The following is a 243535-nucleotide window of genomic DNA, read 5'->3' on the forward strand; positions in this document are numbered from 1 at the left end:
ATACCGGTGCCAGTACATTCTACTGAGTGACAGGAAACCCAGTCACTCCAAGCCTGTTGAGAACTGGAAGATTCGAACTGGCGTCTTAGAGGTTATAGAAGGTGGTTGAGGTTTTAGGGTCAGCAAGCTGTCCCAAAGTCTGATTCTATTGAGGAAAAAAAGGCGCAACCTACAGGGCATGGTGAGCTATGCTCAACTCAGGCAGGGGTCACTCCTGCAATCACAGCAATTGGGAGGCTGAGACAGGAAGATTTCTATGTGTTCAAAGCCATCCTAGGCCATACAGCAAATTCCAGACCAGCCTGGTTTACAGTGTGAAGCCCTGTCTCAAATTAAAAACAAAAAATAAGAAACCGGGGAAAAAAGGATCAGTTCTTCATGGGGCGTATTAGTAACTTTCCAGGTTGCTGGACAGATACTTGATAAATTGGTTTAAAGACTACAGCTGAGCCGGGCGGTGGTGGCGCACGCCTTTAATCCCAGCACTCGGGAGGCAGAGGCAGGCGTATCTCTGTGAGTTCGAGGCCAGCCTGGTCTAGAAGAGATAGTTCCAGGACAGGAAGCAAAAGCTACGGAGAAACCCTGTCTTGAAAAAAAAAAAAAAAAAGAATCCATGAATGAGATCTGAGGAATGACTGCCTAGTCATTCCTGGTCTAGAAGAGCTACTTCCAGGACAGGAAGCAAAAGCTACGGAGAAACCCTGTCTCGGGAAAAAAAAAAAAAAAAAAAACTACAGCTGAGGGTCCGTCATGGTGGCGGAGGGTGTGGTGTAGGGGACCTGGGGCAACTGGTCACATTGCGTGTCATCTGCCATTAGAAAGGAGAGATGAATGCCCATGCTCGCTAGCTTCAAAACCTTAACATTTGTGTGTGTGTGTGTGTGTGTGTGTGTGTGCTCACATGTCACAGTGTGCATGCAGAGGTCAGAGGACAACTTGTGGGACCCAGTTCTTTCCCAACACAAGGGTCCTGGGGAGAGGATTCAGGCTGTCAGGTTGGCCGCAGGCATTCTTACTGCTGTCTCAGCAATGCCAGCCTTCCCCTTTTAATGCAGTCCAGCTCCCAGCCGGGGGAATTGGCATGACCCGTATTTGGGATGAATCGTCCCACTTCAACTAACCTAATGTAGATAATCTGTCACAGGTGTGCCCCGAGGCTTGTCACCCAGGTGAATCTGGATCCTGTCAGGTTGGCCATATTGGCCGTCACAAGGGGCCAACTGCAGCCACCAGCGTGCTGAGTGTCCTCGTCTATAAGAAGGTAACAAATGACTATGCTATTGATTCGCAGGTAGTTCTGGGAGGCTAACGCCGTGATATTCATCCTGTACTCTGCCCGCCCATCATGCATGCTAAATAAATGCAGGTGTCGTCCTGTGGTGCATGGGTGAGAGGGAGTGGAGGGGTCACCAGCCTGCGTTCCTGCCAGGTGTTATGGCAGGCGGCTGTGGCTCTCCAACCCTCAGTTTCTCCCTCAGAGAAAGGGACTGAGAATGATACAGTAGCCTCCCTAACAGTAGCCTTTGGCTAGTGATCCCCAGTGCACACATAACAAGAACCCACTTAGCTTTCTGTTCTTGTCCCTCTCAGGCAAGAGTTGACCAGACTGTTCACCTGAGGATTGCCAGGCTGGGGCCAGGGGTCTCTATCTGAGGACCCTTGGCTGGTCAACATCTAGCCGCTGGCAGGCACAGACTCCACTCTAGAATGACCATCTGCCCCAGGAAAAGCTAGCCAGGGTCCTGTCAGTATGCACAGGGGGAATGAAAGTCTGCTTTGCCTGTCAGGAGAGAGCCCATCTTAGTGCCTCAGGGCTGGCCCGCACCTCTGGAGACCTGAAGCACCTATGTCTACCAGACCTTCAATGACAGCATTATTAATTCATATTTTTAATTTTGGTCTTTGTTCATTTATATACGTTTGCCAAAATACTCACTTTATTGTTTCTCCTGAATTTTTTGTTCTTTCTCCTATATCTGTTCTATTTTCCAAATCAGTATGGTTTCTTCCAATAGGCATTAGGTTCTTTAATTGCTCTAGGAAGGAGTTTCCTCTATGAAGACAGGAAATGACTGAATCAGATTTGGCATAGGGGCCTGTGAGAGGCCCCTTAAGGAGTTTCTCAGTGACAAAGGGTTACCTTGAATATCTCTTGTTGATCTACATACATTAGTCCAATGCCTGCCTTTGCCACAACTTCTCCATAATCCAGAAGGGAGGGGCAGTCTATTTGGATTATGCTTAAAATAAACATTGTTTCTAGGAATGCCCTGTTCACAATCCCTTTTAAGGCGACCCTGTTTGCCACAATTATAACACTTGACATTTCAACTTTTCCTCAAACCTCTGGAAATCACCTCTCCTATCCAAGTATCATCATGGTTTTAAGATTCAATATTGATTATATCTCAGATCCCTTCCTCCAAAGGAACTGATCTTGCCTTTAAAGGCCTAATTATCCTTTTGTATTGAGAATTAGCATTTTCAAAAGCCAGAGATTCAGTTATTATTTATCTAACTTCTAAAAATAATTCTATCTAATGCTGAAGTCAATCTCTGTAAGAAATCCATGACGGCTTCCCCTGGGCCCAGTATAACTTTAGTAAATGACTGAAATTTCTTTCCACTTCTCCAATTCTGTCCAAGACATTCAGAGCTGGTGCATGGCATAAAGTCAGGGCATGGTCATCATATAAAGATTGCCTTTCTATAGTAGTATAATTTCCTTCTTCAAGAAGTCGATCTTGGGAGATTTCCACACCTCTAGCTTTGCTCTGTTGTTCAATGGTCTTAGCCTGTTCTCTGAACCAAGCACTCCCTTGCAATTGTGGACCAGGCTGTAAAACAGCTTTAACCAAGTCTATCCAGTCTTTAGGGACAACCCGACTATAAGTTTAACATTTGCTTTACAAAAGGTGGATGCATGTCATATGAGACTATTGCTTCCTTGAATCTCCTTAAATCCAACATTTCCACAGGAGTTCATTTAACTCTTGCACAACCTTGGGAATATCTCTCTTACAGTTGTTCCTGTAAGGTTACTGGATATATTAGAGTTGGCTGTTTGAAAACCTTAGGTTGGTGCCGGACGGTGGTGGCACACGCCTTTAATCCCAGCACTCGGGAGGCAGAGGCAGGCGGATCTCTGTGAGTTCGAGACCAGCCTGGTCTACAAGAGCTAGTTCCAGGACAGGCTCCAAAGCTACAGAGAAACCCTGTCTTGAAAAACAAAAACAAAAACAAAAACAAAAAAAAAAAAAAAGAAAAGAAAAGAAAACCTTAGGTTGTTCCTCTCTTATCTTAAAATGCAATGCTGAAATTGGGTCTCCCTTAAATCCCTCTGTCTGGATGTGAATATCTCTATGATCTGTTTTAATAAGTTTTTCTAAGGTCTGTATCTTGGCAGTCAAACCCAACAACTTTTTAAGAGATAAACCAAGAATTATCAAAACAAGAACAAGGATTATCAAAATGATAATTAACAGTATGGCAATCCCAGTTAAGTTGATTATCCCTTCATTTAATTGTTCCATTTTTAAATAATGCAATTATTTAATCATACAGAGACCTAACTTTCTCTATTGTAACTGTGTCTTTCATTTTTTAACATGAAAAAAAAAGACTCTTCTTTTTCACTAATTCCTCCCTTACAAATCACCAATTTGTAAATCTGCACCGATGATGATGAAGATGTGAGGTTTATTGCTGCTGAGTAGAACAACCTGGTTTGGCAGCAGCCTGAGCAGGGGGTTCAGGGAAAGCCCGCCAAGAGAGAAGAAAGGAGAATATAGTCAGTAGGGCGGTGACTCCAACCGTGTGTCGCTCCGGCCTATGCCCATGGCTGTAAAGCCACAAGCAAATGACTTTTTTGTGAATTTGTACCCCAAAAGTTGGGCACCAGATGTAGCATGAATAATAAAAATCCAGAGACAGATATTGGGGTTCAAATGAAGATCAGAAAAGCAAAGCATCCAATCACTAGTTCTTACTTCTACCTCAGACCAAAATGGGTGACCCTAACTCCACGAGCATTCAGACTGTAATGCTCTCCACCAAAACTCAGACTGCGACCCCAAGCTCCTGTCTCCTCCCGTTCCTCTCTGGCACTGGGATTAAAGGTGTGCACCCCCACCACCCAACCTCTGTGGCTACCTAGTGTGGCTGCTGGGATTAAAGTTGTCCATCACTGCCTGGCCTGTATGGCTGACTAGGGTGGCTAGCTTTGCACTCTGATCTTCAGGAAAGCTTTATTAAAACACAAATAAGACATATCACTATTCTCTATCAATGGCCCACACCCCAGTGCTGCTTCCTTCCCTTTACTACTGGAATGGGAACGTAAGATTCTTCATTTTCCAGTTTGGAGCTACGATGACAAAGTGTTCTGAGCACTCTCACACAAGTTTTTTATGACAATAAGCTTTTATTTCCCTCTGGTAAATATTTGGAAATGCAATGATTGAGTCACAATATAGATATATGTTTGATTTTTATAAGTTATTGATATATCTTTCCACAAAGTGGTTGCATGATTTATTACACTGCACTGTATCATTTTATCCCCACTATAAACGAGCATTCCAGTTGCTTCACAGCTTTATCAACATTTACTGTTGTCGGTCTTTGTCAAGCTCCTGACTAATGTGTAATGGCGTCTCATTGTGGTTCTAGTTCACATTTCTGTGGATAGGAGCCTCTTTCTCTGCATGGACGCAGGTCCCTTGTCAGTCCTCTTGGCAAAACAGAGTCATGTTCTCTAGATGCATGGCAGTTCTGCTTATGCTCCCCAACTGTTGGGCACAATGAGCAGGATCCACTCCTCGAAGAACCATCTTTACACTAAAGAAAAGTGCATTTTCCATGCTTGAGCATAGCCTCTGCTGTCAGATCATCTGACTTCAGATCCAAGCTTCAGCCTGGGCCAGCTGACTGACAGCAGATAAACCACGTTTCTAAGTCTTTGAGTTCCCCAAATCTATGCCTAGGTTTGTGATTTGATTGCACATCAGTTGCCTTGTTTATATCTGATTCAAAAAGTTATATACTATTATTTTTTAAATATTTAATTTTTTCATTATTTTAAAATTATGTGTAGGTGTGTCTGTGTCTACATGTAGGTACGTGTGTATGAGCATGAGTGTCCTTGGAAGTCAGAGTCATTGGATCCCCAGGAGCTGGCATTATAGACAGTTGTCAGCCAACTCTAATGCTCTTAACTGCTGAGCCATCCCTCCAGACACATGCATCATTATTACTGATGAAAATTAAAAGTGTGAGGTTGCCATAACCTTCACTTAGAGAACTATTAGTAGTACTTGGTACATACTTTGTATAGATTTTTTAAAATATAGTTGACAATACATTCAATATACAATTGAATATTCTCTTTCCTATATTTAACACTAAACCACTGATATCTTCTCGTCATTGTATATTTTTATGTTTTTAAGGTCTATATGTTTTTAATTAACTAATTAACTGAGTAATTAATTAACTGGTTAATTAATTAACTTCTTTATTTGTTGTAACAGGGTTTCACTGTGTAACCCTGGCTATCCCAGGATATCCTGGCTATCCAGGCTGGCCTGCAGTTCACAGAGATCCACCTGCCTCTGCTTCCTGAGCCCTGGGATTAAAGATGTACACTACTATGCCTGGCAACTTATTTTATTGAACGTTTTGTTGGAGACAGAGTCATATATAGTCCAGCCTTGAGCTCACAATGCAGCAGAGGCAGGCCTTTAACTCCAAGCGCTGGGATTACAGGCCTGCGTTAGCACATGAACTCTCAGTTTTGAGCCAGGCTCTCATATAACCGCTGGCCTCAGACTAGCTCGCTAGCACAGGCTGATCTTGGAGTCACAATTCTCCTGCCACAGCCTCTCAAGGGCTGGAAACATAGGTGTGAACCACAGTGTGACACAGCCTTGTGTCATATGTGCCAGCAGCAGACACCCTACGCTTGCTCACACTCAGGGACGTGACCAAGTAGTTGGGTCTGAGAGCAGTATCTATCTCCAGACACTGTCTCAGACCCAAGCGACTCTGGGTGAGTATCGACCCCTTAGGACGTTTGGAGGGTCTCTGGCAAATATCACAAATCAGAGCACCAAGTTAAAAATAGACCATTTCTGTTCTCCTTGACTCTAAAGGGAATGCATGTGATGACAGGGAACATGGAACAAAGCACTTCCTGGGATTCACAGGAACAGGAAGTGGAAGCCCGACCATCCCCTAGCCCACCAGTGAAGGGCGAGGACGTCCACACACTAACACCATCCCCTAAGCCACCAGTGAAGGGCGAGGACGTCCACACACTAACATGTATGTATTAGCATGAGGCTGGGAGGGCACCCTAAGGCTCCCCCATGCCCAGGTCCAGTCCTAGGCCCACCCTGATAGTCATGTGATCTTGAAGACGGTAATTAGCCTTACTGCTTCAGGTGTTCAAAGACTTCAGTCATTCACTTTTTAGAGGGTTTTTCAAATGAGGACCTGGTCCTGAAGCTGATTGGACACAGCCCATCCTATGAACCCAGAGTACTGTGGCCTTCCTGATGGACAGCAGACTCCACGGTTCTCATCTTGGAGACAGTGGCTCACCTGGGCAGACGGGGAATTGCATGCCTGACCCATGCAGACAGATGGCTCATGCCAAGTTACCTAACACTCACCCAGCTAGGTGTGGCTTCCTAGGGACAGGTGGGTGTCTGGGTGTCACTCACTGACTGGAGGCACCAGCCATAGTCATCATGTCCCTGTTGAGAAGTGGGGCATGGGGATTTGCCACCGCACGACTTCCTAGTGAACCGATATGGGAACTTCTTCAGCATGGGATTGCAAATTGAGGCTGCTCACTTGGGGACAGCAAATAACTGTGGCAGGTGACCTGCGCCTCATGCAAACCTTCCCGGGGAATTCCCCTCCGTCTGCTTGCCAGACTCTGGTCCCCATGGAGATGCTTTACCTGTGTGGGTTGATTTTAGTCAATGCTATACACTAAATCCCGAGGGGCTCTCTTCCTGTGTTTACACTCTGCAGGCTTCTCTCCTCCAGGAGGAGGGGCCCAGACCACATGTTTGGTTTATTTATTTACGTATCTGCACATCTGGCCAGGGTTGCATGGTGATTCATTTTGAGAGAGGTGTATCAGATGGGCCAGCCTCCAAGAGGAGTCAGGGAAAGAAGGTCTGGATCACAGAATTACCTTTGAAGTTCCCTCAGAGGCAGAGTACCCCTTCCCTTTTCTCCCTCCCCTCCCCTCCGTTTCAACTCCCCTCCCCTCCTCTCCCCTCCCCTCCTCTCCCCTCCCCTTCTCTCCTCTCCTCTTCTCTCCCCTCCTTTTCCCCTCCCCTCCCCTTCTCTCCTTTCTACTCTTTTCTCCCTCTTTTTCCCCTCTCCTTTCTCCTCCTCTCCCCCCTTCTCTCCTCTCCTCTCCTTTTCTCTCCTCTCCCCTCCCTTTCCCCTCTCCTCCTCTCCCCTCACCTTCTCTTCTCTCCCCTCCCCTTCTCTCCTCTCCTCTCCTTTTCTCTCCTCTCCTCCCTTTCCCCTCTCCTCCTCTCCCCTTCTCTCCTCTTTTCCTCTCTCCTCCTCTCCCCTCCCCCCTCTCCTTTCCTCTTTTCTCCTCTCTTCCCTTCTCTACCCCTCCCCTGAGCTGCCTCCCTGAAAAACCTCACTCTGACTCTTCTAAATGCTTTTCCACAGGTGATCAAACCTGGTCTTTGGAGAGACTGGGTGACTCAGGGTGAATCCTTGAGAAAACCCCACAGGCTCAGCGTGCTTTGTGGACCATAGCTACTTTGCTAACCTTCTAGAACCCTGGTTTCCTCATCAACAACATGAGCTGTTTCCTCTTGGGTGTTGTTTAAGGGTTTCAATCAAATCACGCGGCACATCAGGCCTATGGGCCTTCGCAATGCCGTTCCCGCTTTCTGAGGCACTATCCCCTTCGCCCACCACAGCCCCAGTTCCTCAGTTTGGTTAACACCCACACCCTTCCTGCGTGGCTTCAGTGCCATTTCTTCAGAGAACACCCCGCTTAGTTCAATGGCCAATTAAAAGCACCCACAGTCCTTTGTACTTTTCCTCCCGGGCCTCCTGCCAGTTGTAATTTGGGGAACCCTTTGTTTTATGTCCTCTGCCTGGGGCCAGACTGGGAGGGCCAGAGCAATGGCCGCAACTCTGTGCCTCACCTTCCACCTCAGCTCCTCACGCAGGCCTGGCACCCTTGGACCCTTGGGGAGCAGTAGAATTCTTTCCATGACTGGGAGATGGTGACCTGTGGTTACAAACCCTCTAGCATACACAAAAGACCCTTGCACTTGGCATTTTGCGTGATAGGGATTTGGCCAAGGCCAAGGCCTGAAGTGGCCGAGGCCTCAGCGTTCAACCAACGGGCTTCTGAGTTCCCCTGGGACAAGTTGGGGTTCAGTCAGTTCCCTGATTCAGTGGTCAGATTAGGGGTGTACAGGCTCAGACAAGCCAGTTCTCAGCTTAGACCCCTGGGGCAGGCCAACCCCGTGCCTCACCCAGGCTGCCAAGGCCGCAGCATTCACAGGTTGCTACACGTCCAGCCAGACGCAGCAGGTTGTGCTCTGGACACTGTAAGCCTACCAGCCTTCCATCTTAACTGAGGAGAACCAGGCTGGGGAGGGTGGGACTCTCCAGGGATCCAGCCCGGTATGCTAGGTAGGACCTCCTTGCCCCAAGTCACACTGAGCATGAAAAGAAAGCCAACAGCAGTGGCCCATGATGGCCACTCTTTACGGAAACTTAGAGCAGGCCACTCACCTGTGCCACAGACATGACAAACAGCCATCAGCTAAGTAGGCCCCACTGTGTCCCAGGCCCATGTCAGACTCTGGATTACTGTCCTGAATGGATGCTCCCCGCTCTGCCCGTGTGTAGCTAGAGACACGGGAAGCCAAAGAACTCAGTCGATGAAGCAGGTCAGAAAGTGACAAATGCCAGGACAGGGGGTGGGGTGGGGAGTGATATGGGACTGGGGGTAGCCCTGTGATTTTAGCCAGTCTGGCTAAAAAAGGGCCCTTTCCCACCATCCCAGAAAGTGGCCCTGTGTCACTGCGGATATCCATTTTGTGTATATGTGTATAAACATGTTCATGTGTGTACCTGTGTTGATGCTAGGGGTCTTCTTTGGCCACTCTCCACTGTTTGTTTTATTTATTTATTTATTTATTTATTTATTTATTTATTCTGAGCCAGGGTCTCTCGCTATACCTGGGACTCACTGGTTGGGCAAGCTGGTTGGCCAATGAGCACCAGGGATTTGCTGGGCTCTACCTCCTCAGCACTGGGGTTATAGGTGCTCACGGGTTCTAGAGATCCAAACTAGGTCCCCCTGCATGAGCAGTTGCTGAACCAATTGAGCTGTCTCTACAGTCCTTCACATTAACCCTCTTAACTCCTAAAGTCGCTACTATGACCACCCCATTGTCGGACGAGAAGACTAAGGCCAGAGGAGGAAGGGGCTTGCTTAGTGTATCTCTGCCTGTGAGGTTTGGACTCAGGCCTTTCTGATTTCAAAGCCTTAACTAGTCAAAAGACCCTGTTCCTGGCACCGAGGCCTGCAGTGGCCCTAGGAGAACAGACCCTACAGGACCTAGAGCTACCGGTGATCAGGGAACTGCCGGAGTCTCCTAGTGCCTTGGGTCTCCTACTGGACATGTGTCTCTGCGTCAGACCTGTTTGGGCTGGACAGCCCAGTCGCTGAGGTTCTTTTGTGCTTCTCAAAGGGCCTCCCAAGAGGGTTAACCACCCTCACATTAGTGCTAATTTGGGGATGACTTTCCCATTCAGCCAGGGACAAAGCCAGGTGTTTGCACAAGGCCAGAGGAACGGGACCACACGCACAGCACCGGCAGCGAGCGGGTTGGATTCCCTGGCTGCCAGCCCTGTTCTCTCAGGCACCTGTTCCTCTCACACGTGGCTGGAAGTGCTCTGGGACTTTGTTCCGCTGACCTTCGGGTCTTGGCATCAGGCTCTTGATAAAAGCCCTTTGAGGAGGAAGAGAAGCCCAAATCCTCTAAGGCCCTTGGACCTTGACTCGGTTATGGTTCCCCGCTATCACGAAGAAGTATTTGTAGGGCCTGGGAACGCAGCTCAACTATGAGCTTGCTGGGCATGCATTTAGCCCCAGCATGGGGTGCAGGGGGGCAGGAAAGGAAATGCCTGTAACTGTGAAGACTGGAAAGCAGGGAAGAGTCCACTGAAGGGGGAAGCAGTTAAAGGCACAATAAATGCACACCTCTCACACACAGACCCTTGGGAAGATGTTTGAGCCTATCTGTGGGCCAAGGACCGCAAAAGCTTCACACAACTTGCTCTTAAGTGAAAACCAAAAACAACACCTGGAAATGACTGGTTGGGCAGGCCGGATGGCCAATGAGAAGGCCTCAGTTCTCCCATCCAGAGGATGGGGTGGGGAGTACCGACTTCCAGAGTTAGCAAAATAATGTAGCCAGTAGAATCCCATTTAGGTTAATCTAAAAACAACCCTGGTGACTGAGGGGATGGTTCATTTGGTAAAGTGCTTACCACACAAGCATGACGGCCCAGATTTGATCCCCAGAACCCTTTAAGCTATAGCAGTGGCATGTCTGTCATCCTAGCACTTGGGAGGCAGAGACAGGAGTGGTGGCACTTGGTGTCCACTGGTTTAACTGAATCTGTGGACTCCAGGTTCAGTGAGAGATGCTGCCTCAAAATAATAAGGTGGGGGCGACTGCTAAGGAAGGCAATCAATAATGACCTCTGAGTACATGTGCACATACACCTGTACACATACATATGCACACACATATACACATTTACACACACATACACACATATATACACACATACACACACGCACACCTACACACATATTCACACACACACACATATACAGGCATATACACATACACACATATACACACATACATATACACACACATGCACACACATGTGCACAGACACATGAAGCCTCCAAAAAGTGCAGGCCTTTGCTATGGGTACAAATGTGTGTGAGTCTGAGCAAGATTACAAAATGACATCACATTGATCAGAAAAGTGAGAAATACTGTACTTTTAAAATCAGCCTGAAGAGGAACCGTCAGAGTATAAAGAGGGGAGTGGTTTTCTGGAAGTGGAATTAGAGAATGAGGGCAAACGTCTGCATTTTCTTGCTTGAAACCTTTTAACATATTAAAATCATACGTGTGTGTCTTTGCATATTGTGTGAGAAGTTGTGGTGGTTTGAAAAAATAAGGCCCCCAAAGGGAGTGTCACTATTAGGAGGTGCAGCCTTGTTGGAGTGGGTATGGCCTTGTCGGAGTGGGTGTGGCCTTGCTGGAGTGGGTGTGGCCTTGTTGGCGGAAGTGTGTCACTGTGGGGGTGGGCTTTGCTCCATGTGACACTCAGTCCACTTCCTGTTGCCTTCTGATCAAGATGTAGCCAGCACCATGTCTGCCAGCACGCCACACTATGATGATAGTGGACTGAACCTCTGAACTATAAGCCACCACCTCAATTAAATGTTTTCCTTTATAAGAGTTGCTGTGGTCATGGTGTCTCTTCACAGCAACAGAAACCCTGACTAAGACAGAAATTAGCCTTAAAATATTTTCTTCTTGCAGTGCTGGGGTTCAAACTCAGTACCCCCAGCATGCTAGGCAAGCACTCTCCCACTGACCTACAGTGCCAGCCCAGAGAGAAGAGTTTCTAAGAATTTCCATTCTGGCCCATTCTGTCCCTCTTGGCAGTAGTTATCCTATGAAGTTGCTGAAATGCAGCAAATGCAGAAGCATGGCTCCTTGGAGCGAAACCGGCACTTTCGCCAAACAAGCAATCTGTTGCTGGTATTTGGCTCTGTTTCAATGCACCTCACTTAATAGAGATCCTGTGCTCTAACTCGTGTGGAAATGAAGTCTGCCTGACACGCATCTTCTTGGACCACAATTTTCCTGTACTTAAGAACACACATTTGAGAGCTGTTTGTGTGTGTGTGTATGCTGCTGTCCTGTGTCCGGTGTCTGAGAGCATGTTTATGTGGAAACCAAAGCGCAACCTAGGACATCTGTCTTCAGGCAACTTCCACAGTGTGTTTTCTGAGACAGGATTTCTCATGCTAACCAGTGCTGGGTTCTGGGGATGGAACAATAACAAAAAAATTTACTGACCGAGCTATCTCCCCAGTGTACTGGAGAGTCATTTAAAGCCACAAAGTCACCCAAAAAAAGGCTCAAAAATGTGGGAAGTGAGGAGTTACATACGTAGATCTTCCAAAGGACTGCTGCTCATGGCGTGGGAGCCAAGAGAAGGAAGGATGGTGCTGTGTTTGCTCTTAGCGGGGCTTGATTCAGGGTAGTAAAGCCTTGGCTACTCTGTGTGCGAACAGTGGTCAGTCTGAGGGCCACAAACAAACACGCTAGCAAGCTGGTGACATATGCGAGGCTGATCAAGATTTCAAAATGCTTGCATTTTGTTTATAAATACAATATTTTATGAAGCAATCTGGAGAGAAGCCACTAAAGCCTCGGGGGAAGCAAGGTGGTCTGTGGGGTAGGAACAGAAGCTATGGATTTAGAACTACCAACCATCAACTGTGTGGACTCCAACCTTCTAGAAACTTCTCGGAAGACTGTTTGGCTGCTGTCGCCCCTTGACCCCTTGGTGTCAATGCCCCGCCAGTGGCAACCTTGAGGATGTCAGCATCTGGTTTCCTCCCTTTGGCATGGCTGTCGGGTTTCTGTAAAATAGCTGGTATAGTGCCTGGCCCAGAGGTGCTCAGAAAACGGCTATTGTTAGACTGGCTATTTCCCCGCGTTCTGTATAGTGCAGGGGTGTTTGGCCAAGGAACATTGGGGAAGGAACATCTCAGCTCATGCCCTCATGGTGCTCATTTGTTCCTCTCTGACTCTTCAGGCAACTAACCTAAAGTCAAAAGCGACACTCAATAAAATGATTTCATCACCTAGAGCCAAATCGGAATACTTTCTTTTTGAAAGGGAGGCCCCATCCTCTGGTCTCTGTCATGTCTGATATGGCCCTGGGTCCCCACTCTCCACCTGGGACTCACAGGGGACTCTTCCACAGGATCTTTCTGGGGTGTGGCTGACAGGTAGGGGTGGGAAGGCTGGGTGGCAGCTCACCCAGGGCAGGGCAGTGCCTTCCTACGAGCTCAGCACACAGCCTGGCACGGATCAGCACCCTGGGACTGGCTAAGCTGAAGAGAAGAGGCCCAGACCAGCAAATGGATGGAAAGAGATTCTTTCCTTACCACAGCTGGAAAGGAAACAACGGCCATATGATGCCAGCCGGCACGGAGTCTGTCCCTGAGAGAATGCTGGCTCTCACAACAGGTCCTAGAAAACAAGTGCTGCTGTCCCCATTTCACAAGGTACAAACCAAGGCTCTCAAAAGCAAAGTCATGTGGCCCAGGTCACATGACTCATTCATCGTTGGGGGCAGCTAGGCTTGAACACATATGGCTGTCTCCAGAGGCTGCCCTCTTAGGTGAAGTTGCTCCCTGACCTGTTTCTTTGAGAGGCGATCAACCAAAGCCATGGCAGCTCAGAGCTTCTGAGCCTGGGCCCAGGCTTCTCAGCTGACCTCCTCCCGGGGCTCTACTGCCCGTTCTCAGCAATTCTTTCCACCCATTCCTTTGTACTTCCTTCCTGCAGCCAATGCCGTGCCCAGCCCAGCCCAGCAACTCCCTCTTCCCCGAAGTGTGTTCCTGTCCTTAAGCCCCTGGGCAATTCCTTCTTCCTACTCAAGTCCATCCTGGAGCTGCCCTGCCCACGCCACCCTCCTGCCCAGGCCTGTGAGGATGCCGCTCACCTTATCCACCTCTGGGCTTCAAAAACCACCTCTCTATCCCCTATTGCCTCCATCCAAACTCCAGAAATTCCTAGCCCAGATCTAAGGCACCAGAGACTATGAAGTTTAGACTCTGGTCCCCACTGCTTAGCACAATCCCTGGCCTTAAGAGTGTGTCGAAGTGACCTGCTCCCTGAGTCCAATCCAGCACCCTGCCGACAGACAGACAGACAACAGCATGCTCCTGCATCTGCATCTTCCATACTAGAAAGCAAGATGCCCTCATTCTGTATCCTCTTCCATCATAGCTCACGCTCTGGGTACCAGTCCCTCCATCTAGATTCTAGAACATTCCTAATGGTTCTAAGCATCTAAGTACTCTCTTCAAACCCAGCTCAGTGTTTCTGTCCCTGGAAGCCTCCTGGCTCCTTTGCTGTACTATATGGGCCTGTATGTCTCTCCTCTGGTGACCCCTGATGGCAGGGACATGTCAGATCATTTCAGCATCCTCAGGATCAATTCTTTTGATTTTAAAGTATTTATAGGATTGGTATCTTCATTCAAAAGAAAATCTGGGACTAGGGAGATTGCTTAGTGATTACGGCATGAGACCGATTTCAGATCCCCAAGAACCCACATAAACAGAGTGGGCCTAATAGCACACATGTAATTCTTAGAAAGTGGAGCCAGGAGGTCTCTAAGCAAACTCACCGATGAGACTAGCCATATCTGTGAGCTCTGGGTTCAACTGAGAGACCCTGCCTCGAAAGTAAGGTGGAAGAGTGACCGGGGATAAGTCCTGACATCAGTTTCGGCTTCCACATACATGCACAAACATATGCACCCACACAAGCATGCATGTGTGTCCACATACATGCAGAAACATGCATATGCACATGAACATATACACGTAGACACAGAAAAAGAAAATAAAAATCTGTTTATCTCCATATAAAAGAGACACAAAGAAAGCAGGCTTGGGATTTTGTTTGTTTGAAACAAGGTGTTATCACATAGACCAGGCTGTCCTAAAACTCACAATTCTCCTGCCTCAGCCACTTAAAGATGGGGATTAGAGCTTGGAACGCAGATCTGCACTGGGTGGGAAGGGCCAATGCCGTCAGTGTGCTCCCTTCAGATCTGCCCGCGACCTACCTCAGTGGACTCAGTGTGGCACCGAGTAGGAGGCTGAGGATCAACAAAGACTTGCGACACGGTCTGGAGCCAATCACCTTGAGAACCCAGAAGAATGAGTGTCCTAGAGTGGAATCCAATGGACTTCTCTGGAAATAGGATGTTTCCAGGCTTCGGATCAGGATCCGGGGGTTCATGCCGCAGCCTGGCCAGTGGGACCTCAGAAAGCAGGACATCATTGTTCTCCTCCTAGCCAGGGCCCTGGGTTATGGTGCGGGGTGGGTGGGGGAGGGGAGCCTGTCTGCACTGCCCCTTTCCTGCAACCACACCATCCATACTCAGTAGCTGCAGACAGATACAGGCCAGCCTGCTGCAGCAGCAGGAAGACAGCTCTGACCCTCTCTGTGCATTGACTCAGACCCTCGGTTCACTCACCTGCCAGATGTAGTTATAACACATTTATGCTATGAGATACTTCACACAAAGAGAAGCCACATAGCAAGGAGTCAAGTATGTCCACACTCCCCCTTGGAGGTCTGCGCCCTTTGCCATCTGGCTCTTGAGCAGTCTACCTGCTGTCTTTGAGCCTCCGTTTCCCCATTTGTGAGAAGAGGGTTAAAAACAGCACTTAGTAGGGCTAATAGAATATATGTGTAGGACCTGAGCCGGCCTGGACACACTGTACGTACCCAAAAGATGGGTGCTATCCTGCTGGGCCACTGGGATGGAGCCATCAGATCATGGCCAGAGCCTGATGGGTAAGAGTAGTGCCGGGTGAAGCTGTTATTTAATATGAATTTGGCTCAGATCCACACATTACATATGTGCTCTTGGGAGGGAACCAATAAATACCTGAACGGAAACCGGAGGGCTTTGTCTCACTCTGCCAATCTCTTGGGAAAGGGATTATAGCCACCTCTTCCTGTGGATGGGGGTTCTGAGGTACACAGTCCTCGACGGGCCGTGCTACCCAACTCAGATCCAAGTATTCTTCCAGCTTACCCCATCTGGCCCACCTCCAAGCCCTGTGATTGCCCATCCATGCAGAGATATGACCTGACCCCCTGAACCGCAAGCTGTCCCAATGCCCTGGGGTCCCCGGTGTGATAGAGGCACCGTAATTACTGCTTTCGTGGAGGAAGTTCCTGCTGCGTCCTTCCCCTTCCCCTCCCACCTAGGTGTGCCCTGGAGCCCATGTCAACCCACGTTGACTGATGGCGCATGCAAGTAGCCCTTTGTGTGAAGTATCTCATCTAATCCTCTTGTCCCCCAGTCTCCAGAGCAGCAAGGCTAGGCTTGCCAGCACGTCTCATGCTGACTTCAATACCGGATCCAAGGTCTTTGGGGCTCTGTGAGCAGAGACCTGAACCTCTGGCCTGGTTTATATCCCCAAAGTACAAAAATCAGGCTGTAACCGCACAGTTAGGAAGCAGATGCAAAGGGCCTGAGCAGGGTCCTGTCTGGCACTGTGCTACCCTGACTGTAGTGCCCCTCTCTGAGCTTGGGTTTCTTCCTGGGCCTATTGTGAGTCTAGATACAGTAGGTGTAAGTGTCTAAAGCTGCCTGAGGCAGAAAGGGTCAGCAAAGGTCAGGTGATAGCCTTCTCTAGAGGTCACTATCTGTATGGATACAACATCAGGGCTTTAGGGAACTTCTACGTGTTGAGCAAGCTGGGTGTGATGTCTGATGGGACATTTTCCAGTTTCACCCAAGTCCCAAATGACAAAAGTGAATTTCCGTTTTGCTGATGTTAAGTCTCCATAGTGCAGAATCTACAGTGAGCCTTAAGATCACTAGTAAATAATAGGGCAGAGCCGCTGATTTGCTGTCTGTGTGAGTGGAGTTGGGAAGCAACCCCCCTCCCCCCCACACACACATGAAGTTCTCTCTAGTCCTTTTTGGGTTTCTTTTCCTTCTCCTAGGCAAGGAGGGGGTACACTTCCCCAGGCAAAGTGTTACCCTGTGACCCACTTCCCTCTGTGTGGGTGACTGTGTGGCGGTCCCCTCCCTCACCTTGCTCATCCATGCCAGCCTGGGTGGTGAACTCCCCTCCCCTCCATGGCCCCACTCCCACCCAGGAGGGCCCAGTGACTATGCAGGTCCTGTGTGCCTCTTAGTAACAGACAGGTCGGAGACATGGGGGTTCCTTGGTAAGAGCCCCCTTCCTCTTGAGTGTCCTCTCTTGGTACTTTTATTGGTAATTTATAGTCTTGCAAAGTGTCAGAGAAGATGGAGCAGCTGTGTTTTCTTCACTGGAACCAGAAAGGGATACGGACCCAGAGATGCACCTGAAGTCAACACGGCCTTGACTGCCCAGGGCCTGAGTGGCCATTTCTTGTCTCTAGAGGACAGGAACTGGCATACTTGTCCACTTTAACATTCAGAGGCCTGGGAGTTGACTCCGTAGATTGCAATGTGGTAGGTTTTTTGTTTGTTTGTTTGTTTTGTTTTTTGAGGGGGGCTCACTCACAGTTGGCCAATACTCTACCAGCCCTCAAAAGAACGCGTGTTCTCCACCTTGGTGGGAGTCCTGGAAGTCACTCTGAGTTGCTTTCCCAGAAGGTATTTTTCCTCTGCCTGGAGTTGAGGAGGGGAAGGAAGAGCCAAAGGGGAAGGGACGTGATTCCAGTCCACAAAGACTCCCCTCTTTTCACTCAGCACGGTGCTGACAGGAGCGCATGCTCAATAAAACAGGTGGCAGGCCTGCAAGGCGCACTACCTGCTGACTCAGCACACCCACTCTTTCATCTCAGGCCCTGACTTACCAGCAGCATTTAACAAGGGAAGATGGAGGAGTTACTCTCGCTGGGCGGCCACCTTGGAAGCCCTGTGTTTCACGGAGTCCAGGAGGCTGGGGGTGGGGCTGTTTGTGGTTGTATCAATAATTTACCAGGTGTGCCTAAGAATTATTGCTTTGGTCATGAAAGTGCACAGCAAAAGAAAATTAAAAACCTTGATGGTTTCTTATTTGGGATCGTGTGTGTGTGTGTGTGTGTGTGTGTGTGTGTTGGGAGATTGGGGAGGGGTTAAGATTTTTAAAGTAGTATCATTGATTGGTGAAAGGATATGGCTTTAAACTTTGGCTTCTATATTGCCTTCAGTCATTTGGGAAAAAATTTGAAATAAAAATAAATGAATCAGTAACGGTGAAGCCTAGGATATCCCTGATAAATCCATGCCCAGGGTTATTCCCGTTCTGTTAGAGTAAGACCCTAAAAGAGTGTGTCGGGGTCACGTCCCCTCAAACACAGGGAGGGAAGCTAAGAAGAAAGAATCCTTCCCGTATGGGACTCCATGTCACTGATTTTCTAGGTCCGGCTCCTGCCATCACGAGAACTGTCACAGAAATACGCAGGGAAGGAGTGGCTGCCTTTCCATGGCCACAAAATATTTGCCCGCCCCTCGCCTCCTCTCTAACCCGAGAGGCCCTGCTACTAGAATCACTGTGCAGTTCCCAGAGAGGGTTTTGTTGACAGCAATGTGCTGCTGAGCCTGTGCCTGCGCAACAGTGCAGAGATCCGACCCCAGGACAGCAAGATGCCATCAGTGTGTTCTCTTCTGATCTTCACCTGTCCTCTGGCAGGAACCAGGAGCCAACAAGACCCTGGATTGAACCTTCCCTATCCCCTGTGCCTCCTTCCCGCCCACACAGCCCAGGTTCCTTTTTTGTCGGCTGCATTTTGGACTGAGAGGCCTCAGGCTGCAGAGGGAGGTGACAGCTAGGACACTTCCACCCCAAGTAAGCCTTGGATGAGGAAGAGGGTTGGGCAACACTGGGGACCCGCCCTCAGCTCACTGCTAACAAGAGCCTTTGGGGAAATTTGCCAGCTCTCTGCTGGCAAAAGCGATTGCACCTGGCTCTCGAAAAGGGCAATCAGGTAAACTGAGGCACAAGCAGCCTGTATAGTGACACCACTGAGCTGGGTGCCCAGCACCTAGTCCCCTAACACCAGAGAAGAAGATAAGTTACCTAGCAAAACAGGGACAGACCAGGAGTTCCAGAAGAGCCACGCTCAGCAATCCGTCAGCGTCTGTGTCAGGCCCAGGCCTGCGGTGGGTTCAAGCAAAAGAAAATGGTCTTTTTTGGCCCATCAGGATCCATGCCCCAGTTTGTCACTGAAATGTATGGACTTGGGCAAAGAAGACCTAGATAGGTGCCCGCTACTTTGGATGGTGAGGAGGATGAATAACCAGATTGTGGGCAAAAAGGTCTTGAAACAATCTCTGCGGACCATGTTTTGCGATTGCTCTGTAGCTCAGTGGTAGATCAAAACTCACCACAAAGAGGAAGCTTTATTCTGTTTAATAAAGATTCATCTCAAAGATTCCCTCCATAGCATGAATTTTTTTACTCGCAAGACAGAATTGTTGATAGAAAGAAATGATAAGATTGGCGTGAAGACACACACCATGAGGGGAGGAAAAGGGCCCTTTGAGAAGCAGCTTCTTTCCTGGTCCTAGGGCCAGCCTGTCTCCTGCCCCTATGGGATTTGCCTAGGGGTGACCACGGATGTTCTCTCAGAACCTCGGAGCTCTGTTGCACCGTACTGAAGCCACTGGCCACGTGTGGCTATCACTTGTGTATACTTATTGTATCCGAGGACTTAAATTTCATATTTTCTTAAAGAATTTACATTTCTTTTTTTTTTTTTTTTTTTTTTTTTTTTTTTTTTTTTTTGATTTTCAAGACAGGGTTTCTCCGTAGCTTTTGGTTCCTGTCCCGGAACTAGCTCTTGTAGACCAGGCTGGCCTTGAACTCACAGAGAGCCGCCTGCCTCTGCCTCCCGAGTGCTGGGATTAAAGGCGTGCGCCACCACCGCCCAGCTACTTTCAATTTGGAAATCAAATAGGCATACCACAACTTTATTGTTCTGACAGTACTGGTGTTGTCTTGTCCCTTGAGACATAATCCATGTCCTAAGCTCACTGCTTTAAAGCAGAGGTAGCCTTGGTATAGCCACCAGGTTGTGAAGCCGCCATCACAGTAACTCCAAACCTCAAGGAAACCCCACTGCTACAGACAGCATTGCACATGCCCTCCCAGCCCAAGCTCCTAGAGCCTCCAGTCTTGCTCCCATCTCTACAGATTTCCCTAGTCTGCACTGTGAGTTCTAAGCCAGCCTGGTCTACAGAACTAGTTCCAGTACAGCCATGGCTACCTGCCTAAAAAAAAAAAAAAAGACAAAAAAGCAAAACAAACAAAACCCCTAAACAAACAAACAAATAAACAAACAAAAAACAGTTCATAGCCTGGCAGTAGTGGCTTTAATCCCTTGGGAGGCAGAGGCAGGTGGATCCCTGAGATTGAGGCCAGCCTGGTCCACAGAATGAATTCTAGGACACCGGGGCTACACAGAGAAATTCTGCTTTAAAAAAAAAAAAGAAGAGGAGGGGGAGGGGCAACATCATCACATCATTCAATCTGTGTTTGGTTTTTTGGGGGTTTTTTTTGGTTTTTTTTTTTTTGTTTGGTTTTTTGGTTTGTTTTGTATTTTGGTTTTTTGAATTTTCCATACAGGGTTTCTCTGTGTAACCATCCTGGCTGTTCTAGAACTCACTGTGGTGTCTGTCTTTTTTCCAGTATCTTTCTTTCTTTATTTCCTTCCCTTTTGACACAGGGTCTCATGATGTAGCCCAGGCTGTCCTCAAACTCTATGTCACTGGGGATGACCTTGAACTTCTGATCTTCTTGTCTCTGCCTCCTGTGCGTTGGGCTTACAAGCAAGCGCTATTACTCCTAGTTTTTATGCCGTGCTGGGGAATCGAACCCAGGGCTTCATGAGTGCTAGGCTAGCAGTCCACCGACTGAGCTACACCACCAGCCTGACTAGTAAGTCTCCAAGGTTCTGTTAAACTTTACTCCTGTCTATGCCTGTCTCTTTTTTTTTTAAGTTTATTTTTATTGTGCATGTTGATTGCCATGGGTGTCGGGTCCTCTGGAACTGGAGTTACAGACATCTTGAGCTTTCATGTGGGTGTTGGCAATAGAACCTGGGTCCTCTGGAGGAGCAGTCAGTGCTCTTAACCACTGAGCCATCTCTCCAGCCCCATATGCCTGTCTTAACATTCCAAAAGAATGGGCATATCAGCTTTGGTTCATTGACTTATTCATCAACAGATGGACATCTGTGTGTGTCCATCCCTGGCTGCTTCCATGTCTTGGTTTCTGTCTCTTGAAACCACAGTATTCCACTGAGGGGTGTTGCAATGCAAACTGCAGATTTGAGATGTATCCAAAAAAGAGTATAAAGCACCCAATTCATTATTTATAGTCATACACTTTGGAATTCTTTTTTATAAATTTGGTTAAATAAAATTTTGCCCTTTAAAAAAAGAGAGAACGCCTAAAAGAAAACAGAAGAAGTGGGGACCCTTCCTCCTAGAGACTTAGTTCAGCTTACCCCACCCAAAAGTGGCCCTGAGGGAGTGGGGACCCTTCCTCCTAGAGACTTAGTTCAGCTTACCCCACCCAAAAGTGGCCCTGAGGGAGTGGGGACCCTTCCTCCTAGAGACTTAGTTCAGCTTACCCCACCCAAAAGTGGCCCTGAGGGAGTGGGGACCCTTCCTCCTAGAGACTTAGTTCAGCTTACCCCACCCAAAAGTGGCCCTGAGGGAGTGGGGACCCTTCCTCCTAGAGACTTAGTTCAGCTTACCCCACCCAAAAGTGGCCCTGAGGGAGTGGGGACCCTTCCTCCTAGAGCCCTACTTAGCTTACCCCACCCAAAAGTGGCCCTGATGTGAGGAGAGGGGCAGGGTCTGGGCGGAGCAGTCATTCTGAGAGTCACTCGGCACCTAGGGAGCCACAGAGAGGACAAGTTCGGGCAAGAGTGGGTAGATGACTTCCCCCTGGGAGGAGACCCATGCCTGGAATTATCAGACAAAGGGAATAATTGGAGCGGCCAGTGACAGTGCCTTCAGCTGGCAGCTGGCCTGGGCCGTGCTGCGTGGCTGGCTCCTTGGGCTGAAGCACCCAGAAGCTCCTGGGCTCCCCTCCCAAGGGCAGCTACACGAGAGGCTTTGTTGCCTCCCGACCCAGGGGCTAGTCCCTGAGCTGCTCTGAGAGGCCAGGGCTCTGCCGTCACCAACCTGCTGTTCACTGTCCCTGGGCCAAGCGAGGAAACTAGATCAGACAGCCTATTCCCAGCTCCAACATCTCAGGCCTTGGAAAATAGTCCTGAGTCAGGAAGTCCTGGGATCGAGCCCAGGTTTTCTTTTTCCTAGTTGTTTAACATCTTTGCTTGCTCCCTACCTCCCAAGGGGTGACAAAAAAATCTTCACAGACGCGCAGGGTCCTTTGCCCAGATGGTGTGGCCAGTAGTTCAGAATCAATGTCCCAGTGACAGAAAGGATTTCGAACTGAGATAGTCCATCTCCTCGGACACCATGTAAACCGGTCCCTAGGATGAGCAGGAATAAGTCATCCAGTAATGCTGGGAGGGGCACAGAAGCAGAACTCGGTGACTGTCACATCCGGTGGACTGGGGGGAAACCATGTCTAAAGACTGAAGCGACAAGTCTGGCACAACAGCCCAAATGGTGACAGTGTAAAACAACCCGCCAAACCCAGCCTGGGGGCTCAGCTACCCCTGCACTTCACCCTCTGCCTGGCAAGGCGGTGCCTCTGCCAAGCCTTGGCTTCCTGGGCACAGACTCTCTGAGTTTCATTCAGGAACAATTCTTGGCTGGGGAGGTTTCGGGTTTACTGAGAATCGACTGAAGAAGTCATGTGTGACTCCCAAGTGGAGCCTGAACACTTCTTGGGGGTCTGCTGAGGACGGAAAGTCTGAGGCACGAGAGATACACTGGAATGAGAGAACCTCCGCCTGCTACCCTCTCCCCGGGGAGCCCACAGCTTCTCCTCAGGAGATTCCATTGCTGAGAAGAATTGCTTTAAAATGAGCAATGATGGCAAAACCCAGTGGCAGTGATGGTGTGGGGTCAGGGCTGCAGGGAGAGGAACTGGGTCTCCTCATTCTGCAGGGCACTTTGATTTCATGTACGGAAAGTATCCATCCTTAGGGAAGGGGAGGAAGACCAGGGAAGGAGAAGATGAGAGACAGAAACAGAGCAGGCGAATATGGCCAAAGCCCTGTGCACAATCACCAAGTACTGGAATGACGATGCCCATGTGAACGGGTAAACTGAGGTATGGGCACCCCATTGTCCAGTGGAGAAACCATAGGTTACGAATGCTGGTCAGAGCACAGCAGCACCGGGGTCATCTGGCCACCAGAACTTGTTGCAGTAATAGCTGGCCTCTACTGTCACCTTCATAGGTTATTTCCAGCCTCGTAACAAAGCCATAGTCTCTCTGCTCACTCCTGCAGGGAAGCTTCTGTGTAGACAGAACGCTTTGGCAGAATTAAGAGACAGGAGAGTGAGTTCTTGCCAGGGAAGTCTAGGTAGTAAGATTTTTACTTTTAAATTCATACTAGGAGAAATGAAGAGATCTTTGAGGTGAAGAGCAATAAACTTCGGCAGATGAATCCAACCATGCAATGACTACCAGAATCGAGGTCTAGACTCTCCCTATACTGCCCAAAGCCCCGCCTCTTTGGGCCCCTTTGAGTTAATTGCTATACCCCAGAAGGAACCACAGTTCTGATCTTTACCTAATGGATTGATTTTGTGTTATCTTTTTAATCTATTTCTTGACAGGGTCCCACTGTGTAGCCCTGGCCGGTCTGGAACTCACAATGTGGACCGGAGTGGCCTCAGATTCACACGGATCACCTGTTTCTACCTCCCAAGTGGAGTTAAAGGCATGCACACCACGCCCAGCCCAAACCTTCAGCTTTATAAATTTACATGTCTTCCTGGCACAGGGGACACACTAATCATCTCTGTATCCTCCCAGTTTTAGTAGATGAGCTGTCAAAGCGAGCACTCTGTTTTTAAGAGTCTTGATGCTCAGGCTGGCCTTGAACTTGCAACCCTCTTGCCTCTTCTTCCTGACTGTTGAGATTATGGGTGTTTGCTACCATACCTAATCAGTTTTGCCTCTCCTTAGCCTTCATATACATGGACTCATTCTGCACGTCCTCTTTTTGTGCCAGGCTCCATCCTTTCACATGGGGGGAGGGGCTGAGCCTGCAAACATGGATGGTTTTAGCAGCATTGGAAGCAGATGGGAAATCGAGGCAAAAGGGGGGTAGATTCAGAAAAGGCAGCAAGAGAGGGAGAACAGAAAGTGTCCCTGTGACCAGAGTGAGGAGCACAGGACTACCCTGGCCGTTCCTCAGAATGTGTTTGTGACTTCCCTGAGATGATCTGAGAGAATTCTGAAGTAGTTCAAGTACAGGAGAAAATGGAAGTATCTCAGAGTGAGGGTGGGGTGGGGGTGGGGCTTCAGCTTCATCAGCAGAGCTTCAGCATTGGTCCAGGCATGGGCTTCCCCGTGGACACGGTGAGGAGCCTTCCCAGAGCTGACCGCAGGAGGTCTGGAGAAGAAACATAGGTAACCACAGAAGATGGCGTAGCGTGGAGTCTGGGAAGGGCTTGGAGGGCTTTCTCATTGTCCAGTTGGCTGATTCGCTCGCCACTAATTCACAGTGTTTGTCCGTCCACAGCTGCTGCTCATCCACTCGCTAATGCTGGGACTTGGCTTAACTCCCCACTACGAATCAGCTCTGGCTAAGGCATGTGCGGGCATTGAGGGTGAGGCCCGGGGGAGGGGCTGTTGGCAAAGCTTGCCTGCTGGTTGTTCCAATTCTATCCCAATTCCAAAATTCTGGAAAATTCTTATTTTCGAGGAGCATTCTTACCATATCTTAAGAAAAGTCCCCCCCTCTACTATGTTCTCCCTAAGGATTTGACTGGTCGGACGTGAGGCTGGTGATTCAACCCTCCGAAGCAGGAAGGACTTCAGTTGATAAATACAAGGTCAGCTCCATGCCTTGGGTCCATCGGTTATCACAGAAACATGTGGGGGATAGAAAACCAAAGTCCTGGGTTAAAGAAATTTCAAAAGCAAAAACAAGCCTGGGATTCACACTTCTAGGCTTTCCAGAGGATTGACCGCCTTGTCTATTCCCAGGAAAGCCATGGCTTCAGAACCCTTCCTGCCTACAACATCCTAGGCACCTTCTTGCTCCTCGGGATGCCTTGTGAGGTTACCTGGCAGGATCTCAGAGAACCCAGAAATAGGTCAAGGCCAGGAGAAGGAAGTCGAACTTTACAGGAGGTCTGAGTTGGAGAAAGGAACCTAAGAGTGGCAGGGACAGACCATGCTTCAGGCAGTCACAGAGACAGAAAGGGTGGCGTGAAGGGTTCTGCAGCAAAGGGCGAGAAAGGCCAGTGGCCACCGGATGGGACAGCAACTGCCAGGCAAGCACACCCCACTCTCTGTGCCTGCAGCTGGCACTTTCGCCCGGACAGAAGCACGAAGTAGGAATACTCCAAAGTGGCCACTTAGGTCTTCTGGGAAACGACCTGGCTCTACAGAAGGTGGGAAGGCCCCTCAGTCTGGGTCCCTTCCCGAGGGAACTCAGGTCAGGTTTGTGTGTGGGATCACGGCTGGCTGCAGTCAAGGGTCTGCAGAGCCTGGGGGCCTCGCCCAAATCCTAGCTCTACCTTCACCTGAAGCTAAGTCTTTTTGTAGCCCTGGGCCTCAGCTGCCCCACCTGACGGAGGAATAAGGGCATGGTGGAAGCTGTTTGCTACAGTGTTGGGCACAGGGAAGGGGGAATTTCTAAAGCTCGCAGGGTTCTTTAGTGAGAGCAACTCCCCTAAAGCCCATTGTCTCTGTGAGGGGAACCTGGAGCATTAAAACAGTTAAATGACTTTTCTTTCCTTCTTCTTCTTTTCATTAACAGAAAGGAGTAAAAACTGGTAGAACAAGTTAAAATGGCCTGTATTTCATTTTCTGTAAATCCCACCCATGTCATCCCCTCAGAGTTCAAGCAGGGCATCAGAATAACCTGGTGGGGACCTCCCCGTCTTCATCTTCGGGGCTAACTTGCCCTCCACCCCCATCATTTGTCCCATCTGGGTGTGACTGGCTGGGGCTTGAGGAGGGTGTCAGAGGTCATCAGGACTCCCAAAAGACAGTGTCTCTTTCCCAGGTGAGGCCTCTTTTATGGTGACACGCTGCATCCGCCAGGCTCCGGGGCCACCCTCCTCGTCATAAACTAAGGCTGGCACTGGCTGCTCCCTTTGTGCCTTTTGTGTCACACCCTTTGTGTCCCAGCTTCTACCTCCCCTGGGGCCTCCTTGTGGCTCCAGGAAGCAACAGGGGGTCTTACAAAGAGTTCTCTGGGCAGACAGATTTCTTCCTTTAAAGCGGTTGGATGTGGTGGCCTTTGGGGGTGATTTTGAACTCACAGCCGCAGCTGACGACAGGCTGAGCCAGGTTTCAAGCCTCAGTGTGTCTGAGTTAAGAGCTTGTCAGCATTACTCCTGACGGGAGGCATAAGATTTTCACTTACAGCCTTCATTTTCAATACCTCCAACCCACCTTGCAAGCTTCAGGCAACCCCCAACCCCCGCCCCAAGAATGGAGAGCAGAAGAGGGTGAAACTGGTCCCATCCAATTCGGACTGTGTCTGTGTTGTCACTGGGCCATAGTAAAGGTCAAGTGAGAGACGGTGACCCTGGAATAGGTCACCAGTCATTCAGAGGCTGCAGAAATATGGCCAAACCACCAAAGCCACCGACTAGAGAGTAGGGTCACTGTCACCTCCCTATCAGGACTCTTATTTTCTCAGAGGCATCTCCAGAGCTCTTTAGTGGTGACCCTGGTAAATGCAAATGATGGAGCCCACGGTGCACAGGGAGGGGACCAGGGCCGAAGACTCAACTCCACACCATTTGATTGTTTGCTGCTGAGGCTCCATCTTGACTTCTCAGGAACCTGGGCAAGAGAGCAACAGTCATGCTCACACCTTCGGAGGCAGGGGAATGTGGTGACTAAGCCTCAGCCTCATCATCAGGCACCTCTGCCCAGGGGTGAGGGCATTAGGTGGCAAAGAGATAAACACTCCCTGCGCTGTGGGGTGGCAAGGCATACCCACCCCGGTGATAAGAACGATTGCCAACACTCCCCAGGATGGAGCTAAGGGCTTTGCTTGTGTTACGTCACCTGCCAAAGCCTGACAGGGTAGGAGTCATGCCCTGCTCCACAGACTGAAACTGAGCGTCAGGGTGGCCGAAGGACTTGCCCAAAGTCACATAGTGTGTATGTGGTAGCTCCAGGATTTGAACTCAGAATCCAAGTTCTCAAGTATGTGTGTTGGAGCCAGTGGCCCAGAGTTGAGACTCTGGACCCCCTAGGGTGAGGACCAGGACCACTTATGGGCTCACAACATACACAGGATGCTGTGAATTTGATAACAAAATTGATTTTTGCAGAAGTTCATGGGAGAAAAGAAAGGCTTCCCTGAGGGTCTTTATGGGATTTCCGATCAGCTTCCAGGTGGGCAGGAATACACCTGACTCATTTCCCTCCCCAGTGTGCGGCAAACGGGACAGCCTGGGCCCTGGGAGCCCAGGTTGGAACCAGACTTCAGCCACTTCCCTTCTGTGGTTCTCACAGAAAGCCCCCAGCTTGACTCCAATAGAGAGGGGTGGGCGTGCCTCAGCTCTGTTTGCCTTAGTAATGGCAGGATTAGCCGGTTTTTCAGAGTTCACTTTTATGTGGAAGTGGGCAGTGTCTTGTTCTAATCGTCATTTCTAGACCAGCGAGGGACCCAAGGTACGCGTTCCTGGGGAGAATGGGCCTCTGGGCTCCCTTGGGACCTATGCGGCTGAGATGACCTTCCTAACAAGCCTGCTCCTTCCAGGACCTGGGCCCCAGTGGGCCTCTCCCTCTGGCTGCCTCCAGTTCCAGCCGTTCCTGGCCACAAGACGAGGACCCCTACACAATACTTTAGCACCCTACTGTTCCCTGCTCAGCTCAGCACAAGCATTTCTGATTGGCTCCTGTTTAATAACTACAAAATTCCCATTTTCTGCTTACAAAAGGAGTCATGTTGACATCTGAACTAAAACTAAGAAAGTGTAAATTGCACCTGCTCCTTTTACGTGTGGTCCCCATGCCTTCCTCGCTTCTTCTGAATGGGCTCTACCAATAGGGGCAGACTTAAGAAGGCAGCGTGAGAGAAAGGCTGGAGGCCTGGGGATCAGATCACAAGGGCTCCGCTTGGGTCACCTCACAGCTGGGAGGGCAAGTCTAGTGACAAGCATTCAAGGCACCAAGGGCGCGTCCACAGCCCCTCCTGGGTCACAGCCTGGTGCCTGGCTGTTTTCATTGTCTTGTTTTCCTCCTCACAGCCGCGGCGAAGGGCACACGTATCAACTGATCACTCAGGATCAGAACCAGAGCTTGGGTAGACTTCTGCACCAGGGATGGTTCGCCTAGACCTTGTCTGTGAGTGGGATTGCTGGACCGAGGGACGGACTGACGAGGTCCCCGTGGGCCTGGTCTTACCCTTGTTGATCCTGGTAGTGTGTTTCCTTCATCCTTGTCAAGAATGATCGGGAAAATGACTGCTTATTTGTGAGGTGCTGAGAGACCGTCTCTCAATTTTAAGGCAAGACTTCAGGGTGACTTTGGACCCTGCACGGTCCAGGAACCACCAGGCAGGAACGGAGGTGGTGTCAGGTAGAACTCATAAGGGTCTGAAGTAATTCGTGTAAAAGGAGCTGAAGCTGGCCCACTCCTGCCCATGTCCTGACCCTCCAGGAACACAGCTTCCAGGCCAAACAAAGCCTTCAAAGGGGGCTCCTGTGGACAGTGGTGGTGCACGCCTTTAATCCTAGCACTTGGGAGGCAGAGGCAGGTGGATCTCTGAGGACAGCCTGGTCTACATAGTGAGTTCAGGGACAGCCAGAGCTACACAGAAAAACTCTGTCTCAAAAAAAAAAAAATGAGGTGGGAGCATGATCTCTATGCCTCCATTTAGGTTCCATGATGATAGAGAAAATCACGGCAAACCATAGAGCTCACGACAGACCTCTAAGATCCCTTGTGTCCACGCTGGTATCTCTGGTGATGCTCCAGCTGAGAGCCCAGGTTCTTTGCCTCACCGCGACCCCTGGGAAAGAGCTGGATGTGTAGAATGGGCTGATGTAAGGGAGGCTGGGTATGGATGCTATGAACACGGCTGTGCACTGACGCGGGAAACCAGAAGTTGGTTGGGTGGACCCCTTTCTAAGCGGAGCCCAACTACACAGCATTCCTTTATTAGGCACCAATTGTTTTGCCACTGACCTTCCATCAAGGGCTCATCTAACCATCCGCGGAGATGACGGATGATGGGGAAAGTTACGGATGTAAAATCACAGGCGCAGGATGAAGACCTTGAGATACACTAAAGAGGGGAACACGGGCTTTAACTTCAGGGGTCTTCCCTTGTGGGTGAGGGAGGGAAGGCAGCAGACAGCTTGTCCATGGTGTTAAATAAACCCTTTTGTAAGTTATACCCATATTTCTAATTGTACAACATTTATTTGTTGACCGTCTGTTGTGCTGAGGTTCGGGGCACACGCTGGGTAAGACTTTTCTTCCTATCGGTCATTCACTCACAGTTCCTGCAATTCCTTTACACAAAATGTCGACTGATTCGCCAACTTCCATTCTGCTCGCCCCCTCCCTTTACCTGTCAAGGCCCGGACCAACTCAGAGGTCTCTGGCACAACGCTCCAGAACTCAGCCTTCAGTAAGACAGAAATGGTCTTACAGGAACCAGGCCCCTCTGAGCAGGGAACCCTGCACCCCAGTCTTACAGGGACAGGTTCTAAGCAAGTACCACAGAGTTACGGCTTAATAAATGACAATAGCCGCCATTGCTAAGTTAAGGTCAGGTCTAATATCTGTGTTCACTGCCTAGATCTGGCATGTCAGCTGACTCCAAGTCGTCTCTGTGTGGGCATACATGTGCATGTTTGTGTGGTCCCAGGTATGTTCTCAAGTGCTGTTTCTCAGGCTTGGTCCATCTTGGATTCTTTGAGGCAGGGTCTCTCATAGGCCTGGGACCAAGTAGGTTAGGCTGGGAAGCCAGTGAGCCCTAAAGATCTACCAGAAATCTGTCTGTCTCTAACCCCCTAACTCTGGAATTATAAGTATTTATTATAAGCCACACCTGGTTTTGTTTTTTTTTTTTTAATGTGGGTTCTGGGGATAAACTCAGGCTATGTTTGCATGGCAAGTGCTTTATTGACTGAATCACCTCCTGAGCCCTCAGTCTTGTCTCTTTATCTCCACCTCTGCCCTAGGAAGGACAGGAATACAATGGCTATATATAGTCTGCGGGCACTTTCTGTGGTGGTGAGGGGTGCCAGGGATCAACCCCAGGTCCTACAGAATCTGTGCCGCCCAGCTACACTCTTAGCCTTGTTTAATGACGGCAGAGCTGCAGAACTGTATAGAATCTCTAAGTATTAAAGCGGCACAGACCGCCTGGCAGGAGTGGGGCAAGGGATGAATACAATCTTGTCGTTTCGGTTCCCACAGGACATCAGCAGGTCAATATTTTCTTACGGGCTCTGGATAGTCACGAAGGTCTGGGGTCTGAGATGAAAGCACTGTCAGCGAGGCCAGCACAGCGAAGGTTGCCGTGCGGTTGCAGCCTTCGCAGCCCTACAGAGCAACGATGGGGCTAACTTAGCACCGTGGTCCTCGGTGGGGCATCCCCCTCTTCTGCAGCAAGTGGATCATGAGCAGTCATGGAAAGGATGTGGTGGGATGAAGGCCGGCACCACCCCCAAGGACAAAGTGACTGTTCTGGGTGATAGTGATATGTGATGCCATCCACATAGTGATTCCCTCTGTAGAACTTTAAGACAATTCTGAAGCCATTTCTGAGCCCTCTCAGCCTTGGTGCTTCCCTCCCTCCCTGGGAATCTAACAACTATACATGCACGTACTGGAATATTGGGGACTTTCCATCTCCCTATGTCCTTGTGGATGTTCTCCAAATAGAGCTCCATTTCTAGAATTGGGACAAGATAACCCACAGATGTCCACAGATGTTTTGACTCTGTCCCCGGAAAGGGGTCAGAATGACCTCCAGATGTTCCCTGTTACCTCACCTGATCTGGCAACCGCTCTCCAGCCCTGGCTCAGACCACTTGTTATTAGAAGCCCCCTGAATAATCCAATCCTAATAGTTGGAAAACAACCCCCGAGTCCCCCCCCTTGTTTCTATGGCTTTTTGCTTTAAAAATGGCCTGTGACAGGCATTCGGGGTCCTTGGCATTGAATGCTGAGTGACCCTGCCGTGGCAGAATTAAAATCCTCTTGCTTTTACATCAACTGCAGTGTGAGAGTATATTCTTGGGGTAACTCCTCCTCGGTAACTGGACTCTAGGGTCCAACACCTCATTTGGTCTCTTGGGGGTGGGGACTCTGACTCAGCCGTAAGCCTTAGCAAGTGGCTATAGGATAGACAGAACTTGAACCCAGAGTAGTCACGGACTTAATGCAGTTCTGAAAGCATGGAACCAGAAAGACCGGGGTTCCAATCTCAGCTTTCATTTAGTAGCTTCTTCCTTCCAGTCAGTCACCAAGCCTTAGCCTAAGCTCTTCACTTATAAAATGGGGCTACCATTTTCTTCTGGAGATTTAGATGTAGTTTCAATGGTGAAGTCTGATGAGAAAATGGGCGTCTCTAACCACCAAGTACTAGGGGGTGGGTACTGAGCAAAGCACTTCACTGCAACATCTGATTTAACCTTGTGTGGGGGGCCATGATTTTGTACCCAAATATATGTGAAGAAACTGAGATTAGATCTTGTCAGTTGCCCAACCTCATGGTGCTGGTAAGTTCCTGGGCTGGGACTTGAACTCAGTTCTGTGTCTTCTAGCAATACTATCCCCTAACAGAGGTAACTCTGAGAGGGAATAGCAGCCATTACTAGTTAGTGTTATTACATTACATCTGATTGGCTGGTCTCTGCTTATAATTTCTTAGAGAGAGCAACCAAGAACTGAGATGTCCATGCAAGGACAGCTGTGCTAGCCCCTGACCCTGGGCTATGCCATATTCCCAGGAGTAGGAAGGGCAGGCAGCTAGGCTTGAGTAGCATAGCTTCAAAACCTTGGCCTCTTTGAGCGGTCAAAGTCCACGTTGGCCTTACTACATGACTGTGAGGACTCTTGTGACCCTGCACACCATTTCTGGCATCCTTGGTACCTATCCCGGACCACTAGTCCTTCCGTCTTATCCAGGACACCTTCTGGAGGCGTCCCGTGTAAGAAGGCACGGAGACCCTACCCTCTGCTGATCTCTGATGGTGGCTGAAACTATAAAGCCAGGACCCAAAGAGGGAGAGGACCCATTTATAAAGGCCAGCGAGCACAGACATGCCACCCGAGATCCCAGCACAACCCCCTCCCAAGCTCAGCCAGCATGAGTCACACCACAACCATTGCAACACAGCTGACAGAAACTCTCCGCCGTGCACGAGGTAAGACTGCTACGCAGAGAAGTGTGCCATCCTTCGGACCGCAGCGGGCCTGCAGCTCCTGTCACCGCTGTGAGTGACCGCCCGCAGATCCAGTCCACCGCTAACTCTGCCGCTGCCTTCAAAGACAGTGAGCTATTTGCATCCCTGTTCCCTCAAATCATGGGAGGATAATGAAGTGCCTGGCTCCCTTTTGGTAATGACGTGATGCACACGAAGGCTTGGCGTGCAGAGCACCCACTGGGAGCCAGACACTGAAGCCGGGTCTGGAACGCAACCAAAACACTGCTCCTAGGGAGCTCACATCCCAGAGGAAGAGAGGATAGATGATTTGATGAGGAGACTATGAGGCAGTCTGAAGGGCTTTGCGGAATAAAGCGGTGGACATCCAGGGACCGGATGTCTACTTTCACAAGCCCAACTGGGGAGGGCTACTCCACAGAACTGGCTGCATTAGCAGTCTCTATGGTTTTTTGCTATTACCAGGGCCCCTGGGTTGGCCTCTAAACAGACTCCAGCGAGAAAGCTCTCTGGTTACTCTTCAAATCCAGCACCCTATCCTAAGATCTACCTTGAATGCTACTTTACCCTGAAAAGCTCCATCCAACTGTCGGGACCTTGCTTGCCTTCCTCAGGAGGGAAGGGGTATGCCCAAGGTGAGGTTGGCAGAGAAGTGCTTTGCCAAGGAGGGGGCGGGGGTAGGGGTGAGAAAGGCTGAAAGCATGGTTCCAAGATGTGTGTCTTAGATTCCCTTCCCCCCTAACCCTGATGGAAGCTCTTCGCCTCTGCTGGTACTTGCGGCTAATCTGGGTTTACCACCCCAGGTAGCACGCACCTTTCCCCCACCATCATGTCACTTAGAAGGTATCTGATTTCTCCTGAGTGCCCAGCGCAGAGCCAAGCACTTCCAACGACCAGGCAGCTAAGACTTCTGAAGGCAGCCACCTTCAACTTTTCCATCCTCTCTGGACTGGCCAGAGGCATGTGGTCTGCCCACATCCCGTTGAGATTGGCATCACACAAGATGAAAGGCTGCCCTGCCTTATGTCCCCACCCCATCACACACACGCACGCACGCACACACACACACACACTCATGCGTGTGAAGAGGGGGAGGGTAGTAAACTCCTCCTGAGCAGAAACCAGGATATTTTTTTTTTCCTCTGTTGCCCCAGAATCCAGAGTGAGGAGACCTTGAATACACAGGTGCTTAGTAAATGTCCCCTGCGGACTGAGGCCACCAACTTCAACTCAAGGAATTGCTAGTCTCATAGATCATTGAAAGGGGCTCTGGACACTAGCGCTAACTCTCACTCTTAGGCCAGTACACTAACCTCCAGCCTCCATTTCCTCCCTCTCGCGTAAAGGGCATGGCTGTGGGGAGGGGAGAAAGAATTGACAGCAATATCACCCTAGTCGGGTACGGAGAGAACCAGAAGAAATCACTTGGCTAACAAAACTAGAACTCAATGTTACCTTAAGGGGAAAGTTCTGGAGAAAAGAGAAGGGTACAGAGAGCCTTTCTCAGGCAGAGACAGTGAACATAAAGAGATGTGATGTCTGTAGGGAGACGTTTCTGGGATCCAGGATACTAGCTGGAGGCGGGTCGAGACTTCCTTTGAGCCAAGTACCTGTCTGTCTCTGTATTTTTCCTCTAGTTCCGACGTTCCTTCCCGGCATTTGTCTCCTCCCTCGTCTCCACCCCCTCACCCCCTCAGCGAGGAAGGAATTGGCCACCTCCACCCGGTCAGCCCCCCAGAGCTCCGCCCCTGCCGGTGGGCCAAGCGTTAACAGCTGCACCTGCTGCAATGTACCTGCAGTCGGCACCTGTGCTAGCAGCCAATCAGCGCCAACGCCGCGGGGAGCCGCTGTCAGCAAAATCTCAACATCCAAAGCGCAACATAAATCAAACACTTTCCTGGGTAGGGAGGGAATGTCCGTGTCAGACGAGAGTTAGAGACGAGCAGCGGGCAGCAGCGCCTGGGTGCCAAGAGAAAGATCCCTGGAACCCGACCTCGGAGAAGGAAGATGTCTAATGAACTCGAGTGAGTAGAGCGGCGGATGTCTGGCCTCCCGGCCTCGCCAGCACGGCCGAGGCTGCCTGGGGTTCCCTGCAGGGGAAGAGCAGGGAGGCCGGCGCCAGGATTCACACGGCAATTTGTAAGGGTGAATGAATGGGCTGACGATCCTGCCCTGGCGTGTTGAGGCACGCTCAGCTCTCTATCTAGGGCTGGCTGTTTCCCTGGGAAAATAGTTTTTCTTTCTCTGCGTGTTGAGCAGTTTCGAGGAAGGGAAACACAGGGCTGGCTGAAACTGTGACTCTTGGCATAGCGTTTTGATACTCTGAAGGGGCGTTGGAAAACAGAGACACTTCAGCCCTGTGGATGCTTTCTCTCCTCTTGCCAAAAGGAACTTCTTCGAGGTGGTTCTCAGAGTTGTCTTAGGCAAAGAGTTGAGTTTCTCTAAAGATTCTTGTTTGTTGAGTTGGAACAATCCCAAGAGAGGGTACTACAGTGTAGGGGCTGAATACATACTTACTGTGCTGGTTCGAACCCAGGGTCTGTCCCTCCCAAGTTGTTTGTTCTTGAACAAATATTCGACTTATTCATTTTCCTCATCTGAAAAATGGGAACAAGAATGCTTTTGTAGGCTTCTTACGTGTGCTGAGAGCTATAAAATACTTACCAAAGAGCCAGGTCTGAAGCTGAGTTCAGTAAAATGTGGTCAGTTTTACCCAGAGGCAGAGGTAGTTCTATAGCTGGGGAAGCCGAGGAGTGATTGTCGGTGAGGTCATCTGTGTTGCCTGGCAGGTGCATTCCTGCCCACATCTGGGATTCAGAATCACCGACTGGCTGCTGCTGACCTCACTCTGGGCCTCTGCTTCAGGTCCAGACTTAGAGAGGATGGGATAAGGTTAGGGTGTGGACAGGGAGTAGTAGGAAAGGCTGGAGCTCTGGAACACCAGCTTCCCTTTCCTCCCATCGTCGTAGGTGGGTGAGCAGATGCGAGAGCTGAGTAGTGTTGTTCCCTCCCCTTCTCTCTCTCTCTCTCCTCGGAGCTTTTCCTCGGCAGGTTAGGAATTGAAACACTTACAGGCAGAAGAGTTGGCGGATCCTGACTGCTGACAGGATTCCTCCCACCAGCTGGCTCTTAGGAGTGCCTGGCTCGGCTAGCTACACTCACTATGTTGGCCAGTCACTACATTACGAGCATCAGATTTATTTTTGAATGGATTCTTGGTACAAGTGTTGGCCCCAACTAAAGTAAAAGTAGAAGCACTGTGCTGGCATCTGGGTTCAAGTCCCGACTCCTCCTCTTATTACCTGAGTGACTTTGGGCAAGTCACTTTGCGCAAGCCCTAGACTTCTTACCCGGAGACTGTGACCAGTAGCAGTGCTTATGGAGTTGTTATGGAGTTTTAGATTGCTTTAAAGCCATGTAGGAAGCATGCTAATAACATCTTTCTCACTTCGTGGAGAAATGGGCATTTCTGAACTTCCTTGTTTTTATTTTCCCAAACTTTGAACACACACACCTGAGATACGTCCCCAGCACAACTTAGACGTGCCAATTAAAGCCACCAAGACTGCAGACAATCTATTCAGGCTGCTCCTTAGGGGGTATGTGTCCTGCAGCTGGCTTATTTGAACAGAAGTTTTTCTACTTGTCCTTAATGGTTTGGGTTTGAAGTCAGATGAGCGGACAGCAGAGGCTTCTCCATTCCTGGAAGCCTGTACCTGCGCATAATTGCAGGTCAACTCTGAAGGTACTATTTGTGATTACAATGGCCGACCCTGGGGGTTCAGCTGCTCCTATAGCTGGTGTGTGTGTGTGTGTGTGTGTTTGTGCCACATACTTGGCTTGCAAGTTCTGAGCTGCTGCTGCTACTGCTGTTGTGCCTTTGGTCTTGATGTAACCTTGCCTGGAAAAATCATGCTAGGCCAAGCAGCCATCTCGAGCCCTCAGAGGATGAACGCCTTGTCGGCCCTGGGACAGTGGTGAAAAGTCAGGTTTGAATTTGCTTCAAGTCAAGTTGAATGGGTTTGCTCTCCCTGACTCTAGTTTTCTCACTAGTAAAGTGTGGACAGCACACCTACCTGGCAGGGAAGCCCTGGGGTCTGGTGACCCACCATCTGGCCCACTAGCCCCAGTCCTAGGCCTCCAGTGGGAGGTGGGCCTGGAAAGGCTGGGCCCTGTAGTCAGAAACCAGCTCCAGGCAGCTGGTGGGTGGTGAGCACCCGGCCTTTCATGTGGTCAGGCCCAGCGCCTGGCGCCTCTGCCAGCCACCCTGGTGCTTCCAGCCCACAGCCTAGCAATACCCCGCGGCGAGAGCAGGCTGCGAGGGTTCCTGGAGCTGTGACCTTCTGGCTCCTCAGGGAAAACAGCCTGGACTTGCACACTGCCCACTGTGGGCCTGGCTAAGTGGGCTGTCAGGTACAGACCCTGGCCAAGTCTGGAGACTATGGCTCTCTTGAGAGCCAGATCCCTGGTGACCATTGGCCTCTTTGGACTCTCCTGAGTGTCCTACAGTGTGCAAGGCTGTGCAAGATACCTGCTGAGGGATTAGGGGGCGGGATGTCACCACCTTACGTACACAGTTGGTCCATCCTGGGGGCACTATGCCTCAACACCCTGGCCTCTGCATCTAGCGGCCCGGGGGGGTGGGGGTGGGGCTTCTGCTATGGGGAACAGAGAGTGAAGAATGACCACAGAGGAAGGCCCAAGGCTAGAGGGCTCACAGCGCTCCCCGTCCCCGCCACCCCAGTCCACAGTGCTGAAAGAGTTAACCCGGAGCGCCGCCCCGCTGCGGTTTTGTGGTCGAAACCATGATTGCCAGGAGCAAATTTTTGTCGTGCACGAGGTGTGTTATTAAAAGTCAGAGTTACGGGGCTGGTGAATGAAAAGTTAAAAGCCCTCATTAAACTCCGGCTGTAAAACGGGGCGGAGAGGGGGCGGGGGCAAGGGTGGTGGTAGTGGTAGTAACGGCAGTCGTTGCGCGCATGCGCCCGGCTGGGAGGCACGGCGACCTGATGTGGTCCAGACCAGCTTCCCAAGCCCTGGGCTGCTAGATTCAGACAAAAAGAGGGATAGTGGCTGAGCCCGGAGACCTCCAACTGCACATTAGACACTTTAACAAGCGCTTGATCAGAGCATCTCGTTCGTCCTTCTCTGTAACTGCAAGAGGAATGGGCGTGTCAAGTGACATTGATTAGCCAAGATCTTCTAGAAGTGCTGGGGTCCCATGGGGATCCCAACCAGAGCCAAAGCTTCTGTGCGTAGACATTAGGTATAAGGACGTAGATCGATTCCCTGCTTTTTGTTTTTCTGTAGGTTTCTCGTTATGTATGTATGTGTGTGTGTGTGTATGTATGTATGTATGTGTGTGTATGTATGCGTGTATGTGTGTATGTGTGTGTGTATAAGAGAGTGCCTCTGTGTACCCTGTCTGGAACTAAGTAGCTCAGGCTGGCTGCTTTCAACTCGTGATCCTCCTGCCTCAACTTTGCCAAGGTTGGGATTACAGGTGTGCACCACCACACCCGACTCACAATTTTATATACTTGTGTTTTACAAGCCTGCGTTATTTTTGAAATGAGGTAAGGGAAGAGAGAGTTATTATCTGTAAGAAATAATTATTATTGGCTCATCCGGAACACCGTTCTCAGAACGTCGCTCAGAGCATTTGCCTGGCAAGTCCAAGGCGCTGGGCTCAAACCTCAGCCCCACCACTAACAGTAAATAAGTAAAAATGAGGTCCCTGGCTCATCCTCACGTGGGAACTTGGATATGCAAATTCTTAGCCCTGCCCTAGATGTTCTGAATCAGAAACTCTGGGGGTGGGGCTGGCCATCATTTGTTTTAACAGGCCTTCCAGGTGATTCTGATGTGTGTTCAGGTTTTAAAAACCACTGGCCTAGAAGACCGGGTAGAGGACGTGTGGGGAAATGAGGCCACAGACCTGCTGTGTCACTGCTGAGTCAGCAGACCCAGAGGGCCATCCCCCCCACACCCTGTGCTCCTACACACACACACACACACACACACACACACACGCCATGCTGCAGGGTCACACCTGTGTTTAAAGCCCAGCTCTGTTTGTGGATTGGTGACAAGCTTTTCACATCAGTTCCTGCATTTGTGAAACAGTGATTTAAAAACAAAAAAAAAAAACCCAAAAAACAAAAAAACCCACCTCTGAGAATGTGGATGAGAAGAGCAGGGACTGGTTGTGTCAATCAGTCAACTCTCTTCCCTTCACCTGACTTCGCTCCCCCTCTCTAGTACATCTGCCTCCTACAAAGGCTCAGGGAGTTAAGGCACTGGTCACCAAGTCTAACGGCCTGAGTTCAATTTCTGGAGCCGGATGGTGAGAGGAGAGGACCGCCTCCTGCAAGCTGTCCTCTGACCACACGTGACGTTGCGCAGCATGTGCTTGCGTGTGTGTGTGTGCACACAGACATACACACATGCATACATATATACGCATATACATTCATGTAAAGAGTTATTCTCTTGGGTCATCTCAATGAGCCATTGAGAACTACGGACGCGGGGGACGTTGGAGACTAGACACTGTGTCCCCAGCACTAAGCACATGCCATCCACCACAGAATAGCCCTCAGGGACTGTTTGTTGAATGAATCAGTGAGTGACTGAAGGAAGAGGTGCTGATCTCTGATTGACAGGCAGATTTCAATTTTGTTCCACACTTCTATTTAGCAGTAGAAAAAAAAAAAGAAAAAAAATCAGACAAGAAACCAAGAGAATAGAGCATAAAAGAAAAATTCCCATACCGGGGAGAGTTTCTCAAAGGGCAGAAAGCGAGTTTCTGGTATAATTATGAAATGGCATGTAATTAATTCGAACGCAGCCAGCAGTGTTATCTGGAGCCTGGCCTCCATCAGCTTGCCCACTGCATCCAGATGGGGAACTGGCCCTTGCCACTTAGCCTGGAATCTCCAAGAAGGCCGTCGGCTGCCAGGAGGAGATGACCCATCTGACAAAGAGAGGAGAGAGTGGGGTTGGGATGGCTGCTGAACGCAAGCATTTGGGGTGGCGACGCTAATGGGATAGTTCGCATCATGGCGTGCTCGCGTCTGCCCTGCTCTGTCTCCCCGCATCTTTCACTAGTGTTACTTCCTGGACTCTCTGTGAAAATGAGAGACCTCGAGTAGAAAGTCCTTAGCTGGCGCTTGGTACTTCGTGGTTCCCGGATGAATGGTTCCTATCATCACATTTTGGTGAGGCTCTCACTCCCATCTTCCCACAAAGGTACAGAGATGTCAGGTTGCTCGCTGAAAGACACACAGCAAGGGCAAGGCTGGAACCTAGGTCCAAATAGCACTGGGGCACACCCCTCCACCCATGCTGCCTCATTCAAACCGGGGCCACCACACATTCTTGTCCTGTACCCCACCATTTCCCCTAGGGAGACCCCTGTTTCATGTGGATAAGGCACATTTCACAACACGAAAACCAGAAAACCAGATGGACCTCTGGGAAGCACCAGAACCCTGAGGCTCCCCCATCATGCTCAAGAACACCTTGCGTGGGGCTGGCTGAAAAATGATTCTGCTGTGAGCCGTCATGGCAGGGCGTCCCTGTGGGTGACTGGGAGTGTGATTGATTACTGCTGATGAAGCTGGGTGGCTCACAGCTGGGCTTGGCAAGTCACTAACTGGGTGTATCTGGGTGTCAACACCCAGCTCAGGTGGCCCCTGGGACTCTTCCTCCTTAGGCTTAGGGAACTGGAACCCAGCTTGCCCAATCTAGGTACTTCCAGAGGTGAGGCTTGAGGCTGCCCCCTTTGGCGGTGGCCTTCTTCCCATTCTGCTAAATGCACACCCCTACATTACTGAGATGCCTGCAACATGTAGGGTTATTGACCTCAGAGCTGGATGGGTTGCTTCAAGACTCCTGAGGCGTGTTGTGTGTTTTTAGGTCTTACCTCTTCTTTGGGACTTCATGTCTAAGGTCTTCCAATCCCTGGAATTGCCAGGGTTCTAACAGAAGGAAATGGGCGGTGTCTACTTAGTCTCCCTGGGGATCTGAAGTGGTTCTGTCCCAACGCAGCAGCCACTGTGAGTCAGGGCGCAGCTGGGATAAAGCCTTACTTCTCCACTCTTGGTTTCCTCCATGGTGGAGCACGCTCAAGTCAAGGCATGAGGCTGACTGGACATGAGACAGCTGATAGGGCACCCTTCCCATGCCAGGGAAAGGTGTATCTACCTGCCTTGCGCCCCCCCCACGCCTGAAGGAGCCAGGCCTGGGGAGCTCCTCCCTCTTGCCCAGCTTTCCAGCTCTCTCTCCGGTGGAGAAGAAGGGATGGGAGGCTGTGGGATGGTAGCTTTGTGAAGGCTCTTGATGTGGCAAGCTGGCGACCCCAGTTCCAGGCCTGATGTGTCAGTACTAACACGGATCAGTAGCCTTGTCCATGGGTGTGTTCCGTGCTATCAAATTGGGCCAGTCATAGCATCCCTCCCTACCTTACAGGCACATTGCAGGACCTCAGATATGACAGGTGGATGACGGGTATGTGCTGAAAAAAAAAAAAACAACACACTATGCAAATGAGAGGGATTATCAAATCCTGGACGCCAGGTTCCTCCCCCATCAGTTGGCCTTCCTTGAGTCAAGATAATACATGCAAAGCACCAGCCTCACACCCAGCACACAGTAGGGCCAGCCAGGCTGAGACCTTGGCCCTTGGTTCTCAGTTGGAAGGTCTCAGGTCCTCCCCACCCATCTTCTCCCTGTACCCTGCGCCTCTTTCGATAAACATCCATCATTACCTCCCCAGGGTTCAGGCAGCTCCCAGGGCCCCTGGCTTCTTCACCACTTTCTTTACCTATTTGATATTGGTTGGCTGTCTTGTCTTCATCCTCCATGATGTCCTGCTGTCCCTAGGACAGAGGCTAGACCACGGCAGTCACTTGACAAATAACGTGCTAAAGAGACATGGGACACCACGCAAAAACCCAAACCATAGGTTTTGCTTCCCTCCTCCATCCCTGGGTGTAAAAGGGGCTTATCGTGGAGTTCCCAGGACAGGTTCCCAGGTCACCTCCTGTCTCCCTTGTCTATTTCGGTGTCTTTAAAGTAGGACTGATAACCACCATGTGTGTTGGGAGACTCTGCCAGATAAGGACTTCGAAAAGCAAGGCAAGGGGTTATTACACTGTCTCCCTTGTCTTTTGACTGGAACCGGTTCACAGCCCAGGGCTTGTGATCATCCAGGGACCTCAGGCAGTCTCCCCTTCGCCCTCATTCTGGAGTACCGGGTGACGATGATGATGAGGGCCCATTTACAGTGCCATTATTGTTGGCAGGCTCATAAGCACATTTCTTATGTTAATGCATGTAATTCTCCTAACAACCCAGGAGAGATTAACTCTGCTGTAGAGTAGCCACCGGGGTGACTCTCGGTGATAGCGCTGTATTCTCATTAATATTCTTCCCAGCAGTTATCTCGAACTAAAATTAACTCACCTGCCTGTTTATAGTCTGTCAGCTCCAATTAGACAAAAAGTTCCATGGGAGCCGAGCCTTATCTGCCTTGGACTTGGCTGATTTCCCAGGGCCTGGAAAAGCCCTTGACTGGCACATGGGAAACGTTCAATAGACCCATCTAACAGATGGGGAAATTGGCCGAGAAGGCTAGACACCTTCCTTCCTCAAGAACACACAGCTCCCCAACTCATGAGCTTGTGTTACTTCTTCTCAGGGTGCACCCTTATCAGGATGCTGCGCCCTGATAAGGTCTGAGGTCATCACAAATGTGGCCCAAGGACAAGTTCTTTCCTGACTAGCTCTCCCCTTCTCTGTCTTGGACAGAGACATCAACTGAGAATCTGGGCAGAACCTAAGGAAGGTGACCTCATAGGATGGGTATCACTCAGCTTCCCCTTTGTTCTGAGCCGCCACTCAGAAGGGCAAATTCCTTCTTGGAAGCTCTTTCCCATTGCACCCGTAGCAGCTCCTTCAATGTTTGGCTCTGCCTCACCCACTGGGCCGTGGTCTTTCAAAGAGCACAAAGCCCAGGTCCTGGCTTCAGGATTTGGCACCGAACTCTGCTGGCCTTATGCACAGTCAAGACTTCCAGGGAGCAAATTGCTTAGCCTTAAAGTGTGAGGTCAGCTGGTGGCAAAAGTGGGCATGGGCAGCAGGACTCCAGGGCTCTCAGCTCCTGCCCAGGAGCCCTTCTGTTATTGTCACCTATTCATGCCTCCTGCTTGTGTGGGTGAGAAATTCCTCTGCACCTTGTGGAGAACTGGTTCAGTGTATTCCAGAGGAGGGAAATTTCCAGACTAGGAAAGGCTTCTAGAGAGGAGGTGAGTGGGGGCTGAGAACTGATGCTTGGAGTCCAGGCAAGAGGTCCGAGTTCAAGTTGAGCCCCAGCACTTCCTGGCTGAGAGGCTCTTAGCAGTTGGTGATTGAGTCTCTGTTTCTCCTTCTGTCAAGGGGATAGTGGTGTTTGTGTCTCGGGACTGTGGTGTGTGACAGATGAGGTGCCATCAGAAACAGTTGGCATGGTGTCTGCCTATGGTAGATGCTTAAGATACTTGAGGGGCTTGTTTATCAAGGAATAAGATTTGGGGATCCAGAGGGAAGCATTGGAGACCCTTGTAGCCCAGGAAGACCCCCATATGAAAATGCTGTCCTTTTGTTTTGAGTTACGACCCTATTGTTTTTTTTTTTTATTTATTTATTTTTTTTTATTTTACAAAAAGGGTCAGAAAAGGGATAGTCCTACAAAACCAAGACTGGCCATTTCTTAGTCAGTAGACCAGGAGTGGTACCCCAGACCCGTGTGTGACCAAGTCGGTAACACAGCAGCCTCTCTGCATCTAGCTCCAAGCCAGCTTTGAACATTGGTGTGGTATGCATACATTAGGCGCTCCTTATGTGCCAACAGGGCGTGTGTGCATTGAGCATTTATGTGCCAGGCAGGGCTCTCAGCATCTTCTCAAGTGTGAATCAATGTACCAAGTCTGCATAATCCTACATTTAGGACCCTTATCCATAAATGAGAAACACTGTGAGCCCTGGCAGGCCTTGCTGACCAGCAGGGGAACAGGGAAGGTAGGGTCCCTCAGATATCCCCTGCTTGTCCCATGCCAGCTTAGGGAGTTCCTGATAGCCTGGGGCCTGGCAGGAGCAGGGGCTCATTCAGTAAGTTCCTCTAACCCCAGGCTTGGGGGGCAGTGAGGAGGGGCCACTTCACACCCCTCTGTCTCAAGGCCTCTTATACTCGGGTGCGCCTCACTTGTCATGCTCCTGCAGCCGGAAGCTTTCTATGTTTTTCCTTGATTCAATAATCGGCAGCCCTCTGTGCCTTTCGTGGTCTCAGGACAACCTCGGGAGTCATGCTGCACTGTCTGGAAGTTTCATTTTCTGGAAGAGTGTTGCCATGACTCTATGTGAACAGTACGCGCCATGGGAACACTCTGCGGAACTTCTCAGAGGCCAGCACTGTGGTCCTTGTGTTGGAGATAAGGGCATCAGACCCCAGGTCTGCAGCTTCTGCATTCAGATCAATTTGGCATTTGTCTATAACTGAGGTTCACGGCCCCATTGGTCTGTATCTGAGGCTCACCACCCCATTGGTCTGTGTCTGAGGCTCACTGCCCCATTGGTCTGTATCTGAGGCTTATTGCCTAAGGTAGCAGAGGAGGAAGTCTTGAGTTCCTAGGGCTGGCACCTCCTGGCAGTGGCAGGAGCTGTGTCTTGGGGACCTCCCTCTGAACCTAGAAGAGATAATCCTATTTGTGTGCCTGTGTTTGCAAATGCATGTATATGTGTACACATTTGTACACATGCTTGTGCATGTGCTGGTGTACATGATACGCGCATGTGTATGTACACGCATGTGCAGGTCAGATGACAACTCTATTGGTCGTTCCTCACACACTCTCCATCCTGCGTATTTTTGAGGCTGGTACTGACCTGGAATTCACCATCTAGGCTAGACTACCTGGCTAGTGAGTCCCAGAGACCTTCCTGTCCCTGCTTCCGCAATGCTGGGATTACAAGAGCACATGACTGTGTCTGGCTTTTTTTTTTTTTTTTTTTTAACCTGAGGACCAAACTCAGCTCTCCAGGCTCGTGTGACAAGCACTTTACCAACTCTCAATCCTCAAGTGACCGCCCTCCCCATCTGCCTGCAGTTTCAGGTCCGTGCGACTGCTGAAGAATGACCCTGTGAGCTTCCAGAAGTTTCCCTACACTAATGAGGACGAGGCCTGGAAGACGTACCTGGAGAACCCTTTGACGGCCGCCACGAAAGCCATGATGAGAGTTAACGGGGACGACGAGAGCGTTGCAGCCCTGAGCTTCCTCTATGACTACTACATGGTACGCTTGCCACCTCGGGCCCCGCGCCCGCTTGTGTCTCTGCTGTCGAGCATCAGGGTTAGCAGCTCCTCCACCCTGGATCTCTGCAAATGGCATCTCCCTCTTCCTGATTAAACCCCACTCTCCACCTGGGCCTCAGCCCAAATGCCACCCCGTTTTCTCATGGTGTAGGGAGTGGGAGGTTCTCCTGGATCTCCAGTCTGTATCACTAGCTCCTTCCCTATCACCTCCCCTTTCCTTCTGAACACTGTGTGCCCATACATTTCCATCTCCCTACAAGACAGCTCCTCGAGAGTGGGCACACAGCATGACCATTGCTGAAGCCCCAGGAGCCCACATAACCCGCCACCCGGTGGACGGCACATACCGGTTAAAGATTCCTGGCTTGACCAAGCACACTTCATCCCAACCTTCCCCACTGGCCATCCTTTCTGTTCTGTCCCTTGGGTCACCCTAGCCTGTACCATCCTCGCCCACTGTTCTAATCCCATCACCTGCAGCAGGTCTCTCTGTCTTTCTGTCCTTCCTGCCTCTGCAACCATGCTGTCTTTTCTTGTCCCTGGTGGCCTTGGTTTTAACTCTGGCGACTGTTGGTTCTCAGGCATGGGCATTGTGCCCTTTCACCTCTGAACCTGTTGTCAGCCACAAAGATGAACTCACAGCACACCGCCCCATCACCACCTCGGGTGCCTGTGCCAGGCCATGCTCACAGAGTACAACCTGCATCCTCACAGAGCATCTATGAGGTCTCAGTGCTTTGCTAACCCAGAGCTCCAGGCAGCTCTGCCTGTCTGAGTCTCTGAACTGACACAGAGAGCGATGCTGCCTTGCACTGGGAGATGGCTCCAATGAGTCTCCCCGGATTTGTTGAGGCGACCGGTCCTGGATATGAGCATTAAAGCGACCTTGTGCAGGGGTGGGAGGTGAGGGTGTTCATCCACCCTAATGTGGGGAGGAAGGTGAATTCTCCTCATGACTTCAGAGGCCCAGGGAGGCCAAAGTATGTGGTTCCTGACAGGAAAGGCCCCAGGCTGTTTCTGGTCCTCATTCTAAGAGAGCATGGCTCCCCTGGCTGCCATCTCCCCACAGACTGGCAGTCTCTGGATCCTGTCTAGCTCAGGCCAACAGGAGGGAATTTGAATGGTTACTCCAACTCAAGGCTGTGATGGAAGCCAGAATTTTCCATCCATCTTCAGATACCAGCCTGGGGTTCACAGGGTGAGGCTGGGTTGTAAAATAAAAAACCCAGTACAAGAGGCTGCTTCCAGGGCTGTGCCTTCACCCCTCGACCCTGCCCTGAGGCCTACAGTTCTCTTCAGGGCTGATTGTGTTTTTACACATGAGGATGAGAGGTCCAGAGGGGTTAAGTACCTTGCCCAAGGACACACAGCCGACATGTGGTATATCTATGAAAGGAATCCCTGCACTGCTTGCAGAAGAGTCTCTGGCCCTCGGTCTCCCCACCTAGGGCATAGCAATGGTGTTGACAGGAGCTCAGAGTGGTGAGAGAAGTTAAATCAGAAAGCATTTTGTACAGGGTCTCACTTATACAAAGTGTTCTTTTTAAAAGGGCCACTGTCATTTTCTATTAATCCATAGCTTTAGAATCTCTTGAAGCAGGCATTATAACCCCCTGTTTAACATTTGAAGAAATCAAGTCTCAGAGAGGTATAGTCATTTATCCAAAGTCACAGTGCCTTTAAGCAGTGCGGCCAGTCAGCCAGGCTGGTCCGCCTCCCACTCCCATGCTCTCAGCTCAAAAACTCAGAGAAGCGCTTTCCACCCTGCAGCTTGGGGCTGGGCATCAGTGGTGGCTGAAGCACCAGCCAGCCTGAACAACTACTTGATTTTCTCCCAAGCACGCCAGGACCTGGCCTCAGCTCCTGGAGGGTGGGAAGCTCCCAATAGCCAGGTCCCAGCCAAGAGTGACCCATCATTTTTTCTTTCTTCTCCTCCCAGGGTCCCAAGGACAAGCGGATACTGTCCTCCAGCACCGGTGGCCGGAATGATCAAGGGAAGAAGTAAGGCTTCTCGAGGCCCCCTCTGCCTCTTTAGACTGTTAACTGCTCTGCTCTGTTGGGGACCCTTGAAGGCAGGCTGGTCTGCCTGTTGATCATAGGGGTGCAGTGCTGGGACCCACAGAACCTCTTGGGACTCCTGTATTTTAACTTCCTTTAAGACCAGAAGAAAGGTTGGGTGGTGGTGTATACCTTTAATCCCAGCACTTGGGAGGAAGAGGCAGGCAGATTTCTGTGAGTTCAAGGCCAGCCTGATTTACAAGAGCCAGTTCCAGGACAGCTAGGAAACCCTGTCTCAAAAAAAAAAAAAAAAAAAAAATTTAAAAAAAGACCAGAAGAAAACAGTGTACAATCCAGATGAAGCCTACCAGTCTTTATGTTGGTGCAATAGGGAGGTTTCAGAACAACTACTACCTAGCTGGTAGTGCATCTCAGTGGGTAGAGTGCTTGCGTACCATGCATGGGGCCCTGGGTTCAATGCCCAGCACCATATAAAACCAGATACATTAGTGTATGACTTCATGCCTGCCATCTCTGCATTTGAGAGGTGGAGGTTGGAGAATCAGGAATTCAAGGTAATCGTCAGCTACTAAGTGAATTTAAGGTTAGCCTAGGCTATGTAAGACCCCATCTCAAAAAAAAAAAAAAAGAATCTGATGATATCAGCAGAAGAGTTTTGCTAAGTTATAATAAAACTATGCTTTAACACATATAAACATATACACGCACACACACACAACAGATCCCAGATACCCATACCATGTGGGCTGGCGTTTACTGAAAACACACTTCAAAGCCACAGCTGGGACAGCCTCAGAGGCAGCTTTCCTGCCCAGGCTCCAAACCCTCCTCCAAGAGGTCAGCTGACTCTGGGAGTCTGTCCCCAGCCTCTGGCCTTTGCCTGGCATCCATGCCTACTAGGTGTTCTTCTTGAGGTGGTCTGTGACTTCAGAGTCCTGCTTAGAATCTAGCTTCTCACATGCTGGGAGAGCCTAAACCTTCCCCAGGGTCACCTCATCCGTCCAGCCTGTGGAGAAGGCGTGTGCTCACTTCTGCCATCTTTTCCCCCAGGTTCTACCACAGCATGGACTATGAGCCAGATCTTGCCCCCCTCGAGAGCTCCACGCACCTCATGAAATTTTTGACAGAGAACGTGTCCGGAAGTCCAGACTACACAGACCACCTCAAGAAGAACAACCTAATAGGCTTGGAGGGGGCTGTACAGACCCCCAGCAAGACTGCTACCCTCCCCCCAGGTCCAAGCAAACTGGAAGCCAGCTCCATGGACAGCTACCTCTTGCCCACCAGTGAGATGTACGACAACGGCTCCCTCAACTCACTATTCGAGAGCATTCATGGGGTTCCACCCACACAGCGCTGGCAGCCAGACAGCACCTTCAAAGATGACCCACAGGAGGTGAGGGTCTGCCCTGAGCCCCTCACAGCTCCCTGATATATGTGTGCACATAAGGAGAGAAGACAGTACGAAGGTCGGAGCTGTGTGATTGATGGGAGAAAGTTCTAGGCCTAAGGCTGGGCTGCCACATACTGCTGTCCAAGTTGTACACAGCACAGCCTGCATGGCCGTGCATGTGCGGCCCTGGGCTGAGCCTCCTGCAGCCTGAATGTGCTCATTTATTCTCTTGTGGTTGTGTTTCTCTGTAGTCGCTGCTCTTCCCCGATATCCTGAAAACATCCCCGGAACCCCCATGTCCAGAGGATTATCCTAGCCTCAAGAGGTAACTTGATTTCCTGGGACCTTTCGTCATTTGGGCAGAATGCTGAAGACAACTCCAAAGTATCCGTAGAACATACTGGGCATTCATAGCCTGTTTCTGGGCAGGGGGCTCTAAGCTCAGCACCCCGTTAGAAAGAAACATACCTGTAACCTCATCCCTTGAGAGGCAGAAACAAGAGGATTGCTGTGAGTATGAAGTCAATGTGGGCTTCATAGTGAGTTTGAGACCAGCCTGGACTGTATATTTAGTTCTTGGCAAGTTTGAGCTACATAATAAGACCATGTCTCAATCCTCCCAGTACAAAGAAAACCGAGGCTTGGTTGTCCTTAGTCCTCCATGGCTTTGTCCCTACTCTGGCTCTCTCTAGTTATCTTTGGACCTCCTTTATTCAACTAGAATGTGACCCAACAGAGCTATTAAATAGACCCTCCCAGGACAGGAAAATGACAGGTCATACAGCAAGCCCGTCACAGACCCAGGTCCCTGCCCTGTGCTCCCAGAACGCCCCTGCCTGGAGCCTGTCTCATCACCCTCCTGCTCTCCACAGTGACTTTGAGTACACCCTGGGTTCCCCCAAAGCCATTCACATCAAAGCGGGCGAGTCTCCCATGGCCTACCTCAACAAGGGTCAGTTCTACCCTGTCACCCTGCGCACCCCAGCGGGAGGTAAAGGCCTCGCTCTGTCCTCCAGCAAAGTCAAGGTGTGTGTGGCAGCTTGGGGAGGGGGCGCTGGTGAGCCTCTGCTGGGGGAACCCTTGTCATGCTCTGGGAGAGAGCCTGGAGCCTGGGCTTCAGACCAGGGTGACAGGGCCACTGCACTTGCAGAGCGTGGTGATGGTCGTGTTCGATAACGACAAGGTCCCGGTAGAGCAGTTGCGCTTCTGGAGGCACTGGCATTCCCGGCAGCCCACCGCCAAGCAGCGAGTCATCGACGTGGGTGAGCATGAACCCCGTGCCCTTCCCCCTACGCCCCTTCCCTCTCCTGAGGACACAGTGCAGGAGACAGCATCCTCTGATGGGCGCAGCAGCCCCTCTTTCCTGCTTTGCTCTGGGATAGACAGGACCTGGGACCCCATGGTGCCGGTGTATAGGCCCTGTGATGTTGGCCACTGTGGGGAATAGCGGTGGGCCTGACCTGGTAGCTCAGCTTACCTAGCATGTAGGAAGCCCTGGATTGTACCCACAGCATGGCATAAAACCGGCATGGTGGTGCAGACTTGTTATCCTTGCACTTGAGAAGTAGAAGTTTAAGGTTGTCTTGACTACAGAGTTCAAAGCCAGCCTGGGGCTACACAAGACTCTGTCAAAAGAGGGGTGGCTGTATACTGGGACCCTTGTCCCTGGAACACTCCCACATGGCTCCATTCTTTTCTTCCTGCCCTTATGATATGTCCCCTCCCTTCCTATGCTTCATTTTATCTAATTGTCAATGGTGGCCAGCTGCCTGGCTGTGTAGAGATGGGAGGCGCTTCAAGGACTTGGCTGAGAGGCTCCTTGCTCGAGCTTTCCTTAGCTGTGTGACCTTGAGCAAGAAACCCAGCCTCTCTGAGAGTCCTACTTTCCTCCTGTGTAAACTGACTCTTCAGAGAGTGAGGAGGATTTACACGAGACGTTATTAGTGTCGTGTATCAGGGTCGCATAAATTACAGATGCCAGGATCCCGACTCCGACCCCTGCTGCCCTTGCTGTGCTGTCCCTGATGCACTACCTAAGAGATCTTCGGTTTCGCACCCCTCAGCTGGGGGGTCAGGCACATGGCCTTGTGTGGACTAAGGTGCGGTTCACAGCGTCCCCTCCCCACAGCACCCTCGTCTCTTTCCCGCTGACCTGGTCTCTTGAACTTGCAGCCGACTGTAAAGAAAACTTCAACACAGTCCAGCACATCGAGGAGGTGGCCTACAACGCGCTGTCCTTCGTGTGGAATGTCAATGAGGAGGCCAAGGTCAGTGTGGGCTTGGGTGGAGTGACCAGTGATCACGCCTGGGAGGGGCTTAAGGGGCCTCAGGGTGGTGCTGTCCACTGTGATGAACCTCTAAGGGGTGGTGGCAGCTGGGCTGCACCCAGCCCTTTCCCTCTAAAACCATGTCACTTTGTTAAGCTCATAGCCCCAACTAACTGGTTGTAGTGGGGATCATGTGACCTTGACAGATGTCAGGTCATCAACTCAGCCTGCCTATTCATCAGATGAGATAACTGAGCCTCACAGGAAGGGGCTCCAAGGCCTTGGGAGCATGCTGGCTCCAAAGTGGCAGGGGATGGCTTGATCCCAGACGTCAGCTTCTTAGAGACTGTGGGCAGCGGTGAGCTCCCATTCCCACATCTAAGAGGCTAGAACAAGACACAGTCACAGGGTCCATCAAGTGAGAAGCCAGGGAGAGGGAGCATTACTGGCTTCCTTCATGGGAGCTTGAACCCCAAGCCTCACCCAGATGCCTGAGCCCATTACCAGCTAGGCACTTAGAGCTTTTCTGTGCAGAGAGCTGTGCTGTGGAAAGGGCACCAGCCTGGCGCTTGGGGATGGGGTTCGGGCAATCTCTCTCCAGTCTGTCCTTCCACACCCAGAGCAGGCTCACCACACCCACTGGGCCTGGGACCTCTCATCCCAAAAGCATCTGTGGACCCCTTTTTCCCCTGGGGGGGACATAGAGAAGATATGGAGACAGGCAGGACCCAGCTGGGGTTGTTATTCAAACAGAGCTAGGGGCTAGAGGAGGAGCCTGCCAGTCATGGAAGGTGGGAGAGTTTCATGGGAAGGGGGGGTGGGTTTCAGTGGGGATTTTTCTCACAGCCTTTATTCCCCCAGGCCTGGGTCTGGGATGGGAGCTGGTGGAAGCTGTAGCACAGCTGGGTTGGGTGAGGGGAACTCACCCGAACACTGCAACTGAAGGGGTCTGTGGAGATGCCTCCTCCCATCCCCACCATTCAGGTCAGGGCTTTTTTTGAGGGAAATGTCCCAGAGACAAAGGCCAGACTGGAGCAGCAGGGTCTGGCCCCCAGCCTGCCAAGGTTGAGACAGGCCCCAGGCTGTCCTTGAGAAAACACAGGCTGTAGGTAGACTTTGAACCATCCCCTCACCAGAATGGCCAGTGTCCTTGCTTGACAGGAGAAAGTGCGAGCTCTCCCAGCCTCACAGGATGTATTACCCATCCTCATCTGTAGATAAGACAGAGTCTTCCCAAGCCACAAACTGGCACACTTCCCACTGCTGATCAGTGGGTCCAGCTCCAGGTTCATGTACCCCGACTCCCTAGGGAATGGGCAGCAGCAATTCTTTCTCTAATCAATCTCCAGAGCTGTAGACTAGATATAATCTGGGTGGCCACTGGTGCATGGCTTAGCAGTAAAGCTGTGTCCCTAACTCGCTCCAAGCTGCGGAGAAGTAAACCTTCAGATCTAGTCCTCCAAGGACCCTCAGTGCCCTCCCAGGGTGGGGTGCCCTCAGGGAGCTAGAAAGAGCACACCAGCATAATTCACCAGCACCCCCTTCCCATCTGTGAAAGGGAAGGGGGGTAGTAATGCTTGCCTGCAGAGCCCAAGATGGCCGAAGGGTATTCATTGAACACACAAATCTGAGTAGACCACTTATCTGGCTCCTCACTCTGTCCCTAGGTGTTCATCGGGGTCAACTGTCTGAGCACAGACTTCTCCTCACAGAAGGGGGTGAAGGGTGTCCCCCTGAACTTGCAAATTGATACCTATGACTGTGGAACAGGCACTGAGCGTCTGGTACACCGAGCCGTCTGCCAGATCAAGATCTTCTGTGATAAGGTATGTGTTGGGGTTGGGGGGGATGACACCAATGACACCACCTGTTCCTCTGAGAAGCCTATCCCTCTCGGTTCCTTCCTCTCCATGTGCTTGTCCCAAGTCTTCCTCTCTGCATCTGTGTCCACATTTCTGTCCCCTCTCTTCAGGAGCCTGTAAGTCTGGCTCAGTGGCTCCTTTTTCTCCACCAGTGCTCCTCATTCCTGCTCATCTCTCCCTCTTGCCCCCACCCCCAAGCCCTTCATTGTCTCTTTAAGCTCCCTTCTCCATCTCTCTCATGGCCTGAGCTGACTTTGAGGAGGCTGAGCCACATGCTGGTACCTGCCCATTTCCCACTTTCCCTGTGACCTGACCCATATTTATGAGGCAAACCAGCAGCGGTGGGCACGGCCAGCCCCTCCCTTGGTCCCCGGTGAGCACCACCTCACTTTACAGGGGGCGGAGAGGAAAATGCGGGATGATGAAAGGAAGCAGTTCCGAAGGAAGGTCAAGTGCCCGGACTCCAGTAACAACGGTCAGTGGACGGGGCCACCTGGGGTGGGCCAAAGGGACGGAGGCCAGAAAGGCTGGTCAGGGGTTGTGTGGAAGGGACCTCGGGACTCAATGGCTTCTTTCTCCCAGCAGGCATCAAGGGTTGCCTGCTGTCAGGCTTCAGGGGCAATGAGACCACATACCTGCGGCCCGAAGCTGACCTAGAGACCCAGCCTGTGCTGTTTATTCCTAACCTGCACTTCTCCAGCCTACAGCGCCCAGGAGGGGTGAGGGCAGGGCAGGTGGAAGGGGGACTAGGAGGGAGCCCTGGATCTGGGAGGGCCTGCCTAAGCACCCTACTGGGGGCTTTACCTGCCACCACCCTGATTGCCCGCTAGTGTGTCTCCAGATCCTGCTATTTATAAGCTAAAAGAAAGCTATCTCTGTTGAACTGTGAGGGGTTCAGAAATGACCAGTGACCATGTGGGTGTGCAGGAGAACCTATCTATCAAACCAGCTGAGCTCGAGCTCACATGGAGGAAAGGAACAGAGTGACGTGTGGCCCTGAGCCATCTCCTGCCCTCTCTGGGCCTATTATGGTGCCCACCGAACAGCGAAGCAGCAGTAATGTCAAAAATGCAGTGGACTCAGGGGCATTGCTTCATCTCCATCTTCCTGTTATCACTAGTCCCCAGCTGCAGGCCCCGCCGCTGCAGCCCCTGGCCTCTGGGTTTGCTGGCATCAGGCTGGCTCAGTCTGCCAGTAGTACTGGAGCAGTCCCACTGTGTCCCTGAGTCCCTGACTCAGCAGCCTTAGCTGGACAGTTCTTCCTGACTTGAGACCCCCAACTCAATTAGGGATTCCTCAGGGCAGAACACGCAAGGAAGGCCCTAGCATGGTACCCACCCCCCTTCCCTCCCCAGATGCTCTACTCTTTCTCCTTGCACCTGACCAGAAATGTCTTTTCTTTTTGTTGCAGGTTGTCCCCTCAGCAGGACACAGCAGCTCTGACAGGTACAAGAAAAGCAGCCAGGGTTCTGTCCTTCTCTGAGCCCATCGCCTCTTGCCCTTCCCCTGCCGCCGGGAGCTAGGCCTAGATCTTCCCCTTCCCACTGAAACCGCCTGGGTTTTTATGGGCTTGCCTTACACGGAAAGTTGGCGGATCTCTGGCGAGACACCTGCTTGTAAAAAAATAAAAGGCAAAGAAAGGCCTCTGAGATGGGACTACATAGTCGGGGAAACAGAGCAGAGCTGTGCTGGACGCCCCCTCCCCAACACATCACCTCCAGAGGCCACAGTCACCCATGCCCTTCCCTGTCGCTCACAGCCTCTGCTCCAGCAGCCTTTGGGGACCCCGAATATTTGGAGGGCGAGGCAGGAGGGCAGGGTGGCGTGAGTGTGGGCCACAGCTGACTTTGCTCTCAGGCCATCTGCTAGAATCCATTTCTCCCTGTAAAGAGCACAAATGTTCCATATGGGGCTTTCGCTCCAAACTCTCTCTCTCTCTCGTCACCTTAGACCAGCCCTGGCAGGTGGGAAAGGTGGAGCCATGGCTCTCCTGTAATGAGGAAACTAGGGTCCAGAGAAGTAACGCAGCTCACTCACAGCCACCCAGCTGATAAGTAGCAGAGGCAGGACTTGCACCAAAGCTGGTCTCCCTCCAGGCCCCACTGTACCCACTCCTTTCTTGGCTCTACCCGTCAATGGTTTGCTCCTTCTAGAAGATAAAATGTGGGTGGTGCTAAGGCCATGCAAGTCGGACCACCTCCTATAGCATGTCATCTCTCTCCATGGTCAAATGTACCACCTGAGGTTAAAGACAGGACCTGGTCCGGCATGCTGCCAACAAGTGGCAGGGCTGGGGTCTGACCCAGCTTGACCTGCTCCCAGGCTTAGGACTTCACCTCTATCCTGATTCTTTGTTATCCCTTCCTGGGGCCTTCCCTGTCCCAGGGATCCCTGGAGGGACAGCTGTCCTCACTAACCCCTCTCTGCTGTCCCCACAGGCTGCCTCTGAAGCGTACCTGCTCACCCTTCGCCGAGGAGTTTGAGCCTCTTCCCTCCAAACAGGCCAAGGAAGATGACCTTCAGAGAGGTAGTCTGAGCCCTCGGGGTCTCTCAGAGCCCTTCCAAATGCCCCCCAGAGCCTTCCCGGAAGCCCCCACGCACCCCATGAGGTTTTCCCTGAAGTCTCCCACCCAAGACCTTATTCACACCTTGGAGTGCATTTAAGCCAAGATTTGGGGGTGGCTGAGAGCACTCCAGAGCTTGAATAGATGATAGCCACAGAGATGGAGGACATCTGTGGCTTTTACCCTGATTGGACATGGCTATCCCAGAGCAGCTAGAGCAGGCAACAAGCCTGCTGGGCTGGGCGAGGCCCACGGTTCTCTAAGTGGATTAGAGTAGGGTGGGCTCCCATGTCTGGTTGTCCGGTTTTGATATCCTTAAGTCTGTGATTGGGGGCTAGGGCATAGAAGTCCCTGAAGGCTTTGATGACCAGGGGAGAGCCACCAGCACCCAGGAACCAAGCTTAGCCATGGACTTGGAGGGTTTCTGAACATTGTCACTGATTCCAGAAGCAGCTCTGAAGTAGGGAGCAAGAACACCTATTTACATACAAAATAAGGTTCAGCGGTGTTGAAAACCCCTAGTCAAGGTAACTAGCTGCCAAGTAGTAGAACCAGACCCAAGATTCAAACACCCCCGGCAAAGTATGGGCAGTCTAGAAAGGGCTAGAAAAAAGCTTGCCCCTTACATTAAGATCATGTCTTTTAAGACCCGTCTCCATCCCCTGAGATCCTCCCGGCTCAGTGTCCTCTCTGTCGCCCTTGGTTTTCAGTTCTGTTGTATGTGCGGAGGGAGACAGAGGAGGTGTTTGATGCGCTAATGTTGAAGACCCCGGACCTGAAGGGGCTAAGGAATGCGGTAAGGTGCCTCATTTCCCACAGGGGGGCTCTGGTGGGCTACTTTTTCAAGCCCTCAGCAGGGGGCCAGGGCCCTGCTAGGGGGTGTGCCTCCAGGTCTTATCACCCCCATAAGAACCCTGCTCCACCCTGAGAGTCACACACGCCATAAATCCTCCTTAATCTGATGGCTGCTGTCTGACAGGCCAGGGCCTTTGTTGGCTTTGCAAACCTGTTTCTGTTTTAATGGGAATGAAACCCACACACACAAAAAGGCTGGGCCCAGAGACATTCATTTTTCCCTCCCGGGGGGCCTCATTCCTCCTGCTTACAGGACTTGGGGGTGACTGAGGGTGGGACTGTATCTGGGCAAGGAGACCTTCCCCAACCCCCAGTCACCTGTGAGCTGGCAGAACAGCCCAGCTTGGACAAATGGATGGCATCTGTGGCCTCCAGGGTCACCAGGGCCTTGGACTACAGGGTGGAACCTCTTAGCTCAGCACCTGTAGCTGGCAGACCTTTAGCTACCTTCATGGGCTGCTTGGTGGAGGCTCACACGCCAGACATTCTGTTATGTCTGCCACAAGTGCCTGCTTCCCCTCTTTCTCTACTGGGTACTGTTTAGCATCCCCTCACTCCAAGAGGTCAGAGACTTGGCAAAGTGCCAGACCAGCCCAAGCTCTCTGCCCTCTGGGCTGTCCTGTTCTTATAACATATTTTCAGCCTGCTTGGCATCAGCCCCAGGAAATTGGGCTCACAGAAAAGTCAACAACGTCACTTGAATAGAGACAGAATCTTTGGGCTAAGCTGCAATTTACAGGATTAGCCTCATCTCTACCCACTCTTGACTTCTCTGTTTCCAGAGGCGGAGAACTTGCCACTTTTCTGATAGCCCCCACTACCTCTATCTAATCTGTTCCCAAAGTCTTCCATAGACAGACTTGACCTCTGTTCCCTGGCAGCTTCCAATGACACCGCCATTCAAATAAAATCTAGGGACATTTCTAGTTTGGAGGGATCTCTGTCAGTCTACCCAGGACCCTGAGCCCAACCCTCTGTCAGTCATGCCCAGAGGACCACCTGCCACTGGTGTCCCAGGCCTGGGCATGGCTGCAGCTTCAAGTTCCACGAGGCACCAGTATTTGACTCTGACAGTGGGCCAGACCAGTCCTTTCAGAGTCATTTTGTGTGCATCCAACCTATTGCCACACCCATTTCACAAAAGTGAAACTGTAAAAGACGTGGGAATGCTGTTCAAAGTTCTACAACTCTCAGGGTGTGGTGGAGCACACCTTTAACCCCAACATTCCAGAAGCAGAAGCAGGTGGATCTCTGTAAGTTCAAGGCCAGCCTGATCTACACAGTGAGTTCCAGGATGGCCAGGACAGTGTAGAGAGACCCTGTCTCAAGCAACAATGGTAAAACTCTGCAACTTCGGTGAAGGGCAGGGACCACTTGCCTGGGCTCAGTCAACCTCAGAGACAAAGTGGCCTCGTCTGTAGAGGAAGCTCCCACATGGACAGAATGGGCTTTTAGGCTCTGAGCCAGGCTCGGGCGCTTGGAGCTTGGCGTGCCTCCACCATGGGCTACAATTACTCACTCCTGCCCAGAAGGGGAACATGGGGTTACCCCACCTCATAGCAGAGCCAGCAGCATGCCCATTGCTCCCAAGACAGTGACAGAGCCCACTCCTGGGGGCTTTGGCACATGGCAGCATCTGTCCTGGATGTTTACATCCAGTCCTCTGGGGTGGACATTCTTGCTGTTGAGATTGCACAGGGTCCCCAGCCGGTGACAAACAGATCCTTAAACACAGATTCAAATGTCAGGCGCTAGGTGAGAACCAGGGGAAACAGCAGACATTCAGCAGACATATTATAGACACTAAAATGCAGTTTGCTAAGTATTTATTATGCTACAACTTATCATAAGACAATGCAAAATGATATCACCCCCCCATGTGTGGTATAAACTTAGGCATATGCCCAGTCCACCAAGGGGAAGGTATACACTCAGAAGCCAATAGTGCTCGCCTAGGGAAATAGGATCACTGTGGTTCTCTTCATTTTCCCACAATGCTGATATATATGACTTTGGTAGCCGCCAAGTAAAGAACAGTGTTAAAAAGTTTGTATAAATCCGGTTATGGCCGCAGGCGGTGAAATCCTACTGTTTCCTTCCAGATTTCCGAGAAGTATGGTCTCCCGGAAGAGAATATTTGCAAAGTCTACAAAAAATGCAAGCGAGGGTGAGTGCCCCTTCAGCCCTCCTGTCTGTGGCTCCTCAGAACTGCCAAGGCTGAGCGTGCCCAGATGGGATGCAGAGTTTGCTCAGTGGGTGTGGAGTGTCCCCCAGTCAGGCCAAAGCCATGGTCGCCTCTCCACCTGCAGAAACCAGACACTGTTCCTAGGCAACAAGGATGAGAGTAGGGTGTGGTTCAAGGATCTTCTCACAAGTGACCTACTGGCATAGAAAGTACAAGGTCACTCACTGGAGGACCCAAGTTCAAGTCCCCAAACCACTGGAGAATAAAGTTGTTCTTTTTTTTAATTATTTTATTTTTCTTTTTTTGGTTTTTCGAGACAGGGGTCTCTCTGTAGCTTTGGTGCCTGTCCAGGAACTAGCTCTTGTAGACCAGGCTGCCTCTGCCTCCCGAGTGCTGGGATTAAAGGCATGCGCCACCACCGCCCGGCTTTTATTATTATTATTATATTGTTCACTGTAGCAACAACCATTCACCCAACTCTCATATATCAGACCTCAGACCGAGCCTATCATCTAACCCTCCCAGTCACACTGGCAGGTAGATAACATGACCCACATCTTACAGGGAAACTGAGGCTCAGAGATGATAAGCAGGGATGGCAGCTGTGAGCTAAGGCACGGCGAGGTGAGAAGGCCCAGAAAAGCCACCCCAGGCAGAGAGCGACTGGAAGGGGCAGCTGCCATGAGCCCAAGGGGGAATGTAATTGGGGGTTGAGTTGAAGATCCCAGTCAAAGGAGCTCCAAGGGCCTCTTCCACCTACAGGCTGGAGGAGGCAGGAGAGAAGCCGCCATACAGTCTCGGACTTGCCCGTCCTCCAGCTGCACTGCTTAAAGCACAGCGGACCCTGCTAGACAATCTAACTCCAGCTGCACCTGCACAGGGCCCACGCTGTGGTCTGTGCATTCTCCCACTGAGAAGGCCTCGAAGGATAAAACCCATCCCAGGCCAGCTCACCTTAACCTACTCTAGCCTCCCGCACAGAAGGCTGGGATGTAGAAAAGGACCCCTTTGGTTTGGGTTGCATGAGAATCTAGAGGGTTTTGTCAGTGTGTGGGGTCTTCCCCCCACTCCACCCCACCCCCATCTTCCACCTCCTACCAAGTTTCGGTTTCATACAGGGACTCACACACTGGGGTAGAATCTACTTACTGTCTGCTTGCCCAGACAAGCCCAGCCCCACTGCTCCTTCAGTGCCACGCCCACATGCCCTACTTCCTGCCTCTCTTTGCAGGGCTCCCCAGCAAATCCCACCCCAGGCAAGGCTAAGCGGCAAGGGATAGCCTTTGTATTTGACAGGAAGCCAAGGAGCCCTGAGGTGAGGGTCTACCTCTCTGGCTCCTGGCTCTTTTGCCGGAGCCTGTCCCGTCAATCCCGCAGCTGCGCAAACTAATTGTAAATGACTTCCTTTGTGCAAGTTCTTCCCTCGGGCCAATTGCTGTACTCAGTGACGCCTGGCTTCTTACTGGCCTTTAGCTTGGTGGGATCTTCCCGTTCCTACAGACGGAGAAGCTGGGGTTCAAAGCAGTGGTCCTGAGTTGGGAACTAGCAAAAGGGATTATCAGCATCTTAAAGTGCACTCCCCTCAGAGTTCGACCTCACCCCTTCTCCTGGCTCCTCTGACTACTAAGAAATAGGCTAACAAAATCTGTGGCCAGCCTGGCTACTCTCTTTGCCCAGCTCTACAGACCAGGGCGTCACTCCATGGTCCCCGTGGCCACGAAAACCTCAGCCCAAAGATGTTTACCAAGGTCTGAAAGAACATATTTCCAAATTCGAATTCATTCCAAGAAATGTCCACATCAGAGGAAGGTGGACAGTCTCACCCCAAGCCTAGTTTATTCTCGCGAACCGCCCCCCAAAGTCCTCCTGACCAAGGCAGATAAAATCAGTTTTACAGGCATCACAGAGTGCTTGAAAGATTAACCAAGACACTGTTTTTGTTGGCAGCGGGCCAGGGGTTTAACTTGATGATGGCAGAAGAAGCTGGAAGCTGGGAAGTAGCAATAGCTCTTGGCAAGCCCCTGCCACTTGGGACCCAGTTGTCACTAACGGGAGGGGTCCACCTTCCCTGGGTCCACCGCCCTGGAGGCACTCATACCTGAGAGCTGACTGGTGCCACTGTGAGAAACAGACAACCCAACCCTGGAGCTGCCAGAGCTCACCCTCTCTTCCCCATCCAACCCGGCTCTCCTGGCAGTCTCTAGCTTCCAGCCCCCAGGCTAAGATCACCTTGGACAGAAAAAAAATATCACCTTGCAGTGCAGGGTTCTTCCTGCTGTTATGCCCGAGTTTCTGGTCCCCAAATGAGTTCATGGAGCTGGGTTTCTGATGCAAATTACATGAGGGTTTTTAATTCAAACTCAAATTTGGAACAGCACCTTTCCAGCACCCTAGCATGGCGGGTGCAGAAAGTGTGGCAGGGAGCCCTGGGAGGGTAGAACTTTTAAAGGGGAAACGCCGTAATCAGGGGAGTTCATGCCCTGTCATTTGGGGATTGGGTAAGGAATACATAGGATGAGGTAGTTTGTGAACCCATTGGTCAGCTTTGGGGCATGAGAACCTAACAAAGGGCCATTAATAGCTGACAAGGTATCTTCAAGGACAGGCTGCCTCCTAACATCCGGACCTCGTTAAGTCTTATGGCCCTGCTCCTTAGTTCCTTAATTGGCTATTTTTAGGGAATCTGTTCAGATTTCTGCCATCACTGCACATTTATGGAGCTGAGATAGCCCACCCCCACCCCCCTGCTCATTATATGACTTAAGATGAAGCCCCTTCTTGAAAATGGAATTTGCAAAGTCAGGTCCTCACACTGCCAACCCCAGCCTCTGGGAGCCCCAGCTCCAACCTTTTCCCCCAAAGAAGTTGCTGCCAGGCTGGTGCTGGCAGAGATAGCAGGGTGTAGACCACGGGCTTCTTCAGTTCACCCTCCCCTGAGTCCTCACAAAAGGAAGCATTTACCTGAGCTCTTCCCAAACATGGATTTTGGCTTCCTTCCGTCTCCCATTTCCTAACTTGTATTTATAGGATTTTTTGGTTCTTTTCCCTTCTCCTGAAAAATGATATCATAGAGAGACAAAAGGTCTAGATTAAAACCTGAGCTCTGCCCTCTGCTAACTGCAGCCACAGTAGCGAAGCCCAGCTTCTCCGTTCTATGAAGTGGAGTGTGACATGATTGTGAGAACCCAGTCTCCCTTTCTGTGGGAAATTCTGGTGGACAGAATTCAGGACCAGTTAATCCCCACACAACTGTTGGTTTTGGAGCAATGTCCCAGATGCACATGAAAGGGGCCAGTAGCAAAGCAGTGGTGGCTCACGCCTTTAATTCCAGTACTCAGGAGGCAGAGGCAGGCAGACCTCTGTGTGTTCGAGGCCAGCCTAGTCTATAGAGTGAGTTCCAGGACAGTCAGGGCTACACAAGAGAAACTCTGTCTTGTAAAACAAATCAAAAAAAGAAAAGGAAAGAAAGAAGGAAGGAAAGAAGGAAGGAAGGAAGGAAGGAAGGAAGGAAGGAAGGAAGGAAGGACCTAGCAAAGACTGAGAGATGAAGGATGAAAGGGTACATGGAGAACAGACTGGTGGATAGAGGAAAGAGGTGGGGTGGGATGGATAGATAGGTGACTATGGATAGGTAGGTGAATGTTTAGGTGGATGGATGGGTTGATAGATTAGTGGATAAGCGAACAGATGGATGTATGGACAGATGGGTGAATGAACAAGTAGACAGATGAATAGTTGAGGGATGGATATGATGGGTGTATAGATAGAAGGATGGACAGATGGATGGACAGACAGATGTATGGATGGTTGAGTGTATATGCCCAATTCCATTACCTGTTCAGAATATTAGCTGGGAAGGGACTAAGTGAGACTCAGATCACCTCCCAGTGATTTTCATCAGGGAGGGAGCTCTTACAGGGTACCCTTGGCATAAACTGTGGTTTTGGCCCTTTTAGAGTCTATAGCCATGGGGAGTCTACTTCTTGGGCTGGCCAGGTCCCTGCCTTGAGGGTGGGGCTGCATCATTCCGGTCTAGTATACAATCCCTTTGAGATTTCACCTTAACAGGAATCAACTGGGAGAGGCGTTGTATGGTCCCTGCCTCTGGCTCAGGCAAGCACCCCTGAGTGGCTCCTTGTGCCCTTTTGTTAAACCCAGATTGCCATGCCTCCTGAACTTGAACTTAGAGTCCAAGTCCCCAGTCTAATGACTAAAGAACAGGCATTTCCCCCAGAGTTGCACCTCAGCCACTCACAAGCACCCACACTCCGCTCCTCAGAAGGGAGGCGGTCTGCCAGCAGGCACCAGCGTGGTACGACTGGCAGACTAGGGCTCCAGCGGATCCTCGGCCACGGGGAGTGCCCACTTTACAGTCTGATTCTGAGGGTCAGAGGAAGCTACTGTGGTACCTACAGTACGGCTATCACCCTTGCTACTCAGGGGGCCAGGATACAGGGGCTTGCCACACACTGCAACCACGGATCCCTCTTCTCTCTTTCAGAATCCTGGTCAACATGGACAACAACATCATCCAGCATTACAGCAACCACGTGGCCTTCCTGCTGGACATGGGAGAGCTGGACGGCAAGATTCAGATCATCCTGAAGGAGCTGTGAGGGCCCAGCCTCAAGCGTCTCAGCCCCAGGGCCTGGCTCAGGCCACGCACAACCTCCCTTCGTGTGTCAGCTGTTACTTGAACCGCCTTTCTTGGGTCGAGATCTCTCAAGCCACACACTCAGTGATGTCAGGGCCAGGGAGGAACCACGGAGGTCCCAGGATCTAAATGTCCCATCCAGGCTCGCACTCACTCCAGAGCTTCCTGCGAGTACCCATCTACCAGGAGTCTGGGTTAACAAAGACCCAACTGCCTGCCTTCTCCAAGTTCCCTCACAGAGGCCCTGGTGGGGGTCACAGCGTCCTCTCTGCAGGGCTGCACCAGCTGCCTTGATTGCTTCTGACCTTCCCTCTGTATCCTTCCACCAACTTCAGACCAAAGAATTCTCACGCTTTGACCACTGCACTTGAAAACTCTTGACTTTCAGAACAGATGCCTTTTAAGGACACTGGAGAGGAAACTAACTTGCTCACTGATTTCCTCAGCACAAGACGTCAGTCAGCATCATGGAACTGACAGGCGCGAGTCCCCTTGCCATCTACTGTTGTACACATTTCTTATTTACAGTTTTCATTATGTGATATATATATATGAATATATTGTATATATAGGTAACATTTTGTATGTTCATGTTACATTTTTATCATTTCAAAAGTATGTATTTCATATTTCTTGGACTATTTTTTTAGCTGTTATTCAATTATGCATTTTATATAACATAGGATTTAGTAATAAAAGCCTACCTGTGCACATTTTCCCGGCCTCATGTGCGCCTTCCTTCTGGGAGTCTCCAGCCAGAAGAGAGGCTCTGGGGGAGGAGGCCTTCCTTTCTTTCTTTCTTCGCTGTGGCCCCGTCCCAAGGGCGTCGTGTCCTGCACTTGAAGGCTGGGAATGAGCGCAGCACGATGAACAGAGGTACTCACCCTGACGGACCATAGAATCCGATGTGGTCTCACAAGACTGGTGGTCATGAGAAGGGACCCCTGATGCCCAGAGCAAGGCCTGGAAAGGGTCACAATGATAATGATGGAGAGGCCAGTGGGCAGAGCCTCAGACTGGACCCATGCAGCCAAGACCTGGACCAACTCTGCCCCTACTCTCCAGACTGTCGTTTTCTCTAGATCTAATTCATACTGGCCCCAAAGGAAACGACACATCACTTCCCAACCGTACAGCAGTGACATCATATTGGTACCCTGCATACTGTCATGTGGGTATGTCTACGCCTCTGGGACAAGAGGGAACTGCAAACCGAGCCTTGTTATTCTCCAGGGAACAATCAAAAGGAATGCCTTCCTGTCTTTCTCCTTCCCTTTCTTCTTTTCTTCCTTTCCACAGTCAAATCTACCCCCCTTTTCCCTAGTCATAAAATTCACAGTGTGGTCCTCACTGGTCTCAGCTGTCACCTCAGAACCTCAGGCTCTCCAGTGAGTCTCAAAGGCCCAGGATGTGGAGAAGGTTCAGCATCCCTTTCTTCAATCCCAGAAGCTCTGCTTCCTGTGAATTAGAATTTCTTATGTCTGAACAAGACTTAAAAAAAATTGTGTATGGGTGTTTTGCTTGAATGTATGTCTGTACAATGTGTGTGTGTGTTTAAAGTTTAAGGATCAAGATTCCTTGAGAACTCCCAATTCCAACAGAATCCGTGGTAAAAATATCACAAGCTCTACCTACAGTCAGCACCGGGATGCAGGCTACGCAGTGAGGAGCTGGCCTCAGATGCGGCATTGACAGGATGCTGAAGGACCCAGCGGTGCAGCTGGATTGCAGTTTAGTGCACTGGGGGATGGCTGTTGTTTTGTTTGCTGTTATTAGACAGGATCTCACTGTGTAGGTCAGGCGAATCTTCCACTCACCATCCAGAACGCTAGGGTTCCAGGTAGACCCAACAAGGCCCAATCTAAAATCATTGTGCGGCCCTGCTCAAGGGACACTGTGGAGCGTTCAGGGTTACATCCGCCCAGTGAGTCAGGCTTCCCTGCTTCTGGGACAGTGCAATTGGAGCAAAGCCATGTGTGATGGTGATCTGACAGTCAGGCAAAGGGACTGGTGCCACCACACACACCCCAGGACTCTGTGTGTGTGAGTTCCTTCTTAGCTTCCTATACAGCTTCTGCCCAGAGCAAGGAGGCAGGGCAGGGGCAGGGAGGAGAGGATGGAGAGATAGGGGTAGGAATGGTGGGTAGGGATAGGGGGGGTAATGGTAACCTCACTGGTGTCATCTGGGCAGCCTTTCCTTTGCCCTCTTCTCTAAGCCATCATTCTCGATAAAAGTTCAGGCAATGGCACTTTTTGAAGTTCCCTAGGTGATGATGGTGTGCAATCGAGGCAAGGATCACTGTTCCAAAGTGGCACGGATGCCTTTGGTTCTCTCTCTGTGTGGCTGGTCTGTGCGCACAGAGGAATCAGCGGCCTCAGAACACACCTGCCGCAGAAGACAGGCCAGGGGCTGGCATCCTCCGCACCCCGTGCACCTACAGCCTCCAGCAAGTCACCAGCGCATAGGGAGATGAGAGTTCTCGAGCAAATAAGGCCACCTGGCTCCCAAAAACAGTGTTCTACAAGCCTTGAAAAAGGTCATTCCTGCCCTTAGAGTCAGGAGCCAGGGGTGCCATGGTGAGATTGACATTCCCCAAAGCAAAAGGTTAGGAGGAATGGAGCCACGGCAGGGTCTTTCCAACAACTTTCTCTTAGGAGCGTAGCTGTCGGTGCGTGGGGAGAGCACTACCTGCCGGCAGGTAACTGCTGCCCGGTGGATTTACAGCAAGACCATGAAGTTAAAGGGGAAGAATGAGGGAGGGAGGTGTCCTAGTCAGGGTTACTATTGCCGTGATGAAACACCACGACCAAAGCAACTTGGAAGGGAAGAGTTTACTCAGCTCACACTTCCACATCAATGTTCATCACTGAAGGAAGTCAGGACAGGAGCTTAAAGATGGCAGGAACCAGGAGGCAGGAGCTGATGCAGAGACCATGGAGGAATGCTGCTTACTGGCTTGCTCTCTGAGCCTTGCTCAGCCTGCTTTCCTACAGGACCCAGGAACACCAGCCCATGGGAGGCCCCTCCCACAATGGAATGAGACCTCCCAGTTCAATCATTAATTGAGAAAATGCCCTACAGGCTTGCCTGCAGCCTGGTTTTAGGAAGGCATTTTCTCAATCAAGGTTACCATCTCTCAGTCGACTCTAATTTGTGTCAAGTTGACATAAAGTCACCCAGCACAAGAGGAGTGAGGAGAGGAAGGAATGAGAGGGAAGGAGGAAAAATTAACAAAAAGATGGAGGAACCAGTGGAAGAAGCAAGATGACAACCCAGTGAGCATGTGTCAGACCTGCCTACTGTAAGCACGGCTCTCAGACACGCAGCATTGACACCGTCCGGAACATGTCTCATTGCTGGCTCTCAGACAGCCAGACCCACTGAGTCTGTATTCTAACAAGATACCCAAGTGACTTGTGTGCATGCTATCATTTGGGAAGCACTTTGGTACAACAGCAGTGCCTCCTCGGTCCTGCTAGCTCCATCCCAGTCACACCCAGGACTTTATAAATCAGCAGGCTACAGCATGGCTGTTATCCCAGCACCCAGGAGAAGACAAGAGGTTCTGGAGTTCAAGGACAATGGACTACAGAGGAAGGCCTTGTATCAAAAAATCAGAAGTAAATTATTAAAAAAGGAACTTTAATAACAATGTCTGGATTTGAGTCTGGGCATGCCTGTGAAGGATTAACAGAAGGGCAGAGACTCGGCCTGAATGTGGGTGGCACCATCCCATAGACCGGGGAACCATCCTGAGAAAGACAGGAGAAAGGAGAAAGCCAGCCGCCAAGTGCCAGCTTTGGCCTCTCTCTCTTTCTGTGGATACAAAATGACCAGACATCTCATGCTCACTCCTGCTACGCCATCCTGAGCTGTCCTGATCACCATCGTGATGGATTACGTGCTCACACCGAGCTGAGATTCACTCTTCCTTCTTTCAGATATACTGGTCAAGAAACGAGAAAGGTAACTGATTCCAGGCACCAACTCAATTAAATCCGAGCTTTTGAGATTCAAGCTGGGACATCTTCAGAGTGTCGGAGGACCAGTACGCAGATCATCAGAGCTCAGGGCCTCAGCCCAGCCCCAGTGCCAACAGTGACTTCTGGAAGGTATGGTGAGCCCCGCCCTTCTCACCCTGCCCTTCTGGCACCGCCCTCCTCACCCACAGCCTCGGAGAGGCCTGCTTCCTGGTGTACTCGGAGAGACAGGCATCACTAGGTGGATACCATAATGACTGAAGAGGCCTGATGTCACTTCCCGGTACATTGCCAGCCTCTCTCAATGACCCGGGACCAGGGGACTCCAGCCCAGCCAGTCCCCAGGATCAGTATGACCAGAAGCCTCCATGCTTTCCGTGTATACCAGGCTACCTCACCGTTCCAAAGCCCTAGCTTGCAGGAATCTGTGGTTCACAAAGAGCTCAGCTTCTGTTAAAAGCAAGAATTCCATTTAATTGAAAATGTTTCTTCATCCCGCCCCTCCCTCAGGAGAAAACCCAATCAGGAAGCCAGTCCATATGGGAGACCCAGGGTGTACAGTTTCCAGAGAACTTCAAGGAAGGGGCCTTGGGAAGCGAGAAGTCCAGGCATCATGGAAAGGGATCGGGGCTGGAGGAGGGAAGGGAGCCCAAGAGGACACCATCTAGAAAAGTGGCAGACATTAGCGACACCCGGGAAAGGAGAGGAAGCGCAACCAGTTTTGTTTCATCTTGGTTCTTGGTCAGCTCTTCCTCTAGCCATGGCAGGCAAGCCACGATCTGCGAGAGACACCGTCCAACTCAGAAATTGATGCTTTCTCAGAAAACTTTCTCAAAAGTGGGAAGTCGTGAAGGCGACAGAGACCAGGTCAGGCAGAGGCAAGGTTGGGGAAGTGAGATCATGAAGACAACGGACACAGAGGTCCTCCTTGCCCTGGGGACCGTGGTTCCAGGCCTCTAGCTCTAGCTGGGTCCTGCCTTGCCTGCTGATGAATACAGAGTCTACGAGTTTATGGGTAATGACTCATGACTGGACTCCATGTTCACAGGTGATGACTCATGACTGGACTCCATGTTCACAGGTGATGACTCATGACTGGACTCCATGTTCACAGGTGATGACTCATGACTGACTGGACTCCATGTTCACAGGTGATGACTCATGACTGGACTCCATGTTCACAGGTGATGACTCATGACTGACTGGACTCCATGTGTTTATAGGTGATGACTCATGACTGGACTCCATGTTCTTGATGTGCAATAACAAGGCACAGCAGAGGGCAGGGGTTCCCAGGGAATGGCCTGTGCTCCCATTGCAGGCCCCTCTGAGCCTCCTGCCTCCCAGAAGTCAAGGACAACTGGAGGTCAGGGCTCACGGACCAGGCCTCAGAGCACTGGTTGATTGGTTTCTAAGCAAGGACTTCACTACAGGGAAGTAGGCCGAGGTTCCATATCAGCGTCTGTGCTTCAAGATCCCTTAACTCTGGGGAGGGGAGTCCCCAAAACCAGCTTGGAGGCTGACGTGGAGGTAGTCAGAGAGCTCTGCCTCTCTTCCTTTCTGCTCAGGAAAGCATGGGAGGGGCAGGGGTGGCCAGTCTCCAGAAGGCAGCTCCAGACAGTATGTGACCCTGGGCTGGGTGACGGAGGAAAGGTGGGTTCTGGTGATGGGTGTCCTGGGGAGCAGGCTCGAGGGCCCAGCTGCACGAGCATCTCCCGGAGCTGCTGTGGCATCCTATATTGCTGGGATCCATTTGTTGTCCTCATTGTAGAGGAAGGATTGCTTCCCTGGGATCTCTGGCTTGTATGTGGCTGAGGAGAAATAAAGAAAAGGCATCAAAATAGAGAGACGTGGCTGCAGGGCCCGGGCCTAGTCTCAGAGCTGGGAAGAGTGAGGGAGCCCTGCTCCTGCCCCTCAGAATACACGCCCCTCTTCGTACAGGGAGAGGAAGCATCTGCAACTGGCCTCATGGTATTTTTTTTTTTTTAAAGGGTAGAGGTCACCTTCAGGTATCTGCCTCTATCCCAGTCCAGTCCACTTTTTTTTTTCATAGTTTTTCTTTCTTTTTTTTTTTTTTTGGTTTTTTGAGACAGGGTTTCTCTGTGGCTTTGGTTCCTGTCCTGGAACTAGCTCTTATAGACCAGGCTGGTCTCGAACTCACAGAGATCCGCCTACCTCTGCCTCCCAAGTGCTGGGATTAAAGGCGTGCGCCACCACCGCGAGACAGGGTTTCCCTGTAGCTTTGGTGCCTATCCTGGAACTAGCTCTTACAGACCAGGCTGGGCTTGAACTCATAGAGATCCACCTGCCTTTCCCTCCCAAATGCTGGGTTTAAAGGTATGCACCACTACCACCTGGCTCCACTTTTATTTCGAGTTAAGGTCTCCCACCGAACCTTCAGCTCCCCCGTCTCCATCCTGGGTCACAGATTCACGCTATCAGTTCTAGCTTTTGCACGGGCGCTGGGGATCCAAGCCTGGTCCTCATGCTTGCCCAGCCAGCACCTGACCTACGGGGCCGCCTTCCCAGCCCTGTTCCATGGCTCTACTGGCCGAGGCTGCCCTCTGACCGTCTTTGACTATATATAGCTTCTATAACAGAACCAACTTTACAACACCACCTCCTAGAAACTGAAATGACCATTTCAAGTAAAACAGTATTCTTAAAGAAGAGATGAAAAATTGCCAGAAAACTGAAAGCCATGGCCATCCAAGACATATTTCTCTAGCAAACAAGACTTGGGAGCCACAGCCCCTCAGGAAACTAAGGAGAGGAGCCCCTGGGTCCAGGCAGACTTCTGCCTGCTGGAGGTACCAAGACGGATGTGTGCATGTGTATCCTCCCAGCATATCGGCAGGATCATCGTGATGGAGGGGACCACAGTGACAAGAACAGCCCTACTGGAGCACTGGCCTCCCTCCCCAGCGTCCCCTACCACTTCTTTGCCTATGGGTAAAAGAACAAAGGGGGTTCTCTCCTGCCAGACTGATGCCTCTGGAGGCCCTCAGTCACCTCAGGGCTACCCAGAATGGGAGTGTCAACAGTGCTTGCCTAATGACTGAGCATGAAAGGCAAGGTGGCTTCCTGTCAGTTCTGCTTTCTAGTCCCTGTGCGTATGGCATTGTCAGAGATAGGCCAGGGAGCCTTAGAGAGCACAGGCCACCAGCTCCTGCCATTGTCAGAGATAGGCCAGGGAGCCTTAGACAGCTGCAGAGACCACCCATCACTGTGGAGCACCCTGGGAATGGAAAACTGCCCATCCTGGTGGAGGGGGCTCCTCGGGATGCTAACTTGTGGGGAGATCTAGATGCAAGGGCAAGTTCCTTCGGTCTGGGTTGGGAGGGAGGAGCTAAGTGGCTACAGAGAACCCCTCCCTCTGGTATCCATCACAAACAAGGCACAACACCTGGAGACTGGACCCTACCACAAATGCCCCTAGCAGTAAGCAGCTTGCCCTTTAGACCTTAGCCAATCTAGACTAGAGGCTTAAATATCTTTAAGAATAAGAATTTTTATGAGACTCCCACAAATGCTATGGCCCTTTCCTTCTAGAACAGTCTCTGGGGCTGGAACAATGGCACAGCACAGTGCCAACCGCACAAGCATGAGGACCTGTCTTTAGCTCCCCGGAGACCAAGGAAAAAGCCAGGGTGAGGGCATGCACCTGTAACCCTAACACCGGTGGCCCGATGACAGGCAGATCCCGAGGTTCACTGGCCAGCTACCTTGCAGAATCAATGAGCTTTAGGTTCAGGGAGAGACCTCATCTACAAAAATCAGAGGTGCTGAGATGACTCAGTGGCTTAAAGCACTCGCTGCCAGGCCTGCCAGCCTGAGTTCAGTCCCCAGGATCCACCAGTTATCATCTTACAGCCACATACAGCATGGAATGAGTGTGGGCACGCACACAGACACATACATATACATACACATCACATATACATATACACACGCATACACCCACATATACATACATATATACACATGCACACACACATACACACACGAGGTTAGAGGAGGGAGGAGAAGAGAGAACAGTGGAGGGGAAGGGAAGGGCAGGGGAGGGGAGGAGTGGAGATGAGGTCTGTGAGGCACACACTCCAGCCAGTGCAGTCACTACTACGCAGAGCCTCTGGCCTCTTGGACCTCCCAGCCTTGGTTTCAAATCCAAAGCAAGCCCTCTTTACGTTCAGAACAAATATTTTAGTCCCTGAAGTTGTGAGCCGATAACCTGCTAAGCCCACCTCACCCTTGTAACCTGCTTAGCAAACAGCCCATAAACTGGTGGTATTTGATGGCCTCGGAATGACAAGCTGTTGCGGAAGATTTGGGGTCACAGTTCTCTGACCTGGGCCAGGTAGGCTTGGTCTGGATGACAACACTGGCCACCGGCTGGTATTGGACACAAATGATGCACTGGAGATGAAATGCTTAGGGGGTCCCTCGTAGTCCACAATATCGTACTGACCAGGCCCGGGCAGAGGTGGCTTTGGGGGCAGAGGCAGAGGGTGGGCAGAGAAGTTCAGGAGCGTACCTTTCCTTTGGGAAAAAAAAAAAATGCAAAGATGTCACCACAGCAGCCTCGTGGGGGAACCGGCAGAGTCTAAAGCACAGGCCATATCTGGGGCCCCAAGGCTCACCCTGACCAGTATCTAGCCTAATTCAGTTGCTTGTGAGCCCAGGGCCTCTAGGCCTCAGTTGTACAATGGCAACCAAACCTCACAGGCTTGTCAGGATTGAGAGGTGCTGGTACCTAACACAAAGTCCTTGGGGCAGTGAGAGCCAGACACTTTTCTGTTAGAGGTGTCTGTTGCTGAGCTCATGGGGAAAACAGGTCCCATTGATCGTATGTGCTGACTGTGATCGATTGGTAGAGTCTGGCTGGAGCTCTAAGAACTGAAGCCTGGATGAAAGAGGCCTGGATGAGCCACTTGTGATGTCTGCATGGCCAGGGAAAGGAAGCCTCAGTCTGCTTTCCATAGATTTGTTTTTCCACAACTGACAGATTTCTGTTGATATCCCAGAACCCTGCTAGTTTGCCCTTAAGGCTGGAGGCAGGGATGGAAAAGCACTGGGCTGGAATCTAGAGCTCCTAAGGACACTCACTGCTTATATTACAACTGTTTCAGACAGACATCTTTCCCTCCAGAAAGGGGTCTATTTTTTTTGTTGTTGTTGTTGTTGTTTTTTGTTTTTTGTTTTTTTTCGAGACAGGGTTTCTCTGTGGTTTTGGAGCCTGTCCTGGAACTAGCTCTTGTAGACCAGGCTGGTCTCGAACTCACAGAGATCCGCCTGCCTCTGCCTCCCAAGTGCTGGGATTAAAGGTGTGCGCCACCACCGCCTGGCTGAAAGGGGTCTATTTTATATCACATCTTTGCCATTAAGTCACTAAATAAACACTCACATAGGGCCAAGCCTACATAACAATTCTGGAACACAGTTTACCCATGCGTGAGTCGGGGAGTTAGATAAGAGAACTTTTTTTTAAAAAAAATATTTATTTATTTGTTATGTATACAATATTCTGTCTGTGTGTATGCCTGCAGGCCAGAAGAGGGCACCAGACCCCATTATAGATGGCTGTGAGCCACCATGTGGTTGCTGGGAATTGAACTCAGAACCTTTGGAAGAGCAGGCAATGCTCTTAACCTCTGAGCCATCTCTCCAGCCCCCAGATAAGAGGCCTTTTGAGGACTGTCCCCTCCCCTCAGCCCACAGGTAGGATAGTTACTGAGTGTTCCGGCCATCTGGGGAATCAAGCCACTGTTCAGGGAAAAGGCCACCTCCCACCTGAAGTTTCTTCTGGGGCCTCTCATGGGAAGGGGAGTGAGGTTCTCGGAGCCCAGAACATACCGGAAGAGACACTATGCCCAAAAGCAGTGGGGGAGTCCTGGCTCCCATAACCCTGCTGGCCTTGGGCCTTTACCTTCTTAACTCCATACAGCACCACCACAACAGGTGGGTGTGCAAGGGTAGAGCTAAGTGTACAGGGAAGGAGGAACAGCATGGGCAAAGGCACCGGGTCAAGAGCAGGGCTGTTCTGGATCTTTCTGGGAGGGAAAATGTTTCTGAAAGGCTACAGTCAGAGCTCCCTCTTCACATTTACAGGGTCTGTGGGGAAATGGGGGAGAGGATGGTGAGATACGACAGAACCACAAGAAATATCGGAGGGGCGGTGGCGGGGGGGAGCTGAAGGTGGCCGCTATCATCTCTCTTCCTGTGTCCCAAAATCTGTGTGTTCGGTGGGGGATAGCGTGCAAGGAAGGTGATGGAGTCAAGACACCAAACTCCCCCTTACCCAGGGCTGGTTCCTGGTGGTGTGGGGAAACTGGGAAATCACAGACATCCAGTGGTCACACTCAGGATGTGTGTGACCGGCAATGCAGTGTGACCAGCCTGGGTTTGGTGGCTTAGTGAGGAATGACAACATGATCCAGCTCCCGCCCCCCAGCACCCACAGTAGGGGGTAAGCACACCTCAGCTTCCGAAGAAACCCTTTGTCAGCGGCTCAGAGATAATGGATGTCCTCGAGGTCTCTGCAGGTCATTTGTGGGAGGCATCAGGACCCCTGGGACACTCGCAGGCACAGGTTCTCTGCCTGGGGGATTCCCAGGTTTGGGAGTGATAAAAGGGGACAATTTCTCACAATTCCTCTCCACATTAAAGGGCAACCGACTGCCTCTGGGGTGGAATGCAGTATCTGTCTGTTCTTCAGGGCAGGGGCAGTGACAGATGAGCCGCCTGGGAAGATGCATCTCACAGCGAGTTGACAATCCCCGGGAACTTTAGGTGGGCCCAGCATAATTGCCCAGTGTAATTACTGAATTGGAGCTGGGCCAAGGGGCTTGATTCTCGGGCTACCTTTGACAGGACGGCATGCTATGCAAAGCCAATGACTTAGGGACTCCAGGAAGTGGTCAGAATGGAGTCTCTGGGTGTTCCTCCGCCTGGCAACAGGTGGCATCGGGAGGACCCCATTCTGCCCTGCCTCGCTGAGTCACCCCCAGGACAGGTACTGAGAAACTTGAGAACTGAAACCTTGGCGAACGCTCGCTTCACATCTTAAGACAACCTGCAAGCCAACAAATCCTCATAACTTTGAGTCAGCTGGGCAGCCGAAGGCCGAGAACACCCACAACGCGCTCCTCAGCCACGTCTCCTGAGGCACAAGCTCCATCCAGCCTCTGGTGTAGAATGGCCCTACAAGTGACTCTCCAGAAAGCTCCTGGGTTGGCCCATCTCGTTGAGGCTGCCAGATCTGGGCTGTGGGTTTGAGCCACCATGCGAAATCGCAGCTGTATTCTATTTCGGGAGGATACAGAGTAATCTTGACTGTAATGAGTAAGAGCCAGACAGATGTCTGAGACAGACGCTTCTCCCGGTTTGAACATTAAGTAATGCATCAAAACATCACATGGTCTCCATAAATATGCACGGCTTTTATGCGTCAGCTGGGAAAAAGTAAGAACTGTTTCTAAGTTCTGCTTCATTCAGCCTCGCAGGAGCCACAGCGGGGGAAGATCCTCAATGCCACTCAGCAAAGAGGCAGGCAGGGGAGGCTCCATGGAAGATAATCCCCTGCCCCTTCCTGCAGCATTTCGCAAGCAAACTAAGGAAAAGATCGTGCACCGAGGGGACTCAAGTCAGCCCAAAGGAAGGAGTCAATCCCCTGCCCCAGAGCCTGGAAAGAATCCTGCAGAATCCCACAATGGGATCACAGAAGGAACTTACCTGGTAGCCTCCATCTAAGCCCAAGTCCCTTTTCTACCTCCTATTTGACTTGACAGATTCCTGAATCCCTGCCCCATGTCCCAGACTGATGGCCAGATGGTGACCAATGTTTCCAGCCTCCTGCCAGATGCCTGGCTGACAAGCTGTGGCCCTGACCCCTGCCGTGTCACTGTGGAGGGGCTCAGGTGCCCACACACTCAGCCCAACCCTAGTGGTCACCCTTCTTGGACCTATAAGGGGGGCTGCCACAGGAGTGAAGACTCAGAAGGTGACAAGGTCAACCTCATGGACAATTAGTTCTTGAAGTTCCACAGCCACTTAAGGAATTCTTAAGCCCTGAATAGTTTGAGTCTCTTAGATGAAAATAACATTAGGAATGGTGAATAAAGAGGCTGGAGGGGGGTTCAGGGGCAAGGAGCACTTGTTCTTGCAGGGGGCTGGGGTTAGGTTCCCAGCACCCACAAGGCGGATCACAAACATTTATAGCTGCAGTTCCAGAGGACCTATCGCCCTCTTCTGGCTGCCATGGGCACTGCAGACACACGGTGCACAAACACGTATAGGCATAGCACCCACACACATAAAATACATTTGAAGAGGTGACACTGTTGTCTCCCTCCACCTCCCAACCCCACTTTGATGAAGCAGGATCTGGCTACATTGCCCAGACTGGCCTTGAATTCTCAATCCTCCTGCCTCAGCCTCCAAAGTACTAGGATTACAAGTGTGAACCAACCAACCCAGCTCTGTTTCTTTTTAAATTTGTGTTACTATGAAGTCACCATTTGCACCTACTGTACGCCTGACAAATTTTTAAGTCTGAAAGCAACCCTACGAGGCAAAAATTAAACCCGCTTAGCTTTATAGATAAAGGCATGAGCGCTCACAGAGTGTAGCACATGCTGCCCACGGCCACGCAGTAGAGCTGATGTGCAGATCCTGCTCCATCGGTGTACCACGATGCATGTGCCCCAGCTGCTGCATCTCCCCAAGCGTGGGGGAGACCCCACATTATAAAAACAGAGCAATCATAGCCCCAGGAGAAGCCAGCTCCGCGGGGAGCACAGAAAGACCCTGCTAGCCCCGAGTCCTGCTGGCAAGATGTGAGCACACAGACTCAGGCAAAGCCCCGAGCCTTCCTGAAGCCCAGCTCCTTCCTCCAGGAAGCAAGGCTGGTGGTTCTACTATTGTGGGGGACATGTTCCTAACAGATGCTGCCCCAGTGACTTGTCGAGCACTGTGACATGGGAACGGGACCCCAGACTGAGTCCTGCCTAACTGGTGTGCATTCTCATTTTTGCCTCTTTGAACATCCCCTGGAGCTACTTCAGAAGAAAATGCAGGACTCACGGGACATGAGGCTTTTTCAGAATCTTGGTTTGATCGTTGGGGTTGTAGTAGCCAGGCCCTGGGCCTGTTGATGTCAGTTTTAATCCACGGCCAGTTTTGGATTTGAAGCAGGACACTAAGATCTTCGGTGAACGCTTCACCAGTGATTCATTGACATTGTAATGCCCTGAACAGAGAGAAAAATTGACATAGGATGAGACGCTCTCCCCAGATCAGTGAAAAGCAGCGCCTGCCACCGGCTCTCACGGGTACTCCACAGCCGGCACAGTAACGTCACTTCAGTGGGTTTCAGTGGGCCCTATGGGAAGGTTGCCTGTGTAGACCAAAAGTCAGGCCTCCACTTGGATAACACACTTCAATCCATGGGCCACATAGCAGCCTGGCCAGTGGGTCTCACCCCTTCAACCTACACCCGGGCCCTGCAGCCCAGAGATAGGAACTAACTAGCCAGAGGGCATCCATCGAATCAGGCACCAGGCACCTAAGGAATGCCCCCAAACACGGGGTAGCCTGTACTGACACAGCTCCCCCATTCTATAGAGTAAGAACACCTAGTTCCTGGGCACAGGTGGTTCCAATAGCTGAATACCATCTGGTTTGTAAATGTCAAATAAGTTAAGGGTGTGTGTGTGTGTATTATACAAACATTTATATGCAGGCAAAGACCAGGGCTGCCCTGCCCTGTTCTGTCATTTTTTGCCTCATTTCAGAGATCTTTCACTGACCAGGCTGGTGGCCAGCAAACCCCAGGGATTCTTCTGTGCCCTCCACAACACTGAAGTTATGGGCGCATGTGTGACCACACCCAGCTTTTTCATAGGTAATGGGGATTCGAACTCAGATTCTTATGCCTGTATAGCAAGTACCCTTACCTGATGTAACCACCTCCTCAGGCCCTAAGCAATAGGTTCTTTTTTTTTTTTTTTTTAATTTTATTATTTTTAGGTGGTTTTGTTTGCTCATGAGCACGTGAGTGTAAGTGTCCCTTGGTGGGGTCAGATCCCCTGGAGTTGGAATTCCAGGCAGTTGGAGGCCACCTGTTGTGGAGGCTAGGAACTGAATTTGGGTTCTCTGGAAGAGCAGCAAGTGCTCTTAACCACTGAGCCATCTCTCCAGCCCTGCATAACAGGTTCTTACTGAGAACCTGCTGTGTGGATTGCCCGTGCCCCGTGTTCTGTCTTAAGAAACCATAGTCAAATTCACTTCACCTGTGCGCAAAGCCTCAGGGAGGAGAGAACGGCCTGGCTGGAGGGAGAGCAGTGAGCAGTCTCACCCCCCCCCCCCCCACATTCTCACATCTCAGGGAGGGGATACAGGTGTTTGGAGGAGAGACAGCAGTACTGGGCCAAAGCCCTCACAGACACGTCGGTCCTCACAGCTCACATTGATCCAGGCTTCCCATCACTCAAATGAGGGGCATTTGTCAATGAAGATAAAAACTGCAGGCAGGAAGCTGGACACACAACAGGCCCCTCAGTGTGAACACAGGGTGTAGCCTCAGCATCTAGGAGAGCATTGCGGAAAGCAAGTTGGACAGTGACACTCTCGAACACCAGAAGGCCACTTGGGTGTAGCTTGGGTTTTTGTTGTTGTTGTTGTTTTGTTTGTACCTTCAGTTATCTGCATGTGTGTTAGCAGCTCCGTTAATATGTGCGTACTTGTATGTGCTGGTGCATGTGGTGACCAGAATTCAATTCCAAGTGTCTTCTTCCATTAATCTCTGCCTTCTACAATTCTTCTGATGTATTTATTTATTGCACTACGTGTGCATTTACACATGTGCCACAGTACACACGTGGAGGTCAGAGGACAACTCAAGGGAGCTGGTTCTTCACTGTTTGGTCCCGAGAACTGAACCCGTTACCGGGCTTGACAGCAATTATGTTTGCCTGCTAGGCCATCTTGGCAGTCCTCCTTAAATTTTTGAGGCAGGGTCTCACTGAACCTGGAGTCTAGCCTAGGGTTCAGCTAGACTGGCTGGCTAGCAAACCCCGGGACCCTCCTGTCTCTGCCTCCCCAGCTCTGGAATGGCAGGAACCACTCCTGGAGCTACCGTGTAACCACCGCTGCTACCCCTCCTGGCTTTTCACGTGGTGGTAGAAGCCAACGTGTTCTCAGCAAACACTTTGCCGATGGAGTCATCTCCCGACCACAGCCCCGCTAAAGAACAGAACCCATATTATAACAGTTCTCCTGCCTTAGCCTCCCAAATATTAGGATTACAGGTGCCACATTCTAATAGATTTTTAAAGACATACATGAATGGAAGAGAAATACAAAACTTGAAAGTCTACACATACTATCAAGACAGCCATGCACAAGTGACCATGACTGAACCAGGGCTGGGGTCAGGGGGTCAAGAGGAGTCACGCCAGGAAAAGAAATCCGGTAGAATTGGTGGATCCAGATAAGTGGGGAGAAGCTTAGCTGACACTGCAGGGAAGGGGGTCCAGATGTTCAAAGCACTATGAATTTGACTCTGTTTTGTCTGAGTTCTTTTTTTTTTGTTTTGTTTTGTTTTTTCGAGACAGGGTTTCTCTGTGGTTTTGGAGCCTGTCCTGGAACTAGCTCTTGTAGACCAGGCTGGTCTCGAACTCACAGAGATCCGCCTGCCTCTGCCTCCCAAGTGCTGGGATTAAAGGCGTGCGCCACCACCGCCCGGCTTTTGGTTTTTTTTTTTTTGGTTTTTTTTTTTTGGTTTTTTTCTGAGTTCTTGTTATTAGAGTCAGAGCCTCGCTCTTTAGCCCTGGCTGGCCCCAAACTCAAGGCAACCTTCCTGCTTCCGTCTTCTGAGAGGGTAACTTTGTTTTAAACAGGATTTCCTTTTCTATTGGAAAAGTAATGAAGAGAACACAGGGTGAGGCTATGGGACCCAGAGGGACACTCACCCTGTGCTATAGGAGCAGTTTGGTCCCCCTTCTGTTCTTTGATACAAGGGACCCTGGGGAGCCTCTGTGTTGACTGTGATGCCCTATCCCAGAGCTCTGTGGTGGGGCCTCTGGCTAAACCCCAAAGGTGCCAGCTTTGTTCTGCTGTATAAACAAACAAGGCGGGGCTTTGTGGGGATGGTGCGGGGGAGGGGGAGGGGGTGCCTGTGGCTGAGCCTCCTGATTAGTGATGGTTTTGTTCCTCGGCTTGGCCTGATCTTCTGGCTTTAATCTGGATTTGCTGAAAGCTGACATGCCCTGCAATTTTCTCCACACCCTTTGCCTCCCTGCCCCTCCTCTGGGTTCTGGGACCAAAGCTCCAGGCTTGGCTGGGAAAGGCTGGGGGTCAGGCTATGTGCGCTCTTCTGGATTCCTCTGAACTGATCGACCCACTAGGATGTCCTCCAGGGATAGAAGTGTGGGATCACAGGGGTGTTGCCACTTTTTGGAATACAGTAGTTGGATTCAGGCAAACTCTGATGTGATCCTGGTCCAGAAGGCACCAGGAACCAGAAGGGAAACAGGGGTCTAGCCAGGCATCTTTGAGCTTAGATACGCTATTTAGTGGCCAGCGGCACTGGACAAGTTTTATAACTCCTTGAGCATCTTTCTTCCATGATGAAATCCAGGTCTCTGGGTCCAGGCAGGCAGAATGCTCCCTGTGGAATAAACGCTGGGAAATGCAGCCAGGACCTGCCTGGTGATTTAGGAAGACATTGAAGTGTCACCCTCTCTCTCCCTGTCAGTAGGAAGAGGCCACTTCCTCACCTGGCTGCCCAGGGCTGGTGTGTCTGACCCCAAAAGGCCACATCAAGAAGGCTGCTTAGGTGGCGCACGCCTTTAATCCCAGCACTCGGGAGGCAGAGGCAGGCGGATCTCTGTGAGTTCAAGACCAGCCTGGTCTACAAGAGCTAGTTCCAGGACAGGCTCCAAAACCACAGAGAAACCTTGTCTCGAAAAACCAAAAAAAAAAAAAAAAAGAAGGCTGCTTAGGCGACGTGTGCAGAGCCACTGTGTCCCTTATCCTCTCCTCTCTGTTCAGCGCTTTCTCTGCATACACGCGCGCACACACACACACACACCCCATATACCTCCCCACATCCCACCCACCCACATACATCCCACACACACGCACCCCCCACATACACGCCACACACACACACACACACACCGGCAAACCAAGCTCTTTCCCAACAGGCTCCTTTAGAGAGATGGTGCTCAGAGAACCAGAGCCAAGTCACTGCTTACCTGGAGCTGGCCCTCCGGATCTGGTCAAAGGGAAGACTCCTCTTTCTGTTTTTGACAGAAACCCAACTTGAGGAGAGACATTGTTTCTTTGTTTGCAGCCAGGGACGGAGGCCTGTGAGGAAGAAAACACACCCCGTGTGTTCAGTGCCTGCCCCCTCTCTGTCTCTGTCGCCCTGCCTGGACAGGTGGCAAATATGAACCAAATTGAAACCTGTCCTTCTTGAGAGGAGAACTGACATGAGTTGAAAAGGTGACGACTCTGCACGTGACTTTACTACCTACTTAGTTCAAGTGGTCTGTGACAATCATGCACGTACACACACACGCTCGAATACACACATGCACACATGCACGCACACCAAGGTGAAACCAGAGGAGAATGGCTAGGAGGGAAACCTGAAGACCCTGGTCTCTGGGCCCTCTTCGGCCTGGCTGAGGCTGTGTGGCCCTGCTCAGGTGGCTTAATCTCTTTGAGCTTGAGTTCTCGTTCTGTAAAAGGCATCAGGTGACCCCCACTCTGCTTGTTTCAGAGCATTGTGTGCATCACAAACCTTCTAGAGAAAGTTGGGTTTTGTTTGTTTCTTCTCAGTGTTGGGGTCCTGTGCACCACAGCTCAGCTGCACCCACGGCTCGGGGGGGGGGGGGGGGGAGGGGTGGTTACTGAGCGTTTGGTGCGGAGCAGTCACAATTCATTTACATTTCTTTTGCTGTCATTTTTAGCCTTTCCAGGACAAGTCCTCATGCCTCTCAACCTGGTCCCCGGCTGCATTCTTCTCTGTGCAAACAGTGCTTGCTGCACACGGCATCTGGGGAGCGCCGAGTCCTATCGCTCAAGATTATGATCAAGTCTGCAATCGCTCCTCTCTCTCTGCTTTTCTGGACGGACCAGAAGTTAAGAATTTTGGCTGATCCACGCAATATACAAATGAGAGTGTCCCATGCTCTCAAAACTCTAAAAATGGTGTGGGGGTGGAGACGGGGGTGTCGGGTCTCGTGGGACCTGAGACCATTCTTATGTTATGCATGAATCACAAATATTTGAAGTGCCAATTTGTAGCCAGTCTCCGTATTTGTTAGATAACAGAAGCAATAAAATTGTGCCCCAGAGCGCTGGGAATTTTGCTGAATGGGTGAAACTATGGTGCGGGGGGGGGGGGGGGGGGGGGCTGGGGCAACTCGATTCTCCCTGATACTCCTTTGTTTGAGAAAAAAGTGTGTGTGTGTGGGGGGGGGAAGGTTTCTTGAGACACACAGGTGGCATTTGATTTTGTGCTCACAGAGGTGGAGGAATGCGGCTCTCCCCAGGGTCCTGGAGGCGAGTTGCGTACAGAGAACTCCCAAACAAAGACCAGATGGGCAGGCTAATTACTGGACAGGGGAGCACCAGGCCCGGGGGAGATAATAACAGCCCCACAGCACAGGACTCCAAAAGAGAAGCTGGACAGAGGCTGGGCAAGTCGCTCAGGGCACAGCATGGCTAACGGGATTATGGCCTTTGGGCTCCTCGCCTCATGCCGCCACCATTGTTCTCCAGGTTGAGGAAAAGCCTCCTGCAGACAAAACAGTTCCCTGGCTTTGTTCTTTACCCAGACAGAAAACCTGTGGAAAACGGGGCGTTTCTGTATACCTGTGAATCCACAGGAAGGTTTCGTTGGTAGACTAAGAAAATACGCGGCAGGTCAAAAGCAGAACAAAGCTGAGTTACTGGGGCACCTGGAGAAGAATTGGGGGGGCTAAGCGGAAATTCACCCAGACCCTGTGCAGTGATTCCAAAACTGATGGAGGGCATGTGTATGTGTGTACGTGTGTACGTGTGTGTGTGCGCACGCGCGCGTGCGCGCACGTATCAATGTGAAGACCCTGAAGGAACTGTACCCGGCTCTCGGTGGCATTTGCCTTGGGAACCCTCATTAAAAGAGAACTGGCACCAGGTTAGAGAGATGCTTCAGCGGTTAAGAGCACATACTGCTCTTGTAGATCAGAGTTTGGTACCCGGCACCCACAATAAGTGACTTCTTTCTTACTGCCTATAACTCCAGCTCCAAAGGATCGATGCCTCTGACTTCCAAAGGCCCCTGCAGTAAGGTATATAGACACTGCTCCCCCACCACACACACACACATATCATTTTAAAAAATAAACTTTTTTTAACAAAGAGCAGGATAATTACAAGGAAATTCTACTCTGCATGTTGGATTTGTACAGGGCTTAATTGCATATTCAAGATGTACATGTGTTACATTCAGTCGCCTTGAAGCAGTTTTGTGAACAAAACCCATGCACTCTGTGGGGTTGGGGGGATGGCTGAGCCAATACAAGGACCCAAGTTCACACCCCCAGCACTCAGCATAAAAAGTCAGGCACTGTGACACAAATCTGGGGGAGGCAGGGACAGGAGGTCCCTGAGGCTCATTGGCCAGCCAGTCAGTGAGGATGTATTCTCAAAAATAAATAAATTAATAATAAAAACAGTAGACAGCGATGGAGGTAGAAACCTGATGCTTACACATGAATACACAGGCGCACATGCACACGCGCACACACACACACACATACACACACGTGTGCACCATGCATATATTGTCAAAAAGAAAACAATTTTGGCCTGGACCTTGGTCATTTGCAGAGTCCCACAGCTCTGCGAGCCCAGAGATTGTTCATTTGATGATGGACATTGATCCCACATTGCTGTGTCCAGGGTCCTGTGAACCAGGACAAGGGTGCAGCCAGCTGCCTCAGATGACACAGAGCACTGGAATCATCCAGGCAAAGCTCAAGCCCTATCACCCCCTGCTACAACTAAGGAGGCCATGGAGGGGTGCTCACGAGGCCAGAGCAGAGCCTGCCTCCCAGGTGGCCAGTGCCTCTCTCTGAATGCCATTTCCCCCGGGCAGATCATGCTTGGACCATACCCCTCCTTTCTCCCACAGCCTAACAGCTTCCTCTCTGGAGTTTCCACACGGCAGTCTGAGAGAGGTGCTCTAGGAACCTCCTCGGGTTATGTTCCACCCTCCCCAGCCCCCCTTGGGGGCTTCCCAGGGCACAGAGAACAAAGTTCAGACACTCCCCTGGGGTCTGCAGTGAAATGCTGAGCCAGCCACAATCAGTCCTGGGAACATCACTGGTCCAAAATTAAGACAGGTTGTAAATATCAAATACACATCAAATTCTAAAAACTTCAATGAGACAAGGGACCTCCTGAGACAGCTTGTTAATAATCTTTTTTTTTTTTTTTTTTTTTTTTTTTTGGTTTTTTGAGACAGGGTTTCTCTGTGGTTTTGGAGCCTGTCCTGGAACTAGCTCTTGTAGACCAGGCTGGTCTCGAACTCACAGAGATCCGCCTGTCTCTGCCTCCCGAGTGCTGGGATTAAAGGCGTGCGCCACCACCGCCCGGCCTTGTTAATAATCTTATATCAGTATGTGACTGACGTCGAAACAGTGACATTTTGGATCTACTGGGACATATTGCAAAATATATGACAAGCTATGTTATAAAAGTTCATTTCACCTATTCCTTTTTAGTTCTGCATGCCACTGCTAAAGATCTCTAAAGGACACAGCTGTCCCCATACAGCCACTACTGCCCAGAGCCGACCTAGCAGGTGCCACCCCTGCTCCAAGCACATCACAGTCAACTGACCCGGTCATATATGGTGGGCAGGAGCTCTGCAGACGAATAAGCATGACTTACAAGTCGGGTTTCCAAAGAGGAACTTGAGACTGAGGTTTCTGAGACCAAAGTCCTTTGGGGCGCACACCTTCTGTGTGGGATTGTGGGTCATAGCCCCCTAAAGCAGCTGTCATTGATTCCACTATAGTGTTGGCTCCACAAACCCCATGACTAACTAAGGATGGTCCACCCCCTTCCCTGCTTACTGCAGACCTGTGCATCAGGTGCTGTCCTCATTCCTCATCCTAGAATCTCCCCATGAGTATCTTCACCAAGTCTGGAAGGTGAACACGTATTCACACACACACACACACACACACGCACGCACGCACGCACGCACACAATACAGGACCAACAACCCAAGTCCTGAAAGGCTAGTGGAGCATGGGCAAGACGCGGGGCATGGGAGAGTGGCGATCTCAGCCAGAGCTTCTGCAGCGGGATCATGGTGGTTTTACACACTGTGAAGATGCGTCACTGTTTTACCTCACCTGCCTAGGCACCTTCTGACTGGTTTAGCAAAGAGCTGAATGGCCAATGGGCAGGTAGGAGAGGATGGGTGGGACTTCCAGAGAGAGAGAGAGAGAGAGAGAGAGAGAGGGGGGCATTCTGGGAAGAAGAGAGGTAGGATTTAGCAGCCAGAAGTGGGAAATACAAGCCCCATGGCATAATGTAGATGAACACAAATGGGTAATTTAAGTTGTAAGGGCAAACTGGAAACAAGCCAAGGCCAAGCTTTCTATTTAATAAGAAATCTCCCTGTCATTATTTGGGAGCTGGTGGTCCAGAGAAAGTTCAACTACAGCTTCCTGCAGACACCCTTTCCCACCATTCCATTCTGCTCAGAGCACTACTGGGCGCGCGCGCGCGCACACACACACACACACACACACACACACAATTCCTGACACCTTTATTCCCAGCACTGAGCTGGCAGAGACAGGTGGGTCTCTGAGTTCAAGGCCAGCCTTGATTACGTAGCAAGTTCCTACAGCTTCCTGCTGCCCTCTACCGTTGCCGGACCTTCAGATTCTTGTCTTAACCTCGGTCACCTCTCTTCACCCCCAGCTTGTTCACAATGTTCACTGGCTGATCCTCTGTGTTAAAATCCTTCTCCTCAAACCTCACACTCTCCCCTGAGCACTGGCAACACAGGCACTGCACAAAGGTGGGTGATGTTCCTTACATAGTAATGGTTTGGGGCAGGGTTTCCCGATTTGACCACTTTCATGAAGCTTGGCAGCTGGAACATGCTGGAACATGAGTTGCTGAAGTCCTTCTTGGAAGACAACTCTGAGCGGATGGTGTATGCATTGGCAGCGGGATATTTAGAAATGTTGTCGTCCAGCCGGGCACACTGAGGAAGAAGGAATAGAATCAGCATTGCCAAGTGCCCCCGGGGCTGTGAAGACAGGTCAAAGGGAAAGGACCCTGTCCCCAGTCCGTTGCTGTTTGATTTATTGCTTGCTTATTTGCCCAATTGTTTATTTGTTGAAACAGGGTCTCACTCTGTAGCCCAGGCTGGCATGAAGCTCACTAAGTGGCTCAGGCTGGCCTCCGATTTGCAATGTTCCTCCTGTTTCAGCCTCCCCAGTGCTGGCATGCTGGGCATGAGCCACCATGCCCAGCTTACAAGCATTTTTTTTTTCCCTAAGAGGAAATGCTGTAGCAAGTAAAAGTAGTAATTGGACCTCGGGCTTTGTGGACTCGCTCTTGGGAAATGCAAGTTCAGACCCATTCCAACTTCTGTAAACTAATTTAAACTCTTCGTCATCTGCTTGGGACCTGGACAGGGCGATTTTCCCAGCAACGCATTTTTGCTGCACCCTGTTCCAGGCTACTTCCTCCGGCCTCGTCAGCTGTGGGGTGACTCCTGCGATAGGAAGGGTCACATTGGTCCCAGTGGCGTCTACAGGGTGTCTTCAGCTAGCTTGGAGGGGCGGGGCTAGTCAGGGATGGATGTTCATGCAAGCCTCCCAACCCTACCAGCTTGTGTTCATGCCAGGTGCAGTGGCACACACCTGTGGTCCGGAATTTGAGAGGCAGAGACAGGAAGACAGTGAGTCTGAAGCCAGCCTGGGCTACACAGTGAGACAGACACTGTCTCAAAAAAAAAAAAAATCAAAAAGTCACCAAGAGCAACAACAAATCACACAGTCGTAAAAACCCTAAAATACTTACTGTTTCAACAGAATCAACTCCAGCCCTTTCTAGAAACCAAACTAAAGTATTTTCAGTTAAAAAACAAACACAATCAGTGTTTGCCACCTGAATGGGGGCAAAAGCCATAGAAACTCGATGATAACATCTCCTTACCTATGACAGCATAGCTAGTATTAGAATCTGATAAGACAAAAAAAGTTCCCATAATTTCACGGTGAAAAGCTTGGGAACACTGCTCTGGGTTTTCTCCACTCAACAGAGGTCAATGCCACCCAGGTACAGGAAGTGGGGGGAGCTGGGAGCCATCCTTTTCCTCCCTCTACTCCCTCCTCGAGGGCTGGGTGGAGATGGTTCTCAACGCTGACACGGGGTGGGGGGGGGGGGGCGTGGGTTTCACCAGAAGCAGGGCTGCCCTTATCTGGCTTGTAACCCGGGTTCAAATCCAAGTTCTCAACAGCAAAGTCTCCGCCAACGGCAGCAGCCTGCACTTTCTGGCCACTTGTTTACCACGGATTTTTTTGCCACCTTTGGTTTTCACAACTTTGAACGGCAGACATTATGACCATTTCACAGAAGAAGAAAGTCAGCTCTGCGAATAAAAGGGTGAGGAGCCAGCATCTTCAGCAAGGCAGTCTGTCTCCACCTGGTGACGTGGATCAGACATGACATTCGAAAGAGAAATGGGTCGGGAGGCATGGCCCCAAAGAGGCCAACACCCTGGTGGTGTCTTTTTGGCCTTCAGAAACTTCCTGCTTTTATGTTTGGGGGGCGGGGCAGGGTGGGGTGCGGAGGAGAATGTTCTAAAAAAAAGCCCCAGTGATGCCAAGTTCCCGAGGCATCTTCATAGAATATTAGTGTCTGTGGCACTAGCTCTCCAGTCTGCACCCTGCATTTACCTGCCAGGCCTGTGGTGTCCAATCAGGCCCCACACTGGCCCTTGACAACTTCTCCCAGACTCATACTGACTCCTCCAGAACCACCCCGCCCGCCACTGTGTGACCCAGAAAGACCACCGAACTTCCCACCCACCTGCCTCATTTAGCTTCCCAGTCAGAGTTGTAGAAGATTCTAGAACAAAACCTTGGAGTGCCTTAATGAGGTGCTTTATGTCATTTAAACTCCGAGAGACGACAGACCTTCTCAAAGAGTTGGGTTTCACCCTGACAGCCATCAGGAAATGTGCAGAATTTATAGGCCCATGGGCATTTCCAGGCAGCCTCGCCCCGATTACACTCAAATGGACCCTTGTAATCCCCTCCTGAGGTGGGAGGCTTGAATTCCTCAAGTCTCAGAACCCGGAAGTGGGGCAAACACTTTCTGACCCTCATCTAATTTGGGCAGAAACTGGAGACCACGTGGGGCCCACAGTCAGGTATCACAAACCGCTTAAGGTCTGCTTCCCAAGAACGAAGGAACACAAGTACTTAAAAATATAAAGCTGGGGCTGGAGAGATGGCTTGGAAGTGCTGGCTTTCACCAGAGGACCTGGATGCATTTCCTAGCACCCACAGCAACTTATACCTGCCTGTAACTCCAGTTCTTGGGGGCCTGGCGCCCTCTGCTGGCCTCTGCAGGTACCTGCGCTCATAGATCATGCCCCCGCCCCCACCCCACCCCACCCCAGACTCATAATTAAAAACATTTTCTTTAAAACAAGAAATATAAAGTTGAAGCCTTGCTCCAAAAGGAGGGCAACCCCAACCCCACATCTCCTTTATGGTTTTTTTTTTTTTTTTTTTTTTTTTAAGAAGTAAAAGGCCTGGTCAGATTCTACACTTCAAACCTTCCCATGCCTTCCCTTCTGGATAGCCGAACCATTTGAAAGTCACGCCGGTGAAGCCTGGCAGGGCCTTAACCGTGCCTCCAATCCAGCCCCTCCTCAGCACCAAGAAGGAACGGTAGTGCGCTGTCTGGCAAAGGCGCTCTCAGTGAGCACCCAGGTGCTCTGGGCAGTCTGATGGGTGACTCAGGGAGGCAGCACTAGCTCCTGTTTACGCTGGTCTGCAATTTCAAAGTCTTTCTCACTGCACTTTGCCCGGGGCCTCCAGGGAGTCTCTGAGGCAACTGGAACACGGAAAGGTGACGTGCTTGAGGTCACATTCAGGTGGTACAGCTGAGTCAGGATGAGGTCTCTGGTCTCTGTGGCCCAGGCTGCGGCAGGCGATACAGCACTTTTTTGACATGTAGCTTCAGGGTCTTTCTCCTGACTGGGAGCTAAAGGCCTGGCTATCCTGTGACTTTGCTGAGGGCTCAGAGACTGTGAGCCTTCGCTCCTAAATCAGTTTACTCCTGAATATTCCACACTCCCAGCCCGACTCCCAACAAGAAGTGGCTGCATTCGGTGATCTTTTTTTTTTCTCTGTGGTTTTGGAGCCTGTCCTGGAACTAGCTCTTGTAGACCAGGCTGGTCTCGAACTCACAGAGATCCGCCTGCCTCTGCCTCCCGAGTGCTGGGATTAAAGGCTGCATTCGGTGATCTTTAAATGGTCCCTTTGTGTGAGAGTGATAAGAACTGGCCCCAGTGTCAGGCATCATAGACGTTCGTGTAAGACACTGTCACAACCTTTAAAGGGACAAGTAGGCACGTGCGTCCCATTGATGGCAGATTCTGGCTCCGCTTTCTCCTTTGCTGTTCTACCTTAGGCGACCTGGTGCTGGTTTGGCTCTCTCCCTTAAGGCTGAGGCCATAGCTTGCTTACTGGTAGCAGCCTCGGGTGCCATCCTCAGAACACCCATACCAAAACCAACACAGAAGGCCGGGCAGTGGTGGCACACGCCTTTAATCCCAGCACTTGGGAGGCAGAGGCAGGCGGATCTCTGTGAGTTCGAGACCAGCCTGGTCTACAAGAGCTAGTTACTACAGGACAGGCTCCAAAACCACAGAAAAACCCTGTCTCGAAAAAAACCAAAAAAAAAAAAAAAACCAACACAGAGGAACACTGACTTCACCCGAGTCTGCTCAGGCTCCCTGGGGCTTCATATACGCATCTTACTGTGAGAATCCTCAACAAAAATAAAGTCTCACGTGGTACCATGAAGATCCCTGTATTTCAGGCCCAGTGCAGTCTCTCTCTCTCTCTCTCTCTCTCTCTCTCTCTCTCTCTCTCTCTCTCTCTCTCTCTCTCGGGGGCGATGGTCATGCCATGATGCGAGTGTGGAGGTCATGGGTCCCAGAAATCCACCTCAGGCCCTCAGCTTTGGCAGGAGCACCTCCTATCCTCCATGCCCTCAAACTGTCCCCTCGTTTCTTTTTTGGTCCATCCAGTTTTCCAACAGTTTGAACAACCCAGTTAGATGGACTAAGTGTTAGAAGTCTTCTCGGGACAGGACAGAGCTGTTTCCTGGCAGACCTAACAGCCTTGGGAAGAAAAGCCTCGCACTCGGTAACCAAGTTCTAGCTGCCCTCCCTACCTCGTCCACGTGCATCCGTGGAGACAGATGGCTGAAAGACATGGGCTCAGATCCATCTTTGTGCATTCACAGGACGTGGTTGCTGTCTTAATCAGAACAGGGACTTTGGAGAAAGGTCCAGCTGCCCACCGCGTCATTACACAATGAACAGAGGGAATCACTGTGCGTTTAACACCCAGGGGCTCTCACCGTGGAGGGGAACATGCAGGTTCCTCTGTTGGAAAGAGAGACGCTGTTGAACACTGGAGACTGGTGGATGACGTTGTAGAACCCAGGGCCCGGGATGTCATCCTGAAAAGGACAGAATGCAGTGTCATTGGGCACGGCAGCTTCAACACGCTTTCCGCCAGCTTTCCATCCATTAACGCTAAGCCTTGCTCTAATCCTCCAGGGCAGGCACCATCGTTTGCAGGGGTGACAGCCTTGCTCCACCATTCCTCTGGCTTACCCAATCTCTAGCTCAGTGACCAGTGGGAGGGGCAGGAATCCTAATCCAGGCCAGCTCTCCCAAAGCCCTTGCTCTTCCCCCTAAGTCTCCAGCCTGAGTTCTAAAGGAACCGTGTTTTGTTTTTTGTGTCATTAGGGAAATGTGCTGGTGTGCATGTCAGCCTGCGTGGACCGGGCCAGCCAAGCCTGAGGTAAAGAAGGGAGGGTGACCGATTATATGGCAACCACACCCACCTGACTCAGCTTCCTCCTGAGGCCTCTCTGAGAAGGGAAATTGGGGAGTGTTTCTGTTTATAAAGCAAAATGAAACAAAAACAACCTTCATTTCAAATGAGGCCATCTTGAAGTCGAAGACAAAATAAGGTGAGCCCATGGGGCCCAAGGGCAACCTGAGACTGGAGTGTCAGAGAGCAGCCAGCAGATGCCGTGTTCAGAGCAAGTTCTGATGCTGCTGCTGCTTCCTGAGCCTCCGAATCTTCCAGCTCACGTCTGGTGCTAGTTACTAAGGGGACACCAGTATTGATCAAAGCTGGGGAAGATGCTTCATGGTTGGGGCAGCTTCCTGGGTCCTGCCCGGTGCTGGGAGCTTTACAAAGCTAATCTCATTTTCCCATCACCCGATGAGGAAGAGATTATTGTCTCCATTTCACAAATGGACACATGCAGATGGATTTGCCCAAAGTCCAAATGCTGAGCACACAGTGTGTGGTGGTCATGTCACCAAAGTCACCTAAGGAAACAGAAGCTGCGCATGTGAGGCCATAGCCAGTAAGCAGTGAACCCCAGATTTGAGCCCATGGACCCAGATTCCAGAGTTTGCTAGCGTCACTCAGTCATAGATACATCCTAACTCTACTGTGCCTGCTGCCTTATCTAGGCAGAAAGCTTGAGGCACCGCTGGTGCCTTCTAGAACTTTCCTATCTGGAGAGCAGGGACAGAGTGATTGAAGTTTATTATAAAGAATAGAGGCATGGGTACTGCTAACAGGATCTTGGGGCTGAATTTTAGCGTGTGTGTGTGCATGTGTGTTGTGTGCAGGTGTGCACACGCACGTGCACATGTGTGTGAGGCAGGCAGAGGAAAAACAAACAGAGGACACAGATTTTCTGGCCAAGAGTTCAAAGCACGGACACTGAAGACACAGAAGGGAAGGACCACAGAGAGAGGAGTCATGGTCCCCAGGTGCTGTCGGCCCACTGTGTCCGGCAGCACACTGAGACTTCACAATGGCAGCTCACTGAGTCTTCACTGGAAAACAGAGAAGATGAGGTCAAAGAGAGATGACCTAATGCTGCCCAACCAGCAAAGGTTGGAGTCGGAATTTGAACCTGAACAGTCCGGTGAGAGTCTCCTGACCACGGACACCAACTGCATCTTGGATGAGACTGTAGGGACTAAGAGAAAAGCCCTGCCCCAGGGTTGTAGATTGGGAAGTCTGTCCTCTGGGCTGCTCAGCTTCATGATTTTCAGTAACTTTAACCTCACCAGGCCTCAAGGTGCTGGGATCCCAGTGTTGCTAGGGAAGCTGCAGCAGGAACAACGGTGCGACGAGACTAATTGTGATCACGCCGTGTATGAGTATCTTCCTGCATGGACATATGTGCCTGCTGCCCATGGAGGCCAGAAAAGGGTCCCCTAGAACTGGAGTTACAGACAGTTGAGCTGCTGTGTGGGTGCTGGGAACCAAACCTGGGTCTTTGGAAGAGCAGCCAGTGCTCTAACTGCTAAGCCGGCTCTCCAGCCTCTGCTATGTGCCTCTTACAGGTATGAACAGTGCGGGGAAGACATACCTCTAGCTCCTAGTCCATCTGCACACGCCCACTGCTCTGACTCAACCTACCCAGTTAAATTAGAATCACCAACAGCAAATAGCTGTTTTTGTTTAAGTATAGCCCATGAAGTATTTGGGACATACTTATGCTAAAATAATTAGCTATCTGCAATTCTAGTTTATCCAAGCATCTGTGTTTTTCTTTGCTAAATCTGACAATTCTACTGAACATCCATTGCCTGGGTCAGACTGCAAAATGGCTAAAGTTCAAGGCAAACGAGAACAGAACTGTCTCTGTTTAGCCTGTGGGGATGAAATTTACTCTTGATGGAAGGTCCAAAGAGAATCTCTTGGGCTGAAGCATGCTGGAGCTGGCCTGTGTAGGGAGCCATTAAAATCCTGACAGTGGTCATTGAAATTGGTCACTCTAGGAGTATTTTACACTGGAGAAATTTCCTGAAGCTACAATGGATGGAAAAGCTGGATTATGTAACAGCCAGAGGACCTCCTCAGGTGCAGAGAGCCTATGTGGGGCTGCTAGATGTGGGACAGGGCTCTCAGGTGGGCAGGATAAAACCAGATGTAGACTCAGCCACCCCCTTGGTCTCTTAGATGAGACACTTCCAAATGATCAGAATAGAAGTAGTTGCCTACCACGGCCACCTCAGAGCCAGGACCACCTCGTGGGCATGGGACTGAGCAAGCGATGTTTGGCAGATGTGGTCCCCTCCTCTCACCTGACACACAGCTCGGGGGACACTTGGCTGAAAAGCACTTGGAGAGCTCGTTGGACTGGCAGCCTCTGCGATGCAAGGGTGGGAGATGGTCCCTATCCATGTGACCTTGGGAGGGTCACGAAGGAGTGGGCATTCAGCTCCTGAGCCAGGGACTCTCCCCAGGCTTGTAGGGGAGGGGGTCCTACTGCAGAGCCCAGAGTCAGGCATGGCACCCTACACTGCGGTTTCCACAAAATTTCCATAAGTTCTGTCAAGTTCATCCATAAACATAACCTTGCATGATTTTATCACAATTTCTCTGGTCCCTGACTGTTATGGATGATAGATCTCATGTCAGGCCCTGTACAGAACTCCCCGAGTTAGTTAGCTAGCTAACTAGTTTGTTTCGGAGGTGGTTTTCTCTATGCCAGGCTAGACTTCAACTCACTATACAGTCAAGGATGATCTTGAACCGCTGATTCTCCTGCCTTAGCCTCCCAAGTGCTGGAATTGCAGGCATGGGCCAGCACGGCCAATTTCCTTGTGCATTTTATGAGCCACCATCTGGGTCCCGGGAATCGAATCCAGGACTTCTACAAGGGCAACAAATACTCTAAGCCACTGAGCCGTCTCTCCGGCCCCTGATTATGCACCTTAAATGGTGCCCACTTAGAAGACACAGTGTCCCTGTCCTCCCACGTGTGTTCATTCCCGTGGAAGGCAGCAGGTTTGGTAACATGCAATCGCCACTCCCAGGAAAAGCTAATCTGGTGTAGCCTTCTAATTTTTTAAGAGGAGGAAACAGATGCAGAGGCAACATATGGGGCCCTTACAGCTCCATGGCGTGGGAGGGAAGAAAATACCGCCCAGGCTGAGGGACAGGGCTCTGCCACCTAGCGGCAGGTCTCCTCAGGAATGGAAAGTTAGCCACACATTTGTTAAACAATCATGAAGTTTATTCCTAGCAAACCAAATTGCCAGTTTAGCCACAAGTCTCTGCAGGACTCTCACACCACCAATGTTGAGATTCCTTTACTTAAAAAAAAAAAAAGTGCGCGTGCAAGGGCACACATGTGTGCCACCGCATGAGAGCAGAGTCCAGAGGACAACTGAGGGGAGTCAGTTCTGTCCTCCTGCATGGATTCCAGAGTGTCAACTCAGATCTGTAGGTTTGCCCGGAGATACCTTGACCTCCGCCCCCCCTCCCCCCACCTTCTCGCTGGCACCCCGGCGGAGGGATTCCTACGAGGAAGGTAAACTGGCCCTGAGGCTCAGCGGCAGCAAAAGTGAGCGCCTGCCTCTGAGGACACCAGGGAAAAGCTGGGCTAAGTGGGTCACAGCTCCCAGGTGAGCAGATGACCGGGTGTGGGCTCAGCACAGGGCGTGTGTGCCTCCTGTCTTAAGAAGGGCGGTGAAGCAGGGGAGGTTTCAAATCTCTTGTTAACGTGCATTGTCTCACTAAATTACTGGGTGATGCCGCGCAAGCGCATTACTTCTCCACGCTCGTTTCCCCGGGAGAAATGAGGATGACGGATGACGGGCAGAGGGCACGGAAGGAGTGGAGTCTCTGTGCTTAGGACATAGGGAATTATATAACTCCCCAGGAATTACACAACGCCAACTTTTATGATGCAGATGAGGAAAGCGAAGCCCAAAAAGAACAAGTGGCTGAACTCAAGGCTCCCAGCTACGGACAGAGAACACAAGGGGCTGGGTCCATAGAGACACCATGTTTTTGCAAAGAAAAAAAAAAGCTTTCAAAGGTTCAGACGAAAGTTTTCTCATTAAATGGATGCAACCACCCTGGAAAATTTGAAACCAAACTTTTTAGTGGTTTCCGCCTGTATCTCTGCGGCCCGGCCGTTCAGGCTGCTGGCCACGCCAGCTCCCTGGGCAGGAGATGTGACAGGATTTCACAGGGCACCTTGAGCTCTGGGATCAGAGCCTTCAGAGCCTGCCATGTGGGACGGAGCCCCAACAAGAAGCATTTATTCGCGTCCCTGGAGATCCTTCGGTTTTGCCAAGGCCGGTCCCGAAGCATGCTGACTTTAATCAAACAAATTTACAGCCTCGAAGGCCACAAAGGCGGGCGTGGCCCGGTGTGGAAAGAGTGAGAGGCTTTGGCGTGAGCTGCGCCTGGGTTGAGGTCTAATTCTTTCAACACTGATTCAGCAAATATTTACTTAGACTCTCTTATGTGGCAAACCCTGGGTTGTGTGACCGAGGGTGGGTCACTTAACCTCCCTAAGCCTCGGTTTCCTCTTATGTTCAATGAAGACACCAAACCCTTCCTTTTAGCATTGTCCTGAGGAGCAGTGACACGACCTAAAAATGCTTTAACACATATTGGGGATTGGTCAGTGACAGCTACTGTTCTTTTTAGTGAGAACTGAGCTGTGGACATCCTGGACATGGACAACTAGCACACTCTCATTAAAGGTGATCAATGGGATCCCACACAGCAGTGGGGAAGAGGCTGACAGCTAAACTACAGAGAAACTAGGAAAGAAAGAAAGAAAGAAAGAAAGAAAGAAAGAAAGAAAGAAAGAAAGAAAGAAAGAGGGAGGGAGGGAGGGAGGGAGGGAGGGAGGAAGGAAGGAAGGAAGGAAGGAAGGAAGGAAGGAAGGAAGGAAAGATGGATGGATGCCTGAGCAAGTATTTATCATCCTGAGGAAAGTTATCAGCAGCTCTAAAAGTGTTTGCTCTATTATTTATTGCGGGCTTCATAGATCCTGAGGTAATGGGAGGTTAAAGGAACTTAATCCACTCTCTAGTTCCGCATACCAACCAGCTCACAAAGGAAGAGCTGGGCTTGGGGTGAGGGCCCAGCAAAGCGGGAGGGGGGGTGCTCGATGGCATACCTCCCCTGTGTCCAGAACCGGGGTCCTCCCACCCCTTCTCTGCCATCTAGGCAAAGTGGAAGGATGAGAGCCCAGCCGCCTGCAGAAGGCAGCAGGAGGTAAATGGGGTGGCCACTCCTGCAAAGGGTCCTACTAAAAGACAGGGATGTGAAGTGGTGGAGACTCTCCCCATGCCTGGGAGTTGCTACAGCCTCCTGCTGGTGAGAGAGGAGAAGGTCAAGTCCCAGGAACAAGTTAAATAAAGGCTGGCCAGGAAGCAACCGGAACTTCCAAGATGTGGAGATCTAGAGAAGAGGGGACGGATAGAGAGGGCATTGTTTTTACATTGCATTTATTTACCTACTTGTGTGTGCGCACATACCATGGCGTACACGTGGAGATCAGAGGACAGCTTTTAAAAGAACTGGCTACTCTCCACCATGGGGGTTCCAGGACTCAAGGCTTGGTGGCAGGCATTTTTACCTGCCAAGCCACCTTACCAGCCCCCATAGTAATAATAAGACATTGTTTAAGGAATTTTATTTTATTTTATTTTTGTTGTTGTTTAAGGAAATTTTTAATGGGGGAGCTCACCACAAACACAACAATAAATGTATCAGAAACTTGTTTGCCCATGTGTTATCTGGGGGATGATGCAATTCCCTCTGATAGATCAGAGTAGGCTGGTTTTTATCTTCTACTACATATACATAAGATTTGGAAGATCTTGTGTTTTTATTCCTTTCAAATTAAAGATAATTTTGGCTACAGGGTATGAGTGCACAGTCCTTCAATTCAAACACGCAAGTGGCCAAGGAAGGAGGACCTTGAATTCAAAGTCAGCCTGGGCTACATAGCAAGACCCCTGGTTAAGTTTTCCAAACATATAGTATATGCAAAGTCCTGGGGTGGATCCCCAACACAGCAAATAAGTAGATCGATCGATCAACCAATCAATTTCAGATGGCTTCTTACCATACTAACACATCCTTGGAGGATGGCGCAGGTCCTTGGGTGATACTGCCCCCTGCTGTTCATAGAGGAAACACAACAGCTAAAATTCAAAGGATTTTGAAGGCAATGTTATTTACCTTTTTGTTGTAGAATCTCCTGGCTTGGCTGTTAAATCCCTTTCTTTCTGATTCTAGGATTATTGCTGTTCTGTATTTATAAGGAATGGAAGATTGAGTTGGGTACGCAGCAGTAAAACCTAAACAACAACAACAACAAAAAGACAGCCATCAGTGCACGCTGCCAGTGTTTGCTCAGTGCAACCGCTAGGAAAACGCTCTAAGGATTCATCCTAGGCTGGGGATGTAGCTCAGCGAGCAGAGTATTTCCCTAACATGCACAAAAGCCCTGGGTTCCATCGTCAGCACCACACAGGACCAGGTGTAGTGGCACACACCTGTACTTGCAACACCCAGGAACTGGTGTTAGAATTAGAAATCCAAGGTCACCCCTTGACTACATATTGTGTTCAAGGCCAGCCTGGAATATATGAGACACTGCCTCAAAAAAATAAGTAAACAACCAAACAAATAGTTATCCTAGTGAGCTAACGAAAGAGAACTCGCTATAGGCCGTCTTCACTAGGGGCTATGAGGTTCAGGGTCCGCCCACCTCTGTGACTCAGAAGGATATAACTTTTCCTTTCTCTCTCTGTCTCTCAGATTCTGACCAGAACAAATGTATACTTATATTGGTAGTCTATTAGACTTCCTTACTCTTTCTCTACAACACACATGCACACACACATGCACACATGAATGCACAGGCATACACACGCACACACACACACAGAAATGTGCGTGCACACACACACACACGCACACATGAATGCACAGGCATACACACGCACACACATGCACACACACAGAGAAATGTGTGTGCACGCACGCACACACACACACACACACACGTGCGCGTGCCTTGCGGATGCCTGATGACATATGGCTCAACTCCATGGCATTTTCTACGTCTCTTCTCTGTTCTCCTCCTCCTGGCAGCTGCTGAGAATCACAGTTTATCTGCTCGGGGGTCTTTCTTTTCTCCAGTAACATTGTCCTCTTTGAATTAAAAACAAGAGTTCAATACAGGGTCAGAGAACGGCTCAGTGGGCAAGGGCTCTTGTTGCCAAGCCTGACCACCTGCATTCAGTCCTCAAGAACCACGCGGGGGAGGGAGAGCACCAACGCCTAAAAGTTGTTCTGTCCCCTCCACATGTGCTCCCTGGCATGCACATACAAAATAAGTAAATATACTTTTTAAAAATTAAAATAGAGACTGAAGAGATGGCTCTGGGGTTGGGAGCGTAGACTTCTCTTCCAGAGGACCCAGGTTCAATTCCCAGCACCGTATGCTCACAACCATCTGTAACTAAAGTTCCAGGGGATCCAACGCCCTCTTCTGGCCTCTTCAAAGACTACACGCACATGGTATGCAGACCCAAACACAAAAAATAAAATAAATGTTTTAAAATTAGAATAGTACAAAAGAGTGAACAAAGAAAGAACGAGCAGCTGGGACAGAAAGCAAATCACAAACCAGCGGACTCACCCATTTATAACCACATTAAACATTAAGTGGTCTAGACATTCCAGTTCAAAAACAGGAATTGTCAGACTGGACAAGAAAGAAAGACCGAGCTACATGCTACCTACAAGAAACATAGTTCAGCTATAAACCCAGAAAAAGAAGGAAAAAAATGAGGACTTGCAGTAAGAATTCAGTTGTCAGAAATAAAGCAAGCAAGACCTGCTACCCATCAACAACCAAAGAACAGGACTCTGACTGAACACATGGAAATAGCATGCATCTTGTTGTTACTGAAGGAACAGCCACCTTCCCATTTACCCTTCCGGACACTTTCTCCCCACCTACACTCTAGGGTCAGCAGGGTCTAAGGCAATCTGTCTGATACACTCTCAAAGGATGGCCTTGTGGATAACACCCAGAGTTTACTAATCCGCCCAATGTGCTCTTCCGTACTAGAGTAGGCGTGCTGAGATTTAAATTCACTAGACCTTTCTGTAGTTTGTAGTTGTGCTTGTTAGGTTTGCCAGAGTCTTCACATTTCAGGGCAATGTTGTCCGCTTTGAAGCTCTGGGGCATGTTCCGTCTGTTTGAGGGGAACCTCAGGCTTGCATTCTCCTACACACCTGAAATAAAAACCAGCACGTTCAGGGGCCATCTCACACCGTGCCAGCTCGGTGCTAACGGTGGCTTAGGTTGAGAGATCTTGCGGGACAGAAGCTGACATCCACCAACTGCTCTGTCGCCCCAGGTTCCAAGCACACTGTACTGACAGGATTAGGAGGCCACACAGGTTACCCTCGCTGCTGCATACAGCCACGGAGGCTTTCCATATTATTTTCATTATTAACCTAGCTTGGTTGAGATATATTTACATGCAATAAAGTTCTTCAGTGGTAAAGGTAAGCGTCTAAGCTCTGACAGTGTACGCAGCTGTGCTGCAGACCGCCACAATTAAGACATTAAGGTTATCCATAACCTGAAAAGTTCCCATGTGCTTCTGAAGTCATTTCCATCTAGAGCTGGCATCTGCCAGGTTCCTGTCACAATAGCTGCCTTTCTACAGTGCCACACAAATGCTACCATCAGCAGATCAATTGCTACCATCACAGTCTCCCTGGGGCTGGCGAGGCAACTCAATGGTTAGAACCTTTGCAAGGCAGCCCAACAACCCACACACAGAGAAAGTCAAACAGCCTGGAACTCCAGCTTCAGGGAATCAGACGCCCTTCTCTGACCTCCACAGGCACCTGCACTTTACATGTGCGAACACACACACACAACTAAAAGGGTTACTCATTTTAAGAAGTTCTTCCTGGATCTTGATTGGCATTGCATCAAAAATTCAGTGAGAATATCTTAGCTTCCTTGGGTACTATGATCCCCTAATATGGTGAAGCTCCCATTTACTTTGATATATTTACATTTCTTTTTTTAAATATTTATTTATTATGATACAATATTCTGTCTGTGTGTATGTATGCCTGCAGGTCAGAAGAGGGCACCAGACCCCATTATAGATGGTTGTGAGCCACCATGTGGTTGCTGGGAATTGAACTCAGGACCTTTGAAAGAGCAGGCAATGCTCTTAACCTCTGAGCCATCTCTCCAGCCCTGATATATTTACATCTCTAAGCAGTATTTTGTACTCGTAAGGGAACAGCTATTGCGTATTTTTGTGAACCTCTGTCATAGTTTTCTTTCCTTCCTTCCTTCCTTCCTTCCTTCCTTCCTTCCTTCCTTCCTTCCTTCCTTCCTTCCTCCCTCCCTCCCTCCCTCCCTCCCTCCCTTTTTCTTTCTTTCTTTCTTTCTTTCTTTCTTTCTTTCTTTCTTTCTTTCTTTCTTTCTTTCTTTCTTTTGTTTTGCTTCATTGTTGGTTATTTATTTTTTTGAGACAGGATCTCTGTACAGTCCTGGCTGTTCTGTTAACTTGCTTTGTAGACTAGGCCAGACTTGAAATCAGAGTTCTGCCTACCGCTCATATTTCTATGCCACGAAAATGAAATTTTGCAAAAGCCTTGCTCAAGACCCTGTCTCAAAAAAACAAAACAAAACAAAAAAAACAGCTGGGTAGTGGTAGTGCCATGGTGCACGCCTTTAATCCCAGCACTCTAGAGTGTAGAGGCAGGTGGATTTCTGTGAGTTCAAGGCCAACCTGGTCTACAAAGCTAGTTCCAGGGTTGCTAGAAATCCTGTCTCAAAGAAATCAACCAACCAACAAACAAAAAGAAACAAAAACAAAATCACCTTTTGTTTCTTGGTGCTGGGGATTGAGGCCAGAGCCCTGCATGATGCCACTAAGCTGCATCCCCAAGCCCCCAAAAAGTCCATTTCTGGGGAATTTTATAGATTGATCTTGTGTCCTCCAACTTAGCCTTATTTTTCAGTTATAAAGTTTCTCTGCAGATTGGAAATTTTAATACATACAGCCATCTCTACGTAAAGAAAGGGTTTTGTTTTCTCCCTTTCTGTCTGTATGGTTGTTACCTTTTTCCCTTATAACATTGCAATGTGTAGGGCACCCGAGGCCACCCTGAATGGAACTGATAACAGGATTTACCTTAATACCAGCTTGAGTATGTATGCACACAGTCTTTCTACATTAATTAGGATGTTAGGTAGACATTTTTTGTTTGTTTTTGTTTTTTCACTTGTTTGGTTGATCTTTGAGACAAGGTCTCCCTGTATTAATAGTCCATGCTGGTGTGGAACTTGTGGTTCTCCTGCCTCCGAATCCTGAGTGCTGGGAATGAAGATGTGTACCAACACATTTAGCTCTAGGGAGTTTTTGCTATTTGGTTGGTTTTTCGAGACAGGGCTCTGTGTAGCTCTGGCTGTCCTGGAACTTGCTCTGTAGACCAGGCTGGCCTTGAACTCAGAGATCCACCTGCCTCTGCCTCCCGAGTGCTGGGATCAGAGGTGTGCATCACCAGGCCATGTTAGAATTTCTACCATTTGTCCTCCTAGGTTGTGATGTAGACTTCCTCACTTATGTGCATGACTGTTAGATGTGGTTTTCTTCTGTTTTTTAAATGTCTTTAACTTTTGCTTCACAAAATGAATTTGAAAGTGTTTATTTCTTTTTTTTTTTAAGATTTTTTTTTTTTTTTTTTTTTGGTTTTTCGAGACAGGGTTTCTCTGTGGTTTTGGAGCCTGTCCTGGAACTAGCTCTTGTAGACCAGGCTGGTCTCGAACTCACAGAGATCCGCCTGCCTCTGCCTCCCAAGTGCTGGGATTAAAGGCGTGAGCCACCACCGCCCGGCAAGATTTATTAATTATGTATACAGTGTTTTGCCTACATGTATGCTGCAGGCCAGAAGAGGGCACCAGATCTCATTACAGACATTTGTAAGCCACCATGTAGTTTCTGGGAATTGAACTCAGGACCTCTGGAAGAGCAGGCAGTGCTCTTAACCTCTGAACCATCTCTCCAGCCCCTCTTCTTGTTTTTGAACATGACATTTATTGTGTGTCCGTGTGAGCACATGTGGAGGTCAAAGGACAATTGGAGGGAGCCCGTTCTCTCCTTTCCCCAGACGGTTCTCTGGGGTTGAACTCAGGTCATCCTCAGGCTCGGCAGCAGGCACCTTCACCTGCCAAACTGCCCATCCTATTTCTCCTTTTCCCTCCTGCTGCTGGCATTATTTCTTCTCAAATGTTTTCTTGGGTTGATATTATTTCTTCTTTCCATTCACAAAAGGCGTCAAGGCCCGTTGTTTCCTTGAGGGTGGGTTTCAACGACAAGTCCACAGCTCTACACACTCTCTGGTTCTTGTTTTGTTTTTGTTTGGTTGGTTGGTTTGGGGTTTTTTTGAGACAAGGTTTCTCTGTGTAGTCAGCTCTGTAGACTAAGCTGGTCTTGAACTCAGAGAGCCATCTGTCTCTGCCTCCCGAGTGCTGGGACAAAGGCATGTGCCATCACCGCCTGGCTAGTCTGTTTCTTCTTGAGGGAGCTTTGGCAATAAGCACATTTAAAAGAAATTCTCCCATTTCCTCTTCAGGAGGTTCATTACCATAAAGTTGTTGGTAATGGTCTTTGATAGTCCTTGTTGGTTGAGACAGGGTCACACTCTGTCCCTTTGCTATGTAAACTAGCCTGCCAGTGCCCAAGTGCTGGGTTTAGAGGTGTGGACTCCCATACCTGGCTGAATTGTCCTTTTAGTATCCATGGAAATGTCCCTCCTTTATTGCTCAGATTGATAATGATATGTGATAAACAAACATTGTAGTCATGTAGTTAAGTTTTCTAGATGTACAGAAATAGATTTCAGATGGATAGGTATTCTTCAAACCCTTCAAAGACTTACAGAATATGGCATTTAAAATGTTTTAAGAACTTAGACTTTTCTTGACAGTCTGCTTCTGGCAGCACCAATTACTTCAGAGAGGTTGATAGGCATTGAAGAAACTTGTTACGGAATTTGCCTTCGATGAGACAAGGCTAGCCATTTGGGCAAGAACTGGACTGTTTGATGGTATGCTGTACAAACTGAACATGCAGGACCCACAGAGAAATGACTGCTGAACTTGCCTAAAGAAGGTGAGACAGTCCTTCAGGGTTCCTACTTCATGAAAAAGTCTGCCACACATTCTGCAGGAATCAGAAGAAAGTGACTGACAAACTGCCAATATAGGTGAAACAACCTTTCAAATTTCCTACTTCATGAAAAGGTCTGCCAGATCCTATGGTCCTGTAGGCTGAAGATGGATGCCCCAACATTACAGAAGAACTTTGGGAGACTGTCCTGGCATCAGGATGTCTCTGTCAATTCTAAAGTTTTGGAAATTGCTTACAATGCACTTCCTGTTTACTTAGGTAACATTATATCCTTCTGGAGTCTTTGATGGAGTTGAAGACAGTTTCCCTTAGTTATAGTAAAATATAAATAGATATGATACTTTCCAGATACAAATAGACTAAATAATGTGGTTTTTTTTCTTTTGTTTTTCAAGACAAAGTTTCTCTGTAGCTTTGGAGCCTACCCTGGAACTAGATCTGCCTGCCTCTGCCTCTCGAGTGCTGGGATTAAAGGCATGCGCCACCACTGCCTGGCTTTAGACTAAATATTATAAGTGTATTCTTGCTTGATAACTATTTTAATATATAATTTTACTATGTTTAAGTTAAAACCTTCCTTTTTAATTAGACAGAAGTGGGGAGATGATGTGGGGTGCCCTTCTGTATATATGCTGCTTTTATTGGTTGATGAATAAAGCTGTTTGGTTGATGAATAAAGCTCTTTGGGACAATGGCACAGAGTAAAGCCAGGCGAGAAATACAAACAGAGATATATATATAGAGAGAGTAGGCATAGTGAAGGAGACGTCACATAACTGCCTAAGGAGGTAGATGTCATGTAGCTGCCCAAGAAGCAAGAGGTAACAAACCACATGTCTCGTGGTAAAATATAAATAATAGAAATGGGTTAATTTAAGATGTAAGAGTTAGTTAATAAGAAATATGAGCTATTGGCCAAACAGTGTTGTAATTAATATAGTTTCTGTGTGATTATTTGGGTCTGGGTGGCCAGAAACAAAGGAGCAATCTCCCTTTACAGGGTTCTGTCGGGATTCATCCTCAGCTGCAGTTACTAAGAGCACTTGCGGTGCACATTCACTATGTTCCTTTTAAAAGGGCTCTACCACCTCCCACCTTTCTCTCTTCTCTCTGTCTGTCTGTTCCTTTCTCTTTCTCCTGCTCTACTTCTCTGCCTGTCTGTCTCCCCACACACACCACCTCTCTCCTCTGCTGTCCTGTCCCCAGAGGCCAGTCTCCCCCTTTCCTTCCCCCTTTTTATGTTCCCTTTCCCCTAATAAAAAACCTTCACATGAGTTCTGTCGCATGGTGTCTTTCTTTCTCATGCTGCTTTTTAAATTACAACAGCCTTGACATGATTTTCTTCAGGGTTTTTAATGTTTGGGATTCACTTCATTTCCTGAATCAGGTTTATAGTTTCCAACAGATTCTGAAAACACTTTGCATTCATTCTTCAAATAGTTCCTTCTGCTCTCTCCTTTTCCAAGGTGACAGTTATAGGTGCGTTAAACTACTTTGGTGTTTCCCTACGGTGGTTGAGAGTGTGTTTGTCTTTGAAGTTCAGCCTTGTTTAATCTCTGTACTCTGTTCGGACAACCTGAATTGCTCTGCCTTCAGACTCTCTGATCTAGTCTTATCTGTGACTCTTACCAACTGTTTTCATTCTAACTGTATTTTTTTTTCATTCCTAGACACTACCTTACAGTGTGTGCTCATGTGTAGGCATGAACGAATGTGAAGATCCACATCAAACGTCTTCCTCAGTCGCTCACTTTATCTTTTGAGACAAAGTTTTGTGCTGAATCTGGAGCTGGCTGATTTGCCTTGTTGGCCTAGGATCCTGTGGGAGCTGTATAGGAGGAATCTACCTCCTGGTGGACACAGGTCTCCTCCCTTGAGGATTAATCAGCCGGGACAGGTCTGGGGACTGTCTGGGGGACACCCAAGGGAAGGGAGGTTTACCTTAAGGTAGTTTACTCCCCCACCCCAGTACAGTCCTAACCAGCTGCCGTGGCTTTCTGCTGGCTCTGTCCGCCCAGGTATAATGATTTCTTCTGTTCCTTTCAGATGCTGGCCAGAGCTCAAGTATGCTTTTAAGCTCCCTAATGCTTTGAGCTTCCTTAATCATTTTCTAAAGATCCTGTCCCTGCCACGTCCTTGACCTCCATTCCAGATTCTCTTCTTCATCCTGCTCCTCCCTTCCAGGCAACTGTGAGGCTTAGCTCACCGCCGTTCTCCTTTCAACCTCTAATACACTGTTCTGAGTTCAGTTTGAGTCAGTTCTTTGCCCTCGTGCTTCTGTTTGTGTTCATTCTTTTTTTTTTTTAATTTTTTTTAAAGATTTATTTACTAAGTATACAGTGGTTTGCCTGCCTGAGGGCCAGTTAAGAGAGAACCAGATCTCATTACAGATGGTTGTGAGCCACCATGTGGGTTGCTGGGAATTGAACTCAGGACCTTTGAAAGAGCAAGCAGTGCTCTTAACCTCTGAGCCATCTCTCCAGCCCGTGTTCATTCTTAAATTCTTTTATTAATGAAACTGAGACCCCGAAGAAAGGATGCCGACTTCTCCAGTGTCATATGAGGCTCTGCTGGGACTCCCCAAGATTCTGGGTAACATCTCTCTACTGCCATTTAATTCTTTTTTTTTTTTAAATATTTATTTATTTATTATTTATACAGTATTCTGTCTGATTGTATGCCTGAAGGCCAGAAGAGGGCACCAGACCTCATTACAGATGGTTGTGAGCCACCATGTGGTTGCTGGGAATTGAACTCAGGACCTTTGGAAGAGCAGGCAGTGCTCTTAACCGCTGAGCCATCTCTCCAGCCCCCTGCCATTTAATTCTTAATCAGCGGAGAAAACTAACCTGCTCCTGCCCCCCTGGACAGCATCTTTTGCTTTCTTTCTGTTTTTTTCTTAATCAGCGGAGAAAACTAACCTGCTCCTGCCCCCCTGGACAGCATCTTTTGCTTTCTTTCTGTTTTTAGAAAGACCTCCCTGTCCAGCCTCCTTCAGCTCCTACAGGATTCTGCCGGTTTGTGACGGCTGCCCTGAGGACCTTTTCTGCTGCTTCTGTCATTGCTGGCACTGGGGTCACATTTTCCTTGATCTTTGTACTGGGTTCCGATCGTACGAAAGCTCCATTCTTGCACATTTACATATTTTCCTGGCTCATTTTTAAATTTTTATTTATATGTATGAGTGGTCTGCATGTACACCTGCATACCAGAAGAGGGCATCAGATCCTATTATAGATGGTTGTGAGCCACCCAACTGGTTTCTGGGGATATTTTTAAATTTTTATTTATATGTATGAGTGGTCTGCATGTACACCTGCATACCAGAAGAGGGCATCAGATCCTATTATAGATGGTTGTGAGCCACCCAAGTGGTTTCTGGGGATTGAATTCAGGGCCTCTGGAAGAGCAGTCAGTGCTCTTAATTGCTGAGCCATCTCTCCAGCCCTCTAACTCATTTTCAGTAATTTTCAGATTCATTGGACACCTCCAAGCTTTTAAATTTTGAAAGGTTCAGAACAGCTTTCTTTCTGGAAGAAGTTTATCTTCACTAGTAAGACATGATACTTTTTTTTTTTTTCTTTCAACAGGGTCTCTTGTAGCTCGGGCTGGCAACCTCACTCTGTAGCTAAGGTTGACCCTGAACTTCTGATTCTCCTGCCGCTCCCTCCTGACTGATGGGCTGCAGGCACCATCCATGGCCCCTGTATGTGGTGCTGGGACTCAACTTCATGCGTGTATGCTAGGCAAGTACTCCACCAACTGAGCCACACCCCCAGTCACTAGGCACGGCACTTCTGTAGAGTCTACCCATCCCTTATCTAGCAATGTCATTCTGGCTTATGGAACACGAAATATAACCAGTTATGTGACCCCAGGAGATGTCCTGCCTCCTGCTTCCTTGGTGGATTCTTCTCAAGCTTGGGCAGGTCATTCTTCAACCAAGACTCAAAGAGATCTCTTCAGGTTATCAACATTTTTCTATACAACTCTCTCCTCTGGTATTTTCAATCATATTCTGGGTTCTTTGGCTGTCCTAAATTCTGACATCCATGTCCTTACGCTTGGTGGCCTTCGATCACTGGAACAAAATACCAAAGGCTTGTGTTGGCTCACAGCTTCAAGGGTTTCAGTCTCTAGTCACTGTCCTGCTGCTCAGGGCCTATGGCAGCTCTGTACATGACATCAGGAGCACAGTATAGTGGAAGGGGTCTTTTCCTGCACAGCATCCAGGAAGCAAAGAGAAACAGGGAAGGGCCAGATCCCAGCATCTTCAAGATCACACACCCAGTGACACAATTTCCCCCTTCTAAACGTTCCACAAGCCCCCAATACCACCAAATAAAGGTTCACACACACACACCGTACCACCAAAGACCAGGGACCAAGCTCTCAACACACAGGCTTTGGGGGCCATCCAAGATGTGAACTATCATGAATGTGCCTCAACTCGGAAAGCCACAGTCTGTTTCCATTCCCCTCCTGCCCGTGGTGCAGTCTGGAAAGGACTCCCTCACTGAGCGAAGGGGACATCCCTCAGGGGCTGCATTATTGTGCTACCTGCTGCCTGAGAGCCAGAGAGTTTTCTAGTCTATGCAGCTGGGGCTGTTTTGTTCTTTTTGTTTTTAGTTGTCAATTGCACGAGTACAGTTTCATCGCCAAAGCTGTTCATTTTTCATGAGCAGACTCGGGATTCATTTCCCTTTCCCCCGAAAGAGCTCACACCATCTCTAAACACTAACGAAGGGAACATTGAGCAAGCAAAGGTGCGTGCAGGCCTTTCTTCCCCCGTGGGCTCCTTGCTGAATGCATCTTCACAGTTGCAATTTGTAGCCTTTTTGAATAACCTACGATTTTAACATTTAATAAGAGCACGAGAAACAACCACTTTAAAACATTAAGGTATTTCAAAACAATGATCAATACTGACCACAGAACAATGCCTTTGAGAGTCTCTGAAAGCCGTATTCGCTGGCCACACTGCAGTGTGACCTTGCTGTTTTAGGAAGAACCGGTTGTGGCCCTACCTTTAATGAAGTCGCAGTTTGAGAAAGCTGGGAATGTGGCTCCTTTGGTAGAGCATTGCCTAAGAAGCACAAAGCCCCGGGTTAATGAGCAGTAGTATGTATTGTAATCCAAGCACTCAAGAAGTAGAGACAAGAGGATTAGAAGTTCAAGCTAGCCTAGTCTACACTAAATTCTAGGCCAGCTTGGGCTATCAAGACCCTATCTCAAAAATCAAAATGGCAATGTTGGAGAGATGGCCCAGGGGTTAAAGGGCACTGCTGGTTTTGTTGTTATTGTTGTTTTCCCCCAGAGGACCTGGGCTCAGTTCTAAGCAATCATATGGAGAGCTCACAACCATATATAACTCCAGTCCTAGGAGATCAGATGCCCCTTCTGGCACCAGGCACGTCCTTTGTGCACAGACGTATGGGCAGACAAAAGATCCATAGACATAAGATAAATAAAAATGAGTTTAAAAACTGACAACAAAAAGAACTGTGGAAGCCTAGTGTTGTGGTTTAGTCATTTACTGCCAGCACTCAGGAGGCAGAGGTGGCTGGAACTCTCCGAGTCCGAGTCCAGCCCTCCATAGTGCCTTCCAGGCTAATCAGTGCGACATAGTTGGACCTGTCTTTAAAAAGGAAAAATTTGCAAGATATTTTTTAAAAATTATGTTTCTCGTGCAAATTATCAAATTTTGTAAATTTTAAGAAATTATAAAAATGGCAAACAAATACATTATCCTGCCACCAAAAGGTAACATTGTCAATCTTGTTTTCCAGTTTTCCATGGAATGCCGGGGCAGTTCGTAGAGAACAGGTAGAGCCTAACCAGGAACAGGATGCTGCCCAGGTGAGCATCCGGCACTTCATGGGTGGTCCTGGCCGAGAATCTACACTGATCTCCAATTAAAACATTCTTCCCGTAGGAAGTGGGGGGCACAAGAGACCCAAGAGACTTTCTGAAGCCTGGGGAAGATGACCCATTAGGTATTTCACTTGGTGAGTTGGGGGGGCGCCTAGATGAAACTGTAGCAGCTGGTTAGTGGCCCCAAGATTCCGGTCTCACCCTGGATAAGGGAGACTTGCTGAGGAAGACCCAGTGTTCCGGAGGGGCTCTGTTGGAGCTGGGCTCTTGGTGGTTCGCTAGTGCAGGGCCCAGCACCAGTGTCCCTCAAAGACGGAAGTAGGGAATCAGATGTCCACACCACTCACAGGGTCCGAGGGGAAGGCGAACCATAGTTAACAGCACTTTCCAGATGGGGCATACACTGACCCCACCCCCACCCCAAGTGGCACCTTCTGGCCCCGGAGGCAGCACCCAATTTGGGCACAGAGATTCCGCACACACCCGGAGTCCGGAGTTCTCAGTGGGTGTCCCATGGAGTGCGCAGAGTCCTCCCCACTACCTCAAGGACCGGTCCCTCAACAAGAGCTGGCTCCCACCTAGTCAAGGGGTTGCCGCCCAGTCGCTATGGCAACCACTGGCCTAACATTCCAGAGGCCGGTGGCAGGCGACCGGCTAACTCTAACCAATGGTGTCCTCTGTTTCTCTAACGTGAAAAGCTGTTGGCCAATCGTGAGAGCCGTTTCAAAATCAGCAGAGAAGCTACCAGAATTTTAGGGTTTAGGTTGATTACGCCAGGATCCTTGGCAGAGAACTATTAGGGACTTCGTTTCTGAGTCTGGGGTTTTTGTTGCTGTTTTGGCAACTTCTTGAAATTCTTAGAACCTAAGGCCTACGAATTTTGCTCACTCAGAAAATCCTACCCAAGGCATAAACCTGAATGTTTGTCTCCATCCACGCCCTGAACGCGCGAGAAAAGGTTGATCATACAACGCCGCAAGGGCAAGCGTGCAGTTTTCCAAGAGCCCCGTACCCGTTTCACCGCAGTCACAGTGCCCCTTCGCAGCCCGCCTTGAACCCGCCAGTGGCTCCTTTAAATTTGTGGGATACGCCTTTTATTATAAACTGTCTTCGGCGTTCTCCTCTGCTAACAGCTCCTGCTACCCACGCCTCAAGAAAAAAATCTCGCACCAGCCCAGCTGGTCCTTAAGCCTCTCCCATAATACAATATGGTAGCTTCATCCTCTCTTAAGTGCTCCCTCCCTGCTCTACTGGCCCCTCACCTGAGCCCCCTGCCGTCGCCGAGGTCGCCCCAATGTCATTTCCTCGTAAAACCTGCGTGATCTCAACATCTCCCCCCAGAGGTTGCTGTGAGGCTCTGAACCGAATGGAGTGTGCAGGAAAATGTGCGCGCTAGAAGCTCCACGCGTAGGTTCATGGTCACAGCTGAACACCCGGGAAACAGCAGCGGGGGACTAGGATGATTGACAGCCCTCCGGAACTGCTGAGCTGCAGGCGTGTTGGGAGATAGAGGATGCCACAGCTAACAGGTGGGACGCAGGCGCAGGGAAGAAGGGGTACGCATGGTCCCCGAGACACGTCACGGCTCTGCTGGGTGCCGCTGCTGAGGGCCTCACTACCTGGTGGGAGCAGCACGGGCACCTCCCAGGATTGTGGTTGTTAGCGCAGGTTGCAGGGGACACCAGGCGAGCTGCACAAGCCCAGCCCACCTGTCGGGCAGGTGGAGGTGAGCTGCCTACCCAGGGAACCAAAGCAGCCCCAACTTCTTCCTTTGGCCGCTAAAGGGGACTCCTCCAGGTGAGAGTCAGGTCTGGCCCCTACGCTTCAAGCGAGCTTGGAAGCGCAGCCAATTATCTAAGGATATCCCGCCCATCGCCTCGTGACAGCCACTCGCCTGTGCAGAAGCTCCGCCAGCCTGGGACTGGCAGACAGAGTGACAAATCAAGTCTCGACCTTTGAAAGCAAAACACTGACTGCAGCCCCCTGGCAACTCGGAGCTGGGAAGGGATCCAGGAGGCTGTACCTTGGGGTGGCACGGAGTGTCCCGGTTGCTTCTCCGGAATCTGGGATAGGTGGATCAAGAAGCAACGCCGCGGGTGAGTCCTGTCAAGACTGAGAGAAGGGGGACTTGAATTCAGGCTTGCTGTTTTGGGAAAAGCAACGCATTTTTTTTAGCTATCTAACCTGTCCTTAGTATAAATACGGTCTCCCTTGCTGTGGCCAGCCTTGTCTGTTTGGGTCCTTTTGCCTCCGATTTTTTTTTCTTCCATATTTGCAAGGAGGGTGGGTACGGGTTTGCCTTAATGAAGGTGATTCTGGGCGTTACCAGATGAGGAAGTGGAAGGTATTGCCAGCTCCAGCATCTTGGAAATAGCCGGCGGAGTTCGCAGATGGCTAGACGGAGCCCTGTGCTTGGTACTGGAACAGAGGTGTGTCTCCCGTGCGCTGGAATGTCCAGGTCAAAGGGAAAGGACCCGAGAATGCCACCCTTCGGAGCTCACAAGCCCCGGGAAGGGAAAGCTTGGCATGAAACCGATCGTCTCTAGTCAAACTAAATCGTCAGGTGGTGGCAAGACCTCCACAACACACACACACGCTTGTTTTCGGTTACAGCTGATTTCTAAGTTATCTATTTTTCATGGCCGTGAGGCTGGTTTTCTCTCTGGAAAACTTGCTCAGTGGGATTAATGGAGTACTTGGTTTAGATGAGGCTGGGGGATGGGAGTGGAAGCAGGCACTTGGTGAATTCTCTTTCCCTTCTTGGGTCAGTGACCATGCGCTGTGACTGTGACTGTCAACACCAAGTTGGCTGTGTGCCACTTGGACATATGTCGGTCCTGGAAAAGTGCATTGAAACCAACACTAAACCGTCACCAGGCCAAAGCGTGAGCTTTAGAAGGGAGTGCAACCTGCAGAGTCCACGGAAAAGCGTGAGCCTTAGAAGGGAGTGCAACCTGCAGAGTCCACGGAGGCTTCTGAGTGACTGTGTGCTAGCCCAGAGAGGGCATCCCTCTGCTCTGTCTTCCTGATGAGAGAGAGAGAGAGAGAGAGAGAGAGAGAGAGAGAGAGAGAGGAGAGAAGAGAGAGCTGGCCTGGAGAAGGTTAGAAGGCCTGAATTCCTGCTGTCCTTTCTAGCTGGTCCCCAAGGCCTCTGTGCTTTCTCTGACATCCTGTGGGTGGGGCTGGGTATATCTGTTTGTGGTTATACATCCTGAATAAGGCTTTTTCTTTCTTTCTTTCTTTCTTTCTTTCTTTCTTTCTTTCTTTCTTTCTTTCTTTCTTTCTTTCTTTCTGCCACAGTATACCAGGGGCTCTACATCTAGTCAGGAGTGGGTGTATATGCCAGTCACCTTGCCAGGCTCTGAGCTAGGTCTCCAGAGGAAGCAGGGGCCCCTTCAGCCCCAGACTGGATGCAGCTCTAGGTCTCTCCCAGGTAGAAGGAACCCTCGCCTACCCTCATTCACGATGCCAAGACAGAGATGCAGACGTTTAACCCAGCATTGCTTTCACACGCGTGCAGTCTAATGCAGAGTAATTACTCCTGCCCAGCCATTGGGCAGTCCTATATTCTTCGGGTCTTACGGTAAGAAACATGGGTCAGCGAGTTACCCGATGAGGGTATCTTAGGCAGGAACTCTGTCTCAGTGGGAAAACAGCAGCCGTGAGTTAACTTAGGCCCTTTGACAAGGTGCAGCAGGTCTTCATGGCTGCCCTGTCCTAAGCCTGCATTTGCATCTCCTAGGTGGGCATGAGGTTCATCCTGCGACATCAGTGCATGTCATTGACATTCATAGGCATGGGACAGAAGGAAGCCGAAACTGAGGGATACACAGTGTTTTGAGGCCTGGACCTTGGCAGAGACTGTTTAGCACACGCTGAGCCCTTACCTCTTTCTTGAGTGCACACTTGGGTGATGGGAGCATGCGTATATATGGATGAATTACAGGATTAAATTGGAGAATGGGCCTAACATGGCTTAGTGGCGCAGGGCACCTGCTCCTAACCTTGATGAGCTGAGTTCAGTCCCCACGACTAACGTGTGGGATGGAAGAACTGACTCCGCAAAGTTGTCTTGTGACTTCCAGATGTGTGCTGTGTCACGCATGCGGGTGTGCATGCACGTACACACAATAAAGAATGTTGGAAAATCAGAACTAAATAAAGTAATACTGGTGGCGTTTGGCACGTGGCAGCCATCTACCGTGTTCACCTTCACGTGCCGTGTTCTGTCAAATTCTTACTGCAGCCAGTGGGACGGAAACATGATGAGCCATGTTTTACGGCAAAGGAAACTGACTCACAAGCTGAGTGACCGGGTAGAGGTGCACAAGGGCGCACAGGGCAGATCAAGAGCAATTCAGAATGTCTGAAGAGGCCGGTAAGATGGCCCAGGAGCTGAAAGCGCTTGCCCAGCAAGCCTGACAGCCAGAGTTTGATCCTTGGAACCCGCTGTGGGAGGCCAGCACCAAGTCCCACAGCCTCCATCGGCGCACGGTAGCGCTCATACTTACACATCATGACAGTAGTAAATTAAATGATTATAACATAAAATACAATAAACGGATTGTACAATGGAATCTTTTTTTTTTTTTTTTTTTTACATGTCTTGTAGTTCCTTTCACAGACCTAACCATGAGCAGCCCTGTGAGTCAAGCAACCACAAGTTACTATATGAGGCGTTTCCAATGATGTGTGGCTACTAGGGAAGCCCCATCAGGATAGACCTCAAATGTACAATGGAATCTAAATTTGTATGGTTTTTGTAGGTGCTTTGGGCTGGATTATTTTGCTTTGTATGTTTGATTTTTTTTTTTCTTTTCTAAGCGTAAGAAGATCTTACAGAACCTTTTGCTATGGTGGTACGGTTTTGACCATGAGCTTCTGGCACGAGTTTTCTCTTCTGTGTTTGGGAAAAGTTTGAGAAACACTGAAAACACCAGTTCAATGACATTAACAGGGTGATTGTCATCCCTGCTCCTACTGGAAGCCATATGACAGTCCACACTTTACAGATAAGACGCTGAGTCACCCAGAGCCAAATTGACATGGGCATCTGGTCCCACCTCCCAGAAGAGCGCCCCCCCCATGCCAGGATTTACTTCACATTCTTTCCTTCCTAAATTGAAAACCCCATGATTTGGTGGTTGTGTTGGGTTTTTAGTGTTGTTACTGCTGGATTGGTTTACTCTAAGACAAGATCTCCTTATATCGCCCAGGCTATCCTGTGGTCCTGCCTAGCCTCGGCCTCCCCTGAGATTGCGAGCATGTGCCCCACACCTGAGGATGGTTCCTATTTGATGCTCATGGGATCTATCTGTTGATTTTGGAGACCTGGAGAAGTGGATGTGGACAGTCTTTTGTCCTCAAGCTTATAAAGGAAAGGAAGGTTTAAATTAGGATTGATAGGAAGGAGGAAAGGAAATGGGATGTCTGAGGGCCAGGAATGAAGCTTTTAAAGGACAGTCTCTTTATTTGGGGGTCAGAGGCCCAACAATCAGGCCTTCGTGATCCCCTTTTACATGTCCAGATGTGCTTTGCCTGAAGCGCTTTCTCAAGCAATGAAGCTGGGTGCTATGTCTCATGTGCATGAGTTTTTCATGTCCTTCTCCACCATACAGAGTTTGGCCAGAGTCAGAAGACACGCCTTCGCCCTTCTGCTTGGGGGAGACCATGAGCTGCCTCAGGGGAGCCTGAGGGGAAGGCTGTAAATCAACCCAGAGAGCCCAGAGAAGAACGCATTTTGCTGAGGAAGAGACCTAGGAGGCTGCTGGAAGGAGGGGAACACCGGGAGAGATGGCTCCCAGTTTGCACCCTGCCTAGCGGAAGCCCCAGCTCCCAGCCGGGCCAGGTGGGATGCACCACTAGACAGCCATGGATGGGGCCCACAGCACAGGCCTGCAGCTGCATCCATTCCCGACTACCAGCAGCTCCGTGAGCCTGAGCAGCAGCGAGGGCTCCTTCTCCTACAAGGCAAGCACTTCACTGTCCTTTGGGAATGTTGTGGGTTTCTAAATGGCCTCACAGGTGTCCCCTGTGTCTGTATGCTGATCACTAGCTGAGACAGGCAGGTGCTCCACCATAGAGCGCAACGTGGAATCGAAAGGTAAGAAATGCTCGCTCAAACACATAAAACTAGGGCTAGGGAGATGGCTCAGGCAGGAGAGTGCTCTACCGGATGAGGGTGGGGCTGGAGTTTGGATCCACAGCACCCATGTAAATGCTAGGCAATTTTGGCAGGCTGTCTATAATCCCAGCCCACAGGAGGCAGAGACAGGAGAGGCACTGGAGCAAGCTGCCTCACTAGACTGGCCAGGTCAGCCAGCTCTGAGTTCAAGCTAAAAAACCTGGCTTCAGTAACTAAGGTGGAGAGCAAACAATGAGATGGAGAACAAATCATGAGAACTCTGGAGGTTGACCTCTGACCTCCAGATGGCCCTGCACCTGCACACACATGCAAATATACCACACACACTGAAATCGCACTGATAAATACAAATGTTGAAAAAATACACTTCCAGTTAGGAGATTTATTTTTTTATTTTTTTTTCAGTTAGGAGATTTATTAATATTTATTTTATTTTATATGTATGTGTGTATGTCTGTGCACCTTGCCCAAGGGGGTCAGAAACGGTGTTTCCTCTGGATTTGGGGTTACAGATGGGTGTGAGTCAGCATGTGGTAGCTGGGTACCGAACCCAGGTCCTCTCTAAGAGTAGTGTGTACTCTTAACTGCCGAGCCATCTCTCCAGTCCAGAAGATTTGGGTTTTAGTTGAGAGTCTCTGTTCACATCTCAGTCTGCCTTGTCTTTTTCTAGTGTTTTAAGATCTGGAGCCACACTGTTCAGAAGGTTTGGGATCCCCTGTTTCAGTTCCCCCTCCTGGTGGAATACTTCCCCACAGCACTGACAGAATACTCCCTCACAGCACTGATGGTAGAATACTTCCCATAGCACCGATGGTGGGATACCCCCCACAGCACTGACTGTAGAATACTCCCCACAGCACTGACGGTGGGATACCCCCCACAGCACTGACGGTGGGATACCCCCACAGCACTGACAGTGGAATGCTTTTCCCACAGCACTGACTGTAGAATACTCCCCACAGCACTGACGTGGAATATGTCCCACACCGCAGGCTTCCAGGATGACTGCCCAGTCGCCTGTTGAGCTGCTCTGTGGGAATCCGCATGAGAGCTTCCCTGTGGTTGGACACTCGGGTTGTTTAGACTCTGGGATGATATGACTGTGACCATGACTGAGGGCCGTCCCTGATGCTCATCTCGGATGATTTCCTTGGGTGTGTTTTAGATTGTTTCCTATGAATAGGTAAAGGTTTTCATGTCAAACTTCGATGTCCCTAACAAAGCATATAAAGACTGGAATCAGGCTTTTTTTGTTTGTTTGTTTGTTTGTTTGTTTTTTGTTTTCCTCTGAATCAGTTGGTTTCTTAGCTTTATTTCCCTTCACTGGGATAGAAACAACTTCAGGAAGAAGCTCATAATTCTGGGTCATAGCAGTGAAGTCATAGTGGCTGGCGCTTGAGGGAGTTGGTCACATGACATCCATAATCGGGCTCAGAAAGCAAAGAATGCACACATGCTTGCTAGTGCTCAGCTTTCTTTCTCCCTTTCCTCCAGGGAATGGTGCCACCCACAGTGGGCGGTTCCTCCCCCATCAGTTAACCTAAGACAGCCCCCACAGACATACCCACAGGCCAACCAGATCTAGGCAATCCTTCGTTGAGACTTTCTGCCCAGGTGACTCTCGGTTGTGATGAGTTGACAATTAAAGGACCCATCCCAGGGGCTAGAGAGATGGCTCAGTGGTTAGGAGCACTGGCTGCTCTTGCGGAGACCTCAGGTTTAGTTCCTCGTACCCACATGGCAGATCCAGGGGATCCCATTCCTCTTCTGACCTTCCTCAGACCCTGCATACATGTGGTGCCTATACATACACTCAGGTGCACACACGTGTGCATAAAATGAAATAAGTTGTCTTACAGTCGAGACTGATAACACCCTGGTGCTGAAGGAGGTTTAGAGATCACCAAGCGCTCTGGTTTGATGGATTGGGGAACTGGAGGCAAACGGTGGGAGGGGCATACTTGAGATCATGTAGCACATTGATAGGAGAAGCTCCGACTTGTTTTCAGCTCTGAGTGACGATAGGAATCTCGACAAGTCACGAGCACTGAGCTTTCATTCTGCCCCAGTGCTGGGCTGCGTTCTTCAAATGTATCTTCCCCAACAGTCTTCTCATCGACACTGAAAGTACATACCTTCTTCCTCACCTTAAAGTGGCAGTAACACCTGCCTCCTGGCTGTTAGAAGGAGCCAGTGAATCCGGCCACATGAAGCTTGGAACAGCGACCCGCATACGATGGCCAGCTTTCAGCAGGTGGCTGCTAGCAGCATTTTCATCCCCACTTTGAGGACAAGGAAACTGAAGCCTGAGGTTTTACGGTAGCATGCCCTTAACCACCTCACTGGCATCATGGCTCCTCAGCCAGTGCCCTCTCTGCCTCAGCAGACTCCTGAGTGCCCCCGTCACCCCGTAGGCCAGGGAGGTGCTAGGGAGAGAGACACAGGAGGAGAATGGAAGAGGTATTTTCATTTTAATTCCATCTGATCAGAGAGGCTGGATACACGCGTATGGGAGTTCCAAGAGTCTGCCTGGAATTGGGCTCGCTGCAGAGAGAGCAAGAGTCACCCCTGACGTTCCATCCTACCTAGGTAGCTCCCATGCAGAGTTGGGTCTATTTCAAAGTCAGGGTGGCATGGTTTTCTTGCTCTCTGCTCTTTCCATGGAAACCTATCATTTCCACCTGCCTTGGGGTCAGTGCCGTGTTCTTGGAGGAGTGAGTGATAGGCAGAACAGCCACAGTGAGCATCGGGAGACCTAGAATCCAGCTCAGCTTTTCGTCATGTTTGACCTCAGTCAGGCCCTCTCTTTCAGCACCTTGGTTTCTGTCTTTGTCAAATGAAGGGGTGGAGTCTGTGATGGTTCCCCAGTCCTGGCTGATTACCAGCCATACTTGGGGAGCTCTGGCTCAGCCTTGAACACATCTCTTTGTCTGCACCCTCTCTCCCTTCTTCTCCCTTTGCAAATCCTGGTCCAAGAAACCTGGGCAGCTGTGTGGATGAGTGAGATCATCTTCCCTGGAGTTCAGGAGAGGAATGGGCAGGATAGGTCTCCACAACAACCTGCCATTAAGAAAAAATGTGGTGTTGGGCATAGTGGTGCATGTTGGGAGGCAGAGGCAGGTGGATTTCTGTGAGTTCCAGACCCGCCTGGGCTACATAGTGAGACTCTGTCCCTGCCCCCCTCCCCCAGAAGGAAAGAGGGAGGGAGGGAAGGAAGGAAGAACTAAAGCAGAGAGGTGGCAGTGTAGAGTGCTGAGACCTCGGACTTTGTACTCAGACAGGCTGACGTCGAGTCCTGGCTTTGCTATGTCTTGAGTTAAAGCCTAGGAAAGTCATAGACCTGCAGGTGAGGCTAGAATCCGCCCTGTAATTCCATTAGGAGGATGGCTGGAATGCCCAGAATGAGGAACCCCAAGTCACGTGAGTCACCCATTTCTGCTTGGGAAACTCTACCAGTCCACCCAATTCCTTTATCACATGTTCCGACACTTCCCAGTAGGAAATATCGGTCCTTTGTCCATAGTTAGTTAACAGACTTTGCCGTAAGCATCCATGTGTGGTGAGCATTGACTGTAGCAGGGACGGTACTGATCCTCCCGCATCTCTTATAACTTCATCTTACACCTAAGGAAACTGGCACAGAGAAGCTCATTAACTTTCCTGCGACCGCACAGTCTATGTAGTCCGTAAAAGCTGGAATTTGAATCATCTACTCAGCGCCAAGGCCCGGGGTCCTGGCCACCATTTTATGCTGTTTATATTGTGCCAGGCACTCAGCCAGACTCCTTCTGTTCCTACCACAAGTGTAGGGATGGCTGGCACAAGGCCGGTAATGCCTCGCCTGCTAAAGACAGCGTCGGGGAGGTGGCCTGAAGCCAAGCTGCAGGTGTGGCAGATCTGGTTCGCTGGAGCACATTCTTTGAAATGCCAGCCACCCAGAGCCAGTCAGGGGGCAACTTACCTGTTTGTAGCTTCAAGCCCAAAGCATTGTGGGAGATCAGCTTAAGCTCCAAGAGATGGCTGTGATGCTGGTGGTGTTTAAGTGGAGGCTGGTGGGAGCAGACCAGAGGGGGACCTGGACACTGGCGTGGGAGCAGACCAGAGGGGGACCTAGACACTGGCGTGGGAGCTGACTCACGTGGATGCCGAGATCCATGCCTCTCGCCTGCAGCTGCCTTTCTGGAAACATTTCATTTCCTTTCAGAGTCATAGGGGGTAAACAAAAAAATCAGTTTGGATTAGAAAACATCAGCTTCAGGACCCTGCATCTGTGGGAGAGCTGGTCCTGCCCCTCAACAACCCACAGCACTGTGGTGCAGGGGGAGGTGTGAAGTGGGCACAGGAGATCCCAGCACTCGGGAGGCAGATGGAGCTCTGTGAGTTCGAGTCCAGCCTGGTCTATAGAGTGAGTTCCATGACAGTAAAGGATACACAGAGAAACTCTGTCTCAAGAAAGCAAAACAATAACAACGACAACAAAAACAACAAACAAACAAAAAGCAATGATAGTGAAGGTGAGCCATGGGAGCCAGGCTTGTTGGCACACTTAGGAGTGCCGGCAGTTCAGTAGGACCAGAAACTCAAGGTCATCCTCAGGTACATAATGAGTTTAAGGCCAGCCTAGGCTACAGGAAATGCTGTCTTTAACAAAATAAAAGAAAATAATATGAAGACAAACTATAGCAGTTGCTAGAATCATTTCAGGATTTACTGCACCATGTGCTGCTTCAGCTCTCTTTTGGGGGATTTATAATCAACTTTCATCATAACATCTGAAGGCCGAGGCCCAGAGACTTGAGGTCATTCCCCAATGTCACACAGCAAGGAAGTAGCAGAGGCAGGATCCCACTCAGATCCGCTGTCCTGAATCCCTAGAGGAGCAGAGAGAGGCACCTCTGGCCTCTCCACTGTCTCCCTGATACCACGGTTACAGGGAGCTTGCAGCCGTGGCAGGAAGTCGTCTGAAATGTCACTGCCTCTGTCCCAGGGTCCCTTTCCAAGTTTCACTTTGAGGACACTGTGGCCCAGAGGTCTCACTGAAGAGATGACTGGGACCCCTGGCTTCTGCCACTGAGTGGGGCGCCCTTTCGTTCTGAGGTGTCTCCCTTTAGGTAATGTATGATTATCCTAAAAATAAGGCCCACTGCTCCTTCTCATCCCAAAATTATATGGGGGCAAAGAGCCCTGGCTTGAGCTGGGCCCTGCTGGCCATGCCTGGGCATGATCTGCTCCGCTGGCCTGGTCTCGCGCCTCCTTGGGTGATGTCTGAGATGCAGTGCCTGACAGCATTTGTCGGCTCATCCTGTCACAACCGCTCTCTACTGGAAAGCTGAAGCCTGGTGAGGACTGGAGGAGGCGGGGCCACCAACTACTCGCCCCTCCCCTCCGAGGTGATAGGTTCTCAGAACACACAGATAGTCCAGGAGAAGCTATAGCCTTAGCCTCCACCAGGCAGTGTGGACCGCAGGCCCCTCAGCTGGGACCTGCTTGTTCCCGTTTGCACCTTAAGGGCCATGTCTGTGTTCTGAGTTCCTAAGTCAGTGTTGGTCATATACTTGGTGCTTCTCGCTGTGAATAATTCCCCCAGGGACCAAGGATAACTCTTTAGCAACTGAGGGAGCTGCTGGGGGTCCAGTGAGAAGCCATTGGCCAAGCCTCCAGAGCTAGAGTCCGGTCTTCAAGCTCTGAGGCTGGAAGAGGAAATTCGGACAGGATCCTTCTTGGCTCTGAATGCCTCGTGCCAAGCCCTGAGGGCAGCTGGTGAATGTGTGTTCAAACTGTGTAACCCCTGGGCGGCGGCAGCTGTCCATGACTTTAAATGTTCATAAAACTCCACCAAGCACCACTTCACAAGGGTTCGGGGGCATAATTAGCACTGATGAGGCCCTTGGAGACACTCAGATCGGAGGGCATGAGCGATGTCTGTTTGTTACTCACTGTGTCGGTCTGTAACCGGCTATTAAGCGTTAAGATTAATGTGCCGCGCAAATGGCTTTGCTGAGCAAACTTGGCTGCCTGCGTCAGCACCAAGTGGAGTACTTACACGGTGCCCCACCCCCAGCCCCAGTTCCTTCTCACCTCTGAGTAAACTCAGAGAACACCCTGGAGACCGCGTGGGGCCAGCATTCTTATCAGGAGGCCAGAAGGCACACTTCCAATCCCAGGCCCTCCTGTCTGCGCCCTGGTTGGGTTGTGGTACCTACCTCTCCAAGGTTTACTTTAGGCGTCCGTGAGCTTCCAGCTCTGGTGCTGAGAAGAGATTAAAGTGGAACATTACCTCTTAGGGCTCTTTGGGGCGTTTGCTGTTTTGGTTTGTTTTAGTTTGGGATTTTGTTTTTGATTTTATTTATTTTGGGGGCTGTGTGTCTGTCTGTCTGTTGGTCTGAGTGTATGTATGTGCTCCATGTGTCCTCAGGAGTCCTCAGGATCAGAAGAGGTGTCAGGAATCCCTGGAAATTGCTACAAGTTTGTGAGCTACTGTGTGGGTGCTGGGAATTAAACCCGGGTCCCCTGCAAGAGCACTAAGAGCTCAGAACCACTGAGCTCTCTCTCCAGCCCCATGGGTTTGGATTTTTACTTATTTATTTATTTGGGGGGGCAACGTCTTGATCCTGTACTCCCTATGTAACCAAGGATGGCCCACTTCCCCAGTGCTGAGATCCTAGGTGTGTCCACCACCACGGGCTCTTTTCACTCTAATTCCATCCGATCAGGGAGCCTGGATACACGTGTATGGGAGTCTTGAAAGTCTACCTGAAATTGGGCTCGCTGTAGAGAGAGCAAGAGCCCTGACGTTCCTCCATGATTCCACCCCACCTCAGTAGCTCCCAGGCAGAGTTGGGTCTATTTCAAAGCCAGTTCTCTTAGGCTTGTATGTATCCCCAAAGGGAAAGTATAGAGATGGCCTCCCTCATCACGTGTGAGCCTTGTGTGAACGCCAGCCTTGACGGGGCCTCTCCATCACGTGTGAGCGCTGTGTGAACGCCAACCTTGACCATGAAACCCTTCACTGTGAGACGCCTGGTACTTAGATTAGTTTGTCTTTGTGGGTTTCCTAGTTTTCACTTCCCCATTCCTTCTCACCAGCTCTCCCTGATGCGGTTTGGTTTGTGTGGGTGGCAGGACGCTTTCCCCTTATTTAGCTCTTCCGCCTTCTTGTCAGCATCATTCTTTTAATCGACGTGCTATCAAAGGATGGCATAGTCTCTATGTGAAAGTCATAGTGGCTCAGTTACAAGTTGAGCCATATGAAACCACTGTTTCCTCTGTCAAAAATAGTCAGATAAGGGGACAGCAGAGATGGCTCAGCAGTTAAGAACATGCACTATTCCTGCAGAGGACCTGGGTTCGGTTCCCAGCACCCACATAACAACTTACAACTGTGTCTAACTCTAGTTCTGGGGGAACTGATGACCCCCCCCCCCCAGCCTGTGCAGGCACTAGGCATGCAGGCAATGCACATACATGCATTCATGCAAAACATTCAAGTACATAAACATAAAAAAAACTTTTAAAATGGTCATCTGGGACAGGAACCTATAGCTTAGGTGATAGGGTACCTGCTGACCTTTTAAAAATGATGAACACAGTATGCCTGACACAGAGGTATGTTCACAGTATGTTGTGTAGATCGGTGCTGTGCCAGGAGTTGGGGGGATTAGGGTGGCAGTGGGGTGAGGGTGGGGTAGGGGTGGGAGGGTTCAGATCCCTGGAGCTAGATCTACAGGCAATTGTGAGCTGCCTCATAAAGACGCTGGAAAGGTAACTCTGAGAACGATATGCACTCTTTAAACCTGGAACCATCTCTCCAGCCCCAAGGTTTTATGGTTTTTGAGATATCATTTCAAGGATTGCCTTGAACTCTTGATCCTCCTGCCCCGACCACAGTAGTGCTAGGATGACAGGTGTGGCCACCACACCCTGCTCTTACTGTCATTTTTGTCACCTGTGCTTCCTAATTATTCTATCCTAAACGTATGTCGAGTGATCTTCTTTATTTAAAAAAAAAAGAGTATCATGCCCAGGAGCCTGATTCTCATCACTAGGGTGATTATAAATGAGGTTTGCATTGATTAATAACTGAAAAGTCCACACTGAAGCTGACCACTTGAGAGATTCTTGCTAAACTGTAAGACTTCCCTGGCAAGATGGTGATGGTAGAAGCCCCAGCCTGCGTTTCTCTTCCTCCACACTGGTTTCTACACGTTACCTTTCTGTTTAAGATGGTGGCGGGTCAGTGCCTCTCAGAGGCCAGTGGGGCAGGTTTGGGCCTGTTCAGGTCACCGAGATGAGGACAACCAAGTATAGTATTTTCTGGACGTTTCCAACTCAGGACAGTGCTCTGTGGATCTCTAAGGAACTGGGTGACACCTGGGTAGTCTGGAGGGAGGGGAGTATAGGCCTTGTTCCAATTTTGTTTGGGGGCAGACGGCTGAATATCACATATGTCCTGGTACCTGTTGACTTAAGTGCCACTCCCTTCTGTTCTGTGACCCTTCAGGAAAACTTGATTGGCGCTCTCTTGGCAATTTTCGGGCACCTCGTGGTCAGCATCGCCCTTAACCTGCAGGTGAGTCTCAGGTGCCAGCGCTGTCCCAGGCAGAGGAGCAATGCGGGTGAGCCAGGTCTGCTGTCTGCTCTCTGGGGGGACCCTGTCTGCTGCCTGAACCTCTCTACAGTCTTTGTCCTCCTTCCTCTCCCCATACCCGCCAGACTCCCATGGGTCACATCCTCCAGTTTTCTCCATGTGTGTGCGTGTGTGGTGTATGTGTGTGTGCTCATGTGTTTGCAGGTAGGCACGCCTGCTTATGGAAGCCAAAGAGCAATGGTGAGTCTCTTCCTCAATTGCTCTCCACCCTGTTTATTTGTTAAGATTTCTTTCACTTTGAATTATGTGTCAGCAGGAGATGTGTGCACAGGAGTGTGGGTGCTTACGGGGTCCAGAGGCATCAGATCCCCCTGGAGCTGGAGTTATGGGCGGTACCCGAAGTGGGTCCTCTGGCAGAGCAACACTGCCCTTAACCGCTGAGTGGGCTCTCCATCTCCAGCCCCACCGTATTTTTTTTTTTTTTTTTTTGAGTCAAGGTCTTTCATTGAACCTGGAGCTCAGTGAAAGCAAGACCAGCTGGCCAGCAAACCACTTCCTGTTTCCTTCTCCCCAGTGCTGAGATTACAGGCAGCCACTGCCATACCTGGCTTTTCATGCAGATGGTGAGAATCCAAACTCACGCTTGTATAGCAGACGTTTCTCTGATAGTGCTGTCTCCCCAGCCGAGCCCCGGACTTCTCTCTAGCAGTGACATCTTAACCACAGGCCCAGGTCTTGTCGCACGCTGCCCTGTGCCTCCAGCTGCTGGGACCATCATGGTGCCATCACCCTCAGCTCTGATTCCAGTACTGTCAGTGCCTCAAGTCTCGGGGACAGGGACGACAGCAGTTACCATAGAACCCCCACAGCGCCTGGCCGGGTGGTGGCCACAGCTCTGCTGTGCAGCGGCTGACATCTAGAGGAGCTTCCCCTGGGGTCCCAGGGCACTGGTACACAGGTATCCCAGGAGACAAGGATGTTCCCATGCCTGGTGGTCACCACAGGAGTCAGTGGGTAAATGTCCTCTCTTAAATTTCTCGGAGGTTCTCCGAGGCCTGCCCTGAGCCCCAGGCACAGTGCACACGCCTGTTACCCCTGCACTCAAGAGGTGGGGGGCAGGAAAATTTTAATTTCTTTTCCCTATTTATTTATTTATTTATTTATTTTTATGCATGTGAGTGTTTGACTGTCTATATGTCTGTGTGCTGTGTGTGTGTCTGGTGTCTGTGGATGTCAGAAGAGGGGATCAGATTAGATCCCCTGGACCTGGAGTTATGCATGGTTGTGAGCCACACGAGGGGTGCTGGAAACTAAACCTGAGTTCTCTGTAAGGGCATATGTGCTCTTAACCCCTGAGCCATCTCTCTAGCCCTGAGGATTGAAATTTCAAGACCAGCCTGGGTGACATGAGACAGTGTTCCAAGATGAAGAGAGGGGCTAGAGCGATAGCTTAATAGGTGAAGTCCTTGTCCTGCAGGCTTGAGGGCCTGAGTTCCATTCCTAGAACCTGTGTCAAAACAGCCAGTTGTGGCGGTGTGCGTGTATAAACCAGTGCCAAGGTGGCAGCGGCAGGTGAGACTGGGGCTCACTGGCAAGCCAGCCTAGCCTACGTGTCAAGCTTGGGTCACTGAGTCACTCTGTCTCAAAAACCATGGCGAAAGACTGTTTCCTCTGGCCTATACGCACACATACGGACACACATACACACATGCGCACACACAAGAGTGCATATCCACACACATGTAAACATGCACTCCCTACGCAACGTGCATGTTATCTACATACATGTGACTATGTACACATAATCACAAAGAAATGTCCATTTCCAGGTCCCACCCATGTCCACCCCCAAACCCAACTCAGGCCCCTATGTGTGGTTTTAAAAGTTTAGTGTTGGCTCGGATTCCTTCATCAAAGTCTTTCATCTGCTCTAAGCACCTGGTTCAACATCTGGTCAAATTGCATTCCTTCTTGGACTTCTAGAAATACTGCCACATCCGCCTGGCAGGCTCCAAGGACCCCCGGGCCTACTTTAAGACCAAGACATGGTGGCTAGGACTGCTCTTGCTGCTCCTGGGAGAACTGGGCGTGTTCGCCTCCTATGCCTTCGCCCCGCTCTCGCTCATCGTACCCCTCAGTGCCGTCTCCGTGATAGGTAAGCCCCAGCCTCTCCACCCAGGACCCATGGTCTGTGTGACCCGAGCGCCATCACGAGGCTCGGAGCACTCATATTAAACACACACACACAACTGGGGGCAGGCATGCTGGTACACACCTTTAATCCCAGAACTTGGGAGGCAGAGGCAGACTGGTGAGTTCTTGGACAGCCAGGGCTATGTAAGGAGACCCTGCCTCAAAAAAACAAAAACAAAAAACAAAAAATAAACCCACTACTCTTGGCAGCTGGAGACATGGCTCAGTAGTTAAGAGCATTGACTGTTCCTGCAGAAGAAATGCTCGGGCTCGATTCCTAGCCTCCACATGGGACTGTAACTCCAGTCTCAGGAGATCCAATGCCCTCTCCTGGCCTCTTCAGACACAACATATATGTGAAACACTGATTTATGTGCTGGTGAAACACCCATACACGCACACACTCAAATAAAGGTTAAAAACAAAATCAAGAACACTCTTGTGGCATCACTCTGAGAGGGAGTGAAGCAAGAGACACGGAAAGGCTTTGTGGGGAGGAAACCAAAGAGGGGATGTGATGGGATTATATTTTAATTTAAAATATATTTTAAAAAATAAATGCTGGTTAAAAAAAAAGAGGCACCTTTGCTTTGGTAAGAACATCTACCATCTATGTCACCCACAGGCCCAGCTCTGAGCACTCTGTGGGGGGAGACTGTAGCACCCATTTTACAGATAGAGAAAATGAGGTGCATGTCATCAGTGGCAGGCACGGGTGCGAGCCAGGGTCTCCGCCTCCAGACCGTGTTTAAGATTCAGAACATTTTCTTTAGAATGGCTTTGATGGCCACTGCAGAAGGGAGTTCAGCCTTCATCGAAGTGTCTTCACACTGGCAAGACCTACGACTTTCATCTCTTCACTGTCTTGCACCTCTGAGAAACGCTGTTGGTGCTCAGGTCTTTCCCTGTCATCCCGGCCAGTCACGTACCATCATTACCTTTCCCACTTGTCATTTTCCTGTGATTTCCATATCAGAGCACCTGAACCAGCCAAAGATGAAAGATCTTTAATGCCCCAAGGTGACAAATAAAATCCAGTTCTAATAGAGACAGCCCGGGAGCTGGAACATCCAATTCTAATAGAGACAGCCCGGGAGCTGGAACAATGGACTCGTCTTGAATGTCCCCTTCCATTTTGCTAGCTCCACTCTCTCCTGTTCTCAGGAAAACAGCAAATCTTGGCGCCTTACCTCTGCTTGAATTCTAAGTCCTCTTCACCGCAGGGAGGGCGTGTGCGTGACACATGTGCAGTAACTGTGCCCCACCCCGGGCTCAGGAAAGTCATCGTTAATCAATCACAACTGCCTAGGTTGAACCTCAGAATTCTCAGCTGCTATCAATTATAAGAAACTAACAAAATGGAAAACTTGATCGGATCTCCGCATTGCTGCTAGAAGAACCCCCTTGGTGAAACAGGGCTGGTCACCTGACCGCAGAAGCTGTGCTGAGGTTTTCCACCCAGTATCTTTTCTGTTCAGTGTTGGAGTGAAACCTGGGCCCTCGTGTGTGCTGGGCAAGTGCTTGCGGCTTAGTTACTAGGTCGGGCCAGTATTTTTTCTTTTCCCAGTGTTTTCTTCTAAGATGGTTTGAATGTCTCTGGTTAAGGCACGTTTTTTGGCCATCTCTGTCTTCCCTGTTGTTTTCTGGATTGCTTCCTGCACTCAGGCTACCACCAAGCCCCCACCGATAGTTAAATTTACGTCCTTTTCTCTGTTTTGTCCACTGCTGGGGTCTCTAATGACCTCTTGGAACCTTCACTCACAGTGAAGAATAAATGACTGAGGGACCAACACTGTAAATATTAGTCTTTGATTTTGAGTAAGTAAACCAGCTTCAAACGTAGAGGCTGAGACCTGGGGGTACAGAATGATGTCTGGTTGGGACCAGGTCCTGGTTTTGACGCCCAGTGCCATAATAAATAAATAAGGAGGATAAACTGTGACAAGGTTTGGGGGTCGAGCCAAAGAGATGGCTCAGAGGTTAAGAGCACTGGCTGCTCGTCCAGAGGTCCCTAGTTCAGTTCCCAGCACCTACTTGGTGGCTCACAACCATCTGTAATGAGATCTGGTGCCCTCTTCCGGTGTGCAGGCGTATATGCAAGCAGGACATTATATACGTAACAAATAAATAAATTGTAAACAAAAGATTTGGGAGTCAGCCGCTGGAGGTTAAGAAGCTCTTAGAACCTCCAAGGTCACCCTATGAGAAATCTACTTAACATACTAACAGCTCATCCCTTGTCTACTTAAGACTTTTCCATCCATTGCTGTTCCAAGTACCTCAATAACAAGAATCGTTTTATGATGAGCACTTACTGTATGCGGAATGATTTGCATATAGAATCTTATTTAATTGCCCTACAACTCAAAGAAGTAATAGTTTTCAGTGGGGTTTTTGGCGTGGGGAGGCAAGGAGATGGGCGTGGTCGCTGAAGCCCCTCACCCAGAGTGCGGAGCTGTACAGTGTCAGTGTATCTGCTCTGCCATGGTGAAATTCAAGCCACCTGTGGCCGCCCATATATATGACAGCAAGCTGGTACAGCCAGACCCAGTACACCGTCTCACAGAGTAGAAGACTGTCACTCAGAAAGTGACCTACCCAGGGCCACACAGCCAGCTGAGGCAGAGCTGGGCTAGTAATGGAGTCAGTCATGGCGGCTGCCAGCCTTGTCCAATAGATCGGTCACAGGAGTTTAAGTAAAGTTGTAACCCTGCAATAGTCAGGGAGGTACCATGGGGGAGGTAGGGTGCAGGAAGAGAAAAGCTCTGGCCCGCACCGTCCTGAGTTCAAATCCTGCCTTTTCCTATCAGCTTCACCTCTTTTAACCTCAGGATCCCCATTTATCAAATAAGACTAACTGTAGCACCCACCTCTAAGGTTGAGCATCCGAAAGTCACCCAAGTAAGTTTCCTCATGCACAGTGGACTGCAGGGCCCAGAGCCCTGGCTTAGGAAAAATCCCACAGAAGGCTCTGGGAGGTCCCCTCTCCCAGATGAAGTGACTGAGGCTGAAACAGACCAAACCCTAAAGACCTCGGGGGGACATGTGTCACCCAGAGGGCATGAGTTGGGGGGCCACCCCTCCACTTGCCTGCAACCTTATTCCTCTTCTCTCTCCTTGGCTTTTTTTCCAGCGAGCGCCATCATTGGAATCATATTCATCAAAGAAAAATGGAAACCTAAGGACTTCGTGAGTAAGTCACTGATGGAGCCAGCCCCATGGACATCCCCTCCGCACCCCACTCCCCCTTGGGGTCCTTGTTCCTGGGAGTGTCAAGGGCCCCAAGCCTTCCTACTCATGCTGCAACCTTTAATACAGTTTTCATGCTGCAGTGACCCCCTCCAACCATAAAATTACTTCCTTGCTAATTCGTAGCTGTAACTTTGTTACTGTTATGAGTCATAATGCAAATGTCTGATATGCAGGATATCTGATATGCAACCCCTTTGACCCCGGGGTCATGACCCACAGGTTGAGAACCACCTGTCTAGGTGGTGGGACTGAGGAGCTCACTACACAAGTCTTGTAGCTTTTCTTTGTGTCTAAAATCTTTTACATAGAACTTTACCGGGAGGAAAGTGCCAAAGTGTTGGGGATACACAGCCAGGCTTAGGGTTGCTCGAGTAAACAGAGTGAGCCTTCCCTCAGCAGCTGCATAGATCAGAGCTCTTAGCACACAGCCGGCCGTGCCTAGGCTGGACCTTCCCCTCTGGAGTATGACAGGACATCAGGGAAGAGGCACAGGGCTCTTGACCTCCACTCTGTCCTGGGTCCCAATGCTGGTCCCTGGCCGGCCTCTGGGCAGAGCAACAACAGCACCTGGTCTGTTCCTTGCAAGTCGGCTAAGTAGCTGCCTGGAAAAGAACAGTCATTCTTAAAAGTTACCCATTGGACTATGGAGTCTTCTTGGGGAGTTTTTTCGTTGGATTTTTCTCTGGGCTGCCAGCTCCCAAATAATGACACAGAGACTTAATTAGAAACACTCAGCCTTAGCGTAGGCTTGACTCACTAGCTCTTATAACTTAAATGAACCCATATTTTTATTTATCTACATTCTACCACTTGGTTTTTACCTCTCTCCCTTTCTGTGTGTTCGACTCATTCGCCTCTCCATGGTGTCTTTCACACCTAGATTTCTTCTCCTCTTCCTCTCTGTTCCGGGAAATCCCACCTATCCCTCGCGCCTAGCTATTGGCCATTTAACTCTTTATTAAACCAATCAGAAGGCACCAAAGGCAGAGTCACATCTTTACACTGTATTCAAAATATTTAAACAAATATTCCACAGTGAGTTTCAGTTCCTCTTCAGCCTGCCCATAAAGGGATTCTAGGCTTGGGACTTCCCTGTAAAGCGCACATCAGAACCACAGCACAGGGGCTGGGGTGTGGTTCATTGGGAAAGCCCACCCAGTGAACAAGGTTCTGGGTTCCACTCCTAGTACTGAAAAAAAAAAACAAAAAGTGAAACATAGCCCACTCCCAGAATAACTACAAAACATTTCGTGTTAGCAAGCATACAAGCAGCCCTTCCACACTACTGATGGGAGTGTAAATTGTTACAGGCATTTTTGGAGAGCCATGTCATGGTAACTATCAAACCAAACATCACCTACCTGGTGGTCCAGGGTTCCACTGCATACTTTATACCCAGTAGAGATTCACACAGACAGGAGTGTCCATAGCAACATACTCTACAATCCCAGGCAGCAAACACATGTGCCCAGCAGCAGACAGTGGATGCTTGGGTCGCCGTCACACAAGTTACTGCTCGACTGTTGGTACAGACAGACCTCACGAACACCATGCTGAGTGACCAAAGGAACTACACAAGTCCACGTCTATAGTGCTCAAAGTCAGTACAAATCAAATAAAAAATTTTAAAGTTTTATGGAACATTAATCAAATCCAGTAAGGAAACAATAAATTAAACACACACACACACATATCAAGGGGACCTAGAGAGATGGCTCGGTGGTTAAGAGCACTTGGTGGTCTTGCAGAGGACCTGGGTTCAATTCCCAAGACCCACGTGGTGAATCACAACTGTCTATAACTCCAGTTCTAGGAGATCTGGTGCCTTCTGACCCCCCAAAAGCACCAGGTACTCATTAGTGCACACACATGCAGGCAAATCACCCATACACATAAAATATACAAATAAACCTTACAAGAAGACATTAAGGAAGGTTGCTCTTTTGAAGTAAAGAACAACCAAAAATACAAGCAGTGCCAGATGCCTGTCACATGCTGTCTGAGTTATGGTTTCTGTTGCTATGGTGAAAGCAAGTTGGGGAGCAAAGGGTTTGTCTTATGCTTCCACACCCACAGTCTTTCACTGAAAGCAGTCAGGACAGAAATTCAGGCAGGGCACGAACCTGGAGGCAGGAGCTGATGGCAGAGACCATGGAGGAGTGCTGCTGACTGACTTACTCCCCATGGCTTGCTCAGCCTGCTTTCTTATAGAAGCCAGGACCACTACCAGCCAAGACTGGCCCCTCCCACGATGGACTGGCCCCTCCCCCATCAGTCACTAATTAAGAAAACACCCTTCAGGTTTTCCTGCAGCCTGATCTTATGGAGGCATTTTCTCATTTGAGGTTCCCCTATTTTCAGATGACTCTGGCTTGTGTCGGGTTGAGATAAAACTAGCCAGGACAAAGGCAAAGGCCGCCCTGACTTGCCAAGGACCCCCTATGCACCTGGCTCATGCCCTGAACCCCTGACCATCCTCCCTTTTTCCCCACAGGGCGCTATGTCTTGTCCTTTGTTGGCTGTGGTTTGGCGATCGTGGGCACCTACCTGCTAGTGACATTTGCACCCAATAGTCACGAGAAAATGACAGGCGAGAACATTGCCAGGCACCTGGTGAGCTGGCCTTTTCTCCTGTACATGGTAAGTGAAGGTCCATCCTTCTGCTTGAATAGACTGAAAGACGGTCATGTCCCAGTCGCCTGGCCCCAAGGCCAGCAGTTGGGATCACTGAGGCACAGTTGAACATGCCGGATACACATGGCTTGTCCTGGGCACCATCCAAATCCATCTGTGGTCACCATCAATCTTGGGTCTTCAGAGGGTTGTGAAGGCGTACGCACAGCCTGTGTCTATGAAGACAGGTAAAACAAATTATGGGTAGTTGTCACTGGGAGATGAAATTATGATGTAGATTTTATTTCCACTTCATCTCTCTGTGTCCAAAATTTTAACATCATGCATCTAATTTTATTTTTATTTTTTGTGGCACTAGAGATGAAGCCTGCGGCTTCACATATGCTAGGCAAGTTTCCCCACAGACCTACACTCCTGGCTCTCTTTTCACTTCCTAAATTTTGAACCAGGAGCTCGCTAAGTTGCCCAGGCTACCCTTGAACTCTCTGTGTAGCCCAGGCTGGCCATAAGGTCCTGATCCTCCTGCTTCATCTTTCCATGTAGCTGAAATGACAGGCCCGTGCCAGTGGGCCTAGCTTTTAAAGATTTTTTTTTTTTTTTTTTTTTTTTGGTTTTTTCGAGACAGGGTTTCTCTGTGGTTTTGGAGCCTGTCCTGGAACTAGCTCTTGTAGACCAGGCTGGTCTCGAACTCACAGAGATCCGCCTGCCTCTGCCTCCCAAGTGCTGGGATTAAAGGCGTGCGCCACCACCGCCCGGCTGCTTTTAAAGATTTTATGACAATGTTGTAAGCATGGGAGACTGTCCCCATTACTCATCTGTCATGTGGTGGCATGGTGGGGAGGCAATGTCCCCGCATTGCCCATCAATGCCCTTCAGTGCCTGAGGCAGATGGAAGAGCTGGCCATGAGGTCATAAGAGCAGGAGAGCTGTCCCTGCCCCTCATCAGCTGCATCACTTGGGAGAGTGGTCCCATGTTACACCGCAGCAACACAGTAGAGCTGGCCTTGAGGGTATTTGTGGGACAGCCGACCCCGAGCGTAGGAAAGAGCCGACTCCACACCTTACTCACCACTGCAAGGGGGGAACTAACCAGGGCACTGCTGGAGAGCTCACCCTGGGGGTGAGGACAAGGGAGAGCCGACCAACCCTGCAACCACCCAGGCCCAGACCCAGGATTATGTGTTAACCCACCCCAGCATCCACCTGATCTGTGATCTGCTAGAGCATGGTGTGGGGGGGGGGGGGCAGGAGGTGGTCCTGCGACCAGGAGTGCAGGATCTCCACAACACAGGGCAACAAGAGGATGTCCTGGAGGAGTCCCAGTGAGGTCCCAGCCTCAATAGTGTAGCAGAGACCAGGGCCTCGATCCAGACCAGTGATTCTGTGCGATGAACACCCATATGTAAAAATATGTGACTCATTGTGGCATGTTGCAGCTTCAATAGCAAAATGTTCCTCTTCTTCTTTTTTTCTTCTCTTAAATTTTAATTCGTTTTTTTTGGGGGGGGGAGGATGGGTGAGATTGGGAGGCATATAGTGAAAGACACAAAGAATAAATAAAACGTTGAAAAAAAGTTTTTATAAGAAAAGAGGGAGTTAAAAATATAGATAGAGCTGGGCGGTGGTGGCGCACACCTTTAATCCCAGCACTTGGGAGGCAGAGACAGGCAGATCTCTGTGAGTTCGAGACCAGCCTGGTCTACAAAGCAAGTTTCAGGACAGCCAGGACTGTTATACTGTTAACCTGTCTTGAAAAATCAAAATAAATAAATAAATATAATATAATACAAATATGTAATAATATGTTTATATGTGTAATATAAATATATTATGATTTAATAATTATATATATGGCTCAGTTGGCAGAGTTCTTCCCTACCATACATGAAGCCCTGGGCTGGATCCCCAGCACCACACAGACCGGGTGTGGTGGCACATACCTGTAATTCCAGCACTTGGGAGATGGCAGTAGGAGGATCAGGAGTTCAAAGCCCTCCTCAGCTGCATAGCCAGTTTAAGGCCAGCTTGGACTTGGAGAGACCCTGTCTCAAAAAAAAAAGAATAGTTAATTAAAATTAAACAGCTTTTTTTTTTTTTTTTTTAGTTCAGAATTAAACAATTTAAGAATGCTGTTTTTCCATGTATCACACAGCTGATGGGAAGCCAGGGGACAGAGCCCCCAGGGGACGGAGCCCAGCGCCCCCCCACCTGTCAGTGCTAGCTCCCCTTCAGATACACAAACACACTAAACGGAGAACAGCCCTGGTGCTCACTCAGCGTTTGCTGTGAGCTGGCCTCCAGCTGACACAGTGCAAAATGGGTTTATATGTCTCGCGTTCTCACAACGCTTTAAGCTGTTTTCCTCCCAGTCTCACGGATGGAGACACTGAGACTCTGAGCGGTCAGAGCACCTTTTTGCCTCAGAGAGCCCAGGAAACAGAGGACGGAATCCCTGGAGTCCAGAACTAGATCAGTCTTAAGTCCAGCAACCCCCAACAGAAACTTGTAGCAGAGCCTGACCCCCAAACGGGCCTCTCACTCTGAGAGAGCTGGCCTCCAATCCTGTGTGTGCTGTGTGGCAAGTCTCATTCCTTCTCTGAAATAGCAAAAGTGACTAGACTTAGGTTTGTCGGGGTGTAGCATGAGGCTGCAAAGCAGTCGCCCAGAATATGGAAGATGCTCTGTAAAGGGCTGGGTGGCTTCACCAGGCTCGACAGTGTGGCAGTGCCACCTGCTGAAGGGATTAAATCAAACTCAAAGAATACGTCTCTAGGGGATTTCCTACATGCTGGGCATTGTAGCAACTCCTGGTCTTTCCTGAGCCGCCCACACATGCACGGCCATCTTAGGGTTTAACACCAGGTGCTGGCCTCACCTTCACTGGTGAGTCACAAAGAGTCAGGCAATAGCTGGAAACTGGGGTGCCCTCCCCACCGCCTCAGGAGTGTTACTGAGTCAGTCTGCACATATGTGATGGGGTACCCACCAGTAACTTCGTGGAGGGTGCATGATTTCTTCCTAAAACACAAGACTCGCTTCCAGACTGGCAACAACTAGGTAAGACACTCACCAGATGGAACGCGGGTCACAAGGACATGGGAGAGCTTGAGTTAATGCCTCCAATTACAAGGACATCTTGAAGTCTCACTTTAAAATGTCTGTTGATGTTCCCACATTAGTTCTGGGTATGAACAGACTTTATTTAGTATGGGTTTGGGGTTGGCAAGGGGAGCTAAGCCATTATCACAGTTTTCTTAGCAATGCCAGGTGCTGGGGCTGGCTTCATTTTACGGGACATAACTGTCACTCATCGAGGCCTTTAAGGGGTAGAAAGGACTGGTGGATGATGGTGACCAGGGAACAGTTTTACAATGCAAGCTTAGAATTAGCTACTAGGGAGTTTCTGTTGCTGAAGTCGCTTTTCCATGTAGGACTCTAGGCCTCCAGCCCCAGTCAGCGTGGTCTATCGGGAAAGGATATGGACCCTTAGGTTGCCCAGGTTCAAATCCTGCCTCTGCCATCAGCTACAAGAGTTGTAATGGTCCCCACTTCACAATACGGTGTTGGTGTAAGGAGCTGAACGCGACGGCCATGCTGGGAGTGGTGCCTGGCCTGTGGGCAGCGTTCAGCCAGCACAGTGCTGACTGTTGCCCTGTGAGTGGCATCATCCCTACTTTGCTGTGAGGGCAGCAGGGATTTGGAGATGTTTAGACTTGCCTAGGGTCATGCAAGCAATTTAGAGACAGACACAACTACAGCCTACGACTCCCAAACTCCACTCAGCTTCCTCTTTTATATTTTGAGACATAGTCTCACCGCACAGCCCAGGTTAACCGATAACTCAAAACCCTCCCACCTCTGCCTCCCAAGTGCCAGGATTTCGGGCCTGGGCCACCACACTCAGCCGCAGCTGCCTTCCTCTTTCTCTGGAAGTTGCGCCCAGCTGAGGCCTAGTGACACAGAGCGTTCTCCTGTTACTTGTCCAAATGGTTCCCCAAGTATGTGCCTCACTTGGGAGTAGCATTTTGCTTTTTTTGTTGTCGTTTTCGTTTGGTTTGGGTTTTTATTACTGGATGTCCCTGGAAAGTGCTCTGACATTTGTCTGCGCCAGCCGCTTTTGTCTTTTCATATTTTGAGATAGCACCTGAGTTCCCCAGGCCGGCCTTGAACTCACTGTGCAGTCTGAGCCGGCCCTGAACTCTCAGCTCCTCCTACAGCCACCTCCCAAGTGTGCCGCTGGGCCCAACAGTTGCCTTCCTATTTCTCTGATCCGCTACACACATACTGGGGCTTGGTCAGGACAGGGACACACATTGGATTCCTGACTACATGCCTGGTGACCACTGATGTCCTCTGCAGCTGGTGGCGATCGTCCTGTTCTGCCTGCTGTTGTACTTCTACAAGGAGAAGAATGCCAACAGCATCATCGTGATTCTCCTCCTGGTGGCCTTGCTTGGTAAGCGGTTTCTGGGTGATGGGGCTTTGTCACCCCACCCCCTACCCCCCCACCCCCCCACCCCCCACCCCCCCACCTCCCACCCCCCACCCCCGCCATAACCCTGCTCAAGGCTGTCGGCTCTGCATACAGAAGCTGACTGAGGCCAGTTCAAGGCAGTCACTCTACAGGTGGCCACAGGGAGCAGGGCCCGGCTGACCGAGGTGGCTTCTAACACTTCTCGCACTCTGGCTCAAGTCTTGAGTCTTCCAAGTACCCAGAACTAAAGGCCCAGTGGAGATTTAGACAGGACCATCTTCAACAAGAGAAAAGTGAGCAAACACATGGACCACAGCCACCTGAGTGTGGGCAGTGACCCGTCAGGAGAAGGAATGGGAGTAGGGTAAGCTAGGTGAGGTCAGAGGTCACCTCAGAGCTGTCCAGCAGTATCCTCAAAGTGCTGTGTGGACAGAGGGCAGGTATGGAGCCAGAAGAGACAGGTTTTCATTCCTTTCAAGGAATGGGTGCTGAGGCCGGAGATGGCCTTCCGGCTGAGGCAAAGATGCTGCTAGTCACTCAGTGTCCAACAGAGCAGGAGAAAGGGCTGGTCGTCTGGTGTCTCCTCTCCACAACACGACAAGGAAAATACCCCGGTGTTGGGAGGACGGTAAACTGATATGGGCAGAGGTACCCACATGTTATTCCCCCCCATCCCACCTCAGTGACGAGCCCCCCAAACCATGCAGATGTCTGTCACTGAACACAGGCTGGCATTATTCTGTTCTACTTTTAAAAACAGCTTTATTGAGAGAGAATTCATATGCCACGCGGTTCTTCTGCTCCAGGGAAGCCTTGAGTGGGGTTCCTATAGTCATAGACTCACACAACCACAATCTAATTGTAGAACACCCCAAAAATAAACCCTGTACTCAGTACTGGTGACTCCCATTCCCCCTCTCCCCAGCCCCAGGCGACCACTAACCTCCCCTTTGTGTATAAATGCATCTCTGTGAACATCTTACGTAACTGGAATTATATCCTAACGTGGCTCTTCGTTTGTTTGTATTGAGACTGGGTCCCCGGTAGCCCAGGCTGACCTTGAAATCTCTGTGTTGCCATCTTGAGCATCTCATCCTCCTGCTGGCACCAGAGCTGGGATTGCATCCTGCCCTGTTTATGCGGTGCTGGGGACGGAGCCCAGGGCTTTGTGCGTGCTAGACAAACCCTCTCTCGACTGAGCAACATCTTCAGCTTAGGAAAAAAAAAATCTTCTTTTGTAGACAGCTAGCCTTGAGCTCTTGATCCTCCTGCCTCAGCCTCCTGAGTGCTAGGATTCCAGGTGCCCTATGAGGCCTTTCTGTAACTGGCTCGTTTGAACATAACGTTCTTAGGTGTACCCAAGTTGCAGCATAAGCTGTCTCCTGTCCCTCTGTGACTTTGTGGTGGTTAGTACCGAAGTCGTCAACATCGCCTTGTTCATGGCCCATCTGCTGTCTGGTATCGTGGACAGTATGGGGACACAAGCATGACTCCACTGGCTTCCCGTGCCTGCCAACCAGTGCAGTGGCCGCGGGGCCCAGAAGGCTCGGTGTGCTGGATTGCTGGCAGGAGAATACTACTGAGGCAGTTGACAGAGGGGAAGCAATGCAGTTCGGTCAGGCTGCGGCTTCCTTTGTCCCTTACCCCAGTCGTTTTTTCTACCTCCAGTTTGGCAAATGCACGTGACTGAGCATTATGAAGCTCCGATTCCTGAGTTCTTTCCTCACCTATTATCCTGAATTACCATGAAGTCAGTGCTCAGGGGAAGTTTGCGTGTCTGTTCAGAGAACCATTTCCCACCCACTGCCATGTCGTCTGGGGCAGAGATCTGAACTTGCTGCCCATTTAGGGTACAGTGACGTGATATTTGGAAAGAGCTGTGGACACCTCACATCCCTCCATTTGATTTGTCAGCCCAGCCAAGGGAGTCCTGGGCAAAGTAGACCTAGCCAATGGTGTCTTCTTACCACGGGAGCTCGGTGAACCTCCCACCTCTGCCCCCAAGTCCTTTCAGGACCTTGCTTGCTCTCCGCAGGTTCCATGACGGTGGTCACGGTCAAGGCTGTGTCAGGGATGCTGGTGCTGTCCATCCAAGGCAACTTGCAGCTGGACTACCCGATCTTCTACGTGATGTTCGTGTGCATGGTGGCCACTGCCATCTATCAGGCCACGTGCGTTGCATTTCCTCCACTCTGGGGCCTGGTTCCATTTGGTTCTGAAGTTGTAGGGCAGCCGGAGCATAAAGGGAGCCAGTTTAGCATCAGGGTGGAGATAAACTCATGGGGAAGGGAGTGGAATCCAAACACACACACACACACACACACACACACACATCCCTCCCTGTCCCGAGTGCTCAAAGTTTAAGAAGCAGCCTGTCATCTGCCCTGTGGGAATTTGAGAAGAAGCCTTGCTGTCACCAAGGAGGCGCTTGCTTGTCTCCTTGGAGAAACAGAGTTGTCATTTCCTGTCCTCGAGAACTCGGCCCCGGGTCCTCACAGAGAAAAGAGTGCACGCTCGTTTCTACCTCTGAGTATGGGTGACGTGAAGCTTTGCAATCCTGAGAGCAGGCTTCAGTCCTGCCCCCTCTGAGTCCTAGAGCCCTTCCCGCCAGAGGACTAGAAGGGAGTGGCACTCTGTGAATATTATAGGTGACAACCCGAATCAGTCAGAAGGATTCAAGATGGCGGGTGAGGCTGAGCCAGCCTGAAGGTCAGGTTCCTAGGTCTAGCCTGGGCTCAGCACCCACCAGCCTCCTGACCTTGAGGACCATTGCAGCAGCTGGTGCTTGTGGGGGCTCCCATCTTCGGATCACCTATGCTCACAGCACCCTGGGGAGTGAGGCTGGAGATGTTATTGTCTGTCCTGTGTTGGGAGGCAGAGGGAGATTAAAGATAGGACATGATAGATTGAGGGCTGAATTTAAGCATCAGGTTCCCAGTCTGAGCCCCTCTGCATCTGCTCCTCCAAGTCCCACGAGGCTGCTCTGGCTTCACCCTCTGCAGCTGAGACCCACAGGTCTGCCCGAAGCGCCCCAGCTTGGCGTCCACACATGTCATGAGTTTTGTCACTGCTACCATTTGACTATCAGGACTTTTAGCCCCTCAACACTATTATAGTCCTCCCAAGGGGAACCTTTGCCAAGTACACAGGTTTGGTGCTGAGAGATCGGGGGTCACACAGGCAACCAGGGACTCCTGCCACCTCTTAGGAACGTATGGTCTCCCAGTCAGGACAGTCCCCCAGCACGCAGAGCCACAGTCCCCCTCATAGCTCTCAGGGATACAGCCTGTGCACAGACGGTTAGCTTAGCAGCTAGTGTTCCTGCGGGCAGCTGTGGAGTGCTGACTGGGATGTCAACAGGGAATCGGACAGAGGCTCAGTTCCCACAGGAAGGTGGTGTCTGCCACAGACAGATTAGGAGCTGACTTTTCCTTTCTTTCCCTTTCTTTCTCCTGTTCATTGCAGTAACCACTAACATGTTTCTAGTATTTAAAAAAATCACAACATTGGGCTGGCTGTGACAAGTCCCATGAGACTGTCCTGGGATGTGTGTGGACCCAGGAGAAGCTCCATTCAGTGAGGTGGGGACCAGGGGTGAGGAAAAGGGTGTGGCCATGGCCACAGTCACACAGTCAGAGGTATCCTGCAGAAGGGCTTCAGTCTGTGGGCCAAGCTCAGACCTCAAATCTTGAGGTACCCAGCGCTCTGTAACAGAGAGAGTCCATTCTTATAGACCTAGAAACCCTCCCCATGTCTTACCTTGTACCCCATGTCTTACCTTGTACCCCAAGTTCCTCTCTTACCCGCTTAGCCCACTGACCCAAGTACCTGTGTGTTGCAGGTTTTTGAGTCAAGCCTCTCAGATCTATGACTCCTCCTTGATCGCCAGCGTAGGCTACATCCTATCCACCACGGCAGCCATCACAGCAGGTGAGAGTTGCCCTTTAGTGGGTTTCTGTGTCCTGCCTGAGCAGAGGGACATTGTTCCTGGGTGGGGGTGGGAGCCTACCTCTCAGCTGATTCTGCTTTCTGGATCTGCCTGTGGTTTTTGTGGAGGGCGTGAGATTTGGAGATGAAGGCTTGCATTCCGACAGTCGTTATGCCAACCATGTGGCTCAGGGAATAACCACCCGCCTTCCAAGCCTTGGTTTTACATGTCTAATAACACTTCCTCTCTAGAACTGCAATATGTATGATCCACACATCCCGTTCCTCCTGTTGTGGGTCCTGGGCAGGGCTTCTCCAACAGTGTAGGTCGTCGGGGCTAGGATGTGGTTCCATTGGTAGAGTGCTGACCTAGTGTGAACAGAACCCTGGTTCCATCCTTCATGCTGCAATAACCGGGTCTGGCTATGCACACCTTACCTGTCACCCAGCACTTGGGAGGTAGAAGAAGGAGAATGAGAAGTTCAAAGTCATCCTTGACTATGTAAGGAGACTCTGTCAAAAAAAAAAAAAAAAAAAAAAAAAAAAAAGGGGTGGGGGCAGGAGGAGATGAAGGAACAAACAAACAAACTGGGCATGGTGGCTAGAGCCTGTAATTCTAGCACTTGGAAAGCTGAGGCAGGAAATTATCAATTATCGTGACCTGTGGCTAATGATAGGGATGAGATTAGAGGAAGTGTATAGGGAACTTTGCTATTTGGGACAGCTGAATATTATCTCAAAAGTTTGTTTGTTTGAATATGGAGATATAAAGAGCCTCCTAAGACAGTCACCTCCAAGCAGGTCTGGAAATGATCGGATCTCTTCTCTCCCTTGCTGCCACAGGTGCAATCTTCTACCTGGACTTCCTCGGGGAGGAAGCGCTGCATGTCTGCATGTTTGCCCTGGGGTAAGTCCCACTCTGTCTAGCCAGGACTTGCCCCTGACCCATTGCTTCAGCCGTGGTCCTGGAGTGGAGAGAGTTGCTAGCCGGAGGGTGCTGGCTCCAAAAGTGAGCAGCTGGCTCCCCCAAAGGCCTGCAGCCTTCTCTCCTCTTGTCATTTCTGGTAAATGTAACTTGTAGGGAGAGAAGTCAGGTGGTAGAGACTCTGGGCATGGTGGGGCATGAAGAGAAAAGGCACCAAGGTCCTTCCGGGAAGCTGGGCTGGGGCTTATTTGGTTCAGTTCCTGTCTAGCATGCTTAAAACCCTAGGTTCCATTCCCAGCAATGAATGAAACCTGTGTGACACTGACTTCTTATCCCAGTGCTCAGAAGATAGAGGCTGGAGGATCAGTTCAGGGTTACCCACAGCTGCTTAGAATCGTCTAGAGCAGTGGTTCTCAACCTGTGGGTCACAACCCCTATGGGGGTTGAATGCCCCTTTCACAGGGTCACAGATCAGATCTCCAGCATACCATATAGTTACATTATTAGTCATGATACTAGCGACATTACAGTATGAAGTAGCAATGAAAATAACTTTATGGTTGGAAGGAGGTCACCACAAAGTTTGAGAACCACTGCTCTAGGGGGATAGAAGTCTTTCTAACTTGACCTGGTAGGTGAACATACACACAGGTGAATAGAGACTGTCCATCTTTCTTCTTGGGATTTCTGCATCACTGCCTGTAAACTGCACCTTGATTTTGAGGAACTGCTTCTTTCCATACACTGAGAGAAAAGAAAAACCGAGTGGGATGGCGCACACCCTTAATCCCAGCTCTGGGGTGGCGGGTGGAGCAGAAACAGGTAAATCGGTGAGTTCAGGTCACCCTGTTCTACATAGCAAGTTCCAGGCCAGCCAGAGCAATGTACTCGTGTGTGTGTGTGTGTGTGTGTGTGTGTGTGTGTACGTGTGTGTGCAAGAAAGAAAGAGAGGAGACATAGGGACTTTCCAGTATATTCATTGTCGTTTTGGAAGACTTTTATACCAACTGTATTCAAATCATAAAGAAATTTTTTAGAGCTGGGTGGTAGTGACACATGCCTTTAATCCTAGTACCCCAGCCCTAGGGAGACAGGCAAGTTTGAGGCCAACCTCATCTACAGAGCAAGTTCCAGGATAGCCAAGGCTGTCTTGAAAAACCATAAAATAAAATAAAATGCAAATTTTTTAGTTTAAAAAAAATACAGTTTTTTAAAGGGCATGCTTTTGAGAACACTGACTATAGGAAAGTGGATGAGCCACACGCTACAAATTTCCCCAGAAGACTCTAGACAACTCTGAATCCTGTAGCGCAAATAATAAAATTCCAGAGACAGATATTAGAGCTCAACCGAAAACCAGAAAAGCAAAGCAGCCAAGCCACTAGAGAGGGTTACCTCTACCAAGGCTGGGCCACTGCAGACTAAGCGGACTAAGCCTCTGTCTCCTCCCATTTTATATTCCCTCTGTTGCTGGGATTCAAGGTGTGAAGCACCACGGCCTGGATTTGTTTCTGCATTGATCTTGTGTAGCCCAGGGTGGCCTTGAACTCACAGAGATCCCTCTGCCTCTGTCTCCCAAATCCTGGGAATAAAGGTGTGTGCCACCACTGCTGATCTCTATCTAGTGGCTTAGCTTTGCCCTTCTGATCTTTAGGCAAACTTTATTTATTAAAGCATAAATAAAATATCACTATAGAATCCAGTTTGTGGACTCTGGATGTGTGGCCCCTGTTCCCTGTACCGCCCCCAAAGTGTTATCATGCACAGTGTCTCTTGCTGGTTGCAGGCCCTGTGGTCTCCGCTCTCTTTAGGTGGCCCTTAGCCACTTGCCCTCAAGTCCCCTCCTCGTGGTTGCTCCTGGTCTCACTTCTCCTCTTCCTCCCCGGTCTTCAGGTGCCTCATTGCCTTCCTGGGTGTGTTCTTAATCACGCGAAACAAGAAGAAGGCCATTCCATTCGAGCCCTATATTTCCATGGACGCCATGCCAGGTAACGAAGCCTCCTCCCCCCTCCTGCCCCCCCCCCCCCCGTGCCCGCTGGCTGCTCTTGTAGGGTGACATAGAGTGACTGCTACTTGGTGTAGGAAGCGCAGTGCAGGACAGGTGTGCTGTGGTGTGAGTTCTAGCCCTGTTTTTTGTTGGTTTGTATCGCTTTCAAGCTCTTCTTTCAAATGAGGAGCTGATGGCTGAGGCGCCTCAGTTGGCCTTGAGAACCCCTTGCCAGTTCCCAGGTCTGTCACAGGGTCTTGGAAAGAAAACCCCGACTTACATCAAGTGTTGCTCCAATCAGCAGCACCAGGCCCTGAGCCTGCAAACAGAGAGAGAGAGAAAGAGAGACAGACAAAGAGAGAGCAAGAGAGGGAGAGAGAGAGAGAGAGAGAGAGGTCAGTGAGAAAGAAAATTAAGATGAACGAATCCATCACTATAACCTCGATCCTGCCCCACCGTACTTTCCAGGGAATTGAGGGCTCACACTGGGAACCCAAGCTCAAATGGTGTTTAGCCATGGCTAGAACCACTTAGCAGTCGGCCACACACAGGTGATAGGGAGGTGTGGGGATTGTGGTGAGCTGGGAAAACTGAGTGGGACAGATAAGACTGGATTAGCCTGGGATAAGTTAGCTGATATAAATTCTCCAGGCTACTAATGATCACTAACATGACCTCTGCTGCCGTTACTGGGCATCCCCTGACAAGACAGCAGTGCCCGTGGGTCCGTAAAGGGCACAGAGCTAAACCACTCTAGAGATGGTTTCAGGGAACAGCATCTGCTTTAGTGTGTGTTTACAACTTATACAGTGGAAGACTGCTATGATTGCTTAACACATAATCTCGGACTGGACAGTGAGCACCCACACCACCAGGGTCTCTACACAGAAAAAGCTCATTAAAGAAGTTGTTCAGACTCATTCCCCGGCCAGCTACCGGCTACTCACGCTACTTCAGAATTCAGTCTTTTGACTTCAGGAGCATGCTATGCCATGCTTCTTACATAGAGGCGCAATATGCCAGGTAGGCTGGGCACCAGGCCATGACTGCATTTTCTTCTACTTTTCCACAACATAGTCACGCATCCTCCAGTCACAGAATCTATAAAGTATGAACACATATGTCAGCCACATCGAGAGCAGTTCTTAAACACTCGTAACGGCATGCACCTATAATCCCAGCATTTGGGAGGCTGAGGCAGGAGGATCATGAGTTCAAGACCAACCTGGGCTACATAGCAGCATGACTCAACTTTTAGGTTTTGAAGCCTTGACCCAAGTGTGTTCTCAGGACTGATTGATGTGCTCCTGTGTCGAGTGGCCCCAGCCGCACCCGCTTACTGGTTTGTTTGTTTGTTTGTTTTATCTTGCTCTGCTAAGCTGCCATCTGCCCTGCTTGCTGTGGCCAGCCTGCCTGAGTAGAAGTAGAGAACCCCATGTCAGCATTTTCATTTGGCCCAGCTCAGCCATGTGTGGATAAACGCAGAGTGGCTGAGTGGGGCCCTGAGGTTTCTCCTGGCAGTTCAGGGCTCGGGCTATCAGTGCGTGGACTGTGTTAACGTCGAACCTGGCTGCTCAGATGCCTCTTCTGCTTACTTCCTTGTCTCTCGGCTGTGTTCCGGATAGATGAGGGCGCTGGATAGCTGAATCCCAGATAGGTGAGGTGTCAACTCTGTGTGCGAGTATGTGTATGTCCCCGTGTGTCTGTGCGTTTATAAACTGTGTGTCTGTCCATACACGTGTCCCTGTGTGCATACGTACACTTCTCTGATGGGAAGTAGGGGGTGACGTCGGCTGGTCCTAGAAGCCAGGATTCTATGACCAGTTTGTGGGTGTGGCTCTTGTACCTCATGACCTCAGTAGGAAATGAGGCACTGAAGATCGAAGACCTTGTCCTATTGCAGTTGAGACAATCCTACTGGACACATAGAGTTCACATGACCGGATTCAGATTCAAACTCTGCCACCTTCCTCCCATAAGACGTGTCGAGGCCTCTCATCCTCACTCTTATCTCTGGGTTACGGGGTGCATGTGTCAAGGCTGTGGGCACAGTGCCGGGGATGTGGTAGATGCCTGACTAGTTTTGCTTTTGCTTCCATTTTTCTTTAAAAACTTTAAAGTTTTGGGGTTGGGTAGATGGCTCGGTGCATAAATGCTTACTCTGCAAGTGTGCGGCCCCATGGATGGATCCCCAGCACCCACATCTGGACCTGGCCCAGCAGCACGTGTCTGGAGTCCTAGTGCCGGCGGGGGTAGTATAACTAATCAGTGCGCTCAAGGGTCAGTGAAAGACCCTGGCTCAAGACAATCTAAAGCAGAGAATGATAAAGGAAGACACTCAGCATCAACCTCCAGCCTCCACATGCACACACACACACATCCAGGATTTTAGCACATGACTCGCGTGGTCATCAACAGAGCCACTTCTCCGGTTACTTGCTTTCTGTGGTCATGGAATCTGGCCTTTGACTGTCTGGTTTGGTGTCTTTAGATTCCAGGCCTTCAGGATACATCACAGTTGGAGGGACTTTCTTAGTTGGATAAAGAGAACAGCAGCCCTGGCTGTCAGGATCAAGGGAGCCTCCACGGGCTCTGTGGTCCTTGGCCCACTAGAAATCACTCCTCAGAGCCTCAGCAGTTGAGCCATGCTCGTCTGGCTGGGTGTCTACATGGACAGGAACACCCTGTTACTGTGTCTGCACATAGACCAAGTATGGCCACTGTCCAAACAACAGAAAGCAGAGGTGCTGTTCCTAGTCTGGCTTGCGCACTAGTTAATGCGGATTTATACCACAGCCTGAGCCTTGTCCAGTCTTCTAAAAGAAAATCAATCAGGTCTCCAAGGACAGAAGTATCCCATTTCCTAACAGTGTCAAAACCTGAGCCCTCCTCAGGTCCCCCAACCCAAACCTAAGACCCCCTAGTAGATACCCCTAAGACTCCATGTTCTACGATGCAAACCCATACCCATCACACTCTTGTGGACTGGTGGCATAGGGCTGGAGGCACTGACAAAATTCAAAGCTATGCAGTGCTCCATAAACTAACTCTCCCCTGAGTAGTAGACACCTTCACCTGCCCTGCTATGCCCATGAGCTCCAAAACACAAGCTTATTTTTTTAAAGACGGGGTCCTGTGTAGCCCAGGTTGGCTGTGGACTCTGTATGACAGAGGATTACTTTGAACTTCTGAACCTCCTGCTTCTGCCTCCTGGATGCTAGGATTACAGGGGTGTGCCATCGTGCCTGATTTTATGTACTGCCTGGGATCCAAACCAAAGCTTTGTGTGTGCTGGGCAAGCAGGCATGCCCTCTGCTGATGGAGCCGCAGTCCAAGCACAGAGCACAGACTCTTAAACTGGTCCTCGAGACAACCATCCATTGTGTTTGCATCACGTGGAGGCTAGAGGTCTTATCTAGCCGATGTTAAAGCTTCAGGCTCCCAGGCTGGGTCCCAGCCAGCACACCTCAGCCACAGGCATTACTGCTGGCGTTGGTCTCCAGCCGTGTAGTGTTAGCCCAGTGCGGAGGGTGTGCCAGGCAGTGAGAGAGCAGCTGTTCCCATCCTTTCGCTGGCCCCCACGTGATCTCCTGGAGGGATTGTAGGAAAAGGTCACAGGAATTGAAGATTACATTCTTTAAGCCAGGCATTGGAGGTACAGGCCTCTAACCGTAGCATCTGGGAGGCAGAGGCAGTTAATTCAATGTGATGTGCTTAGAACATTCCAGGTCAGCCAGGGTTATAAAGAAAGACCCTGTCTCTCAAAACAGTAATGACACGACAACAACAACACTGGGTCTTTGTTTCCCATAAATGTAATAGAAATCATACCTCGCCCTACCCAGAGATATGGAATATCAGGTCAAAGGTCAAACACTCCCTCCAGTCATCACAATGCTACTCTCATTGCTGGGTCTCCAGGGTGCAAAAGTCGCCCTATTTCCTCAATGCTAAGTAAGCTTCCTGGATCCCTGAGTTGATTCAATAGCAAAGTGGCATCTACCACGTCCAGGGCACGGTGTCCTGTCCTGTCCACCTGCCACTTAGGACGCCAACACCTTCCTTCCTGCTGTGTAAACAGGAGCATTTCCTCTTAACTCTAAAGCGTCTGGGAAATCAGGACTGCGCTTGATCAACTCCTGAGCTCTGGGGGGGTTCTGTGGGGGGAGCGTGGAAAGTTCAGCCTCCCTTCCTGCGTGATGACTGGGGCCACGGATGTCATTACAGGTATGCCGGACATGCATGCAAAGGGAACAACGGTCCAGCCCGACCTCAAAGCTTCTTTCTCCTACGGGGCCTTGGAAAACAATGACAGCATTTCTGAGATCTACACCCCGGCCACACTGCCCGTCATGCAGGAGGAGCACAGCTCCAAAAGCACCCCTGGGGTTCCCTACCGTGTCCTGGAGCACACCAACAAGGAGTGATCTGCCTCCCTTGGGGGCATAACTGCCCACAGCCCCGCCCCCCATGGTTCTACCCTTTTGTCCAACCTGCCTTTCAAGTATCCTGGTTTTAAACCGAGAACTCTGTAAGATGATCTTGGGAGGCCCTTGTCTCTGACAGAGAAGCCATTCAATGTCCTTGGCCTTGGAAGACATTTCAAGTAGTTGGGGAGCATGCCAGGTGGGCTGTGTGGCAGGTTAGCCCAGTGGGGGTTGAGTGAGCTTAGGTAGTGGTTGCAGCCTACCACACCTTCCCTAGAGCGAAGGCAAGACAGAGTCAGCCCCCTCTTTATACATCCAGTGAAAGGCTGGAGACCTCCACAGTCAGTCCTTCCTTTACCCAACCCGCATGCCTCAGCTGTACCTGGCGCACTCATGAGTCTGTGACTATATTGGTGTCCCTTTTGCTGAGCCCAGCAGGGCCAGCCCTGAGTGGAACAAGCTGTCGTCTGCACCTTGGTGGTGTGCATGGGCCTTCCTTCTGTGAAGACCTGCTGGTGAATTCCTGCTGGGCCTGCTCTGAAAACCGGCTTGGTTCAAGTCCTGTGAAGATTATTTCATTGTTTCCTCCCTCCAAAGAAGTAGAGAGAACAGAGGGTGAGGGGGACAGGAGTGAGGCAAGGGTGGGGGGGCTTTCAACCCTCTCTGCTTCAAACTGGTGAGAGAGGTTCCTGGTGACTTCTGGCCTGGTGACTTTCCTGCCGGCTTCCCGGGATGTGCCGAGGCCCCAGTAGGACAGACTACTCTTTCTCTGGCACACCTGGTTCCTGGGAAGAGTCCGGAGCCCTCACACAGATCTATTTCCATCTCCTCCCCTCCCCTTCCGTTCCTTTTAGACCACTAACTAGCTAAGCTTCACCTCCTGTTTCCCATCATTGGAGCACCTGGGTCTCCGGCCCTGAGCTGGGTCCAGGCTGAGCAGGCGTTTCTCACACACAGGTCTGCAGCTTTCTTCTTGTCTATATCATGGTTAGCTCCCCACCCCTACCCCCATTCCCGGACCGATGTGCACATTTGAGAGTGCTGGGCAGAGGCTTGCAGGCTTTTAAGGGCATCAGAATCCCATAGGGGTTTGTTTAAAATGCCTGTTTCTCACTCCAGCTCTAGTGACCTGACTCAGGGGGCCTGGAGTGGGACCCAAGAGTCTGCATTATTAGTGGGCATCACAGGAGATCTTGAATCCCAGAACCCAGAAAGCATACTCCCTCAGAAACCTCCTCATGGGCCACTAAATCCAGAGGGTGTCTACACAACCCTGCCAGAAGGTTCACACCTCCCGTTTTCTTACCCTCTCTGGGTTCTGCAGGCAAGCTGGATGGCCCCAGAGGACCTAGGGCAGTCTCTACCCAGTAAACCCTGCTCTAAGGTGACAGTGTTAATAGGTCAGTGTTGATAAGCCATCCTCGCCACAGCTCTTCACACCCAAACAGAATGATGCCATCTGGCACAGAGTCCATAACCACGTCTGTATTTCCTCTTGACCACGTCTGTATTGTGGCTTACATGCCTGAGGTAGAGACGGCAGCAGAGCAAAGGCTCTGTGGCTCAGCCACACTGGAGGGCTTTTTACCATGTGTTAAGCCCACAGAACTACACACACGGAACTCTGCCTTCTGGGGCAGGTTGTCCCGCAGAGAAGGATAGAGTCACAGAGGCCTTCGTGAGGCTGGTCCCAGAACTCAGAGGGTGTTCAGAAGTGGAGGTGATTTTCATGCATTCATGGGTGCTGGCAAGTGTAGCTAAGAGTAGAGAGCTCTCAAGGGAAGGGGCAGCTTTGCAAAGTCAGAGATTGGAGCCAGGGTTGTCAAAGAGCCTCAAAAGACAAGCAGTGAGGCCCGGCGTGGTGCTGCATGCCTTTAATGCCAGCACTCGGGAGGCAGAGGCAGGCAGATCTCTAAGTTTGAGGTCAGCCTGGTCTACAGAGTGAGTTCCAGGACAGCCAGGGCTACAGAGAGAAACCCTGTTTCAAAAAACCCAAAAGAAGAAAGAAGACGAGCAATGGAGGTCGTGGATGGCTTCACGCTGGTGGTCCCGGCACTTGGGAGGCATTTTCTTTCCTCCAGGAGGATTTGCCACACGTTCTAGGCTAACCTGAGCTAGCCTGTGAGACCCTGTCTCAAAACAAGATGAGCGGTGAAGGCAGACTCCTAGAGAGGCTTGGCTAGCTGTCAGAGGCATGTATTCTAGAGAGTGCAGGAGCCACTGAAGACTCTGAGGAAGAGGGTAGCAGGGCCAGCACCTACTGGAAAGGAAACCCTGTTCTGGGGTGGGATTGGGGGGAGGCAGGGGCAGGAGATGGAGTAGTGAGTTACCCTCAGGGTCAGGCCCCAGGTCTCTAGGAACAGAATTAAAATCAGATCTTGTTTCTATTCTGATAGTGCCTGTTCTGGGGTGCGTAGGGGGAAGGAGGTCTGAAGCTGACAGGGATCGGGAAGCAGGTGAGCAGGGAGGTGAGCATGGCAAACCCAGGTGGGCACCCATCATTTGGGCATGGCATGTGTGTCCAGCCTCCCTCTGCCCCTCCCTTCCCTCTTCTGTGGGCTGTTTAGCCCTGGCCAACCTGAAATACAGGTACACTGGAACTGCAGGCAAATGCATAAGAGGTGGGCAGTGCCACCCAGGAACGCGATGGCTTCTAGGCTGGGGACGGTAGCCACCATCTTACAAGTTTAACCATGAGAGCTGAGCAGAAAGGCCTTTGAGCTCCAGAGTGGAGATGGGGCAGGGCCGTGGGAGACCTGTTTCCAGAGTTCCCACCCTGCCCTAGAAGCCTTGCTTTGCCCCCAGGTGTCATCAGATAGTCAGCTGACTACAGGGCTGCCCACTTCCTACCCACAGCCCTGACTGGTTTCACTCTTGGCTCTAACAGCACCTATCCACTCCCATTCTTTCCCACCCTCACCCTGAAGATAGGCATTCAATATGTAGCCCAGGCTGGTCTTAAACTCTCAGTCCTCCTGCCTCAGCCTCGGGAGTGCTGGGATTATGGCTGAGTACTACCTTGTCCAGCTCTACTGGAAACATTAAATGTCACACCGCTGCCTCTTCCCAGCCCTGAGGCACCTCCAACAGTCACCAACTGTGGGCTCAACTTGGTTTGTTCTCTTGTCTTCCTCTCCCACCCCCACTCTGGCTCTCTGTTCTTCAGGCTGGGGTTCTGGGTCCCTGAATAGACATTAGAATAAATGTTCGTGTGGACTGCTACTTGAGAAGAGGGGAGCCCTGGCCCCACACTGCGGCCTGATGACACCCTCACTTTCAGCACGGGGCTTGGGGCATCAATGTGCAACTGAGTGCTGGGTGCAGGGAGAGCCTTTCTGGTGGACCCAGCCAACTTGAGGGTACTGTGCTAATGGCCATCAGAGAAGGACTGGGCCCTGCCCACCCCTGCAGTCTTGCAAATTTCAAATGTGACCCAACCCTAATTGATACTGAAGGCGCCATGTAAATGAAGTTACTCTAGAATATAGTCTGTAGATGCTTATATTTTGTTAACATCAAAACTAATACAGCATGTGTTAGTTCACAAAGAATGTGTGTACTGTGTGCAGATAACATTATAAAGGGTATTTAATTAAAATTCCAAGCAGTACCTTAGAGCTTGAGTCTTGTGTTCAGCTAATACTTCAGCAGCTGCCTAGTAGAATGTTCCATGTCAGTTCTGCCTAGCCATCCACACATGGTTACCGAGCACTCTAAACATGGCTAGTGTGACTGAGGAACTAAGGTTTTATATTGTGTGTATGTGTGAATGTGTGTGTATGTGTGTGTGCCCCACATGTCCAGAGGACATGTATGTGGGTGCCTGGCATCAAGCTTGGGTTGACAGACTTAGCAGCAGGTGCCCTTACCCACCATCTCATTAGCCCCGAATGTTCTACCACAGAGGCACACCCCTTTCTGTTACTGTGCTAAAACACTGTGGCCAAAAACAACGTATGGTTCCAGAGGGTAGGAATCCATCATGGTGGGGAGGCATGGCAGCAGAAACAGGAAGCTGAGTCATCACATCAGGAAGCAGAGAGACAAAACCGGAAGTGGGCAAAGGGATAAAGTCCTTCCTCCAGGAAGCCTCCACCTCCTAAAGGTTCCAGAACCTCTCCAAACAGCACCCAACTGGGGACTAGGTGTTCAAACATCTGGGCCTATGGGGACATTTCTGTCAGATCACCACAATTCCCAAGTCCCATTCTCTTTCATCATCAGCAGCAGCATCACCATCATCATCATCACCATCTTCAGCATCGTCACCATCATCATTCGTTTTGCTATAGAATAAAACTCAGCTTTATTTAGACAAAAATTACATCTGGCACATCAGCCTGAGTTCTGCTGTTGGTTTTGTGGGGTTATTTGTTTGTGTGTTTTGTTGTTGTTTTTGGTTTTTTTGTTTGTTTGATTTGGTTTGGTTTTTTTCTGGGTTTTGGTTTGTGTTTTGGTTTTGTTTTTAGTTTTTCAAGACAGGCTTTCTCTGTGTAGCCTCCCTACCACTTCCTGTCTGCTAGTTGCTGACTCAATCTCCTGACCCCAAGTTAATTTTATTTAAATCAAACAAATATAACACATCTTTGCATCATTAACAGAAGCTCAGAAATGAATGTAACATGCCTTTACACAAAGTAATGCTCCACAACAGAGTGGCCCTGAGAATAGTGCCCTGCCTTCCCCAGGAAGCCCAAGAAAGAAGTCTCAGTGTTGCTTTCTAGAAATGCCCTCCACTCTCAGGTTACTCTCTCGTAAGAAACAAAACCACAGAGTCCTTGTTTAGCTCCCCTAAGCTTGTCTGATCATAATACAAAGGCACGAGAAATCAGCTGGGCTGTTATGCCCTGTGCTAACCTTCCAACCTTCCAGTACCAGCCCTGCCTGCTGCCCAGCTGGGAAGTCTTGTCCGCCAAAAAAGTTATTAAACATATTCTATCAAAATGTTCCCGTTGTGGTGTGGTGGCTGGAGAGAAGGCTGAGCGGTTAAGAACACTTACTGCTCTTGCAGAGAACCTGGGTTGGGTGCCGAGCACCCACACATCAGTTCATAATCATGTGTAACTCTGATTTCAGATGATCCATCACCCTCTTCTGGACCGTGAGGGCATTGCACACATGTGAGTTCAAGGCCAGCCTGGTGTGTAGAGCTAACTCAAAGAAACCCTGTCTTGAAAAACAAAAACAAAATAAAAAAAAAAAAACTTAAAGGTCTTTAGGGCTGGGGTGCAGCTCAGTGACTGAGCATTCACAATGCCCTGGAGTCCATCCCCAGCACCAAAAACAAATAACAAGATAAACAGGTAAATAAATACATAAATATCCCTGCTGGTGCCATTACCTATTGGCTTATCCTGAGCAAATCTCATATTTTCAACACATATGTATGTGGTCTCCTTCACCCCACAGCACATTTGGGGGCCAGACAACCTGCAAGAGTTAGTTCTCTCCTTCTGCCACACGGGCTCCAGAGCTCAAACTCAGATTATCAGGCTCGGCAGCAGGCACTTTTATCTGATGTGCAATCTCACTGGCCCTAAATCTCATATATTTTAAATCCTGATGTCTCCTCATTTTAACAGAGATAATAATGGTACCTTCTGTATCAGATGGTTTTGAGACTCTATTAACTGTTTCTGGAAGTTTCTAGAAAAAAAAAGTCTTAATTAAAAGGTGGGTGGTCAGTAACTATTAAATTTTTATCTTTAAAAAAGAGTCCTGGGCCGGGCGGTGGTGGTACACACTTTTAATCCCAGCACTTGGGAGGTAGAGGCAGGCAGATCTCTGTGAGTTCGAAATCAGCCTGGTCTACAGAGCTAGTTCTAGGACAACTAGGGCTGTTACACAGAGAAACCCTGTATCAGGAAAAAAAAAAAAAGAGTCCTGGACAATTTTGAGGCTTGGGTAGAAATATATCTTTTTCAGGGGTTTGGGATCACAGAGAGCAGGTAAAATTCCATCCTGACATGTGGAGCTACATGACACAGGATCAGGTCCACCCGTCTGAGCCTCCGAGTCAACGCAATCTATTACAACAGTTCACGTGTCTTCTGTTTATTTGCTTTTGGACAATGTCCCATGTATCTGAAGTTGGCTGTGAACACAGTGTGGAGCCAAGGATGACCTTGAACTTCTGATCCTCCTGCCTCCATCTCCTAAGCACTGAGATGCCAGGAGTGTACTGTCATGCCTTGCTGTAAAAACTTTCCTGAAAGTGTCTAGAAATATGAATACCCTGACATTCCCTTCTAGAGAATAAAACTAGACATATCTAAACAGTTTCTATTAACAGATAACGAAATGTAAGCTTCAACCTGGCTAGGTATGGTGAGAAAGGCAGGTGGACCTCTATAAGTTTGAGGCCAGCCAGAACTATATAGCAAGACCCTGTCTGAAAAAAAGAAAGAGAATAAACAACTTGGAAATATATGTATACATACACACTCATGTATAGTTGTGTTTATATGAAGCACCAGGAGAAATAGGTTCTTTCCTAATTTGTGTGTGCATGCACACACATGTGCCTGCCATGGCACACAGTGCACCTGTAGAGGTCAGGAGTCAGCTCTTGACTGCCATCTTGCTGTGACTGGGTCGCCCTTGCTCCAAGTAGGTTCTCCTGTCTCTGCTGCCCATCTCACTGAGAGAGTTCTGGGCAACAGATGGGCACTACAGCATCCAGCTTTTTACATGGATTCTGGGGATCCAACTCACTCAGGCTTGTGTAGCAAGGACCTTGACCTGCTCAACCATCTTGCCAGCACGATTCTTTAAAGTCACTGGAAAAAATAATTTAAAGAGTGAGTTGTGACAATTCACACTTGTAATTCCAGCACTCTGGAGCCAGAGGCAGGAGGATTGCCTTGAGTTTGAGGCCAGTCTAAATGACACAGTGAGTTCCAACGAAACATAAAACAAAAATTCGGGTGTTAACATGCCAATAGGTTGCCTCAGTGGGTAAGGGTGCTTGCCACTAAGCCCGGTGACCTCAGTTCAATTCCTGGTACTCACAGGACAGAAGGAAAAAACTGACTCCTTCAAGTTGTCCTCTGTCCTACACCGATAGAGAGGATGCAAATGCTCACAGAAACAAATAAGTGCAAGAAAAATTCAAAGTCAAATGGAAAAGGGACAAGAGCAGTAGCATAAAAATCACAAATCACCAAACAAGAAAGTAAAGCTGGACGTAATGATGCAGGCTCGTAATCTTGGCGGGAGGACTGCAAGTTCAAGGCCAGCCTGGGCTATATAGTGAGACTGTGAAAAAGAAAAAAGAAAGAAAAAGATAGGGGGAATTTTTTTTTAAATGGAGATTGCCAGACCTGGAGAGATGGCTCAGCAGTTAAGAGCACTTGTTGCTCTTGCAGAGGACCAAAGAGGGATTTCTCGAGCACCCACATGACAGCTCATAACTGTAACTCCAGCTCTAGGGTATTTGATGCCCTCTTCTGGCCTCCACAGTCACCTGCATGCACGTGTTGAACATGTATACTCAGATAAGTGCACATACTTTGTTGTGGGAGGTTTTGGTCAAGCTCTGACACTCCCAAGGCTGCCCAATAAAGTTACACCAACTGGAATTGGCCATAGAGAAGCCAGCAATCTGGATAGAGAAGATGAAGGAAGGAAGGAAGGGGCAGGGACTGGAGTTTGAGCTTCCTCTTAGTTCTGGACAAGAGAAGAGACATGTCCTTTGCAGTATATCCAGCCAAAAAGCAAGGTGAGCTAGTTGCTAGTTAGCCTCTCTGAGCTAGCATGTTTTCACCCCAGACTTTGAGTCTTATTGAGTCTTCTGAGTCTTTCTGATCAACAGAACAATAGAGACTTAATTTAAACCTACATATCATGATCGCAGCAGAGCTGGGGCTGTGGAACCGGAAGTCCCACCAGGCTGAGGTCTGAGTGGCTGGCAGGGAACTGACTGAGGGGCTCTGGGGTGGCAGATGATAAATATCAGTAGATTCATGTGCAGCCAGCAGGCTGACAGAAAAAATGTAACGTACTGTGGTGGTTTGAATAAAAATGCCTCCCAAAGGCTCATAGATTTGAATGCTTGGTCACCAGGGAGTCACACTATTGGAAACTACGGCCTTGTTGGAGTAGGTGTGACTTTGTTGAAGGAAGTGTGTCACTAGGGGTGGGCTTTGAGGTTTCAGAAGTTCACGCCAGACCCAGTGTCTCTCTCTTCCTGTTGCCGGCTGAACACTCAGCTACCCTCTCCAGCACCATGTCTGCCTTTGTATTGCCATGTTTCCTGCCATGAAGATAATGAACTAAACTTCTGAATCTGTAAACCAGCCCCAACTAAACGTTTTCATTTATGAGAGTTGCCATGATCATGATGTCTCTTGCCAGCAAAAAGAACATTGACTAAGATGCATACACATACAATAAAATAAATCTTTTTAAAAATATAAGCATCACAGCCAGGTGATGGTGGGCACATACCTTTAATACCAGCACTCGGGAGGCAGAGGCAGGCAGATCTTTGAGTTCAAGGTCAGCCTGATCTACAAAGTGAGTTCCAGAACAGCCAGGGCTACTCAGAGAAATTCTGTCTCAGGAAGGAAGGAAGGAAGGAAGGAAGGAAGGAAGGAAGGAAGGAAGGAAGGAAGGAAGGAAGGAAGGAAGGAGAAGAAGGGAGGAGAGGGGAGGAGAGAAGGAGAGGAGAGGAGAGGAGAGGAGAGGAGAGGAGAGGAGAGGAGAGGAGAGGAGAGGAGAGGAGAGGAGAGGAGAGGAGAGGAGAGGAGAGAAAAAATGATTTCAACAGGGAAGCCACAGAGGGAAAGTTTCCAGCAAATGCAGTGTATTGTTATAGTCAATCAAGCTATGCTAATAGCTCAGTAAAAGAATATAATGAACTTGGGCAATTTCCCCTGGGAAGCAGATAGAGTCGGGGTCACCCAACCCTGTGATGCAGACACCATGTTGCTGCTGTTGTTTGCTTTCTGCCTGTAGAACACACACAGGAAAGCCTCTTCAATACCTCAGTCGGTGCTATGAGGGATGTGGTGAGGCGCACATGGAGGATGTGGGAGGGGTGGGCCCTGCAAGCCTTCCACAGTGGGGCTGTCATTTCCTAAGTCTGTGCATGTTCATGCTCTCTGGCCCACTGCCTTCTTCTGGAACTTGAAACCAACATGGACGCAATAATGTGCAAAGCATTTGTTGAATGGTTAATTGTACAAGAGAAAGTTTGCAAGAAGCCTTGATTCACCAATTAGCTAAGAAATTGCACGGGGTAAAGTTTTAGATCATTATTTTAAACCATTTTAAAATCATTTTTGAAACGCAAGGAAATACTTACTGGCATTAAGCAGGTAGATGGGAGGGTCCAAATTGAATGACCTCAAGAGCAAACCTAATTATAAAAAGGAAATATACCAAAATATCGAAGAGTTGTAGCTGATTCTAGTTATCTTAGTATCATTTGCTTTCAAATTATCTATAAAGGCCAAGTTCAATTTTTGTTTGTTTTTTCAAGACAGGGTTTCTCTCTGTTGCTCTGGCTGTCCCGGAACTCACTCTGTAGACCAAGCTGACCTCAAACTCTGAATCTGCCTGCCTCTGCCTCTTGAGTGCTGGGATTAAAGGCGTGCACCACCATGCCCATCTGCCAAATCCAATTTTTTTTAAAGATTTATTTATTTATTATGTATACAACATTCTGCCTCCATGTATGCCCACATACCAGAAGAGGGCTCCAGATCTCATTACAGATGGTTGTGAGCCACCATGTGGTTGCTGGGAATTGAACTCACGACCTCTAGAAGAGCAGCCAGTGCTCTTAACCACTGAGCCATCTCTCCAGCCCCGCCAAATCCAATTTTTATAATGAAAACATTTAAAATAATCCCAATTCTACAGGACTCATCTCCCCACCAACATTGAAAGTGATGCCTTTAAGAAACTACTGGATAACAGGGCAGGTGATGTAAATTCAATGTGTTGCCGACAAGCCTGACAGCCTGAGTTCGATTCCCAGGTCCCACAGTATGGAATCAACTTGTTAAAGTTAACCTCTGCTCCTCACACAGCTGCACATATGGGATGTGCACACGTTGATCAAATAAATTGGGTCAATTTGATTTTTAGTACTTTGACTTGTAGGCGAGGAATTTACTATGGCTCATATAACATAATCGAAACATGAAACGTATGGTACACCAAAATAAATAAATGTTAAATCTCTGGGTCACTTTGTGGCTCCTGATGGGGAAATGGTTTATTCAACCAGAAGTCAATACAGAATACGTTACCAGGGAAATGGGTTCATTTCAGGAGCTTCATCTAGAGTGGATGGTAGATCCTGGATAGAATCAGCACACAGGTAGGTAGTTGGAGGTAAGGGGTGGGGGTTGGGAGGGTGGTGTTGACCCATAGAGTTCAGTCCCCAGTTTCTCAGCTTCCTGTCTCAGTGTGACCTCTTGGGAGCCCATCTCTCTCACCAACATCAGCGGATGGTTCCTGCCTCCCCTTCTCTTCCACAGCCCAGGACCCCTTGTTCTCCACCAGCACCAGATGCAGTGATAGGAGCTGGGGTCACATCATTGCATAGACTAGCCCTGCGCCTATAAAACTTGTATTAGACCCCTAATCTTTTTTTTTTTTTTTTTTTTTTTTTTTTTTTGGTTTTTCGAGACAGGGTTTCTCTGTGGTTTTGGAGCCTGTCCTGGAACTAGCTCTTGTAGACCAGGCTGGTCTCGAACTCACAGAGATCCGCCTGCCTCTGCCTCCCAAGTGCTGGGATTAAAGGCGTGCGCCACCACCGCCCGGCTAGACCCCTAATCTTCTAGAGCCAACATGCCACATGCAGTTGCCATCTTCAGAGCTACTTCCTGATCCATAAGGGCTGCCACAACTCCAGCCATTGTGTTCGCATGGCAGGCTAGAGAAAAAAGAAGAATAGCAAAAGGCAAAGAGTATGCCTTGTAATAAAGACAGGTGCTTTTTGTTCATTCCTTACTGGATAAAAAAAACAAAAAACTAACCTGGGGGCTGGGGATGTAGCTCCCTCGGTAGTGTTTGCTTAGCATGTACGAAGCCCTGAGTTCCATCCCCAGAACATCGTAAATCAGCTATGGTAGTACACACATGTAATCCCAGTAGTGGAGAGGTGGAAGCAGGAGGATCAAAAGTTCAAGGCCATCATCGGCTTCATGGAGGGTTCAAAGCCTGCCTGGGCTAGAGACTCTGTCTTTACAAAAAAGAGAAAGTGGGGGGGGGCACAGAAAATAAGAGAAGAAAAGAAAAAAAAGCCTTGGTTCTGTTAGTCAGTTCAAAGAATGTTTAAAATGCTCTTATTAGCCACTCAGCTGATGGGCATGTGAGACACTTCCAATTCGGAGATAATATGAATGAGCAAACATGTCCAGAGAATTCTTGGACAAGTCTCATAAATAAATAAATAAAGTGTGGCCGGGTGGCACTCAGGAGACAGAGGCAGGCCTGGTCTACAGAGTGAGTTCCAGGACAGCCATGGCTGTTACACGGAGAAGCCCTGTCTCAAAAAACACAAAAAATAAAATTAAGTAAAGTTTTTTAGAAAGTGTGTGTGTGCGCATGCTTGCTTGTTTGCTTGTATGTTATCTATGGGTGTACATGCACATTTGTGCACGTTTCTGGGACAGCCCAGGGACGTCAAAGTCTTCCTCAGTCGCTTTCCACTGTATTCATAAGGCAGGGACTCCCAGTTGAACCCAGAGCTTGCCTAATCCTGCCTGCCAGCTTGCTCCAGAGATCTTCTGTCTCAGTCTTCTGCTGGAGTTACAGCAATTGCCACACCCCCTCGAGTGGATCTGAACAGCAATCCTCATACTTGGGCAATAGACATTTTATTCACAGAACCATTTCCTTACCCTCCTTTCTTTCTTTCTTCCTTTCTTTCTTTCTTTCTTTCTTTCTTTCTTTCTTTCTTTCTTCCTTCCTTCCTTCCTTCCTTCCTTCCTTCCTTTCTTTCTTTCTTTTTTTTGGAGGGGGTGAGATGGAGTTGGGCATTCCTCTTCAGTGTATGCCCAGGAGTGGAATCTCTGGATCACAGATTAGGTGTCCATCTAGTTGATAGAGTGGCAGACCATCTCTGGGAACAGCCACAAGCCTTTTCAGTCCTCCAGCAGACCCATCAAGGATGCTTTCAGTGTATCGACTGCTTGCACATTGGATGCGAAAATCGGAAATGAGATCGTGTGTCTGGAAACTTTGCTGCAGGAGCCGAGCCATTTAGGACCCGAGGCATCAGCTAACAGGCTCTCCTGAGTTTTGTGGGACAGAAAACGCTTATCAACCTTAGCCCCGTTTCAAAGGATGGAGCGATCGTTTTCTCTCTGCCTGTAACTCAAACCACGGAGATGAGGCAAGCAAGGTAGGCTGCCTCGGAAATGGGAGTCTGTGCCAAGCTCATTCATAGCAAACATTCCTTACACACAGTGCCTGTCGCCTTGCCACACACAATGGGGAGGAGGGAGGACGTGGAAGATTCTGTTCCTGTTCTCTCAGTCTCTTGCTCTTGGCCTTGTTCACAATACAGCAGCAACTTTTCCTTTGCCGTGAAGGCAGGCACACAGATCTGACTTCTGACTTTTGACCTGTGTGTTTCATTTTGCCTACTCTCTCTGGGCCATCTCAGCTGAGCCCATGGATTCAGCTGACACCACACCACCCTCCAACTCACCTGCAGAGGTCCCAGAAGTGTGTTCCCCATCACTCCAAGTTCCCATGGCTCTCATGAGTGACTATTGCCAGCTTTGCCTTTGGAGCACATCCACATCCTGCCATTTCTCCTCATTGCCACCTGCACGGCTCCTGTCTAAGCCAGATCCTCTGATCTGAATCCCTGTCCTACTGTTAGGAAGCAGTGGTCCACATTGCCAGGTCTGTTCACCCCCTTTCCTTTCAGTAATAGAAACAAGTCCTCCGACCTCCAGGGTTCCCACAGATGGGAGCATTAGGAGTTCATACTCGTGTGTCAGGGTGGGCTCTTAGTGAGTTCCTTGAGCTGTCCCTTCCAGGCTCAACCCCCAGCACAGGGTCTTTTTTGGGGGGAGGGGGGGTTTCCAAGACAGGGTTTCTCCGTAGCTTTTGGTTCCTGTCCTGGAACTAGCTCTTGTAGACCAGGCTGGCCTCGAACTCACAGAGATCCGCCTGCCTCTGCCTCCAGAGTGCTGGAATTAAAGGCGTGCGCCACCACCACCCAGCAGCACAGGGTCTTAATACCCAAGGAAAACAGGCTTTTAGAAGGGCTGACAGCTCTTCCTATATTCCTCCTAGTTCTCATGTATTGCTAAGCAGGACTAGAGAAGGCAGCAGTCCTAGATACATTGACCGAAAACTCCATTGTATATAGTTGTGATATGTACACATCTCTGTGTTTGCACACACATGCACATGTATGTGGAGGCCAGAAATTGATGTTGGGTGTCTTTCTCAGCTGTTCCCCATTTGCTTGTTTATTGTTTAAGACTGAACCCCAGTGCTTTACCGACTGAGCCATCTCAGAAACTGCTGTGTTAAGAGAACTTCAGAAGAAAAATGACTGCGGTTCCTAGTGTGACCCTGATAATGGAAGTCGCTCTCCGTAAGCATTCTTTAGTGAAAAAGTGAAGAATTTAACCTGTCAAGATTGCTCAGCAGCCACAGGGTGAGAAGCTGCAGAAACTAGGCAAGAGGGATACAACCGTGTGACCCCGCAGCAGACACTGTAGGAGCTACAGCGCTTCCTTAGATCTAACTCCGATGAAGATGCTATGAATTTTATTGCACTTTATGCCCATGACACCTGCCAAGTGACAACACTGTGTCCTTGACTTTGACCCCTTTGCTCCACTTGTCCTCCGAAGAGTCTTGAGTGATAAAAGCTGACTTTCTTTTACTTTTTTGGTCCAGTCGGCCACCACCACCCCACCCCTACCCCAGACAGAGTTTCTCTGTGTCAAAATCCTGGCTGTCCTGGGACCCTTTTATTTATTTATTTTTATTTGGAAGGGCAGCCATGTGGAGATCCAGGAATAATTGTGGGAGTTGGTTCTCTCTTTCCACCATGCTGGTCCTGGGGGAGCAAGCACCTTCAGCAGCTGAACCATACTGCGGGCCAGCAGAGCGGATTCCTTCTAGCCGGAGCTGAGACAAGATCTCCAGCTCTGTACCCGTCATCCAGCCTGTGAGCTGAAGGAAAGCACAGCTCCCCGTCAGGCTGGCCTCAGTCAAATTAAACTAATGCACTGATGCCAGCCAGCCTCGGTGCTACCACTGGCAGAGCCCTCGACCTAGACATAATTAATACCCCATTGTCTCCGAGGGAGACAATCAAGACTGGGCACGGAAAGGCAACCGCAAATATCATTAATACTGTACATCTGTGCAGCGTGCAATGGCGGGAGGGGTGGAGCGGGTGCAGTCACACACCTGGTGACACCCACAGCTCGGCGACGTCGCCGTCGCCTCTGCTGGGCGGTGGGGGCTGCAGGGTGCGGTCTGGCACATCCGGCTGGCGGGTTCCCGGGAGGTTCCCCGGCTGGAGCTCACAGGAACCCGCCCCGAGAAGGTTTCTAGTATTCTCGCTAGCTGTTCTTGTCACTGTCCTGTGGTGTCAGCAAGGAGAGGGCGAACTTGTAGGGGTTGTCAAGGGTCCTTTTTTTGGAGGTCACATAAAGCCTTAGCCCAGGGTTCCCGCCCAAAGCCCTTACGGGCTGTGCCAGAAAGCCAGGAAGAGCGGGCGAGTGCGCGCGCGCAGAACATGCCACACCCTATACAGCCCCGCCCACCTCTCCGGACACCCGCCCACCCAGCTGTTGGCCCCACCCACTCGTCCGTGCGCCTGCGCCTCGCGCCCGCTAGGTGCCAGGCCCCAAGGGAGGGCGCGAGGCGCGCGGGTCCGGGAGCGCGCGCGACGCCAGCGACCTCGCTCGGGCCCAAGTCACCGCCCGCGTCCCCGGCTGAGGCGGCCGGCGTCGAGGGCGTGGCGGCTCCTCGCGGCCCCGGGCGGAGGGGTTCTTTTTGCCCCAGGCCGCGCTCGTCGCGCCCGGGCCTCTCCCGTCGAGCGCACAGGTGAGTCTCCCCTTCGCAGGGCGGGGCCGGCGCGCGGCCGCTCGGAGCAGGTTTGCAGCGGCGCTGGGGATCCCGGGACCCCGAAAGTTACAGCAGCCTCAGCCGTAGCAGCAGCCGCCCAGAGCTGCCCGGAGCCCCCTAGACGCTGCGAAGGGCCAGCCGCCTGGTCCCCAGGGTCTTCCCAGGGCGCTTCGGGGTAACATCCTACAAAACACCCCTCGCCCCCCCCCCCAAGTCCTTCCTCCTCCACTACCAATTTTTCCATCAACTGTACGTCTTTTTGGAAGATGACAGGCCCAGCCTGCGCTCGAGGGCAGGGAAGGTGTGGCCAGGAAAACAGGCTGGCAGCAGGTGGAAGCCCAGGTCTCCTCCCCCTTTTCCCTCCCCCAGGATGCAGGAATATCATCAGCGCATCTCTGCCTCCCTGGCTTCTGGAAACTTGTGTCCGCCTCCTGAACCGACGCGCCTTCAATAGCGGTCTGTTTCCAGGTTGCCCGGTTCCAGCTTCTGTGCAAAATCTCATCATCTCTTGAGGAGATTAAGATTTTAGCCGCTCACGCCCGTGTTTCAGATTCAAACTAGGATTATTTAGAGTGATGTAGTGTAGGATTTAAAACCAAAAAATAGTCGCATCCCCTTGTTGAAAGCTGTCTAATACAACGGATTTTCTTGAACTTTTCGTAGAAGTCTTTCATCTACTGTTGGCTAGAGAAGTAATTTCATCAGTATCTGTAATTGCTAATTACTTAAAAATCTTATTCTAAGGACTGGGTGTGGCGCACTTTTTTTTTTTCTTTTTTGTTTTTTTTCTTTCTCAGTACTTGGGAACCTAGCCTGGACTACATAACAAGGCCCTGTCCAAAAGCAAAAAACAAAACAAAAACCTCTCATTTTATCACTATGCCATTACCTCTGATCCAATGTGTCGAACTGTAAAACAATGTTTGGTCCTGTGTGAGGGCTCAGCACGCTTGGCAGCTGGAGTTCATGGATCCACGGAGCCCATGGGGTAGGAGAGAACCACCTCCTCCAAGATGTCCTCTGACCTCCATGTGAGTGCTGCTGCGACCATGGGCAAGCACAATACATGCATTAAATAGTATAGTCTAACAAAATATTGGTGCTGGAGGGCTGGCTCGGCTATTCGGAGCACTTGCTGCTCTTGCAGAGGACTGGGCGTAGATTCCCAGCATCCATATGATAGTTCATAAATCTAGTTCCATGTGATCCCACGCCTTTCTTACCTCTGAGGGCTCATACATGTACGTGATGCACAAACATACACCCACAGGCACACACATACATACTAATAAATAAGTAAAAAGCCAGAATTAAAAAATACAGTACATCTCAGAGTCTAGATTTTTTTTTTCCTGGCATGCAGAGTTGTTCTTTTTGATCGGGATTTTATGTAGTGTTCTGATAAACTTTGGATGTAGGATGATCATGAAGTAATTAAAATTAGCGTCCTGTTAGTCTTTGCTACAGCTTTACATCTTACCTCATCAGCAACCAGTCTCCAAAAGAGGAGGGTTTTAGTGCTTGGGAGATTTTCTTCTTTACCATTCAATCGTGGTATATTTTACAGTTTTAGAGCCCCATGTAGTCTTAGGCTAGCAAATGAGAAGCAGCGCTGCATGAGGGTACAGGAAATGTGGGTCCCAAAGGGGGAAAGGTGTGAAAAGTAGTGTGACTTAGAACTCCATTCCTCTGACCTGTGACCCTGTGCAGTGGCTTGCAGATGTTACTGCTCAGAAGCAGCCTTTGGCATTAGCTCCAGAATCCTACAGAAAGCTCCACTTTGCCTGGAGCGATGGCGCTCAAGCGCCTGACCAGCGTGCTTGAGGTGCTAGGTTTAATCCCCAGTGTAAAAACAGGGAAAAATCCTTCAGTTACTGAGTGGAGGGTGCCTCGCCCAGGAGTGAAGTGACTATGCTTCACACAACAACAAATAGCGCCAGTCACTCTCTGAAGTCTCACTGTGCATTGCTCTCCTTTTGCCTTTCTCATACTGATGGGTGGAGTAAGACCATCAGTGATGATGATAGGAACGTTGTAGATTATCAATAAAATGGCGTGACTTTAGGTCCTGAAAATACAGAAATCTAATTGTTAAGTTTTTAGAGGTTTATTTTATGTGCATGAATTTTGTCTGTTTGTATGTATATGTACCACATATATGCCTGGTCCCCCCCCAGAAGAAGGCATCAGATATCCTGGAATTATTGATAGTTGTGAGCTCCTGTACGGGTGTTGGGAACTGATCCCAGGTCTTCCTCAAGAGCAAGAGCCATCTCTCTAGCTCCAGAAATATAACTTTTAAAAAGATTTTTTTTAAAGTGTGCCTCTGTGTGAGTATACGCACATGAGCACAGGTATCTGTGGAGGCCAGAAGAGGACATTGGATCCCCTGGAGCTGGAGTTGCCGGTAGTTAAGAGCCACCTGAGGTAGGAGCTAGGAACCAAACTCTGGTCCTCTGCAAAAGCAGTGCATGCTCTTAGCTGCTAAGCCCTCTCTCTAGCCCCAAAAATCTAGTCTTTATAACCTATTTTACACTAATGTTCCACTAACTTTATTATGATGATTTTTGTTTGCCGTTACTACTTTTTAAAAAAGTAGAATTCTGTCAATGATCGATAAGAAGGACTGGGAGATAGAGGACTCATAGTAGACTTCAGAACCCCGATGTTGGCAGTCTTGAATAGTCTTTTGGGAGATTTAGTCTCAATTAGAAATTCAAATAGAGTACACATTTGCTTCTGGTGTTTTTGTAGACATTTTGCTCATTTCAAACAAATCTGGCTAAGATATTAAAATGTTCCTCAAGTTGGGAAACAATATTTTTTTTTAAATTCTGGAGCAGAAAGAATTCACCTTTTCCTTATCAACTGAAATTGCTTGGCGTGCAGCCTTGGTGGATTAGTCTTGTCTCGAGGCTGGTGCAGCAGAGCAGATGGCCATGCTCCTTGGAGGTTTCCCACCCAATTCATGTTTCTGTGAAGAAGCCGTCTGCCAGAAGCCAGCCAGGACTAAGGCAGCACTGGAGGTGATGCTAAAGCCCCGATCAGCACAGGCGGAGGTTGCAATAGTTCCAGTAGTCAGGAATAAAACCTCTGTGCTAGGAATGGAAATAGGGCCTCCTGATGCCAGGGCTGTAACGCTGAGCCATAGCCCCACCCCCGGATTGTTTGAAGCCAACTTTAGCTTTAAGTGGCTGCTAGGTTAATGTGTGTGATGTCCATGTATATTTCTCTTTTCAATTTTTTTTGTTTAATTTGGTTTTATTGTTTGTTTGTTTTCTAAACAAGGTTTCTCCATGTAGCTCTAGAGCCTGTCCTTGCACTCTCTCTATAGGCCAGGCTGGCCTCAAACTCACAGAGATCCGCCTGCCTCTGCCTCCTGAGTGCTAGGATTAAAGGCGTGCATCCCTGCCACCCAGCTTCTCTTTTCAGTTTTAACCACATTTAGAATGTCAGGAAATTCTGAAGTGATTGACAGTGTTGACTTCAAAACAAAAACACACACACACAAAAACCTCATTGTGTGTTTTTAGCAAGATAGCCAATAAACATTTTGTTGTGACATAAATTTCTGTAAGGCTCATGCAAAGACCTAGTGGCATTTTTGTTTTAAGTCTGTTCCACACTGGAAGCAGATAGCTAGCTCAGTGGCTGTTCAGGAGCTCAGTTTACTGACAAACCCTCCCTGCTTTTCTTGGGGTCATACAAACTGCGAGGGATTTCTCTTCCTTTGTGATCATTTAGAGGGTTGTCTTGTTGTTTTTTTCTCCTCTGTATTATGATTTGAATGTCAGTTCTACCAGCCATGCAGATGCTATTTCGGCCCTTTCAACCAACAAGGAAATGCATACCATGCTTGTTTTTAAAAGAATTACTGAGTACTGGCCATGTGCAAAACGTTATTCTGAATATAAGCATTTACTTCTCCCAACATCTTTATTGAGTGGAGATTATTATTATCTACATTTTCTACTTGAGAAATTAGGAACAGTCAGGCAGGTTTAGTGAGATGGTTCACGGGGTAAAAGCACTCCCGAAAATTGCCCTGTCTCCCTGTGCACACCATGGCACATACCAGCACACACATGTGTGTAAAAACACATACTTAAAGAGGCACTAGAAATTTACAAAACCAAACCCACCAGAACAGGTAAGATAGGTAGAGTCATGTGTATGGGCGGAGTCCTGTTGGGGCCAGAGTCCCGTGTTGGAGATCTGAAGGTGGCCTCTGATCCCTCCTGGAGACACTCAGACACGTTCACAGTTAGGTGCATTTCCAGTCTATCCTTTTAAAGAATATAAATGTGTAAGCCTTATAACATAATTCCTTAATGATCTAAAACCTTTGATCTGGGCTTGGTGGCATAGGTCTATAATCCCAGCTAACAGAGAAGCTGAGGCAAGAGGATCAAAAGGTCAAGGACTACCAAGCTAAAGTGAGTAGTCAGAGCCAGGCTGGACACCTTAATGAGACCATGTCTCTCTGTCTCAAAATGCAGATAAAAAGAGGACTGGGAAGCAGCTCAGTGGTAGAGCACTTGCCTAGTATGTAGGAAGCCCTGGGTCCAACCCTTAGTGCCACAATAAGTAATTTTGAAGGAAAAACTATTATTGTGGCAATTGTTAGGATAATTAATGAAATTTGATTAGAGACTAAAATAGATAATGTATTATAGCATTGTTAAGTGGATGGGCTTTACTACTGTGTAAGAAATGGATTTTGCTCTCATGCTGATTTGATAGGATATGAACCATGCTTTACTTTTTAATAGTTTGGAGAGAGAATGATAAGAGGCAGTCTGCTACCTATATGTAGAGATGTTTTAGTTTTTGTTGTTGTTTGGATTTTTTTATGTACATTGGTGTTTTTGCTATGGGCGTTGGGTCCCCTAAAACTGGAGTTACAGACAGGTGTAAGCTGCCATGTGGGTGCTGGGAATTGAACCCAGGTCATCTGGAAAAGCAGTCAGTGCTCTTAACTGCTGAGCAATCTCTTTTGCATTTTTTTATTTGTATTTTATGTATGAGGACTCTGCATATACATCTGCAGGCCAGAAGAGGGCGTCAGATCCCACTATAGATGATTGTGAGCCACCATGTGGTTGCTGGGAATTGAAGTCAGGACCTCTGGAAGAGCAGTCAGTGCTCTTAACCTCTGAGCCATCTCCCAACCCCTCTTTTGCATTTTTGAAACAGGGTTTCTCTGTGTAGCCCTGGTTGTCCTATAACTTGCTCTGTAGACCAGACTGGTCTTGAACTCACAGAGATCCGCCTGCCCCTGCCTCCTGAGTGCCGCGATTAATGCTTTTGTGCCACCACCCAGCTATGATGTGTTGTTGTCCTGTAACCCAGGCAAGCCTAGAACTTACTACATAGCCCAAGCTGACTTCTAACTCATGGCTTTCCTCCTATTTCAGGCTCTCAAGTGCTGAGATTATAGACATGAGCTACCATGCATGCCTAACCCTATTTTTATCATTTCTTTTTGAAGTTATATCAAAAGAAAGCTAGCGTAAGATGAAGGTAGAAAAACAGGAAACGAATATATAAAATTCTAAGTCAAACCAAGGATTGTTTCCTATGCTCTATTTTTATTTTATTCTTTGTCATATTGGAAGAAGAACCTTGAAACAAAGTACTAATTATCAAAAGTAGACTGTAGATTAGGGCTGTAGTTCAATCGTAGAGTATGGGCTTAGCACTCAAGGCCAGTGCTACACATACGTAGGCCGAAAATGGCCTGACGTTCTTTCCCTTCCTCTACTCTCCCCCTCCCCCTCCCTGAAGGAGCTCTGCCTGCCTGGAACAGTCTGGAAATCACTCCCTTTGTACTGGCCTGGAACTCATGGAGATCCACTAGCCTCTGTCTGCAAAGTGCTGGGATTAAAAACATGAGCTACCATGATCATCTTTTGTGCATATTTCTTGTGGGGGGATCTTTTAGGGGTTCCTTTTTTTCTTTGAGAAAGGGTTTCTCTGTGTAACAGCTCTGACTATCATGGAACTCACTCTGTAGATCAGGCTGACCTCTAACTCACAGAGATCTGCCTGCCTCTGCCCCCCCAGTTCTAGGATTAAAGGTGTGTGCCACTACTGCCCAGAATCTTTTTTTTTAAATATTTATTTATTTATAATGCATACAATATTCTGTCTGTGTGTATGTCTGCAGGCCAGAAGAGAGCACCAGACCTCATTACAGATGGTTGTGAGCCACCATGTGGTTGCCGGGAATTGAACTCAGGACCTTTGGAAGAGCAGGCAATGCTCTTAACCACTGAGCTATCTCTCCAGCCCCCTGCCCAGAATCTTTTAAGTGGGGGAATAAATAAAAAATAAATGAGGGATTACAAAAAAACAAACACTTAATTCCATAGACAGGCTACAAAGAAAGCTCACTTTTATACTCAAGGTTAAACTAGACTGGTACTAAATACCTTTACCAGCTTTCTGACTTTTCTCGTCCTGACTGCACACACCTGCTTGGTGCCTGACTGCATCTATTCTTTACCTGCTATTGTCCTCCACAACCATTTTTGGGAGCCCATCTCTGTTGACAGAGGTTTCAGTCCCGTCTGGGTCCACAGCCATTCAGTCCCAAAGAGGCCTACATTAATTATAAACTGGTTGGCCTGTTAGCTCAGGCTTCTTATTAACTGACTCTTACATCTTAAATTAACCCATAATTCTTGTCTGTGTTAGCCACATGGCTTGGTACCTTTTATCAGTGAGGCATTCTCATCTTGTGTCCTCTGAATCTGGGTGATAACTGCAGACTGAGTCATTCCCCTTCCCAGAATTTTCCTATTCTGGTTGCCCCGCCTATACTTCCTGCCTGGTTACTGGCCAGTCAGCATTTTATTAAACCATACAAGTGACAAATCTTTACAGGGTACAAGACCATTGTCCCACAGTACATCTCTAATTCCTTACAGAACTGAATTTTTTTTCTGTCAATGATGACATGCCAGTGGCATGGTGACATGCATGAAGCTCGGTGCTGTCTGCTTTTGTTCAGCAGTCCTTGCTGAGCAGCTTGAGTCAGAAATTGGCAGGAATTTGAAGGCACAGGCAGAACACGGGCAGGTGGGTGATTTGTCAGCAGCCGAATAACCTTAGAGCAGAGAAGGGAGCTGAGTGTGAGAGCCCAGCCTCCCCCATGAAAGCTGTAGTGAGACACTCTTCTGGGGGCTCCCCTCAGACCAGAAAGACCTCACACAGCAATGAAAATAATCAGCTAAAATTTGTTGTCAGACCTGTGGGCCAAGGGGCAGCTTAGAATCTCCAGGGATGTAGTGTATCTCTCAAACCTCCAGTTCTATGTGGTGCAGATTCAGCCCTCCTTTCCCCACAGCTTTGATGCCGTGCTTCATAGCTTAGGAGCAATTGTGTGAAATGCAAGATGGTACTGGCACATAGGAGACCCAGAGAAGCAGGAAACCCAGTTGAGAACTAAGAAGCTAAGGGCTCCAGAGGGGGCAGCGCTGGAACCTCAGAGAGACCCAAGTGTATAGAGAGACTGGGAGTGAAGGGAGGGGCCTCAAGGGCACACTGCAGAAAGTGGATTTTGGTGCTCAGGAAGCCTTGGTTGTCAGTAGCGAGGGGAGCTGAAGCCAAGAGAGAATGGCAGCTGCTTGGGAGACTAAACCCTGGAGGGAGTGGAGGGAAGGAAATAAAGTAAGTGAACCCATCTACAGGGAGTGGGTAGGAAGAGGAGCAGGCAGATGACAGCAAGGTAGAACCGATGGTGGGGATCCAACATGAACAGGCTTCCGTGCCGAGGAAGAGGAGCAGGTGGAGAAGTGGATGGTGTAGCAGACAGCAGGATGAGGCCCCGTTAGGGAGTGTGACTGGCTGGTCCTACAGGAGAACTACTCAGTCTCCCCCAGTGCCTGGCAGTAGGTGTCCAGAATGTTGACAGAGCAAGGATAGATGCTATTTTTTAAAGTTGTCTTGAATGGTATAGAATAATGGGAAACTGCTTTTTTGTTTTTGTTTTTTTGAGATAGGTTTCTCTGTGTAGCTTTGGCTGTCCTGGAACTCACTCTGTAGACCAGGCTGGCCTCAAACTCACAGAGACCCGCCTGCCTCTGCCTCCCAAGTGCTGGGATTAAAGGCGTGCGCCACCACTGCCCAGCTGGAAACTCCACTATTTTTACCCCATAGTTAATAACTAGTATGAAATGTATCCTATGTAAGCAATGCATCTGGAGCCTGTGTCCTTCAAAATGAAAGGGAACTCAGAAGTGCAGTCGTAACAATCATGATCACTTGGTGTCTCTGTCACTCATGGTTTTCCTTCAGTTCCATGTCACATGTGCACAGGTACACTGTGTGATGAGTATGGTGTGGTCTCCTGAGGAGCCAGGCACAGGCAGATTCTGCCCCAGTATTTCACAGAAGGACAGTGCCAGCTCTAGGCCCGACTCTTAAGTGCACAATGTCTAAAAGTTGGGAGTGCGTCTTCTGGGTTGTCTTCCAGCTTTAGTTGTATGCTGTACACTCTTGCATGTGTGTTCATGAACACCTATTAGAGGGAACTCAGGGACATAGCAACTTAATTACATGAGAGTCTGCCCAGGAAGAAAAACGCACTGGGTAAGAAAGGCAGAGCCTCACAGACAGCATTTCAGGGTGCAGATGGTGAGCAGACCGTGTGGGTGTGATTCTGCTGGGCCACTTCCAGTGTTTGCCACCTAAAACCCAAAACAAATATGCGAGGGCTGCTCCGGCTCCCACTTTCCCTCTCTCTGCTTGTAAACCAAAGTACATGTTGATGCGATCCTGCCACCTCGTCCTTTTCATCCTGTTTTCACCAGGAAGCGTTTGCTTTTTCGCTTCTTCATATTCCATTGCCCCGTAAAAACCTGCTAAGCAAATCAGGTTTGTAGATAGAAATTCATTTGCGAGAGCTGGAGCTGACTTAAATGCTGATTGATCTTTCCTGGATAAAGTCATTTTGCTTGATGAATTGCTGTCTTGAGGATAGATTGACTGCAACATGATAAGGCCTTCAGTTTTTTTTTCTCCATTGTTTTCTTTTTTTTTTTTAAGCGGTGTCTGGCAGATATCCTAGAACTTTCCCCACGGAAAAGATGCTCCGAGACACCATGAAATCTTGGAATGATAGCCAGTCCGATCTCTGTAGCAGTGATCAGGAAGAGGAAGAGGAGATGGTCTTCGGTGAAAATGAAGATGACTTGGAAGAGATGATGGATCTAAGCGACCTGCCCACCTCACTTTTTGCTTGCAGTGTCCACGAAGCAGTGTTTGAGGTCCAAGAGCAGAAGGTAGGCACGGCCCAGTCCCTTCACTTACACCATGGAAGCATAGATAGCTTTGGTAGACGAGTCCGAGAGCCCGTGACGTGGAATAACAGAAAGTGTGCGCTACACTAGGTCCCTCGCTGTGTCATGGAGTCTCCGTCTGCCACTCACAGGTGTGCTGCAGAGCCAGTCCTTCTGCTCCACCTGAGAAGCCTTGGCTCTTAGTGAACTCAAGGCTCATTAAATGTGCTTTTCATTCATTCTCTTATTCATTGAGTTTTGGAGACTGTAATTGAGGAAAAGCTTTTTTAATGTTTTACTCGAAGATATTAAATATACATAATGTGAATCATTAGTAATTTTATTTCTGTACATAATGTAATTCTGCCATATCCATTCTGTCATCCTCTCTTATGCCTTTCCCACCTCCACCACTAATTCCTCCTTTACCCAACAGGCTGCTGTAGTTGTTTGAGACAAGGTCTTGCTCTGGCCCAGGCTGACCTGGGATTGGCTGTGTGGCTCAGACTGGCCTGGGATTGGGTGTGTGGCTCAGACTGGCCTGGGATTGGCTGTGTGGCTCAAACTGGCCTGGGATTGGCTGTGTGGACCAGACTGGCCTGGGATTGGCTATGTGCTCAGGCTGGCCTGGGATTGGCTGTGTGGCTCAGACTGGCCTGGGATTGGCTGTGTGGCTCAGACTGGCCTGGGATTGGCTGTGTGGCCGTGTGGTTCAGGCTAGCCTAGAACTTCCAGTGATCCTCCGAGCTCTAACTCCTAAATACTGAGATATGTCACAGGGATATGTCACCACACCCAGCTTCCAAGCACATGATTTTTTCCTGGCTTCCTCCTCCTTGTGCATTCACTGAAGAAGGAATTCGGCTTTTTCCTAGGGCTTATTGCATGTAGGCTATTAGGATTAATTATCGTTAACATTTCTGGTAGTACTTTGTATGGTTTGGAAGGAAAAATAAGATTATCTTTTTAAAGTTATTTAGTTAGTTAGAAACGTGTGTGTGTGTGTGTGTGTGTGTGTGTGTTATCATGATCTCATAAAAGCCTGCACACCTTTTTTTTTCTTTCTCTGAGCCATAGTCTCACTGTGTGGTCTAGGCTAACATCTGGGCAGTCCTCAGCCTCCTGGGCACTGGATACACAGGTAGAAACCACCACTCCTGATTTGACCCTTAAATGTTAACTATGTACACAAAGAATTTTCCTTTCAGTGAGACCCATTCTCACTCTGTAGCCCAGGCTGGACTTCCTTCAGTGTCTTTCAGGGCAGAGCTGGATGCATGCTCAAGCACCTGCAGCATAGGTCGAGGACAGAGTGCGAATTAAGCAGTGTCTGAGTCATGGGCGTACAGTCCTGCAGTGGGGCTGGTGGGTCGGCCACAAAATGGAAAGTTAGTCCCTCTAGAAACACTGGAAATCCATCAAGATTTCAGTGGACAAGTACGCAGCCAGGCTCAGTAAGTCTCTCAGAAGGGCATGTGGCGTTGGGGAAGAGCTGTGAGTTAGAATTTTACAGAGGAAAGGAAGGACGCTTTAGCCAGAGGAAACCAGATATACCAAGAAACCTAATTAGGACAGTGCGTAGTAGGAGCGAGAGTGGTTGGCACATGGGTGATAACTGTCCAAGTCAAGAACATTGGGCTGGGAGGTGGATGTTGGGCCATCCTGTGAAGTACCCTGATGCCAAGTGGAAAAGCTGGCCCTTCTGCAGGATGCAGTCCCGAGGGCTTCTGAGCAAAGGGCGGCAGTCCTAACTGCACTGGGCCTATGTGTGTGCTGGGGAGTCTCAGGAGTCCTGTGAAGATGAGAACCTACAAGGCAGGGGCTGGCGGGCATGGTCAGTCACAAAGGCTTTCTTTGCAGGCTGTTTAGCTCACAAATGCTGCTGCTTTGCCCAGTCCAGCCACAGTTTAGAAACCTGCAATTATCCATCCTGTTTTTCTCATCTGTTTAAGAGCTCCGAATTTCATGTTAGAGACAATTTATTTGTTACCAGAAGAAAGCACAGGTAAATCCAGCCCTTTGTATCTATCAGTGGATATAGCATCTCCGAGTTCAACAGCCACTGATAGAAAATGTTCCATTAAAAATTCGTATCTAGCATGGGGCATATACAGCTTTAATCCCAGCACATGGGAGGCAGAGGGAGGAGAGGTCGGTCTCTGAATTGGAGGCCAGCCTGATCTACATAGTGAGTTCTGGGACAGCCACAAGGGCTGCATAGTGAGACCCTGTCTCAGAAAAGAAAAGAGAGAGAGAGAAAAAGAAAGAGTAAGTTGTTTCTGTACTGAATATTTACAGGCGTTTGTTGTTCCTAGCAATGCAGTATGAAAACTGTTTACACTGTGTTCTATGTAGATCATCTAGAGTTGTTCAGTGCATCTGGAGAAGTGTACCAGTTCTTTGCAAATACCGCCCTGTTTATATCCGGCATTTACTCTACAAGCATTTGGTATCTGAGAGGATCTTAGGACCACTTTCTCTTAAGATTACAAATTCTTGGGGGCAGTGAGAGGGATCACTAGGGAAAGGTGCTTGCTGTTCAACGATGCAAACTTGACAACCCTGCCCCCCAGAAACCCACAGAAAGGTGAAAGGAGGGCATGGGCGCCACACGGTTCCGAGACTCCACAATACCCACTTGTGCACACAGATAATAGCAGATACACGTCCTTATTAGGAGGAACTTCACACCAAGAAATTTATTTTGTTTTTTTCCATACATGGCCTGGGAAAGTTTTGACTTGATGGAAAATTGAGTTCTTGTTGATTTTCTTTTGCTCATCTTTTTTTTTTTTAAGTTTTATTTGTGTGTATATGTGTATGGATCTCCAAAGAAACTAGATGGGAGTAATATATCCCTTGGAACTGGAATTGTAGGTGGTTGTGAGCCATTTACAGTGTAGATGCTGGAAAATGAATCCGGTCCTCTGTAAGAGCAGCACATGTGCTCAGCCACTAAGCCATTTTGTTGTTGTTGTTGTTGTTGTTGTTTTGTTTTGTTTTGTTTTGTTTTTTTCAAGACAGGGTTTCCCTATAACAGCCCTGGCTATCCTGGAATTTACTCTGTAGACAAGGTTGGCCTCAAACTCAGAGATCCACCTGCCTCTGCCTCCCGAGTGCTGGCTTTAAAGGCGTGTGCCACCCACCGCCTGGCTGTGTGTAGCCCAGTGTCTGAGGGTTACTATTGCTAGGATGAAACACCATGGCAAAAAGTAGCTTGGAGGCAAAGGGTTTATTTTCCACATCACTGTTCATTATTGAAGGAAGTCAGGTCAGGAAGTCAAAGCAGGGCAGGAACCTGGAGGCAGGAGCTGATGCAGAGAACTTGGAGGAGCGCTGCTTACTGGCTCGCTCTTCATGGCTTGCTCAGCCTGCTTTTTTATAGAACTCGGAACCACCAGCCCAGGGATGGCTCCACCCATTATGACTGGGCCCTCCCACATCAGTCCTTAAGAAAACACCCTTCAGGCTTGCCTACAGCCTGAACTTCCAGAGGCATTTTCTTTCTTTTTTTTTTTCTTTTTTGTTTGTTTGTGTGAGTGTTTTGCTGTTTTTTGGGTTTTTTTGATACAGGGTTTCTCTGTCGCTATGGAGCCTGTCCCGGAGTTGCTGTGTAGACCAGGCTGGCCTCAAACTCCCAGAGATCCTCCTGCCTTTGCCTCCCAAGTACTGGGATTAAAGGCATGCACCACCACTACCGGGCCACAGAGGCATTTTCTTAACTGAGGTTCCTTCCTCTCAGGTGACTTTAGCTTGTGTCAGGCTGACATCACTCTATCCAGCACATCCAGGCTAGCCTCAGCGGCTTCTGATCCTCTTGCCTCCGCTTCCCAAGTGCCATGATTACAGGCACTGTGCTACCACACCTGGTTCTGCCCCTTATTCTCTTTCCTCTCTTATTATCTTATTTTGCTTAATTTTTCTTTGAACCACCTGTTGTGCAAGTAATCCACATAGTGTAGAATTCGGAACTGAACACCTCCAGTGGACTTTGGGAAGAATAATCCTTCCTGCAAGATCAGTACTAAAATTAAACACTTTAAAAATAATCTGCTCTGGACTGGGTGGTGATGGTGCACACCTTTAATCCCGGCACTTGGGAGGCAGAGGCAGGCGGATCTCTGTGAGTTCAAGGCCAGCCTGGTCTACAAAGTGAGTTCCAGGAGAAATCCTGTCTTGAAAAACAAAACAACTGTTCCAAACTTGAAAAGATTTTCACACACACTTTTTTTTTTTTAATGAGACAGGGTGCCATGTACCCAAGACTTGTCTCACACTTGGTCGGTAAGAGCGACCTTGAGCTTCTGATCTCTTGCCTCCGCCTCCTGAGTGCTGGAATATAAGCTTATACCAGTATGCACATTTTATGTGGTGTTGGGGATGGAACCTGAAGCTTCATGAATGCACTGTACAAACTAAGCCACATCCCACGCCCCTCACCAGTGTTTGGTTTGGTTTGGACTCTCTATATAACCCTGGCTGTCCTGGAACTCATAGAGAACCACCTGCCTCTGCCTCCCGAGTGCTGGGATTAAAAGTGTGTACCACCACCACCTGGATTTTTTTTTTTTTTTTTTGGCTTGGGATACATGTTTTTCTTTTTGTTTTTAATTATTTATTTTTATTTTACGTACATTGGTATTTGGCCTGCATGTAACTCTGTGTGATGGTGTCAGATCTTGGAGTTACAGACAGTTGTTAGCTGCCATGTGGGTACTGGGAATTGAACCTAGGTTCTCTGGAAAAGCAGTCAGTACTCTTAACCACTGAGCCATCTCTCCAGCCCCGGGATACATGTTTTTCTAATGTATACCTTAGGTCTGTGTGTTGTAGTGCATTCAGTCAATGTTAATATAGAGTGAAGTTCTGTATATATGTATGTGGGGGTGTATGTGTGTGCTCGTGGGCACATGTATGCTTGCATGAGGTGGTCAGACGTTAATATCAGGTGTCTCACTGAACCTAGAGCTCACTGGTTCGGCTAGTCTAACTCTCCAGCTCCTGACTCCCCTAGGCACTGGGGTCACAGGCCGTCATGCCTGCTGAGCTTCTTCTGTGGGGTCTGGGTGTCTAAACACCGGTTCTCAACTTGAGTGCCAAGTGTCCACTGAGGCATCTCCCAGCCTCAGAGAATTACTCTAGGTAGGACTGGCTGGTAGGTTATTGTCCCTTTGTACACAGACTGTACATCTGTTGCTGTGGTACCCACAGGACACTGGCTTTGAATAGTTTCTTGTGGTGATGGGGCAGATGAAGGTAGCTCTGCCTGACCCCCAAGTCCTGTTTTTGATGGGGACACTCAGCGTCACCAAGTGCAGAAAGCACTGCATTGAATGCTCAGGTCATCGGATATGGTGGCAAGCACCTTTACCCATGAACTATCCGCTGCCCTGAGGGATGGGTTTTCACGGCAGTGGCTGAGGACGAGCAGTGAAGGCTGTGCAGGAGGCTGCTAAGTGGAAAGGAGGAAGAGCTCTGTTCTGAAATTACAGTATCCTAACCCCAACTCTTTCCTAGTCTGCCTAACCAAAACACTACTGGAACTGATCGGTATTTGGATGTTATTTATTTACTTTTGATTTTTCAAGACAGAATTTCTCTGTGTAATACCCTTTGCTGTCCTGGAACTCACTTTGTAGACCAGGCTGGCCTAGAACTCACAGAAACCTGCTTCTTCCTCTGCCTCCTGAGTGTTGGGATTAAAGGTGTGCGCCACCATCACCTAACTTAATATCTGAAGATGTAAAGGCCAGTCTATAAAGTCTATAAAAAGATACTATGGTTCCAGCATCCAGGAGGCAGAGGCAGAGGCAGGTGGCTCTCTGAATTTCAGACCAACCAGAGTGACATAGTGAGAGACACTCTCTGAACAAGACAGTGAGTAGTAAATCGGCTCTATATACTGCACACATCACACGCACATCATATGTACATTGCTTTTTCTGAAACGTAAAGATACATAGACGTTAAAAGTGAAAGTTAGGAAGCTGCCAGGCCTGGCGGCGCCCCGTGATCAGAATACAAGGCCATCTTTAGCTACTAGCAAGTTTGAGGCCGACCTGGCCTGTGTAAGAGCTTAGTCTCAAAAAATTAAAAAAAAAAAATTTAAAAAGATAGGAATGATTTCTCTGTGTTATATTGTGTGTACATGCTGGGGGAGGTGTCCAGGTTCTAAGACACACCTTACTCAGTGTGTCAGGCTTAAGCAGCAACAAATGCCTAGCACTGTGAAGAAAGCAGGGGAAGGGGCACCCCAAGAACCAGAGATGTTCCTTTGACGAACACTGGTGGCTTTGGCAGCTGTGCTCCTGTTGTGTGGAGACGCGTGTGTGCTGGTTTATGCATCATGTTTATCTTCTGACCTTTGAAGCTGCAGTATTTAACGAAGCTAGCCATGTTCAGTCAGTGCAGATGTAAGCACGAGTCACACCACGTCCACCCTGAACTCCTTCCAGAGAGAGGCTCTCAGGAAGGAGCGCACTTCATAGGGTCTTCACCCGGCCACTTCTCTTCGCAGGCGTCCTGTTAACAGGAGTATTCTGTTCTTCTTCTCTCTTCTCTCTGCCTTGCTGCTCTCCTCACAGGAGAGATTTGAAGCTCTCTTCACCCTCTATGATGACCAGGTCACATTCCAGTTGTTCAAGAGCTTCCGCAGAGTGAGGATCAACTTCAGCAAGCCCGAGGCTGCAGCGAGAGCTCGGATAGAGCTGCACGAGAGTGACTTCCATGGTCAGAAGCTGAAGCTTTACTTCGCACAGGTACAGTGTGCTGCGTGTCTGCGTGTCCCCACAGCCACTTCTCTGTCGCAGCTCCTGGCAGTTCTCCCTCCAGCTCTGGGTCAGAGGTTTGTGAAGTCGACATTCCCGTGAGCAGACGATGTTGTGTTTTCTATTACTTAACACATACCTAAGTTCATTATCTTAGGAGCGTATTAAGCCTTCTGCTTTGTTTTGCTGCAGCTAACAGTTAAGGGATTCATTTTTGTGGCAGCTTTGCTCAGCTAGGGCTCTACAAGGGTTAAGCCCCGACCTTCAAGGTTAGTGGATTAAATGTTCTCTGCATCTAAAATAGCACTTAGGATGTGACATTTGTGGGAGAACAGAAAAAAAATCTTCAAGGGACATCAAGAAGGCTCCGTGGGTAAAGGTGCTTGCCACTAAGCTTGACGACCTGAGTTTGATCCCTGGAACCCACACATACACGGTGTGAGGAAAGAGCTGACCTGTGTCCTCTGACGGCCACACAAGCATTTTCCTCTCTTCTAAGACGGGAGCTTTGTGCGTCAGCCCTTCCCACTGAGCTAGTTAGGGTTACTAATCTGCGATGAAATCTGTAATGCCATCTGTGGTGCAGCACCATGGCCAAAGTAGCTTGGACACTGAAGGATTTTTCCTGAATCACCTTCCACTGAGGGAAGCCAAGGCAAGAGCTCAACCTGGGCAGGAACCTGGAGGCAGGAGCTGAAGCAGAGGCCATGGAGGAGTGTTGCCTGCAGGCTTGCTCTTCATGGTTTGCTCACTTGCTTTCTTATAGAACCCAGGACCCCAGCCCAGGGTGTTACTACCCTTATGGCTGGGTCCTCCCGTGTTAATCACTAATTAAGAAAATGCTCTCCAGGCTTGCCTACAGCCTGATCTTAATTGAGGTTCCCTCCTCTCAGTAATGAAGGCTTGTGTCCAGTGACATAAAACTAGCTAGCACACCGCTGTGACAAATAAGAGATGATAACTGTAACGGAGAAGTCTTGGCTCGTGGTTTTGAGGCTTCAGTCCATATATGATCGTCCCTTTTCTTTTGGGCCTGCAGTGGGTGTAGCACATGAAGGCAAAGCCAAGCTGTTCACCTCATTCATGGGAAACAGGAAGAGTCAGGGACTGGGGTCCCACTGTGCCTTAGGGTGTGCTCCTAGTGACTAAAGACCTCCCTGGCTCCTAAAGGCTCCCGTTTCACCCCTCAGGGGAGTAAACCTCTACCACGTGGACCCTGAGGAACACTTAGAGCCCAGTTCCCAGCCGCAGTTACTGCTGTGCATTTCTCTGTCCGTCTGTCTGCACACTGGTTCTTTCACTCAACTCGTGTTTATCAAGTTTCCGGTGTGTGTGGCCCCGTGCAGTGAGCCAGGTGGCCCCGGTCTCCCTCCTGGAAGATCACAAACGTTTAGGATCTTTTTAATCACCCTCTAAGAAAGTAACAAGTACCGTAAAGATGGAAATGAAGAAAACGAAGACACATTTGCAAAGCGGTCATGGTCATGTCCTTCCTTGCAGGTGCAGGTGTCTGGGGAGGCTCGGGACAAGTCCTACTTACTGCCCCCACAGCCCACCAAGCAGTTCCTCATCTCCCCTCCAGCCTCCCCGCCAGTAGGGTGGAAGCAGAGTGAAGATGCGATGCCTGTGATCAACTATGACTTACTCTGTGCTGTCTCCAAGCTGGGGCCAGGTAATGGCTTCTGCTTTTGCTCTTACTGTCCCAGGAACTTTGTGTATCAGAGACGGTGTTCAGTAGGGGGTGTGGAGCCCAGCAACAGCAGGCTGTCCAGGAGACACTGCAGTCACACCAGTCTGGGTCCACACTCTGACTGCATTTCCAATGCTGTGGTCCTCAGCCAGCTGCCAAGCCCGTGTTATGTGGTTGTGAACGTTAGATGGTGTGTACAGCATGATCGTTTTCACTGTCAGTGATTCAGCTGGGCGTTCACACAGACTGTTAGCGAACACACTTGCTGCTTTCTCTCTGCAACCCTTTCTCTCTCTCTCTCTCTCTCTCTCTCTCTCTCTCTCTCTCTCTTTCTTTTTTTCTTTCCCCAAGACAAGAGTTTCTCTGTAGCTTTGTAGCCTGTCCTAGAACTAGCTTTGTAGACCAGATTGGCCTCAAATTCAAGGAGATCTGCCTGCCTCTGCTTCTCGAGTGCTGGGATTAAGGGGGTGCACCACCACTGCCTGGCTTCTGTTTTGTTTCTTACTTTCCTTCTCTACTTGCTGCCTCTCTCGTCTCTTTAATAATGTGAGGAGCTGATTCCCAGCTGTTAAGGACAGCATGTCTCTTCAGGGCACTTCAGAGGCATCTGAGAAGAGCTTTATGCTTGTGGCCATTTGAACTCCTTCAGAAGTCAGATCCTACACTAGAAACTGCTGCCTGGAGCCTAGCCAGGGCCTCCCATGGGACCCAAAACCTTTATGAATGTAACTAACCCACCTCAGTTGTTTCTAGAACAGCAATTAGCATTTATATTAACAATTTAATTAGTATTTATGTAATCTAATCAATGGGTTCCCATCATAGCGAGCACAAAGCCAAAGTAAGCAAAGGACATAAGAGTGGAGAAACTTCCTCACCTGCAGGAAGAGACAGGAGCTAGTTCCAAAGCAAGGTACTCCCTGAATGAAGGAAGCTTGTGTATATTCATACAGTAGCAGGCCCTTTCCTGAGTATGCTCAGTTTAAAGTCATGGAGATTAACATGATGGCCAGGATGTTGTTGTGGATAGGGTGGTTTCAGGGTATGCTGAATGGATCTGCCCTGAAGGTGCCTGCGAACTTAGCAGCCATGCTTGGATTTTAACTCCCAGGACAGAAAGGACAGTGTCTTTAACAAATGGAACTTCTGCAGGGCATGGTGGCACTTACCTTTAACAACACTTGGGAGGCAGAGGCAAGCAACCCTCTGGGAGTTCCAGGCCAGCCTGTCTGCATACTGAGACCCCGTTGAGAGGAAAAAAGAGAATTTTTTAATACCAAACAGGCTAATCCCCTCTGGTGCAGGATAGATGATTTTACAGAGTTTAAGCAACAAACCCACCAAGGCAACACATGCCTACAATCCTAGCACTTGGGAGAATGGAAGCAGAAAAATTAAAGAGTTCAAGGCCAGTGTCAGCTACAGCAGCAAATTTCTGACTGACCTAGAGTTCATGAGATTCAGTCTCAAAAATCAGCAGCTGTTAAATGAATTAGTGGAAGAGGAAGTTAGGAGATAAATTGATTCCTTCCATTGACAGCCAGGCTCCTTCTTGTGCTTGCCTCGGCAGGGGAGAAATACGAACTGCATGCAGGAACCGAGTCCACCCCTAGCGTGGTTGTGCATGTCTGTGAAAGCGAAACTGAAGAGGAAGAAGACACAAAAAACCCAAAACAAAAAATCACGCAGACTCGGCGCCCGGAAGCTCCCACAGCCGCACTGAGTGAACAGCTGGACTGTGCACTGTGAGCCCAGCCACTGCACCTGTGCTTCCTGCTGCTACCGCTGCACCTGCACTGGAGCACAGACACGAGATGCCGCTGCATCCATCTGGCAGCAGGGTCAGCCTTGCCAGGCCAGAACATGGGGTGAAGTAGCAGATGTGGCCAGCTGTTTGAAATTTTGAGCAATGCTCTAAATGGCACTTTAAGTGACAAGGTTAGCCCCCACTATGTGGCACCTGACTCCTCCCAAAAACATCAGTACCCCAGAATACATCGCTCATTGGGTACCGAAGGCCAGAATTAGAATCACCCAGTGCACTACTGTTTTTACAGATTTAAAAATTAGTCTCATAATTTCAGTAATTTGGGGTAGGTATTCTTTGTACTGCTGTGGTTGTGTCTAACAAATACATTGAGCAAAGGCTGAATGTTGCTCAGTATACATGACCTTTTTTTGGCACGAAAAGAAATCTTAGATCCAAAATCATTTGTAGAAGCCTTTTTTTCTTCAGTATTTTTCCACTAGCCTTGGGGATGAACTGCCAAATGAGTGAGATTATCAGATCCAAACGGCATGCGCAGACATATTCTTGGCTCTCCTCAGTATCACTCTTGCGGTTGGTGGAGGTGGTGCCCAGGACCATGCTCCCAGTGCAGCCCTCCCAGGCCTGGACCCTGCAAGCAGGATGTATCACTGGGAAGCTTGGCTGGTGATGATACGGAGTTGCAGCCTGTGGAGGGTGGCTCTTCAGTTTCCCTCTTGACCATCCTAGTGCTGGCTTGTCGCTGCCTGAGTTGTCCTATGCTGTGTGTAGCTCTGTGATGTTAGTCCAGTCTTAAATTTCAGAAAATAACGATAAGACTTTATGAAGACCACTTTGAATTGGGAGGTGTTTCATTTTTTTATTTTCTTTGAAGACAGGGTTTCACTTTGTAGCTAGCTGGCTTAAAATCCTTTGAGATCCTCCTGCATTAGACTTCCAAGTGCTAGAAATTACAGGGAGTGAGCCACCATGCACTTCAAATTTTTCCATTCAAGTATTCAACTGTTCAGAAAGAAAAAAAAAATCACCAGTACTTTTTCTTTGAGACAAGGTCTTACACTGTCTAGCCTGAGACCCAGTATGTAGCCCAGGCTGGCCCAAGACCATTTGTTCTCCTTCCTCAGCCACTTGAGTCGTGGGATTGAAGGTATAAGCCCCTGTGTGCAGTTCATGCTTCCCTTTTTAGTGAAAGGTTCCATCTTGCCTTGCAGTCGACTTTCAGATGGAACTGCTTCTTGCTCTTGAGGCTGTGTTTGAGCCTCTGTACATGAGTGCAGCATCGCTAGTGTGCAGGGCTGCCGCCCCTCTCACAGAAGGCTCTCCTGCTCCGGGTGCGTCCACTGGTCCACTCACTGTGCCGTCACCACACAGCAGGTGTCCAGGGCTGGCTGGGGTATGTGAAGGGACTGGCACAGAACCAAGAAACCAGCTCGGCAGCTACTGTAAAGGAAGAAAAATGGAGACATTGAAGCCATGATGGCTATGTTCTTTGGGTGACATGTTAGAGCTGAGTGTCTTTTGTGGTAGAATTGATTTCTGAAGATTTAAACTGTATTGCACACAAATGTCTGACTTGTTGAAACAAGGTCTCATATAGTCCTGGTTTACATCAAACTTGGTACATCTCAAGGATGGCCTTGAACTCCTGCCTCTATCCCCTAAGTGCTAGGATTGCAGGTATGCCCTACATCACCGACAACAACAACAGGAAGGGTTGTCCTTGCCCTCAGATGCTGAACTCTGTGTGCTTGGTTGAAGATTACCACTCCATCCACACTGGTTTGTTGGACCCAGGTCATTGTCTGTCGGGTCAGCTGATAGGCTCTCCTTTGCACTTCTGAGCTCAGCAGTTTTCTTCTTTGGGTTGCAGGACAGACCCTACCTGCCAGCAAACAAGTAGATCTTCAACAGTTGGGAAGTTTTTGTGTTCCGCATTATGCAATACCAATTCTCTCTAATTCTCTAAGTGATCAAAACTAATTTTTAGTCTTAGCTTTCATTTCTAGCTGCCAACTTAAAAACCTCTCTCTCTCTCTCTCTCTCTCTCTCTCTCTCTCTCTCTCTCTCTCTCTCTCTCTCTCTCTCTCCTCCCTCTCCCTTTCTCCCCCCCCCCCAGGTTTTCTTTATTTTAGCTCTGACTGTCCTGGAACTTGCTCTATAGACTAGGCTGGCCTCGTACTCACAGAGATCTACCTGCCTCTGCCTCCTGAGTGCTGAGAGGTAATTAAAAGTGTGCGCCCCCACACTTGGCCTACTCCTTCTTTGTTTAAGTCAAGAGGTGCAAACTGTTCATCTCTTTAAATCTTTTTGAGGGTATTAAATTGTGTGTATGAATGGGGCGTGTGCAAGGAGAAGGGAAGCCATTTAAACTTTGCTGGATAGCAAATATTAGTATTTTCCTCTTTTCTGTCATATTGTTTCCATAAGACAAGCTCAAGAAGAAGAAAAAATATTCATCCACTATTTAATGAAATGAACCAGAGTATCCAAGTGTCTGTGTTTAAGCTATTTTGATGCTCGGTTCATGTACCCATTTTATAATAAATGAGTTCTGTTCTTTTGTTTGTTTGTGAAAAGGTCTCAGGTAGCACAGGTAGCTGGTCTCAGATTCCCTGTGTGGCCAAGGGTGATCTTGAATCCTGATCCTACTGCACCTACCTCCAAAGCCCAGGATTACAGATGTTACAGATGTACCACAGCTCACAGTCTATCCCTTATCTTCTTTCCAGTTCCCATTGTAGATTTATGTGCATTTTTCTTTCAAACTGAATTAATTCAATTATTTTCTTTTTTGTTTTTGTAGACAGGGTTTCTCTGTGTAACAGCCCTGGCTGTTCCGGAACTCACTTTGTAAATCAGGCTGGCCTCAAACTCACCTCTGCATCCTGCGTGCTGGGATTAAAGGCGTGTGCCACCATGCCCGGCTGAATTGTTTCTTAGAATTAACTTCCCTAGGGGATTCTGCATTCCCCCTGTGAGAGTGCCCTGCTGCTCTTCAGGAGCTCTTTCATGCTTTCCCGGAGAAATCTGCAGTTCATTCTACAGAAAGAAGCTCTAACAGTAACCATGGTTTCTTCAGAAAGCCACACCTCTTCGTGGGACTCAAACTGAGGGATGCGAGGAAGAGAACGGGGGTTTTGTGTTAGGAAAAGCCCTGTAAAGGGTAATGAAGGCGTGACACTGGCTGGCCAGCAGGACTGCAGGAGCTTGGCTCTTAGAGTCTAGATTTTTCCAACACACCCACCTGTGGGAGCCAGAGGTCCATGGAGAGAGGTGGAGAGGCAGGAGCTAGGAGCAGCTCCTCTCCTTGAGGAGCTGAAAGGTAGTTTTACTCATCCCTCAAATGTCAGGACGGCCGTGTGTTGGCAGGCACTTGTAATCCAGCACTCGGGGGTAGCTGCTAGCAGAAGGGTCAGGGGTTCAAGGTTGTCCTCAACTAAATAGTGAATTTAAGGCCAGCCTGGGTTACATGGGATTATCTCAAAAAAAGGAAGAGGATTATACAGAGAAGATTTTAAGTTCTACATAAAGGTTTACATAGATCATTGTGGCCACTAAATGGGCAATTTGAGTTGAGGGGACACCAGGTACAGGTCAGGAGCAGTTTGCCCCATAAAGGGACGACTGTGTACCATTTTCATGAAATCTGTCTCTAAAAATATTTTAAAAGTGAGAGTTGAGATTAGTAAGGTTTAAAGATTTGTTTTTATTTATGTGTCTGTGTGTATGTATGCATGTGTACATATGGGTGCCCACAAGGGCCAAAACAGGGCATTAGATCTCCTGGAGCTGGAGACAGTAGTAACATACCCGAAGTGAGTACTAGGAACTGAACATGGTCCTCAAGAGCATCATGCACTCTTGCCACTGAGCCAGCCCCAGCCCCAGGCCTGCCTTTGTAAAATGTCATGATTATTGCCATGGTGGAAACGCCTTTAATCTTAGCACTGCAGGTGGAGCACTGAATTCAGAGCCAGCCTGGGCTACACAGTGAGTCCCTGTCTAAAAAAGCAAATCAGACCAAAAAAAAAGTCATGATTATCAAGTGAAATGATTTGACTATCTTAAAATCGATGTGACTGACCTGACCCCAGACTTACATGGGCGTGCACAGCGCTGCAGGGATTGCAGCTGGCCTTCCCTGTTCTTCCACGTATTTTCATGCACTGGGCTCTTAAAGTGTGGAGGATGTTTCTCCCTGTCACTTAGAGAAGAACGGGAGGCCCAGCAGATAGGAGAGAGACTCCTTATGGCGAATGAGAAATGGCCTTTAAACATCGGTGGTGTAGGTAGCAACTTGGGAGCTTTTAATCAGCTTGATTGTGACTTGTGCTCTTACCGCCATTGAGCTATGGGTTAGAATCTGCTTCCAGAATGTTTCCTTGGTCACAGCAGTTAGGTTAGTACTTTATGTGGGCTCCATGGAGAGTCGCGTTCATGCTGTTAAAATGCAAAGAGTCCTAAGAGAGGAGCCGGGCACAGAGAATGAGGCCGCATGCATGGAGCTGAAAGTTTGCTGGGGGAGGTCCCCCTCCCTCTGTGCTTAGAAAATAGGGTTCTGCTCAAGACTAAAGATGGACATGGATTTATATTTGTATATAAACTATTTTTTTCAAGACAAGGAAAATAAAATTTATTTCTTTATGAATCTATACATAGGAAAACATAATAACTTCAATGTTGTCCATTTCAGTTCTTAAGGAACATTATTTAATCACATAACTTTCAAAATCCGGTCCAGTGCAGCAAACAGGTTTAAATAAAAGCTCAATTTTTGGTCACAGAGGTCTTAGCGCTGGTGTATGCAAATGTTCCACAAGGGTATCCTGCGCACAGGCTCGATCCTCAGCAAGCCCCGCAGAGCAACACCCTCCTCCTGCTGTGGGCATTGCATCTCCAGGACTGACTTTGAGGACGCGTACATGATGGTGTGTGATTTCTTGCAGGCTCCCTTTTCCAGTTTGCTTGTAGTTTCTTTCCTTTCTTTCTCTTCTGTTGAAAGCTTTGATTCCGCAGATAACCTGGGGAAGCTGGGGGTGTTCCCACTTTGTTCACGTAAGGCCTCAGCACTGCCTGGACCATCCATGAGCTTTACACATTTCTTCTCCGTCTTCGGCTGCATCTCCAGAGGCGGACTCTTGCGAGGAGAGAGGCTAGCTGGCAGCAGGTGTGTCTTCTGGGGTGGTTACACCCAGTGGCAGCACCTCACGCCCCTCTTTGAGCACAGGCGCTTCAGTTTTCTCTTAGGTTCCTACTTCAGCTTTGATTCAGCTAACTTAGCTCTCAGTTTTATGTTTGCACTTTCTGAAAGCTGCAGGTGTCTTTCATTCACAGTTTCCGCCTTCATTCCCTGTGAGGATAGCTCGCCTCTTGTGCTTTCATTTTCTTTAACTTATCAAGCTTTAGCTGAAGTAGGTGATGTCTTCTAGAGAACAAGGGCTGGCTGATGTGGACGGTTTAAGTTCCATACTTTCATATAAGGTCTTAAATTTCTCCAGATTTTTAATTTTACCTAAAAGGTGTTTTATTTCACCATTCTTCTGTTCCAACATGGCAAACAACCCTTCCTGCTGCTTCAACTCAGTTTGAGATCCCCACATCCTCAGCAGTGTGGAGATTTGTAACTTCATTTGCTCATCTGCTCTCTGGTGAATGCATTGTGCTTCTCCAGTGACTGATATTTGACTTTCATCGAGTTGAGCTGGCGTTCCATAGCCACCCTTCAATCATCCACCTCCGCAAACAGGAAGTTGTCTTTACTACTGGGATCCAAGGCTTGCTGGAGCACATGACCCAACTGCACCTGAAGATCCTGATTTTCTACGTGAGCTTTCTCTAAGGCGTTATAATACGACACCACTTCCTTCTCTCGCTCCTCTTTTTCTTCTTGAATCCAGTCTACCCGGTGCATTAAGGAAGCATTGGAACATTCTAGTTGTTCTTGTTTTTTTTTTTTTTTAAATCTATTTATTATGTATACAGTATTCTGTCTGCATGTGTGCCTGCGGGTCAGAAGAGGGCACCAGATCTCATTACAGATGGTTGTGAGCCACCATGTGGTTGCTGGGAACTGAACTCAGGACCTTTGGAAGGGCAGGCAGTGCTCTTAACCACTGAGCCATCTCTCCAGCCCCTAGTTGTTCTTGTTTGTACTGTGGCTCGTTCACCTCTTTGGAGAGCAGTCTTCACACCTTCCATTAGCCGGAGCTTTTCCAATTTGTGGGCGAGAACTTCCTCCTGGTGGTCCAGCTTCTGCTTCAGCTGCAACCTCACTTCACTTCATCTAATTCCACTTTCAGTTTCTCTAACTTATTTTTCAGGTCATTCACTTCCTGCCTGTGGCTTCTGTTTAGCTGAATTTCTAACTGCTCCAGCTGCGTTTTCTGTTGTTTCAAAGCTTCACATTCACAGCTCAAACTTTCTGACATCCGACTCTTGAGCTCAGCTTCTCTTTGAAGGGCATACTTCTGGTTATAACCCTCAGTACGGTCATCATTTCTTCATGACATTTATCCAGTTGATTCTGCAGTTCAGTTTGCCTCTCCAGGAGCTGTAAGCCGTACTGTGCAGCTTTCAATCACTCCTTTTCACACTCTTTGAGTTTGCTTCGAAGATCTGTGATCTCTCTTTCTCTCTCTCCATGCTTTCTGTTTTCAGCCTACTCCCTGTTCACGCTTCCTGGCTGCCGCAACCAGAGGCTTGTTCAGAAAGCACCGGGTGCCCAGATTCGTGTCAGTACATCCTCCTCAGCACACACACAAAAAAAGCCACCATTTATTCAACTCTATGTAAACTACTTTACAGACTCGGGGATTTATTTTTAAAGGAAGGCTTTAGGTGTAATTATCAGAAGTGTGCATGATTCTTTGAAGCCTGGGGTTCATGCCTGCCAGCTTGCCTCTTCTCTGGAGAGTCTTGGCCCTCACCTGTCACACAGGTGAGCGTGGTCACCTTTCTCCCTCTGTTCCTTAACACATCTGTGTTGAGGAAACAGCTGACTGGGTGTGGTGGCACAGGCCTGTGATCTCAGCCTTCAGGAGACTGGGACGAGGATTGAAAGGATGAGAATATCTTGGGATATGTAAGCAAAACCCTGTCTCAAAGAAAAAGAGCTATTTTCCTTTCTTTTTGTGGCAGTGTAGAAGATTTGGAGTCCTGGGGAGATGTTGCTTCTAAGCGAGAGGCCCACATTCTACAGTTAAGTACATTTGAAGAGTAAGGTATTGGGACCCTGACCAACCACATGACCAATGACTGTTGACGTTTTACACTCCCCTTGGAGTATGCTTCTCCAGAGCCATCCTCGTCCTCAGCGTGCCACTGTTTCCTTCACTCTTGAGCAGAGCAAAATGTGATAGTTGAGAGTCCAGATTACCAAATGTTGTCAGGCATGGTGACATGCCTGTCATCCCAGCACTTGGAAGGCGAAGGTAGGAGGATTGTTGCAGATTAAGGCCAGCCTGTGCTCTACAAGACCCTATCTCCACAGAAGGGTTACTGGGTGTACACAGCGCAGCCTGTTGGGTCTCTGGCCGGGCTGGGAACTTGTCCTGTTCCCTGTAAAGTTTCTGTCAGAGCTGAGAAGTGACCTCAGGGAGGTAAATGTGCGGAGACCTGCTGACTTGGTTTGTGCTTTCTCTTGGGAACCTGCAACTCTTGAAGAGGGTCCTGTGACCCTTGGAGCTCCCGCATGGCCTTGACTGGGTGTGCATTCTTACCACGAGGAGGATTTATTTTCTATCTATGCAGATAATTGGTGTTTTTCTGTATTGTTTCCTGTTGGTCTCCAGTCTCCCTAAGTCAGGTTGAGAACTAAGGGGAGACAGCAGGTGTCGGTCCTGCGATTGCACCATAGCCACTGCTGTCCACCCCTGAGTGTTTATTCCTGTCACTGTAGAGCATTTGCGTCTTGGGAGTGTGGGGAAAGCCTTCACAGCCCTTGCGCTTTGTTCTTCATACCCAAACCTGCAGCGGGATTTATTCCTGAATCTGGACGTGTGTGTAATCTCTCTGGGCCCATGCACCGTAGTGGATACTCGCTGCACTTGTGATCTTCGTCCGTGTGTCCGTGTTTTAGTGTGCTTGATGTGATGGGCAATAGTTCATTATCAGCTTCAACTGTCCTGTGTTCCGAGGCTCTCTAAACATTTCTTGTCCTGTGAGGTGACAAGAGCAGAATGTAATTTAGAGGACACTTTACAATCACATGTAACAAGTTTTGATGTTGAAACTAATAAAAAGTTGTTTTTTAAAATGAGTTCATGGAGCAGAGTTCTTTGCGTGCGGTCTTCCGCATGTGTGCCTGAGGACTGGTCGGGCAATAACATAAAGGGCAGGGAAGTCAGAAACCGTATTTGATCTGTGAGCAAGAGTCCTGCTGTGCCACATGCATTCCAGGGTGTCACTGGCAGCAGACAGCGCTGTGGGTCCATTCTGCTCTCCCTGCTGTGCTCCTTAGCTAAAATGATTTATTGCTGGGGAAAAATAATAGCTCCACAGTATTGAAACCAGAAATGACTTGTTGTTTCCTTTTGTTTTTGATACAAGGTTGCCCAGGCTGCCCTCACACTCCCTGTGTAGCCTGGACTGGCCTTGATTTCCTTCCTAATCTTCCTGCCTTCACCTCAAAGGTGGTGGATAGATGACAGGAGTATCTAACATGCACTGCTGCTGATACTTTTATTTATTTATGTGTGTGTTTCTTCGGGTGTTTTGTCTGCATGAATGTCTGTGTGTTGCATGCGCCTAGTGCCTTCAGAGGCCAGAAGAGGGCACTAGATCCCCTGGAACTGGAGTTAGAGACCTTGGTGAGTGGTTATGTGGGTGTTGGGATTTGAACTGAGGTCCTCTGGAAGATCATCTAGTGCTCTTAACTGCTGAGCCATCTCTTCAGCCCTTAATACTTATTTTAAGTTATATATGTCTGCTTTTTTTTAAGGTTTATTTATTATGTATGCAGTGTTATACCTGCATATTTGCCTGCAGGCCAGAAGAGGGCGCCAGATCTCATTATAGACGGTTGTGAGCCATCATGCGGTTGCTGGCAGCTGAACTCAGAACCTCTGGAAGCCTAGTAGATGCTCTTAACTGCTGAGCCATCTCTCCAACCCCTCAGTCTGCTCTCTTAAGTTATTTAACTGTGCTTATTTATTTTTCTTTTCAAGACAAGGACTCATGTAACAGTAGCTAAGGCTGGCCTCAAATTCACTACGAAACTGAAGATGACTTTGAACAACTGAATCCATCCCCAGGTGCTGGGATTAAAGATGTGCACCACCATGCCCAGCTTTCTGCTCTGTTCATAGAAAATCTTACATGATATAAAATTTATTTTAGTAATTAAGGACTAAAAAGATGGTCCAGTGGTTAGAGCACTGGCTGCTCTTCCAGAGGACCCAAGTTCCACTCCCAGCAGCCACATGACAGCTCACAGCTGTCTGTAACTCCAGTTCCAGATATCCAGTGCCTTCTGGCCTCAGGCACAGCACACACACACGGTGTACAGACAGTGCGAGCAAAACACCCGTGTACATAAAATAAATCTTTAAAATTAGGATCCAGGCCAGGTGGTAGTGGCACACGCCTTTAATCCCAGCACTGGGGAGGCAGAGGCAGGTGTTTGAGGCCAACCTGGTCCACATAGTTCCAGGGCTGCATAGTGAGCCCCTGTCTCTAACATAAAAAGTAAACAGCTACTCTGTGTGGGGATGGAAAGAAGCAGAACCCCCAACTCTGGATGGATGGGACTGGTAGCACCCCTGATCCTCCGCCTCTTCCCACCTCTTCCCCATCCATCTTTACCAGAAGATGCCAGTGGCCCAAGTCACAGCTGGTCAAAATAAAGCTAGAACTAGACTGCATAGCTACATCTGCCTAGCACTCTGCCCTCTCTTAAGCTAAAGTCTGTAATTCTTCTGGAAATATGTAGGACTCAGAGGTTCTTTATACAGTTTTGAATAAAATGATCACAGAGCAGGCATCAGGTTACTCTTCCACGCTGGCCTCTCCAGACTGTTCTCTGGAGCTGCCGCCAGATGGCACTGCGCTTCCAGGTTGAGACCTTGGGCTCTGCCTGCAGCTCTAAAGTAACTTGGGGTTCAGAATGACCTTAGCAGGCTGGGGGTGTTGCTCGGTTGGTTTAGTACTTGCCTAGCATTCACTGGGCCCAGGTCTTAATCCTCAGAAGCCTGGGAGTACCTTGGGTTGGATCCCCTGCATACAAAAGGCCAGGCGTGATGTTAGATGTAATCCTAGCACTTGGGAGGAAGGAGAATCAGGAGCTCAAGTTCATCCTCAGCTATACAGCAAGCTTGACATCAGCCTGGGCTGCTCGGACCTGTGTCTTGCAATAACAAAACGATGCCGGGTAAGGCTAGAATGGTAGTGCCCATCTGAAATCTCAATTCTTTGGATTTGGGGTCAGGAGGACCAGGAGTTCAGAATCATCTTCAACTATATACAAGGTTGGGGCCAGCCTGGGCTATGTAAAACTCTGCTTCTAAAAAAAGCACACAAAAAAAAGAACAGAATAGAAAATATAAGTACAAAGTTCTAACTTCAGAAGTTACCCTCCTGAAAATAAGCTGACTTAAAAGTTCATCCGTGTGTGCCGGCACCAGACACAGACCTTAATGTCGGTGGTGAGAGAGCAGTGACTTCCCCGTCACGTGTGCACATGAATGACAGGCTGAGCAAGCTACGAGGCACAAGCCAGCCAGAGACGAGCTGTGAAGACAGCGGAGGGCTCAGTATGGTGACCCATGCTTGGATCACAGCCCCTGGGATGTGGAGACTGGAGGATCGGGAGTTCAAGGTCGACAAAACAGTGCAAAGCAAAAGTGGGCATGCGTGAGTCATTTCCACACCTGTGTTTGGAAAGCAAGACAGACAATAATGGGTCCTGTGCAGGCAGATAAGCGGGGAAGTGCTGCTTTGTACACACAGCTGTCTTGAGAGCCACGTGCCGTGACCTGAGAAATCTGAGTTACTCTGAGGTCTTACCCAGCCTTCCTGTCGGCCTTAAGAAACCATTAGCACAGGGCTGGAGAGACGGCTCGGTGAATGAAAATGTTTGCTGCTGGGCCTGATGACCTGAGTCATGAATATAGAGCATGGTTCCTGTGGCTGAAAAGCAGCCTTTGAATGTGACAATTCACTGATTCAAGGCTCACACACACACACACACACACTCACGCATACACACACAGCTGCCCTCCTGCTCATACTGGACCCAGAGTTATCCACATAAAGATGGAGTACCTAAAAATGTCTCTTCCTCGAGAGAAATCTGCTATGTATTCATGCTGGAGAAAATTAATAAAAAATCCATTAAGGGCACATTAACCATCTGCTGCCACCCAAGTGATGCCCAAGTTCTGCCGCTAATCACAGTACAGCACAGTCACCTTGAGTCTCACAGAGCCTTGGTCAGTGCCCGGCCCACTGTACACTCTTGGCAGTTGCCTGCTTCGTGAACCCACATCTGCTGAGTGAGTTAGGCTTGTGCCTTCCGGAAAAGGTGACTTCCTATCCCAGGAACAAGACGACTTGGTATCGGAAGGCACGTCATTTTCCAGGCTCTGCAGAATCTGTCTTCTTTCTGAGAGCAGCAATCAGACGTCAAACAGGCTTCATCAGGGCTCCTCAGCAGCCACAGCTCCCCACTGGCTCTTCACAGCTGTGCTTAGTTCCTTCACCTTAAAAAAAAGCTCTCAAGGCCGGGCGGTGGTGGCGCACGCCTTTAATCCCAGCACTCGGGAGGCAGAGGCAGGCGGATCTCTGTGAGTTCGAGACCAGCCTGGTCTACAACAGCTAGTTCCAGGACAGGCTCCAAAACCACAGAGAAACCCTGTCTCGAAAAACCAAAAAAAAAAAAAAAAAAAAAAAAAAAAAAAAAAAGCTCTCAAGAAAGTCTAAGATGGGGGCAGGCATGCCAGGCAGTGGTGGTGCACGCCTTTAACCTCAGTGATGTGGGATCTCCCCCTGTATGCCATGGTTACCATTAATGAATAACGAAAACTGGCTTGGCCTGATAGGGTAGAACAGAGCTAGGTGAGAAAAACTAAACTGAATGCTGGGATGGCATGGAATAAGAAGTAAAAAGAGGTATATAGAATAAAGATAAAAGCCCAGAGACAAAGACAGATGGGATAATTTACATTAAAATCTGGCTAGAAACAAGTCAAGCTAAGGCCAGGCATTCATAAGAAAGAATAAGACTCTGTGTGTATTTATTTGGGAACTGGGTGGAGGGTCCCCCAAAAGAGCAAAGAGTTAAAACAACAACAACACAGGGGTTCTTAAACCTCCTTCTGACATCCCCATGCACCAGGGATACATACATCCATGCAAGCAAAACACTCTACATATAAGATAAATATTTTTAAAAATTAAGATAAAAAAAGGTCCAACGTCTTAGAGCGCAAGTTGTTTGGGGTCCAAGTATAAACCGGCTGTTTAGCTTTTTATTAAACCAATCAGAGTGGTACACCTTTATAGTGTACAAAAGATTATTCCACAACAGTCCTATACTGGGTGGCCACTCATTTTGTGGACTACTTTTGATGGGTGTGGTTATTTTTTCCTGGAATAGGTCCTCCGTGCTCTGACCATCTGACATTAGACATCTACACGAGAGACCTAGAAGCAGGGATGGTGCTATCTGAGCCATGCCGATAGCCACAGTTCTCTCTAAATTTGAACTCAACTCACCTTGTGGAAAGAGAGGACAGAGAGTCCCACAGTGTCCCGGGCAGTGAGTAGCCAGGGTTCTGTCTTTAACAGCCTGGAGTCAGCCATTCTAACCTTCAGTTGCCCTGGGACCTAAATAGATTCTAGAACAAAAAGCAGTCGAACCTGGGAGCCCATGAGGTACTGGGTGGTACCCTAGGTGGAGCAGTTCTGGGCAAAAGAAAAGTATGGCCACACCAGGAGTGGTGCCCAACATCCTTCAGCCTGATGGTGCTCCCCAAACACAGCTCTTTTAACCCTTCCTAGGCAGGGTATGGCGGTTCACAACTATAATCAGGGCACTTGAAAGACTCAGGCAGGATGATTACCAGGAGTTCAAGGTCAGCCTGGGTTATAGTGTGAGTTCCAAGGTAGCCTCAGCCACAAAATACGAGCCTGTCTAAAATAAAGTTTAAAAAAAAATGGTTGGTGGCCATGTCAGTGGAGCTGCTGCCAGCAATGGCGCTTATGGAGTTCAGTTCACAGAATAGCAAAGCTAAGCCCTGGAGAAGCAAAGCCCCTGGCGGGAAGGTTATCTCCAGCACGCCCCTTGCTGGCTGCTGCCGTGTGCCTGCTGTATTTGGTGTGCTCTGATTACTATGTGGAAGGATCCCATTGTTTCTAGTACAGTGTGGTCGTTTCATGGGGAAACCCCTCTCCTCTCTGGGTAATTTACTTACAGATCATATCAAACACGATTCTTATAAGAGCAACTGTGCTTAGTTAGATCTATGATTTAACTGGACTTTCTGAGTCAGACTAAAAGATACAGGTGGCTAAGACTGTAAAGATGATGGGGAAAATGGTTTAGGTTATTCTACCAATTGCTCCAATAAGAGATACAAAAAAGGCAAAAATAGGTTAGAAAGTTACCTTCCCCTTTGTTAGATATGAGATCTGCAGAAGACAGAAAATAAAAACCATGCAGTTTCATGCATTATAGACATAACTGCTGCCTGTGGAAAAACAGTCCGATGATTAAAGAAAACACACGCTACACCCAAGGTTAGGCCTGAGTTCCTTGGTCTTGTAACTTAGAGAATTAATCGCAGGTCCAGTATGCACCTTGAAAACACAAAGCTGTGAAAGGAAATTAAATGACCCTGTTGTGTGTAAAGGAAAAAGGGTGTCAGCTGAGCGCTTGCGCAAAGGTTTTCATAGGATAGGAAGCGCTACACTGGAACCACAAACCGCTGCCTGCCAGTCCACAGGGAACCGGCCGAAACACGCTTAGCTGGCTTCAAACTTTGTTAATCAATTATAAAAGAATCATTTGGGGGGTAAAGATGCTTTGATGGGAAATTAATACGAAGAAAAATGTTTAACTACTGTGGGCTTCTCCGGAAAGCGTGTAATTTAATTTGTTCTTGGAAAATATGTAACTTATGGTTGTGAGGTAATCTTTTCTTGTGTAGAAATCTTTGTATTGGCAGGTGTGAGAGGGATAAGAGGAAAATAAGAGCTAGGAGAGGGGGAAGAAGGGAAAACATCAGGAAAGAAATAGAAGGGAAACAACTGGGAAGAAAAAGAGCAGGAAGAACAACCGAGAGGGAAATAAAAGGAAGAACTAAGCTTTGGCCTTCAAATAAAGTTCGTGTGTGTGTGTGTGTGTGTGTGTGTGTGTGTGAGAGAGAGAGAGAGAGAGAGAGAGAGAGAGAGAGAGAGAGAGAGAGAGATTATCCACATCTCTCCAGTTTCTCTGACCTGCCGAGAGCCTGCTGGGGGCTGGGCCCCTCAAAGGCAAAGATCTATTTGAGTACTTGGGGAAAAGAGAAACCAGAGCCAGCCTTTACCCTCCAGAAGCCCACAGGAGCCATGGATCCCAAACATCCATCTGTAGATCAGACAGAGAGAATCAAGGGCGGAGGGGAGGGCGGAGCTTGTGACTGGGCAGTAACTACAGCTCCAGGAGAGGAACTAGAACTGTGGACACACACACACACACACACACACACACACACACGCACGGGGACAGGTCACAGTCAAGCTGCTGCTGTTTGAGGAACAGGAGCAGCCCTGGGGCATGGGTGTGAGGAAGGTGGAGCCCAGGGGAGCTGGGAAGGGAGCGATATCTGGGGTGACTCCACATCAGGGCATCAGTGATGTCTCTGCCCAGGACTGGGTCCCCCCAAAGCTTCCAGGTCTCAAGCTCCTTGCCTCAGGCTCCCCTTGGCTCTGCCCCGCCCACAGTGACAGATGTTTTGTTTGTGTAGTTGATTTTGGTTTTGGGGTTTTTTGTTTTTGTTTGTTTGCTTTTCTAAGTCCTAAGCTCTAGGGCCAGACTCTTGGGGTGACTTTGGGCAAGTTTAAGACCTGCCTAAGCCTAGGTTTCTTCAGGTACAAACGGCAGTAGTAGCATCTACCCCATGGAACTGTCCAGACAGATGAGGGAACTGTGTTTACAAGGCTCCCTCACCATAACCTACACGTTTTTTCTTTCTTTTACTTATTTTGACAGGCTCTAAGAAGCTGAGCATGGCCTTGAACTTTGATTCCCCTGCCTCCACCTACGGAGTGCAGGGATTACAGGCAAACACCACTCAACCTACCTTATAGGGTGCTAGGGATGGAGCCCCAGCTTTTGTGCACTCTAGGCAAGCAGCTGCATCCCTGTCCCCATCAGCCTTTTCTCCCTCAAACATCCCAACCTGCAGGAAGGTAGGAAGATGGTGTGAGAGGCGGGGCTGTCCTGGAGGGGTTCGGTGCTAGGTCACACCTGGTAACTCACAGAGTGTGGGAAAGTTCAGGCCTGAGCGCCAGCACCCCTCGGTGCCAGCCGGTGGGCAGGTCGTGCTCTCTTTATGGCCTCAATTCTAGTGACATATTAATTATTGTTGCCTAATCTCAAGCTAGGACTGTCTGCCCCTGCCCCCGAGGCCTGCTCCTCTGTGGCTTCCAAAGTCTTTCACTGTGTGCCCAGGAGATAATCGTTTTTTTAAAATGTGTATCAGTGTTTGCCTGCATGAATGCCCATAAACCCTATGCATGCCCGTGCCTGTGGGGGCGGGGCAGAAGAGGGGGTTAGAATTTGAATGACAGACTGTCATGAATGGTGCTGGGACACAAACCCAGGTCCTCTGGAAGAGCAACCAGAGCTCCTAACAGCTGAGCCATCCCTCCAGCTCCTCCCAAGGGAGTCTTAAAATAAATAAATAAATTAATTAATTAATTCTTTTTGAGGCAAGGTCTGTCTATGTAGCCCTGGTTGCCTGGAACTCTCTATGTAGACCAGGCTGTCCTCCACCTCATAGGTCCTGACTCTGCCTCCTGAGTGCTGGGATTAAAGCTGTATGCCACCATACCCAGATTTAAAAAAAAAAAAATACTGCATTTATTTATTGTGTGGGGCATGCCAAGTGTGTGCACATGGAGGTCAAAGCACACTTGTGATAGCAGTTTCCTGCTTTCACCGTGTGGGCTGGCGGTTCAGGTCATCTGCCTTTACCTGCTGAGCCGTCTTGCCAGCCCAGGTATCCAGGAGAGTCTGAGGTACTGAGGGACCAGCTGAGGCCATTGGGGTCAAGGGTGGTCAAGTTCACCTCCTCAGTCCTTTCTCCCTGGATCACTGCCTCCACTTTGGGCCTTTGGAGTCTTTGGCAGATGTTTTCCATTGAACGGGCTGCCTGTTTACAGCACTCTGCTGTTTTCATGCTCTCGGCTCTTTTACTGTCCAGTAGGGTAACACTATGGACTCCTTCATTCCCCATAAAACCCTGGGTGGGTGAGCAGGCGGGTACCGTTTCCAGCTCCTCCTCACCCTCCTCCAGAGCACTCTCCTCCCACGCCCGTGTCATTGGCCTGTTTATTTTCATTGGTTTCCTCTCGTGAAGTATTGGCTTCAGCAGAGACGTCAGCTCCTTTGTCCATCACTGACTCCTAGCAGGTGCTCAGTGACAGTTGAATGAATGAATGAATGAATGAATGAATGAATGAATGAATGAATGAATGGTGGAAGAGGACACTAAAGCCCAGAGAGGCTGGGAGAGCTGACAGATGTCACACAGCGTGCAGGTAGAGAAGCTGCCGAGTTGCATCTCTTCTCTGTCTTCTCTTTTCCGACTTGGGGTCCCAAGTGGTACCCAGCAGCCTGGGTGGCTTTGGATGAACTAACTGCAGCCAGAAAGAGCTCTTAGAATTCTCTAGATGTAGCCACAGGTCCTCGGGGTGAGGGGGCCCCCTTGGCAGATGGATGGAGGCTAATCTTCATTTATAGTTTCTTGTTCTCATTGTGGGAACAGAAAATGTTCCCTCTTTAAATCCCTTGTTCAGACTCCTCAGTGTAGCAGAGATGAGGAAGCTGTTGTGGGGTCGCCTGGGCTAGTTGGAATGGTGATGAAAAGCAAACTCACCCGCAGGGAGAGTCCAAGACACCACCCAATCCACCTGCCAATCATCCATGAGAAGCCAGAGACCCAGAGAGATCACATGGTTGGTTAGGGCACCATCCTTTGGCTGCTTACCCTTCACCTGGGTCAGAGGGAGGACTCTACGAGCCGTGTAACCTAAAGCTGACACCTAGGACCCAGTGATGGTGGAAGGACAGAGCCTTCCACTGAGTCACCTTCTAACCTCCACAAGTGTGATGTTGAAAGACCCCCGGTGTAGGGAGACTCTCACTCAAGTCTCCTCAAGTCTCGGGATAACACGACACCCCAGTAACTCACTAGAGACCGTCCTTGCTGCAATCACACGAGGTTTATTGACAGGAACCAGCGCTGGGGCCGAGACTCATAACCCACGCAGGGGAGGAGTTTGACCTCGAGTAGCTGGGAAAAGGGTTATTTAAGGGAAGAAACCACAACCCAGTAATCCAAAGGGGGTAGGGAGGGCATCATTGGAAAATTCTGAAAATACCAGTGATCATTGAAAATTCTGAAAATACTAGTGATAATCACAAGGGGGTAACTCCCTGTTCCTCAAGATTATCCTCAAGATTACAATCTAACTTTATCTTCAGCTAGCTCCTGAAACAGAGTCACTGAACCGGCTAATCCTAGATTTTTGGCTCTTCTCTTCCTGATAGAGGGGTCTGGATTTATCCGGATGCCCAGACGCACATGCCCTGATACACATGCTCACACACACAAATAACAATAATAATAATTATTATTAAAAGATTTTGTTTATTAGAGCTATTCATTTTGCTTTTGTGTGAGTGTTTTCTTGTATGTTTGTATGTACACCACATGCATGCCTGGTGCTCACAGAGGTCAGAAGAGAGCATCAGATCCCCTGGAACTGGAGTTATAGGTGGTTGCTGGGAATTGAACCAGGGTCCTTTGCAAGAGCAAGTGCTCTTAACTTCTAAGCTGTCTCTCCAACCTTAAATAATAAGGAAGGAGGGAGGGAGGGAGGGGAAGAAAGGAAGGAAGGAAGGAAGGAAGGAAGGAAGGAAGGAAGGAAGGAAGGAAGGAAGGAAGGAAAAAAGAAAGAACCACAGCCTGAGTTTTTCTGCCCCTGCTGTTACCTCCTTGGCTGCAAGGTGATAACTGATTCTGAAAGAGCGTCCACGCTCCTGGTACTAGATTAATCAGTGGACACGTGGGTGTCTCTGGCTCTGACCGTGCTGTCTCCCCACTGAGACCGGCGGCTGGTTTCCCCAGCAACCATCTCCAGAGCCATAAACAGCAGACCAAGGCTTGGAGAGAAGAAAGACTGGGCAACCCTGACTTGAGATAAAAACCTCAGTGCTGGGCTGGAGATGTGGCTCAGTGGGGAGCACGCTTGCCTGGTGTGTACAGGGTCCTGGGTTCCATCCCCAGCACCAAACAGGCCAGGCAAGTTCAAGGCCAGCCTGGATCCAGGAGACTCAAAACATCCCAGTGTTCAGAGGGGACTTCACTGAGCTGTCTTCTGTTAGCAAGATAAGAAAGAAGCTTGGTGCATTTGGGGACTTTCCACTGAAAAGGGGCATCTCTCCCCTCTTCCCCCTTCTCTCTTCTTTCTCCTTCTTTTTGTTTCTTTGGAGTTTTTTGTTTTGTTTTGAGACAAGGTTTCACTATGTAGCCCAGGCTGGCCTAAAACTCACTATGCAAGCCAAACAATCTGGGTTTTGTTTCTCCCCTGCCTCAGCCTCTAGTTCTGGTATCATAATCAACAACCACCATGCCCAATACTGGAGTTTTGGGTTTTGTTTTTTTGAAACGGGTTCTCCCTATGCAGCAGCCTTGCCTGGAACTCACAGTGTAAACCAGGCTGGCCTTGAACTCAGAGATCCGCCAGCTTCGTCACAGTCAAGTGTTTCTAAGCGGCGTGCGCACAGGTCACAGGCTTGTTTCCCAACTCTCCAGTGCAGACTCTGGATGTGTCCCCAGGGAAGACTAGAGAAGTCCTCGAACACCTCCTGTTGGCCAGAAGGAGGGTCAAGATTCTGATAGTGTGACTCAGTAGTGAGCCCCTGCCTAATATGCACAAGGCCTTGGGATTCTTGTCCCAGAAGCCTCCAAAGCTGGGGACGTGAATTGATGCGTCCATGACCAGACCACCACAGAGCCTTTTTGGAATGGCATCAGTCCTGCCTTCCTCCAGCTAAGCCCCAGCCCTACCACTCGCCTTCACCCTCTCACCCACACCGCTTTCCAGCTGGACTCTCTCTATCCCTTCCACCATCCCCAGTGACCAACTGAGAACACGGACCAGACTAGCTGTGACCTTCCTCCTCACCTTTTCCTGGCTTTCTACCATCCTTAGAGGAAAATCTGAGCTCCTCCTCCCGGCACCTCTGATCTCAGCATCCCCCTCCTGGCCTCCACTTGGGGGAGCTCACTGGTTATGGACTGTGCACACACAGGACCCAGCGCCCTTGTCCTTCCAGTCCTGGCTTGAGCACACATTACCTCAAAGCCTACCCCACACACAGTGGCACACTTCAGACCACACCTACTCCAACAAAGTCACACCTCCCAATAGTGGCATTCCCTATGGCCAAGTGTTCAAACACAGGAGTCCATGGGGGCCACACCACCACAGGCTGCCTCCCTTTTGTAGAATCGTACAGACACCACCCCCACCACACCTCACTGGAGGTGCGCTCCACAACCAGCGCAGGGCTTCCATGGTGACGCCCCGTCTCTCGGAGTCTAACCCAAAGTGAACATTCACGGGGCTTCCATGCAGGAGCAATAGGTGATAAAGGATACCTTGGGTCGTCTACATTTGTGTTGGCGGGGAGATTGGCTCTAAGGGCTGGCCCTGGGTATGGATAAAGCTGGCAAGAGAGAGAGGGCCCACCCCACACACCTTCTGACGTATCGTGGCTTGGCGGCTTGGATGAGAGGAGAAAAGGCGAGATGGGATGGAACACAGGAGGACCGACAAACAGAGCTCTTGGAGGGGACTGCCTGCCACAGACGCACTGAGGCCCCTTTGTGTGTGTGTGGCCTTCTCCTATGAATAAATATGATCGTCCCCAGCCCATCCCTTGAAACATCTCGTTTTAGTCCTTGCCATGGTAGCACTGAGCTGAGGACATGATAGTTGTTCCCGTCTTGGAATTCGTAAATCGCGGATCCGAATCTGAACCCAAGACCATCTCACTACTGAGCTCTTGTCCCATGCCCAGTACCAGAAGAGCTTTGGGAAGCATCCTGGAATGTCCCTAAGATACCCTACTCTAGTTCCTTGGGACTGGAACTCGGAGCCAGGAGTGTCCCCTATATCCTCCTCCATTTATGCCTGCTCTCCCCTTGCAAAGCCTTCTGGAGCAGACTGGCTGGTGTCTTCAGGGAAGCAGTGAATTATGGTATTGTCCATCTTGATCAGCATAGATCCAAACACCAGGCTGGGCACCCAGGAAGAAGGACGTTAGCTGGGGTGTGAGCATCTCCCAGGCACTTGGTCCAGATCCAGTTACCCCCCTGGATGTGACCAAAAATTACTCCTGGCCTGTCACTTACCTGCTGGGTGACTTGAGGCTTACCTCTACCCCCCTCCTCAATTTCCCTGTTTACTCAAGGAACCCTTCTTTTAAATCTGCTTGAGAGCCAAAGTTCGGGGCTCCCAGGAGACCATGAGGAACGAGACAGTCTGATTGAAGGTGGAGATTTGCTGTTCCTTATTTTTGTTGGGGGAGGCATCCTTTTTTTTTTTTAAAGTTTGTGTGTGCATGTATGTTCATGTGTGGGAGTGGATGTGCATGCATGTGCACACGTGGACTTCAGGTGTCTCCCTTATCTTTTCCCATTTTCTTTTTTATTGTTTCATTATTTCATACTTCGGCCATGCCCCCTCCTTACCCCTTCTCACCCCCTTCCCTCTCCCACGCTTTCCCTTCCTTCCTTTCCTTCTGCTTTAATAAACAAGCACATTCCATATGGCTGCATGGGTCATGGGTTATTTACCGGAGCATGGGTAAAGTCCCAGTGCCTACACCACTCCTCCACCGGCAGCCATTGGTTGTCTATCACCTCAGTTTTTGAGACAGAATCTCTCATTGAACCTGGAGCTCACCAATTCGTCTAGAGTGGATGGTCAGCAAGCCCTCGGGAACCTCCTGGTTTTGCTTCCCCAGGCCTCAGATTATCAAGAGGCAGCCAGCTTTATTTTATTTGAATACGTATTTTATTTTAAATTGTGTGTGCATGTGTGTGCGCGCGCGCGAATAGTGGGTGTGTGCACATGAGAGCAGGTGCCTGCAGATACTGGAGTTACAAGCAGTTGTGAACCGCCTGATGTGGGTGCTCGGAACCGAGCTCCTATGAAGCCCATCTTTCCTGCCCCCCGAGCCGACTTTTAGATTGGATACTGGGAATTTCAACTCAGGGTCCTCATGCCTGCTAGATGGCACTCTACCCACTGAGCCATCTTGTTTTCTGAGACAGCATCTCACTCCTGGGTTGAAAGACTAGACTCTAATCACACGCAGGAGGAATTTCTGTCACTTGACAACTGTGAGTTCTCTGGTCCGTGGGTCCCACAGTCGGTCTACATCCCCCACTCCATCAGCTCGCCTCATCCGACTCCCAGGGGCGGGTCTCGAACTGCTCTGGGGCGGCGGGGGGGGGGGCGCGGTCCCTTCCTCCTCTTTTGCCTTCTCGGGAGTCCTACCTGGAAGAAGTGACCACTGGGGTGCCAGACCTAAAGTCCCCTCCAGTGGCTGGTCGAGAGGGCGGCACGTGGACACCGCGGGGCGGCGCCGGAGCGCAGGGCGGGCGGGGGTCACCTGGTGGGCGGGGCTGGACGGGACGGGACCCGGAGGCGGTGGCGGCGGCGGCCACCGAGCACTAGGAGCGGGGTCGGCAGGAGGCGGAGCGGGCGTGCCAAGCAGGTAGGTGTGCGGGGCGCGGAAAGCAGGGGTGCGGGAGGGCAGCGTGCAGGGGCTCAGGCCCGCAGAGGATAGCTCTCGGGGTCGCCTGGGGCGGGGGTCCCCAGCCTGGTGCACCTTGACGGGAACGAGTAGCCGAAAGATCAACAATATCTCCAGTGTCTGCAGACCCTAGTGCACGGAGGTGTCCAGGGCGCAGGCCGAGAAGCACCCCGAAGCTAGCTGCATTGGGGTAACATTTCAGGCATGCGGAAAGCTGCTGGTTTCCTTGTCCCCTCCCGCGAAGCCACCGGGAGTGACCACGACTCCTGGGAAAAAGTCTTGGAGAGGTAGAAGGAGCCGTGACCCCTGCGGGTCCTGAGTTCGCCTAGTCTATGAACTGGGTGGGTATCGAGGAGAGCGCGCCCCCTCAGAGGCCCCAGGAGCTCTGCAGTCCACGGAGACCAAAACCTGGAGGGGCCCAGGCTTCTGGCTAATAAGCAAGACGTTGAACAAGCCGCTCCTTGATAGGGGGAGGTTCCCGTCCTGGGTGCTTTAAGGTGGAAAGAGATGTCTGTGATTCCTGCCTCTAAAAGGGCTGAACTGGGAACTGAGGAAGCCCTGGGGTGCAAGAAGGAATATTCTTCTTGCAAGAGAGGTTGAGGGATTTGAGAAGTTGGGAAAGGAGCAAAGAAGCCGGAGCGGTCCCAGTCAGAGTTCCCTGTCTTCGCCCGCCTGTCGCCGTAGCCCTTTTTTTTCTGCGCATTCTGTTTTCTTGTATCTAAGTGGAACAACATCTTTAACAAATTAAGTCGTGGTTTTACGTGAGCTATTAATTTCTGTCAGGCTGGCTTCTTGGTGACAGTACCTGTGTCTGGTTCACCACTGTCTCACCAGCTCCTGAAGGGTGCTAGGTATCCAGTAAAGTTCCTAAGGGTGGCTGCATGGGGCGGAGCCGGGTACCTCCCGGTGCGTGTGGTGAGCAGGACTTGATAGGATCGCTTGGTCTCTGTGGTGGTCACAGTTGCCTTAACACCTAATTCCCTCGCCTGTCGTGGTGTTGGGCTTCCATCGCTCTGAGTTGACTGAAACTATTGTAAGATGCAAAGATCTGAAGTGGAGAATTTATATGGGGGGCCGCGGGTATCCACAGGAGCAGGAAGACACTGCCCCCAAAAAACCTAAGTGTGTACACAGACTTTTCTTTGGGCTGCCAGCTCACAAAGAACTACATGGAGACATTAATTATGAAAGCCCAGCGAATAGCTTAGGCTTGTCCCATTAGTTCTTATAACTTAACCCATTTCTACTCATCTACATGCTTTCACATGGCTCGTGGCTTTCACCTTGCCTGCTGCATTTCCTGCTTCCTCGCCATCTCCTCTGGTGTCTCTCCTATACCTGGATCCATCTCCTCTCCTCTCTCTTCCCTCCTGCCTAACCTCTTCCTGCCTAGCTACTGGCCGTTCAGCTCTTTTTTTTTTTTTTTTTTTTGGTTTTTCGAGACAGGGTTTCTCTGTGGTTTTGGAGCCTGTCCTGGAACTAGCTCTTGTAGACCAGGCTGGTCTCGAACTCACAGAGATCCGCCTGTCTCTGCCTCCCGAGTGCTGGGATTAAAGGCGTGCGCCACCACCGCCCGGCTGGCCGTTCAGCTCTTTATTAAACCAATCAGAAGCCTTGGCAAAGACACATCTTCACAATTTACAAAACGATTATTCCACATTTCCCCTTTTGTCTAAATTAAAAAAGAAAAAGAAAGGTTTTAACTCTAACACAGTAAAACTGTATACAACAAGAACAATGATCAGGGCCGGGCGGTGGTGGCGCACACCTTTAATCCCAGCACTCAGGAGGCAGAGGCAGGCGGATCCCTGTGAGTTCGAGGCCAGCCTGGTCTACAAGAGCTAGTTCCAAGACAGGAACCAAAAGCTACAGAGAAACCCTGTCTCGAAAATCCAAAAAAAAAAGAACAATGATCAGGTAAGAATTATATTCACAATGTCCAGTCCATTTGTATTTGGCAAATTCAGAGAAAATACTCCACTATCTCTCCTATCTTGCTGAATCCAAAGTTTTGTACCCAATTTACTGCCAGCAGTCAAAGCAAGGACAGCTTCTTGCCCAAATGTCTAATCCTACAATGAAAGCAAACTCCATGGAGGTTCTTTGATGCCCATCATCCTTTTATGAGGTAAATTGGTAATGACAGAAGCAGACATGTCTCATTGTCATGAAAAAAGACTTAGGTTATTAAACATATTAAATGTCATATTCTGTACGTCTTTGATTTTTGAAGACCTTCTATCTATCTAAATACATCTGTTTAACCTTGAAAACATACCTAATGTGACTACAAGTTATTATAGATGACTAACTACTAACCTGTATTTCTTAATTATACATTGCATTTTTAAATGTTCTGCATAAGCACAATACCCCAAATAAGAGTAGAAACATATATATGCTATAACAAAAAAACTTTAAATCTGTATCAGTATGCCAAAAAATGTAAAATTATTTGAGGTTAAGAGTTGCCTTTTTATCCTATATTCCTATGTCCCCCTTAAGTGATGACAAACACCCATTACCCACTAAATGACCAAAAATAACCCATTCCATCTCTTGGGAAGGTGGACATTGTGTTCTCTGGACTGAGTCCTGCTGTCTGTGGGCAAAGGGAACATGAGAGACTGAGATAATGATCAAGTCCGGGGAGAACCAGCCATAGCATTTACTGTCCAGTCGCTACTGGCTTATCTGCAGTCCTGGCTAGTGTTCTCTGACTACAGGAGACAGATCTTAAACTGCCAGGTCAGCTGCCCAGGGGCTCAGCTTAGCACATGGTGCTGGTGGCTGGCTCCAGCCTGTAGGCAATGGCTGGAAGCTGCACCTCTGGACACAGAGCACCACCCCACCCAGGAAACCCTATGACTAGAGAGTCACATCTGGCCCCTTGTCCAGACTTTTCTTAGCTTTCTCAGGCCCTGTGTTTGGGTATTTGAGCCACCATATGTTGGACGCCATATGTAGACGGATTTTTCTTTGAGTCACCAGCTTGCCAGCTCACACAAAAATGGCATGGAGACTTATTTTTAATTATGAATGCTCAGCCTTAGCTTAGGCTCATTTCTTGCTAGTTCTTATAACTTACCTGTTTCTCTTCATCTGTGTTTTGCCTCAGGGCTTTTTACCCCACTTCCTTCTGTGTATCTTACTGTCACTGCTTCTCGTGTCTGGCTGACTGACAGCTGCCTGGCTTCTGGCCTCAGGCGTTCTCCTCTCTTTCTCTCTAGTTCCCACTGCTCCTTCTTTTCCTCGATTTCTCCCCCTCTTTATTCTCTCTGCCTGCCACCCTGCCTATCCCTCTCCCTCCCTAGCTATTGGTCATTTAGCTCTTTTTAAAAACAATCAGAAGGCACCTTGGCAAAGACACATCTTCACAGTGTGCAAAAAGATTATTCCACAACATCAATGCCTCTTGTAGTACTTTCCTAGTTGGTTGGAATCTTTTACTTGTGTGTTTGCCCACTGTGATAGTCTATATGTGTCATTTTAGTACCAGGAGGTTGAGGAAGAAGGCTTACCACAGTTCAGGGCCAGCCCAGGCTAGATGGTAAAATAATCTTGAAAGAAAAAAAGAAAGAAAGAAAGAAAGAAAGAAAGAAAGAAAGAAAGAAAGAAAGAAAGAAAGAAAGAAAGGGAGGAAGGGAGGAAGGGAGGAAGGGAGGAAGGGAGGAAGGGAGGAAGGGAGAGAGAGAGAGAGAGAGAGAGAGAGAGAGAGAGAGAGAGAGAGAGAGAGAGAGAGAGAGAGAGAGATAGCCAGGTAAAGGCAGTGACATAGCTCAGCAGGGAAAAACACCTGCAGTCTGACCCCCTGAGTTTGACCCCCTGATCCACATGGTTGAAGAAGAGAACTGGCCCTGAAAAGTGTCCTCTGACTTGCACATGTGCACAATTGTGTGAGCACACAGACACAAAATATAATAAATAAAATGGTAAGTTTTGCTGCATATAATGGCACACCCCTTTAATCCCAGCATTCGGGAGGCAAAGGCAGGTGGATCTCTGTGAGTTCAAGGCCAGTCTGGTCTACAGAGAGAGTTCCAGGACAAGCAGGACTACACAGAGAAACCGTCTCAAAAATAAATAAAATCCTACGTGTGTCTCACTGTGGCATCTAAGTGAACAGAGAGGGAGGAAGCTTCCCTTACTTGCTATCACTTCCCCCTAACCCCAGCCCTGCACCCCTTCGCTCACTATTACCTCCCCCCAGTCCTGACCCTAGCCCTGCAGGCAACACACCGGTGCTCACAGTTTCCTATGAAATGTAGAACCTGCACTCTTGGCTTTGACTTAGAGGTTCAGGCAGAACTGTGAACTCTTCACTCTCCGGTCCCACCGGCTGCAGCTTAGGTCACCCCTCTCGCTGGTCCCTCTTCCCTATACCAGTGGCTCTTCTCCGATAAGAGCTGCACAGCAGAACATTCAAGAGAGGCCAGGACATGAAGTAACTGCTGCCCCAAAAGCTGAGAGAACTAAAATAGTTTCTGATGACTTCCCCACCACACTGCCCTGGGACTGGGGGGCAGGGTATCAGAACTGGGGAAGGAAGGCAGGAGAATCAAGAGTTTAGGGTCATCTTTTGCTACATTGCAAGTTCGAGGCCATCCTGGGATCAGTAATGTCTTGTCTCTAAAACAGAAAAAACGGAAAACTAGAAACCAGTGGGGTTTTTTGTTTGTTTATTTTTTGTTTTTCAAGACAGGGTTTCCCTGGAACTAGCTCTTGTAGACCAGGTTGGCCTCTAACTCACAAAGATCCGCCTGCCTTTGCTGCGCACTTTGGGCCTCTGCACCAGCTGGCAGCAATGGCATGTGAGTTTTCCTAGCTGGCTTCCCCCTCTCCTTCCCTCCCTCCTTCCCTCCCTCCCTCCCTCCCTCCCTCCAGCAGCTTCCCTATCCCTATTCTCCTGAATACTGCCCTGTGGTACCTCAGGTCTGGATTCTGTCTTCACTTTAAGATCTGGTGGGATAGGCTCTTTGTGCCTTGTCCTGAAATGAAGTCCTGATCCACACTGGCACTAGGTAGGCCGAAGGAGGCAGAAAGTCGGGGAACAGACAGAACTGAGTCAATCGCCTGTAGTGGGGCTCCCTGCTCCCCCACCCACTGCAGCACAGGCAAGAACAGGGCCCGGCTGCAGGGCAACAGGGCCAGACCTTCTCATGTGGTCTGAAGTTCTTGGGCAACTTAGCCACAGCTTGGTCTGAGGATGGAAAAGAGGGTGTGTGTGTTTCTGAAACAGAAGGTTTGTTCTACAGCAGGACTGGGGCCTGCTCTCGGGGCCTCCTATGGGGGCCAGGCAGACTGGAGCTGATGGGGCCCTAAGCCAGGGTCTCCGTGGGAGCAGAGTCAGTGGCATACACAATATCACACTTCCTTGGGGAAAGGTGGAGACCCTAGAAACCCATCTGGTCTTATGGCAGAACTGAGGAGGGGGAAGCCAGCAGGGATTTCACCCCACGCTGTGCCCCAGCATCCACCTCTGGCTCAAACCTCCGGTCTCTGATGTCCACAGTAATCACTGATATCCGTGTCCCCTTTGGAGAACCTGGTGTTGGGGCCTGCTGTGACAACTTTTAGGGCACACTGCCTCAGGATTTTAAAGTTCCTCCCACCACTGAGCAGGGTGGATCGTTTCCACCCAGAGCTTCTTTAGAAGGAGGCCAGTCCATTCAGTCCTCCCAAACTTTCTTGAAGTCACACATCAGCTCTCTTTCCAGTTGTAGGCCTGAAGGATGCCCGGGGGATGGAAGGCAGATTCCTGTGTGTTCTTTCCTAATGCCAGCCTCAGTGTCTGGTGTTCAGGAGACATCAGCAGTGATGATCTGAGCACCCAGTGGGCCAGCATTTGCCTCCTCGGTTCCTCTAAAGCCCGAGACACTCAGGCCAGGCAGTGGTGGCACACACATTTAATCCCAGGACTCGAGGCCAGCCTGGGCTACATGAGAGGGAATCAGCCTAAAGGAGAAACAGAGCTCACACCTTCAATCCCACCACTTGAGATGAGACAACTTTAATCCCAGCACTAAAGAGGAATATACGGCAGGAGTTGAGTGCAGCCTCTGGCTTCAGTCTGTGGATTTGTGGAGACAGGATCTTGCCCTTTCAGTCTGAAGATTTGGTCTCACTAGTGGTTAACTGCTTGCTTTTCTGATCTTTAGGATCCATGTATCCATCCATCTATCTATCTATCTATCTATCTATCTATCTATCTATCTATCTATCTATCTAATCTATCTCCCTGTTGCCTGTAGCTACTGCTCCAACACCATGCCGGCCAGCATGCCACCATATTCCCCACCAGGATGGTCATGGACTCACCCTCTGAAACTGTAAGCAAGCCCCCAATTAAATGCTTGCCTTGGCCATGATGTCTGCTCATGAGACAGGACAGTCTCTAAACCAGGAACATTCCGACCCAGATCTCAGCAGCAGCTGAGAAGTATGACCTCTGTGAAAGAAAGACAGGCAATCCAGCCACCTGCAAAGCCAAGTCCCTGAGAAGATGGGCAGCATGTCCTCACACAGGGGAGTGGAGGTGTGGGCGTGGTGGTGCACATCTGCCCTCCCAATATTGGGAGGTGGAGGCAGGAAAATCAGAAGTCCAAGGTCTTCGTCGGGTACACAGAGAGGTCAAGGCCAGCCTGGGTTAGGTTACAAACTGTTCAAAAAAAGAAGGAAAAAAAGAAAAAAGAAAAGAAAGAAACCCAAAGAAGACATTAACAAGGAAATCACTAAGAAAATAATGGTGGGGGCGCTGGAGAGATGGCTCAGTGGTTAAGAGCATTGCCTGATCTTCCAAAGGTCCTGAGTTCAATTCCCAGCAACCACACGGTGGCTCACAACCATCTGTAATGAGGTCTGGTGCCCTCTTCTGGCCTGCAGGCATACACACAAACAGAATATTGTATACATAATAAGTAAATAAATAAATATCTAAAAAAGAAAGAAAGAAAATAATGGTGGTTTAATATTCCAAAATGATGGGAGAGCGCATGAGCACGGACTGAAAGGACTCAGCGCAGACAGTGAAATAGGAAAGTCCTCAACACAGACATCACCGTGAAGCTGAGACTGAAAACATGATAGACAAGCTGGAGAGATGGCTCAGTGGCCAAGAGCCTTGGCTGCTCTTCCAGAGGACCTGGGGCTTAGTTCCCAGCACCCACAGGGCAGTTCACAACTGTCTGTGACTCCAGTTCCAGGGGATCCAGTGTCCTCTTCTGACCTCCGCAGGCACCAGCCATGCAGGGGGTGCATAGACGTGTGTGCAGACCAAATACACACACACACAATATACAAGTTTTATTATTTTTAAAAAGCGAAAGGCTAAGAACAAAGCGGAGAGCAGCAGCTGGCTCACCTGATAAAGGGGGTGGAGGTGGCCACGTCCTCTGAAGTGAAAGAAAAGAGCTGGGTCTATCCCAAGCCCTCAAGCCAGCCAAACTGGCGTCTAAACATGAGCTCACCATAAAAGCATTCTGAGGCAAATCAATAAAGCCTCAGAAGGTGGAGCCTACAGAGACTATTGGGGAGGAAATAGTTAACCATGAAAAGAAACAAACACCAATGATGATGCTGCAGCGTGGAGAGCCAGGGTAGGGGTGGCCTTCAGCACATTTTGGGGGAGGGTGTTTAGTTCTGTTTGAGACAGGGTCCTCCTGACTCTGCCTCCAAGGTGCTGGTTACAGGTGTGTGCCGCCATGCCTGAATTGCGTGGGGCTAGGCAGGCACACTGCCAACTGAGCTGCACACAGATGTAGTAGCATGCACTTGTATTTTAATAATAAAGCTTGCTTGGGGGTAGGGAAAGTAAACCAGCCACACTGGTCAGCCTTACAGACCAGCCAGCAATGACATACACCTTTAATCCCAGTAGCCACGATGACATGCACATTTAATCCCAATAGCCACGCTAGTTGCCATAGAAACCAGGTAGTGCATACTTTTAATCCCAGCACTAGAGAGGATTATAAAATGGGAGGAAACAGCTCTCATACAGTCTCATTCTGGGATGCCCGGAGGCAGGGTTGTCATTTCAGATGGAGGTTAAGGGAAAAGTCAGTGGCTGACTCTTCTGCTTTTCTGATTTCCATGTTGAACTCCGATTTCTCTCTGAGTTTTTGTTAATCGTGCATCATACAGATCTTTAGTTTTGAGACAGGGTCTCACAACATAGCTCATGGTGACCTTGAACTTGAAGTCCTCTTGCAATCAGGGGCTCTTTTAAAGACTGGAGTGTCAGGGTGCTCCGGGATCACTGAGAACGGACCAACCTGGGAGCCGAGCAGCCTATCCCATCAAGCAGGAATGTCAGGCTGCAGGAACTGTTAAGCCCAGGGCATGATATGGCTGCATTCCATCCAGGGATGCCAAAGCTGTTCTTTGCCAATACTGAGCCTGGCTGCTACCTCACCAGGGTCACCAAAGCATTTGCTTGTCTTTGCTTTTGTTTTGTTTCCTGTCCTGTTTTTGTTGTTGTTGTTGTTGTTTTGTTTTTTAAGACAGTGTCTCATGTAGCCCAGATTGGCCACGTAGCCAAGAATGACCTTGAATTTGTAATCCTCCTGTCTCTGCCTCCTGAATATAGTAGGCTTTCTTTTGGCCACCAACCAGCTCCCAAATCATGACAGACAGAGAGACTTATTATAAGTTAAGAATGCTCAGCCTTATTTTATGTTTGTCCCACTAGCTCTTTTAAAAAAATAATTTATTTAATGTTATGTACATTGGTGTGACGATGTCCGATTCCCTGGAACTGAGTTACAGACAGTTGTGAGCTGCCATGTGGGTACTGGGAATGTTTGAACCCAGATCCACCTGGAAAGGCAGCCAGTGCTCTTAACCGCTGAGCCATCTCACCAACCCCAACCCACTAACTCTTGTAACTTAAATTAACATGTTTCTCTTCATCTATGTTCTGTCTCGGGCTTCTTACCTTTCTTTCATTCTGTATGTCCTACTCTGTGTCTGTCTGTCTGTCTGTCTGTCTGACCCTGCAAATCTTCCTCTTTTTCTCCCTCGTTCTCCCCTTATTACTTTTCGAGCCTAGATTCCTCCTCCTCCTTATTCTCTCCACTCACCTATCTCTCTATTGCCTCAGTAGGGGCTGTTCTGGCTTCTTAGCCAGTCAGCTACCTTAGGGAGGCAAAGCAACATGTTTTTACATCATTAAATGCAGCATGGGCAAAAGTAGCACTCCTTTACACAGTTAGATCAGTATTCTGAAACATAAACAAATGTAGCACGTCTTTGTCTAGTTAAACAAATACTCTGTAACACCTGAGTGCTGGGATAACACGCACACACCACCAGGCATCCTTCATTGCCTGGAACGCACCAATTAGACCAGGCTGGCTGACCAGGTAAGGCCCAGAGAGTCTCCTGTCTCCACTTCCCCAGCACTGGGACTAAGGCCAGCATCAGACATGGCTCTTTTGTTTGTTTGTTTTGTTTTTTGAGACAAAGTTTCTCTGTGTAGCCCTGGCTGTCCTGGAACTAGCTCTGTAGACCAGGCAGTCTTTGAACTCACAGAGATCCACCTGCCTCTGCCTCCCGCATGCTGGGATTAAAGGTGTGCGCCACCACCACACATGCATGGTCTTTACATGGGTTCTAGGGTGTGAAGTCAGGCACGCACTTCACTGACTGGGTTAGCTTCCCAGTGCAGGATGCAGGTTTCCTTTGTTGGATTAAGTTAGTTCCTTGACAAATCTCTTACTTATATTTAATACATTCTGGCTGCTCTTTCCTGCCCCCCAATCTCTTTCCCATCCCTTATCTTTCTCTGTCTCATCTCTCTCCCACCCCTTTCAACCTGCCCTCCTCCCTGTCTGTCCCTTTCCCAGATCCCTGACTTTTGGTTTTGGTGTGTGTGACCCACTTAGTTTAACTCATGCCATCTGTGTGACTGCTGAATTGGGACTACCCATGGAGCCCCCTTTTGATGTTGTTGTTCGTAATGTTTTATTACATTTACTTATTTTGGAGGGGTCCATGTGCCATGACACACATGTGGGGAGCTGGTTCTCTCCTTCTGTCTTGTGGGTTCTGGGGGTTAGACTCAGGTTGTCAGGCTTGTAGGCAAGTGTCTATATTTACTGGGCCATCTTTCCAGCTTTGAGGCAAGACCTCAAACTCACTATATAGCGGAGGCTGGCTTTGAACTTCTGATCCTCCTGTCTCCAATCCACAAGGGCTAAGATTAAGATCATGTACCACCGCACCCTGTTGGGGACTGCAGACCACTAGACCATGAATTTCTTGTAAACAACTGGTTTTCCTCTGCTCTGAGCAGCCTGCAGCTGCTCTGAGCACAAGACCCTGATGGCAGGGGAGTGGGTTCTGAGGGATCCACAGCTGAAAGATCCCGAGAGCTGGGGCGTGGCCAGAGCCCTATATAAGCTGCCCCTGAGTACAATAAAGTGGACATTCTTGTATCAAGGATGACCCTGTCTATGTTTCTTTACGTGCTCGAATCTCCAGGTCCCTTGCCCAAGGCTCACGTAAGGACCTGTAGTCGTACGGGCGCTACAACAACCAGGTCCAGTTTCTGTTTTATGTTTTGCTGTTGTTGTTTTGGTTTTGGTTTTTTTGAGACAGGGTTTCTCGGTGTAACAGTCCTGACTGTCCTGGAACTTGCTTTAAAGACCAGGCAGGCCTGGAGTTCACAGAGATCCTCCTGTTTCTGCCTCCCAAGTGCTGGAATTGAAGACACATCCTACTACAGCCAGTGTAACTGCCCTTGTCTGAGTCCAGGCAAAATAGAAGCTCAGGGTCTGAAGCTGTGGGGTTCCTCGTCTGCATCAAGGTGACAGAGACACCCCTGGCTGTCACCTGAGCTCGGGCACTCACCTTTGTCTGAGCAGGTCCCACTGTGTGCACCCACAAGGCTCAGCTCTTTATGCAGCCTGCACACCTGCAGGTTTCACCGCCTTTGCTCTTTCCAGGACCTTCCACGAGGCAGCTCCAGGCTGGGTGCTACAGGTGGTGATGACTAAGGCAGGTTTGCTCTCTGAGAATAAGGACAACAGGGCAGACAGAGCTGGCATGCCCATATGCTAACTGCTGCAAGAGGGGACTCGGGAGAGGTGAAGACAAGTCCCTGGGGAGACTGGCTCCTTACTAGAATGAGAGTCTAGGACTTCTTCAGCCCTGTGACTGAGCCGCTAGGGGTCAGTGCACCTGGCTAGGTGACTTACGAGGTAAGACTGCCGGGCCTGGTGTCCAGCTAAGGCTAAGTCATTGCCCCTTGTTATTAAGAGTAATCGCTGAAGAGAAGGCACAAGCCAACCGATGGTAATGAAGGGGTTTAAGGAGGTTATAGCCCAGGGGACATAGCTAGACCAGAATTCGAACCCAGGACCAATTCCAAAGCTGTCCTTCTCACCACACACCAGGCTATGGAGGACAGAACACAGGACAATCGGGAGCTGGGCAACACCCTGCTGGGAAAACCAAGAGTCCATCTGTGGTGTGGGTGGTGATGGGTGGGTGGAGGGGCGGCAGCTGAATCTCCTTGCGGTCACGCGGCCATGGGACCTGTCAGGTACAGAAGTCCTAGTGACACATCTGTGTCCTTCTAGGTGGGTTGGGCAACCCAGAGTTCGGTCCTCACTCCTGCCTCGTTGTCCTCCCTCTCTGGCTGCTATGTTTGCTCGGAAGCTGGCCCTGGGGGCAGGGAGAAGAGGATACCTGGAGAAATTCAATTATGTAACTGAGTTGGCAGCAGGAAGGAAGGAGGACATTCAATTAAATTATTCTCTTTTTTCTTAGTCTTGTACATATTTGACCCTGGATAACTTGGCCTCCCTCCCTCTTCTTCCCTTACCTTAGAGTCCAAGCTGTTTTTGTGTGGGTGGGGTGCACATGGTGCATGTATATGGAGGTCAGAAGACAACCGGCCCCGGGTGTTGGTCCTCAGAATACCTTCCACCATCTGTTTGAGGCACTGTCTCTAATTGGCCTGAAACTTCACCACATAGGCAAACAGCAAATCCTAGCTGGCTTAGGTGATTCCAGGGCTCCACCTATCTCCACTACCCAACTCCCCATCTCTGAAATGACATATATGTTCCGCCATGCCTAGCCTTTCTCCTGGGTCCTCCTCATGTTCTTGAGGCAAGTGCTTGACTAAGCAACAACCCCAGCTCTCATTTGTCTTGATTGGAAAGCAAGCCGGGAGTGTAGAGACCTTCCAACAGGGAAGGGAGTCTGTTCATTGTAGTTTCTGATGGCTAGGGGCTTTTTTACAAAAAAAAAAAAAAAAATTTTACTCAGACAACAAGCCCACAATATCTCAGCTACTGCCCTGTTGCTATGATAAAAAACACCCTTATTAAAAATAAAAACAAGCTGGACAGTGGTGGTGCACACCTTTAATCCCAGCACTCTGGAGGCAGAGGTAGGAGGATCTCTGAGTTCAAGCCCAACCTGGTCTACAAGAGCGGGATCCAGGACAGGCTCCAAAGCTACAGAGAAACCCTGTCTCGAAAAACAAGCAAATAAAAATAAATAAAAACACAAAAGCAGCTTTAGGAGAAAAGAGTTTATTGTGGCTCACAGTTGAAGGTTGCGGTTCATCATTGTGGAAGTCACCGAGGAGGACTATGAGGAGGCCGGTAGCATTGCATCCAGTCAGGAAGCAGAAACTGACAAATCCTGGTGCTGAGCTGCCCTCTCCTTTCCTACAGTCCAGGATTCCAGCCCAGACAGTCCCCTTCCCCTTCCTGAGTGTTCAGTTCTCTGGACCCCAGTCTCCATTCCCACAAAAGAGCCCCGCCGTGCGGCTCTTTCTCCCTCTGCCGTACAAAACGATGCCTGCTCCGTCAGCAAAAGAGCTGGGTACCATCTGGAAGAGGATGTAAGCCCCTAAGGGAAACTTCGGGCCCAGGGCCTCCTACCTCCCGCCCCTTCATCCTCTGGTGGCTGAGTGTCTCCCTCATAAGCGCTCAAAGGTCCCTGAATGGACAGAGTCGGGTCCCCAGCTCTGCAGCTCTACGGTGTGTGGTGAACAGAGTGGCTCTGGGGTTCTTGGTAAGGAAATGAAGTCCCCGTGAGTCTGTTTAGCAACAGCCCTTCTAGGCCAAGGTTCCCCCACACTTGGGGCCAGCCAGGGACACATGGTTCCCAGAAACATGCGGTGACAGGGCACTTCCCCTGCTCAGCACCCTGGCGCAACCAGGGCATCAACCCAAGCTCTCCTGGGCCCAGTATGCTTGCCCAGAGCTCAGACTGTTTTCCACATTCCCTCAGGCATGCTGAGGGGGCCGCTGGGGGCGCTGGGAAGCAGAAGGCGGGGTCTGGGTCCTGCTCTGATACCTGTGAGCAGTCACTCAGCCTTTCTGAACCTAAGTATTTTTGGGTGGAAGAGTGAAAAGGGGTGTGACGGGGCTTCAGACGGACCTGAGTGGAAGGCCTCGCGCATGGTGGTCAGCACCAAGGAGCTGAAAGGAGCAGCTGATGCTGAGTGCTCACACTCCCCCCCCCCAGTTCTTGACAGTCTAATATATACCTAGACCCTGGGCACACCTGGATGTCCCCCATGTCTGAGATTCCTGGTACCCCATCAGCCTCTAGGATGTATGCAGCCTCGGGAACAAACAGAATATGTACCACACAGAAGGAGGACAGTATCGCCAACCAGGGCCCCGAGCTCAGCTCTTTCTGCAGAAAATGAGGAAGCTCGGAGGACATGGGGTCCAGCAGAAGGTGGACAGACAGACTGACACCTAGAGAATCCTGAACCTGTGTGGGGGCCACCTGGCACAGTAGGGAGGCCCACAATATTTTGAGGCCCTTCAATGAGATTTTAAAATCAGGGATGGGGAACAGCAAGTGTGGTGGCTCACACCTGATATCCCAGCACTTTGGAGGCTGGGGCAGGGGGCTTGTGAATTTCAGGCCCAACTTTACTAAGTGAGACTTTGCCTCCAAAGGAAAAACTAAAATGGGGGATACTTTCTAAGTGGAATAAAGTGTGCCTCCCCATATTACTAAATAAGTCTTTGGAGGTGTGAAGGGTACTACAGATTGTCGTCTTGATGGAATATGGAGTTATTCAAGAAACAAGCCTCCTGGCCTGTCTGTGAGGACATTCCTAGATTAGCATAATTAAAGTGAGGAAAGCCCATCCTAAATACAACCAACAGCATCACTGGGTGCCCTGGGATAACAATGGAAAATGCTGTCTGCTGTCTGGGTACCAGCAGCTGCCACCATCCAGCCTTCTCCACTACCTGCCCCCTGGCCTCCCCCTCTCCTTCCTCACTCTAGACACAGTGCGACCGGCCATCTCTTCTGCCACCTTGACAGACTGTACCCTCAAACTGTGAGCCACAGTAACCCTTCCTTAAGTTGGCTTGGTCAAGGGTTTTGACACAGTGGGAAGACAAGGAACTAGCACTCTGTTTTGTCCAGATGGGGGTCCTATGTAGACAGGCTGACCTCAGACCTGCTGTGTAGCCAGGATGGTCTTGAACTCCTGCCCCTTATACTTCCACCTCCTGTGTGCTGGGATTGCAGAGTTGCACCATGCCCAGCTTATTCTGGGCTGGGGAGCCTTGTCCACAGCCTTGTGTATGCCAGGCAGACACTCCACCAGTTGAGTGGTAGCATTTAGACCTAAATCTGTCTGGGTCCAAACTTTGTCATCTTTTCTATACCCCTCTAGGTGTTCACTGCATCTTCTTTCCTATACCCCACTGGGTATTCACAAATCACTTCATTTAATGGGGTCCTCTCAATCGCCCCATTTTACAGCCGAGAGAACCAAGTCTGGAAGAGAAGGGTTCTGTGCCCATAGTTCCTTATCTAGCCAGTGAGGGAGTCTAGAACCAGTCCCTGGCCCTCTTGACCAACCCTGGCCATGTCCAGAGCATTTCCTGCCTTCCACTGTTCCCACCTTCTTTCTACCCTCACTGTTTCCCTCACTGCTGTGCCCTACACAAATGATGCCCAGCCTTTCTTCCTGCCCCTTTCCTTGCCTGACTCCCAGCCTTACAGAGGGTTCTGCCCAGCATTCCTCTCCCACCTCACAGCCAAGCAGAAGCTGCTACTGCCGCCCAAGAGGGTGTGGAGAAAAGGAGGTGGCTTGCCAAAGCCAGAGCACAGGTTTACACGAGGCTGCGAGTCCCCGGACAAACGCCCCTCTGTATCTTGAGGCCTATTGTGACTGGCAGCCATCCAGCACTCACCGCGGGCAGCTTCAGAGGCTGGGATTGGCCTCTCTCTTGTCCTCTCTGCAGCCCAGACCTGCCAGGTCCTGACTCGGGCAGGAAACAGGGGGTGTGCTCTTTCTGGAATGGAGGATGTGGGAGGCCAGCCAGCTTGAGGAGGGTGAGGGGCCACGTCCTGAGCCACTCAGGACGTCTGAAGTCTTAAGGTAGAAGGCTGAGAGGAAGAAGGTCACTGGGTCCTGGCTGGCCATTCCTGGCAGGAGAAAGCTGCCCTCTAGACAGCAAGTGAGCAACAAAGGTAAGGTCTGAACCCAGGACTTCTCCCTCCCAGGCCAGGGTTCCAGCTATCAGGGGACTACACTATGACCCCATGAACAGGCACAGTCATGAGACCACAGATCAGGACAAGGGGCTCCCAGAAAGAGTGGCCTATTTAGATAAAGCAGCACTGGGTCCCTGGCCCACCCTCCCCCCCCACAGCTGCTCCAAAGCAGTGGTTCTCAGCCTTCCTAATGCTGCGACCCTTCAATACAATTCCTCATGTTGTGGTGACCCCCCCCAACCATAAAAATATTTTAGTTGCTACTCCATAACTATAATTTTGCTGTTAGGATCATAATGAATGTAAGTATTTGCTATACAGGATATCTGATATGTAACCCCTGTGAAATTGTCTTTCAACCCCCCAAAGGGGTCATGACCCCTAGGTTGAAAAGCACTGGACCAGCCAGCTTTTCTCAACATAAGCCATCCACAGTGAGCACTTGAGCCTGCCATATCCTCAGGAAAGGCAAGAGAGGCAGAAAGCCAAACCCAAATCATGTCAGGAACAGTGCACAGGTCAGAAACCCCAGCACTGGGGAAACTGAGGCAGGGGGTGGCGTTAAAAGCCAGCCTGGGCTACATATAAAGACCAGGCTGGACCTGAACTTGTAGCAATCGCGCTTCAGCCTCTAGAGTAACCGGAACTATCAGAGTGCTTTATCGTTCCCAGCAGACCATGTTTCTTCAAACAAACAAAACAGGCTGGGGAGGTGACTCAGTGGCTCAGAGCACTGGTTGTTCTTTTAGAGGACCCAGGTTTGGTTACAGCATCCACATGGTGGCTCACAGCCATCCACAACTCCAATCCCAGGAGATCTGATACCCTCTTCGGACCACTGTGGGTACCAGTTAGCATCAACATACAATCAAAACTCTAGCGCACATAAAATAAATCTAAAGACAGTTAGGGGGGCTAGAGAGACGGCTCAGTCAGTAAGCTGTTTGCCACACAAGCATGAGGACCCAAGTTTGAATCCCCCCAGCACCCACCTAAAAAGCTGGGGGCTTGATTATAAGCCCATAGCTGGAGAGGCAGAGAGACTAGAAGACCCCTCAGTTTGTTGGCTGCCAGCCACTCTAGTCTGTTTGTGAACTTCAGGTCAACAGCTGACCCTGCCTCATAAAACAGGTGGATGGCATTGAGGAATGACATCCAAAGTTAAGCTCTGTCCTCCACCTGCACACCAATACATATGTTCTATGGGGGTGGGGCGATGCTTTTATATATATATGATGTATGTGTGCACATGTGGATGTATGGGTACATTTGTGTGTGCATGTAAGAAAGAGAGAAACAGACAGACAGACAGACAGACAGACAGACAGACAGACAGAGAGGATGACTTCTGGGAGTCGGTTCTCTCCACTATGGGTCCCGGGATTCAAACTTGGGTCATCAGACTCTTACGTGCTGAGCCATCTCGCCTGCATCCTGCTTTCAGTAAGTGACTAGGAGTAGCTCTGAACCCGGTGTGCTTTATGAACAGGGAACAGTACTGTCATGGCAGCCGGACACTAAAGGAGAAACCGGGGTGGGGGGAGCCTGCAGCCTGGGGTCCGCTTGAGGGTCACCAGCTGGTTATTTTATGCTGTGCAGTTCTCTTTGCTGTTGCTGTACTCTGCTCTGCACCCATCAGAAAGACAGTCACAAGCTTCTCCTCTGTGCGCGCTCTGAGGCTCTCTCGGTCCTCAGTTTCCCCATTTGTAGAGGAGATGGCAGTGGCCTCCACAGCGTTCAGGCTAGCTGCTGCCTCCCTGAGTTCTCACAGAGGGTGTGGGGATGAGGAGGCGTTAGGGGACTGTTGAAACAGAAGGAAATTTCCCTCCATTGGTCCAGGTAGTGATGACAGAATTCAGGTACCCGTCTAAGATTAAAACAAAAAATGCCATTCTGAGCCGAGTGTGAGGGTAAATACCTTCTTTTTTTTATAATTTATTTAATGTGCATTTGCGTGAAGGTGTCAGATCCCCTGGAACTGGAGTTACAGACAGTTGTGAGCTGCCATGTGGGTGCTGGGAATTGAACACCAGTCCTCTGGAAGAGCAGCCAGTGTTCTTAACCGCTGAGCCTTCTCTCCAGCCTGGTACATACCTTCAATACCAACGTATTATAAACATTACCGGCTCTATCCAGCCCACTTTAAGGATTGTTGAAATGGAAGCTATTTTACCCAGAGAAGAAAATAGTCAGAGACCATAGAATAACTGTGTTTTCCAGGGCAGAAAATCCTTAGAATCTCGGGTTCTGCAATCTAACCTACAACTCACTGCTATCGCCGCCTGCTGGACAAATGTGGAATTGCCACGCTGGTATACGCTGAGCTAGTAGGGGACCCAAGAAGTTTCCCACAAAGCAGAGCCTGCCGGGGTTGTCACGTGGGGAAGATAGCAGTAGGGAATAGTACCGTGGGTGAAGAACGACACTGTGCCGATATGAAGGCCAGTTATCTGTAGTTTGAATCAGACCCAATGTTTTGGAAAGTTGGGGCTTTTTAAAATTTCATTTAGCTTTTTAATTAACTATTTATTTTGTGTGTATGCATGATGGTCATGTGTGTAGAGGTTAGAGACAACTTTCATAAGTTGCCTCTCTCCGTCCATCCTGTGGGTCCCAGGGATTGAACTCAGATCATCAGGCTTGGCAGCAAGTGCCTTTACCTGCTGAGCCAGTTTGCCAACCCCTATCTCATTATTTATTTATTTATTTATTTATTTTTAATTTTTGAGACAGGGTTCTCATGTAGCCCAGGCCATACTCAAACTCAATATGTAGCCAAAGATGATCTTTAACTTCCGGTCCTCTCGCTTCCGGCTTCCAGGTGTACACACAGTTTATGCAGTGTTGGGGATTGAACCCGAGGCTGCTTCATACACTTTAGGCAGGAACATTTCCTACCAGGCTATGTCCCAGCCCCATGGAAGACGAACGGCTTTCGTGGGTTACAGTAACTCTGGCCGCAGTTGCTTATTTGTGACTTTCTCTGCTGGGATATTTGTTTTCCTTGTCTTATCCAGGGAGGAGCTTGGAAGCATGGCAGACAAAGAGGGGAGGCGTTGCATTGAGGGGTTGAGGGGGCAGCATTCTTCCCGATAACAGCTCTTACAGCCCAGGAGAGACAGAGAGGGATGTGTAAGTAAACAGTAAAAGGTCCTGACCCTCTGACACTTCCCAGCCCTGCTCCCATGCAAGACAGTTAATGTGAGGGGAGCCATAATCCCCTGTGGAGTCTGTGAGTGTGACTGAGGTAGAGGACCCCAGTGTGACCAAAGGCAGCGCACAGTAGGAGGCAGGGTCAAAACCCAGGGCAAGTTCTCCGCTCTGTGGGCGGAACTTTCCTTAACCTCTCGGGGTTTCGGTCAAAGCCCAACACTGATGCAGGCCGCCCCTTCTGTGTGTGTTCTCTGGGAAGCAGTCTAGGGTGGTTCCCGGAGATGGGGTTGTGCAGTCTAGGGTGGTTCCCGGAGATGGGGTTGTGCAGCCCCAGACCCCCGCCTACCACCTAGTGTAGTGATGTTAGGTGGGGCTCCTGTCTGCACTGAGCCTCTGGCGACCCGTGTGTGCAGTGGCAACAGTGGCCCCGCACTCCTTTCCAGAGTGAAGACGAGGATGGAACGGGACCTTCCTTGCCCTTGAGGCACAAGGACCGTGCTCACCACGGTGGCTGTGAATTAGTCTCACTCTCTGAAAAACAGCCTTGGTCTCCCTACATTCCCCGGCCACAGGCAGGCACAGTGCTCAGGCCCCCGTCTTGGGCCTGACTTGGTTAACTGCAGTTGTTGGGGCCCCCACACATGAAAACATCCACATCCTTGGCCACCAGTGTTCACCGCCCTCCTCCCACCTCCTCTAATGTGGCAGGAACAGAGATGTCATTGAGAGCCCTCGCTGCCGGGATGAGGCGAGATCGCCTTTGGGACTGCACACTGTTGTCCTTGAAGGAGGAGTGACTGGCCCAGCTGGAACCTGGAACCCAGCACCCAGGAGGTGAACCCAGCAGACCTGAGGAGGAGCCTGTGTCCTGTGTCCTTGGGAGGCCACTCACCGGTCAGTGTGTGTGTGTGTGTGTGTGTGTGTGTGTGTGCATTCATGTGTACATGTGTATATGTGTTTATGTGTGTGTGTATGTTTGAATTTGTGTGACTGGATGTGAATAGGTATGAGGGTATATGTATGTATGCATTTATGTGTGTGCATAGTGCACATGTATGAGGGGGTAGAATATATGGGACTGGGTGGGAGTGGGTATGAGGGTATCAGTGGGTCTGTGGGTGCATGTGTGTGTGTATGTCCGCCTCTGTGTATTATTGCGGTGACCAGTCATGGCCCCTACCAGGTGCATCTCAGGGAAGGTGGGAAAAATGCAGGCTTTGCAGTTGGCAAGGTCAGGTTCATGAGCTGCCCTACAGTTTTCAGGCTAGATTAACACAAGAGTGAACTTCATAGCCCTGAACCTCAGAGTCCGGACTGAAGCCATGAAAAAGGAAACACTGTTTTCTGTAGTCTCTTGCATTGGAAGCAGTGGGGCTAGAAACAGGCTTAGGCAAATGCATCTGAGTACCTCTGCCTTGCTGTGATGGGAGAGGCCAAGGGCTTTCCTCAAGAACAGAGCAGGGGCCAGGAGGTGGTGGCGCATGCCTTTAATCCCAGCACTCGGGAGGCAGAGGCAGGTGGATCTCTGTGAGTTCGAGACCAGCCTGGTCTACAAGAGCTAGTTCCAGGACAGGCTCCAAAGCTATAGAAGAAACCTTGTCTCGAAAAACAGAAAAAAAAAAAGGAAAGAAAGAAAGAAAAAAGAACAGAGCAGGGCGACAGGGAGGCCTCCATTCCACATTCTCATCCCTGGCCCTATTATCTTTTAGACAGTATCTTATTTATATCCCGGGCTAGCTTCAACTCTCTTTGTAGCCGAGGATGGCCTTGAAATCCTGATCCTCCTGCCTGCATCTCTCTGCTGCTAGGATTACAGGCATTGCCACTGTGCTCAGGACATTGAACTCTTGCTAGCGCTTTCTAGACTCGAGATGTCACTCAGTTTACAGAGTACTTGCCTAGCAAGCGTGAAGCCCCAGGTTCAATCCTCAGCACCGCGTAAACCAGGTGGGATGGTACACACCTAAAATCCCAGCGCTGCCGGGCGGTGGTGGCGCACGCCTTTAATCCCAGCACTCGGGAGGCAGAGGCAGGCGGATCTCTGGGAGTTCGAGGCCAGCCTGGTCTACAAGAGCTAGTTCCAGGACAGGCACCAAAGCTACAGAGAAACCCTGTCTCGAAACACACACACACAAAAAAAAAAACCCACTAAAATCCCAGCGCTGGAGACATGGGGACAGGAGAGCCAGTTCATGATCATCCTTAGCTACAAAGTGAGTTCGAGACACTGTCTCAAAAAAACCAGAAGTACTATTCACATCCTTAGCCCTCTGCTCCCTTAGGACGGGGCCCTGCATGGAACTCTGTCCCTTACTACAGTCCTCCCGCTGGCAAAGGGAAGATGGTGGTTTATCTGGGGGAGGAGGACAGATCTGAAAAAGAACCAGACATGGCTGTATCTTCAAGGGCTGGCAGGGAGCACACAAAGCCAAGCCAAGCCACAGACACTAGCTGTGCTTTCTGGCTAACGGTGGCAGCGGGAAGGAAGAGAACAGCCTCCCGGACTCAGTCTGGGTGGGAGTCTTGTGGGAAGGGTGCCTGGCTTGAGACTCTGTTCTTTCTTCTGGGAAGCATGTGGCCTACCCCAGCCTATCTAAAGTAATCAGGTGACCAGAAGCCCAGGGCAGAAGACAGATATGCAAGGGAAGGTCAGGAAGAGCCCTGTAGGGACCATGGAGGGGCACTGAGCCATAGGAGGGTCTGAAGATCCCAAGAACAGGGCAGGCAGGACCCTGGACTTGGATTGGAACAGAAAAAGTGAAGGCAGATGAACCAAGAGCCTTCTTTTTTTTTGTTTTATTTTTTGAGACAGGGTTTCTCTGTGTAACAGTCCTAGCTGTCCTGGAACTAGCTCTGTGGACCAGGCTGGTCTTGAACTCACAGAGATCTGCCTGCCTCTGTCTCCCTAATGCTGGGATTAAAGATGTGCACCGCCACGCAGCTTTTTATTTTTTATGTACACTGGTGTTTTTTTGCTTGAATGTGTGTATTTGTGAAGGTGTCAGAACTCCTGAAGTTACAATTACAGACACTGGTGAGCCACCCAGGTCCTCTGGAAGATCAGCCAGTGCTTTTAACCACTGAGCCATCTCTCCAGCCCAAGAGTGTTCTTATGGCCGTAACTGACAGAGCCTCCAGCTGAGTGCAGATGGCCTCCCTCATGTCTCAGGCAGATACCTACCCCTGTTTCCAATAGAGCCGGGAGAGTGGAGATGGGGGTTCTTGGGGAGGTTTACAGTAGAGAGTGGGGGTTGCTGCCTGCGGTAGCCAGCACAGAGACATGTAAGATGATAGCAGGTCTCTTGTGCCAGCAATCCCACAGAGCTGGTATGAGTACAAACCACCTTGAGAAAACAAGTTCTGGGTCTGGAGAGATTTCTCAGTGGTTAGAGCACTGACTACTCTTCAAGAAAACCTGGTTCTGTTCCCAGCACCCATATGGTGGCTCACAGCCGTCTGTAACATCAGTTCCGGGAGGTCTGAGGCCCTCTTCTGATGCCACCTGCACCAGGCTTGCATGGCATGTACATGCATACACGAAGCAAAGGTACTCATACCCACAAATAAAATAAAAACATTTGAAAAAGAAAAACCAAATTCTAAGTTCTTTGCTGAGCGTGGCAGTGCACGCCTGTGACCTCAGCACTTGGGAGGTGAAGTTCAAGGTCATCCTCGACTATCTATGGAGTTAGGGGGCCTGCCTGGGCTACATGAGACCCTGTCAGAAGGAAGGGGAGGAGAGAGAGAGGGAGGGAGGGAAGGAAGTTAGTTCCTTACAATCCTAGGGTACTGTTTTTAACACACAGAGTTTCTAGGAATGGGCCTCATTTTCACTTGCTGCCGAAAGAAACTGCACGCTTGAGAATTCTAGAATCATTCAGGCAAAGAGCAAAAGAGGCACCCTATAGACATGGTAAGATTAACCCTGCGTTTAAGCAAAATTTCTTCTTCGTTCTCAGCAGGATCAAGATGACCACAGCCACCACTTTGGGGGACGCTGTCTTCTCACTGAATATGACCAGAGGAGAAGACTTCCTGTATAAGAGTAAGTGCAATGGGGGGAAGGTTGCCAAGGCAAGCTTCGGGGTCAACTTCCCTTGTCCATGTTTTCCTTGCCCTGGGCCTCAGTTTCCTCACCTGTAAGATGGGGGCTATCCCACAGGAGGTTTGTTGTGAAGACTCAGATGAGCCACGGGAAGGGCTCGCTTCCTGTAGATGTGCACACTGAGTACCCAACTAGCCCTGTGACAAACATTGCTACTTCGGACTGCAGCTCCCACTCCCTTCTCCTCTCCAACAAATCCTGGGGTCTAGGGAGGGATGGAAGCTTGAATCTCTTTCAAGATATTGAAATAGGTCTCCTTGAAAAGTAGCTGCTCACTACATGTGGTGGCACACACGTTTAATCCCAGCACTGGAAAGGCAGAGGCAGAAGGATCTTTGTGAGTTCAAGGCCAGCCTGGTCTACAGAGTGAGACCCTGCTTTGATGACAACAGCAACAAAGGCACTAAAGAGGAGGAACACATACAACTTTATTAAAAATAAAAATACCGTGATTAAAGCCGGGCGATGGTGGCGCACGCCTTTAATCCCAGCACTCGGGAGGCAGAGGCAGGCGGATCTCTGTGAGTTCGAGACCAGCCTGGTCTACAAAGCTAGTTCCAGGACAGGCTCCAAAGCCACAGAGAAACCCTGTCTCGAAAAACCAAAAAAAAAAAAAAAAAAAAAAAAAAATACCGTGATTACTTCCTCTTTTTAAAATGTGCGTTGGTGTTTTGTCTGCATCCTTGTCTTTATGAGGGAGAGGGGTAGTTCAGCTGCGTGGGGTGGGAGGAGGCCATGGAGGGTTGTGGCTTGGGCTCAGGCCACGTTGGGCGCCAATTTGTAGTGTACCAAACAGTTCCACAATAGCCCAGAATGGAGCATAACAAAGCTTTATTTATTGGGGAGAAATCACAGTAAGGGTAGCTATCTGCACTCCTCTGCATGCACTGGGAACTGGAACCGAATCCAGAAGAGAAGAGACCAGACATGCTTTGCTCTTTGTCTGCTCTTAGAGTACATGAAATCATGCCCAGTGTGGGCCATTATCTTAAAGGCTATTGGCTCAAGGAGTTCCCACAACAGTTGGGTATCCTGGAACTGGAATTATAGACAATTGTAAGCTGCCATGTGGATGCTAGGAATTGAACCTGGGTCCTCTGGAAAAACAGCTGGTGCTCTTAACCACTAAGCCATCTCTCCAGCCCTTCTTGCTTACTTCTTAATGGGCAAATGAATAAAAGTAGGAATGGGTTAGTCCTGGAAAATGTTTACCAAGAACCAGGGGTTCCCAGGATAAGAAAAGAAAATGGCTGGTGGTGGCGCACGCCTTTAATCCCAGCACTTGGCAGGCAGAGGCGGGCAGATCTCTGTGAGTCTGAGGCCAACCTGGTCTACAAGAGCTAGTTCCAGGACTGAGTCCATGGCTACTGGGAAACCCTGTCTTGAAATATGAAAGGAAGGAAGGAAGGAGGAAGGGAGGGAGGGAGGGAGGGAGGGAGGGAGGGAGGGAGGGAGGAAAGAGGAGAGAGAGAGAGAAGCAGATGACAGCTCTTCAGGAAATCAGGCCCAGTCCCAGCATGTAGCTCAGTTGGGAGAGGGCTTGCCTAGCAGGCTTGAAGCCCTGGGTTTGATTCCCAGCTCTGGATAAACTGGATGTGGCATATACATACATAAACCCCATCCCATCACTGGGCTTGTGGAAGCAGGAAGATCGGAACTTCAAGTTTATCCTCAGCTAATAGTGTTTGAGGCCACATGGGACTCTGCATGCCAGGTCACTTCACTGTTGTCATGTACGCCATGACTAAAAGCCACTTGGCGAGGAAAAGGTTTATATTAGCTTACAGTCCATCGTCATGGAAGTCCAAGGCAGGAGCCTGGAAAGCAGAAACTATGGAAGCGTGCTGCTCACTGGCTTGCTCCCATGACTTCTCAGCCCAGTTTCAGATACAACCCAGGACCTCCCACATCAATCGTTCATCGAGAAAATGCCCTGCAGACCCAGGTCCCCAGGCCGATGTGTTTGCATCAGATAGACACTAACTAATGCACCCATCAAAAGAAGACAACACAGTTGTCTAAGGAGTGTAGGTCCCTTCAGCCTTTTCAGCTGATGGCGTGTGCACTCTGCATATGGTTCAGGTGTCCCCAGGAGCAGCTCCAGTTTCTACACTGGGGCAGGAGGCGACTTCAGGCTTTAGAGCTCCAGGGGCCTAGATGGAGAAGGCAGGATGCAACCCTTCTGTAGAGACCCAGAGGGGGTGATTCCAGGACAGGGTCACCAACTCCCACATACTCCATCTCGTCTGTCAGCAGCTCCCCCTGCCCACACATATCCCTTTGCTCTGATCCTCGCTGGGAGAGGCATGCATTTGGAAACAGCTCGGTATGTCTCAAACAGTCCTGAAGAGAGTTACAGGAGGGGAATGATTGAAAGCCAGGTGGAAATGATTCTGTTTATTTGGAAACAAGGTCTCCTTTGGTAGTCCAGGCTAGGCTGGGACTTGCAATCCTCCTGTCGTAGCCTCCAGAGTATCTGGGGATACAGGCCTGTGTCATTTATTCTTTATATTTCACAAATCTTTGCAGGGCTGGAGAGATGGCTCGGAGGTTAAGAGCACTGCCTGCTCTTCCAGAGGTTCCTAAGTTCAATTCCCAGCAACCACATGGTGGCTCACAAGCATCTGTGATGAGATCTGGTGTCTTTTTCTGGTGTGCAGGCAGACACACAGACAGAACGCTGTATACATAATAAATAAATCTTAGGAGAGAGAGAGAAAACAAAGCTTTGTAAAGGTATTAAAAAGTGCACAACTCGGGCTGGAGAGATGGCTCAGTGGTTAAAAACACTGGCTGCTCTTCCAGAAGTTCTGAGTTCAATTCCCAGCAACCACATTGTGGCTCACAACCATCTGTAATAAAATCTGGTTCCATCTTCTGGCATGTGGGCATACATGGAGGCAGAATGTTGTATACATAATAAATAAATCTTTTTTAAAAAGTGCACAACTCATACGTGTATTAACTTTTCACAAAATGCACACATTTGTGTCACCAGCACCCATACCAGGAAACAGAGAATACCTGTGACCCCAGGTACTGTTCCCCAAAGGATCCCACCAAATACTGATACACTGATTGATTCTCTATGGTTTTAAATTTTGTGCGAAAGGAAAGAGAGCCATAGGCATTCTTTTGTATCTGGCTTCTTTTAATTTTTTTTTTTATATGCATCAGTGTTTGTCTGCATGTGGGTACCGATATTGTGTATGCAGTAACTGTGGATGCCAGAAGAGGGCGTCAGGATCCCAGGGACTGTAGTTACAGACGTTATGAATGCTGGGAATAGAACCTGGGTCCTCTGCAAGAGCAGCCTGTGCTTTTAACCACTGAGCCATCTCTCTGGTCCCGTGTCGACTTCTTTAGCTGAACCTTGTGTTCCCATGGCCGTATGCCCGTATGCTAGTGTTGCACGGTGTCCCGTTCTACTCTCCACACCTGAGATGGTCTTAAGTGTTCCCATGTAACTCACAGTTTTCAAAACACATCACTACGTTTTGATACATTTCATAGTATCTCATGGACTAGTCTACCCTCCTTACCTTATCAAATCACTCAGGATGTCAATAGTCCTGTAGACAGACACATAGTTCTGTAGACAGACACTTCCACTCAAACAGCACTGGGGATTGATTATTCTGGAAATATGAAATTCCCTCTGACTTGATAAATTGGCACAAAGCCCAGACGCAGTTATGGCTCTTGGGGTTTTCAAAACCCTGACAGGATGTTGTTCTCGGACCTAAAGTTAGAACTTGCCATTGAGAATGTATTGAAGTTAGACACCGACACGGTGAGTCAGGACTTGCATACTGGCTTTGTAAGAGCAAAAGGTTGAAAGCATGAACAATCTCACTAGGGACTTGGTGAGCAAATCATGGTGCAACCAAACATGGGGTAACATGCGACCACCAAAGCCATGTGCAGCCAAACACCGAGTAACGTCCAGTCACCAAAACCATGAGTGGAACAGATAAAAGCATGGAGAGATGACCGTGATAACACTGTAAGATAACATATGTAACTGGATGTTTTGGGGGTTTGTTTTTTTAAGATTGATGTGAGTAGGGGGTTTGCATGTTAGTGTACCAGATCCTCTGGAACTGGAGTTACAGGTGGCTGTGAACCATATGATGTAGGTGCTGAGAATCAAAACTGGGTCCTTTGCAAGAAGAGTGTGCACTCTTAGCTGGCTGAGTCATCTCTCCAGCACTTAGTTTGCTTTATTCTGTTTTGAGACAGGGGACGAGTCTCAAGGACTGGCCTTCAGCTTTCTACGTAGTTAAAGATGACCTTGAACTCCTGATCCTTCTGCCTCCCCGAGTGATGCAATCACAGGTGTGAACCACCACAGCTGGATATGTTGGTGCCTTTTTAACAATTGCGTGTATTTCCATATATAGGAATATTTCCTTAGGATAGCTGTTTCAGACATAGAACTGATGTTTTTAAAGATTTATTTGTTCTTACATATATGAGTGTCTTGCTTGCGTGTGTGTCTGTGCACCATGTGTGTGCAGTGTCTCCCAATCTGCATGTCTGCTCAAGTCCTCACCGTCTCTGCTCTCTCGTAGTTTGTATTTTAATTAATTCACTTTTTATCGTGTGTGTATGTGATGTGTGTGCGCATTTGTTTATGTATGTTCATGTTAGCATGAGCATGCCGCGACACATACATGGAGGTCAGAGGGCGCCCTCCGTCTCAGCCCCGCCCTTCTACCTGGCCGACAACAGTCTCTCTGTTGTCTTCTCTCATCACACATCAGCACACACCAGGTTAGGGGTCTGCAAACTTCTGGGGATCCTCCTGTCTCTGCCCATGTGGTTTCTGGGGACTCATCTGTATTTGCCAAGTGCTTCTACTCACTTTCGGTTCCCTCTTTTCTGCAGGTTCTGGGGCCATCGTGGCTGCCATCGTGGTGGTCGTCATCATCATTGTCACCTTGGTTCTCATCCTGTTGAAGATGTACAACAGGTACAGAATGCCCAGGACTGCCTGGTTCCCCCCCACACACTGCTCCCCCATTCTGGTTTACACACACATGCAAGCATGCATGCACAGAGACACACACTCCTCCCCATTCTGTTTACATGCACGCACACACACACTCCTCCTTCACTCTGGTTTACACACATGCACACTTGCACACATGCACACACATGCATGCACACACACACACAGACCTTCCCAATTCTGGTTTACACACACATGCACGCACACACACACACACACACTCCTCCCCTATTCCAGGTGCAGAAGTTAGCTCATGCTGAGGGTGGCTCTGCCCTCCTGCCCTCCTTGTCAGAGCTGAGGTTTAAACCCAATCCATCTGGTTTCAAAGAAAATATTCCCACCTTACCATGTAATAAGAACAAGGGATGTGGTTCAGTGGGGACAGCACTTGCCTAGCATCCATGAAGACCTAGGTTCGATCCCCAGCATGGCATGGATAAGTATGGTGGCACTCGGGGTAAAGGCAGGAGGATAAAGTCATCCCCAGTCACATGATGAATTTGAGGCCAGCCTGGGCTACATAAAATCCAGTGTCAAACAACAACAGAATAGTAACGTTGAGTGTTATTTTTAAAGTCTCTGGGGTGTTGTTACCACGTGAGCATCTTGGAAACAAGATGACATTGAGGTCCAGGTCTCCTGTCATTCTGTCCATCATGGCTGAAACTCTGATTAGCACGTGACACTGGTTGTACTGATGTCCTGGGACTGTAGACATTTTAAGTCTGCTCTCTTCTCAATCACATAAAATGTTCTTCAATATTCTTAGCAAAATGCTTTACATGCATAATCACACTACAGCCCTTGAGTTCCACTTAGCCTTGAATGCAGCCCCTGCTCGGACCCCAGTCATTGTCAGGGGCAGAATGACGTTTAGCCGTTTAAACAGCACATCCTAAAGTGATCCAGGCTGGCACCAAACGTCCTTCCCAGCTGTCACAGTGTGACTTTATGGCGAGCCATTGTCATGGAGCCCATTCCTCACTGTCTCTTACAGGAGAATGAGGACCAGGCGGGAGTTGGAGCCCAAGAGCCCGAAGCCACCTGTGCCTCCCGCCCTGGACCCAAACAGCAACGGCAGCCAGCAGCCTGCGACTGTGACCTTTAACCCTGCAGACATCCAAGTGGAGACCCGGTGACCCTGTCCCAGCGCTGACCCTGCCTCTGCAAGGAGCTTTTATGGCCCAGAAGCACGGTCTTCTGGCAGCTTCACTTGAGCTTTTTCTGGTTGGGTAAACTGAGGCACCTTTTGTATAGCCCTTGCAGCTTGAAGCCATCCTTAACTGCATTCTGCTCTGGCCACCCCAAGCTGTGTCCATATCCCTTCTGCCACTATACCAAAGAGCTAAGGACATTCTTTTGTCACCCGATGAGAAGCACTGTGCTGGGATACTGGTGTGAGTCTGGTTCTTGCCCCACAAATGCTATAGCTAAACAGACAGACAGACAGACATCTGAGTGTTCTGGTCAGGGGTCATCACCCAGGGTCTGCCACTTGGGAGCATCTTGTCTTAAGCATCGTGTCCACAACATTGCAGAACAGATTCTCAATCCCATATCGGGTGCAGGGAAACTAACTCAGACTAACTAAGTGACAAAACCAGCTTGGTAATACCTAACCTATTACAGTGCTAGGTGACCTCGAGCCAGCTCACGATGACTGGTCGGAACGCTCTCCCCCTTAAGGGACAAAGGGTACCAGAGGCTCGACTTGGTAGCACAAGTCTGCCATTTCAGTTCTCAGTAGAGAGAGGAACATTGTGATTACAAGGCCAGCTTGGCTGCACACGGAGATATTTAATTTTTTTTTTAAAAAATTACAGAATAAACAGTATTCTCCAGAAATTTTTACTTTACTAGTAGTCAGGAGAAAGTGCTCTGAGGAGCAGAGGATGGAGAGCAGAGGCTAGCCCTGAGGAGCAGAGGAGAGGCTGGGGAGCAGAGGCTAGCTCTGAGGAGTGGAGGATGGGGAGCAGAAAATGGGGAGCAGAGGCTAGCCCTGAGGAGCAGAGGAGAGGATGGGGAGCAGAGGCTAGGCCTGAGGAGCAGAGGCTGGGGAGCAGAGGCTAGCTCTTGGATGAGACGTTGTTACAGTGCTCAGGGACCTGGGCTGTGTGGTCGCTGCTCAGGACCCATCCTGCTGCCCCAGGTGGACTGCCCCCACTCCTCATTTTCTAGCTCCTTCCTATTTGTATGCTAAACTTTCTTGACAGTCCCCTTGCCTCTGGGACAAGTATTTTGTCCCGTTAAATTCTGTATTTTCTGTATCCTTCCTAGTCATCTTGGAGAGACAATCAAAGCACAACACAGACAAGGCATTCTATGTGACAGCTGATCTGTGGACCCTGGGCCAGGAGATGCTCCTCTAGCAGGGACAAACATTTCAGAATTAGGAGTTACACCCAAGCTCTACTCTCTTATTGGCCTTGAAAAAGAGATTCAGGGGCTTGTGCGAGGACTCAGTAGGTACTCATAGCCAAGTCTGACAACTTAAGTTCAATTCTCAGGACCCCCACGGTGGAAGGAGAGAACATTCCTGCAAGTGATTCTCTCATCTCCATGTGTGTTGTGGCGTACCACAAACACAAGAAACAAACAAATTAAATCTAAGTAAAAGTTTTGTTTAGGAAAAAAAAGGTTACTGGGGATCTAGGGAGATGACTCAGTGGCCAAGAATGCTGGCTGTACAAGCATAAGAACCTAAGTTCAAAGCCCCAGAACCCACCTAACAAGCTATGCGTGGTGAGAGGCAGAGATGGAAGAATCAGTGTGGCTTGCAGCCTGGCTTCAGGATCAGTGGGAAAGCCTGTGTCCAACAGAGTTGGACAGAGCCCTGACTGGCCTGGCAGTCATTATGTAGCCCAGGCTAGCCTTGAATCCACAGTGATCCACCTGCCTCTGCCTCCTGAATGCTGGGATTAAAGGTGTGCACCAACCACACCTGGTTAAAAATATTTAAGTGATTCAGGCCTGGTATGGTGGTTCCCACTGAGATCCCCAGCATTTGGAGGTCGATAGAGACCTAGGGGGATCAAGAATTTAAGTTACACAGAAAACTCAGGCTCAGCCAGGGCTATGAGAAATCATGTCTCAGAAAAACAAACAAAACCCAGGGGCTGGAGAGATGGCTCAGTGGTTAAGAGCATTGCCTGCTCTTCCAAAGGTCCTGAGTTCAATTCTCCGCAACCACATGGTGGCTCACAACCATCTGTAATGAGGTCTAGTGCCATCTTCTGGTCTGCAGACATACACACAGACAGAATATTGTATAAATCAATAAATATTTAAAAAAAACAAACAAACTCAAAAACCTCCCAATAAATCAATAAATATTTAAAAAAACAAACAAACTCAAAAACCTCCCAATAAATCAATAAATATTTAACCATCTGTAATGAGGTCTAGTGCCATCTTCTGGCCTGCAGACATACACACAGACAGAATATTGTATAAATCAATAAATATTTAAAAAAAACAAACAAACTCAAAAACCTCCCAATAAATCAATAAATATTTAAAAAAACAAACAAACCCAAAACCTCCCTTTGAGAAAAGTACTAAGAAGTTCTCATGGTTCCTCAGCCTTCCGTCTTTCCATCCTTCTGTATCTAAATACCCATCAAGCCCCAGGTACTGTGAGGGCATCCACTAAGTTATCAGAATTCCACTCTCTCCAGGAGCCTAGGTCACTGTTCCACTCTCAAATGAGAATTTCTAATTCACAAAGCGTAAGAGCCTTCCAGAGTCACGTGGCTGGCGATGTAGAGACAGGGCTCCGCGTAGGCTAGGTCCCTGCTTGACAAGAGCCTTCTTCTCGGTCTGTCCTCTTCTTCCCACTCCTCCCCAAAGATGTCTGGGAACAGATGAGGAGAACGGCACAGTCTTGTCCTTGTCCCGTGTGGAGCACAGGAATCTGGTTTCCAAGCTGAAAGCGGGGTCAAAGCCACTCTGGTGGCCTCTTGTGTGCTCTCATGAGCTCTCTGTAACTCACCTGGGCTCTGAGGACCCTGCTTCGTCGGCTTCCTGCCTAGGCCCTGAGCAAGCCCTAACGTATAATAATGCTTCCCCGACAATTTTGTTTTCAAAACAAACAAAACCCGTGTGCCGCTAGAAACCCAGCTCCTTGGGGCCCTTCCTTCCATCCCCAGTACTTGAGGGGGAGGAATCAGCCTCAGTGTTCCAGCGTTAAAGCTAACATCTCCTGCCCACAGCAAGCTCTTTTGCTAACTAATGCTTGGGAAGGAAGGAGGGAGGAGGTGGACAGGATAGTTTGGGTGGGAGCAAGTGAAAAACGATTCATTGTTCTGCTTTCCGATAATGAAGGTAGCCCACTAGGGCTCCCCTAGTAGCTCTGTACACATTGAGGGGCTCCTCAGCACAGGAAGACAGGGCCCCTGATTTCAGCCGGGGATGGCGCGGCCCCATCTGTTCCCTGTTCCTATAGGAACCTCTCTCACCTGGGGGGGCGCTCCTTCAAGTGGCCACTGAACCGACGTAGTAAATGAGTCCGCTGTAAAATAAAGAGGTTTAAATCAATCACGCATTGTTCATTTCAGTTACAAATCTCCTTTCTAGAAACCCCCTTTCAAGCTGGGTGTGGTGTCTCAGAGTCCCAAAACTAGGGGTCTGAGACAGGAGGATAGTCACAAGTTCGAGGCCAGCCTGGGCTACATAGTGAGCGCTGGGAAAGATTGAGTGGCCCCCACCAGACCGTTCAAGAGTTAGGAAACTTGCTGAGTTGTGCAAATGTGACAATATGTCAAGGACCTGGGACCACTGGGGCTGTAGAAGATACCACTATCAACTTCAAATCACCGGTGGTGATATATACCCAAACTGTGTCCCCACCATCTACCAGACACGCCACTGGCCATGTGAACCCAGCAGCGCCTTTGACCCTCTCCAGTTCCTATGTGAACTAGATACGCAGTACACACCTGTAATTCCAGCCCTTGGGAAGCTGAGGCAGGAGGATTACAAGTTGTTGGCTGGAGATGTAGCTTACTAGGCAGACTGCTTGCCTAGCATACATGAAGTTCAGAGTTCCATTCCGCAGCACGGCATGAAACCTGGTGTGTTGTCTGTGCCACCTGTAATCCCAACATTTTGGAGGTGGCAGCAAGTGGATCAGAAGTTCAAGGTCATCTTCAACTAGTTCGGGGCCAGCCCAGGATACTCAAGATTCTGTGTCAATGACAACAAATAATAGCAAAATTAAATTAACTAATTCTGGTTTCTCTGAGCCCTTCACAGCGCAGGCTGTTTTGAGAATCTTGACTTTTCAGTCATCAGATATGTGTGCAGTGAGGTCTCAGAATGGATTTAATTTGTATTGCATTCCCTAATAACTAGCGGGGCGTTCCCCGATTTGTTTAAGGGCCACTTGAATATCATTGTAAAATTACCTTTGAATTCAATCCACTCTTTTAATTAGTTTATCCTCTTTCAATGTTGATGTGAAAGAGTTTTAGAGAAAAAAAAAATCCATGTCGTTTGGCATCCGGTGGCTTGCCTTTAAAAACAGACTAAATGCAATCAACATGGAAGACTTAACGCTCTCTGTGGCCTGTTGAGGTCAGAGGAGAACCCACTGAGGCAGCTCACAGATGGCTGATTGTCGTATACTAAGCCAACCTTACGTTAGATAAACTAAGTCCTGCTAGGCATGATGGGAAACACCTGTCATGCGCGCATGCAGGAGCCAGAAGGAGGACTGTCACAAGCCGAGGCCAACAGGGTACAGAGGACCTTGCTTGAGACCAAATTATCATTGTCGCCATCATCCCGCTTAAACATTGCATAAAACTTCTTTGTATGTTGATTCCAGAAACAAAAGGTTTGATGTGTTGAGGTACTATTATAGATTAACCTCTGATACAGTGAAAACCAGCCTGCCTTCCTTCCTTCCTTCCTTCCTTCCTTCCTTCCTTCCTTCCTTCCTTCCTTCCTTCCTTCTCTCTCTCCCCCACCCCCCATGTATATACATATATACTTGTGTACAAGTCTGTTACCCTCAAAGGTGAAGGTATCCGTGGAGACCGGAGGATGTCGATGCTCTCTCTCTCTGTCCTCTCCCTTTGAGGCAGGATCTCACAGAGTCTGGACCTCATCATTCTTTTGGCCCGGCTGGTGGCCCGTAAGTCTCCATCTTCCTCCAGTGCTGAGACTGCAAGTGTGAGCAGCCATGCCCAGCTTTTTACGCCGGTGCTACGGATCTGAACTCGGGACTTCATGCTTGCACTGCAAACACACTTCACCTGCTGAGCCATCTCCCCAGACCTTTTTAAGACAGTGTCAGGGCTGAAGAGATGGCTCAGTGGTTAAGAGTAATTATTGCTCTTCCAGAGGACCCAGGTTCAATGCCCAGAACCCATATGGCCACTCACAACTGTCTGTAACTCCAGTTCCAGGGAATCCAACACCCTCACACCAATGCACACAAAATTAAATAAATTATTTAAAAAACTGTTTAAGACAATGTAGCTGAGGATGACTCTGAATTTCAGATCCTCCTGCCTCTACCGCCAAGCGCTAGGACTTGGATTACAGGCCTGCACACCTGCATCACCACACTGGTCTCTGTGCCATGAACCCAGGGCCCACTCTGCTCACCGAGCCACATTCCTGCCTGTCCTAGATTTTCTTCTAAAGGTCGTATTATTGACTTTGGGGTACGGGCGTGTGTGCGTGTGTGTTCTTGTTCTCTAGATTTGTGGAATATCTAGTTAACCCAGCACCCTGCTTTACTGTGGTGTCACCGCCTCAGGAATGGAGTTATAGCCTTTGTAACTTGGAGAGAGATCACATTGATTAGGATTACAATAAAGACAGCAGAAAGAAAAGCAGAGGGAAATCTGGGAGCTGAAGGAGGCCGGGTCACGTGCCACTTCTCACTTTCTTGCTCAGTTTCCAGGGTACAAATCAACATCAGGGAAAAACAGACATGGCCTGAAACCCAGCAGAACTCACTCTCTCGGTAGAGAGAGACAGCTACCCACCGCACAGAAGAAGCCTTTGTACAGTGGAAGGCCCTTGGCGTGCTGTCTGAAGATCTGGCTGGAGCATCCAGCACAGCCTGGAAGAACTGGGCAAGCAGGGGGTACCAGGAAAGGCACCCGGTGGAAATAACAATGACATGAAGAGCGGAAAACAGTCAAAGAGGAAGTCCTGGGAAGAGCGGGAGAGGAAGAGGAAAGCTCTGCAGGATAGAGACAAAGGAGATAGAGATGGCCGAGGAAGAGGAGCGAGGCTCCAGTGGGGAGGACCATGGGGGCTTCATTATTTTAAAGGCAACAGAGAGCTGTTGAAAATCCTTGAGCACACGGCTGGTGGAGTTACTTAGTGGGTGAGGCATTTGCTAACAAGCCTAATGACCTGGGTTCAATCCCCACGACCCAGATGTGGAAGGCAAGAACGGACTCCTGAAGATATCGTCTGACCTCGACACGCAGGCCATGGCATACGTGTGCACACACACAATATAATGAAAAGGTCTTGAGGGAAGAAAACGCTGGGCTGGAGAGAGATCTCAGTGGTTCAGAGTTCACGGTGCTCTTCCAGAGGACCCCGGTGTGAGTCCCACAGCCGTGGGAGGTGGCTCAGAAACCACCTGTAACCCTGGTTTCAGGGGACCAGATGTCTCTGGTCTCTGAGGACATGGGGACACACATGGGGAGATTAACAATAAAACAAAATCTTAAATAAACAAAAGTGCTTGACCAGGGACAACAGACACAGCTGCCGAGATCAGAGCTGTACGTCCCGCCACAGCGTGCAGAATGGGCCAGCGTGGGAGAGACTGGGAGTGGGGCAAGCAACATAGAGTCTATGTGTGCAAGGCATAGCAGGCCCGTCTGTGCATCTTCTCATTTTTAAATGCCTGTTCTAAATAGCCCTCAAATTGTCCTGGCTTTTTTTTTCCTTTTTCTTTCTTTTTTAAGTCGTTATTTGTGGGTGTATAGTAACCCAACAAAAATGTCTCCAGGAGCCGTCTGAAGCCCACTGGACAGGCCTCACAGCAAGCGCATTGTCTCGGCTCTGTGGTCCTTTGTCTTGGAACACGCGTTCCCGCCACAGCAATGTCCTGGCAAGGAAGCAAACTGCTGCAGCTAGCAGATGCTGAGGCCCCAGAGGCCGGGAGTCCAGCACATCAGCGAGACACAGGTAGCAGCAGGCTGACCTTTAGGTGTCTGTTAGGAAGCCCTCTTTGTATCAGCCCAGGGATCAGCTCCAATCTTTTGAATGAATAAAATTCACCTGGACCTCTTGGTCCTTTGTTTTATCTGGGACAGGGGTCTCTCTATATTACCCAGTGGCCTTGCGCTCACTGTGCTGCCTAGATTGGCCTCAAACTCTCCAGCTTCTTGCCTCTAATGGATGGAATGACAGGTATGGTTCCCTAGCCTTAGATTCATCCTGATTTCTTCTGGGATGCTGCCCCACCATAAGTGACCTCAGAGAAGCATGTTAGCATTTAGCCAGCTTCCCTCTACTGCCCAGTTCTTCCCTTAGAAACACATTGGGAGTAAAGGAAATTTTTTTAAGATTTATTAATTATGTATACAGTGTTCGATCTGCGTGTATACCTGCAGGCCAGAAGAAGGAATCAGATCTCATTATAGATGGCTGTGAGCCACCAAGGGGTTGCTGGGAATTGAACTCAGGACCTCTGGAAGAACAGCCAGTGCTCTTAACCACTGAGCCATCTCTCCAGCCCCTCATATTTTCTTTTTGTCTCTGGTTTCCCACAGTTTGTCAAAGATATGCCTCAGGGTAGTTTCCTTTTTAGTTACCTTCCGAAAAGTTTGTTACATGGCGTAGTTTTTTAAAAAATATTTATTTGTTTTGTACGTATGAGTGTTTGTTTTATATGAAAGTGCTCCAGGGCTGGAGAGATGGCTCAGTGATTAAGAGTACTCACTGTTCTTGCAGAGGACCTGGTTCAATTCTCAGCACCCATACAGGGGCTCACAGCTCCCTATAACTCCTGTTCCAAGAGATCCAATGCCCTCTTCTGACTTCCATAGGGACCACGCACACATGTGGCAAACAGACATACGTGCAGCTAAAACATTCATATGACAAACATATGTGTATATATATTTTTTTTTAAAAAAATAAAAAACTTCTGAAAAGGAAGAAAGTACACCACCTGTGTGCAGTGTCAAAGGAAGCAGAAAAAGGTGGCATATTCCCTGAAACTGGAGTTGTAGATGGTTGAGAACCACAATGTGGGTGCTAGGAACCGAACACAGGTCCTCTGCAAGAGCAATAAGTAAGTGCTTTTATCTGTTGAGCCAGCTCTCCAGCCTTCCTCAAAGATCTTTGAGTACTTTTTTGTTGTTGTTGTTTTGCTTTGTTTAATAATTTATCTTTATTTTGTGTACATTGGTGTTTTGCCTGCATGTCTGTCTGTCTGTCTGTCTGTATGTATGTATGTATGACGGTGTTGTATCCCCTGCAACTGGAGTTACAGACAGTTGTGAGCAGCCATGTGGGTGCTGGGAATTGAACCTGGGGCCTCTGGAAGAGCACTCAGCGTCTTAAGTGCTAAGCTATCTCTCCAGCCTCAGTAGCCCAATTTAAATGAACTCAGAGATGATGTGAGTCACCGCCAGTTAACAACCATTGCTGCCGGCAAGATGGGAGATCCTCAGCTGAAGAAAACTAACTCGGGCCTTCTTTTCTCTTTGTCAGTGGTGAAGGGACAAAGACACAGCTCCACACTGTCACGCCCAGCAGCTTGAGGAGGTTCCCTCATCTTTTAGGGTCTACCCAAGTCAAACTAGGATTTGTGGCTTGGAGTCATAAAGGAATTTTAGGCCTAGCCAGTTTGAAGCAGAGTTGGAGAATGTGTTAAAGACACTTTAATCCAGACTTTAAGTGTAGGGTTAGCAGAGAGAAAGGGGCTTAGAAAGCACGGCATACCCAAGTGTGGGTGTGGGCTCTTCAAAGGAGAGCAGCAATTAAGCATATCTTAGCATTAACCACTATGTCTATCCTGGTTAGCTTTTTTTTTTTTTTTTTTCCTGGTTAGCTTTTGTTTGTTTTGTTTTACCAACTTAATACAAGCTAGAGTCATCTGGGAAGAAGAGCCTCAACTGCCATTCCAGGGAGCGTTTTCTTTGTAAATGGTGGATGTAAGAGGGTCCTGCCCATTGTAGATGTACCTGGTCAGGGCTGGTTGTCCTGCGCTGTATAAGAAAGTAGCCAAGGGGCTGGAGAGATGGCTCAGGGGTTAGGAGCATTGCCTGCTCTTCCAAAGGTCCTGAGTTCAATTCCCAGCAACCACATGGTGACTCACAACCATCTATAATGAGGTCTGGTGCCCTCTTCTGGCCTGCAGGTATACACACAGACAGAATATTGTATACACAATAAATAAATAAAGTCAAGAGGAGCAAGCAAGTAGGCAGTGTGCCCCCACAGCCTTTGCTTCAGTTCCTGCCTCCAGGTTTTTGCCTTGAGTTCCTGCCCTGACTTCCCTTCTAGGGAGATTACAGCTGTGAGCTGAAACGAACCCTGTCCTTCTGTCCTTCCCAAGGAGCTTTTGGCCATGGTGTTTTATCTCAGTAGTAGAAAGGGAAGACAGTACCATCTTTTGTGGCTCTCAATTCTATGTATCAAAAGTTTGCTAAGAAACATTTTCCCCTTTTCTCTTTCTTTTGGTAAGGAGATTAAAGCAGCTCTGGAGCTGCTTGGGTGGAACTCTGAAAAGGTGAAGCCAGGAGCCACTGTGTTTGCATACAGGGGTCGTCTACGTCCTTTCCCTGTGAAGGGTGTTTCTGGTGAGACTCCTAAGACACAGCAGGCTCATCAGAGGAAGGGGAACGAGCCTGGGACACTGGTTAGCTGGGCTATGCTTCTTTTTGTTTTCCAGAGTGGGTATAGAGTTTATTCAGTGGGTTATGGAGGGGGAAGGGGGGAAGGGGAGGAGGGGGAAGAAGAGAGTGAGTCACAGAGAGAGGGGGGGGTAAAGGGGGGGGGAGGAAGAGCCAGTAGTTACCTCTTCAGAAGAGAGACAGAGATTGGGCATTGCTTCTTGCTGGCAGCCGGTAAGAGGTTTCTACTAGTGCCCTTTCCTGTGTCCCATCACTTCCCCGCCTTCCTGCCCTGCACACTGTCACAGACATCTGTCCCGTCCGTCCCGATTAGAAGACTGGTGTGCTCCCGAGGGTAAGATATGTCTGCTGTTCCTCCTCCAACTGTTTGCCTAAGGCTTAAGGTTGAGGCCTGTGGACTGCCTCAACCCTAAGCTCAGGAACCAGACCCTGAAACTGGCTTCTGCTTCTATGCTGGCTGTGTGACAGCTCACCTCTGCTGGGTCCCACCTCATTTATCTGAAAAGTGGGTACAGAGCCCAAAGCCTGCCAGGGCTGTCATAACAGCACCCAAAGCCCAGAAATCCCAACAACAGGACAGCAGCCATCCAGAGTGGGGCCCACCTAATGACCCCACTGTAGCTTAGTTACCTCTGGAAAGCCCAGTCTCCTAGCAGGGTAGGGTTCTGCTGGTTAGGAGGCTTCCTCATGAAGGGGAGGGGCCAGAATTCAGCATATAACAGCCCTGTTGTTACTGTGCCAAAATTAGTTATTTACTTATGTGTTTACCTATTTATTTTTCATTTTTAAAATTACTTTTAATTTGTGTGGTATGTACACCTGAGTGTCCGCAGAGGCCAGAGGCACTGGATACCCCTGAGCTGTGGTTATAAGTAGTAGTGAGTGTCCCAAAATGGATTCTGAGAACCAAGTTTGGTTGATCCTCTGGAAGAACAGTTTGTGCTCTTTCTTTCTTTCTTTCTTTCTTTCTTTCTTTCTTTCTTTCTTTCTTTCTTTCTTTCTTTTGTGCATTGGTGTGAGGATGTAGTTACAGACAGTTGTAAGTTGTCATGTGGGTGCTGGGAATTGAACATTGAACCTGGGTCCTCTGGAAGAGCAGTCAGTGCTCTTAACCACTGAGCCATCTTTCTAGGCCCCTATTTATTTTTGACCTAGGGCCTCAAGTAACTCAGGCTGGCCTCAAATTTGATGTGTATCAAATATGGCCTTGAACTCCTGATCCTCTTGCCTCATCCTCTCAAGAATTGGAGGTTACCCTGTCTGGCTCTAGCTAATACATTTAAAGGTTAGCATAAAGCTGTAGCTCTCATGCTTGGTGAACTGTAGCTGCTGTTGGCAAGATACTATAGAAAAGATGCTTTTGTGTGACACATAGGAGGCAGAGGCAGGTGGATCTCTGTGAGCTCCTGGTTAGCCAGGGCCACCCAGTAAGACCTAGCTCAAAAAAGAAAGAAGGAAGGGATAGAGGGTAGAGGGAGGGAAGAGGGAGAAGAGTGGAAGGAGGGAGGGAAAGAGGAAGAGAAGGAGGGGAAGCGGATGGGAGGAGAGAGGAGAAAACACACAGACAGGAGGAGAGAATCCTGGACACGTCTCCAGATTCCCTCATCCACTGGCATTCCTCTTACTTTTCCAGCCCTTGTTTTATTTATTATTGGAAAAGGGTCTCGCTATACAGTCCTAGCTGGCCTGGAACTTGCTGCGTAGACCAGGCTGACCTCAAAGTCATAGAGACCTGCCTCCCTCTGCTGGGATTAAAAATGTGTGTTGTTAGGCCCAGTTCAACCCTTATTTTAAATTAGCATATGTGACTTGGAGAAGAGAAGAATCAGGGGTCATCCTAGATCACACAGAGAACTAGAGGTTAGGCTGGGCTACATGTGACCTTGTTTCTTTTTTTTTTTTTTTTTTTTTTTTTTGGGTTTTTCGAGACAGGGTTTCTCTGTGGTTTTGGAGCCTGTCCTGGAACTAGCTCTTGTAGACCAGGCTGGTCTCGAACTCACAGAGATCCGCCGGCCTCTGC

General features: G+C 49.4%; 5 protein-coding genes, 2 non-coding genes and 1 pseudogene across 10 annotated transcripts; 4 read left to right on the plus strand and 4 right to left on the minus strand.

Annotated features, from left to right (window-relative positions):
* Window positions 1-23736: 23736 nt before the first annotated feature.
* On the minus strand, window positions 23737-23839 carry LOC130884567 (U6 spliceosomal RNA). Its single transcript, XR_009058085.1, has one exon. It is a non-coding gene; the product is annotated as a U6 spliceosomal RNA (small nuclear RNA).
* A 10405-nt stretch (window positions 23840-34244) lies between these two features.
* On the plus strand, window positions 34245-63098 carry Grhl3 (grainyhead like transcription factor 3). The gene is made up of 16 exons (XM_057784561.1): window positions 34245-34400; window positions 44523-44709; window positions 46669-46730; window positions 47799-48144; window positions 48393-48466; window positions 49014-49167; window positions 49292-49403; window positions 50314-50408; window positions 52076-52234; window positions 52667-52745; window positions 52856-52989; window positions 53682-53716; window positions 54709-54797; window positions 55545-55630; window positions 57792-57856; window positions 62376-63098. Exons 1-16 carry the CDS (start codon window positions 34384-34386, stop codon window positions 62488-62490), a joined length of 1809 nt encoding a protein of 602 aa, XP_057640544.1. The 5' UTR covers window positions 34245-34383; the 3' UTR covers window positions 62491-63098.
* Window positions 63099-67767: 4669 nt separating this feature from the next.
* Window positions 67768-109139, minus strand: Stpg1 (sperm tail PG-rich repeat containing 1). The gene is made up of 9 exons (XM_057783981.1): window positions 109014-109139; window positions 97811-97945; window positions 95876-95994; window positions 89199-89300; window positions 84622-84792; window positions 79766-79877; window positions 75591-75756; window positions 70858-71048; window positions 67768-68320 (listed from the first exon to the last, which is right to left on the minus strand). The coding sequence occupies exons 2-9, from the start codon at window positions 97896-97898 to the stop codon at window positions 68244-68246; spliced, it is 1026 nt and encodes a 341-aa protein (XP_057639964.1). The 5' UTR covers window positions 97899-97945; window positions 109014-109139; the 3' UTR covers window positions 67768-68243.
* A 56-nt stretch (window positions 109140-109195) lies between these two features.
* On the plus strand, window positions 109196-149912 carry Nipal3 (NIPA like domain containing 3). 3 transcript variants are annotated; one of them, XM_057783979.1, is made up of 13 exons: window positions 109196-109847; window positions 113370-113721; window positions 122397-122465; window positions 124467-124638; window positions 127810-127869; window positions 130423-130568; window positions 134922-135018; window positions 137072-137207; window positions 138878-138966; window positions 139807-139870; window positions 141782-141876; window positions 143501-143532; window positions 146103-146237. In XM_057783979.1, exons 2-12 carry the CDS (start codon window positions 113623-113625, stop codon window positions 143515-143517), a joined length of 1044 nt encoding a protein of 347 aa, XP_057639962.1. In that variant the 5' UTR covers window positions 109196-109847; window positions 113370-113622; the 3' UTR covers window positions 143518-143532; window positions 146103-146237. The 3 variants fall into 3 exon arrangements, with proteins under 3 accessions (XP_057639962.1, XP_057639961.1, XP_057639963.1); XM_057783978.1 differs by lacking the exon at window positions 143501-143532 and having other exon boundaries at window positions 146103-149912; XM_057783980.1 differs by lacking the exons at window positions 109196-109847; window positions 113370-113721; window positions 124467-124638; window positions 143501-143532 and having other exon boundaries at window positions 122404-122465; window positions 146103-149912.
* Window positions 112351-112481, minus strand: LOC130884520 (small nucleolar RNA SNORA18). The gene has a single exon (XR_009058047.1). It is a non-coding gene; the product is annotated as a small nucleolar RNA SNORA18 (small nucleolar RNA).
* Window positions 149913-161142: 11230 nt separating the features above from the next.
* On the plus strand, window positions 161143-189073 carry Rcan3 (RCAN family member 3). 2 transcript variants are annotated; one of them, XM_057783944.1, is made up of 5 exons: window positions 161143-161344; window positions 170417-170652; window positions 177234-177407; window positions 178917-179088; window positions 180677-189073. In XM_057783944.1, exons 2-5 carry the CDS (start codon window positions 170458-170460, stop codon window positions 180853-180855), a joined length of 720 nt encoding a protein of 239 aa, XP_057639927.1. In that variant the 5' UTR covers window positions 161143-161344; window positions 170417-170457; the 3' UTR covers window positions 180856-189073. The 2 variants fall into 2 exon arrangements, with proteins under 2 accessions (XP_057639927.1, XP_057639928.1); XM_057783945.1 differs by lacking the exon at window positions 161143-161344 and adding an exon at window positions 161800-161821.
* LOC130883597 (protein Spindly-like) lies at window positions 185664-187382 on the minus strand (annotated as a pseudogene).
* A 33804-nt stretch (window positions 189074-222877) lies between the features above and the next one.
* On the plus strand, window positions 222878-231813 carry Ncmap (non-compact myelin associated protein). Its single transcript, XM_057785566.1, has 5 exons — window positions 222878-222923; window positions 225312-225319; window positions 225525-225600; window positions 230551-230635; window positions 231672-231813. The coding sequence occupies exons 1-5, from the start codon at window positions 222878-222880 to the stop codon at window positions 231811-231813; spliced, it is 357 nt and encodes a 118-aa protein (XP_057641549.1).
* The last annotated feature ends 11722 nt before the right edge of the window (window positions 231814-243535 follow it).

This window comes from Chionomys nivalis, chromosome 11 (assembly GCF_950005125.1).
Source record: "Chionomys nivalis chromosome 11, mChiNiv1.1, whole genome shotgun sequence".
NCBI classification, from domain to species: Eukaryota; Metazoa; Chordata; class Mammalia; order Rodentia; family Cricetidae; genus Chionomys; species Chionomys nivalis.

Coding starts and splice junctions, on each gene's coding strand:
- Grhl3 (XM_057784561.1), top strand. Junction 44,710..46,668: donor TCCTCTATGACTACTACATG/GTACGCTTGCCA, acceptor TTCTCCTCCCAG/GGTCCCAAGGACAAGCGGAT. Junction 48,467..49,013: donor GATTATCCTAGCCTCAAGAG/GTAACTTGATTT, acceptor TGCTCTCCACAG/TGACTTTGAGTACACCCTGG.
- Stpg1 (XM_057783981.1), bottom strand. CDS start 97,898: ATGCCCCAGAGCTTCAAAGCGGACAACATTGCCCTGAAATGTGAAGAC. Junction 71,049..75,590: donor CTGAAAAAGCCTCATGTCCC/GTGAGTCCTGCA, acceptor TTTTTCCCAAAG/GAAAGGTACGCTCCTGAACT. Junction 68,321..70,857: donor ACCAAGCCTACCTGGCCCAG/GTCAGAGAACTG, acceptor ATTTCTCCTCAG/CCACATACAAGCCAGAGATC.
- Nipal3 (XM_057783978.1), top strand. CDS start 113,623: ATGGATGGGGCCCACAGCACAGGCCTGCAGCTGCATCCATTCCCGACT. Junction 124,639..127,809: donor CAGTGCCGTCTCCGTGATAG/GTAAGCCCCAGC, acceptor CTTTTTTTCCAG/CGAGCGCCATCATTGGAATC. Junction 130,569..134,921: donor GGCCTTTTCTCCTGTACATG/GTAAGTGAAGGT, acceptor TGTCCTCTGCAG/CTGGTGGCGATCGTCCTGTT.
- Rcan3 (XM_057783944.1), top strand. CDS start 170,458: ATGCTCCGAGACACCATGAAATCTTGGAATGATAGCCAGTCCGATCTC. Junction 170,653..177,233: donor TTGAGGTCCAAGAGCAGAAG/GTAGGCACGGCC, acceptor CTCTCCTCACAG/GAGAGATTTGAAGCTCTCTT. Junction 177,408..178,916: donor TGAAGCTTTACTTCGCACAG/GTACAGTGTGCT, acceptor CCTTCCTTGCAG/GTGCAGGTGTCTGGGGAGGC.
- Ncmap (XM_057785566.1), top strand. CDS start 222,878: ATGAAAAAGGAAACACTGTTTTCTGTAGTCTCTTGCATTGGAAGCA. Junction 225,601..230,550: donor AGAAGACTTCCTGTATAAGA/GTAAGTGCAATG, acceptor TCTTTTCTGCAG/GTTCTGGGGCCATCGTGGCT. Junction 230,636..231,671: donor CTGTTGAAGATGTACAACAG/GTACAGAATGCC, acceptor TGTCTCTTACAG/GAGAATGAGGACCAGGCGGG.